Genomic DNA, 288,358 nt, shown 5'->3' with positions numbered 1-288,358 from the left:
TTAGCACAAGGCCTGGCACACATTATACACTCCACAAATGCTGTCTATCTTTTCCAGAGCTCTCCCTATAAGTGCACTTGTGATTTTCAGACCGTTCATCCCAATGTTTGTTTGGGAAGCATGGTTTTTAATCAGTAAGGCCAAAGTTCAACTTGAAATAGAAGGCATCTAAGTGATGAAACAGAGAGAAAAATATAATTATAGTGCTATTATTGCTCAGGATGAGAAACAGTAAACTAGAACAATGGTTCATGAGGAGCAATTGGCCAAGATTAAACGCATCTTTATGAAGGCGGTCAGGACTGCCTCTAACAGAAGGGGCTGGCCCCGCCCCCCTGGCTCCACCCCCTCACCCAAACAGCCCTGTAGCGGAACCTAACCCTGGCTTCTTGGCAGCAGTGGGAGTGAATCAGGTCAGCCTGAGTCCAGAGTCCTGAGTCCTGAGCCCCACTTGGCACAGCTTCAACCACAGGTCTGGGGTCACAGTCATGCCCGCTCCAGGCCAGAGGCCTGGCTCCCTGCACTCAAGGTGCCTCTCAGCTTGGAACACAGGAGCACAGCTGTGGCCAGTTCCCAGCCTCCAGCACAGCAGCTTCCAGACATTCTGCCACAGAATTTTCCCAAATGAAACTTCCCCCCTTCCTGTACAGCTTGGCTCTGGCCACCTTGAACTCCTCTCACTTTCAACCACTTCCTTTCTTTCTCAACACGAGCTTCCCTCCACAGGCCCTGAGTTTCTTCATCATGTCACTTCACCCACCTTCCAGGACACTAATCTACCTTCCTCCTCTCCTCTCCTCTCTCTCCTCTCATTCTCTTATTCTTTCTTTTTCACCCTACCTTCTCCTCCCCTCCCTTTCTTCTTTCCCAAATGTTTTGAGAGCATTTACTAATGGGCTAGGTATTGTGTTAGAGATTACTGTGGTAACAGGATCCTTGTCTTTATGGGATGCTTTCACTAAAAGGAAAGACTAACACTAACAAATAATTTCTTGAATAATTATTTAATTACACCCATAATAATGCTGAAAATAAGGGATCCAAGTGGGCCAGATCCTACAGACCTGACTTGACATTGTCCACAACCAGCTGGCATATCTAATGTGCTAGACGGGGACTGCCCTGTAGAGCAAAGATTATGTCTGCTTCACATTATATCTCCAGGGTCTAGTACAGAGCCTGGCACGAACATAGTAGACACTCAACAATTACTTGTGGAATCAATGAATAAAGTGCTTTTTAGTATAACCTGTTAGTGCTCATTTAAACATGGGAATCATGAGGGAAAGTCCCCTTTCTCAATCCCATCTCCTCCCCTCACACTATCAACAGCCAGGTAATTAATAGCCGATTAGATGCTAAAGGAATGAGGTGTCAAGGAATAGAGGAAGGCCAAGTATTCTCCTAGATTCTCTGCCCTCAGCTCTCCCACTGAGGAAAATGTACCCAGAACCTCCCTTCCAGGAACCCCCAGCTTTGGGGACAAAAAAAGAGCAATCCTTCTGCCTGGCTTCACAACTTCTTTGGTGTGGAGGCATTTTCACTACCCTCACCATGGCCAAAAAAGTGTCTTTCAATTCACGTCCGCTTTGGGACTTGTTATTCCGACTGCCTCAATTATGTAGGAAGCAGTGGGTTACTGAAAATCATGCTAATATGAACAGCTATGAAAAGATATTAATCCAAAATGAGGGGCAGGGTACAACTTCTAGTAATAAGTGAAAGGAGAAAATATCCAGAACACGTCTACTCCATCACAGTTTCACTTCAAACTGGAAAATAATAATAAGGTGTTAAAAGATGGGCGGAAACAAACTGACAAAGTAAAACAAACCCTCCAATTACAGCACAGGTACCACTGAGAGGAGGGCAGAGTACCACTGTCAGCCTCAGGCCCTCAGGGAGATGTGTGGAGGTCACGATGTGTGAGAAGGGAGAAGATGGGCCATCGGGCAAGAAATAACCAGCCTTGGGCTTGACCTGAACTTGAGCTGGCTCTGATAGGAATCTGTCCAACTTGGCAGTGATGTGACAGTAAATTCCATGGATTTGAAAGCACAATTCACAGCAAAAAAACTTGATTGCATTTTGGACAGAATTATCCTCATTGTTACTGAGCTGGACAAAAAAAATGTGCAAGAGATGCAGCATCTGTAACTGTCTGGCCTGGGACACAATTGGTCCCTTTCTCCCTGGTACCCAGGGGAAGTAGGCTGATATAAAGGCTGGTGAGGTCACCTTCAACGCACCGTGTGTGCGCCGGCAGGCACGTCAGAGCGAAAGAGAGACGGATGCTCAGCCCACTTTGGGACAAGCAATAAGCTCAGCATGTTTGCTTCATAAACTCAGAATTTAATAGCTGTAAAGGATGTTAGAAACTGCCCAGTCCAAAAGTCCTGAAGTAGTTCAACCCCATTGTTTCCAGGGTGAGACTGAGGTCAAGACACAGGAAATGACTTACTCAGAGAGCATTGCTAAATTGGTAGCAGAGCCAAGACCTGCTCACAAGGTGCCTTCTTCTACTTCAATTTCCTCATGTGGTAGAGGTCAGTAAATGTTAGCCATCATCACCTCTGTTACTATTATATGCACTTTGCACACCCTGTGGCAATTAGATTGTATCTTCCTGCCTTGTGAATGCAGAAACTTGAGAGTCACACAGCTAACGAGGAGCAGCCCTGGAACCCTGGTGTTCTGATGCCACTGCTGTGCTCCCTCTGGTCCTCACACTGTCTCCGTGCACGCCGTGTCCCGTGATCTGTATACTGTGAAGCTCTGAGCCTAGAAAGACCCTGTGATCGTTGGTTCTAGAAAATAGCTCTGCTAACTTTGTCTGCACAGCGGCTGGGCTGTTGGGATGCTCCCCATGGGGACAAACGAACACCCTCTTCAGGATGACTCTTTTCTTTCTGGTGAGTGTACAACTGGGGACCGTGCTAGAAAGCAGAAGCAGTTCAGACAGGATGCTGGAGAGGCAGACAAGCAGCAGATCCCAGAAGGGCCCTGTCCAGGTTAGGGTGCTTGGATTTTAGTTTACCTATGGAAACGCTGGTGCGGTTTGAGGAATCAAATGCTGTGGCAAGATCTGTGCTTGAGGTATTTCGTGCTGGCGGTTGGGCGAAGGATGGTTTTGAGAGGGTTGGAGGAGAGGTGGGGAGGACTGACGGGGGTGGCAGCTTAGGGGAGATGATGGTCGTAGGGGAGCAATGGAGGGGCAGACTGAGGACAGAAAGGGTGGAGTCGGGGTGAGTCTCCAGTATGCAGCTTTGATGGCTGAGTGGGATGAGGGAGGAAGACACATGGCACCGGGGGAGAAGACTAAGAGTTCTGATTTAGACAGTTTGAGATAAAGATGCCCAAAGGATATTTGAGCCTGGATTCCTCCAAAGCAAGGCCTGGCACACAGATTTATGTGCTGGTCGTTTATTTCAGAAGTGATCCCAGGGAACAGGAGTGAGAGACCAGGGAGGCTAATATAAGACAGCATGGAAAGTCAATCAAGGATGTGTATTGTGTTGGCCCCTCCATGGGACACTAGCACTGGATCCTCCCAGGGCCTCCTGGGGAACTTACACTACATCTCAGGATTGGCCACCAAAGAGACAAAAGGGAGAAGCATTATCCACTGGTTCTTGTACCTCATTGGTCCAGGGCTTCTCCATGGAATGTTATGCCCTCCCTCTGCCCCCATATCTGAGTTGCACATGTGTAAAGGTCAGGCACTTCCACAGGTAGCTGGGATGAATGAATAGGTGTCCAGGGGCATCAGAGAAGCTCCAAGGCAGGAAGCAAGGTGTAAGCTACTTGCTGAGGTAAGTTACTATGTGAACTAAATCAAAGCCAGGGCAGAACTGCCTGCCAGAGCTGCTTCTGGACTTGGAGGTGAGACCAAGGGTCTGTAAGATGATGCACAAGAGGCATCCAATTCATGAGACATCTAGGTGGGACTGTCCAGTGGGCAGATGCATAAATCATCTAACCACTTCTCTGGTGGCGCAGTGGTTAAGAATCTGCCTGCCAACGCAGGGGACACGGGTTCGAGCCCTGGTCCAGGAAGATCCCACACGCCGTGGAGCAGCTAAGCCTGTGTGCCACAACTACTGAAGCCCACGAGCCTAGAGCCCATGCTCTGCAACAGGAGAAGCCACTGCAATGAGAAGCCCGTGCACGGCAATGAAGAGTAGCTTCCACTCGCTGCAATTAGAGAAAGCCCGTGTGCAGCAACGGAGACCCAATGCAGCCAAATAAATAAATTTTTAAAAGAAGAGGAGAAGAAGAAGAAGAGAGGCGGGGGCTGGAGATAAAGATTTGGGAATCATCAGTGCGCAGGTGGTGGTTGAAACCAGGGAAAGTGAGCTGAGTGCCAAGAGCAATAAGCTGAGGACGGCAGCCTGGGGAACACGTCAGGGGAAGGCAGAGAAGAGGAGCCCAAGTCAGAGCAAGAAAGGTTAGGGAGGTAGAAGGAAGTGTGCAAAGTGTGGTTCCGCGGGAGCCAAAGGGGCAGCAAGGGGACTGGTCTGAAGGGCTCTAATTCATCACAGGCCCTTAGAAACCCCACCAGGTCTGGGACTCAGGAGGTGGTGGGTGCCATCAGCAAGAGGAAGTTTAGTACAAGTGTGGCATCGGAGGCCAGAGAACAGTGGGCTGAGGCATGCACAGGAGGTATGAAACCGGAAGGAACAGTGCAACCTGCAGAGTCACGGGGATTGCCCTCACGCAGGATGAGGACAACAAGGAGCTGGGAACAGATTTTAGGTCAGAGAGTGAGGAGATGAGGGAGATCAGACAAAAAATGATGCACTCTTAAGACTGGGGGAGCACACGGGCTAGAACCGGCCATTTTTCTTTTCCGACTGTGACCTTCACACCTGAGGATCACAGGAAGAGTCTGCTCTAGCACTCAGTTATTGCTATTCGTTGGTTAGCATTTACGAAGCCTCGTGCAAGTAACTGAGGACAATACAAGAATGACTGTGATCCCGTCCCTGCTTGTCAGGAGCACTCAAGCTTAGAGCCTGGGAATTAGCTACGCTCCAGAGGAAGTTAGAAACTGGGCTGGGTCAGGGATGCTGATCTGGGGTCCAGGAGTCTATTCGTTCTTTCAACAAATTTGCTGAGGGGCTACGATTGGCCAGGCCTGATCCAAGTGCTGAGAATACATCAGACAACAAAACAGACCAAAATCTTGCTCTCCTGGACCTTATATCTTAACAAGATGTATTAGTCAGAAGGGTCTGCAAAGCATCAGTGGCTTAACCAAGCAATGCTTCATTTATTTCTCCTTCACACAAAGTCCACTGTGATTCTCCAGGGCAACTGTCCTCCAGGCAGTGACTCAGGGGCCCAGAAGGCTTCACCAACTCAGTCTGAGGTTCCTTGGTTGCTATGGCAGAGGAACAGAGGAGAGACGGGAACCTGCCAGTGGCTGGTCAGTACAGCAGGAAATACCCACCACACTTTCCTTCAGGACTCGTCACATGGCCTCACCTAATGCCACACAGGCAAGAAATCTGGAGGAGCAAATGGAATAACTGGTGAGCACTATCATTTCTGCCCCTTGTGAGGAGACAGCCTATAGACATAATAAATATATAAGTTATATACTATATAAGAAGGTGGTTAAGTTCCATGGGAGAAGGAAAGCAGGGTAAGGTGGATGGGCAATGTCTGGGTTGGGGGGGAGCATTTTTAAAGAGGGTATTCATGGTAGGTTTCATTGAGAAGGTGGCATTTGAGCAAAGCCTTAAAGGAGGTGAGGGAGCCATTTGCATATCTGGGAGAAGAGTGGCCTCAGCAGAGGGAACAGTCTGTACAGTGGCCCTAAGGCAGGAAGATGTCTTGGGGAGGAGAGAGCAGTAGTAGGAAGTGAGGTCCGATGGGTAAGGAGGGGGCCGAAGGAGGAGAGGAACAGTGTACGGATTGGGTAGGGCCTTAGAGGCCATTTGTCAAAACTTTGACTCTGAGGGGAAAGGAAGCCACTTATAGGATTGGAGCAAAAGAGCGTGAAGCTTTAACGTGACTCCTCCGGCTGCTCTTTGGAGAATAGGCTGTAGGGCAGGGAGGCTTCCAGAAAACCAGATAGAAGGCCGTGCTAGTCACCCAAGCGGGAGACGGATGGTGGCTGGGGCCAGGATGGTAGCGCCGATGAGAAGCAGTTCAATTCTGCACATTTTTGGAAGTCCGAGCCATGGGGCGGAGTTTCTGGAGCTTTTGTGCTTCATCAGCTCTGGCTGTGTACGTCACAACAATCCAGAGTCACTGAGATGAAAGTGAGTCGGGGGGGGGGGGCGGGGGGGAGGAGGCGGGGAGAGCGAAGGTGGAGGGAGGGGGCAGGTAGCGAGTCCAGTGACAAGGCTGAGAACTAACTGGACTCTAAGCCACGCCCTTCCCTGCGCAGCGAGCCTGCGGAGGGATTTGCCTTCAGAGCACGCGGAACCTGCTGACGGGACGGTCATGCCCATTTCCCACGAAACCCCAGCCCTGCAGTCTGGCCACCTGTCAGTTATCACAGATACACATTAAACAGCAAGGTGAAGAGCCTGAGGTCTGCAAAGTCAAGATGACCTTAAAAGCCAGGGTCAGAGTCAGAAAAGGAACGTTAGTGCCCTGCCTCCGGGCTTCGTGCAGCTGCTTCCTTCTCCTGCTCTTCCCTCTTTGACCCATTTTTACCGAGGTCAGAAGAATTGGGGCAGGGGGGAGAGACGATCCGAGCGAGTCTTTCCGACCTATCCTGTCATCCCACCTCACTCCTCTGCACTTGGCACAGGCTTTGGGAGTCTCCGCACCCGCAGAATGTTCAAGTCTAGCCCTGTGAGGTGGATGGAATGTATCAGGAAGCACAGCAAAACAGCCGCAGTCTGTGTAGTGGTTGGAGGTAAAAAGCAAAGACTCTGGTATTAGAACTGGTTCCAATCCCAGTTTTGTCACCAGTTAGTTATGGTACCTGGGACAGTTACTTTAGCTTCAGTAAGGTTCAGTTTCCCTATCTGAGAAATGGGGATAAAACCTATGTCATAGAATTGTTACAACAGACATTATTGTATGTAAAGTGTCTGGCTCAGAATAGGAGGATATGACAGATCCAGTACGTTGGTTTGCTCAAAATCTCTTCTCAAACATCTTCTGCCTTCCTCTACTAGAGAGGGTAGAAGAGGGACAATACTCAAACTCCCAGCTCTTCTGTAGCTAGGGGTGGCCATAAAACCCAGTTAGGGCCAATGGGATGTAGGTAGAAGTCCTTGACTTTTCCAAATAAAAAGGCAGGGCTTCCAAGCATCAAGTCCTTACTCTTCTCTCCACCCCTCTCCCCCACCTTCTTGCCTGGAACTCAACTGTGAGAGTGGAGGTAGAGCAGCCATCTTGCAGTCATGAGGTAACAAGACAAGAATCATAAGCAAAGGATGATGGGGTGGCAAGACAGAAAGCACTGGGTACTTGAGGACATCGTGGAGCTTCTATTTTAGTCCATGGCTACCTGCCCAGAAATTTATTGTTGTGTGAGACAAATACCTCCTCACTGGTATTCACCAGTGTTTGGTGGGGTTTCTGCTATGTGAAGCAAACACAATATCAGTAGCTATCATCATCATCATCACTGTTCTCCTGCATCTATCACAACTTCCAGTCACAGATTTAGATTTTATTATCTAATTGGGGAGCCAATTAGGATTTATTAAATGAACCTCTAAGGTATCATTTCCCAGGGAGTATTCCAAGAAACATTGGCTCTTCCAGATATTAATAGGTGTTCTGAGAAAAGAAAACTCTCTACTGTCAAGTGAACAAATGGTGGTACCTGGCAGAGATATTTTAACAGTGATTTCAAGCCGGTGTACTATCTGAGGGCTTTCCAAAGGATATGTGTAAAAAAAATTATTTTAGAGAATCAGGTTCAGATCCTCAACTACCATAAGTACTCTTTGCAAAAATTAATATGTCTAAAGACTCCTCATTAGGGTTCCTCTCTCCCTCCTGTCTTTTCATCACGTCCATCTTCCCACCTTACAAAAGAAAGGTGCATCTCCCGCCCGACCAGAAATTACCCTGATGCAATGCACTAAAGTTGTAGAAAGCTCTGTGCCACAAAGAGACGATTCCGAATATTGCTGTTTAACTGGATTCTAATGGCCAGGTCATCCTTTTGCAAGCCTTGTGGTTCCCAATTCTTTGCTTTCAACAGAATTGAAGGACACTCTAATTGAATTGTCAGCTGATAAATCATTAAAATCTTTTCTTAATGATGAATGACCATGTGATCTTCGTCTTATATCTTTGGAATAGTGCAGACGTGAGTGGCAATGCTATTAAATCTATTCTCACCTACTTATTTATGTGAACACAGTTTCTCAATGCCTATATCTGTAAAAATAATAAATAGGAATAGAATGGATGCTGCACCCTGTCTCATTCTAGCAATAAATAACTCACCCATGGATACAAAAAACAATTGAGAAAAAGCGATACTCAGCTTATTAATGAATGCAATTCCAATAAAAATTTAATTTTACGTTTAATAATTTTGCATCATAATGAATTGTAATATTTGTCTGTTGTTTTGACTAATTCTGTGCTAATGATAACTAAGTCCAGAAGAAAAACTTTTACAACACTTTGCAGCCCTCGACTTACATTTGCGTGTGTGTGTGTAGGTACAGAAGTATGATAGAGTGACCAGTAAAGGCCTTTAAACATTTAAACATTATTTTAGAATAAAATTCTGTGGGAGGGATTTCCCTGGTGGTGCAGTGGTTAAGAATCTGCCTGCCAATGCAGGGGACACGGGTTCGAGGCCTGGCCCGGGAAGATCTGACATGCCACGAAGCAACTAAGCCCGTGCACCACAACTACTGAGCCCGCGTGCCACAACTACTGAAGCCCACGCACCTAGAGCCCATGCTGTGCAACAAGAGAAGCCACCGCAGTGAGAAGCCCGCGAACCTCAACGAAGAGTAGCCCCCGTTCCCTGCAACTAGAGAAAGCCCACGCACAGCAACTAGAGAAAGCCCACGTGCAGCAACCAAGACCCAATGCAGCCAAAAAATAAATAAATGAATGAATAAAAATTAAAAAAAAAATTCTGTGGGAAAAGTGGAAAGGAGAAAAATGGTGACCATGTGTATTAAAGAAAAGCTTGTTCATGTACTTTTAAACTAGATGGTGGTGGATATCAAATTCTTGTAGCTGGTGTCAAATTGCTGTGGTATTTAGAATTCCTTGGAAAATATTTAAGAGAGCAATGTAAGAGCTTTATTTTTAAATGGCAATATTTATAATATGTCAGAAATCATATCCTTTGCAACTATTTAAACTTATCGTGAAACTTTTTAGATGTTTATTTAAAAAAATGGATGGGGGTATACAGTTTTCAAAATTTTGGAGGAGTATACAGGCAAAAATTTGAAGATCACTGCCTTAGAGGATCTGCTTTCATGGATAGATAAAAATGCCAAGTATTAAGAATGATATTGTGGAACTAGTGCTTCTACAATCATTTATTCTTCTGAAAAAGGCTAATTATAATCACTGCCTTGCATATTATACTGTACCCAGCATCCTTTACACATAGATAATGCAAAGCTAAACTTTACTCCTCTCTCTCTCCCACTTAATCACAAAAGACAGCTGTTTGGAATCCAAAGTTATTAATCTATTAATAAGATTTCATCTAAATTGTGAGGACAAGGATATAGTCTACAATCAAGTAGCTTAAAAGAGAAATACATTTGGAGGACAAAATACCAAAAAAAAAAAAAAGGATAGGATTCATAACAAAAAGCAAATTAAATATGTTGTCAGTGAGAGCTGAGTAGGAAAAATAGGCAGTGCCAAGGGATGAGAGTTAACTGCTCTGTCCCAGCTGTCTTTTGAAGAATGTATTGTCTACTTTTATGGGATGCATATGTTGGGACCCAGTAGATCTAGAAAGAGATGGAAAAGGCAAAGAATAGCAATCAAGAACAATGAAGATCTGATTTTACTGAAAGGCCTAGATTTCACTTTAAAGTAGTTCACTTATTAAAAGATTTATGTTTCTGTCTAAATAGGAAGTCAAATGGTAGCCCAGGGGATGTTTCAGAGTCAAACCTCTCAGAAGAAGGGAATTACTCAGGGTGTATTAAGGATACATTAATATTTTTTTGAAGGGATATTTGTTTTGGTAAAGAATCTTTGGTGATCAAAATTCCTGCTTAGACTTCTTCCACTGTATAAAAGGAAAAATGGGATAAAAGTGAAGAAAATAAAACTTCAGATTATCACAACCATTGTAAGATAATCGAATTGTAGCTTGAATCAATTCTAATAACTAAAGCCAACTTTTGGTTAATAATCATAAGAGATGCTATTAATAATATTAATAATAACTCAATTTATTGGTTACTAACTAGTACTTATAATGAATAAATTATTCAGTTTCATAACTAATTGTCAAGCTTCATTTAAGCCAAAAGTCCTAACATCTCCTCTGGTAGAGGTGTCATAATGATCTAAAGACAGGAGAGATGTAGGAAAGACCTGACTGATTCACAGTAGGGACTCTTGACATTTGAAAATAAGGAGCCAAGAGAACAGGGCAGTTCTCTCCAGCCCACCCAGGAGAGAACAGAAGACCTACTTTTAAGAAATCAAAACAACAACAAAACAATTCTCTCATTTCCAGTCCACTCCAACATCACATATCAAGTGTTAGTTATTTTGGAATGAAGAATAAGACTTTTCCCCAGTGAATTTGCTCCTTCTTCTGCATTGCCTTGCTCATTGTGAGTCTACAACCTGTACACCTGCACACGGCAGCCTTGATTCACCATCTACCATTCTCCCACACTAGAAACCTGGGAATCATCCTGGTTTCCTCTAATATTTCCCTCATCCACTTCTCTCCATCTGTCTGTCTCCTAGCAAAGAACTCAAACATGTATGGAATAAATGACCTGATTTAATATGATCTATGATTGATCTCTTTCTTCAAGGAGTGCTCTGTGAAAAATGAGGAGCTGGACACAAAAACCCCTTGTCCTTTAGCTCTTCAGGTGCCACCTCCTCCAGGAAGCCTTGCAGATCCCCTTCCACCAATCAGACTCGGGTATGTGACCCTCCTCTGATCTCCCAAAGCACCCTGTGCTTACATTTGCCGAAGAACTTATAATTCTGTCTTGCAACCATTAATTTACTTGCCTGAGTCCCCCACTAGTTAGGGACTTTTATACCTGGATCCCCAGTGCCTAGAAGAGTATCTGGTGCAAAATACAAAGACAATGAATGTTGTTGAATGAATGAATGAATGAATGAATGAATGATACAAGGAATAAGTGCAATAAGAGGTACCCACAAAGCAGTCCTATGGGGAGACATATGAAAAAGCAGCTAATTCTGCTATTAGGGTGAGTCAAAATATGAGTTGGAGTTTCCCTAGTGAATAAGGCAAGGAAAGGTGCTATAAGCAGAAGGAATAGCATGAAGAAAAGCATGTGGGCAAGAAAGCACATGAAATATTTAAGATAATGGGAGCCTGGCAAAGCTCAAGAACAGCTTTGAGTGGGAGGAAATGGGGCAGATGTGGCTAGAAAAGTTGTTTTAAACAAGTTGTAAAAGATCTGGAAGAGATATCAAGGGGATTGAAAATTATAAAGTAGAAAGTCACTAAAGTTTTTAAGCAGAGTAGTAACATGATCAGATCTCTAAAAGAGAAAAAATACTTTGTTTCCTTTTTGGTAACTAAAAGCCATAGCTCTAACTTCCTCCATCTTTATATTTCTTGCTACTTCATGAAAATAAAAAAACAAAGGCCAGCTGAAGCAATTCCTTGCCTGGTCTGAACTAGGTACTTTTTTTTCTTTTCCTTGTTTTCTGGCCAGTCGCTTGGTGAAGCGAGTGCATCACACAGCTGGGAAAACACGAGCTTCTCGAGTTTGTTTGGCTTCAGAGCTATGTGGGTGAGCGTGAGTCTGGGCAGTGTGTCAGCTCCTTCCTGAAAGTCTGGGTCAAGGAAGTCCACGACACAACCTTGTTTACTTGATTTTGCTTTCAGTGTTGAGAACACTGGTTCTGATGACTACAAAGGTGTATGTGGTCGCTGTTGGCTCACAAGCCTGCAATTCCTTTGAAAAGATGATCTGATTGGGACAACTGTGACCTTATTTTAATACCTCAGTTCCTTTTGAAATGCCCAGATGGAACTTGATGCTTTATTTTCCTAGTGGATTTTGTTCCTGGCTAACCATCGTAGTTCAGTGGGTCATTAGGAGTAATTCTTCAGGACTGAATCGCTGGGCTGGCAGATTTGGAGGTGGGGGACTCCCACCTTGAGGAACCAGTCTGCTAGCCCAGATACATGGAGTTACAGTTAATTGACAAATGTACACTGAGTGCCTGCTTTGTGCCAAGCACTGGGATCCCAACATAATGAAACAGTTTCTACCAGAGTCCAGTAACTAGACTGAAAACTCATCAAAGGTAAAAGCCAACTCTTATTTCTCTTATATCTCCCAAACTGCCTAGTGCAGTTAACTCAAGGTAGAGCCTCAGTAGATATGAAGGCCTTAAATAAACAGGTATATTTCAATTTTGCCCAAAAAATATTTACTAAGAACCTACTATGGGCCAATATCATGTTAAGTAGTAGAGAGACAAAGATGAGAAAGATGGGGCCTTTACCCCCAAACTTCTCACAGTCTGGTGGGGAAGACAGACATTAAAACAATTATTCAGCCTATTTGAATCTGAGCCTCCAAGGAACCCCAAGGCCCCTAAAGAACCTTTTGCCACTTTGTCCCTCCTCTGGAACCCCCAGGCCTCCCTACAAAAAGGCTGGCCGGGATACTGCCCAGCACAATGTCCATTCTGATGTTTTTGCCTTTTCAGTTGGTATTTTACTATCATTCCTACAGGTAGTAATAGAGGCACAAGCCTCTCTTACTTGGGGCTCAGAGGAGGGAACAACTTGACAACACGACCTGAGACAAGAGCCTGATTAGATCTGGAAGGGGATTATGCAATCTCCAGCAAAACCCAACACAGCAGGTGATGTTTTGTTTCAAGGAGTCTACTCAAACCAAAAAAACCCCTACTCCCCCAAGCATGGGTTGTGCAATCCAGATAGAAGGGCACCTGACCATTATTTCATGTTGGAAATGATGGATTCCAGATATAGAAAATCATTTTGAAATGGTATTATAAAACATTTTAATTTTAAAAGTTAATTTAAATAGTCATTTCTTCTGATTCTGCACCAAACATTATCCACAAGCCTGGTTTTGTAGCCATCTTGGTTCAAATAATCGTGTTGCCTGCTGAATCCTTAGACTCACTCATGAGCCACAGTGATCCACAGAACCTTCCAAGGACCAGTTTAAGAATCTTTAGAGCTAATCCTCCAGGCAGAGGAGAAAGGAATGTTTTCGTTTCCTTTTCATCCCTTGCAAAGCTGATGTTTAGAGCCTAGAAATGTGGAACCTTCAACATTCTGAAAAACAAAAAGAAAGAGCTGGAGAGAGAGTGAGAAGGAGAAAGGAAGGAAAGGGAAAAGGAATGAAAGGGGGAGGGAGGGAAGAAAAAAGAAAGGGAGAGAAAAGAAGGAAAACCATCTACCCAAACTTCTCCTCAGATTTTCAAAACATAAATTCATAAAATCCTAAAGCTGAAAGGGCCAATTTCCCACTTGTAAAAGCATCAAACATCACCTGAGCCGGTTCTTCAGTAAGAACCACAATTATTCTACAGAAACATGTCAACAGTTCTCTGCTCAATTTTATGAGCAAAAGCAATGAAACAAATTACACTTGTCTGTATTCTATAGGTAATTGAATTTGGCTTCTTAAAATTCAGGTGTTAGACTGTTGAGCAGAACATGCTAGTTCCTTTGTTAACGCTTTTGTTTCTACCTCCTTTCACCCAAAGCAAAATTTCATAATTGGATTATTTAAAAATAAATTACTGGCACAAGACTAGACTAGTCTCTCGTCACTTTTCCAGCCTCATCTTTCTCCACTTCTTGCTGTGCCCACGAACTAGAGCTCTCGATTCCCATGCAGACACCACACCATTTCACCTCCAGGCATTACACACATTCCCCTCTCCACGGAATGACCTCTCCCGCAATTCTCCCTGCAAGCATGGACTCCTCCAGGATGACCTTCCTCCTCTCTCTTCCTCCTCTGGATAAGAAGCCCTTCCTTTGCGCTCCTCTCTCATGCTTAGTGCATCTTTCACCATCCCACTTACCACCTCACATTGTAAGGACCATGTTTGTGCACACACCCGTCTCCCCCTCTCTCCAAACACGGTGACTATGCATCACTTATTTTTCACATTCTTATGGCCTAGCATACTATCTGAAAATAGTAGGTACTGGTATCAGTTCTTTATTGCTGCCTGACAAATTGCCTCCAAACTTAGCAGCTTAAAGCAACAATATTGATAATCTCACTTTCTGTGGGTTAGGAATTCAGGTGCAGTTGCAGCTTAGGTGGGTGACTGTGGCCCAGGGTCGCTCACGAGGCCGCAGTCAAGGTGCCAGCCAGGCTGCCATCATCACAGGGGTTACTGCAGGAGGGCTCTGCTGCCTAACTCGCTCCTGAGGCTGTTGGCAGTCCTCAGAAGACCGACTTCCAAGCCAATCACATGGCTGTCCGGCAGGCTTTAGGTCCCGCTGGGATCTCGACTGAAGATATTATTTCCTTACCACATGAGGCTCTCCGCAGAGTTACTCAAAACATGGCAGCTGGATGCCCCCAGAGTAATGGCTCAGAGAGAGACAGAGACAGACAGACAGACAGAGAGCTCACGTGCGTTAGAGCATGTGAGCAAGATGGGAGTCTCTGTCTCTTTGTAACCTAATCTCAGAAGAGACATTCCATCACTTTTGCTGTGTTCTATTTGTTAGACCCCAGTCACTAGGTCTAGCCCACGCTCAAGAGGAGGGGACTGAACAAGGACGTGAATACCAGGAGGTATCAGGGCCGACCATAGCGCTTAGTAAATATGTTGAACAAATCGATGCATCTCTCTAGTCAGAATGAGTTTTTCCTTCCCTGAAGATGTACAGCATTTAATCTATTTATTAAGCAACACAGCACAGTGTGTGTGACTTTTTAGCTGAGCATATGCTCATACGCATCAGTGGATTATAAGCAACTGCATAAAAACAGTGCCAAATATATGGCTGAAATGAAATAAATAATTATTGATTGGGTGAGTAAGGGCAAGAAAGGTTGACGGAGACTAGTATGTGTCCATCAATATTTGCTCTTCAGTAAAGGAATTGTCTTACTTTTAGCTGGGCACATAGGTGTTCCACCAGAGACTATATTTCCCAGTGTCCCTCACAACTAGAGATTGGCCATGTTACCAGATATTGGCTAGTGGGATATGAGTGGAAGACTGGGAGAGCACTTTTCTTCCTTTCTTCCCCCGCTGACTGGGAGACAGAGGTTTGGGTGGGTTCCTACAAAAGAAGATAAACAATGAGGGTGGCAGGACCACCCTATCAGACAATTTCCGTATGGACTAGTACCTGAGGCAGAGCTAAACTTTTACCTTATAAAAGCTACGTGCTTTATATATATATGTATATATATATATATATTACTCAGCCATGAAAAAGAATGAAATAATGCCATTTGCAGCAACATGGATGGACCTAGAGATTATCATACTAAGTGAAGTAAGTCAGACAAAGACAAATATCATATCATACCACTTATATGTGGAATCTAAAAAAAAAAGATAAAAATGAACTTATTTACAAAACAGAAACAGACTCACAGACTTAGAAAACAAACTTATGGGTACCAAAGGGGAAAGGTGGCAGCAGGAGGAGAGATAAATTAGGAGGTTGGGATTAACACACACACATTACTATATAAAAAATAATCAACAAGGACCTACTGTATAATACAGGGAACTCAATACTCTGTAATAACCTACATGGGAAAAGAATCTGAAAAAGAATAGATATGTGTATATGTATAACTAAATCACTTTGCTGTACACCTGAAAGTAGCACAACATTGTAAATCAACCATACTCCAATATAAAATAAAAATTTTAAATAAAATAAAATAAAAACAATGTGCTTTAGGGTCTTGGTATTATATCAGTATAGGCTATTACCTGTCTGGTACAGAGTTTTTAAAAAATCCAAAAAGAAGTGTCCCACAACCCCGTCCCCTACCCCAGAGCTTGCCCCATGCTTTAAGCATGCTCTAGGAACTCCACAAATATTTCTTAGATCAAATTGTGCCTGAAGACCCACTGGGCTGTGCTGGTGAATAAGAGAGGAGTATTAAAGTCACCACTTTTCCCTATAGTCAGGCGAGCACAGGCTTCTTGGGTCAACTCTTGTAAAATTCAGGGCTATGAGGCTTCTCAGTGAAGCAGCTACAGCAGCATGGAGTGGCCTGAACTTTCAGAGGTCGGAGGCAGAAAGCCAGCAGGGAGAGGCTTACGTCAAAATGGATTCTTCTCAAGGAAAACCTGTCCAGATTGAGGTTTCCTCACAGGATGTTGATTTGCTTTCCCGAAAAGGAGAAGAGTTCTCAGCCCAGCTCCTGCAGAGGGCCAGGCCAGCAGCTCCTCCAAAGCCCGCAGCCATCAAGGGCAGGTGTCCCACTGGGCAGCAGCGGTACTGTCAGCCTTGCTCCGCACTCTGCTCTTGGAGAGCCAGCCATCTCTCCCATCCTGGAGGAACAGGGCCTTAATCTGGAGCTGGAAAGGATCCATGGCCTCGAACTGAATGTTTTTGTTTGGTTTGTGTTCTTTTACAGTATATGGACAGAAGGCTCCAACCAACACCATCCGCAGATGCCAAAATAAAATGCTCACCTAGCCAAATCCTCTCTGCTGAGGCTGGCTCAAGGAGATGACAAACCCTTGTTAAAATACAGGAAGGGGAGAGGAAGGAAGTGGGATACACTTGCCTAGATTGAAAATCTGTTAATAAGATAGCTATGTGCCAAGCGCAGAGTAATTTGAGGCTATTTCTCTTTTATGGGAAGGTAAATTGGAGAAACCAGAAGAGGAAGAAGGGTTGAGGAACTCCAGGTTGAAGTCTACAGATTCAGTCGTCTTGGAACGTGGGGAAGCCTTCAAGAAGCATTCAGGGTACTAAAGACAACAGCCAGGTCCATTACCGATGGTGATTCCGAGTGGGCAAATGTTTTCATGCTGTTGTTCTCAGAGGACGGAGACAGTCAATCTGACCGAAGGGTGGTTTTATGCAAGGGGACTGAAGGGACTCACCCTTGAAGGATGATTAAGGTTTTCCAGGTGGTCACTGGCGTGCAGTGGAGAGCATGTCAGGCGGGGAGAGGCTTGAACCACACTCCAGAGGTCTCAGAGGGCAAGGTATGTTTCTGGAATTCCCCATAACCTAAGAAGGTAGAATCATAGGGCACCTGAATTAAGTCTTTGATAAGAAAGAATAGAGATGACTTCAATTAAAACTATGGAGACTATATACAAAATAGATAATGAATAAGGACCTACTGTATAGCACAGGGAATTCTACTCAATACTCTGTAATGACCTACGTGGGAAAAGAATCTAAAAGAATCTAAAAAAGAGTGGATATATGTGTATGTATATGTATAGGTATAACTGATTCACTTTGCTGTACAGCAGAAACTAACACAACATTGTAAATCAACTATACTCCAATAAAAAAATTTTTTAAATGTTAAAAAATATGGAGAAAATAGTGCAAAGGAGATGGGAGGGGAAGAGGAAGGGTTAATAGAGCAGAGAGAAAAGAGAAATGGAATCCATTCCCTAGGATCCAGCTATAACAGGAGCATAGGGTTCAGCAAAATGGTTGTAAAACTTGGTGGTTTAAAAGTCACAGGCTCTTGAGTCAGCCACTGCATTAGTGTCCTAGGGCTGCTGTAACTACGTACCACACACTGGTGGCTTAACCGTCAGAAACTTATGGTCTCGCCGTTCCAGAGGCTAGAAGTCCAAGATCAAAGTGTTGGCAAGGTTGGTTCCTTTACAGGCCTGTGGGGGAGAATCTGTTCCATGTCCCTCTCCTAGCTTTTGGTGGTTGGCTGTCAATCCTTGGTGTCCCTTGGCTTGTAGATGCAGCACCCTGTTCTCTGTCTTCATGGTCACACAGCATTCTCCAGGTGTCCATGCCTGTGTTTGTGTCCAAATTTCCCCCTTTATAAGGACACAGGCATTTGGATCAGGCCCACCTTAATGACCTCATTTTAACTTGATTACCTCTGTAGAGACACTCTCTCCAAATCAGGTAACATTCACAGGTACTGGGAGTTAGGACTTCAACATCTTTGCGGGGAGGGGGCACTCAGTTTAGCCTATCACAGTCATCTCGGTTTGAATCCCAATTCTGACACCTCACTGGCTGGGTGGTCTTACAAAAACTCTTATTAGCCCCATTTTATGGGACGGAGAGCATCCTCGGTGCAAGGATGAGCACGGAGTAAGCGCCTCATCAGCGTCAGTGGTTACTACTGCACGCCCTGAAGGACCACATACGCAAGTCAAGCCCTGGCATCCTTCTACTTCAGTAATGGAGACTGAGGGGCCACGAACAGGCCCCTGTTTTACTCAGTACTTTCCCCCCACCCCCACTGCCTAGCCTAGTGCCTGGAATCTTAGGGTCTCAGTAAATACTTTCTGCAGTTTATGACTCTCTAACTCAGTTTAAATTTTGAGCCACTGTACCCCCAGGGTGACAGTAACTGAACCGATCAATCTGGGGTTTCCCTCTCTTTTTTCTTGGGATTGTGGCTCAATTTCAGTGAATCCCATTGTGCCGGGACTCAGGACGGAGGCGTGGGAGCTCGTCGTTGTCTCGCTGGTCCACCAGGCCTCTGAAGAGCCCCGGTTTGTCCTGGTTGGTCCTACAGCAGCAGTCTGCACAGGCCTTGTTCCCATCTGAGCGCCCCGGCCTCCCCCATGCCCGGCCGCCGTGTTTCCTCTGTACCAGCCCAGAACACAGAAGTCTTTCTGAGTCTGTCTGAGGCTTCATCTCTGCAGCCAGCCACTCATGGGGGCCTCCGTTTCCCCCAGGCAGAGCACTCCTGCCCCTGGGCTCCCCAAAGTTTTCTGAGGACCTGCAGCACCCCCGACCCTGCATCCTGAGACCACCCCACCCCGGCCCTCATTAACCCCCCCTCTACCGTCCCAAAGCCAGCCGGACTGGAGGAATCTTTGCTCTCTCTTTACTGAATTGTCCGCAGGCATTGCGGGGATACCCCCCATCTTCTCCGTCCACTGAAGAACTCGGGTTTGGAAAGCAAAGCCAGGAAGAGACCTGCAGTCTTCCTCCCCACTCAGCCTCCCAGGCATGGACCCAGACCAGTCTATTGACTCAAGGGGGAAATACCAGGAAAGGGGAAAAAAAATAAGTTAAGGTTGAAAAAATATTATCCCAGCTTGTTTCGGTGAATCAATAAATGAATACATGGCACGGGCCCACAGGGCTTGGGGGAGATCCTAGGCCAGCTTCATGAAAAACCTCGCTTCTGAGACTCCACTAAGGCCTCTGTTCCCAACGAGAGGGCCCCAAACCCCTCACAACTCTCCCACCCAGAAGTCTCAGCTCAGGGCCGAAGCGTCTACGGTTGAGGTGCTGCCTGGCCACGTGCCCCAGGTAGAATCCCAGGTTTCTTCCCCCCTGCTCCCAAGTGCGGCTGGCAGTTCCAATGAGCACTTAGCCCTGCTGCCTGGTATTATCACAGTTAATATTTGACATGGCTGACCTCCTTGCTACCTGGAACCGGTTCTTACTCAACCTATGCAGCAAAGTGAAAGTTTTGCCACTTACTACCCAGGTGACCCTCTCCCAGCCTCATTTTCCTCATAGGTAAAATGGGGATAAGAACTCCCACCTGCCGGATTGCTGTGAGGATTAAGTAACATTACCTAAATAAAGCCCCAAGCCCGTGGCCCTCTAGGCGATGTCTGCTGCTGCGAATCACTGTGGTTGTGGCTATGGCTGGCTTGACCGGGCTCTCCTGTACCTCACCTGTGCGGAGAGCGAGGGGCGGTCAGCCTACCAGTGTCACCACAGCACAAGGGGCCCTGCCTGTGGACTTCACCCAACAGAAGGGCCGTCACTAAAACCCACTCATGCCTTAAACCACCCCAGATTAAGATCAGCATTGATCCACTCAATAGCTAAGCCCTTAAGAAACATCAACTATGAGCCTGGCACTTGCATACACCTGAAAAAGGGCTCCACAGGGAGATACACATGGGCAGAATAATAATGAAATGAGCTAAAACAACTGGGTTTAAATGGAAGGAAATCATTTGTTTGCTTGTGGTCATTGATTTATTTATACCACCTTCAGAGCCTCTTGTGTTTCCAAAAAGGATGTAAGGAGGCCCGGGAGAAATAAGGAACTTTACCCAGGAAGTCGTCTGTGAGCTTGGCCTGGAAGACTGTCACTGGATAGCAGTGAGGACAGAGATACTCTGGGAACAGCATGTGCAGGGACGTGGCTGTGTGGACATGCCAGGCACAAGATGCTACTTTTCCCAGGAAGGAAGCGAAGTGCTCACCCCCAGATATCCACACACCTTCTCCCTCACCTCTTTCAGGTTTCTGCTCAGATGTCATGTTCTCTACCAGGCCTTCCCAAATCACCAGCGGCATGCTGGAGCCGGCGAGTACCAGCTCAGGAGAGCTGACTTACATGTTCAGGAAACTTGCAAGCTGGTTAGTATACACGGTGATTAATGAGAATTAAACTATGTAAATGTATAATTAAATGAATTGTATTAGAAATCAAGATTTAAAATATCCAAACTCATCACTTCTTAATATTTTTTGGCTCGTTTATGCCAACAAATAGTATTCTTTACATATATATATACATATATATATATATTCTGTTTCAGATTCTTTTCCATTATATTGAATATAGTTCCCTGTGCTATACAGAGGCCCTTGTTGGTCATCTATTTTGTATAGAGGAGTCATCACTTATTAACTATTTTACTATTATCTCTACTCAAACTTATTTATATCTACTATATTGGTTTGGTAGAAGTTGTGTATAATATTGTGCACTTCTTCCCAATTTCGTGTTTAATGATGTCACATTCATAGCATGCAATCTGCCATGGCAAGAATATTTACACCATTGAAATTGGCCATTGCTACAAATCAGGACTTTTTCCACCCGGAAAGCCAGGTGTTGGACATTTCCCAGCACCCCGCCGCTGGCCACCTTCCCGCTTCCCACTCCCAGCCCCATTTGCTCTGATTTGTTGTTTCCATAGACCGTACTACTCTTTTAACATGTTGCACAATTTGCTCGGTATCATTATTTTCTGTCTCACCACATCAGAAGTAAGCTCCGTGAGGGCAAGGAGTTTTCTTCTGTTATGTCCTTCACATATTTCCACACCCAAAGAGCGCTCTGCCACCTGGCTGGTGCTCACTAAATCTGCATGAAATAATGCTGGTGGACGCTGGACTCACCGCGGGCTAAGATGGGTGGGCACGGGGCTGGGGCTGGAGCAGGAGCCCCTTCCACCCCTCTGCCTTCGCCCAGCCGCGCACAGCCGCGGTTTTCCTGAAACTCAGGCTGAGGCTCTCTTTCCCTGCCTCCATCCCTGCAGTCCCTGTGCTGCCTGCAGCCTGAGGGGTGTCTTATGTAAATGCGTCCCCCAAGGGCCCAAGTCTGAGGATTTCGCTTTCCCCCCCCCCCCCGCCAGCTCTAGTCACAGGCCAGAAGGTGCTCAGCACACGTTCCTTAGTGCTCTGAAGACCAGCGCTTTGCCATCTCTAGGGCAGAGTGGTTCCCAAGTGGCCCCAGGCCAGCAGCACCCGCAGCACCTCATTGGAAATGCAGATTCTTGGGCCCCACCCCAGACATTTCGAGTCTGAAGTTCTGGGGATGTGGCTGTCTTAGTTTGCTCAGGCTGCTAGAGCAAAATACCACAGCCTGGGTGGCTTATAAACAACAGGAATTTATTTCTTAGTTCTGGAGGCTGGAAGTCTGAGATCAGGGTGCCAGCATGGCGGGGTGAGGGTCACAGACATTTCAGTGCATCCTCGTGTGATGGAAGCGGCAAGGGAGCTCTCTGGGGTCTCTTCTATGCAAGCACGAATCCCATTCACGATGGCTCTGCTCTCATGACCTAATCGCCTCCCAAAGGCCCCACCTCCTGACACCAAGAGGGTTAGGTTTCAACATGTGAACTTTGGGGAGACACATTCCAACCCTAGCAGAGGCCCGGCGATTTGCATTTCCAAGATTCCAGTGCAGTGGTTTGAGGACCACTGATCTAAGCCTGAGTTCTCTAAAGCAGTGGTTTTCAAATGGGGCTATGTTTTCATCTGCCCTCCTCCCCGCCGAGGGGACATTAGGCAGTGTCTGGAGACACGTGTGGTCATCAAACTCTGAGAGTCGGGGTGCTACTGGCATCCAGTGGGTAGAGGCCAGAGACACTGCTCACCCTCCTACAATGCACAGGGCAGTCCTCCACAGCAAGAATTACCTGCCCAAAAGGTCAATTGTGCGGGGGTGGAGAACACTGCTCTAAGGTAGCCTCACTGCCCCATATCCATCCAGCCCTCCTTTGCTTCTTTCCTATCACATGTTCTTAGCACCCAGCAGCTGATAAAAACCAAGATGCCAGCCTCTGACAGGCAGCTGTGAGGAAGACAGATGAGACTGGGGACCTGCTTCATGCAGAGTCCCTGCACCGAGGAACACAAGCACTGCAGCTGACCTTTACAACCCAGCATGTAAGTGTTATGATCAGAGAACTATCAAGGAGATGCTCCCAACCCAAGCTTGGAGCATCAGGGAGGACTTCCTGGAGAAAGTGGCTTCTGTGCTGAGACTTAAGAGTTAGGATTCATCAGGGACGGATGGATGGGGGATAGCTTTCCTTACGGAGAACTTACTATGTTTCAGTCACTATGCTGTGTGTTTTATTATCTCATTTCATCCCTGAAACACTTTCCAAGGTTGATACTATTATTATCTCCATTTTATAGATGGCGACACTGATGTCCAGCTACACTAAATAACTTGTCTAAAGCCACAGAGCTGGGAAACATTGAAGCAGGGATTTGAATCCAGGTCTGTAGATTTTAAAGCCTGACAGGAGGTGATTGCCTGACAGAAGGCAAAGAAGGTAGACTGGAAATTTTTTTAAAAACACCACTAACTCTTGTGTTAAGGGCTGAACTGTGTCCCTCCCACCGCCCCAAATTCATATGTTGAGGTCCCAACGACCTCTAGTACCTAGAGAATGTGACTGTATTTGGAGATAAGGTCTTGAAAGAGGTGATTAAGCTAAAATGTGACCATTAGGGTGGGCCCTAATCCAATATGACGGATGTCCTTATAAGAAGTGGAAACCTGGACGCAGAAAGGGACATCAGGGACATGCATGCACAGGAAAGACCCTGTGAGGACACAGCAAGGCAGCCGTGCACAAGCCAAGGAGAGAGACCTCAGAAGAAACTAAACCTGCTGACACCTTGATCTTGGACTTGCAGCCTCCAGAACTGTGAGAAAATGAATTCTTTTGTTTAGGTCCCCCAGTCTTCTGTGCCGGCAGCCCGAGCAAACTAATACACCTTGTTTCCTCTTTGGGGACATTGCTTTGAGGGTGGGAAAACTTAAGGCATGTTAAATCTTTTTGTGTTTTCTGTTGTAAGATAAAAGAGAATGAGAAATCTAGGTCTGTGTCCCCTTCTCTTCCCAACCTGACCCATGCATCCCCTGCCAAAGGGACATCTGTTCAACCAAAGCTGCTAGGAGACAAGTTTCTCTCCCTGGCTTTTGTTAAGAGCCAAAATTCATTCATTGTGGAGATTGTGCAGAGCGTCCTAGCAGGGGAGGAGAGCTGGGAGGATCTTAAGTGGCAGAGGCAGATTCTCTGAGGTGAAGAGGTGATAGAGATCTGAGGGTGCCACCAAGGGGGGACCCAAGCCCATTTCCTTGCAGTACCACAGGGAGTGGCCATTGGGCAGCGGACATGGCAGACCAGGCCTAAATTCTCATGCAACAGAGCACCGGCACCTCAAGGCATAGATCACGGACGTCTCAGCCACTGCCAGGGTAGATCCAAGACTGTAGGCAGGGACCGCTAGGAAGTTTTTTTCCGGTTGTGAGCCCTAGAACTGATACTGCTTCTGAAGGACGTGGGGTGCAGTCAGCACCAGCACAAGCTGAGATCGAGTCTCCCATCAGCCCAGAGGGATGGAGGGCCCAAGTTAGACTGAGATGAACTTAAATGTGATATTTTTGCACATCCAAACTTGTGCATTAAGATCCAGACTGGCTATGCTTTATTTTCAGAATTGGGATACAGAAAAGCAGGGCAGAAGCCAATTCAAGGCAAACTGAAAACACTTCTGTCAGCAGGAGAGACAGTCAGCCAGAGGGGAGGAGGAGTAAGCGACCCAGTGTTTTTCTTCTGGCTCTGCCGCTGTCTCCTGGCTCTGTTTTGTCTCCTGACTAGACCTAATTATGCTTGTCATCCGCATCAGAAGGATGGGGCTAAGATTAACAAGTTAATGTGGGTAAAAGCTCTTGGAGCTCAGTAGATGAAAGGAGATCTAATTAGCAAGGCCAGCAATGACCGCAGGCAGGCTGGCCAGGGTGGGCTCCACCCCCTGTACTCACCAGAGAGCTGGTTATAGCTCCTGGGAGGGGCTTCTGCAAATTCCACCCAAGCCTTCAGCACTGAGAGAAGAACTTTCTGCACTTTCTTTTCTTTTCTTTTTTTTTTTTGAATTTTATTTACTTTTTTTATACAGCAGTTTCTTATTAGTTATCTATTTTATACATATTAGTGTATAAATGTCAGTCCCCAATCTCCTAAATCATCCCACCACCACCACCCCGCCCCGCTTTCCCCCCTTGGTGTCCATACGTTTGTTCTCTACATCTGTGTCTCTATTTCTGCCTTGCAAACCGGTTCATCTGTACCATTCACATTTTCCTTCAGCCCTAGAATTCTGTGACTCTTCATGGGCGGAGGCAAAAATGTGTGCACCTCTCTAAACTGACTGAGACAAGGAAAAGGTACAACTCTCATCCTTTTTTTTCCTCAACATGGGCTGGTCTGCCTGAACAGGCGTTAATGATACACAGAGGTCAAGTGAGTTCCGTGAGGGGTATCAGATGGGTGTGGGTTCAATCCCGATTGCCATTTACTAGATGCGAGCATTTCGGCAAAACACTCAATACCCTCGAGGCTCTGGTTCTTCCCTTGCCCAAATGGGGATAATACTTCCTACCTCAGAGTTGTGAGGCTTAGATTTGTTCATGCTGGACCCAAATAAATGCATTTTAAAAAATTAAAGTTAATAATAGTGGTGCCTGGAACATAATAGCTGCTTGAAATATTGGTTGGAGTTAACTCTTTCATTCAACAAAAACTTGTTGAATTATCTATTATGGGCCAGGGAGAATGGGCATTGTATATCCTGGGTGTACAGTGATGAGCCACAGACACGACTCTGCCCTCACAGAGCTGATGGGTGTATCAGACAATAACCTCCATAAACTCTCCAATCTTCCCCCAGTGCCTTGCTTCTACTCTTAAAAGGCATCACTTGAGAACTTTCTTTAAATTAAAAAAATCCTAAAACCTGCTCACAGGTATATCTGCCTGAAAGAAAAAGACAATTGATTCTACCCTAAGAATTAAAGGGGATGATTAGTTTAGAATACCCCAAATTACCCAAGAATTTTTAAGTGTAAATGCTGGAGGAAACCTTGTAACCTTTCCCCTTCAGCTGCATGATGTGTTACCCAGAGTTTCACCTGTTATGTAAATGGAAGCCTGGCAGGCTTGGAAATGGGGGAAGAGTTTGCCCTTTGACTGTGAAAAGGGCTGGTTCCCACTGGCCCCTCTCCTTCTGGGCACTCACTTATCACCATTGCTGCAGAGCACAGGTCTGTGTAAATATTTAGTTAATGGCTATCTCCCCCACTGGCCAGTGACCTGCAGGAGGGCAGTGACCCTGACTCGGGTTCCTGGTTGAACCTCCTGGGCCTGGTGCTACCTTCTACACCTGGGCTCGGGGCAGGCAGTATTCCCTGAAGTTCTCCTGCAGGATCCTTATGAACTGGTACTCTTATCAGGTACTTTTTGCACATATAGAGTATGTGGCATAGGAGGATTGCTGACTTGCCAGCAATTCTACAGCTAGGGAGGGGCAGAGCCATGAATCAGAGCATACAGGCACGCTCACCCACTCCACCATGCTGACAGATATTAGGTGGACGTGTGTAGGATGGGAGAGGGGGTGCGAGGGTTGTCTGGAGAGCTGGGTGCTCAGGTGCAGCAGGGCCCAAGAACATGATGTGGTGCAGGCTAGTCTCTACCCATTAGCTGAACAACCTTAGGAAAGTTACTTCGTATTTTGAAGCCTCAGTTTCCTGTTTGCATAATGGCAATTTAAAAAAACAAACCAGCAAATCACAAGCAAATGAGATACTACCTCACATTCTTTGGGATGGCTACTATTTAAAAAAAAGGAAAAAGAAAAAGAACAAGCATTGGCAAGGATGTGGAGAACTTGGAAATTTTGTGCATTGCCAGTGGGAATGGTGCAGCCACTATGGAAAACAGTTTGGTATTTCCTCAAAAAATTAAAAATAGAATGACCATATGATCCAGCATTTCCACTTCTGAGTATATACCCAAAAGAATTGAAAGCAGGCTCTCAAAAAGGTATCTGTACATCTATGTTCATAGCAGCATTATTCACAAGAGCCAAGAGGTAAAAGCAACCCAAGTGTCCATCAAAGATGAGTGGATAAACAAAATGTGGTCTATATATACAATGGAATATTATTCAGCCTTAAAAAGGAAAGAAATTCTGACACATACTACAATGTGGATGAAACCTCAGTACACTATGCTAAGTGAAATAAGCCGGTCACAAAAAACTAATACCATATAATCCCATTTATATAAGGTACATAAAGTAGTCAAATTCATAGAGACAGAGAGTAGAAGAGTGGTTGCCAGGGGCAGGGGGCAGAGGATGGGTTGTCGTTTAGTGGGTACAGAGGTTCAGTTTTGCAAGATGAAAAGAGTCCTGGACATCTACAGTGTGAGTGTCCTTAACACTACTGGTCTGTATACGTAAAAATGGTCAAGATGGTAAATTTTATTTTATGTGTATCTTACCACAATTTTAAAAAGAAAGAAAGAAAAAAGAAGCAAGCCTGGGAGTCTACCTGGGAGGAGTAGATGAGATAAAGTCTAGCATATCAACTATCTGGAATGAAGAGGTTAAGGGCCCATATACCTTAGGATCTCCCTCAGACTGCATTTTAAGAGAGAGTTTCTATACTTTTAGCCCTAAAGAAGTGACGAGCACTGCAAGACTTTCATCCAGTGTGGCAGTCCACACAGAGAGGTTTATTGTTGGTGGTTGTTTGGTTGTTTTTTTTAAAGCAGAGAGGACTTTGGGGGCAATTGCCAATTACAAAGCAGACACCTCTCACCATCCGCAGCCCACAGGCCTAGGGAGGGTTTGGAACTAGCCTCCAGACAGGGTAGGGCAAGAACAGGGCCTGACGGGGTGAGGTCCCATTTTTATGTCTCTGCCGGACACTGGTGCCAGGTTGCTACCAGCTGCCGGCATCTTTCAGTGCTGCCAATAAAAGTTTCAGCAACACTCACCGAGCCAGAACTGCCAGGCCTAGTGCCCCGGTCAGCACCCAGCACGGCCGTCTGCACTGACGCTGCACTGTCTCTCTCTGCAGAGCAGGAACAATAGATTCTGTTTACAGAGCCCTGGTGTTTTGCATATATGATCTCATTTAATCTTTACAACAACTCAATAGGGTGTTATTATATTCACTTTTTAGGTGTGCAAACTGAAGTTCAGAGAGGTAAAGTGACTTGCCCAAACTAGTAGGTGGAAGAAACTAGACTTAAACTTAGGTCTGGGGACTTCCCTGGTAGCGCAGTGGTTAAGAATCCGCCTGCCAACACAGGGGACACGGGTTCGATCCCTGGTCCGGGAAGATCCCACATGCTGTGGAGCAACTAAGCCCGTGCGCCACAACTACTGAGCCTGCACTGTAGAGCCCGTGAGCACCACTACTGAGCCCACGTGCCGCGATTACTGAAGCCCGTGTGCCTACAGTCCGTGCTCCGCAACAAAAGAAGCCACTGCAATGAGAAGCCCGTGCACCGCAACGAAGAGTAGCCCCCGCTCGCCGCAACTAGAGAAAGCCCGCGTGCAGCAATAAAGACCCAACGCAGCCAAAAATAAGTAAATAAATAATTTTTTAAAAAGCTAAAGAAATGGCCAAAAAAAAAAAAAAAAATCCTAACCAGTTTCCCTGCTTTCAGTCTAACTCCTCTCCACATCAACACCTACAAATCTATTCTCCTTTTAGATTGACTAAACAGTTTTAAAAATTATTTTTAACTCTTTACTAGATAGGAAATCATGCACTTTTTGTTTTAATGGTTATCTTTAAAATTTTAACATGCTTACTTAACAGTGTCTAAAGTTTATTAATATTTCTAACTTCTCAGTATTAAAAAAACTTAAAATGCTTATATTTAAACACTCCCCTTCCATCTTGATATTGTTACCAATATTTTATTTCACCTTGTTTTTTACCAGAAATTAGTAATTACTCATTTTTTAAAATATATATCCAAAAAAGATAAATAAATAAATAAATAAATAAAAATAAACTTAGGTCTGTCCAAAGCTGCCATCCACTTCATTATGCTACATTGGAACAGTGTGAATGAATGGGTGGATGAGTGAATGAATAAATGAATGAATGAAAACTGTAGGGGTTATTTCCAAATGTCTTTCAGCTGAGGATTTCAAAGCACTTCTCAAGAATTCAACAGTGATTTGTTGAATATCTACTCTGCAGGCACCTCAGAGTGCTGGATTTATAAAGTCAGGCCATGGTTGTCCTTGTTCTCAGGGAGCTAGCAGCCAGCTAGAGAGACAAACGTGTGGTAACTAGTAATAGCTAACATTTACTGACATTGCTGGGCTAGCTTTCACAGGGGTTATTTTATTCAATCCATACCAAAAAGTAGCCTATAAAGGAGGAACTGTTATAACTCCATTTTTCAGATGAAGAGACTGAGGCTTTGATGGGCTAATCAACTTATTTCTGGTCCTATAACTCAAGGCTACTCAAAGGATTGTCCTTGGCCCTAATTGCTTACCAGTGATCAGCTACAAAATTAGTACAGAAATAGAGTATTAGTGTATTGTATCAATCTAATAGAGCAATTTTATGTCTGCTGAATAAAATACTTTTTAAAAGTTGGTCTTGTATTTCATATATTCATTTCTTTTTATTTCATCTCATTTTTAATGAATTCCCCTCAGTATTTGAGGAGAATTGGCTCTAGGACCCCCAAAGATACCAAAATCCACAGTTGCTCAAGTGCCTTATATAAAATGGTGTAGTATTTGCATATAACCTACACACATCCTCCCATAAATCATTTCTAGACACCTAATACATGTAAATGCTATGTAAGTAGTTGTAAATACAATGTAAATGCTATGTAAATAGTTGCTGGCATGTTGTAAATTCAAGTTTTGCTTTTTGGAAATTTCTGGAATTTTTTTTCAAATATGTTTGATTCACAGTTGGCTGAATCTACAAATGCAGAACCCACAAATACAGAGGGCCGACTGTACTTCATTTCATTCTATTTTACAAAAGCATTGATCTGCTATGGATTGAGGAAAAACAACTGCTCCTTTGCCAGAGGTAGCTGGAGAAGCATTGAAACAGTTTAGCAATAGCAGACGTGGGATTTGACTTGTGCAGTCTAACTTCATAGCCTATGCTTGTCCTCAGGGTTGAAAGATGGCTGCCGCCCCTCCAGGCTCTGTATCTGCATTCCAAGGAGGAGAAAGGAAAGGGAAAGGGAAAAGGCACATGCCAGCTAAGTCACATGGCTCCTTATCGTTTGTCTGTCAGGCCAAATTTATTCCCTAACTCATGGCCTTTGTTCTTCGTATTTCTCCTCTCCAGATATCCACATGGCTTGCTCCTTCACTTCATTTCCCATCTGCATTTGAATGTCACCTCCTAAGAGAAGAGGCTGTCTCTGGCCACCCTGTCTAAAATAAGGCCACTGTCCATTCACTCCCTAGCTCTGTGCTGTCCAATACCATAACCACCTGTGCCTAGTGAGCACTTGAAATGTGGTTGGTCCAAACTGAGATGAGCTGGAAGTGTAAAATACACACTGGATTCAAAGGCTCAGTTTAAAAAATAGAATTTAAGAATCTCATTAATAACTTTCCTATTTACTACATGCTGAAATTATAATATTTTGAACATACTGTACTAGGTTAAATAAAATATATCATTAAAAATGAATATCACCTGTTTCTCTTTACTCTTTTAAATGTGACTACTAGGAAATTTGAAATTGCAAATTGTAAACATGTGGCTTTCATTATATTTCTATTGGACAGAGCTGTTCTAGCCCCGATGCTGCTTTATTTCCCTTCATAGGCGTTATTACCACCAGACGTTAGATGACATATTTCTACTTCATTTGTTTATTATTAGTCTCTCCCACTGGAATGTAAGCTCCGTGATGTTAGTGACTTTATTTCCTGTTCACCACTCTAACCCCAGTGCCCAGAACAGTGCCTGGTGCAAAACAGTTACTCCAGATCTGTTATATGAATGGATGAGAAATGAACAAAACCAACTAGACTAGAGAGTCTCTCGGGCCCTTTCATCTTTGTATCATTTGTATGTCTGACAATTGCTTAAAAATATGTTTTTGTAAAAAGTGGAATCCATGTGTGTATTCTAACTTTAATCTGTACCCTCCAAGTGGTTAGATAATATTCAGTGTCCTACTTAGAAATCCACACTCTAGTGGAGACTGCTTAAGCTTTTCAAATACAGAAATCTATATCAGGGGTTTCTTAATTAGCATTAGGAATGTCAAAGATAATTACTCATTGTTGGAGAAAGAGCAGTGCTCCAAGTAGCTTATCTAGAAAGACTATCCAGTCCAACTTGCTTGCAGAACAAAGTAGAAGAATCAGCAAGTTTGGCAGCATTGTACCATGCAGCGTGCTTGTGGGATTCACCCCTCCTACCTCTTAGACTTAGAAGAACTGATTGTGCCTAACTTGCTAATAAATACAAGTCTGGCAGAATTTGGTCTAAGACCTGCTTTCATAATAGCATACCCCCTGGTAGCAAGGTAAGGGGGATCAAGTTTATGCCCCCAATCCCACCCCGTCTACCTCTGATCACTGGGGGCAGCTGATATTTATGAAAAGAAACTGACAGTTGTTAAACCAACAGACTGGCTTGGGCCTGGTAGTAAGAGACTGTTAGACCTCATCCCAGATGCTTCATCTTCAAGCTCTCCCTCTGAGTAACAGAGCCCTGACCCTAGCTCAGACAATGCCTATCTGCACTTTGGCTGCAGTGCTTCTGGTCTCTTCCATGCCTGTTGCAACAAGCTGCTGCCAGGGTGGCAGGCAGCACGTCCACAGCATCAGAGGTCAGGGTGAGTTGCTCAATCTGAGTCAAATGTTTAAAGGCAGCCGACATTCACACGGCCAGGCCTCTGGAATTAGCTGTGGGCCTTTATTCCCCCTTTGGTGAACAGAGAGCTTCAGTTTGTATTGACTCGGGGTAGGCCTGGCTCCAGGTTCCCAGCCCATCTCAGGGTGTTGCAGGTGGGCTGTGAATACACACACACACACACACACACACAGCATTGTCCAGGGGCTAAAAAAAACAATATGTTTCTCCCAAGCATTTACCATATTTTGTATGCATATAGATAAACACGTTTCCTTTTGATTGTGTTACTGACTTCATAAAAACTTCTCGTCAATATCTGAATCCATAGATCCTAAAGGAACAAATGCTATCCCTCAGGGTCCCCAGTACTCAAAGGCTGGGTGCTACTGAACTAATGATAAACTTTTGAGCTGGAGGAGAGTTTAAAGAGCAAAAAAATCAGTGATTTTCAAAACTGGGGGGACGTGGGGGTGGGAGGGAGGCAGCATCTTTTTTAAAAAAACTAAAATACAATTTTAAAAAGAGAGAGAGAGAGCAAGGAAAGTCCCAGAAGTCTCCCTACACAAGCAGGTGTATAGGGGACGGGCTTACCCCAGATGTACCCTTGCAGATCTGAGCTGAGATGTCCTGTCACTCATGCACCACAAATGTCTGCGAACCCTGCACCCCTTCAACATGGGGCCCACTATCTATCGCTCTGGAGGAGCCATCGTTCACTCCATCAGTCCACCAACATTCATGAGCACCCTGTGTGTGCCAGGCAGAATGGTGGGCCCCAAGAAGAGAGTGGTGTGCAAGTCAGCAAGGTTCATCAGACAAGGGCACAGTGGTATCACGGTGGAACAGGCAGCCATAGGAGCACAGCGACAGAGCCTGTGACCCCTCAAGGGAGGCAAGGAAAGGAAATGATGTCTTAGGTGACCCTGGAAGGTGGATGAAGGGAGAGGCAAGAGTGGGGATGGGGGCAGCAAGGATGGTGTGAGTTCTCCAGGCCAAGGGAATCACATGCAGAGGAAATAGTTACTACAACTAATCCATGTGACAGAGATCTAAGTGCTTTTGCATGTATACAACCCTCTAAGGTAGGTACTATTATTTGCTCCATCTTGCAGATGAGAAAATGAAGGCACAGAGCAGTTAAATAACTTGTCCAAGGTCACAGAGCTAGGAAGAGGTGGACCCAGGATTTGAGCCCAGATTGTCTAGAACTAGAGTCTTTGTGCAGAACCACTGTATTGTGCTGCCTAGGAGTTCAGAAGAGCAGAAAAATCAAGTCAGTCAGGTTCAGTCCAGTGCTGCAGCAGACTCAGAGGTAAGGCTGGGGAGGCAGGACTTTGCTTTTAGTGCTGAGGAGCCTGAACTTGATCCTAAGGGCAATGAGAGCCCTTCAAGGGTTTTAATCAGAGAAGTGAAATGAATAGATTTCACTAAATTTCCTGCTACAAAACCAGATTCTTATAAGATTGTCAACACTACTCCCACAATTTCCCACATCCTTGTTCACCTCAGTCACTTCCAGAAGGTCAAGGCCCCTTCTAAGTCAACCACCAACACCCTAACCCTTAGCTCCATGGCGCTCTGCATATCTATTAATCTGACCAGTTGCCACCCTGCCCATCCTTTCAGCAGCCTCCCCTCCTATATCCTTAATCCCTTCTCAGAATGTTTCTCTCACCTCTTGCCCTGTCTAGTGCCTGAATTTGCCTGAAAACTTTGCTTCCATTGCTGCTACTTGAAAGTAGTTGGCTTTTTTCTTTCTCTCACACCCTGCCCATGCCACACAACCAGGAGATGGGATGGGTATGTGCCTTGCTTCCCATGGCCACTTCCAAATCATTTTATCCCCTTCTCCTTCAACCCTTCTTCCCTGGAAGTTTATTTTATTCGACTTTGCCCCACCTCTTCTGGATTGCCGCCCTCTCCGGTCCATCCTGTTTCACCCTTTCTACTAATGACTTTTAGCGTCTTCTCATTTCCTTCAATTGCAGCCATCCTTGGTTACTTCAGAACTCCAATGGCTTATCCATCGAATACCTTGGCTGCTTGTTCTTCAGCCAGCTCACGCTAATGACCCTTTCCTCCATCCTACCCAGCTATCCTCTTCCTTGGTCCTATCCTTTCATGTTGCAAACCCCACTAACTGTACCACCTCTGAAATTTCAACCTCAAATATCCCAGTCTCTATGCTTCTAGCTCACTTTCTCTGATCCTCCAGTCCTGTAAGTCCTGAAGGTCATGAAGACCTTCAGTGATTATTCACTTCAGAACTTTCTCATCAGTCACCTCACTCTCACCTTGCTCAGCTTAGATTCATGGTTCTTTCACTTCGCTGCAACTCCCTCCCACAGCCTCACCTGCCAAGTTCCAACTTCCCAGCACCTGAGCAGCTGCAGGTTCTTGACAAATCCACTGATTATGATGAATGGGATTCCGTTTACATTTATGGACACCAATCTCAAGTGGGTTCTCACCACTGACTGGCAAACGCTTCTCCAGTATCTTCACTTCCCACTCTCTCCCAAAATATTGTTCACATTTTCTCCTCTCCTCAAGCTTCCTACGTTGCTCCTTCCCTCACTCTCAGCTGATGGCCTTGACTTGTAGTTCAGTGAGAAAAAGAGAAACAATCACATAGAAACTGCCTCATCTTCTCACTGATAAAATTCCAACTTAACCCAAACTGTGGTCATATCCTGCACGTTTCCTCCTGTTTCTATGGAGGGCACTTCCCTGCTCCCATCTCAGGTCAGCCCATCCCTCCCCTCATGCCCATGTGGAATCCCCTCTTGCCTTCTCTTGGACAGCACTTCTGTAAGTATCTCCTCTCTTTTCCTGCATCACTTTCTCCCTTTCTACTGGCTCACTCCACTTGCCCTTCCTCCCCTCCACAGAGGGTCAAGAATCAAGGTTCTCAAAAAACAAAAGCAAAAGCACAACAACAACAAACTTTTCTGAGCTCCCCATTCCCCTCCAACTATGGTCTAAAGCTTTATTCTCCTTTACTGCAAAACATCTTAGACGTGGTTCTCTACAGCTGCTGTCTCCTCTCTCCTACTTCAAATGTTCTCCGCCACCCATTCCTTCTGAGGTTCTATCTCTCCACCTTCATAGAGATGGCTCTTGGCAAAGTGGCTGGTGACCTCTGGATGACCAACCCAATGGTCACTTTGCCGTTCTTACTAGAACTCTGAAGCAGCATTTCACAGTTTACCAGGCCCTCCTTCCTGGAAATACTTTTTCTTTTGGTTTCTGTGACACCAGATTTTCCTGGTTTTACCCCCACTTCACTGGCAGCTCCTTCTTCATTCCCTTTGCTGGCTTTCTCCTCTTTGATTTTAAATATTGGAGCTCTTTTCTATATTTATTCTCCCCTTTGGTGACCTAATTCAACCCCATAGTTCAAATACCAATTTAAGACTATGTTTCCCGAATCTCTATCTCTAGACCAACCTCTCAGCTGATTTTGAGACTCATATCCAACTGCTTTCTTGACACCTCCATGTGGATAACAAATAGACCTTTCAAATTTGATGTGGTCAGAGCACAACTCTTTATCGCCTGCCACCCTGAACTTCACCAGGCTTCTCAACCATGGTAAATGACACCGCCACCCACTTAGTTACTCAAACCAGAAACCTAGGAGTTATCTTGATTTCCTCCCCTCCTTCATTCTCATGAGCCAGTGCTCTTCACTTTCTTCTCCAAAATATTTCCAGTATCCATTCACTTCTTGTTCCCTCTACTATTACCATCCCCAACCAAGTCTGCAGTATCTTTGAACTTGACAACTGCAAAAACATTCCTAATTATGCTCTCTGCCTCTTCTCTTGCCCCTCCCCTATAACCTATTCTCCACACTTCTGCCAAATTATCTTTTTGAAAAGTAAAGCATAATATGTCTCTTTGCTCCTTAAATCTTCCAATGTCTTCCCATCTGACTTAGAATAAAAGCAATACTTCCTGTTCCAGCTCACAGAGTCCTCCATGACCTGTTCCCTGCCCACTCTCCCCTTTGCTCGCTCTGCACTACTTGGTGACCTTTGTGCTCTGGACTTGGAAGGTTGTTCCAGTCTTAGGACCTTAGCTCTAGCTCTACTCTGCCTAGAATGTTCTTCCTCTAGATCTCTGTATGCACGGATCCTTCTCAAGTCTCAGCTGAAGTGTAGCATCCTCAGAGGGGATGTCCTCATCATCCAACCTAAAGAATCACCCCACCACTATATACATGTCATTTCTCTCACACTATCTTGTTATATTTTTATCATAGCTGGTGAAGGAAAAAAAACCACCACTTGACATTTTTATATTTATTTCTTTGCTTATCTAGTGTCTGTCTACTTCCCTCTCCTCACCCCTGTCACACACACACTCTAGACTGTAATCTACACCTTTTCCTGTTCACTAACCTAGAAGAGTACCTGCACTGGTTGAATGAATGAGTTATAAACTATGTGTTTTACATTCCAAAGTCCGGAATCTGCACCTGTAGCTAGATGTACTGTGAGAAGGAAGCATGAGCAATCAAGAGAAAAATTTTCAGGTAAAATATGAAAAGGCCTGCAAATAAGTAATTTAAAACCTCCCAACAAACAAAAGTCCAGGACTAGACAGCTTTACTGGTGAATTCTACCAAACATTCAAAGAAGCCTTAACACCAATCCTAAAACTACTGCAAAAAATAGAAGAGGAGGGAACACTTCCAAACTCATTTTATGAGGCCAGTATTACCCTGATAACAAAACCAGTTAAGGACACCACAAGAAAAGAAAATTACGGGCCAGTATTCCGGATGAACGTAGGCACAAAAATCCTCAACAAAATATTAGCAAAACAAATTCAACAGTACATTAAAAAGATCATAACCATGACTAAGTGGGATTTATTCCAGGGATGCAAATATGGTTCAAAATAGATAAATTAATCAACTTGATGTACCACATTAACAAAATGAAGGATAAAAATCGTATGACCATCTCAATAGATGCAAAAAAAGCATTTGACAAAACTCACCATTTGTTCATGATAAAAACTCTCAACAAAGTGGGTACTGAGGGAATGTACCTCAATATAATAAAGACCATATATGATAAGCCCACAGCTAACATCATACTCAACAGTGAAAAGCTGAAAGCTTTTCCTCTAAGATCAGGAAAAAGACAAGGATGCTCACTCTCGCCACTTTTATTCAACATAGTACTGGAAGTCTTAGCCAGAGCAATTTGGCAAGAAAAAGAAATAAAAGGCATTCAAATTGGAAAGGAAGAAGTAAAACTGTCACTATTTGCAGATGACATGATACTATGTAGAAAACCACAAAGACTCCACCAAAAACTTGTTAAAACTAATAAAATCAATATATGGAAATTTGTTGTGTTTCTATACACCACTTCAGAAGGAGAACTATCAGAAGGAGAAATTAAGAAAACAATCCAATTTACAATTTCATCAAAAAGAATAAAACACCTAACTATAAATTTAAACAAGGAAGTAAAAGACCTGTACACTAAAAACTATGACATTTTGAAATAAATTGAAAAAGACACAAATAAATGAAAAGATATTCCATGCTCATGGATTGAAAGAATTAATATGTTAAAATGTCCATACTACCCAAAGCAATCTACAATTCAATGCAATCCCTATCAAAATTCCAATGGCATTTTCCAGAGACAGAACAAACAATTCTAAAATTTGCATGGTGCCACAAAAGACCCTGAATTGCCAAAGCAATCTTGAGAAAGAAGAACAAAGCTGGAGGTATCATGCGCCCTGACTTCAAACTATATTACAAAGCTATAGTAATCAAAAAAGTATGGTGTTGGCATAAAAACAGACATTTAGATCAATGAAACAGAAACAAGCCCAGAAGTAAATCCATGCATATATGGTCAATTAATTTACAACAAAGGAGCTAAGAATATACAATGGGGAAAGGACAGTTTCCTCAATAAATGGTGTTGGGAAAACTGGGCAGCTATATGCAAAAGGATGAAACCAGACCACTATCTTACACCATACACAAAAATTAACTCAAAATGGATTAAAGGCTGGACTGTAAGACCTGAAACCATAAAACCCTGAAAGAAAACAAAATAGGTAAGACCTTTGACATTGGTTTTGGCAATGATTTTTGGGGTTTGACACCCAAAGCAAAGGCATTAAAAGCAAAAATAGACAAGTGGGACACATAAAACTGAAAAGCTTCTGCATAGCAAAGGAAACCATGAACAAAATGAACAGTACACCTACTGAATGGGAGAAAAAAATTGCATAGCATATGTCTGATAAGGTGCTAATATCCAAAATATATAAAGAACTCATACAATTCAATAGCAAGAAAACCAAACAGTCCAATTAAAAATGGGCAGAGGATCTAAATAGACATTTTCCCAAAGAGATACAGATGGTCAACAGGTATGTGAAAAAGGTGTTCAACACTAGTAATCATCAGGGAAATGCAAATAAAAACCACAGTGATGTATCACCTCACACCTGTTAGAATGGCTATCATCAAAAAGATAAGGAATAACAAGTGTCTATGAGGATGTGGAGAAAAGGGAAGGCCTGTACACTGTTAGTGGGAATGTAAATTGGTGCAGCCTCTATGGAAAATGGTATGGAGTTTCCTCAAAATATTAAAAATAGAACTACTATATGATACAGTAGTTCCACTTCTGGGTATTTATCTAAAGAATATGAAAACAGTAACTTGGAAAGATATATGCACCCCCATGTTCATTGCAGCATTATTTACAATAGTCAAGATACCCTAAGTGTACATTGATGGATACATGGATAAGGAAAATGTGTCATATATATATTATTCAGCCATAAAAAAGAATAAAATCTCACCATCTGTGACAACATGGATGGACTTGGAGCGCATTATGTTAAGTGAAATAAGTCGGACAGAAAGACAAATACTGTATTATCTTCCTTATATGTGGAATCTAAGAACAAAAAACAAAAATGCAAGCTCATAGATACAGAGAACAGATTGGTGGTTGCCATAGGTGGGGGTCAGGGGGTGGTAAAATGGGAGTCAAATGGTACCACTTCCAATTATGATATAAATGTCATGGGGATATAATGTATAGCCTGGTGACTTCAGTTAATAATACTGTATTGCATATTTGAAAGTGGCTAAGAAAGTAAATCCTAAAAGTTCTCATTACAAGGAAAAAAAATTCTGTAACTATGTATGGTGACAGATGTTAACTAGACATTTATTGTGGTGATCATTCCACAATATATACAAATATAGAAATATTATGTTGTACACCTGAAACTAATATAATGTTGTATTGTCAATTATACCTCAATAAAAATATATAGAAGAATATTTATTGCAATAAGAAAATATACTACTTATAATATAATTAAAAATCAGTGCATATAATGGCAGTGCAAATAATAGCACAATGGTATGGTAACATTATCATTTTGTAAGAAAAACAATATGTAAGAAAATATTGTCAATTGTTACTATGTTTCAGATTTTAAAAAATTTTTAGTTTATTGTTTTCCTGTGTTCCTGCATCAAACTTAGATTCTCAGTGTAATAGGGGAAAAACGGTATTTTTTGAATGTTAAAAAAAAGGCTTTTCAAATAATTAGAGCTAAAAAGGATTGGGCTCTTCTAGAAAGCGGAAAAGTTTCAAGGAACAATTATTTAGTACCTATCTCAAAAGTTTCTCTCATTCTCACAAGAATGCCTTGAGGTACATATCATTATGTACCCCATTTACTTATGGAAAAACAGGTTCAGAGAGGTTAAGTAACTGGCCCAAAGTCACACAGTAGGAAGCAGGAGCTGAACCAAGGATGTTTAATTCCATAGCCTATGCTTTTGACTACCACACTAACCTGGCCCCCTTACTTTATCTCCTCAAGTCTCAGGGTCCTCAAGTGCAAAATGATGACAATGACATGCTTCAGAGGTTGTCATGAGTATTACAGAAGATAATGCATTGAGAAGAGTTTAGTCAGTGTCTGGTACATGAAGTACACTCATTACCTATTCATTATTATCCGTATCAGTGTAATCTAATATTACAAAATTAGTGGATGGGAGAGCTAAGAGGTGAAACCAGTCCTAGCTAATTCCAAAGCCTGTGATTTTCCAATGGAGTTGGGTGGGAACTAGTCAGATCTGCTATAGAATGAAAGGTATTCAAGGATAGACGATCTACATAGTCCCACCTGATTCCGAGAGTGTATAGTTTCTGCCTTTATTTTCATGGGCCAACAGCAGTTAGAGTTAGGCTGGGTAGGAAAGACATTCCTTCATCCTTCCCTACTTCCAAGCAGCCATGGCATTATGGGAGCACAGGTGAGGTCCCTTGGCTTCACCTCATTAGTCAAACCCAGCTGGGTGTGGATACCACTCCTATATCAAATTGGGTGAGCAGGCAAGTTCCTTTGTCACCTAAGGCCTTGGTTCTTTTATCTATAAAATGGGGATAATAATAGGACTTAGCCTCATGGATGGTAAGGATTAAAAGGGTTAATACACGTAGAGCACCTGTCTCCGTGCCCAGAGAACCTAGCCAAAGTTCAGAGCGGCCTCCTCTAGCTGGTGGCTCTGTTTATTATTCTCATCCGGGAACCCAGGGTGAGCAGGGCATTGTTTAAGGACCCGGGAAGCCATGTTTGTGCAAAATTCACTTCCTATTGTTGGACCTGTCCGACTTGTAACCGGCTGATTTAGCGTTTGCTCACATGTGTAAAAGCCAGGACGTGAAAGGGCTTGGATCCCTGTACAGAACACATAATAAGGCAAACAAGTTTTGCTGTTCCTGTTTTTGAGCTGCAGGGAAAGACCAAGGGCTATTTTTAGCTGTGGTAGGTGTGGGTTCTGGGGAGGGCACTGGGGCCGTGTTTGTAACATTACATTTTAACATAATACAGAGTCACCAGGCTGAAGGGATTTGTTACGAGTTGTTTTTATTAATCAAAGAGTGTTTTTTTTTTTTTCTCCCCCGAGTTGAGATGTTCAGACTTAATGGGCAGCAAGCAAACAGTGCCTGATACACAGATTTAACCTAACAAAAATAAATCCTTTGTTCTATCAAGTTTCCATGAGGTATCCTAAAAACAGGGGGGGGGGAAATGTCATAAATACAGCATTGCCTTCACTTGAGTAAGTTGTTCTCTCAGTAAAAAAATATTTTGTAGGGGCTTCCCTGGTGGCGCAGTGGTTGAGAGTCTGCCTGCCAGTGCAGGGGACACGGGTTCGAGCCCTGGTCTGGGAGGATCCCACATGCCGCGGAGCAACTAGGCCCGTGAGCCACTGTTGCTGAGCCTGCGCGTCTGGAGCCTGTGCTCCGCAACAAGAGAGGCCGCGATGGTGAGAGGCCCGCGCACCGCGGTGAAGAGTGGCCCCCACTTGCCGCGGCTAGAGGGAGCCCTCGCACAGAGGCGAGGAACCAACACAGCCATAAATAAATAAATAAATAAATAAAATAGACCCAAAAGTTTAAAAAAAAAAAAAAAAAGAGAGTCTGCAGAACTGAACGTCCTTGCCCTTATTTAAAAAAAAAAATCTTGTAATTATACTATTGTATATCTCACACAAATAAACTTTGGAAGAGGGTTCTGTGATTCAGGAACAAAGCACGAGCAAGACATTCCCATGGAATTTTCTTGAGCTCTTTCAGGTACAGACAAAACATCTTTCTCCTGACATGAGAACCAGCACAAAGTGGGGGAGGTGGGAAATAATTACATCAAGTACAGACAATTTGCGTTTGAGATATTAGAAACAAAATGCATATTGCTGGGGTGTAATAAATGATGTCCTCCAAAATCAGACCTCACAAATTCACTTAAGAAACATTAGCTGAGTGCCTGGGATGGGCATGCCATGCGAGATGCAAAAAAGAACAAGACAGATTCGGTTTTTGCCTTAAGAGAGCCCGCGGTTCAGAAGGGAAAATATTATAGATAAGAAAACGGCATGACAGGTGCTCTCACGGGGGAGATAGCCTCCTAGAGTGACTGGACCATTTCCAAGTTGCTTAATATTCCTGAATTTCAATTGCTTCATCTCTGACATGAGGCTAAGAATTCCTGTGAAAGACGGAAAGTTTGTGCGTATGTGGTTAAAGCAAACAAAAACACGCCCATGTCCTCTTTCCCACACCACAAAATGAAACATTAAGAAAGAGGAAAGCACAGGACCCAGAAATAAGGAGTTTTAACCTAAGAGAGAGGCACAAGGAAGGCCCAGGATGACAGTGAAGGATCCTGGGATGACAGCTGTATACCAGGCCCAGGGGCTACCCGTCCAGGTCAGAGATGGTCAGAAGGCGCCCAGAGGGATTGCTTCAAAAAGATAACACTGATAGAGTCCCAAATGTATTTGAAACGTTTCAGAAAAGATTTATGCAACTGCAGACAAGTTTGAGGTTGAATTAGAGCTAAGTACACAGAAAATTAAGCCAGCTTAAAAAAACAGGAAAATGACTCCATGGGAAATTAAAAATTGTGCAGGAAAGGTAAAACATCTAGTGTGCTAGATGACACAGTTGTGAAAATGCTGATCTGGCTCAGATTAAGTTATATCTATACTGGGAAGATAGGAGAATGGGGAAAAGTGTGTGTACATGTGTTGCACGTGGGGTGGTGGGTTGATGTCAGATAAATTCTCATCTTCCCCTGGTGGAAAGCCAATAAATAATGCCTAAAACAGAGAAATCACCAATTAGCAACATAAGCATGTTATAGAGAGATATGGAGGTGAATAACAAAAAAAGTCAGCTGAGGTGTTCAAAGTGGTTGCCTCTGGACCATGGGAAACTGCACTGTGTGAGTTTGGGAAAAGAGAGGGGAACAGGAGGTAATTACCATTTCTTTTATCTAAGCATGCAGAACTTTTTGACTCGTTAACTACCTGCACATATAACTAAATTATCCAAAAACTAAAATTTAAGTTATAAACTAAATTTTGAATTATAGCTACACAAGAACAGAAAGTGCTGCAATTCCTTGCTGTGTTTGTTAACAATCATAAAAGTCATGTGCACATCTCATGAAAACTTTTCTGAGAAAGAACTGCCATCACATGGTGTACCAGGCTGACTGGCCCTTCATATTATCTCTCAGATTTGCAAAGTCGGCGTGTTGATAAAACATCATTTGCTTAAAAATAGGAGGGAGGATAATAACATTATTTACCCCCATAAGGTAGCTGACAGGGTCAAATGAGAAAAGGCAGAGACTTAGTACAGCACTCTATAAATATTGGCAAGTTATCCTATCTGTCCTCCTCCTCTCTGTTCTAATTATATAATTATCCCCAGGTGATGCCTTTAGAGCCAGGGGAAGAAGGGGCTTGCTCTCTCCCCCTTGTACTCAGCTCTGGCTGCCATAAGAGAATGCCAAGGGCTGGGTGGGTTAACAATGTCTTTATTTCTTGCAGCTCTGGAGGCTGGAAGCATGAAATCAGGAGGCCAGCATGGTCAGGCTCTTGGTGAAGACCCTCTTCCTGGTTTCCAGGTGGTCAAGCATCTTCTCATTGTATCCTTACATAGCAAGGTAAGTGGGGATAGGAGAGAGTGGGAGGGGTGGTGGTGGAGAGAAAGCTCTCTCATTTTTATTCTTATAAAGGCACTAATCCCATCATGAGGGCTCTACTTTCATGGCCTAATTACCTCCCAAAGCCCCATCTCCAAATGCCATCACATTGTGGATTAGGGTTTCAACATACAAATTTGGGAGGACACAAAGATTCAGTCTATAGCAACCACCATACTGGCTGGATAGCTGGAATGTCAGGTGTGGTGGTGAGCCAACTGGGACCATGCCAACAAGGGCCACCACCCTGAGGATGGTGAAACAACAAAATAGAAGGAGACACGACCTGTTGCCCAGGCCCCAACCTCCAGTCTAATAATGAGAAAGAGATACACTTCTATCTTGTTTAAGCTCCAGGCAGCTGTCATATTCTAACTAATACTCATCTTAATTTCATTCATATTAACAGTAGGAGTTCTAGTAGTAGCAGTTACTTACAGTGTTCAAAGGAGGGACACCTAGCTCAGACCTGGAGACCTGAAGTCCTGATATGTATACAAAACTGAATGAACTATTAGGCAATCAGGCAAAAAGAAAGGCAAGAATATTCTGGGCAGAAAAAACAACATAGACACAACACTGAAGATGAGAGACACATAGTGTTTGGGGAACAGAAAGTGGTTGAGGTTGGAGTGGGAGAGGGAGAATGCAAGAAGCAAGGCCAATGAAGTAACAACGTTATGGCCTCATAGGTCTTACTGAGGAGTTTCAGTTATCAATCAGGGACAACAGGGAGCCACGGAAGGAAAGTTGATGTGATTCGATTTTTTTTTTTTTTTTTGGACTAGCACTCACTGATCTTATTTATTTATTTATTTATTAATTATTATTTTTGAAAAATTTATTTATTTTATTTATTTATTTTTGGCTGCGTTGGGTCTTCGTTGCTGCACGCAGGCTTTCTCTAGTTGTGGCGAGTGGGGGCTACTCTTCATTGCAGTGCGTGGGCTTCTCATTGCAGTGGCTTCTCTTGTTGCAGAGCACGGGATCTAGGTGCGCGGGCTCAGTAGTTGCGGCTCATGGGCTCAGTAGTTGTGGCTCACGGGCTCTAGAGTGCAGGCTCAGTAATTGTGGCGCATGGGCTTAGTTGCTCTGCAGCGTGTGGGATCTTCCCAGACCAGGGGTCAAACTCATGTCCCCTGCATTAGCAGGCAGATTCTTAACCACTGCACCACCAGGGAAGTCCCTGTGATTCAAATTTTAATTGATGTGTTTGCAGTATGGAGAATGGATTGGAGTCAGACAGGATGGAGGCAAGGAGACTGTTTCAGTAATTAAAGCAAGAAATAAAAGGGGCCTGAACTGTGGTGGGGTACCGGGGGTGGAGACATGAAGGCAGATTTGGACAGATTCAAAGGACAGGAGGTAGAATCTGACTCAACACGAAGGTAGAGGGGGAAATGGGTATTGAGAATTAGGACCATATTTCTGGCTATTTCCCTGGAAGGATGACTGGGCCGTTCATGGAGACAGGGAACAAAGGAGGAGGAGTGGTTTTGAGGAGGAACGTGGAAGATGCTGATCTTGGTTGCAAGAAGCTGCAAACATCCAAATGCTGAAGTTCCAGGGGCTACTAGATATTCAAGAGAGAGTCTGGGGCTACCCATGGATTTGGACTCAATCCAGAATTAGTCTTTTCAAGCATTTTTAAAAAGTGAATTAGGTAGGTGATAGGGTAATCACCACCACCAGCAGAGGAAACTGAAGCCCAGAAAGATCCAAAACCTGCAGCCAAGAAAGTTAATCCCCTAGTTTTGCTGAAAGAAAGAAAGAAAGGAAGGGAGGGAGGGAGGAAGGGAGGAAGGGAGGAAGGGAGGAAGGGAGGAAGGAAGGAAGGAAGGAAGGAAGGAAGGAAGGAAGGAAGGGAGGGAGGGAGGGAGGAAAGAAACCTAGACCATACAATTAAATACAACATACAACCCTGGATCTTTGCAAAACTACTACTCGGTACTACCAATCACTTCTCTCACTGAGTCAATTATTTATTCACCAAACAATAACTGAGGACCCAGCTGTGCTTTGCGCAGAACTAGGAGTTGCAAATATATAAGGCAAACGAGACAAAGTCCCACTTGAATGACTTCTTTTATTGAAGAGGCTATTCTGACTGGGGAAGACAGAAATTCAGCCAACAACAACCAGAGAATGTCAGGTAGCGAATGGTAAATACTACGATGAAAAGAAAGCAAGACAAGTATGATCAAGAGTGACGGGAGATACTTTAAACTGGATGATCATAAAGACCTCTCTGAGGATGTGTTGTGAATAACAAGATGAGCCAGCCATGCAAAAAAATTCTAGGAAAAAAGGGACCTGCCCGTGCAAAGGCCCTAAGGTGAGATGGGGCTTAGTGTGAAGGTGCAGTTAGAGGCCCGTGTGGCCAGGGTGTGGTGAGCCCAGGGAAGAGTCACAGGAGATGGGGTCAGGGAGGTGGGTGGGGGCCAGAGCAGGGGGCTTGCAAGTTAGAGCTTGGATTTTATTCTCAGTACAATGGGGGGTCATCAGAGGGTTTTAGCAGCAGAGTAACCTCAATGAACCTACATGAACAATGGTCCTGGCTGCTGTGTGGAGGGCAGACTTTGGCAGAAGTGGAAGCAGGGATGAAAAGCCATAGCCCGCTCCTGTTCTAGCTCCACTTCTATGCTGTCTGTCATCACAATCTTCAATTCCTCACAATGACTGGGAGAGGTGGGAGTTATACCCCAGTTTTCAATGAGGATTTTATTTTTATATCCTTCCACAAAGCCAAGTACAGTTTGGGGCATGTAGCTGTCTCTTTAATAATATTTGATGTTTGATTAATAAGTTAAACAACCCATTGATTCCATTTATTCAAAGAATCAGACAAACCAATTAAAAGGCCTAAAAACAAAGCCCAGACATAGCAGCTGTTTGCTGGCCCTGGTCAGTTGCTTGACCGAGAAGGCTTGTCAAGCTCAATCAACAGGGTGAAGCCAAGAGTTCACAATGACACAGAGTTCCCAAGTCTGCCATTGTTCTCTCTCCCCAGTGTTAAGCTGTGTCTCTGTGCCTCCAGGAATCTGGAGGAAAACAAATACATTCCTTTTAAACCTGGTGTTTTCAAGTCTTCAGTGGTTTGTCATTCTCTAGCCATCCTAGGAGCACCCCAGGTTTGGGTGTGAAGCAGCACACACGGGGCAGCGCATGGCTCACACTTTATCTGCTTCCTCCCAGATTCACTAGTTAACACAGGATCTTTGGGCTTTCCTTGCAAACAAGGGCCTGAATCACCACAGAAGCCCGGGAAAGGCATGGTCATACTTCCTGCCCTAGCTATCCAGTTCCTGGGCCAGGCCAAGGCATCAACGCCAACCATTGGATCACTGCCATTCTCACATAAAAGGCGCAGGGCACTAGAGCCGCCTACCCGACACAGCCCCTCCTGGGGACCCCCACCCCGCCCTTGCTGAGAAGATTCCATGACCTGATGGTCAGGAGTGAACCTTTGACCCAAAAGAGTTTCCAACATAGAGTAGCCTTTATCTTGCAACCTGGCAAGACAAGATGAATAAAGGTAATCAAATTACTCTCCTAGGATGTAAAACCAAAAAACAGAGGCTTGACAGTCAAAAGTGGGCCCTGAGCTGAGAGGTGAGGCAGTAAAAGTAGAGCTAGTAACTGTGGTTGGCCATGTGTAAAGGATGAAGAGGAAGCCAGGGTGGAGTATTTGTGCCCATGCACATTTGAGAGAGAGAGAGAGACAGAGAGGGAGAGAGGGAGGGAGAAAGAGGGAGGGAAGCAAAGTCAAGAACTGTGCTGTACAGTACAGTAGCTGCATATGGCTATTCAATTTTATTTATTTATTTATTTGCTTGTTTGTTTATTTATTTATTTGGCTGCGTTGGGTCTTCGCTGCTGCGTGTGGGCTTTTCTCTAGCTGTGGCGAGCGGGGGATACTCTTTGTTGCGGTGCACGGGCTTCTCACTGCGGGGGCTTCTCTTGTTGCGAAGCATGGGCTCTAGGCACGTAGGTTTCAGTAGTTGCAGCACGCGGGCTCAGTAGTTGTGGCTCACGGGCTTAGTTGCTCTGCGGCATGTGGGATCTTCCCAGACCAGGGCTCGAACCTGTGTCCCCTGCATTGGCGGGCGGATTCTTAACCACTGTGCCACCAGGGAAGTCCCTCAATTCTAGTTAAATAATAATTTTAATTAATTGATTTAGTTAATTTGTTTAAATTTAATTTCTTTAGATAACATTAGAAATTAAAGATTCAGTTTCTCAGTTGAACTTCACAGATATAGAACATTTCTATTATCGCAGACAGCTCTATTGGACAGCACTGGTCTATAAGACCCACTAGGATAAAGAATAAAAAAATCTTAGTGCCAGGTTTTCAATTCCTGATTCCAATTGACATGAAGCTCAACTATATATACCTCCTGCCCTGTTATTCCATGAGATCCTTTGTATCCTTATAATTTGCATCTACCACCCTACATCTCCCATCACTACCTTTTTCTTGAGCTAGTTAGATTTTAGTTCTTATTTTAGCTTATTATATTCAAAAGAATCTTAATTAAGAACATATTTTTGACTGATATTACTAATAGAAATAATAACAACCAGTACAATTTATTGAGTGCTTCTATGTATGAACACCATGCCTTAGCATTTTACATGCATGTTTTTATTTAATCTTCACAGGAACCTTATAAGATAGATTTTTATCTCTGTTCAACAGCTGAAGGAACCAAGGCACAGAGAGGTTAAGCAAGTTATCCAAGGTCACAGAGCTCACAGGTGGTAAAGTAGGAATGGAATCCATCTTCCATCTTCAATGATTGATGCATAGGTACCTGGCCTGACTTTTAACCATGGAAGCAGACTGCGAAAAGTGGCAGGTACCCCATCCTGGGACATCGTAAGTAGGAACTAGAAGTCTGAAACTTCTTTAGAGATCTGTGGATTCTGGGACACCTACTTAGGGCAGCTGGTCTGGTTCCAATCATCTCTCTGCCTAGCATTTTTTTCTTCCACTAAAGAACAGGAAGTTTGAGAAGTGACAGGCCATGGGCACAGGCTGACCCTGCTGCAAAATAGCCCCTCAGGAGCAAACTGCATGTCCTGTGAACCCGGGGACTAGCCAGCGAAATTCCCTGATGCTAGAACTTTGGTCAGAGGACCTAAGTTGTATGCTGATTGGTGTTGGAAGCCAAGTTTGGTGGGGGAAGGGAGTCAGCACATACTTCTCTGCTGAACTCCGTTTCCCATTTGGTCTGGCAGCTTGTTTTTAATGAGGCCAATCCAAGAATTCCGTGTCAACATTGCTCCTTTTACTGGAACCGCAAATGCAGCCCCCTGGGACCTGGCTCTATCTCTGGGCAGACATCAAAAACAACTCCTTTTTACTTTGAAATCATAACAGTCTTCTAAGAGCTACCCACTTCCTTACTTTCTTTCCCCTCTCTGAGGAAGAAAGTAAGGGCCAGGGTTTGTGGGGTGCAGCACCCCAGGATTTACGGTCGGCAGAGAAAGCCTCAGGGCTGGCCAGGCTGAGGGGGTTTTCCCGGACCCTGCTGTCAGTTTTCCCTTTCTTGTGCTTCCAAGGCCTCGTGGTTCCTTCCTGCCTGCTTGTCCCCTGTCCAGGACCAGCCTGATGAGTAGGTATGGCTTTCCCAACCCCCTCTTCACTCTGCCACAGCTGCCTTCACGTTGTGACTTCTGGGGGTTGTAAAAGATGCTGCCACATCCAAAATCCTCTCTCCGTCGGTGACCGAAGCATGATGCATCCGTCAAACTTCTGTAGCTCTCCAGGGTTCCTCTGCTTTGGGGAGAGGGGCCACTTTTTAGCCGCTCCAACACTTGAGATCCCAGTAGGAGGTGGGAGGTGGGGAAGGGTATGGGGGTAGGAGGAAAGAAGACACGTTTTGGGAAGGAGAATACTAGTGATTAGTGGACAGTTAAAGGTGGATTTGTTGGCAAGTGGTACATACTGATGGGGCATGTCGACGGTGGGGTTTGCTGCATACAAGGTTCTCTCCAGGAGAGAGGAGGTGAGAGAAAGGCTTTTCATGCCCTGTCCCCTGGGGCATGGCATGACCTGGCTCCAGGTCTCCTTTCTCTAGGAAGGCTTCTGCAACTGCTGACTCGCCCAAACATGGATATGTAGTCCTCCTCTGTGTCCTCATAACATCCTGTGCTTCTCTCCTTTGTGGCTCTAGCCACTCATTCATCACCTCTCCACTTTCCTGCCTTCCTCTTCACTGTTTCCTGCCGTGCTCCCAGCACCCCTGCATCTACGTAGTGAGGTTAGCAGACACCTCCGCTCTTTTGAGTGAATGAAGGAATACTAGCTGCTCCTTGCGGAGCTAGGAGAGGAGCAGCTGAGGGAGTGGTGGGGAGATTGCTGCTCTAACCGAAGTTGAGGCTGTGATCCACGAAGAACGTGGTGGTTAAGCGGCGTGCCTCGGGTGTGAACCTGCGCTCCATCACTTACTAGCTGTGTGCTTGGGCAAGCTGTTTCATCTCTCTGTGCCTCAGTTTTTTCATTCATAAACTAGGGATGATAATAATACCTATCTAATTTTTTGTGTGAGAAATAAATGAGTTAATATATTTAAAGTCCTTATAGTTTAACACATTGTAAGCTCTTAATAAATGTCAGCTTAAGGAAATTTTAAAAAACCTTGGAAGAGTCAGCTCTTTAAGCTGTCATCATTCGTTGCTGACTTGCTTTATTCCCACCTCACTGGCCTCCTCTTATTGCTTTAACATGCTGGCCCAGTCTTGCCTCAGAAGCCTTTCCTTTGGACTCTATCTGAAAGCGCCCACCCCTTGCCCTCTTTGGGTTTCATCATGAAGCACTTACAGTATAGTGCCAGACACCGCATCTGTGCATTACTTTATTTGAGTTTTGTTTGTGTCCACATAAAAAAGTAAGCTCCATGAAGGCAGGGGCTTTGTTTTATTCACTGTATCATTCCTAGTGCCCAGTATACTGTCTGCCACATAGGAGGTGCTTAGCAACAGTTGTTGGATGGATGGATGGATGGATGGATGGATGGATGGATGGGTGGATGGATGGGTAGATGGATGGGTGGGTGGATGGATCCACTGACCTCCTTTGGGAGACTTCTGTGACCATTTCTCCCGGCCTTCCCCTCCTCAATCTCCCAATCACACACCCTCATGTGCAGCCCTTTCTCCGACTCCCATTCTACCAAACTTGCCCTCTGGGTCCCTTTCCCCTCAAATGGCCATTTGCCCAAGCCATGCACTGTCTCAGGCGGTGGGGTTCCCACACAAGCAGTTTGGGATTTGCTGACTAGTCCAGAAAGGTCAGCTGCCCAGTGTCAGCTGTTAAGGGGACACAGTGAACAAGACAGTCCAATGGGAGAGGCAAATGAATGGAGAGATGATTACATCTGCATTGAAGCTGTGTCAGAGGGAAACCCAGGCAGTACAGGGCCACTGAGGAGGGGCCCATAACCTACACCCAGGGCAGGAGTTCCCCTTAGACCCAAAGCCAGGCTCCACCGTAGAGCCTCATCCTAAATAAAGCGCATGAATAGACGACACACAGCTAGTCTGCTGGGTTTCTCCTGAGCTGAAAAAGTGCCTGGAGAACCAAAGTGAAACCGAAAGCTTTTATCAGTCACAGGAGCGCAGATTTGATATCATCAAAGAAATATTTTCAAGACCGTGGGGAAGGGCAGACAGTGTAATTAGCTGTGAGTAGAACACTTCCCGCTTTCGAGGGTGGCGAGAACTTGGGCTCCAGATGCTGTGGGCCCAGAATGGGGGGAGGAGTGACTCGACTCGCAAATCCCTGCTGGGAAGGAAACGTTTCACCAGCCTCCGTCATCTGTAAATCACAGACTCAAAGACCGTTTCGTATTTTTTTTAATTAATTTTTATAGTCCCAGAAGATTCCTGCTGATCTTAGTTCCTTGATATGATTTTTTAAATAATTTTCGAAATTAGAGTGTTATGGGTTGAATTTTATCTCCCCCCCCCCACCGCCAAATTTATATGCTGAAGTCCTAACCCTTAGTACCTCAGAATGTGACCTTATTTGGAGATGGGATCTTTACAGAGGTAATCAAGTTAAAATGAGGTCATTAAGGTGGGTACCAATCCAGTATGTCTAGTGTCCTTCTAAGAAGGGAAATTTTGGACACAGAAAGGCCTTGAGGGAAGAAAATGTGAAAAGACATAGAAGACAGTCATCTACAAGCCAAGGAGAAAGACCTGGAACAGATTCTTCTGTCCTCAGAAGGAGCCAAGCCTGCAATACCTTGATTTTGAACTTCTAGCCTCTAGAACTGTGAGATAAATTTCTGGTGTTTCAGCCACCCAGGCTATGGTACTCTGTTACAGCAGCCCTAGGAAACTAATACAGAGAGTAAATAGCAATTCTTCTTCACACTGAGACAAAAAAGGACCCTATCCATGTCTTTCCTAATCACTGGTAAATTCAAGTATTTCACAGGATAGTTTAGTTTCTCAATGAGAATATATATGTTATATGTACATCATACCTATGGTTTGGTACAAGACAGAGAGTAACCAAGCCTTTACATTCTTGAAGGGGCTAGTTGAGTGTTAGGCACATAGATTCAACTCAGTTTAACAAATATTTATTGATCCTTCCATGTGCCAGGTGCCGGGCTGGAGATGCAGAAAATATAGTCCCTGCTTTTAAGGAACTCACAATCTGGTAGAAAAAGTGCAAGTGTATAAACAACTATACCTCAGAATGATAAGCACAATGATTGAAATGCATAAAAATGACACAAGGAAGAAGTGCCTATCTCAAGGAACGGGGGCTGGTCAGAGAAGCTTCTCAGAGGAGGGTCCGATCTGAGTTAAACCTGCCATCTTCTCTATGAGGTTACAAATCAGGGAAACAGATTGCACTAATACATGCTACGAGTCTGAATATGTTTTCAGAAGCAGAAAAACCATTTGTGAATCATTGCAGCATTGTTTATAATAGCCAAAAGAATTGGAAGCCTCCCAAATCTTTATTAATAGACAGTTTTAAGTAAATTATGCTATGTTCATAAAACGGCCACTCTATAGCAATTATGCAACTGTTAAAAATGAGGTAGAGTTATATATACTGGAAAAGTATATATACTTTTATATACTTTATATATACTTTCCAAGTTATATATACTTGGAAAGATCTCCAAGACATTAAGTGAACAAATTAAACGGTAGAATAATGTACATAGTATGATACCATTCATGTTATAAATAAAAGGATATATGAATAGTTACTTAGATTTATGAATGCATGGAAAGAATCTGGAAGAATACCTAAAAACTGGTGATATTAGTTACCTGAAAGGATGGGAGAGGAGAGGCAGGGATATTTTATATATAAGTGTATATACATATAATCTTTTACAATAAAAAGGTTTTAAGGCAAAAACAAATTTTAAAAATATTTCCTGGGAACTTGCTCTGGATGCCTGAGCTGACTGCTGGCGAATTCACCTCCCAGACAACTCAGCTCTGCTCTCTGTCCTCATGCTGTGTCCACCCAGCCAGCATGTCCGTTTACACAGTGGCCCTGTCCCCAGATCCTCAGTCATGTGCACACTGTTTGCTTTGCTAGACTTATAGCTAAGAGCTGTGAATTCAACAGCAGGCAGAACTGGCTTCAAATCCCCAAATTTTCACTCACTAGCTGGGTGACCTTGAAAAAATTATCTTTATCCTCTGAGCCTCAGTTCTGTCATCACAGGGTGATTGTATGAATTTAAAAAGGCAATACCCATTGAGGGCTCAGTAAATCGTAGCTTAAAAAAAGATAAATAATAGGAATCAGCCAATGTTCAATTGATCCCCACTGAATTCAGACCACCCCCCAGGTTGCACTTACCTGTGGCCAACTGGACTGTCTACCTCATCTTAGGTGACTGAACTTCTCCAGTTTTAGTGAAAAATTATATCATATCAAACCAAAAGGAAGCAAATAATGGGATTTGAAGATTTGATCAAGAGTGTTCATCTTTAGTAAAAACAGATTCTACCTTCTCCCTCTGTCCTCTCTATTCCCACTCCGTCTGACACACACACCCACACCTCCCCCCACACACCTCAAAACCACTAGAAGTTTGGGCAGAACTGTTCCCATGGGAAGAAAACCCAGTATGACACAATCCAAATGTGCAGATTTGCTGTATCCATCAAGAAGTTTCTTTAAAATAATGCTTGCCCTACAGCATTTAGCAAATGTTTATAGAACAAGTGCAATTCACTAGATATTTATTCAGTCATCATAATATTAAAAATAATAGTGGGACTTCCCTGGTGGCACAGCGGTTAAGAATCTGCCTGCCAATGCAGGGGACACAGGTTCGAGCCCTGGTCTGGGAAGATCCCATTTGCTGCGGAGCAACTAAGCCCGTGGGCCACAACTCCTGAGCCTGCACTCTAGAGCTCACGAGCCACAACTACTGAAGCCTGTGCACCTAGAGCCCGTGCTCTGCGACAAGAGAAGCCACCACAATGAGAAGCCCGCGCACTGCAACAAAGAGTAGCCCCCACTCACCACAACTAGAGAAAGCCCGTGCACAGCAACGAAGACCCAACGCAGCCATAAATAAATAAATAAATAAATAAATAAATAAATAAATAAATAAATCTAATCCTTAAAAAATAAATAAATAAATGAAATAACTGTGCAAATAACAATCTAGAAACGCTAACAGAGTATTTCAAATAATGACTTTAGAAAGTAAACCCACCTAACATAATAATGCACAAATTGGTGCTATTTAAAGGCAAAATAGCTGTACTCTAAAAAGTGACACTGATACTACAGTCTCAGTGTCTACATGTCTTTCACATGTCTTTCAAACAGTATGAAAAGCTGTAACTTCAGGGTTTACCTCAAATAAAAGCAAAAACAAATAAAATAAAATAATAGTGTAGTGGATTCTTGTCATTTTCAACTATGTAGCACCTGAGCCTCTTTCTTATGTTAGGGAATTCTCTCATTCTGTGGGTTTAGGGAAGAAGCAGAGACCTTCCTCCTTCAATGGAAGCTGAAAGAAAACAGGCATCTTTTCATCCCATTCCCTGGCAGCCAGAGCTCTGGTCTGTACACTGGACTCAGCCATTTGGATGTCTCCATCTGGAACTTTAAATCTGGAGCAAGGAATATAAAGACAGGGGGAAGTCTCGAGTTGACCACAGCCTCACAGTGAGCCTCACAACCGGACAGTTCCTGGGTCCAGGCCTGGGCTGTGTTCTCAGCTGCCCAGTCTACCTTAGTTCCTGCCCATTTTCCACGCCTGGTTCTCCAGCCTTCCTGTTGATCCTGTGAACTACCCGAAATCCTTTCAAAAGCTTCCTATTCTCTTTAAGTTAACCAGAGTTGGTACTTATTTATTTGTAACCAAGAACCCTGACTGGAACTAATCACTGCAAATTATTGAGCAGCTACGAGCGAGGAATTATTCTAACCTCTTACATGGAGTATTTCACTTAACCTTCATAACAACCCTGGGAGAAGGGAACCGGTTACTCCCATTTGAAAAGTGAGAACACTGAGGCTTGTTGAGGTTAAATAGCTAACACAAGGTCAACAGCTAGAAAAAAGGCAGAGTCAGGATTCAAATCCAGATCCATCTGACTGAAATCCATTTAGCTCTCTCCTACTCAGCTCCCCACATGTTTGTGGATTAGTTTACCTGTTACTCAAAGTGTCTTATACCTTACCTAATGTAATCCTGACAGTTCCTTGAGGTTGGAATTTTTAATCCCTTTTTTCCAAATGAGGAAACTGAGCCTCAGCAAGATTAAAAGCAACTTGATCAAATATTTATCATAAGCCATGAAAAAAAAAAGTTGATGACTTGCTGTATGTCACACAAGTATTAGAAGAGGCTAGAAATTAGGACTTTGCAGCCAATTTAATTGTACCTTCTACTATGCCTCAGAGTTTCTACTCTGTACCAGGAATTGTTGTATTGCATGCTTTGGAAAATTGCCTATAAAACATGTTCTTGCCTGTGAGGAACTTGAACTCTGCACAGAAGGGTGAGGAAGGAGTGATTACATCTGATTAGGGGAATCAAGAGAGGCTTCACGGAGGTAGATTCTATGATGAGCCAGGAAGGATGAGTGGAACCTCGATGGGCAAAGACCAAGGCCAGGAAGGCGAGAGAGTCTTCAGTCCAGACCGGCGGAGTCTTGTGGAAGGGAACACTGGGGGATGAGGTGACAGGAGAATCTGGAAACTCCATTAGGAGGGGCTCTTGAATGAGGCCTCAGCACCTGGGTCCAACAAACCACTGTACAAGGCATCCACATGTTAGCAGGGCTTAATGCCTCTTCCTGATAAAGATCTCTGAGTTATAATGTAAATCCGTGAGAAAATAAAACACAGTACTGAAAAACCTAATTTAGGACTACTTTGGGGGGCATATATGACAGATGTACCTGTACCATAGCCAGCTCAGATCTCCAGAAGAACAGCTAGATGGCTCAGGGTTACTCAGCTACCTCTCCTTACCATACCATGAGGACCCCAAGGGCAGTATCAAGGCCTTATTGAATTTTGTATTCTGGTGCCCATCACAATGTGTACCTGTGACTGTTACAGAGCAGAGGCTCAGTAAATGGCTGTGAAATGAATAAGAGAGACATTTACATTTTAAAAGGAAATCTAAGAGAGGCAGTATGGTGTGATGGTTAGAGCTTGGACTCTGGAACCAGATTGCTTGGCTTTGAGTCCAGGCTTTGCCACTTACTGGCTGTGTGGCCTTGGGAAAATTTCTTAACCTCTCTGTGCTTTGGTTTCCTGTATCTATAAAACGAGATCATGAGAGTGTCTGTCTCCTAGGCTGTTTTGAGGATTAAATGAGTTAGTAGATAAAAAGCACTTATAACAATGCCTGGTACCTAGTGAACTCTATATAAGTGTTAGATATTATTATAAGAGATTTTTCTAGTCCAACCTCCTTGCTTTAGAAATGAGGAAACTGAATTCCAAAGAAAGGCAAGTGACTTGTCCAAGATCACAAAAGGAGTTGAAGGTGGAACTGAGGGCTCTGAATCTATCAATCAATACATGTGTGGAGTGAAACATGTACTGGTTGGCTTCTTGCCCTGTGTCTGGCATTGTCCTAGATTTCATCTGGGGAACATAAGCCATGTTTCCAGCCTTTGGATAGGATGAAAAGATGTTAACACAAGAAACAGCTGGAGACCAGTGCAATACAGAATGCATTCCTAATTGGACAGCACAGTGAGAGACGAGAGGTCAGAAAATGGGAAGATCAACATGGGCTGGCTGAACCAGACAGGGGCCTCTTGGATCTGCAGGGTGGAGAAATAATCAGGGCAGTGTCTTTCCATTTTTGTGTATGGAGACTGACTGGGAAACATCAGACACCCCAGCTCCACAAACTCCCCCTCCACATAACACTGAAAGGGGCAAGCCCTTTGGGATCAGGCAATCTGAGTTGAAATCCTGGCTCTGTCACTTATCAGGTAAGTGACCTGGGGACAGTCACTTGCTGTCTCTGAGCTTTAGTACCTTAACCCGTAAAATGGAGGTAAAAGTACCCTGACTACTGGGTTGTAGTGGGACCAAAGGAGCTAGTACCTGAGAGACACAGAAGATCAATCAAGATTAATCCTTTTTTTTTTTTTTTTTGGCCCTCTTCTTTGGCCCACCAGATTGAGGAGTCCTTTAATACCTCTCTAATGAGGGACAGGATGTAAGATGGAGACAGAAAAAATCAAATTAAATCATTAGAAGAATTTTAGTTATCTTCCCCTGAGACCTGGCAGGGGGAGGAGGGTGGTGAGGATGAGAGAGCATAAGGCTTTGGAAAGGGAGTGGTGAGGACTGCAGAGGAAAGTCCCAGAAAGGGAGAGGGTAGGCACTGAGGACGTTAGGTATGGCCAGCCCCAAGTAGGGTATCAACTTTCTTTTGGTGGAAAGGAAAGGTACCAGCATGTGTTGAGCCAGGCATCGTGTTAGATGGCAGGGATACAGCCTTGAACTATATATGAGTCTGAGCTTTAGAGGCTCCAGTCTTTTGATAGACATTAGCAGGAAAATAAAACATTATAAGTCACATAATTATAATAAGAACAAGACAGCACAGAAGACAGCATGATTAATACTATGAGGAGGTCATATGGAAGGTGGGTTTTGAAGGATGAATAGGAGTTCAATTCAGGTCAGCAATCTAAGGAAGAGCAAATAACATAAGGTTCAGTACTGCTGGAGTAAAAATGGTTTGAAAAGATGAGTTTGAGAGATGAGGCTGGGGAGGTAGATGGAAGCTAAATGATGATAATTAGCCTTTATCCTAGAGTGATGGGGGCTAATAAAGGGTTTTAAATCAAAGGAGGACTGTATCCAATTTTTAAGTTAGGAAGACACCCTGGCAGCAAAATGCAAGGTGCGCTGGAGTGGGGGCAAGCCTGGAAGCAGAATGCTGTTGAAGACACATTTCTATGGTCCAGGAGAAAGGATAAGGGTCTGAACTAGGACACCATGTGGCCGTCTTCTCTAGAGCTCCTCAACCACGTGCAATCTTATCCTCTTCTATCCACAGCGTATGTTTTCCCTCACTCATGGCCCCCTGACTCTGAGCCATGTGTTGTGATTATCTGTATATTTGTCTTCCCTCCACTTCCAGGTTGGGAGCACTTTTCTTTCTCTGCATCCCTGGGCTGAGGAGCTGGTTCACAGTTGGCACTGATGTGTTTTGAGGGTCATGGGGTTTGGGAAGAAGAGCATGGGGTGAACACAGCATGTGGTCCAGTTCATGAGCCAAACAAGACCTCCAGGCCTTCTGTTCACTCACTTCCCTTCTGTATAAACTGTGCAAAGAAATCTTAACCGCCTTCTCTATTGTTTTGTGAATCAACAGAAGAGTCTTGCATGTTTACCATCCAGAGCTTTAAGGAAATAACACATAATCAGGGGAGCAAAAGCCAGCTGATGGCAGTTGGAGTTTGCCTGCATGATTATTTGTTTCCCCTCTCATAAAAAAGTTGATGTTGGTTCAGTCTAGGACATTTTCCAGAGGTGAATTGGCCAGTCCACAAAGACACTTGGGTGCAGTATTATTTTCTCCTTTACTCTTCCACGACTGTCCCTTTGCTGCCTTCTGATGCATCTGTGTGGGCACAGACAGGGCGGCTGCAGGTTAACTGGAGCCGAAAAGTTGTTATCACCTGACATCTGCACCGACAGCTTATGTAAAACGAGCTGGTTCCCGAAAGCACGTGTCCCAGGCCGGAGCCGGCCCACCGCCAACATCCTCCAGGCGCCGGTGAGCTGCGCACCGCCAGGGCCCGAGAACCACGCAGCGCTGCGGGCTGTGGCTGCGTGGGGTGTTGCAAAGAGCTGCCTCTGAGGAGGGCCGGGACACGTGGGCAGAGAAGTCAGGCAAGAGAGGACTGAGAGTCCCGGGCAGCACCTGTTCCCAGGGAGTAAATAATACTTTGCCCTTGTGTCATAACTCCTGCCTGTCGCCCAGCAGGCAACCAGTTCACCCTGCACTCTGGACCACCAGCCTTGCACCAGCACGCTGCTGGTTTCAAATGTGCTTTGGAAAAGAAAGCAAAGGTCCTGATGGCTTCTGCTCCCTGCTCAGCTTGGTGTCCCTCCCGGACGCTCATTTCACAGCTGCCGTCCAGCTGTAGGGCTCACAGGGCGAGCCTGCCAAGTATTTGAATCTGGTGCCTCCAGCTTCGGAGAGAAACGAGGTGACAGGGGTAGAGAGCCTGAGATGCACTCGGCTGTCGTCCCAGGAGGACAGGTGCTGGTGGCTGTAGCCTCATCCCTTCCCCCCCTTTCTCTCCTTCCCCTCCCCCACTCGCCTCTCTGTTTACAGTCTATTCGCAGGACAATATTTGAAGTATTCGAAATATGGGCGTCATATCCCATTGTGCGGAAGGAGAATTAGTTAAGTTTAGAGACAGGGAAGATTAATCCGTCTGTTTGGGAATGTATCAGAGTTCGGCGATCATTCTTTTTTGAAAGGACATCATTTATCAGTTTAAGTAATAACGCAGTGGTTCAAAACTTGAGTACTAAGGGCAAACAGGCCTGGATTCAAATTCCAGCTTGGCCACGAGCCTGCAGCAGAATTATATTTGGGTAAATTCCTTTGCTCCCATTTGTTGAGTGACCAACTCATCCAGGTTTGCCCTGGGTTTTCCAAGTGCTGGGAACCCCCTCAGTCAGCCCTGGGCACACTTAAGAGAGGATAATGATTGTGCTTAGCTTCTCCCGTGTGAAGTCTAACTGAATAAGACTCATACAGTGTTTACCACAGTGCCTGGTGCACACCGAGTACGCTGCTAAGTAAGCTAGTATGATGCCCTTTTGAGTGCTCAAAGGTCTTGGGGTACTCAGCTGTGTCTCTTGCACTGCTAGAGTGCAAGACACACATCTGCAAACAAAGCTGTCACTGTGTAAACATGGCAGCATTTGTGACTGGAGCCAGCCCTGTTAAGTAGCTAGTGTAACCTCTACTTTACATTACTGATGAGGAAATTAAGTCTCTGAGGGATAGGACTTGCCAAATGTTAATAGGAAAGGAAGGACATGGATCTTGAACCCAGATCTTCTACATCAAGCCCTGAGTTCTTTTGCCCTAGATCATTCCACCTCCCTTGAGGCCATTCACACTACAGCTTGAGTACTGCATAAGCCTTTGCTCAAGCTGTCCACTCTTCTGGAATGCCCCAGCTCACTGCCCTGGCCTGTGAGCCCTCCATCTCTTCACCTGGCAAACTCCTACTCTCCTTGGCACCCAGCTCAGGCATCACCTTCTCCAGAAACCTGTACTGACCCTTCTTCTGGGTCTCTACCCTCTTAACATCCCTTGTGTATTTCTGCTGCTATAGTTCCCTCATGGTATTGTAATGACTTACTGATAGACTGTCTCCTGTGAGCCCCTGGAATGCAGGGATAGTTTCTCTCTTTCCACCTCCCCAGAGCCAAACACGGTTCCTGACACAAACCAGGTGCTCTGTGAATGTTGTGGAAGTGAACTGAATTCACTAAGGTCTGACATGATTGTTTTGTACCTAGTAATAATAAAATAGCTACAATTACTTGAGTCTTATGATATGTCAGGCACTATGCTGAGCATATATATTGTCTCATTTAATCCTCACAACAAACTCATGAGGTTTGATAAATGACAAATAGGAAAACAAGGCTCAGAGAGGCCAATAACCTGCCTTAGGTCACACAGCCAATAAGCATCATATCCAAACTTTGAGTCCAGATCTGCCTAACACTCTCTTAACCTCTGCGCTCTTTACTGTCACTGGTGCCTAACTCAGTTCCTTGCACAGATGAGGCACTGAGTACTAGCTGACAAGGTGGATGGATGGCGTCATGCACGGACTGGCAAGCTCTCCACGGGACGGGCAGTACCGGACACAGGCTCACTGTCTTTGGGCCCTCAGAGCCAGCTGGGGTGTGTTTTCAGGAGCTGCCGGCTCCCTGGGCTGGCACCGAAAGCCCTTCCTAATTCCAGGGCTCATTTTCACCCTCATACCTTCCCAGACTTTCTCATCATCCCAGGGCAAGGTGAGGTGTGAGAAACCTAAGGAATGCAGTTGAATTGTCTTCAACAAAGTTTTGACGGTAAAACCTGGGGGAGTTTCCAAACACTTTCCTCTGACGTTTCAGCTAAGAACACCAGGATAAGCTGCAATGACTCAGCCCATGGAAAACCAGGGCCATCAAAGTCTCCCAGGAAGTCAAGTTGCTGTACACATGTCTTCACCCAGCCAGGCAGGAAGTCACAGGCAGCCCAGGGTCCTCCAGCCTCCCTGTGGGGGGATGGGCAGAAGGACAGAAGAAGGAGCACTGCTGCCCCGCTGAGAAAGGCTAGGTCTAGAGGCAACTTCTGATCTATAAGAAACCTCAGGGAGAAGCAAGAACTACGATCCTGCAGCCTGTGGAACAAAAACCACATTCACAGAAAGATACACAAGATGAAAAGGCAGAGGGCTATGTACCAGATGAAGGAACAAGATAAAAACCCAGAAAAACAACTAAATGAAATGGAGATACGCAATCTTCCACAAAAAGAATTCAGAATAATGATAGTGAAGATGATCCAGGACCTTGGAAAAAGAATGGAGGCAAAGACTGAGAAGATGCAAAAAATGTTTAACAAAGATCTAGAAGAATTAAAGAACAAACAAACAGAGATGAACAATACAATAACTGAAATGAAAAATGCACTAGAAGGAATTAACAGCAGAATAACTGAGGCAGAAGAACGGATAAGTGACTTGGAAGACAGAATGGTGGAATTCACTGCTGCAGAACAGAATAAAGAAAAAAGAATGAAAAGAAATGAAGACAGCCAAAGAGACCTCTGGGACATGAAACGCAACAACATTCGCATAATAGGGGTCCCAGAAGGAGAAGAGAGAGAGAAAGGACCAGAGAAAATATTTCAAGAGATTATAGTCGAAAACTTCCCTAACATGGGAAAGGAAATAGCCACCCAAGTCCAGGAAGCGCAGTGAGTCCCATACAGGATAAACCTAAGGAGAAACATGCCAAGACACACAGTAATCAAATTAGCAAAAAATTAAAGACAAAGAAAAATTATTGAAAGCAGCAAGGGAAAAATGACAAATAACATACAAGGGAACTCCCATAAGGTTAACAGCTGATTTCTCAGCAGAAACTCTACAAGCCAGAAGAGAGTGGCATGATATACTTAAAGCGATGAAAGGGAAGAACCTACAACCAAGATTACTCTACCTGGCAAGGATCTCATTCAGATTCGATGGAGAAATCAAAAGCTTTACAGACAAGCAAAAGCTAAGAGAATTCAGCACCACCAAACCAGCTCTACAACAAATGCTAAAGGAACTTCTCTAAGTGTGAAACACAAGAGAAGAAAAGGACCTACAAAAACAAACCCCCCAAAATTAAGAAAATGGTCATAGGAACATACATATCGATAATTACCTTAAACGTGAATGGATTAAATGCTCCAACCAAAAGACACAGGCTTGCTGAATGGATACAAAAACAAGACCCATCTATATGCTGGCTACAAGAGACCCACTTCAGACCTAGGGACACATACAGACTGAAAGTGAGGGGATGGACAAAGATATTCCATGCAAATGGAAATCAAAAGAAAGCTGGAGTAGCAATTTTCATATCAGACAAAATAGACTGTAAAATAAAGACTATTACAAGAGACAAAGAAGGACACTACATAATGATCAAGGGATTGATCCAAGAAGAAGATATAACAATTGTAAATATATATGCACTCAACATAGGAGCACCTCTATACGTAAGGCAAATGCTAACAGCCATAAAAGGGGAAATCGACAGTAACACAATCATAGTAGGGGACTTTAACACCCCACTTTCATCAATGGACAGATCATCCAAAATGAAAATAAATAAGGAAACACAAGCTTTAAATGATACATTAAACAAGATGGACTTAACTGATATTTATAGGACATTCCATCCAAAAACAACAGAATACACATTCTTCTCAAGTGCTCATGGAACATTCTCCAGGATAGATCACATCTTGGGCCACAAATCAAGCCTCAGTAAATTTAAGAAAACTGAAATCATATCAAGCATCTTTTCTGACCACAATGCTATGAGATAAGAAATCAATTACAGGGAAAAAAACGTAAAAAACACAAACACATGGAGACTAAACAATACAGTATTAAATAACCAAGAGATCACTGAAGAAATCAAAGAGGAAATCAAAAAATACCTAGAGACAAATGACAATGAAAACACGATGATCCAAAACCTATGGGATGCAGCAAAAGCAGTTCTAAGAGGGAAGTTTATAGCTATACAAGCCTACATCAAGAAACAAGAAAAATCTCAAATAAACAATCTAATGTTACACCTAAAGGAACTAGAGAAAGAAGAACAAACAAAACCCAAAGTTAGCAGAAGGAAAGAAATCATAAAGATCAGAGCAGAAATAAATGAAATAGAAACAAAAAAACAATAGCAAAGATCAATAAAACTAAAAGCTGGTTCTTTGAGAAGATAAACGAAATTGATAAACCATTAGCCAGATTCATCAAGAAAAAGAGGGAGAGGACTCAAATCAATAAAATTGGAAATGAAAAAGGAGAAGTTACAACAGACACCGCAGAAATACAAAGCATCCTAAGGGACTACTACAAGCAACTCTATGCCAATAAAATGGATAACCTGGAAGAAACGGACAAATTCTTAGAAAGGTATAACCTTCCAAGACTGAACCAGGAAGAAATAGAAAATATGAACAGACCAATCACAAGTAATGGAATTGAAACTGTGATTAAAAATCTTCCAACAAACAAAAGTCCAGGACCGGATGGCTTCACAGGTGAATTCTATCAAATATTTAGAGAAGAGCTAACACCCATCCTTCTCAAACTCTTCCAAAAAATTGCAGAGGAAGGAACACTCCCAAACTCATTCTATGAGGCCACCATCACCCTGATACTAAAACCAGACAAAGATACTACAAAAAAAGAAAATTGCAGACTAATATCACTGATGAATATAGATGCAAAAATCCTCAACAAAATACTAGCAAACAGAATCCAACAACACATTAAAAGGATCATACACCATGATCAAGTGGGATTTATCCCAGAGATGCAAGGATTCTTCAATATACGCAAATTAACAAATTGAAGAATAAAAACCATATGATAATCTCAATAGATGCAGAAAAAGCTTTTGACAAAATTCAACACCCTTTTCTGATAAAAACTCTCCAGAAAGTGGGCATAGAGGGAACCTACTTCAACATAATAAAGGCCATATATGACAAACCCACAGCAAACATCATTCTCAATGGTGAAAAACTGAAAGCATTTCCTCTAAGATCAGGAACAAGACAAGGATGTCCACTCTCACCACTATTATTCAACATAGTTTTGGAAGTCCTAGCCATGGCAATCAGAGAAGAAAAAGAAATAAAAGGAATACAAATTGGAAAAGAAGAAGTAAAACTGTCACTGTTTGCAGATGACATGATACTATACATAGAGAATCCTAAAGATGCCACCAGAAAACTACTAGAGCTAATCAATGAATTTGGTAAAGTAGCAGGATAGAAAGTTAATGCACAGAAATCTCTTGCATTCCTATACACTAATGATGAAAAATCTGAAACAGAAATTAAGGAAACACTTCCATTTACCATTGCAACAAAAAGAATAAAATACCTAGGAATAAACCTACCTAGGGAGACAAAAGACCTGCATGCAGAAAACTCTAAGACACTGATGAAAGAAATTAAAGATGATACCAACAGATGGAGAGATATACCATGTTCTTGGATTGGAAGAATCAATATTGTGAAAATGACTATACTACCCAAGGCAATCTACAGATTCAATGCAATCCTTATCAAATTACCAATGGCATTTTTTACAGAAGTACACAAAAAATCTTAAAATTTATATGGAGACACAAAAGACCCCAAATAGCCAAAGCAATCTTGAGGGGAAAAAAACGGAGCTGGAGGAATCAGACTCCCTGACTTCAGACTATACTACAAAGCTACAGTAATCAAGACATTATGGTACTGGTACAAAAACAGAAATATAGATCAATGGAACAGGATAGAAAGCCCAGAGGTAAACCCACGCACCTATGGTCAAGTAACCTATGACAAAGGAGGCAAGGATATACAATGGAGAAAAGGCAGTCTCTTCAGTAAGTGGTGCTGGGAAAACTGGACAGCTACATGTAAAGGAATGAAATTAGAACACTCCCTAACACCATACACAAAAATAAGCTCAAAATTGATTAGAGACCTAAAGGTAAGACCGGACACTATAAAACTCTTAGAGGAAAACATAGGAAGAACACTCTTTGACATAAATCACAGCAAGATCTTTTTTGATCCACCTCCTAGAGTAATGGAAATAAAAACAAAAATAAGCAAATGGGACCTAATGAAACTTAAAAGCTTTTGCACAGCAAAGGAAACTATAAGCAAGACAAAAAGACAACCCTCAGAATGGGAGAAAGTATTTGCAAATGAATCATCGGACAAAGGATTAATCTCCAAAATATATAAACAGCTCATGCAGCTCAACATTAAAAAAACAAACAACCCAATCCAAAAATGGGCAGAAGACCTGAATAGACATTTCTCCAAAGAAGACATACAGATGGCCAAGAAGCACATGAAAAGCTGCTCAACATCACTAATTATTAGAGAAATGCAAATCAAAACTACAATGAGTTATCACCTCACACCAGTTAGAATGGGCATCATCAGAAAATCTACAAACAATAAATGCTGGAGAGGGTGTGGAGAAAAGGGAGCCCTCTTGCACTGTTGGTGGGAATGTAAATTGATACAGCCACTATGGAGAACAGTATGGAGGTTCCTTAAAAAATTAAAAATAGAATTACCATATGACCTAGCAATCCCACTACTGGGCATATACCCAGAGAAAACCGTAATTCAAAAAGACACGTGCACCCCAATGTTCATTGCAGCACTGTTTACAATAGCCAGGTCATGGAAGCAACCTAAATGCCCATCGACAGACGAATGGATAAAGAAGATGTGGTACATATATAGAATGGAATATTACTCAACCATAAAAAGGAACGAAATTGGGTCATTTGTAGAGACGTGGAAGGACCTAGAGACTGTCAGACAGAGTGAAGTAAGTCAGAAAGAGAAAAACAAATATCGTATATTAACGCATATATGTGGAACCTAGAAAAATGGCACACATGAACCGGTTTGCAGGGCAGAAATTGACACAGATGTAGAGAACAAATGTATGGACACCAAGGGGGGAAAGTGGAGGGGGTGGTGGTGGTGGTATGATGAATTGGGAGATTGGGATTGACATGTATACACTGATGTGTATGAAATGGATGACTAATAAGAAAAAAAAATTAATAAAAAAAAAAAAAAGAAAGAAACCTCAGGGATGGACTTGGAGGATGGGTTCCGGTTAGAGTCCTTCCAGTGTGACGATGGCCAATGATGCAGCCTTTCTGAGCTTTGGGGTCTTCACTGCAGAATGGGGAGAATGGTACCTACTTTTAAAGGGCTGATGTGAGATTAAAAAAATTAATGTCTACACGGTGCTGAGCAGTCCCCACAGCGAGTAAGTGCTTGACAGCAGTAGCTCTTCTATGTGAGTGAAGGAAGGGAAAAAATATGAGTGGAGCCCTGGCCTCTGGGGTGGCCGTGAGTCGAGCCGATTCCTCACTGCTCCCCCTCTGAAAGAGTCTGCTTGCTGTGCCACCGTGACCGCTCCCAGGCTGAGCGGCGCGTACCGTGTTCCCCTGACCAGTGGCTCCCAAAGTGTGTTTTCTGCAGGCTGGTATCTGCAGGAAGGACTGGTATAGCCACAGCCCACTGTGTTCACAGCGCTTGTGTTTTGCAGCCCGGGCAAGCTGGGAGTGCGTGACCCTACGACACTGTCTCAAGGGGACCTTTCCTCCAGAGGTCAGGCTGGGTCTGCACTCTCACTCAGCGAAGCCCTGCCTTTGAGAAATTCCTTCTGGACACATTGCAGGAAGGCTCATGGGCTCCACGGTCTTGGCCGTGTTCCTTTCCTCTCCCTACCACCCACCCCCTTTTTTGGCAGAACCTGAGGCAAGTGGAAAATTTGTGCTCAGGTGAAGAAAGGTGTGTAATGTCTTAGATAATATCTCTTCTTCTCTGACTTTGAAGTGTGTTAAAGAAATACACGTGACCTAAAATTGATAATAAATAGCCTTTAAAGTGCGGTCATGTCTTCTTGTCAAGTCAACAAGTATCTATTAAGTTGTTAAGTGTTTGAAGACTGGGGCTCATGAAGCCTTTATGGATGGAAAGGCCTGTGGAACTAATGTAAACAGTTAAGAAACGAGAGCCTCAAGAGAAGTGACATTCTGAAGATTATCAGCCAGCTGGGGGGGATTTAAATCCAACACCCTGATCTTTGGCTTAATTCTCTCTCCTCCTTCTCCTCCTGCTTCTTATGGCCACCCCATGGTGTGGTTGGTATGGTGCTGGGCAACATAAGAACACCAAGAATTAAGGGGAACACCTCTGCTTTCGAGAACCTTTCAATCTAGTAGAGAAACCAGCAGGTTAAACGATGAGCAGACGATGCTTAATAGTATGCTCAGGAGAAAGAGCAAAGATATCGTACAAGGCTGATGTACCCTGGCTCCAGCTCCTGGAAAGGCCCCACCACTCACCATCTGTGGGACCGGGGACAGGTTGCCTAGCCTCTGGAAGCCCCAGTTTCCTCGCCTCTGGAAGCCCCAGTTTCCTCACCTATAAGCCTGCCTCTTAGGGTTGCTCTGAAAGCATTTAGTGTCGAGCCTAGCACATACTAGGTGCTCAATAAATGGAAGCAAAAATAAATCTAAGTCCTACAAAAATGCCACCTCTTCCTATTAGACTTTCCTGTGGGTACCCCATCATTTGCATTGTGAATTTACATCTGTTTTTTCCTTCAGTCCTCACGAGAGTGTTCAAAGATAACTGGAGAAGATTCTGAATAAATATTCATTGACTAAACAGTGCATGAATAATAAAACTAACAAGCACAGCTCATATGTCAGAAACTATTCCTAGCACAACCTGTTCTATGTAACTTATGTAATACATGCATTATACCCGTACAACCACTCTATGAGCTGGGTACTATTATCCCCATTTTACAGATAAGGAAACTGAGGTCCAGAGATACTAAATAAAATACCTAAGATTATACGGGCAGTATATAATTTAGCTGAGAATGAAGCCGGGTAAGCTGGCTCCGGTGTTTGTGTTCCTATGAATGAATGGCGAATGAGTGAATATATCCCCTATCTTACAGACACTGAAGCTGAGGCTGCCAGAGCATAACTGAATTGCCCAAGGTTACACAGTTGGTTTAGTGCTAAAATGGCCATCAGATGGCAGGAGTCCACTTCCTTGCCCCCATTTGAAGTGTAGCCACGTGACTTGCTTTATTCAGTAAAACGTGAGTGAGAGTTGCCTATAGCACTTCCAGATGGAAGCTTTAAGAATTTGCCACATTTCTTAGAAGCACATGTTGAAGTGAAGCCTCTGTCTGCCTGAGTCACAGAGAGACTAAAATAAGCAGAGTCCACCTGCCTATCAATGATAGCATTAAGTGTGAGATAAATTGTTATTGTATTAAGCCACTGAGATTTGGGGGGCTTGTTATCACAGCAGAACCTGGCTTCTCCTGACTGGTACAGGTAGAACTAAGAATGAGAGCTTGGATAAGCAAATGCTCATACACCTCATGTTGCATTACCTAACCCCAGTCTCCAGTGCACACTCTGGGGTTTACCCACCAATGGCTTCTTCCCCTGAGGGACTAAGCTCAGACTGAGTGAGCTGGATCATTTACGGCAGGGGTCCCCAATCCCCGGGATCTAATGCCTGATGATCTGAGGTGGAGCTGATGTAATAATAATAAAGTGCACAATAAATGTAATTGCACTTGAATCATCCCGAAACCATCCCCCGCCCCCGATCCTGGTCCTTAGAAAAAGTGTCTTCCATGAAAACAGTCCCTGGTGCCAAAAATGTTGGGGACCGCTTATTTACGGCATGAAGCGAAGACAGCTGCAGAATTCCAGCTCCTGACAGAAGGCTCTAGACAGACATTGACAGCTTGGCTCTGCTGGTTTGATGCACCAGAAACCCCCTCCCCAAAGTGCTATCTTGTGTCCATTTTTCTTAGTGAATAGAATGCTGTAGAGAGAGTGAGCTTTTCATAAAGCAATCCATAGGTATTGAGATTAGCATCACTATCTCCTAAAGCTGAAGACGTAAAGTCAAGTTTAACTGACCAATTTGTATTTGACTGATTTTTTAAAAGGTCGTAAAGAGAGTGGCATGGACATATATAAACTACCAAATGTAAAATAGCTAGTGGGAAGCAGCCGCATAACATAGGGAGATCAGCTCGGTGCTTTGTGACCATCTAGAGGGGTGGGATAAGGAGGGTGGGAGGGAGACGCAAGAGGGAGGAGATATGGGGATATATGTATATGTATAGCTGATTCACTTTGTTATAAAGCAGAAACTAACACACCATTGTAAAGCAATTATACTCCAATAAAGATGTTAAAAAAAAAAAGAATAGTTACATAACCTAATAGGCTTATCATTTTCTATTTGACAAACACATTAACATTGAAACAATTGATATTGACACCAAAAATGTTCAACTACTTTTTCAAAAAAATTTTTGATTGGTTAAATGAATCCAACTAGAATTTTTTTTAAAAATGGTTTCTATATATAGAGAGTATCCCTTATATTAAACTAATGAGAGATTATACACAAGAAGAGTTTCAGGATTTTAGATACTGACTGACATATATTGATTTATTTTAATTTAAAAAATTTGGTGACACACACCAAAAAGTTAATGGTGTCTCAGACTAGATGAACTCTATGTTCATCCTTAGATTTTTCTGCATCCTCTAAATTTCATTTCTAGGCTTTATACTTTTCTTTGTTTTTCAATATCTTCTGAATTTTTGCATAGACTAGTCATAATCAAATAGAACAATCAAGGTTTGGAGTTTTTTTTTTAAGTTATGGTAAACTTATGTATCCTTTCCTGAGATTGCCTGGCTATCTTTGGGGCCAATGGAGGCCAACTTGAAGGTGAATCTGAGCCCAGCTGTGTCAAATGGTGAGGGCAGATCCAAAACCACACCATGCGGGGGCTGGAAGAGACCTTGGAGCACACTGGGCACAATCTCTCCATTTCACAGGTAGGGGAACTGAGGCCCAGAGAAGGGATGTGCCCAGGGCCACACAGCTGGTGAGTGGTAAAGTAGAGCAACCACTAGAACCCAGGTCTGTCTGATGCCAAAGCTCATGCACTGCTCGCCAGTTTTGAGGAGACTGGAAGCCTCTGGTTTGCACTACTGCACTGGATGTTCTTCTGGAACTTAGGTAGATACAACATCATTCCCCATGTTCTGACACCATCTGCATTTGCCATGCACTTTCCAGGTAAAGCATATACAAATGTATAATCTCACTTGAACCCCTAACAACCCTGTGGGCTACAAAAGACGTTGAGCACTAAAACTCAGCCTCCTGTTTTCTCGGTCCCTCTTTGCATGTCAGCACTCTCCCTCACCTTTACACATTCAGGTGGAAAACTGTGTGGCACTAGCCATATTTGGTGCTTCTGTTTCTCAACTGTGTGGTTTAGGACAAGTGACTTAACCTCCCTGAACCTCACTTCCCTCCTCTGTAAAATGGGTATATTAATGTAAGTTGTCCGAATGATCAAAGGAAATAACGCAGGTAGTGTGCCCGGCCCATGTTCATTTCCAGGCTGCAGCTCATCAGGCCCTCTCACAGAGGCATTTGACCAACAACTTCACAGCATGCCCCTTCTGTTCCCTTCTATGAGGGCTTCTCCATGTTATAGGCTGGTGTCCTCCACCTCACCAAAACCTGCCCCTCCAATGCAGTGTCACCTCCTCTGAGAAGCCTGCCCTGACTCCTTCAGCCACGTTGAGCACTCCCACTTTTGCATTGCTATTGAAAGTATGGTTCCTGCCACATTTTCTTGTATTTTAGGCTCATGTCACTAAGTAGGCGACTGCCTTTTCTTTCCGGCATCCACTGTGCCATAGCAGAATCCAGGATCTTTCATAACAGGTAAAACTGGATCTTTAACTCAGGATTTCAAAGAGTTTATGTATCTATACCTGTACCTATTTATCTATCCATTCACACACACACACACACACATATATATATAATGTGTATATAGGTATATAAGTAGACACATGTATATTTGCATGTATATATAAAATATATATGCATATATATTTAATAATTCATCCCTAATTCTTGTTCCATTAGAAAAGTAGGTCAAGACCTGGAAGATCTTTGCTTTTCTTCACTAGCTTTGAAAAGCAAAGGTAAAGAAATGTGGATGTTAAACAGAGGTAGAGGAAACTGGGGAAAGGAGGGAGGGAAAGCTTGAGAAGGGAGAAAGGAGAAGACGATGGCTAAACGTATGATCTCGTTTAGTCCTCAGAACAACCCTGGTGTGACTTCCACTTTGCAGATGAGGAAAGCGAGGCCTGGAAAGATGAAGTGCCGCACACAGGGTTGCAGAGCCAGATCAGATGTTCGCTCTGCCTGATGCTGAAGTTGGTGCTTTTGTTGCAAAACCAGGCTGCGTCCCCTCTGCCAGGTGTGGGATGGTGGTTAGGTGCACGCACTGTGAGCCAGACTACCCGTGTTGAATCCTGACCTGCCGCTTACTAGCTGAGGGAACTTGGGTGAGTTACCTCACTCTAGGCCTCAGTTTCATCATCAATAAAATGGGAGTGACAAAAAGAGAAGGATCGCTTCATGTGGATGTTGTGGACATTAATGATCTCTAGCAAGTAAAACACTCAGAAAAGTTCCAGGTGCAGAGTTCATCCTCTGTCAGCACTAGCGATGGTCATTCTCCCAGGTCTCCCCATGATGGGAGCAATGGCTCCGGCAGAATCCAGCAGACTCAGGGGGAGCCCACTTCCTCATTACTCCAGACCCAACTTCTCCCTTGTCCTCCTTGCCCAAGGTCAAGACCCCACCAGGATCCTCCTGCTCACATCATTACAACATAGGTTCCCATCCTTTGTGTAGGTGATTTGCAACTAGGGCACAGGTGGAATTTTGACGACAGGACATATGTCTTGTGGAGAACAAACCAATGAAGGCAAAACTCCTCAATATGCTCCATTTTACCGATTTCTTCTCTTGAGTTTCCAATTCATAGAGCACCAGCATTGGTTTCTGCTTCATTTTCGTATCTCCCATCATTTCCAACATAGGAAAATGCCCAGGATCACACAGCTACCAGGTGGAGAAACCGGGATTTGAACATAGATCATCGGATTCCAGCCCCTGCCTGCTGAACCACTGCTCCACAGGGCCAACCTTTCCCTACAGAATATAACTTGAGGACAGGCATCACCTATTACACTTCCAACCACGGCTGGTACCTCGCAGCTTGCTTATAATAAATAATCAGTACCCACTGATAGACTTGTTGCCTAACAACATTAAAGGCCTTCATTTAATCTCTTCTCTTCAGAGTTGATTATCTCAGGGTTGAATTGAGGAAAGGCTGAAATAGTTATCCATTCATTCATCAAACATGTACTGAATGCCTAACCAGGACAAGACTCTAAGCTGGGTGCTAGAGAAATGAAAATCAGCAAGACAAGTCCCCTGCACTCCAGCTGCTTCAAGTCTATGTCAGGGAGGCAGTGCAGGGATTCCCAACCCTGGACGAACATTTAATCTCCTGGGGAGCTTTTAAAAAAATCCAGATGCCTGGGCCTCACCTCCAGTGGTTCTGATTTAATTACTCTGAGGTGGGAGCCCAGGCTTTGTTTGTTGGTTTGGGTTTTTTTTAATAGTAAACTTTTTTATTTTAGAACAGTTTTAGATTGACAGAATTATTACGAAGGTAATAGAGAGCATTCCTATAAACACCATGCCTAGTTTCCCCTACTATTAACATCTTACATAAGTATGGTACATTTGTCACAATTAACGGACCAATATTAATGCATTATTATTAACTAAAGTCTATCCTTTATTTAAATTTCCTCAGCTTTTCCCTAATGTCCTTTTTCTGTCCCAGGATCCCACCTGGGACACCTCATTACATTTAGTCATCATATTTCCTTAGGCTTCTCTTCTGTGACAGTCTCTTGGCTTTGGTATGTTTTTAATTCCTCAGATTATATTATGCAGCCAGGGCTGCGAACTTCTGGTCTGGGGTCAAAAGCATGGAACTTCTAGAGGCGGCTGTCTGGGTTCAAATTCTGGCTGGGCTGCTTAATAGTTATGAGGCCTTGGGCAGTAAGCAATCCTGTAGGGCCCCTATTTTCTCACATGTAAAATGGAAATATTAATAGTAGCTACCCCATAAGTTGTGAAGGGCGAACGAGGCCAGTGTTTCTCAACTTTGTCATATCATAGCAGCCAGAGAAAATACTTAGCATTTGTAGGATGTACTGACAAAACACACAACCCAAGTTCTAGTGGCATAAATGGATGAATCTTCTCACAGCCAGGGATGAGGGGATCAAAGCTTGAGCCGCCGGTAGCTCTTCTGTGCCGGGTTAGGAAGTTCTGGGTTGACATGTGTAGAAGCACTTAGACTCTACCTCGGCCTGTGCAAGCCCTCCATAAACGTGGAAGAGGCAGACCTGTAACGTGCAAGGAGTAGTGCAGACTGGGGAAGCGATAGGGCAAGAGCAGTACTTCCGGGGCCCATTTGTACCGACCTTTTGCCTTTCCAAAGGGAATGGGCATTGTCTCTGGCGCAGGAAGGAACTGCTCTCACTTCCTGAAGCTGGGTGACCACCTATGGACATAAACCCAGGGCACCTCGTTACACTGCGAGGAACAAGAGCAGCCAGGCTGCTGACACATGAGGAATGCAGAGCGCCGGGAAAATTAAGTAGTGGCCCTTGGAAACAAGATTCAAGATTTCGTGTCCGGAGCCTCCTGCAAGGATGATCCCTCCTGCTGGTTACTGCCTCTCTGGCGCCACCCTGTGGTGTCGGCTGGGTGGTTCACGACCCGACCGGCCGAACCTGCCAAAACTCTGGTAAGTTTTTTTTTGTTTGTTTTTTTAATGGAGAGTTTTTTTAACTAAGAAACTTAAGACTTGGGTAGATCAAATAAAAACAATTTCTAGGGGAAAAAATAAAAGCCCCCAATGAAATAAAACGTTAACACTGTCTGGGCCATTGCAGAACCCAGAGAATACATTCGTGTATTTGAAAAATTCCAGGCACTTCATAATTGACCTTTTGATACAAAATGACCTATTAAATTTGCAGTTTGTAGTTCTTGGCTTTGAGGTTCACAGGACAAGCTGGGAAGTCTTCAAACCTTGAGCTGAATTAATCCCAAGAGGAGTTATTTGGCTTTTGAATCAGTTTTTCTTGTCTAAGACGTAACAGCGGCAACAGCACCCACCTTCTGGCCTCCTCTTTCTGGGCTTGACGACCCTGCAAGAACCACCACAGCTTCATCTGCCTGGGAGCCGAGAGACTCGGTTAGACTATAGCACACACAGCAGCTGGGAGTCGCCCGTTCCCAGCAACATTCCCTTCATCTTTCCAGCCAGCTTTGAATGCAGTGTTTGGATGAGTGGGATCAAACGTTCTCCCAGCACCTGCTTCTGTTCCTGGGCAAGTGCTGCAGCCAGCATGGAGGTGCTGGGAGGGTCCAGCCCCACACACGGACCAGCAGGCTGTGCTGCCCTAGGAGGTGCTATGGTAGGATGAGGGCTGTGGCCACCGGAGGCATATTTGTACAGTGCAAAGCTGCTAATCATTTTGATCCCAGCCAAGCTTTGTTGCCTCAGAGTTGATCTTGGGATCAAGCTCTGGGTTCAAATGTTCCAGTCCATCTTCAGTAACAGAAAGTCTGTTTTTTTCCCTCATTTGCTAGGTGTGAATTTCCCGAGGCTGAAGAAGTTAGAGATGTGAAAGATTGTTACCATGAGATGGTTCTCTCTGCAATTTGCCCACAAATGGGTCAGCACCATCTCTAACAGACAGTCCTTGTACCTTTGAGACCCAGAGACATTCATAGATGATTTAGAAATGATAAACGCTGATATGCAGAAAAGACCTCTCACTACTATAAAGCATTTCTGTATTCCTCATCTTATAGTGAAGTGTGTCAATGGCAAGAGTTTTATAGTTGACAGACTAGGTTTCAAATTTTAGCCCTGCTGTGTGACCTTGGGTAAGTTGCTTAACCTCCCTGAGCCTCCATTTTCTCATCTGTGAAATGGAGATACAAATGCCATCCTCAAAGTGTTGTTTTGGGAGGGTTAAGAAGCATAGTCATTGCTAAGCTGAATGCCTGGCACGTGGTAAAAGCTCAATCATGGGTGGCTAGGACTGTGATTACTCCCACTATAACTTTATGAGGTGGGACAGGCCCGCTTTACAGATGAAGGAATTAGAGCTCAGAGACACAGAGTGACTGATCCACGTGAGTGGCACAGCCCATGGGGGCTCAAACTCTGGTTCTCCAGGCACTGAGTCTAGAGCCCCTTCCTCATTCCACATATAGGGTGCTTGCTCTCCTCCCTGCCAGATTCGCAGACACTCAGCTGAGGCTCAGACCACAGGGCTGGAGAAACAGCCACATCAGAGGAAGCCAAAGCAAGGAACGGAAGATCCACCAGACAGGCGTGAGCTGGCTGCCGGGAGCTCAGGGGCTTAAGGACCCAGACACAGCGGTGGGGAGATTCAGCCCTGTGTCCACAGCAGGGAGGGCCAGAGGGGTGTGCGAGGCTGAGGTCTTGGCATTAAAGGACAGACGGCCTAGCAAGCAGCCGGTGAAGGCTGACTCAGGGAGCCATGGACTCGAGAGGCCAGAGGCTGGAGACAAGGACAAATATGAAGAACCCAGAAATGGACAGAAATAGAGGGAGGGAAACTTGACGAGAGGCTCCAAGATAGTATTAATTGAGCATGGCACCTGGCTTCTGGGGTGTGGCAGGTGAAAAGTCTGTCTGTGGTGGAGTCAGTTAAGATACTCCTTTAAGATTCCTTCTAATGACCAAAAAAGAAAGTGTCTTTCCTTGGCAAACCAAGCAAACTTTCATAAGCCGAATTCCTCCAAGTCTCCAGTCAAGGGAAATTGGCTAGGAGAAATCTGATTTGCCATGATTTGATGTCAGATGCTCTGGATATCCATGTGATGTGTCCATGTGATGTCCACGTGTCGGTCCAGTAGAAGTAACCAGAATCTCTTTCAGCTTGTCTTCCAGAGAACCTGGAGTCATGGAATCTTAGACTGAAAGGTCATCCAGCTCACATTTTCCTCCAGTGCATGAAGCTTCCCTTTCAAAGTGGTCTGCCAGGCTCTGCTTGAACATCTCTGGTGATGGGGAGCTCACTAACCCCCAAGGCAGCCCTTTACATATATGGACAGCTCTGAATCTTAGAAAATGTTTCCTTATTATATTCTTCAGTTGCCAGTGACAGAAAAGACTAACTGAAACTGCCATTAGCAAAAAATAAATTCACAAATAAGTAATAAATAAGGAATACATTTTGCAGTAGACCCTTGATGTACCACCCAGATCCCCGCCCCCATGAAGGACTTTCAGCACCAGCTGCTGGAGAGCTGCCAGCAGACAACCTTTAACTGCCAACCCCTTCAGGGGTTGCTTCCCCGCAGCCGTCTTTCCTGGGGCAACCCACAGCCAACGACTAATCGATGCCAGAGTATAGCTATCTGGGTCATCTCCACCTAGGGCTCCTCCTGGGCTTGGCTGAAGTCATCAGGACTGCATTTGGCTTGAGCCCTCCCTCTGCAGCTTCTCCTCCCTTCCCTTCCCTTCCCTTCCTCCGGCATTCATCCCTAGGGCACTCCTGGCACTCCTGAATAAACATCCTGCACCCTAAACTCTGCCTCAGAGTCCACTTTCCAGGGAACAAAATTGTGGCATAGTGGCTCCCCTAAGTGGAAGGTCTAGGGCAGGGGTCCCCAACCCCCGGGCCATCTGCCGCTCCCCATTGCTCTCATTACCGTCCAAATCATTCCCCTTCTGCCCCTGTCTGTGGAAAAACTGTCTTTCATGAAACCAGTCCCTAGTGCCAAAAAGGTTGAGGACCGCTGGTCTAGGGGATATCAGGCACAGCTGGTTCTAGGGGCTCAGGAGGAACGAGTCGGGGCATAGTGTCACCCCTTCTCTTGGCTGTGCTCAGCTTTGTGCCAACTTCACTTTCAGATACTCACATCTATGCAGCCTCAAATCTAAGGGGGGGCAGCTTTTCACCAATAACTCCATAGAAGTTCAAAATGTACTTCTCATTGAACTGATTTGAGTCACAGGCTGATTCTTGGATCAATCATTGTGGCCAGAGAGGATGGGATATGCTGATTCTCTTAGGCCAGAGTCATAAGATCATCTGGATGAAGGGACGGAGTCATCGGCCAAAACACAAGGGCCAAGAGTAGGGGAGGGACTGTCCCGTGAACAACACGTGGGTTCTGTGACCAGAAGAAAGGAAGGCAGACGCCATGCAGGTAAACACCAAAAAAGTCTATCACAATTCTGCTGTGCGGAAGTCCATCTCCTTGCTGTTCCCGCTCACAGGGTCACATGGCACGGAAGTCCTAGCCCTCTTCCACAGGACTCATATTTGAAGAGCCCCGTTCTCCCCCCACCTCCAGGCTGTCCCTCCAGTGTCCATCTCCCATCTTCTCCTACGTGGCTTGGCTCTGAGCCCTCTTACCTCTCAGAGCATTTTCTTCTAAAAACAATCTCTTTTGTCTTTAGTTTCATAGTATGCTGTCCAGAATGAAATACAATGCTCTTAGAAGTGTACCAGATAATCACTTCTCTCCTTTGAGACATTCTGCTTCTATTAATGAAGTCCGGGGTCAAAAGAATGAGCTTTACTTGGTGGACATAAAAATTGACTTCTAACAATAAATTAGGTGCTATTTGCCTAAAGCCCTGAGTTGCCTTCCCAAGTTCCAGTACTGTCACGTACCTTCTCATTCCACAGTTGTGCAGTTAGGTTTTTGAACAATATTGCATATAATGAATGACAATTCTATATATATATATATATATTGATTGGATATCAGAGCTCATCCTACTTTGACTCTCTGGGTGTAGGCGTATAAAATTAGATACGTGAGAAAGATTATTGGACCAGAATTCTGGATTCAAGTTCTAAGCACCAACACTTAGAAGCTGTGTGACCTTTGCTGATCATTTAATTACCCAGTCTCCACTTCATCATATAGATATGAGTTTAAAATGAGTTTAAAAAAATTTACCTCATATAAGTCGTACATATCAAATCAAATATCATATATGCTTTGAAAACTATACGTATGTGTGTATATAGTATAAAATGTTTTATATTATTAAATGCTTTTCTTACTGTATAAGAAACGTTACAGTATAAAATGTTTTCTTACTGTAGGTCTCAGTTTAAAACTTTGAAGAAAAACACTCGTTCCAGGCCTATACCTGTCTTATTCACCATTGTACACACAAACAGACACACATACACACACACACGCACACACCCACGCGCACACACACACAAACTGAAAGAAAGTTTCATGAAACAAAACTCCCTCTTATTGGGCTTCCCTGGTGGCGCAGTGGTTAAGAATCCGCCTGCCAATGTAGGGGACATGAGTTCGAGCCCTGGTCCGGGAAGATCCCACATGCCGCGGAGCAACTAAGCCCATGCGCCACAACTACTGAACCTGCACTCTAGAGCCCGCGAGCCACAACTACTGAGCCCATGTGCCACAACTACTGAAGCCCGTGCTCCTAGAGCCCGTGCTCCACAACAAGAGAAGCCACCGCAATGAGAAGCCCGCGCACTGCAATGAAGAGTAGTCTCCCCACTCGCAGCAACTAGAGAAAGCCCGCATGCAGCAACGAAGACCCAACACAGCCAAAATAAATGAATAAATAAAATTAATAAAGAGAAAAAAATTCAAAAGCAAAAACAAAAACAAAAAAACTCCCTCTTATTACATATGCATAAGAAACAAATAACAAAGTTAAATAGCAAACATAATTGTATTACTATTCAAATACAACATAGAAAGATTATCCCAAAATAAATAATACAAAACCCAGAAATGCTGTTCATGACTCCACTACATTGATTTCATAGACCATCAATAATCACAACTCAGACAAGTGGATGGCGATTCCAGCAGAGTGCGGTACAGGCGGGGCTGAGGAAGCTACACCTGTGGGTACCACCTACAGTATGGAAGCCCCAAGGGGGACACCCAGCAGAGACCCAGGACGTTGGAGGCATTTAAGAAACAGAAAGTGGCGTTTAAGCTGAAAGCTGAAGGCTGAATATGAGTTGCAGAGGCTGGAGGGTGAGAGAAGCCTGGATGAGCTTGAAGAACTGCAGGCAGAAGGGTCTGCCGAGAGAAAACAGACCCCTGGCCTCTCACCACTACAGCACAAGAAAAGGGAAGACGACGTTTCCTCCCTAAAACATCATGGTGAGAACAGGTCATTGAACTGAAAGTTTGCAAGATAAAAACAAAACAAAATCTTGACAAAAATATTAAGTAGAAAAAAAAATATGTATACCCAAATAAACAAACAAAAATTCAAAACTCTTAAGAAAGATCCAAAGAAGTCAATTATGATCAAAATATTTGATGAGTGGGATGAAGTTCAAGATTCTTCTCTCACACTTCCTTAGGGAGTAGTGAGTCAGGCATAATTTACCTAATTGCTCACACTTACTTTTAATCTCAGTGGAAATGAAACTGCTTAAATTGCAAAGTTGATAAAGCTTTGAAAAACGTAGACAGGTATGGTTCCTGGCTCCAGAAAGCTCCCTTCTTCCCCGGGGCCTGCCACTCTCAGCATTACTCACACCTGCAGACAGGCAGGGCCTGGGACTGCAGCTCCCAAGTGGAGACAGGGCAGGACTATAAAAAGCGCCTCAACCACAAATCAACCATCTTCCAGCTGACTGGCCTCACACTCCACTTTCAGGTGCTCCGATAATTGGGCCTCTGATTGACCTGTTTCCTGGTCTGGGTCCGTCTCCCTCCTGCCAGGGCTTGGCTCCCATACTTCACCCCCTTTGGCATGGCATTTAAGCAAAGGTTTTTCTTTAGCCGCTTGGCTCCAGTCTCTGCCTCCGCCGTTTCCTATCTGCATAACCCTTCCGCACACCTGCAAGCGGGTTATTGCATGAAAGGCCCTTAGAAGCTAGATGATCTGAGAAGGAACACGCATTGGCATTCATGTTTTGGACTCATTAGAAAAGTCCAAGGGGATCAGAATAGATTAATTCTGAAGGAGAAAAGGTGGATGTGAGGAAAACAGCAGGTCTGAGAAGAGAGGAGGAGAGAGAAGGAGAGAGAGAGAAAAAGAGAGAAGCCTCGGGCATCCAACAGTCCATGTGCAGATGGAGGCTTTGGAGTGATGGGTTGAGGCAAAGAAAGGAAGGAGCCCACAAAACAAAGCTCTTTCTTTACATCAAAATTTTGCTAACACCCTGGCCTTTCAGTTGCTCCAACACAAGTTCTTTCCTACAGCGTGTGGACCCCTCTGCTGGGCGGGCTGTCCCCCCCCTGGCTCCCCCCTATTCATTCTGTAAAGTCACCTTCCAGGTCCCCTGCTTGAGGAGGTCCTCTGCTTGGGGAGGCCCCCCCTGGACCCTGAGACAAAGTCCCTATTGTAAACCCTCATCCCACCCTTTCTTTTCCTTAGTGTCTCCCATCTCACCATGATTCCTCTATTGAATCTGCCCTATTTAAGGTCTCTCTTCTCCACTAGATTGTAAGGCCTGCAGGCCAGGGATCACATTTAGCTTGACTTTCTGCCCAGCTGTGCCTGATCGCCCCTAGACTTTCCACGTAGGTGAGCCGGTATGTTGCAGCTTCACTCCTGCAAAGTGGACTCTGAGACGGAGTTCAGGGTGCAGGCTGTTGGTGAGGGAGTGCCCTGGGGGGTGAACCCTGGAACGAGGGAGGGGGAGGGAGCCGAAGATGCGGAAGAAGGACTGAAGCCAAATGCAGGCCCGGGGACAGCCTCAGCTGCAGCCAGGAGTTGCCCTGGAACTAGAATGGCCTCCAGAGTTAAGGAGTGGGGCGGAGATGATGGGCATTTATACTCAGGTATCGTCAGTCACTGAACGGGGCTGGTGTGGGGGGGGTCACCTCAGGAAGGGGTGTGCTGGGGCAGGGTGACTTGGTGCAAAGCATCCCTGAAGGGGCTGACTGTTAAAGGTTGTCTGCCGTCTATGATGGCGCTGAGTTAAAAATTAAAAGGCGTTCCATAACGATTTCATTGTTGCTCATGGTTACTGGGGTGGCAGCAGAAGCCTTTACATGCACGTTTAACTCATTTCTCCATCCATCCTCCATCCGTCTGACCACTGACCTCACAAATATTGGCTGACTGCCTACGAGGTTCCACATGCCCTTCCATAGCACGGAAAGAGCCTACTCACCACACCTCCAGTGGAGGTTTCTCTAAGATTGGAGAAAGTATGTGGGGGGGAATAAGGGGCCAGAAGAGTAATGAAAGGGAATGGAGGGGTCTCTAAAGCAAAACCTACACCTGTGGCACAATTTGAGGAAAGGAGCACGTAAATGATGGGCACCAACTACAGAGCAGCACTCGCCCTACATACTTTCATCTCCCCAGTGAGCGACAGGCGGTACTGTCACGTTTCATTAAAAAGAAAACTGAGTCTCAGAAAGTTGATGGAACTTGCTTAGAATCATGTAGCCCCCAATGCTGCCAGATGCAAACCCAGCTCTGCCCGAATGGAGGGCTTTTGCTCAACCTTTGCTGAAGACCTTGGCTCAGCCCTTGCTGCGAAGCCATCAGCCAGATGGACACAGAAGGCTGCAGCTGCAAGTGGGCCTCGAGGTGGTTGGGGAGATGCCACCAGCCAAGGATTTGACCAACTGAGTCTGAACCACCGTGGTCCTCTCTGTCTGCTTCCCCTGTGGGTGAACCCCAACCTGCTCACCTTACCTGGCCTGACCCCTGACTGCTCTCTTTGCAGGATGAGTCAGCTCAGTCCTCCTGACCTTGGGCTGTACTCTGACTCCAGTTAACCTGAACACAGCCACAGCGGCTCAGCCACGAGGGCCCATAACCTTTTCTCTGGTGCCCTGCCTACTCTTAAGTGAATGAGCTCATGGAGTATAACAGGTGTAGGTGATCTTGCTTCTATGGAAATTCCCAAGCCTCCCATTGTCTGTGTCCTTCCATGAAAACAAGAACTTGAGCTGCTAATTGGTAAACTCCTTCAAGGCAGGATCACAGTTTAATTCAACTTTGATTCCTGGTACCCAGCGCATTACCCAGCTACAGCAAATGCTCATGATGCATTCATTAAAAAAAAGTAAAACCGGTCAACACACATACACACAAAATGAGTAAGGCTAGAGCCATTCAAAACTAGAATGACACTAACAGAAATTACTCATGTGTTCCACTATATCAGAAAGATCCAGCTTTAGAACATCTTTTGTTCATTTAACAAATACTTATGGAACACTCGCTAAATGTCAGGCATTGTGCTAGGTGCTGGAAAGACATCACTGAAAAAGAAGATACAGTTCCTAACTTCATGGAGCTTACAGACTAGTGAAAAAATATATAGATAAAACAAATCGTTGACCAAATGGCAGTCATTGTGACCAGCAGCACAGAGAAGCAGCATGATGCTGTGCAAATTAGCATCACTGGGTGCTAGTCTGGTCCCAGGGGTTGCAGATTTTCCCATGGAAGGAATATTCGAGCTGGAAGTTAAAAGATGAATGAGAATTAACCAGACAAAGAGGAAAGAAGTGCCATGACAGCAGGGAGGGTCTAAGGGATTGGAGTGCGCCTGTGAGGCAAGAGCACTGAGAGGTCAGAGAAAGAAGGCATAAGGACACCAGAGGACATTGATGAGGAGGGCGTAGCCAGGTCAGGCAGGGCACTGTGAGCCGTAGCAAAAGATTGGTGTTTTTTTAATAAAAGAAATGGGACATCACTGATCATGTTTAAGCAGGGGAGTAACGTAATTAGATTTGTGTTTTTAAAGAATCTTTCTGGCTGCGACATGGAAAATAGATTAGAGAATGCAAGAATGGACTTGAGGCTTAGTCCAGGCAAGAGGCTCTGGTGTCTGGTGTTGGGGAGCAGGGTGCTGGCAGTGAAATGCAGAGCAATGGACAGAAGTGAGAACTCTTCAGGAGGTTATTGGGTTGCAGGACTCGATGACTGTACGATCATGCAGTGGATTGGGGTGCAGGGGAGGTGAAAGGGAGAGGCAGTGTCAGTGATGACATCTCCCGGATTTCCTCCTTGATTATCTAGGTGTTTGGCGCTGTCATCCTCTGGATAGGAAACCAAAGAGGAGGGGCAAGTCTAGGAGACAGCTAATAAATTCATTTTAAAGGAGTCAAGTTTGTGATGCCAGGCCGATATCCAGATGGTGATGACAAGTCAGTGGTTGGAGACAGGGGTCTGAGCTCAGAAGACAGAACTGAAATGGAGATATATGGTAACCACTCCCACATTTATAGGTGGCATAAAAAGCTGTGGGAGTGGATGAGATCACGGAGGGAGAGACTAGAGGGGAAAGAGAAAAAACCGACAGGAGCCAGTCTAGAATAAAATCTTCACTGACACCTCACCACCAACAACAAAGCCTCAGGGAGGACCAGGAGATGCTCACATGTGCCTAGCACGGATTCTGGAGCTTACAGGTCCTGGAGCTTACAGGATCAACAATGGATGAAGGTCAGGCAAGCCTTTGGCAAGGCAGCCTCAGGGGAGGGAGGGAAGTGTATGTTTACACACTGATAACCCTGAAATAAGGCAGTGCCCCACAGAGGCACTACTGGAAATCTAAATGTCTCTTGGGGAAAAGTCTCTGTGTCCACCTCCCTCCCGTTCTCTTCCTTGACATTTTTGCAGCATTGAAATGCTGGAGTCCTGTAGGGTTGATCCCCAAAGCTGAGGAAATCCAGTTTCTCAGATACGAAAGGGACTCTGGCTCCCGAGTACCAGTGCTCGCCCAGAAGAGCTAACCTACGCAATCGAGTTGGTTAAACATGAACTCGCCCAAAATCAGAACATCACCCCACCGTCAAGCCTCACAGTCCCCAAACTGAATTATGTAACCTCGTGGGTTTACTAAGAGCCATTTGTCAATTTAATAGCACAAAACCAGGAGAAGCCAGATTCTCGACTGAGGCGGACAAATTTATGAAGACTATGACTCAGGTGCTTTCTCCCTGGAAGCTCCCTAATAAAATGCTGTACGAAGATTAGCTTGTACCTTAGAAGTGGCGGCTTCCAGAAAATAAATTGTGAGATTCTTGATACACACCCACCCACTCATGTACATATCTACACCTGCATACGTATGCATGCACACATGGACACATACACATCTGTATCTGTGTATACACCCATGTGGATGTGTAGATGTATACAAATACTTTCTGGAAATGAGAAAAGCATTAGTGGGAGTGAAGTCCTAGATTCTAAGTCTGCCCGGTAACTAACCCTCCTTTGCACAATTTACCATAATGTGTGCGTTGGTGTGTGCACACACATGCACATCCAAAGAAGCACAGTATGTTTTAAGCAATGACAAAGTGGTGGTAACTGATTTTTCCCACCCTCCGCCCCCCGCAAGGATAAAAGCACTTGGCTCCATTCCTAGTATATTTATTGGAGAGGAACAAGGCTTTCTGAAGAAGGTGGCATCTGAGCCAGGCCTAGAAGGTGGCCTGGGGTTCTAGTAGCTGGACAGTTGGTGGGGATGGCGTTCTAGGAGCAAGGGAACAGTCTGAACAGAGATGGGAAAGTCAGGACCTTGAGAAACCCTAGGCTTTCACTAGAGCATTGGGTACATCTGGAAAAACAATGAAGGTAAAAATGAACAAGCAGGTTGGGCGGAGGGTCCTATCGTGGAGGGTCTCAAATTTTGGGTGAAATAATTTGGACTTCATCTGTAGGACATGGGGCGTGGGAAGCATTTCAAAGGGTTTCAAGAGGAAAGTGACATGATCAGGATTATGCTTCAGGAAGACTAATCTGCTCACAGGTTGGTGAGAATTGGAAATGGAAAATTCGGGAGGTTGTAACAGCACTCCAGGCCAGAATTTAAAATAGCGAGATTATGAACATCTCTTAACATGGAAAGATGCTTGTAATAAAGTTCTAAGGTTAAGTCAGTTGCAAGTTGATATGTATTATATACATAATCTCATTTTTGCAAATATAAATACACCTATACCTACAAGCTATAACTGCAGAGGAAAAGTCCAAATACACAAACACTGGTTATTTCTTGTTGGTGGGATATTGGGTCACTTTTATTTTTTATTTGATTTTGTGTATTTTATATTATTTCCTACAATGAACATTTTCTTGTGTTTAAAAAAAACAGGAGGAGAGAGGAGGGAGACAGAATCTGCCTCTATCAACCAGAAAGTCTGTCAAAGTGTTTTCCTAAACAATAGAATCATCCACCTTGGAGCTGCATTGGGCCTCTCCCCTCATTTAATAGCCCGAAGTCGAGGATATGGTGACCTAAACCAGGGAGGAAGCCACTAGAACGGAAAGGACACAGTATTTTCCTTCCGAGGTTCCTAAGCCAGTCAATCCTGGCACTTGAGAGCTAGACAACCTAGTTTAGGTGAAGAATGCCAACAGCTGTGAATCTGGGCTGCAAACTGGACAGGCCACAATACCACTCACAGGCTGAGAAAGCCTTATTGCCAGAAGAGTTTGGGGATTATTAGACCAACCCTACCACTGAGTAGCACTGAAAAACAGGACAGTGAAAGTGAAAGGGCTTGACGGCGTTCTGGTAAACTACCGAACTTTCTTGTCTAGTGCTCTGCTCGTTAACTCAGGCTGTATCAGAGTCACCACACACACCTCAACTCCACCCTCCTCGCTGAATCTAATCCATCCACAGCAAATCGTGTATCAAGCTCTTACCGTGTACCAGGCAATGTTCTACGGGTAGGAAGCCCAGCAGCGATCAAAGCTGATTCCGTGGGTCAGACCTGTGGCATTTCATGTCCTTGAAGATCCCCGCCATGTTTTTTCCTCTTCCATTCTCCCTGCTCCCTTCCTTCTGGCTTCTTGAATGTAAGCTTCGCGATAGCTCGGATTTGTATTGGTTGTTTTCTCGGCTGTGGGCCCAGGACCCAGAACACCTGCTTGGCCCATAGTAAGGGCTCCACAAATAATTGTTGAACCAATGGCCTTCACATGGGCTGTGTCTTTGACAGGGATCATGCTTCCTCTACCATTCTGTCAAGCTTATTTCTCTGAACCCCTCAAACATCACTCTCTCTGAGAAGCTTTCTGGAATTTACCAGATTCTTCTGTTAATGATTCTCTTGGTATCCTGTGCTGCTTCTCTTAGCATTTAGCGTCACTGTAATTACATAATTACTTAATCTGTCTCTCCTGTTGAGTATAGCGACTCCATGAATCCTGGGCCTGGCTGGTCTTATTTCCCTCTATATCCTCAGTTCATAGCACAGAACTGGGCCCATGGGAGTCACTCAAAGTTGTCAAGTGACTGACTGAAAGAATGCATACAATTTGATGGCCACTGAATCCCAGCTGGAAACAAGAGTAATCATCATTCCTGTGGTTACTAAGGATGCTCCTGGACAGCTGTTGGCAGGGAGAATCACAGCAACGAGGCTAAGCCCCAGGGCATTTTTTTGCCGCCTGGTCCTGTTTCTGAGAGTAAATTCAGGAAACTGGAGGATGCACTGCAGTCACTGATTCATTCAACAAATACTTAGGTGTCATTAGATGAGGTACAAAGATGACTAAAACAGTCTCTGCTTTTGAGGGACCTGTAATTTAGTGGGGGTAATGGAACTAACAAGATAAAGGCACTGATATCTTTTTTTTTTAACATCTTTATTGGAGTATAATTGCTTTACAATGGTGTGTTAGTTTCTGCTTTATAACAAAGGGAATCAGTTATACATATACATATGTTCCCATATCCCCTCCCTCTTGCGTCTCCCTCCCTCCCACCCTCCCTATCCCACCCCTCTAGGTGGTCACAAAGCACAGAGCTGATCTCCGTGTTATGCAGCTGCTTCCCACTAGCTATCTATTTTACGTTTGGTAGTGTATATATGTCCATGCCACTCTCTCACTTTGTCACATCTTACCCTTCCCCCTCCCCATATCCTCAAGTCCATTCTCTAGTAGGTCTGAGGCACTGATATCGTGAAAGCTGTATTCGTTTTCTAGGGTTATCATAACAAAGTTCCGTGAACTGAGTGGCTTAGGGATTTATTGTCTCACAGTTCTGGAGGCTAGAAGTCCAAGATCAAGGTGTCAGCAGGGTCATGCTCCTTCTAGAAGCACTAGGGGAAGCTCTGTCCCAGGCCTGTCTACTAGCTTTGGGAGTTCCTTGGCTTGTGGCAGCATGACTCCAGTCTTTGCATGGCGTTCTTACTGTGTATGTCTGTGTCCAAATTTTTCCCTTTTTATAAGGACACCAGTCATATTGGATTAGATCCCAGCCTAATGACTTCATTTTAACTCGATTACCTCTATAAAGAGCTTATCTCCAGATACAGTCACAGTCTGAGGTACTGAGGATTAGGACTCCAACACAACTTTGGGGGAACACAATTCAGCCCAGGACAGAGCCACTCTGAGAGAGGTCTGCACAGGACCCAGAGCGGCAGCAGGAGGAAATAATCCACTCCCATGGGGATGGGGCTGGGGGGTGAGGAAAGGGTGCAGAAAAGGCTTCTCAGAGCACATGAACCTCGGACTCAATCTTGAAGAAGGAACGAGTATTTTCCAAGTCATGTGGGGTGGAGGTGGGGTGGGGTGGAGGTGGGGTGCAGAGAGGGTTGGACAAGGTGGGCAGGAACCAGATAATAAAAGACTCAGTGTAACCAAAGGGTTGGTCCTGAATGTCCCCCAAGTCCTCCAGCTTTCCAGAATGATCCTTTTGTTCAATATGCAAATGGAAAAAGCTGAAATAGCTACGCTGTGAACAGCGGGAAGCCTGATATCGCTGAGGATTCAGTGTGGTTCTGGTGGAGACAAGACTCTCCTGGGCCACTCGGCACTGCAACTCACCTGTGACTGGGGCTCGGCGCTGCTCTCAGCCTCTGCTGCTGCCGTCTGCCTTTGCATCCCTCAGTCCTTTCCGGACTCTTCTCCCACGACTGTGGGCATGGCAAGCTTACGCTGCTGGCTGGGGAGAGCAAAAGGACACAGCACAGAATAGGAAACAGCTTATGTGAAACACTGGCCATGGTGGCCCCAGCTTCCCTTGGCCACCTCCACTAAAGGAAAGTTCTTACCAGCCAGCTGTATCTTCTTAGGCTCCTGTCACCCCACCTTCTCTGTCTCACCAGTTAGAATCTTTTAGAAGCTTTTGAAAGGACCAATGCCCAAGACCATCTCAAACCACTTAAGTCAGCCTCCATGGGAGTGGGGTCAGGCAGGGATATATCTCCAAGCTCCCAGGTCCTTCTAGAGTGACGAAAGCACTGGGAAGACCACTCTGTGTACAGACCTGGCTCATATCTCCCCTTCCTCATTGTCCTGGCAGCTAAGGAAAGCTCTGGTTCCTATTACCTTATTCTTATTATGCAGAGCAATTCCTCGTCTGTCTGTCTGTCTGTCTGATTTGCTCTCACTTACCCAGGCCTAGGCACATTAGTCCCGCTCTTCTCAAAATAATAAATAAATGAGGTCAGTCATGATGTGCTCCTACTCAACAGCATCCTTTTCCTCTAAAATGAATCGTGTCTCTCCCCTTACAGGGAAAACCATTATACCTCCAAGCTTTTGTATTAAATACCATATTTCAGTGATTTTAGGACTCAAATATTTCCCACATTTTAACCTATCTGAAAGCATATGTATCTTATCATCAATGGGGTGTCATAGTTTATTTGACAATGTTTTCCGGGTTTTTTTTTCAGTGTTTCAAATAACAATACACCTTACAGTTGTAAGGGGATTTGATTTGATGAGATAGTGTAGCAAGAACCTTTTTATTCCTCTTGCCACAAGGGCTGGTTTTGCCAAGGAGTTTGGACTTTATGTCATAGGTAGTAGGGAGCCATCAAAGGGTTTTGAGTGAGGGAGTAACATGGCAATGCCTGGCTTTCCAGAACCACTTTGTCACATGCCCGTGGGAATAAGGCAGGAAGGCTCCTCAGTGGAACTGGAAAATCAGGCCTGCCTAGGGGTGAAGGGATCCAAACTTGGTTCTTTGCGAGCAGGAAGGATTTTGATTCCCTGTGCTAAGGCCCTTGTGTCACTGTGGTCCAGGGGCTACCCTTAGGGAAGGCTCATCTGCTCTCTCCTAAGAGACCCGAGGTGGTAGCCTTCACTGCCTGGTGGATGAATTCTCCAGCTGCAGGTCTGGCTCTCTCGCCAGACCAGGACTTGACTCTGTTGGTCCTCTCCACCCAGGGTCTTCTTCCCCAGGTATCCTAGCATTCACCAGGCACACACAAGAGACCGATGTATAAACCACAGGATCCCATTTGTCAAGTTCCAAAGGGAAATAAAGATGACAGGCAGACAGCACACTCTGGTAGGGAGATCAGACCATTCCCTCCCTGAAGGCAAATTAGCGGGAAAGCCAAGTTGTCAGGAGAAAGCCAATTGATTCACTTATAATGAGAAAATCAACTTTCAAGAGTACTGAAAGTTCACACTGGCTGGAGCACCTTGTTCTTTCCCTGTTGAAAAATGAATCCAGAAGCAGCCAAATCATCCAGCAGAGACTTAGTGAGCAGGGAATCAGGGCAGGGGTGACGGTTAAGCATTAGCCACGTCTCACAGCTGAATTGCTTGCGTTGTTCTCCTCTGCTAGAGGGGTTGCTGTGCCCAGTGAACCTCACTGCTCACGTCTGCCTGCCAAGCTTGCTTCTTGCCTGGACGCTGAATGGACGGACCTCGCCAGCATTTGCCCCTGAGACTTGCCATGTTCAGCTTCCAAGGCTGGCCCGTGCTGGCCTCTGACAACGTGGCCCTCCCACCCCCAGAGGACTTGGGGCTTTGTTCACTCTCTCATGGTCACAGTCAAGCCCAGCCTCATCTATCCAAGAATACATTTAAGCACAATCTCTTGGATTTTTCCCACAAATGACTTATCTCAACTTCCGGGTGTGTAGTTCAATATTTAACCCTTCACAAATTTATTTACAGGCTCTTCAGACTCCTGGCTGTCACTTACTGGGGGCAAGCACCAGGAGGAAATGGCCTTCCTTTTAATAAGGAACTTAATTTCCCTTTTTCATCCTGGGTATGGAAACCCTCCCTCCTCCTGGGTTGGAGTAGCCCACAGAGCTTGTGAAATAAGCTGGATTTCACATGCAATTGAGAGGAAGACAAGAGCTCGTAGCCCAGGGAAGTCTCATAAGCAGCTTCAGGGCAGGGATGGATTTTGCTGGGTCTGCATCACAGGGATCATCTTATCAGAGTGTTAACAACACAGACCCTGAAGCCACACAGAGCTGGGTTCCAATCCTAGCTTTGCCTTAGAGACAGCACTCAACCTCTCTGAGCCTTGTCTTTAAAATGGGATAATAATACCTGTATCTCCTGGAAGGATGAAGTAAAACAATAATGCACAGTGCTTGGCACACAGTAAGCATTGTTACTTCCTCTTTGCTTTCTCAGTTTTTCTCATTACTGGAAACTGTCCCATAAAAACCTTAGACCTCCACAAAAACCTCCTCTTCACCCTCCCTGCACAACCCCACCCACTGGGCAATTCAAAGCAGTGAGAGAAGCCTAGCAGTTAAATTTTCTTCTTTTCTTGTCTTTTTTTAACAATGTCTTATACCCACCCTAATATTCACATCTATGTGTTTACTTCTAAGATTTACTTTAAAATAATAGGATGAGGAAGTGGAGAAATGGAGAGTATAGAGGAAAGATGATGGGCCATGAGTTGATAGCTGTTGAAGCTGCATAATGTGTACAAGGGAACTCATATACCATTCTCTGTACTTTTGTATATATTGATATTTGAAATTTTCCATATTAAAACATATTTTTAAAAGAAAAAAATCATATTGATGAGTTTCTATTTGCCAGACACTGGTTGAGGAGAGAGGGTTTGAAAGAAGAATAAATTCAGACCCTGCCCCTGAGAAATTCACAGGCTGGTGGAAGAAGACAGGAGTGATAGTGATCATTTCAAGCAGAGCGATAAGGGGTAACAGCGCAAGTGGGGGCTCGGCAGGGCACCTCGGGGAGAAGGAGGGCGGCTTCACAGCTTCTGCTCTCCCCCTAGACCACCTTGCTGGCTTGCACAAATGCATGTGAGAGGCAGCAGGCATGCAGAGAAAGATATGCCTGAATGGACATCATTTCCATCATGACCCAGTTCACACATCATCTCCTCCAAGAGCCACTTCATCCTTCTCTCTTCCAAGCTGTGTTAGGTGCCTTCCTCTGAGCTATGTCTTCCTTAGCCTTTATAACGCGGAATAAAGTGATTATATTTGGGTGGGGTGGAGAAGGAAGGAGTCATCCCTGAAAGCCCTGTATAATGCAAAGCTCCCATAATTCAGGACCAACCCTGACAGAATGGCACGTATGTCCACCTACCAAGCAATGGTGGCACCCCTGTGTGGCAAAAGTGTGAACGTTATCTGCAAATGACCAGGTTCACCTGCGTTCAACTTAAGCAACTCTTAACGGATTTACAAGTTCAGAAGCTTCTCATTTCTTCAATATTTGCACATAAATGAGACTTAACATAGTTCTACCACACCCCTTCAAATCTGTGGCGTAATTTAAAATTGCACAAAACCTGATTCTTGAATTGTAATTATCTACAATACAGGGTCCTCTTCCTTACCTCTTTTTTCCCAGCTGAGTAGGAGGGAGAGAGGGAGGAAGGGAGGGAGGGAGGGAGGGAGGGAGGGAGAGAAGGAAGGGGGACTTCTCTGGTGGCGCAGTGGTTAAGAATCCGCTTGCCAATGCAGGGGATCCCTGGACCAGGAAGATCCCACATGCCAGGGAGCAACGAAGCCCGCGAGCCACAAGTACTGAAGCCCCCATGCCTAGAGCCCATGTTCCGCAACAAGAGAAGCCACCCCAATGAGAAGCCCACGCATCGCAACGAAGAGTAGCCTCCGCTCGCCGCAACTAGAGAAAGCCTACGTGCAGCAACGAAGACCCAACGCAGCCAAAAATAAATAAAAATAAATAAATCTATTAAAAAATTATTAAAAGAAAAAGAAAAGAAGGAAGGGAGGGTAAGATTAGACAGAAAAACGGTCTTCTCTTCCTCTTCTCCCTTCTCCATCCCCCAATGCAGAGGCATATCATGAGAATTTGACATTAGAAATCATCTTTTCTGTGCTGAGCAGAAAAATTATTAAAAGAAAAAGAAAAGAAGGAAGGGAGGGTAAGATTAGACAGAAAAACGGTCTTCTCTTCCTCTTCTCCCTTCTCTATCCCCCAATGCAGAGGCATATCATGAGAATTTGACATTAGAAACCATCTTTTCTGTGCTGAGCAGTAATTGAGTGATGTTATACCCTGATGCTGTCTAGCTCCCCCATCTTGGGCTTGTCATTTCTCCTTCCAAAACCTTTATTCCCCCATCTCTCATGTAGGAAGAACAATACCAACCAGACCTCTGAGGGGTCATAGAAGGGTCACATTAGATAATGCAGGAGAAAGCCCTTTGAACGCTGTAAAGCTGCAGACTCACGTTAGGGGCGTTGTGACCCCGCTGACACAGGGCATCCACAACCTGGTACTTCCGAGTGACTCACCAGCCTCTTATATGAGCCCCTCTCACTAGGAGGCCCTGAGGGTAGCTGAGCTAATGTTTGCAAACCACTTTAAAGAAGAGAAGGGCTTTAAAACTGCTTGGATCACTTCCAGTTAGATGACCTCTTCACAAGAGTACAAAGAAGAGCAAATGTGGACTTTTCCTTTTAATTTTCTTTCAAAAAGGGAGACAACTCACTCCATCATTTGTGTACATCACTGTGTTTGAATTAGCCAAGCTAGGGCAGAAGAGTTTGGGGGGTGACAGGCTTATTAAAAATATTATTATTGTTATTTTTTAATGGAGAGAGCAATATTTGCTTATTTTTTAAGTGTAAATGATATAGAAGTATAGAAAGTAAAAGGGAAAAGCCCAACTCTTCTAAATACCACCTCCACCCCTTCCCAGAATTGGCCACTGTTAAGACAGGTGTAAGAGCTTTCTGTGCATATGGTCCTGCAATTCTCTTTTTTCACTTAACCATAAACAGTAGGTTGGTTTTTTTTTTTTTACAAGGATGGAAGTTTTAAAAGAAATTTAGAAGGCAGTATAAACGTTTTACCAAGGCGACTGCTTATTCAAATCTGTTTTTTAAGCCAAAACCCAGACTTGGAACGTTACCACAGCATCTGAGGGGAAGGATGTCCTGTGCACACCTTTGTCGCGTGTTCGTCCTCCCAAACCAGAATGTGAGCTTCCCAGAACCTAGCACCATGCCCGGCACAAATCAGTGTTTGCCGAGTGAATAAATGAATGACCTTGATTCCACAGAATTAATCTCCACTGGGCCCCTCTGTGCTTCACGGCATCTTGCTTTCCCAGTACTTTCACACTTTGGGTCATTTTGGCCTCACAACATCCCTCTAATTTGTGTTGCACTTCATATTTCATTTTATGGTTACTTTACAGCAGGGGAAACAGTCCCAGTGAAGTCACAGAGCTGGGCCTAGAACCCAGGTGTTTTTTTTTTGCACCCACTCTTTGTATTCACCAATGCCTGCCTCTACTGTGTACAATGGCCAGAGGATAACAGAATCAGTTGAATGTCTACATAGCTGAAAGCTTGCTTTGAGGTGGTGAGGGTTAATCCTCTTCAGTGTGTGAGCTAGGAAGGCTAATTCATGTTGGGTGCACTAAACTTTATGAAGGCCTCTGGTTTGCAAATCCATCTTCCGCCATCTGCTGGATGAAAGCAGCATTTCAGTACTGCTGCTCATCAGCCATAGTAACAGTTACCATCTGTTAAGGTACTACTTAGTGCCATGCAATTAACATGTATAATTTCTTTTACTCCTCCAAGCAACCCTATAAGGTAGGTCCAATCTTATCCCCATTTTCAGATGAGGCAACTGAGGTTCACGTGGTTAGGTAACCCACCCTATGTGTACTAGTTTCCTAGGGTTGCTGTAACAAATTACTGTAAACCTGGTGGCTTAAAACCATAGGAATTTATTCTCTCAATTATGGAGGCCAGAAGTCCGAAATCAAGGTGTCAGCAGGGCCAGGCTCCTTCCAAAAGCTCCAAAAGCTCCAGGGAAGAATTTTTCCTGGCTCTCCCAGCTTCTGGGGCTCCAGGTATTCCTTGGCTTGTGGCTGCATCACTCCAATCCCTGCATCCATCTTCACACGGCCTTCTCCTCCTTCTCCCTGTGCGTCTTTCCTCTGTGTTTCTCCTACAGGGACATTTGTCATCTAATTTAGAGCCCACCAAGATAATCCAGGGTGATCTCTTCTCAAGATCCTTAACTTAATTACATCTACCAAAACCCTTTTCCCAAATAAGGTCACACTCACAAGTTCCTAGGGTAAGAAGGTGAGCATATCTTTTGGGGGTTGGGGGAGCAACCAGTTAACCCACTACCCTATGTTCTTTAGTTGACATGTTGCAGAGTCTATGCTCTTAATCACTGTGAGGTGGGATCGAGACTGCTGCTAGCAACCCTCCTCTCTGTGTCTCCTCTACCCCTCAATCCTTCCCATTGTAGGTCCACCCCTTCTCTCTTTTCAGTTAAAGGACATGCCAAAAAAAAAAAAAAGGCTTGCACCCTGAGCCTCCCTGCTCTTGCTCATTGCATAGGGTGACCACGTGATTTACTATCCAAATGAGGACACATTTGAAGACCAAAGAGTAAAAGTGAGTGTTAACAATGATCCTGTGATGACAGGCACATCAGGACTGTGAGGGCAAAGCTAGATGCAGAGGGTCCCTGCCAGGGCCTCCCCAGGGTGGGCCTCTCCTGCTGGCTTTCCCAAGACTCCGTGCCTCCCTTTTCTTTTGCACCCGAAGTCAACTCCCTCTGCCAGGCACCTCCACTTGGCAGGTGATCAGGAGACTCTGAGGCCCAGCAGACACCTACTAAATGAGTGCTGAACTCTTTTTTAACATATTTGTTGAACATGGACTTTGTGCTGCTGATCGCTGGCACGAAATCCCTGCCCTCAAGGAGTTTATAGACTAGCAAGGGAGTGGTTGACAGCGGAAGTGTGCTAACTTCACCGGCTGCCGAGTAAAGATCTCTGGCTGCCACCTAAGGGGCACGTTGCACTTGGGAAAGGCTCACTGGGGCAAAGGGGAAGGAAAATGCCCCGGCAGGGCTGATCCAGGTGCTCTAGCCCACCATCTCACACAGCCCTCACATTCCTATGAGGAAGGTATGGATCCATGGTCTATTATCAAAAATCCTTGGGGCCGGGCTTCCCTGGTGGCGCAGTGGTTGAGAATCTGCCTGCCAATGCAGGGGACACGGGTTCGAGCCCTGGTCTGGGAAGATCCCACATGCCGCGGAGCAAGTAGGCCCGTGAGCCACAACTACTGAGCCTGCGCGTCTGAAGCCTGTGCTCCGCAACAAGAGAGGCCGCGATAGTGAGAGGCCCGCGCACCGCGATGAAGAATGGCCCCCGCTTGCCACAACTGGAGAAAGCCCTTGCACAGAAACGAAGACCCAACACAGCCATAAGTAAATAAATAAATAAATAAAGTTAAAAAAAAAAAAGTCCTTGGGGCCAACGTATTTTGGAATTCAGATATTTCTCGATTTCAGAGCAATAGTGTGTTGTAACCATTTTCTATTCTGTACCTGATGGTCTGGGGCTATACTCCCCCCCTCCCCAGTGAATATATTCACAATATAGAGCAAAACATGTATATTCACATTCAATAAAACAAACACAGACTGTAAAAAGTTTCATGTCAGTTCAAGGTAGGATTTTATGGCAAATTAATTCAGATCAATTAGATTTCACTGCTAAATGAGTTAAGAAAAAAAATGTCCGTTTTTATAGTTTGGGGATTTGGGAATTGGAGATAAGAGATTGTAGGGCTGTAGTATTTGCTCCAATGTGAAGACAAAGAAACTGAGGCTCAGAAAAGTTATGAAACTTGCACAAGACACACAGTAAGTGGTGCAGCTGGAATCGAACGTTCATCTGTCTCCTGGCTCACCCACAGTATCACTCTGTTTTGATTTTTTTTTGAGTCAGGTAAGAGAGCGAAGCCCGATCATGAGCAATATCATGATTTCTGAGATAATATTGGCTGCTCCGTCCTGCTTGTCTTTGTAGAAACACTTGAACCAAAGCTTTAAGTCATATAAACATGCATGATCTTTTTGTCTGCCCGTGTTTGTAGCGTGCCACTCTTGAGCCATCTGTAGTGTGAATGATTCTATGGTTTCAGGCACGGGGGTGCAGTTCGTACTCATGAACTTGGAAGGGGCTTTAATTAAAAAGTGATGCAGGTGACAGTACAGGCAGAGTTGCTTAGACAACAAAACCAGACAGCTCCGTTTTGTTGACCTACTTCAAACACATATGATTACTTCACTTTATAAAAAGAAAATAAAGTCCTGGGGAGAGTAGTAATCATTCCTAACAGCACCTTTAAAAGAAATGGTCTGATTAGTAGAAAACACCCAACCCACGAATAATTTAAAATGCTTGCTTCCTCAACCATAGTGCGAGATCAGATTCCCTGACCTGGCAGTCCCAACATACACACACACACACACACACACACACACACAGATACACAGACGCACAGACCCATACACACATCTCTCTCACACACACCACACATACACAGACACACATACTCCTTATACACACATCTGTCACACACACACCACACACACACACATACACACACAGATGATAAACATCCTATGGACGGTGAAGCTTGGTTGAATTTGTTCTTCCGGTCCCCTCTGCTGGGCGGTGGAGTGCTAAACTCCACTGGATGTTACTAACCCCAGCTAAAGACAGCTGGCCAAGGCTTTAGTATTGTCAGGCTTCACGACCACATGACTTATCACAACTTTTTGGCTTCCTGGGGTGAGAATTCACTCCAGGCCAACAAAGATGGTAATATTCCTTCCATAGTTAAGCCTTTCAGCCTCTCCTCACGACTAGGTTTTCACCATTGTTTTGTCTCTTGACACAAAAGATGACATGCCCAGAAAATTCCCTTAACAGGTCAGTTTTGTGTTCCTCACACTTCTGCAACAAGGAAAGAAATAACAACTTACCTAAAACAATCCAGAGTTTTCCATTCAAATTGCAACAATGACAGTTATGATGATTCCTAACTTTATTGATTGAGAGGCTACTATGACCCAGGTGACATAGCATGCTGTGTGATTTATCTTGGGAGAATGAGAGCGATCAAATTACAGCTTTCAGGACTGTATTATATTGTATGCAAATACCAATAAATACTTAACATAGCATTGTCATGTGCCAGGCACTGTTCTAAGTACATTATATGTAATCCTCTCACTGTAACCCATACAACAACCCTATATGGTAGATACCTATGTTATGCCATTTTACAGATGGGGAAACTAAGACCCAGAGAGGCTAAGTAACTTGTCAAGGTCACATAGCTAAAAAGTAGTGTAGCTGGAATTATGATTGAGACACTCAGGTCCTAAAGTTCATGTTTTTCCTGCTACTGTGAGAACGTTGTTTCTCTAGGGATGAGGTCTATGTCTTATTGTCCCTGCATCCCAGCTCTCAGCATTTTACCTGGCAGAAATACATGCTTAACACATGTTCAAAGAGGAAGTAAAAGATGGGGGGATGGGAGGGAAGGAGGACACCTGTTTCAGAGACATACCTGCACAGTGCTCCCCGTGGAAATGAAGGTCCGGGGCCCATTAGTAATCAATGGCATTTTTCTGAGAGAGAAGAGCTGATGGATAGATCTTCGGGGGTTTGCTTTTATGAGCTGTCTGCTGCAACCCCATAAAGGGAGGACCCTCTGCAACTTTACCAATGGCCGAAGGACAGAGCCTGTCAGAATATGCTCATGATCCCAACAGCAGGATTAAAAGGCTCTCCACGGACGGGGATGCAATATGGGGAGCACAGAAGCATAGCTAGGTAGGGAACAATCATTCTGCTGGGTCCATTCTCTAAATAACAGTATTTTCTAATATTTGTAAAGAAATATTTAGATCTGAAGATTGTGAAGACCATGCTGATGCAGAGCAAAAGCCAAACTGTGCAGAGAACTGGCCCTCTATTTCCTCAGGGTTCCAGAATATCAGTCATACCTAATTAATGTAGGTAGCATGTTTTAGAGGAGTTATTTGTTTATATCTATCTCTCCTGCTAGCCCAAGTGTTCCTGAGGTGCAAGGACCTTGTTACTCATCCTTAGTATGGTGTAAGCAGTTAAACATGTGACTTGGGGAGTCAGATTACCTGAGATAACATTAAGGCTTCCTCATTTACTGTGTGGCATTTGGCAAGTTACCTAACCTCTCTGAGCCTCTCTTTTCTTATTTGTTGAATAGGAAATAATGTTTTCCATAAGGGAACTTCACCAGCTTCTGAGCAAAGATCTCTGGCTGCCTGGGAAAAGTCTTACTGGGGGGAAAGGAAAAAGAATGGCATTAAAGTAGGGTTCTGCATGCATTACTTCATGAAACCTTGATGATTAAGTGAGAGATTCATGTAAATTGCTTAGCACAGCGCTTGGCTCATACTGCATGTGACAAAGACTGTTTCCTAGTACCTACACTCCTCTTCTTTCTTTAGTAATAGTGTCACCAAAGTTTTAGTGGGGTGTGTGCCTGGTTTCAGAAAGAAGGCTCTGGAGAACCGTGAAGAAATGGTGGGGTGCATGTGGCTAGGGGCAGATGTCCACTTGGCCATGGCCAAGGTCAAGGTGAGAGGAATACTGAGCACCCTGTCAGCGGTGGAGAGGAGTGGTGAGCACTAGGGTGTTTCTGGGGCAGAGTCAGCCAGATTTTATGAATGACACAGGGAGAGAAGAAGGCAGGTGGCAGGGAGGGGAAGAGACCAGAGGACACCGGGTTCTCAGCATGGTGACTAAGTGTGGGGACTTAGTAATTAATAAGTCACTGAGCTAGAGTATGGAGGAGGAGGAACAGGTTAGGGAAGCAGGTGATGAGTGCAGTTAAGGACACACTGGGCAGAGGGGCCTCGGGGATGTCCCATCCAGAGGTCCAGTCAAGTTCCTTTGTTCACCGCCTCTGTGGAATGGCCTTTCATCATCAATATGAATCCTTAAAAAGAGAGTGGCATGGACATATATACACTACCAAATGTAAAATAGATGGCTAGTGGGAAGCAGCCGCATAGCACAGGGAGATCAGCTCGGTGCTTTGTGACCACCTAGAGGGGTGGGATAGGGAGGGTGGGAGGGAGGGAGATGCAAGAGGGAAGAGATATGGGGACATATGTATATGTATAACTGATTCACTTTGTTATAAAGCAGAAACTAATACACCATTGTAAAGCAATTATACTCCAATAAAGATGTTAAAAAAAAAGGGGGGGTTTTTGCAAAGAGCACTGCAAATGTTCTGTGCCTGGAAGGTCAAAATAACCCGCAGAGGGAGCAACTTTCACACACACACTCTCTCTCTCTCACACACACACACACACACACACACACACACACACACACACACACAGCCTACAGTCAGCCCTCAGGTAGCTCCCCCTGCCCCTCCAGGTCTGCTTCCCAAGCCTGCAGCTCAGCCTGGTCTTGCCCCACACCAGGTTCCCTGGGTGGGATACAAAACACGTGTATCCACAGCACAGAAAGACCATATCTACCTCGTCAGCGATGGTTTCTATGGAACGTTTGGTCACAGTGTGCAAGTTTTTGTTTTACTGCAGAGTCGTTTCCGTGAAAATAGCCAACGTAATTATGTTGAATTGCACAGCTAACGCTGGAGCTCTCTCCATTGCAGTTCTGCTCCCTGCAGACATTTCCCTGCAATTCTATTTTGCACCAACTCCATGCAGGCTCTTAAAAGTCTTGTAAAACTACAAAGGGCCTGAAGCAAGTGTGCTACCCAATCCCCTGACCTCAGACCAGGGAGGTCAAACTGCAAGGATGGATGATCTTCTTTCTCAGCAGGGAGTTTTAAGAGGTCAGATCACCACCTTGAAGACCCAGCCCAGTATTTAATGAATGCTTGTTAGTGCCTGTCACTAAACAAAATATTGTGTATGTATTATCTTATTTAATCCTTAGACCTAAAGAACAAGGCAGGTAAGATGAGGCTCAGAGAGGGTGAGGAACTTGCCTAAAGCTGTACAGCTAATAAATGGTAGAGATGGGATTCCACTCAAACCTATCTCACCCCAGTTCTCAATGCCTAGCCACTGGGCTGAACTGCCCTCCACCGTCAGTCCAGGGCTTCATTCTCCCGGTGATAGGACCACAGTTAGCATTGCTGTCATTTAGTTCCAGGTCCTCTAGCTCAGTTTGCCCTATTTTCCATGTGTTGTTCTTCACATCTGGACTGGTTTACTGAAAGGGATGTGTGTGGTTTCCTACCATCCACCAAGTGTTAGAAAAGGAAAGGTCTTGGCCATGAGGAAACTCAGAAAAGATATCTCTGGCTCTACTTGCTCTCCTAGAAGTGATGAGTGGGGTAGACAGTGGTGACCAGTGTCATGCTGGCTCTGTGAGAGTGGCCACTTGGTGAGCTCTTTGTGCAGGTGACCATCGTACCTAGCTCGGGGCATAATGGTCTTAAGATAGAAAAGCTATCTATTTGGGTCCACATCAGTGTACTTTTTATAAAGCAAATCTGGGCTATGAATGTTTAGAGTTCTGAGGTAAAACAAATGAGAAAGGATGGACATGTTTAGAAGAGACTTTGATAGTTCTGTTTGTCTTCTCTCTGAATTGTTTGTTTCCTCTGACTTGCCCTCTTGCTTTCTCTTTGTTTGCCTCCATCACCATCTTTCCCGGTAAACGCTGAGTTGTCAGAATGGAACAGGCTAGGTTGCAGTGCTTATAGGGTCACAGAGGTAGAGGAAGAGTGAGTGTCGAGGTAGCACCCCAGCTTTAAATGCTTCAGCCCAGAAGCAGCACACGTCACTTCTGATCAAATTTCACTGCTGAGAGCTAGTTCCAGGGCTGGGGAAAGTGATCTCTCCCTGTGCCCAGGCAGGAGAGGAGAAAGGGACCTGGGGAGTACTGGTGATCTCTATCATTGAGACTTTCCTTTGATGTCTACTGATAGTTGTTGACATGATTAGGGACAAGGGGAATTCTGGTAAGATGTCATGGTAATGGTGCAGGGTTGTTTGTGAGGTTTTGTTTTTTGTTTTTTTTTTAATTTTGTCAAGGTGTGATTTATATATCATAAAATTCACCCACTTTCAGTGTACAATTCAATGATTTTTAGTAAATTTACCAATTTGTGCAACCAGGTAGTATAGCAGTTTTTGAATCTCCTTGAATCCCACCACTAAAACATTCACAGCCACTAGGTTAGCAAAACCAAAACCCCATGGACAATACCTACTACCAAACCTGACAAGCAGTGTTTCCTTGAACTCCAAAATTTGAGTCAGTAGGAACAAGCCATGCCAATAATTGCATGACCCACCTGATATCAGAAACTGCAGAAGGAAGAAGAGGAAAGGTAAAGGGGCTTCTGATGCCCCTAAGAATTGGAGGACCCCCCCCCAACCACCAAAGGTACTCACTGGAAAGTTCCGCAGGTGTTGGGCTGCACCCCGCAGGCCTACAAGGCCTGTGCTTGCCAGTTTCAAGACCAAAGAAAGAGCCCAGAGTCAGCGGCAGAGACATCGATGGTTTACTGGATGGGGGAGCTTACACATCTGTAGCAAGGTCCTGGAGAGACACCCCACCTTGTACGGCACACGGCGGGCAGGACATGATGGAAGTCTTTGCTCCCAGGGGGGAGGAGAGATTACCAGTTATAGGGGAATTGATGTCAGGTGGGCTCATTAGTTACCAGGGAAACCAGCAGAGGGGCACACCCCTCACCACCCCTTTGACAAGAACAGTCCCTAGCTGGGGCCTGGGGCAAGTACGCAGGAAGGTCAGTCATGTGCGTAGGTGTAGGTGAAGCAGGCACTGGTCGGGCAGGGGATGTACAGACAGCAAGAGAACAGCCGTCTGGAGTGGCCTGACCATACAGTGGGCCATTTAGAGAATGGAGGTAAAGCTGGGGTCTGGTTCAGGGGAGGTTGTAATGCACACGTGAGTACAGGATGACTATGGGAAAATCTGATCATGCTGGTGGGGTCCAGGGGTCCCAGAGTCCAGAGGTCCAGACCCTATGAACTCTTAAAGCCAACAAGCCAAAGCACTCTTCCAGGACGAAGCCCCACCCGGAGGAGAAAATGCTGGGAGTGTCATCCAAACTGAACAAGTCAGGACAAACAGGCAAAGAAAAGTGATGTTAAAATAAAGGGTGGGGAGGTGAGAAGGGAAGAGGAACTCAGAACGTATAAGGCCATATTTATAGCTACTTCATGAAAGCAACAGAAAGGGACACTGTAGACTGTGAAACTAGAAAAAGCTCTCTTGTTTTTAACTCCTGAAAGTAGAAGGGAAACTCCTTTCCCTAAAAAGTGAGCCACAGGAAAGGATTGTAGTCAAATACCAACAACATTATTATAAGGAAAAAAGAGAATAAGAAGCAGAATAATACAACCACGACAATGAAAAAATATCAAAAAACATACCACAAAAAAGATTAAAATTGTGATCTAATATTTCAAGATGAGCTTAAAAATAAGAAAATAATAGAAACTATGAAAGACAACATAAATCAGAATGAGAAAAAAAGTAGGATGATTCAGGAAAAGGAAGATTTGAAAAGAGAAATGAAAGAATTCAAAAAAGAATTGGAGATAAAAGAAAAATCATTTCAGAAATAAAGGCTAAACTAGAAGGACAAGAATAAACAAACCAAATGAAAAGTGCCTTGAGAGAAATAGAAATGGAAAATGGAAAGTTTTTAAAATCAAAAAGGAAAAGAAAGAGATAAAAAGGGCTTGAGGGAAAGTAACAAGCAGAGAAAACAAGCAAAGAATATCCAACATACCTATTAGAGTCCCCAGAGAAGAAAACAAAAGAATGAGACAAAAAATTATTAAAAACTAAAATACAAAAAAAACTTGAAATTAAAAAAAAAGACACCTTAAACCACATATTGAAAACAACAAGAACCTACTATATAGTACAGGGAACTATAGTTAATATCTTGTAATAACCTATAATGGAAAAGAATCCAAAAAATTATATATATTATATATACCATATATTAATGTACAGTATAAAATTTTTATTATATATAATATATATAGATAACTGAATCACTTTGCTGTATACCTGAAACTAAGAGAACATTGCAAATACTTCAATTTAAAAAGTTTTTTTAATTTTTAAATTAAAAAAAAAACACATATTGAACAGACACACTGCATAAATTGGAAATATCAGCCCTCAATAGCTCCACACTGAAACTATTGAATTTTAGAGAAAAATCTTAAAAATCCTTTGTGCAGCCAGACAAAAAGAACAAGTATTTTATAAGAGAAAGAAAATCAGATTGTCGTTAGACTTTCAACATCAATGCTTCATTCCAGAAATCAATGGAGTAACTTATTTAGGATATTCAAAGAACATGTGAGTCAAGAATTTAAAATCCAGCCAAATTGATCTTCAAATATAAAGTCAGCAAACATCCTGTTATGAACACACAAGAACCTGGGAGGCAGTAGTACTTCTAGGAGTCTTTTCCAAGGAATCAAAGAAAGCTCTTGCAACCAAAACGGCTGAGAGACAGCGGCATAAGAACTGCTCAAGTAGGCCAGATAACAAAGGAAGATTAATGATAGAATTAAAATACATCATTTGGCAACCCCAGATGAATGAATAGATCTGTTTGTTCAATGATCATCAGTGGCTGCTAACATCACAAAAAGAGAGACAAAGATAAATTACATGCTCCATGATGGAACTACACAACATAATTAATGAAGTAGACTTGAAAAAGAATGAAACATATCAAGCCTCTAAAGCTAGCTACCACTTCACAGGCAATACAGAGAAACATCACAGTCACACCACAAGGATGCAATCAGCAAAATTCAATCTAGAGGAAATGCTATAGAACAAGTAGCACAATTCCTTTAACAATTTTTTCAGTTAAAAAATAAATGGGATACCATATGATACCACTTATATGTGGAATATAAAATATGACACAAATGAACTTACCTATGAAACAGAAACGGACTCACAGACATAGAGAGCAGATTTGGGGTTGCCAAGGGGAAGGGGAGGGATAGATTGGGAGCTTGGGACTAGCAGATGCAAACTATTATATATACAATGGATAAACAACAAGGTCCTGCTGTATAGCACAGGGAACTATATTCAATATCCTGTGATAAACCATAATGGAAAAGAATATGAAAAAGCATGTATATATATGTATAACTGAATCACTTTGCTGTACAGCAGAAATTAACACAACACTGTAAATCAACTATACTTCAATAAAATAAATTTTTAAAATTAAAAAATAAATGGGAGAATTAAGAGATTAAAAAAAATAATCAGAAGATTTACAAATCAAGTTGTAAATCTTGTTTTGATCCCAATTCAAGCTAACAAACTCTAGGGAAAAAAATTACAGAAAAGTCAAAGAGACATGAACATTGACTGGATATTGATGATATTAAAGAATATTTTAGGTTGATATTAGTATTATGGTTATATTTTAAATGAGCAGCCTTTGTCTTCAGAGACTTATAGTGAAATATTTACAGATAAAATGATACGAGGTCTGGGATTTGGATCTAAGTAGCCTGGGGTCAGGGTCGGAGAGTAGATGAGAGTAAAGAAGAAGCAAGCTTGGCCAGGAGGTGATCATTGTTGAAGCTGAGCAACAGGTTTATGCTGGATTCTCTCTACTTCTGAAATATTCTGTAATAAAGAAATATTCTGTATTTTTCATTTGTTAGAATTTCAAAGTTTTATTGTAAACAAACATCCCTCCCCTTTAATTTTTTTTTTCAATTTCATAGAGATTTTTTAAATTGAAGTATAGTTGAGTTGCAATGTGTTAGTTTCAGGTGTACAGCAAAGTGATTCAGTTATATATATATTCTTTTTCAGATTCTTTTCCTTTATAGGTTATTACGAGATATTGAATATAGTTCCCTGTGCTATATAGTAGGTCCTTGTTGTTTATCTATTTTATATACAGTAGTGTGTATCTGTTAATCCCAAACTCCTAATTTATCCCTCCCTCTCCCTCCAGATTATTCTGTATTTTTAAATTTATTTATTTTATTTATTTATTTTTGGCTGCGTTGGGTCTTCATTGCTGCGCACGGGCTTTCTCTAGTTGTGGCGAGCGGGGGCTTCTCTTGTTGCGGAGCACGGGCTCTAGGGGCACGGGCTTCAGTAGTTGTGGCTCGTGGGCTCTAGAGCACAGCCTCGGTAGTTGTGGCCCACGGGCTTAGTTTCTCTGCGGCATGTGGGATCTTCCCGGACCAGGGCTCAAACCCGTGTGCCCTGCATTGGCAGGCGGATTCTTAACCACTGCGCCACCAGGGAAGCCCCTATTCTGTATTTTTAAAGAGAGAAAGACAGTGCACACATGATTGAGAGAGAGAGATTAGGAGATTATGGGAATAAAAAGTGAATTGGGGGGCTTCCCTGGTGGCGCAGTGGTTAAGAATCTGCCTGCCAATGCAGGGAACACGGGTTCAAGCCCTGGTCGGGGAAGATCCCACATGCCGCGGAGCAACTAAGCCCATGAGCCACAACTACTGAGCCTGTGCTCTAGAGCCCGCGAGCCACAACTACTGAGCCCACGTGCCACAACTACTGAAGCCCACGTGCCTAGAGCCTGTGCTCCGCAACAAGAGAAGCCACTGTAATGAGAAGCCCATGCACCGCAACGAAGAGTAGCCCCCACTCGCCGCAACTAGAGAAAGCCCGCATGCAGCAATGAAGACCCAACACAGCCAAAAATTAATTAATTAATTAATTATTTTAAAAAAGTGAATTGGAAGTTCTGGGTGTGGTTTCTACTGACCTGGGGCTTCACTATAAAGTGATTTGCTTCAGCCATTTGATGGCAAACTGCTAATATCAGTACCTTTCAGTCTTTTAAGTTGGTCAGGTTATATTCCCCAGAATAGATTCTTCCTATTACTAGACGTAGATGGTAAAGGTCTGGCGACCAGCTTCCTGGGAGCTGCATGAGGAATTGTGGGGTGAGGGCCTCAGCATTTCATTGTTAGGGTACCGCCATCCTCACCTGTGCCTGGGGTCCCTCCATCCAGAGACCCTATGTTTTTGCTTCTCCAGAAAATAAACCTGTAACCTTCTGCTTGGAGAGGGAAGCAGCAGTCATCCAGCAGTCCTGGGTAGGGGAGGGGACCTACAGGTCTAACTACTTCTTAAATAGCTGCCAACAAACCCTCCTTATTGTAACACCTATTTTATACTAATTCTTGATATTCCAGGTACCACAAATTCCTGAACCTTTTCAAGATTCTGCAGTGAAAATAAAGTTGGTTCTCAGCTGTCAACAAAAAATTAATCAATAGTCCCTCTAAGAAAGAAGTGGAAAATTTATTTGAGCCAACCTGAGGATTAGAACCTGGGAGACAGTCTTTCAGAAAGCTCTGAGGACTGCTCTGCCTGCTAGAGGTCAAAGCCCAGTTACATACATTTTTGAGACAAAGGATTATACATCAAATAACGTACTGACAGTTTACACAATCCAGATCTACATGAACCAGTAGTGGATCACCGTGACGCCTTATAGGATTAAGAGGGAAGGTTATCTCCTAATGAGGTCTGGTTAATGCGGATGCACAATACACACTAAAGGGGAGACAGGAGGTCCAAATGGGCAGAGAACATTTTTAGGCTTAAATATTTTTTGTCTTGCCATAAAATATGAATTTTATTTCATCACAGCTTTCCCCATCGCCAGTTTAGAATTCTACTTCAGTGAATCTGTTGAGCCATTTATCTCTCATTCATCTGTGTTCTCTTCTTTTACTCTCCTGGCCATGCGAGTCTACAGAAAACACATACACACACACACACACACACACACACACACACACACACACACACACAACATTTTTAGCTGGGTTCTGGGAGAGAACAAAAAGTGAAATGTGTATACCAATTTACTGACCCTTTACCCCTTTCTTTATTCTTTAATTCAAAAACAATAATATAAATACAGAAAAGTACATACAAATATGTATAGTTTAATGAATAATTATAAAACAGGTCCATGTGACCACTACGCAGGCCAAAAACAGAACACTGCCAGCACCAAGGAACCTCGGTGAGCTCCATCAGATGCCAGCCCCGTCGCCACCAGGGGCAACCTCCATCCTGACTTTTTAAAAAATCCTTCACTTGCTCTTCATTTATTTTTCACTTTTCTCTACAGTAGCCATCTCTATACCATATAATTTAGCTTTGCCTGTTTAGGAACTTCTTTTGATGGGAAACATACTATCGTCTTCTTCCGTGTCTTGCCTCTTTCCTTCAACATTACATTTGTGAGATGTATCCATGTTGCATGTAGCTCTGATGTATTCATTTTCTTTGCTGTTATTCCATGATGAATGCACGGTAGCTTTGTTTTCCCATTTATTTTGTATGGACACTGGACTGTTTACAGTTTGGGTCTATGATGCATAATTGTGCTGCACACATTCTTGGACTTGTATTCTTGCACATTTACACAAATTTCTCTAGCTATATGCCTAAAAGTGAAACTGCCACACAACAAGATATGTGAATCTTCAACTTAACTAAAAATTCCCAAGGTGTCTTCCAAAGCAGGCCACCTCATTGTACAACTGGAGGGGGTGTCACCCCACCCAAGTGTCCTATGCAAATGGCATACTCTTAGATGTAAGATGAATTGGCAACTTTGTGGCTCTGTCAATTTGTTCTCCCACCAGAAGCTTTTGAGAATTATTCCTACTGTTCCATGTTTTGCCAGCTCTTGGAATTTTCAGACTTTAAAATTTTTGTGAATCTGGTGAGTGTATAATTATGTTTCATTGCATTTCCATGGTTACAAGTAAGACTGAGCACATCTTATGTTTATTGGACTTTGGATTCCTGATCCTCCCTTTTTTAACATTATTTTGAAAATATGCATTTGTTTCTGTAATCTAAACCACATAGTTAAAACCTTATATATTTGACACAGTGTGTTACCCCTGTAATGACTCGGGGTGGGGCGAGTTTACTGTTTCTATGCCAATATATGTTAAATTTTGAATAATGCCAACTCAACATAGTACAGTTGGATTCTTTGTCCATTGTGCATTGACAGCACAGCTAACACTTTTATGTTTACCTATAAAAATACAACTAACTCAGGCTTCCCTGGTGGCGCAGTGGTTGAGAGTCTGCCTGCCAATGCAGGGGACACGGAGTTGAGCCCTGGTCTGGGAAGATCCCACATGCCGCGGAGCAACTGGGCCCGTGAGCCACAACTACTGAGCCTGCGCATCTGGAGCCTGTGCTCCGCAACAAGAGAGGCCACGATGGTGAGAGGCCCGCGCACCGCGATGAAGAGTGGCCCCCGCTTGCTGCAACTAGAGAAAGCCCTCGCACAGAAACGAAGACCCAACACAGCCAAAAATAAATAAATTAATTAATTAAAAAAAAATACAACTAACTCCATCCTTTAACTCACAGAAATCTGATTTCTTTACCAATTTGCTCCTTAAAGTGCTTTGTAAAAGGTTTTCTGGGACTTTTTGTAATCAAATGGTCTCTGACATTGCTCATCCTTCTTGGTTGTTCTGTAACACTTGACACTTTATGCCTCCCTCCTTCTCTCTATTGGTTTTCCTCCTATCTGGAGACTCTTTCTCTTTTTCCTCCCCCATCTCTTCTCTCTAACATCCAATCAATGTTGGTGTTTTCCAGTGCTATGTCTTTAGACCCTCTCATCTCTAGTAAATATCATTAGCCCCACAAACCAACTCTAGTCCCTGGGAAAATTCCCCACCCCCATCCCACATTCACGGGGTAGAGCCTTTAACAGGTATGTTTGTATTGCCTTCCCTCACTTAGCTGATTGGCCCAGGGTAGACAACAGACCAAAGATGGGTCAATCAGATTCCTGCTCCCCCAAATTAGGGACTGAGACCCAACTCTGAACTCTGGCTGGAATTGTGACATGAGAACCTCAGAGCCAGAGGCAGCCTCATTCTAACAAGTGGGCGAAGAAGTGAAGACAGCTGTCAGGGAGAGGACAGAACAAAGCACACAAGCACAGAGTAGCAGAGACAGAGACAGTGAGAATTCCTCACATGATGCTTTGGTTCCCAGGTTCCAGGCCCATCCTCACCCTTAGGTCCGATGAGACAGTCAGAGTTCATCCTTATTTCAAGCCCCCTCACTGTGTTCAGGCTTACTTAGCATGTTCACTGTATTCACAACTTAAGTCCCAACCAACCGCTTCTCTTCTACCTCTACCCACTTATCCTGGATGATTTTATTCCCACTGGAATTTATCCCAGAGCCCTATCCTACCCTGCTGAAAGGCACCATTGCTTCGTATTTCTTGAGGAGAATACTCCATAGCTCAGGAGAAATTCTCGATGGTGTGCCTGGTTGGTCCCTGCTTCATCCCATCCTGGGCTTGAGGCTTTTCTGCCATGGTTTCCAAACAGGAAATCATCTGCTCGTTGTCTTTCCTCTAGGCCCTGCCATCCTTCCCCAGCTTGGAAACTTTACTTTAGTGCTCCTGCTGATGCCTCTTGCCCAGAATTCCTTTTTCTCTAAGCCTGGCTAGTATGACTTAGCACCTGCCCGCTCTCCCCAAGAACAGCCATATTCTTAGCTATTGCTGTCAGCACCTGCTCTGAGGATCCGGTTCCTTAACCCCTTTTCAGGACAGAGTCCGGTTCAGATACAGCAAATATATGGCACAGGCTGTCTGTTCCCCCATCCCACAACAGAAATGTTTTCATTAATCATATCACTCTTTCTTGCTGGTGCTGGACAGGACATCACCTTAGAATCTTTCTTAACACAGTCCTGGAGTACCAACAAATTATCCACCAGAGCTGGGCTCTGATGATATGAGAGAATGATGATGACATTGGCAAGAAAGAGACATTTAGAAAGATTTGGGAATATGTATTGAACTCTAGTTTTAGCCCTAGATTTGAGGAGAAGGCATAATTTCAAGTGCAGCAGACTCATAGGCAGCTGGAAGGCCAGGACCATAGAGGAAGAGAGCCCAGGGGTGACACCTCCCTTCCTTCCCTGGGATCTCTCTGCAGGCTGGGCTTGCTCCCCTCAGCTGTCCTCAACCCTGGTCAGTGGCCTCTGCATCTCTGTAGGAACTATTTGGTCTTTGGATAATGTAGTGGTTAAAAGCATGGGTACTAGAGCCAGGCTTCCTGGCTTTCAATCCCAACTCTACCATTTACCAAATGTGGGAGGGACTTCTGGCAATTTATTTGACCCCTCCCACCCCTGTGCCTTGATTTCCTCATCTGTAAAATGGGATAATAATCAGATCTACCTCATTGGATTGTTGTGAGGATTAAATGAGTTCATATGTATAAATGCTTAGAACAGTGCTCAGTAAATGTCTGCAACTATTATTATCCCACAAGGAAACTATAAGTTCCTTGAGACTCAGTTGGTCTTCCTCATCTTTTCCTGGCACGTAGATGGCTCTGAATTGAAGAACACAGTCTTTGAAGACCCAGAGATGAAATCTCGCTCTCCCGCTCAATATTTGGGTGACTAGAAAATAAGTATCCTCCTTGTAAAACTGAGATAATACCTACTTTATAGAACTGATTTATAGAATTGTGAGTATTAAATGAGATATTGTATGTAAAGCTCCAAGGACACAGCAAACCCTAAAAAATGCAAACTCTTACTATCAAGGCTACGTATAGTGTCGTGCCTGTGGAACCACACTGCTTGGTTTTGAATTCTGGTTCTGCCACACAATTGTTTTGTGATCTTGTCACAGTTTTCTCCCTGTGCCTCAGTTTTCTGAGTTCCCTGTGCCTCAGTTTTCTCCTCTTTAAAATGGGGATAATGCTAGCACTTACTTTATAGAGTTTGGCCAGGATCAAGTTAGAAAATACGTGTATGGCCCTTAGCCCAGCGCCTGACACATATCTCAGCCAATGCCAGGTTGTTACTGTTTGTTTAATAAAGGAATGAACTGCAGACAAGGCTTTCAAAAGTGAACTTGCTAAAGGACGAAATCATTGAGTGCCATAATTACCAAGACCCATCCTGAAGCCAGATTCAGGTTAAGCCAAACCCATAAATGCAAGGAGAGCTCTGGGAGACAGTAGCCCAGTGAACTAAGCCCTCTCTCCCTGTTGTCTTCTCTCACTGGTCTGGGACATGGGAACAACTGGCACCTAGAATAACAGGCTTCTAGAGCTGGAAGGATCTTTGTGACTAGATCAGGTAGGCCATTTTCTCCTGAGTAATTGAAACCCAGAGAGATAAGTGACCCCAGTTGCCCAAGATTCGGGTCAGTTCAGTGGCTTCACCACTGCAACACGCTGCTTCTCGACTCCACAGTTTCCTCCTGTGAAAACGGAGATGTGCTTGCTGCCCGTTGCCTGCTTCAAGTTATCTGGCAGCCATGAACTTCAACTCTTCCTGGGCTAAAAAAAGTTCAGCGGGAACAGTAGAAAAGTGAAGCAAGAATGATGTAGGGTCTACTCGTAGCCTCTAGAGGGAGCCCTGAGCACAGGCTGGGACGCACTATACTGGCGCGCACCCATGCCCTCGGGGCGCGGGCTGCAGCCTGAGGACCAGCGCCCCCCCCGCCCCCCCCCCCCGAGGGCTCCTAACATCAGGCCGACCCCTTCTCCGGGCACTCGGAGCACTGGGAAAAGCCCAGGATACAGGCGTAAACACAAGGCTTTCGGCCCTTATTCCATTCACGCAAGGTGTGTGCACCTTAACCCCACTGAGACTCGGCTGTCAGGTGGGAAGTCACATCTGCCTTGCCTATTCCAGGATTTAAAAGACTGATCCTCTGACTAAATAAAGTCTAGGAATTTACCCCAAATAAATAAACAGAATCAGGTAGAAAGATTGGTATGCAACAGCAAATCTCATGGTTTTTGTCTCATGACCCCTTTATACTCCTAAAAAATTATTGAAGACCCCAAAGAGCTATTGCTTATATGACTTATATCCATCAATATTTATCATATTAGAAATTAATTCTTAGAAATGTCTAAATATATACTCATTTAGAAATAACAAGTCATTATATGTTAGCATAAAGAGCATTTTTGTGAAATAATATTTTCCAAAACAAAAAAATACATGTTTTCAAGTCTTTTTAATATCTGGCTTAATGTAAGAGAGCTGAATTCTCTTTTTGCATTGAGTACATGGCGACTTCACATGTCATGTAACATCTGAAAGACTCTACTATGCACCTTGAGAATAAGAGTACAGAATGGCTTTAACCTTGAGGACTCCCTAAAAGGACACTGCAAAGGTCCAGGGGCCACACTTGGAGAACTGCTGGCGTAAAGACATTTTTCTTAGTGTTCTTTATAGCAGGGCCACTCCCCTCTCTCTTCTCACTGCCACCAGGCTGGTTCAGACTTGCATTACATGGGGCAGGTGACAGCAAAAGTCTCAGAACTGGTTGCCTTGCCCCTACCCTCTTCCCACTCCCAACCGTGGAGAGAATTCTTCACAAAACACTGCACGATCAGGTCACATGCCCCCCCTCCCAAATCCTCTTATGATCCTTCACTACCTAGTCAGTGCTCATACACCTAAGGGTCAGGCTCCCTGGTCTGAATGCAGCCAAAATTCCCACTCCTACGTCATACTCCACCCGTCTGATGTGCCTGATAGTTTTAGCAAAACCAGACTATTAACCCTGCCTCATATGTGCTTTCTGCGTCCCACCTCCATGTTTTTGTTTCTTTGGGTCCCTTCACTTAAAATATTCTCTCTCCCAGGACTTCCCTGGCGGTCCAGTGGTTAAGACTCCACGCTTCCACTGCAGGGGGCACGGGTTCGATCCCTGGTTGGGGAACTAAGATCCTGCATGCTTCGTGGCACAGCCAAAAAAAAAAAAAAAAAAAATACTCTCTCTCCCATTTCCTTCCATTCTCCTTTCTCTTTCAGACTCATTCCTCCAGCTGGAGACCTTCTACAAGCTTCTAAAATACTTGTCTTCTTTTATGCAAAGCAGAGTGTTCTGATGTGGGGCTTCTGACCCAGCTGTTGAGAGGTAAGTTTCAAAAAAAAACACTTGCTTTATTGGTTTCCTATTGCCACTGTAACAAATTACTACAAACTTAGTGGCTTAAAATAACACAAATTATTACCTTATAATGGTGGGGGTCAGAAGATGGAAATGATCCTTAAAAGCTAAAACCAAGGTGTTGGCAGAGCTTTGTTCCTTTTGGAAGCTCTAAGGGGAGGATCCGTTTCCATGCCTTTTCCAGTTTCTAGAGGCCTCCTGCATCGCTTAGCTAGTGGTCCCCTCTTTCCTGTTCAAAGGACATCATGTCTCCCCCCTCTCTCTGACTTTCCTGCCTCCCTCTTCTAAGGACCCTTGTGATTACATTGGACCCACCTGGATAATCAAGGATACTCTCCCCATTGCAGGCTTCTTAATTTAATCACATCTGTAAAGTCCCTTTTGGCATGTAAAGTATACATATTCACAGGTTCCAGGGATTAGGACATGGATATCTTGGGGGACATTATTCAATCTAATATCACAGTTGCTAATATCAAAAGATAAAAAATCAAGATGCAATCTCGATGCATTAACTGTACAAATCTTGGAGTCAGACATACAACCCTATGTGAGATAAATCTCATTCATCTGATTGCTTTGAGGATTCAATGAGATAATCTGCATGAGGCATGATGACAGCTACACTGAGATCACTCACCAAATGCCTGTGACTATTATTATTGGTCATTATTTGGCATTTTACCACCAGCTGACTTAGAGTTGCCTTCATAGCACTTATCATATTTTATAACTATTAATTTCTTTGGGGTGACTGTGCAGTGTACAATGATTTTTAATTATGTAAATACGACCTTAATTCTCCTACAAACAAAAAATCTATTTGTTTAATCTGTCTCTCTCACGTTGGATCATGAACTCCACATGGGCAAGAGCTGTTTTTTTTGTTTTTGTTTTTTATTAGAATTCATTAGAGCTAGAACCTCTGGTTTTTTGTTTTTGTTTTTTTTTATAGTAATCTTTTATTTATTTATTTATTTATTTTTTTGGCTGTGTTGGGTCTTCGTTTCTGTGCGAGGGCTTTCTCTAGTTGTGGCAAGCGGGGGCCACTCTTCATCGCGGTGCACGGGCCTCTTCACTATCGCGGCCTCTCTTGTTGCGGAGCACAGGCTCCAGACGCACAGGCTCAGCAGTTGTGGCTCACAGGCCCAGTCTCTCCGCAGCATGTGGGACCCTCCCAGACCAGGGCTCGAACCCGTGTCCCCTGCATTAGCAGGCAGACTCTCAACCACTGCGCCACCAGGGAAGCCCCCGAGAGCTGTTTTACACACCATCAAATTCCCAGAATCCAGCCCACTCGTGAATACATACATATTTAACAATCTATAAATGTTTATGGAATTAATGAATTCAGTCTAATTTATAAAATAGTTCTTCTGGTTCCCCATTGCTTTCAAGATAAAATTCAGGTTCTTTACTTAGCAAGACAAACAAGTTTCAGTAAGAGCTAGTCCTATCTTGCTTCAAATCTCACTTCCCACCACTCCCTCCCATCGTGTACCTTACCCTCCAGCAACACCAAACTTGCCCCATCCTCTCAGGCCTCCAGGCCCTTTCTTGGGCCAGTGCAGCAGCTTTCTTTGCCTGGAATGGCCTCTCCCCACCTTCAGCGATGGGAGCACACCCATACATCACCCCCTCCTTGTCACCTGGATAAGTCCTGCTCACCCCTTCTTAGCCCAACACTCCACTCTGGACAGCTCCCTCATGGCCCCCCACATTATGGACAAGGGGGCCTACCAGATCCTCCTTAGCCCCTTGAGCTTCTACCCACCTGGCTTGAAGGGCACTGGATTGCAACTGCCTGTCCATCTGACAGCTCCTTCCCACCCTCACCCCAACAGCCTGTAAGATCTTTAAAAGCAGGGACCAGATCTTACTCACTGTTACATCCCCAGAGACTGGTAGGAAGTACATGGTAGGTACTCAATCAGTGTTAGCTGAACCCCTGCCTCTGTCTCTAGAATGTCAGCTCCTTGGGTACACGGACGATTTTATTTATGTCTTCAGCCTCTGGCGGGAACATCATGGGCAGTCTACCAATGTTTGCCGAGTGGCCAAGTCTCTCCACAAGATGCCCTGCCCACACTAAGTTACAGGCTTGTGTGTCAATTACTTTGTGCTAATCACCACTGCTAGGCTTTGCAAGGATTAAAAATAAAAACAAAACACTGTTCTTCCCTCCAGAGCTCACAGGAAAATATAGTGGGCAAGACCCAACATAATTATCTATTGATGGCCTCTACAAATGCTTTTCAATGGATTCTACTAGTTATACTTCTCACCAAGAAGTATATCTCACAACAAGAAAGGCTCACGAATAATCCTAAAATAGCCACTATTTCTCTCATTCTATCAGTGATGCTCTAGTTCCTACTCTCCGTGTGCCTGCTCTGCACCTGCCCACACCCTTCTATGGATAACACCGGGGCTCCGACAACTCCTTTGACAAACCAACAGACCCACTGTGTGTCTAGCATCATCCCTTCCTCCTCTCTTTTGACCTTACTGACACTTTCCCAAGGAGGCCAGAGGGCTTCCCTTCCCCAATCCACTCTTATCTCACTTGGCAGTCCCCAGATGCCCAGAGCACCAGCCCTATCTTCTGAAGCAGAGCTCTGGCAGCAGAAGAAAGGACAGTTGGGGGCAGGAAAGAGGTGTGCACACAACAGTCTCCAGAGCACCCAGACACACCCACTGAAGCGGCAGATACAGCTTTATTTCCTGTATTATGGAGAAAAAAAAAAATTATCAGTCTCCTATTAGGGAGCACATGGCTGGTTGTGTAACTGCATCCTTTACAACCGTTTACCTAATTAGTTTCTTTCCAACCAGCCTATTTATCAGCAGATATATTTAAAATTACTGTGAATTGGAGGGAACAGGAGATAAAGGAGGGAATTAACATTTGAGAAGAGGCTACTGTGTGCCAGGCAAGGACTGTGCTGGGCATCTTTATATGTGCTAGCTCTTTAATCCTCACCAAAACCAGCATACCAACAAAAAGACAATGTAGTGCTAGATATTTATCATCTGCATCTCCCAGGGCCTCAGAAAGTTTTAGGTATTCACAAAGCTGATAAGCAGTGTTATCATGATTCGAACGCAATTTCCACAAAACCCGTGCTTTTTACACTACACAAAGTTTTCTGTCATGGAGCAGCTGCTATATGGCAGTCACATGGCCAATGATATTCCATGAATCTTCCCCACAACACTATGGGAAGTGGTTTCATACAGTCATTTTATAAGCAAGGAAACAAGGCTTAGAAAGGTTAGGTACCTTGTCCAAGTCCATATTTACAAGGAGATTTCACATGGAAATCTTAAAAACACCCACTACTACTCCCCCACCACCCTGCCACACACACACACACACACACACACACACAAGAGAAAAGAATAGCTCCAGCTATGTTAAGCAGGAAAGGATTACAGGGAATTGGGTGCTTACAAAATTGATGGAAGAGCGGGATCTAGGCTGGGCCCCCAGGAATGGCACCCAGAACAACATCCAAATGGTATCTCAACTGCTGTTGAGGCCCCGACCGCCTTAGCCACAACCCAGGATGGAGAAGCTGCCATTATCAGCGTTGGCGCTGCATCAGCCAGGCCTACACCAGCAACATAGTGTAGCAACAAGGCGGCCCCACCTTCATCCCCATTTAACTTGATTCCAATTTGAGCCTCCAGCAAGCACATCTGAATGACACTCTATAATCATACCCAGAACCTGTAAAGGAGGCTGATAAGGTGGATTTTACCTTTGCAGCCTCTGCAGTTCAGGAAGGCACGCAGAGGAAGGAGGGATAGATGCTGAGCGAGTCATTCTACTATATCTGTCGTCTGCATTCCCACGGGCCCCCAACAGCTACTGCTGAGAAGCCCCCTTCCGAAGAAGCTAAGGATCAAGTTCTCCTACTCACAAGCACTATGTATGTTGCGTAGCTACTGTTTCTAGCTGCTACATAGATCCCACTGTGTGAATCCACCACTTCTTACCTATCCAGTCTGCCAGTGATGGAAACCCAAGCTAGCTTTTGGGCCTCCTTGGGAAATTACATAAGACATATATGCTTGGCCCTGATGGGCTTTTGAGCTTACATCACCTGATTTCATTTTCATCCACTATAGAATAATAGAATATATAACTATATAAGTATGTATGTATATATGTACGTATATGTAGAATATAGAATAACAATAGGTAACTTCCATGGAGCATTTGTCATGAGTCAGATACTCTTCTAAATGTTGTAACGTACTAATTCACTTAATACAGTCCTCATGGATTGTCATGAAGATTAAGTTAAGCAACACAGGTATCTGGCATTTTATACCAGGGACATAGTGGTGCTCAGTAAGTGACAGTTATTATCACCAAGTACTAGGTCAAGGGAAGGACACCAAGGCCTGTCCATTGTCTGACACAGTCTGGAATGCACCCCCAGGCAAGATGACTCAGTTTCCCTCTGTGCGCCCACCCTATGGCCTGTGCCACTTAGATTCTAGCCCCCTAAACACAGGTGGACCTGATCTGTTTCTCCAACTCCCCATGAGACTAGGATACCTTTGAGGCAGGGGGTGGGTCTTATTCTTTTCTATACTCTTTTCAACACCTAGCACAGCGACTGGCACATGTAGGCATTCAATCCATCACTGTTGGATGAAGATATTAATGTGTAGGGGAGTTTATGATAGGCCTAAACCTCATAAGAGAAAATCCTTGGGGTGTAGATTCCATAAGTGTTTCAAGGAGTATGGGCTCATTGGCCTTTGAAGGTCAAAAAAGGATATTTCGTAATATGCCAGGGAATGTTATTCTCCTAGAGGATGAACTATAGGGAGATACCAAAAACCAGGGCTGTTTCCTACATGCCTGGCAGAAGTTTAGTTGGGGTTGGGATAACAGGGGGAGGCAGCACCTTCCACAATACTGAGGCAGGCCTGCTGTTCTCAGAAATGAACATTTCCTAAAAGGCTTCTCAGATCAGTTGCCAGACTAGGTGCTAGGCTTGCAAACTCAGATGCCTACAGAGGGCAGGCAAGGAACTTAAATGAGTGAGGAGTTCACTGAAGAAAAGAAGCAATGGGGACCATGGACATCTTATCAGCGACAGCTGCTGCTTAATCTTAGCCATTGTTGCCGTGTAGGCTGTGGGCCCAGTGTCAACCAGGTTCTTCTGTTTTTCAAAGAACGCCAGATGATATAGATTTTTATGGGTCTAACTTTTAATGTAAATTTGTAAGTTAAGATGGTCCTCAGGCCTCACATGTTCTCTGAGGAAAGTATAAGCTATTACAGTTATCCAGGAAGAAGTGATCAGGTGCTTACCTAAGGCAGTGGCAATGGGGACAGATAGACCTGGCGGAGGTAGGATAACTAGATTTAACGATTAATTGGATGTAGATGATGAAAGATGTTGTAAAAGACTCTGATGTTTCCAGCCTAAATGACTTAGAGGAAGCCAGTGCCACAGGCAGCTTCATGAAATGGCACAAGAATGGCTCTTGAATCGGACAGAACCAGTTCAAACTCAGCCTCATCACTTACTAACTCTATGACCTTGGGCATGCAGCTTAACCTCTCTGAGCTTCAGTTTCTTCATCTATTATATGGGGCTGTCTCCCATATAATTATTTTAGAAAGAAAAGCAAAACTTATTTTTATTTTAGAAATAAAAACAAAATAAACAAATGGGACCTAATCAAACTTACAAGCTTTGGCTTGTAAGGAAAGGAAACCATAAACAAAACGAAAGACGACCTGTGGAATGGGAGAAAATATTTGCAAACAATGCAACTGACTAGGGCTTAGTTTCCAAAATATACAAACAGCTTACACAACTCAACAACAAAAAAAACAAACAACCCAGTTGAAAAATGGGCAGAAGAACTAGACATTTCTCCAAAGAAGACATACAGATAGCCAACGGGCATATGAAAAGATGCTCAATGTTGCTAATTATTAGAGAAATGCAAATCAAAACTAAAATGAAAAAAAAATGAAAAAAAAAAAAAAAAACTAAAATGAGGTACCACCTCACACCAGTCAGAATGGTCATCATTAAGAAGTCTACAGGGACTTCCCTGGTGGTCCAGTGCATTCAATGCAGGGAGTGTGGGTTTAATCCCTGGTTGGGGAGCTAGGATCCCACATGCCTCTTGGCCAAAAAAAACAAAACATAAAAAAAAACCAGAAGCAATATTGTAAAAAATTCAATAAAGACTTAAAAAAAAAATGGTCCACCTCAAAAAAAAATCTTCAAAAAAAAAAGAAGTCTACAAATAACAAATGCTGGAGAGGGGTGGAGAAAAGGGAACCCTCCTACACTGCTGGTGGGAATGTAAGTTGGTACAGCCACTATGGAAAACAGTATGGAGGTTCTTCAGAAAACTAAAAATAGAACTACCATATGATCCAGCAATCCCACTCCTGGGCATACATCTGGACAAAAATATAATTCAAGAAGATACATACACTCCAGTGTTCATAGCAGCACTATTCACAATAGCCAAGACATGGAAACAACCTCAATGTTCATCTTCAGATGAATGGATAAAGAAGATGTGGTACATCTATACAATGGCATACTACTCAGACATAAAAAAAGAACAAAATAATGCCATTTGCAGCCATGTGGATGGAACTAGAAATTATCATACTAAGTGAAGTAAGTCAGACACAGAAAGACAAAACCATATGATATCACTCATATGTACAATCTAAAATATGACACAAATGAACTTTTATTGAAAGAGAAACATACTCACAGACATAGAGAACAGACTTGTGGCTGCCAAGTGGGGGAGGGTGGGAGAGGGATGGAGTGGGAGTTTGGGATTAGCAGATGCAATAAACCACTAGGTCCTACTATACAGCAAAGGGAACTATATTCAATATTCTATGGTAAACCATAATGGAAAAGAATATGAAAAAAAAATTATATATATAACTGAATCACTTTGCTGTACAGCAGAAATTAACACAACATTGTAAATCTACTGTATTTCAATGAAACTAAATAAAAATTGTAAAACTATATGGGGTAATGTTGATATATATGTCATAGAGTTGTTAATAAAGATTAAATAAGATTGTGCATGTAGATTGCTTAGCATAGAACCCAGCACATAATAAGAGCTCAAATGTTTGTCAAATTTATTAGCAACATCTCTTCATTCTACGTACAGTAAAATGAAGTGTTGGGGTTTTTTTGCTTTGTTTTGTTTTTCTTGGTAGTCTGTACTCTTCCCCATCCCCTGATCCAGGAGTATCATGTGACCCAGGCCTGACCAATGAGAACATTACATTCTTCTGGTGATAGTGATTAGTTCAGGGACCAGATCAGATAGTCTGAGAATGGAATCAACATAGTAAGCAGAGTTAAGGGATGAAAGAGAAACCGAGTGCTTCTGGAACATTTGGTTGTCTTCATCATGCCACACCTGAAATCAACTCTATGTCTGGACTTTTCAATTAATATTCCTTTAGATTATGTCATTTGGATTGGATTTTCTAACATGTATCACTAAAAGAATCCTGAGTTTTATCACTACAACTACTGTTATTATGACTTTTTAACTTAGATTCCTAATGATTGGCATATCCTTCATAGAATTTAAAGCTGACAGCACTTGGGAAAGCCATCTCCAGCCATGGTCCCCTGGGGATGAGGCCCTGTTCTTGAACACCTCTTAGATGAGAGTGAGAACATGACATGTATCTGAGGTACCCTTAGAAGCTATCCCAAGGTGGGAACCTACCCCCTCACAGCTCAGCAGCACCTACTGAGCTTGAAGTTCAGAAACCCAGTTTGAGGGTGAGGCAACAGGCATGGGGTCACTTCTTTGTAACTTCTGAGGTTCTTGTCTGGTTTCCAGAGGAGACTCTCAGGTTGGACATTAGCTTGGGAAGCAGAAGTCAGGTGAGATGTACAGACTAAAGAGAACCCTGGATGTTTGGAGAGAAAACCCTTCATCTTGATCCTCCAGGGATATGGTACCTAGGCCTTACCAGCCTGCTGTCATATCCCATGGGGTCATGAGAGAGGGTGTTACATGTGCAGGGCTCTGGCTGGCATTTGGGAGATACGGGTTTTAGCCCTGTCTCCAAAACACACTAGATGTCTAATCTAGGGACATGCTACTTGCCTCTCTGATCCTTATTTTCCTCATCAAGAAAGCTGGAGAATTTAATAAAATGATATATCTATAGCACTTAGCAGTGTCTGAAACATAGTATGTATATTCTTAGCAAATACTTTTTTTTCCTCTCTGAGTCTCAAGTTACTCATCTGTAGAGTAAGGGCAATGAGACTATAAACTCTGGTTACTGGATAATCCATGAGGTTCCTTCCAGCTTGAAAATATTTCAAAACACTCTGGATTTCTTTAGCTTATTTAAACTGAAAAAAAACCATACTGCAAGCTTATCATGATACTATAGAAACATAACCCTTCATCCAAAACTCTTGGTGCCAAAAGCAATTCATAATTATTTAGGATTCTTTATTGAATTCCTCAGTACATAAAAGACTAAAGCAGACATTAGACTGCTCCAAAGATTGTATATAACAGAAAACACCCAGGGAGGTATGGGTACCGCTCCTATGGTGGTTTTGAAATACGTCCGCAAGTTCTGTGATATTCTCTTCTTCAAGAGGTGAAGACTAAATCTCTTCTTCTGTGGGGGGGGGGGGCGGCTGAACTTGGTGATTCTAAGAAACAGGACCAAACAGAAGGGACAGTGTGACACTTTGGAGCCCAGCTCGTAAAACGCATTGTGCTCCCTCCCGACAAGAGCCGTATGAATGAGCCGCCTTGCAGGAGAGCCCTTCAGTCCGGTCAAGTCTGCAGGTGACTGCGGCCCCAGCAACACCTTGAGCGCGGCCACCCAGGTGAGTCGCTTTGGAATTCCTGACCCACAGAAACTGTGGGATAATAAATATTTGTTGCTTTAAGCCATTAAGTTTGGGGGTAATTTGTTACGTAACTGCTAATAACTAATACAACCCCATAATCAAGCACATTGATAATTTTGCAAGGCGACGTATAAATATTCATAGCAAGTGGTTTAAATAACATCTGCATAGCACAGGGAGATCAGCTCGGTGCTTTGTGACCACCTAGAGGGGTGGGATGGGGAGGGTGGGAGGGAGGGAGATGCAAGAGGGAAGAGATATGGGAACATATTGTATGTGTATAACTGATTCACTTTGTTATAAAGCAGAAGCTAACACACCATTGTAAGGCAATTATACTTCAATAAAGATGTTTTAAAAATAAATTAAATAAATAAATAAATAAATAAATAAATAAATAACATCTTCAAATAAACTTACTTCGATTCAGTCAAGTTTGACTGCAAAGTGAGTTGCCCCAAACTTGACTTCTGGTTTTCAGCCCACTTTTATTTTATTTTATTTTGTAATGGTAGATGAGAAATTGTGAACAGGGATTACATAATGCAAAACACTTGAGGCGGGGGGGGGGGTGTGGGGGGGGGGACACATTTTTCAGTCCCAGTGTGCCTGTTAGACAATGACCATGTCAGAAAAATGCCCTGAGTTAATTCTCTTATAAACAAACATTATCAGCCACAAACTGCCTTCCCCACTAAACTGTGTTACTCGAATGTATGGACTTTCTCATCTTCACAGACTTTGCAGCCTCAGGGATTTTTAGAGATCATCTAGGCCATAGTTTTCCAAAGTACGATAAAGAGGTCACCCTCATCAGAATTGGGAAGGTTGGGAGAGGTACTTTTAATGCAGATTCTGAGGCCTTAGCCAGGCCTGCTGAGTCAGAATCTCAGACCTAGGAATCATATTAGCTTCACGGTGTTGGGTAAGTTAGCTAACCTCTTTAAACCTGAGTTTCTGCATCTATAAAACGGGGATAATAATACATGCTTCTTAAGATTATTAGGAGGATCAAAGGAAATGGTATAGTAAAGTGTCCAACACAGTGCCTGGTATAAAAATGATTTCTGAATTGAGGTATATAATTAAGGCTATACCTTGATTCCAGGAAGCCCAGGACCAGGGGAATGCATAATATCACCTCCTCTGCCGTACAAGGCGTCAGTGGGGTATAAGAGCTTAAGTATGATAATAGTATTAATAACAGCAACACTATTGTTGAATGTTTAAGTGCCAGGTACTGATCTAAACACTTAGCTAACATTAACTTATTAAATTCTCATAATGATCCTGTGAGGCAGATGCTGCCTTTTGACCCATTTTACAGATGAGGATACTGAGACACAAAGCAGTTAAGTAACAGACTAAAGTTATAGCTTCCAGGTGGCAGAGCCAGGATTTGAACTCAGAGAACCTAAATAGTTTGTAAGAGTAAGATTCAACCAGGTTTGCTCTCCCTAAAATAGAAGAGAAGGGACCCCAAGTCCCAAAGCATCTTCCTTTCTTGATGAATGCCTGCTACTCTGCCTCAGAGCTATAGCTGAAGCTGAGATCCCAAGTGAATTGTGGATCCTGGCAAAGCTGGCTCTCATGCTCTTACCAGGAGCATGTTTGGATGAAACAAAGGGAAGCACTGGGCCTAGGGCAGACGGACACTTTCTGGAGAAAGCAGTCCAGGCAGGAAGGCTGGAGGGCCCCCAAGAGTAGCTTAGCTTCTTTTAGCCTGAGCCAACTTCAGCTTTAGAGCCGTCACACAATCCATTTCCTCTGCCCAGAATTCTCCCTGGGCTTCTTTATCCTTCAAGTCCTATCCTTTACATCCTCAGAGAGGCCTTTATCTGATAATTCCATTTGAAATAGATGTCCCGTCCCATCCCTTATTCTCGATTATTCTCTGTAATAGCCCACTCTTTAGTTCCTACCAGCACTTACCATAAATTTTAATGATTTTTAGAAACCTTTCATCTGTTTTCTGATCTTCCTCACTGCTTCAGGAGAGCAGGAACCATGTCTGTCTCATTCACCACTGTAAACTTCGGGACCTGATTGTAAACAAGGTGTGGCACATAATTGATTCCATCAGGACTTGTCAAATGCTGGTGAATATGATGAAAAACATGAGTGGATATACTGGCCTTTCCCTCTCCTGCCCACATTGACACCCATTCCTCACCACTTCACCCTACATCTTTCCCTTTGAAGGGAATCGCTGAGCTTGGATAGGGGACAGACCTGCTTTCTGCACCTGTCACTGTTCTCAGCAGAGGATTTCTCCCACTCCCCAGCCCCAGTCTTTATCACAAAGCACCCACATCTTCTGGGAGGAAGGCTGAACCAAGCACGGAAGCGTGACCTGAACAGAGTGGTTCAAAAAACCTACTTAAATATTTTGAAAAGTAACCAGCTTTGGAGCTCCAAAGTCTTCAGTCCTAGAAAGAAAAATAGAATGGATTCAGTGATTTCTACTACAGGGGGCAAGGGTTTTCTTTAAGCTAGAACCAGCATCATTAGCCACTGGACACAATCCACTGAGTGATATCCAAAGTTTGAACCAATTAAGCCACAGCTTCAGATCATGGCTGGAGATAAATGATGGCAGAGAGAAGGCACCAAGGCCCCATCTCACACCCCAACTGTAGACAATGGATAGTCCTATTGACTTTGGCAAGAAAAAACACTGAAATACATTTGGGGCAGGGCAGTAACTTTTCTGTTGAATGTGTTCTTTCCCTGCAGAGCCCTAAGAAAGTAAAACTGATAACTCAAATGACTTCAAAGTGGCAAATGGTACAATTCACTGAGAAAACCAGGGTTGCACAATCATTAAAACAGCAGAATCTCCCAGAAGGCAATTCCTAGAAATAAAATGCCAACCACAGTACAATTTGTCAGAAAGTCTTTGGAGCAGGAATTTCCAGCTTGACAGAAACCATCCACATAGTATACTGAGACAAAAGAATAGCATTATCCCAATTCCGTACAATTGCATTGTTACTGAGACTTGGAATTTAACTATTCAACTAAATAATTGTTCTGAAGTTCATTTGACATTTTTAGCTCTGTGACCCTGGGCGTGTTACTTGACTTCTCTGGGTCTCTATATCCTATAAAATGGAAATAATTGTAGTACATATTTGCCTCATGCAGTATAAAGACTAAATAAATTATAATATACGTTAAGTGCTTAGTACAGTGTCTGACACATAGTAAATGCTATGAAAGTGTTGAAAACCAATTATTTTTTGCATATGTTTATATGGTTATTGCAAATATGCTCACAGTGAAGCTTCACACATCTCCATCACATTGAATCCTACTACCAGTTTGTTCTTCCACTTCCATCCTAGAGCAACCTGAGGGCAAGGACTCAGTCTCTTTCTCCATGTATCCTGGTGCCATCAATGATCTGGCAAATAATAAGCATTCAGTAAGTATTTCTGATGAATAAATAAAGGCATACTACTCTGAGGTTATAAAATGAATATCACACAGTCCTTGCCCCTGAGAGCTCATATCCACTGGGGGAGAAAGACACTAAACAAAACTCCATCATGTGATTGATTAGAATTCTTAAAGAGAATAGAATTTTAATCTCTTAAAGAGATTAGAATTCTTAAAGAAAACAGTGCTGTTAGAATTTGCTTGGGTTGGGGTAACGAGGGAAGAAGGTGATGTATAAACCAACCTCAAAGGAGGAGAGGACTTTTGCCAAGTAAAGGTTGAGTGAAGGAGGTGGCATCTCAACTGAGTTTGAAGGATGAGTAGGAGTTGGCCAGATGAAGAAGGAAAAGAGGACTCTGTGGGCAGATGAAGAAGCATGCATGTGCTTCAGGCTCTTGTGTGGGGAGAGTGTGTGGATCTGTATATGTGTGAGAGAGACATTTCGCTATCGACTGTAAATTCCTGTAGAACAGGGGTCAGCAAGCTTTCTCTATAAGGGGTTAAATAGAAACTATTTTCAGCTTTGTGAACCATCCAGTCTGTCGCAACTACTCAGCTCTGTCACTGTAGCAAGAAATCAGCCGTAGATAATATGTAAACAAATGACGTGGGCAGATTCAGCCCCGAGAGGGCTGGATTTGGCCCATGGGCCCTAGTTTGCCAACTCCGACTACAGAACAAGGAAACTGCCCTCTGGCTTCCCAAGGATACAGTGCATGAAGGTGCCCAACCCACAGGGCTTATGCTAGGGAGCCCTTCACATGATCGGACTTGCTCTTTGCATGGGTTATCAATTGCTGTGCTACAAATTATCTCAAAACTTAGTGGCTGAAATTATCAATATCTATGACAGTTTCTGTAGGTCAGGAAGAAATTTGGGTAGTTCTGGCTCAGAATCTTTTCTGAGGTTGCAGTCAAGATATCAACCAGGGCTGCAGTTACCTGAGAGCTCTACTGGGGCTGGAGAATCTACTTTCAATAAAAGTAGCTGACAAGTGTGTGCTAGCTTTGGCAGGTGGCCTCAGTTCTTCCCCACATGGGCCCTTCCACATGGCTGCTTGAGTGTCCTCCACAACATGGTGGCTGACTTCCCCCAGAGCACACAATCCAAGGCACCAAGGTGGAAGTCATGACCTAGCCTAGGAAGTCACACACTGTCACTTTTGCCATATGTTATTTGTCATAAAGACAAACATGGATTCAACATGGGAACATACACTATGCAAGACATGAACACTAGGAGGTAAGGAATACTGAAGGTAACGTTGAGGCTGGCTACCACACCCTTTCTCCATAACCCACAGTGACATATGCTTCACTCTTCTCTCCCCTCTTTCAGTCAAATGCTATCACAGAAACGTCAGAGAATTTGAATGTCCCAAACCCTTCATATTACCCATAAAAGACAATAAGAAGACCTCTTGGATAATGTGGAGATGTTAAAAAATTAAATAAATCCTGGACTTCTCTGGTGGCACAGTGGTTAAGAATCTGCCACCAATGCAGGGGAGACGGGTTTGATCCCTGGTCTGGGAAGATTCCACATGCCGCGGAGCAACTAAGCCCGTGAGTGTGACACAACTACTGAGCCTGCGCTCTAGAGCCCGCGAGCCACAACTACTGAGTCCACGTGCTGCAGCTACTGAAGTCCGCGTACCTAAAGCCCGTGCTCTGCAACAAGAGAAGCCACCACAATGAGAAGCCCGTGCACTGGAACGAAGAGTAGCCCCCGCTCACCGCAACTAGAGAAAGCCCACACGCAGCAACAAAGACCCAATGCAGCAAAAAAAAATAAAAATAAATAAGTAAAATAAATAAATCCTTGCTACATTTACCTAGAGCATGAGAGAGACTAGGGTACAAACACAGGAAGCTCATCTCTGTAATTCTCTCTGAAGGAAATGGCTTATTGGATAAACCATTAGTTGCTCCTCATCAATAAATCTCCATGCCAGTTTCCTCACTCGCCTAAAGGTGAGCTGTACGACATAGCCAGATACTTTACTCTTCACCTTCCATAAATGAAGTAGAATCCAGAAACTGCTAAAAATTTTACCTAGAAACACAGCTTACTGTTCCCCAAACCCAGTGGGGCTACTTGGGGAAACAGGCTGAACAACTCCATTTCTATCAAACTATTCGGGACTTAGGGTTCTAACACTTTAGAATTGACAAGACCTTACCATTTTTTTCCAGCCTCCAACTTGGTCCAGCACGCCTTTCCCCTGCACTCCTGACCAACAGACTTTCTGCTTCTGTTCACAGGTATCACAGGTCCTTTTTGGCTAGGCAGGGCCTGGGGAGAAGCTAGGTGGCCTCTCTGCAGAGTATCTCTTCAACTGGTGCACGGAGGCTCTGTGCTTTGTGACTGGGGGAAAAGAGAGTTTTATTTATTTTGCTTGTCCAGGTGACAGAGAACGTTGAGAGATAAGTAAAGGTGACAGGGAGGGACAGGATATTGTATTAATTTGACCCAAATCTAACTGTTGGACTTCTCTGAAACCCTATAACCAAGAAGATGAGGGCCAGAAGCTGAGAGAGACATCTTGTTGTTGAGAGATAGAAGACTCTGGCCAAAAGTAGTGTTTCTTGGGGACTCATATGACAAACTGTGGCACAGAAGTGGGACCATTCTCCACAGCTCTCAGGACCCAGTGACACACAGGATGCTGAGCCCGAGGGACCAGGGTGCATTGTGAGGAAGCAGACACTGGCACAGACATTGGTGTTCTAACAATTAGTATAGTTGGCAGAGGCAGGAGCAAGTCTGCCTAAGTAGTGTCAAGAGCTAAGATGTCACCAAGAGGGAAGCCACAGTGTATGACAGGTGCTCGTACCATATGCACTAGGTTGTAGGCGGAGGTAGGTACTCCATGGGGACTCCTGGAAATGACCCAGGCACCTCTGGATGAGGGGGAGAAACTCCTATAATTCGACATGCAGGGGCCTATAGTCATATCTTGGGGTATTCATATAAATGTGCCCTCACTATAGTAGTTAAGATCATGGATTTTGGAGCCAGACTACCTGGGTTTGAGTCACAGTGTGGCCCTGGGCAAGTTACTGAACCTCTCTGAGCCTATTTTTCCTCATCTGTAAATTGGAGATAATAATATACTACTTCGGAAGGTTGTTGTGACTATTCCAGGAATTACATATGTAAAGTACTTAGAACAGTGCCACCATAATAACCACCACATAATGGTTGAAAAATTTTTTTTGTTCTCACAAGTTGGTGATGCCAGGAACAAACTTGTTAAATAGACTTCCTGGGATGAAACTTATCTCCTCCACTATAAAGACTGTTGCTTGTTGGAAAATTCTAGTTATTAAAATTCTTTCTGTTAAGGCAACTTTCCTCCTTGCAACTTCTCCACTTTGGTTTCAGTTTTTCTCTGAGCTATTCCAGAATAAACCTGTCTCGTGGTAACAGCTCACTGAGACACCTCTCAGGATCTCCCTGAGTTTTCTCTTCGACATGCTGAGCAGCCCCAGATCTTTCAACCATTTCCCAGAAACCTGGCCCCCAGGTCCCTCTCCATCCCAGAGGCATGCCTCTGAATGCACTGCAGATCACCAGCATTGGGGAGGGCTGTGGACTCCAAGCAGACAGCCTGGGGACTGTCTCTAGGAGACCCCCCCTCACATGAACACATGTTCCTCATAGGAAAAAATGTCAGATGAACCCAACCGTTTCAAATTAATTTTGTTTGGGAGAGCAAAGGAAAGGGAATTTCCAAACAGGGCCAAGGTCTTCGTCAAAGCTGTTCCTCTAAGATAGAGATGGACAACTGGCTGCCTGGAGAGGGGCCAGCTGGGAAGTGTAACCCCGTCCAGGGACGTGGGCCAGCGCTGGCTCCTCCTCTCGGGAGGTGAGAAGGAAAAGCTGGTTTCCTCAGTAGAGATAAGCACGGAGTGTGTGCTCCAGGAATAAATAAAACTTCTTGTGCCTGGCACGGCCCGTAACTCCTGCCCCCAGCTGAGACGTATGCCTCTCTCACCCCACTTTCACTGTCCGAAGCCCTGGAGAGCAGTTGTCTGCCCCCCACTCCAGGGCAGGAGGCTGCCAGCACATTTCCAGGTTGCACTGGCTCATGACTTTTCTAAATGATTTTCTTTTATGGGCCTGAGGGGTAGAAGAACAGGAGGTAGGAGGGAACATGGAAAACATCATTTTGGTCTCAATCAGACTATTTTCTGAAGAATGACAGTTGAAACTGTCTTCAGTTGCTTTGTGTTTGGCAATATTTCATAAGGATTATGCCCAAGGACAGTTTTGGAAATAAGGCCTTCTCATTTCTTTTTTAAAAAAGTTCCCCCTATTATAAAAGTAAGGCCTGCTCATCAAAGGGGGAAAAAAGCTATCAACCACAGTTCAACAATCCAAAGGCAACCTTCATTAACACTTCAGTGCATCTCTTGCCATAATTTGTCAGAACGTATTATCTCTTTTCCAAATAATTATAATCGTAGTTTACAAAACACGATCTCAAATCATTCACACATTTTATGAACATTTCTTCTATTATTATATACTTTACACAAATGTGTTTTTTAAGTTTTATTAAGATGTAATTCATATACCATATGAATTTAAATTTGCGCATTTAAAGTATATAGTTCAGTGGTATTTAGCATACACAGAATTGTGCAACCATCACCATAATCAATTTGTGAACATTTTTATTACCCCAAGAAGAAACCTTGTTCCATTAGCAGTCATTCCCCATCCCCAGCCCTACCCCAACCCCAGCCTTAGGCATCCACTCTTTCTGTCTCTATAGATTTGCCAATTCTAGATGTTTCATGTAAGTGGAATTATACAATATATAGTCTGTTGTGACTGTCTTCTCTCACTTAGCATAATTTTTTAAAGGCTCATCCATGTTATAGCATGTATCAATACTTCATTCCTTTTTATTGCCAAATAATATTCTATTATATGCATATGCTACATTTTATCAGTTTGTCACTTGATGGACATTTGTGTTGTCTCCACTTTTTAACTATTATGAGTAATGCTGCTGTGAACATTTGTGTACAAGTATATGGTTTTTTTTTGGTTTGTTTTTTTGTTTTTTTGTTTTTTTAAATTTTATTTATTTATTTATTTATTTATTTATTTATTTTATTTATGGCTGTGTTGGGTCTTCGTTTCTGTGTGAGGGCTTTCTCTAGTTGTGGCAAGTGGGGGCCACTCCTCATTGCGGTGCGCAGGCCTCTCACTGTCGTGGGCTCTCTTGTTGTGGAGCACAGGCTCCAGACGCGCAGGCTCAGTAATTGTGCCTCACGGGCCTAGCTGCTCTGCGGCATGTGGGATCTTCCCAGACCAGGGCTCGAACCCGTGTCCCCTGCATTGGCAGGCAGACTCTCAACCACTGCGCCACCAGGGAAGCCCCCAAGTATATGTTTTTGTTTTGTTTTTTTTAATTTTATTTATTTATTTATGGCTGTGTTGGGTCTTCGTTTCTGTGCGAGGGCTTTCTCTAGTTGTGGCAAGTGGGGGCCACTCTTCATCGCGGTGCGCGGGCCTCTCACTCTCGCGGCCTCTGTTATTGCGGAGCACAGGCTCCAGACGCGCTGGCTCAGCAGTTGTGGCTCACAGGCCTAGTCGCTCCTCGGCATGTGGGATCTTCCCAGACCAGGGCTCGAACCCGCGTCCCTTCCATTGGCAGGCAGACTCTCAACCACTGCGCCACCAGGGAAGCCCCCCCAAGTATATGTTTTTATTTCTCTTGGGTATATACCTAGGAGTGGAATTGCTGGGTCATATGGTAACTCTATGTTTAACCTTTTGTGGAACTGACAATAGTGTTTGCCAAATTGGCTGCATCATTTTACATTCCCAGCAGCAGTGTATGAGGGTTCTAATTTCTCCACATCCTTGTCAGCACTTGATACTATTTGTCTTTCTTAGTGTAACCATCCTAGTGGGTATAAAATGGTATCTCATTATGGTTTTGATTTGCATTTCCCCAATGGCGAGTGATGTTACAATGGAATACTACTCAGCCATAAAAAACCCAAAATAATACCATTTGCAGCAACATGGATGCAACTAGAGATTATCATACTAAATGAAGTAAGTCAGAGAGAGAAAGACAAATACCATATGATATCACTTAAATGTGGAATCTAAAATATGGCACAAATGAACCTATCTACAAAACAGAAACAGACTCACAGACATAGAGAAAGACTGGTGGTTGCCAAGGGGGAGACGGGTGGGAGAGGGAAGAACTGGGAGTTTGGGATTAGCAGATGTAAACTACTATATATAGGATGGATAAACAACAAGGTCCTACTGTATAGCACAGGGAACTATATTCAATATCCTGTGATAAACCATAATGGAAAAGAATACAAAAAAAGCATGTCTCTATGTGTATCACTGAGTCACTTTACTGTACAGCAGAGATTGGCACAGCAGTGTAAATCATCTATGCTTCAATTAAGAAAAAAAGAGAAATGCAAATCAAAACTACAATGAGGTACCACCTCACACTGGTCAGAACGGCCATCTTTAAAAAGTCTACAAATAACAAATGCTGGAGAGGGTGTGAGGAAAAGGGAACCCTCCTATACTGTTGGAGGGAATGTAAATTTGTGCAGCCACTATGGAAAACAGTATGGAAGTTCCTCAAAAAACTAAAAATAGAGTTGCCATATGATCCAGCAATCACACTCTTGGGCATATATCTGGACAAAACTATAATTCGAAAAGATACATGCACCTCTATGTTCATAGCAGCACTCTTTACAATAGCCAAGACATGGAAACAACCTAAATGTCCATCAACAGATGAATGGATAAAGAAGATGTGGTACATCTATACAATGGAATACCACTCACCCATAAAAAAGAATGAAATAATGCCATTTGCAGCAACATGAATAGACCTAGAGATTATCCTACTAAGTGAAGTAAGTCAGAAAGAAAAAGACAAATACCATATGATATCACTTATATGTGGAATCTAAAATATGACACAAAAGAACTTATCTGTGAAACAGAAACAGACTCACAGACATAGAGAACAGACTTGTGGTTGCCAAGGGGGAGAAGGGTAGGAGAGGGAAGAACTGGGAGTTTGGGATAAGCAGATGCAAACTATTATATATAGAAAGGATAAACAAAAAGGTCCTACTGGATAGCACAGGGAACTATATTCAATATCCTATAATAAACCATAATTGAAAGGAATATGATAAAGAATATATATATATGTATAACTGAATCACTTTCCTGTACAGCAGAAATTAACATAACATTGTAAATCAACTATACTTCAATAAAATAAGTTTTAAAAAATAAAACAAAATAAAGATGTTTGACTACATTGCTTTCTCAAAAGTTTTTATTGGTTTACACTCCTTTCAGCAGCATATAGTTGGCCCTCTGTATCCACAGATTCAACCAACCTTGTATCAAAAATATTCAGGAAAAAACAAATTCCAGGAAGTTCCAAAATGCAAAACTTGATTTGCCGCACACTGGCAACTATTTACATAGCATTTACAGGCATACTTCCAAGATATTTTGAGTTTGGTTCCAGACCACGGCAATATAGCAAATATCGCAATAAAGCAAGTCACATGAATTTTTTTGGTTTCCCAGTACATATAAAAGTGATGTTTACACTGTCCTGTAGTCTATTAAGTGTGCAATAGCAGTATATCTAAAAAAGTACATACCTTAATTTAAAACGACTTTATTGTTAAAAAAAATGTTATCATCTGAGCCTTCAGCAAGTTGTAATCTTTTTGCAATAGTAACATCAAAGATCACTGATCACAGATCACCATAACTAATATAATAATAATGAAAAAATGTGAAATCTTGCAAGAATTACCAAAATGTGATGCAGAGACAGGAAGTGAGCAAATGCTTTTGGAAAAATGGCACCGACAGGTTGCTCGACACAGGGTTGCTACAAACCTTCAATTTGTAAAAAACACAGTATCTGTGGAGCAGGATAAAACAAAACTCAGTAAAATGAGGGGTATGTCTGTACATTGTAATTATAACTATTTACAAAGCATTTACATTGTATTAGGTATTGTAAGTAATCTAGAGATGATTTAAAGTATAGGGGAGGATGTGCATGGGTCATGTGCAAATACTATGCCACTCTATATGAGGGACTTGAGATTTTCATACCTGCGGGGTTCCTGGAGCAAATTCCCCCACGGATACTGAGGAAGGACTATATAAGGACTGTATAAGAAAGTCCTCATTTTGTCATAATTGCAAGGGAATTTGTATTTTTTAAAAATTTTTGCTAACTTGATTGGCACACATTTTTTTCACTAATTTGTTTTCTAGTTGCATTTCTTACTCTGAATTTTCTGATTCTGTCCTTTCCCACATTTAAGTGTTTTTCTTGCTGCCTTGTTTGAACTCCTTTTATAGCCCATCTAATTGTTTGGCTCCCTATCATTCATTACCCTGTAGCATACTGATCAAAAATTCTTGCTGGATCACTTGAATCTTCTGCCTCCATAGTGAGAACTTGCAAAGACTTAAGTTAGTTTTTTTAAATGTTTTAGCATCTTTTTACCAGCTGCTTCCACTCCTAGCAGTGCTCATCCTGCAAAACTTCTTATAGTTGCACCATAACATTTTTGTTTCTTTGCTTTCTCTTGAAAATGGTCCTTTGCTTTCTCCTGAAAACTTACCAGCCCTGTGTTCCACCCCCTCAAAGCTCTTCTGGTTGGCTCATTAATTAATTAAACTGTGCAAATAATACAGTTATGTAGGATAAAGCATTCTGCATGCATTACTTCACATTGGCTCACATAAACACTAAGAGATAGTTATCACTATCATTCCTGAGAGTGGAAACCTGAAGCACAGAGAGATTTAGTAACTTTTTCAAAGCCACACAGCTAGTAAGTGGTTGAGCTGGATTTTGACCCCAAGCCCTCAGACTCCAGAGCCACTGGGGTGGTCAACTAGTTTATCTGATCCATGAAATTACATCAAGGGAAAGTGGATGAATAGGGCCTGGTGTTACCATCCCAGGTCAAAATGTACACTTTCATAGTGACCTCAACCCAAAGTTATGACTAGTTTTGGGCACCATGACAAGACAGGTACAAGGTAGAGGAGCTATTTTAGGGTCAGATGCCATTGTTTCCCTTTCTCAAAGCACACTGCTTTGTTCTATATTGTATCTGAGCTAAATATGTACAGTCCTGGCACAGAGTAAGTGCTCAAGAAACATTGGTTTTCTCTCCCTGCTTCCTTGGCCCCCAAGAGATGCCCTATCATCATCAGTGCAGAACTTTGGTGACAGATTATCAACTTCACTCTTAGAGTAATAATAAAAGCTGCCCTCTGAATGCAGTCTATTGCCAGGCACTGGCCTAAGCAATTCATATACACACCACCTCATAAACTCATGTCAATCTCACCACATGCCTGAGAAGTCACTCCTTAAACACATGGTCAAATGACATGTTAAAACATCTGGAAAGATGATCCTTTTCCATATATATCAGGTCATGTTACTACTCTTCTGCTCAAACCCCCAGTGGCTTCTCAACTCATTTAGAGTAAAACTTAAAGGCTTTACATGGAGTAATGTTCCTTCTTACTTTTCCTCAAACATTCATTCAAAGCATACCTTCCACATTAGGGTCATTGCATTTGCTGTTCCTCCCACCTGGAATCTGCTTCTCTACACTTCGTTCATGTTTCAGCTCAAACATCACCTTCTCAGAGGGGCCTTCTTTGACCACCCCTTCTAAATAGCTTCTCTCCACCCCCCATACCCCTTACTCTGCTTTGTTCATTGCACTTGCCACCTGGTATCCATATTTATCTATTATCTGTTTCACTCAACTAGATTCTAGGTACATAAGAAAAGGAACTCTGTCTTTGTTCACGCCTGTACTTATTCCCCAGAGCCTTGAGTCACACATTGCAGGTACTCAAAAAAGTACTTGTGGAAGGAAGGAAGGAAGAAAGGAAGGGAGGGAGGGAGGGAGGGAGGGAGGAAGGAAGGAAGGAAGGAAGGAAGGAAGGAAGGAAGGAAAGAACTGTTACTATCCCCATTTCATAGACAAGGACTCAGAGAGGTTAAGTAACTTGCTCAAGGTCACACAGCTAATTAAGTGGCAAGACAGAGATCTAAGACTTCAACTCTTAACCACTACATGGTTCTGTCACTAAATATCACCTCACACATACATGAGTATTGGAGAGCTTATTTGCAATATTGGGTGATTTTTTTTTAAAAAGAGGCCTAAGTAAATGTTATTTATAGATTACTTGCTTTAAAAACAAAAAGGAAAAAGAAAACACAGAAAGAACCAAAAAGCAACATACACATTCTTGGTGAAAACACAAAGTTAGAAGTGCTTGAATATTTTAGTTGGCTATGGTTTAGTACTTTATTTTAACTCCTTCTCCTATGTACACTCAAAAGGCATGGAATAATTCTGTCTGTGACATAGGGCAGTCGCTGCAAATGCCTGGGCATTGGGCTTATCTAGAAGGCCACAGTCCAGGCATCTTCTCAGAATGCTGACCTATTCCTTTTATTTAGCCAAGGTAACATAATCCTTTAGACATCCAATTTGTAGGTCAGCTGTAATGGGGGTGGGAAGTTGCAGGCTGGGTATTATCCTTCTTCACTCTTTTCAGTTTTTAGTAAACAAAAAAGTGAAATACTATGTCTGAAATACATAAACCAGAGCGCACAAGTGCTAGAAAGCCCTTTAGGGAGCATCTGGTCTACCCTCTCATTCTCCAGATGAGGAACATAAGTCCCTTGGAGGTGAATTTCTACATATATAATAATTCTGCTTGACATTTGCTTTCAAAGTTAGCATGGCATTATGCCAAATGAACCCAAAAGCTGAGAATATATGGCCAAAAAAGTCCATGTGTTTCTTCAGGAACTCATTGAATCATGACATCAGTTTTCTTCTCAAGTCTCTAAAATCTGAGTCTCACTAAAAATGATCTCACACCTCAACAGGGAATAAATCTGTGGGACTGTTAATCTCAAACTGGCCAAATATTGGCACTCTTCGTGTATCCTGGACCACATCTGATTTAACCCACCAATCTTCGTTGAGCTCCATCTCTGTTCAAGGGTGCTGACCATGTACTACAGATATGAAGGCTTGGTCTTCAGCCAGGCCAGAATTAAAGTCTAAGGATGGGGTCTATGTGACTGCAGTAAGATCCTCTGCACAGGGAACTTGTTAGCTTCGATGGCCAGAGACAAGTCTGAACAATTTATTTTCTTTTCTTCTTTTTTTCCCCTATTTTATTATTGTTTTATTTCCTACTGTTCCTTTTCTTCCTTCCTGATAGTAAAATAAATGCATGTTTGTGGACTTCCCTGGTGGCACAGTGGTTAAGAATCTGCCTGCCAATGCAGGGGACACAGGTTCGATCCCTGGTCTGGGAAGATTCCACATGCCGTGGAGCAACTAAGCCCGTGTGCCACAACTACTGAGCCTGTGCTCTAGAGCCCGTGAGCCACAACTACGGAGCCTGCGTGCTGCAACTACTGAAGCCCACGCACCTAGAGCCCGTGCTCTGCAACAGGAGAAGCCACCGCAATGAGAAGCCTGCGCACTGCAATGAAGAGTAGCCCCCACTCTCCGCAACTAGAGAAAGCCCATGCACAGCAACGAAGACCTAACACATCCAAAAAAAATTTTTTTTTAAAGTATGTTTTATGCAAAAAAAAATCTGGAAAGAACAATTAAGTATTGACATTATATTTATAATTCCAAACACTGGAAACACTTTTATGTGTGGCACTTAGAAGACCATTAATTGAGAAAACAAGGCTGTTTGTGAGAAACATGGAACCTCAGATTTGACATCATCAATCAGAACCTCCTCATCTCCCCAGGGCCCATACTGAGAAAGAATCTTGGTGTGGGTAGTTGAGTTCATGATGGGAAATTTTTTGTAACTGAGATTCTGAAAGTAAACTGCATCAGAAGGTTACCTTGAGATTGCAATGCTGGTGAAGGAGAAATGAAGGTTAAGGCTATGGTAGGAGCATCATGATTAAGCCCCTTGAGGTTTTGGAGCTTGACTCCTGGGTTAGAATCCTATCTCTATTACTTTAGGCAGGCAGGTTACTCAACCTCTCAGAGTCTCCTCTATAAAAATGGAGATCAAGATCCCTTCTCCGAAGGAAAATTGTGAGGGTCTCATGAGACGGGCCTATAGAGACCTTAGCGCAGAGTCAAGCCCATGGTGTGTCCTCACTCAGCATGAGCCGCTCTTGTATGTTGGCCTTTAGTGCAGTGCCATGGCAACCAGAACTAAAGGAAGAGTCAGAAGAAGTTGGCTCCCTGCTCTGAATCATCCACATTGTCACAGGGGCTCTGCCCGCAGCCTCGTGGTAGGTGGTTCATAGAACTCTGGCTAGGACCAGGCACAACCTGCCCATTGCTCCGGGCCTGGGGAGCCAGGGCAGCAGCTGCCAGGGATGCAAAGTATCTCTTCAGGTTGCCAGAGTCACTCCCTCCTTCACTCCAGCATGTTGTCCAGCATGAAATCTGGTGAAAATGAGGAGCCTGGACCACCAAAGGAGCAGGAGGAATGGAGGCCCAGAGGAACAATCTGAAGCCTGAGAAGGGGGTCGTGTGGAGTCAGGGAAGTGACTCCCAGGTCCATTGCCCTAGTGATGGGGGCAGGAAAGGAAAACGAAGTCAGTTTGCTGGTTCCTATGACAGGAAAGGGAACTCCCCAAGTGAGAGGCCTGGGGAAATCGACTTAGGAAATTAGACAGGGCTTAATTTGTTAAACCATTGGAAGGATAGAGATACTGGGAAAGGGCTTCCAGGTACCTTGGGAGAGGGGACGGTGGGTGGCACATCCTCTGCAGGGAGAGATTCAGACAAATACACTTCTTCGGCTGTCTGTTTTTCAGGGGAAAGGAAAAACACACACACCCGCTCCTCCATAATAAGAGGTTTGGTCTGTGCTTCTCTCTGACTTCCTCACAAACAACCACAGGGAGCAGACAGACTCCTCAGATTACTCTTGACCTTGGGAGCTGACCCTTAGAAATGCATTCTACTTCAAGATCTGAAAAAAACAAAACAAAACAAAACCCAAAAACCTCTTGTGGAAAACGGCTTATTTCTGTTGGGGCCCTGTTGCCCTTCTCTAATTCACTGCCGCTCCACAGTTAAGATCACTTTAATAAACACACACACACACACACACACACACACACACACACACACACACACACACAACCAGGCCATTCCTCTTCTAATTAAAGCACTTCACAGCTTCCCACTATCCTAGATTAAAATCCAAATGGCAAGCTGTGGACAATAATGTCTCCCAGGATCTGGCCCTTGCCCACCTCTCAGACCTCATCCGCACCACTCTCTGGGTGTTCATTATTTCCAGTTACCCTGGTCTTGGTCTTCTTCCAGGCTTATTCCCACTTAGGGCCTTTGCACCAGCTGGTCTCTGTATCTGAAGTGCTCTTCCCCCTGATTTTGTCATGGCTGACTCCTTCTTGCCTTTCACATCCCACTCAAATGTCACCTTCTCGAGAAGAACTTCCTGAACCACACAGTCCAAATCTGAATCCGTACACACTCCATCACTTGCCAGCACTTAATCACTTTCTGGCCTCTTTCTTGTGTACTTGCTCCTTGATTGTTGTTGTCACTCCTACAGGGACATAAACCCCATGATCACAAGGCTTTAGCTTTCCTATTCATCACTATCCACAGAGTCTAGAGTCTTGCCTGACGCACAGCCAAGCTCAATACCTAATTATAAACCAGAAGAATAAAGCTCATACCTCCCTACACTTTCCCCCATTGCCATCTTTGATGACAACACCTGATTCCTTCTCATCTCCCACCTACACCACCCAGATACCAGAGCCTTATTTTGGCCTTCATCATCATACTCTGGGGCTCCTGCTCAACCATCACCAGCTTGGAACCCCTCTGATCTCTTTAAAATTCTACATCTTCCAAGTGTCCTTTACCCCACCTCCACTAAAGCAGGAATTCCAGCTGTTCAACCCTTCCCAAATCCCCAAGCCCATCAGCTTCCTTTCAACTTGACTCCCTGCACAGACTTTTGGCATCATGGCTAAAAACACAGGGTGGCGGCCACACCAGTGACTGGGGTTTGAGGTTTGTTGTGAGGATTAAATGAGCTCAGCACAAGGCCTGGCACAGCCTAAGTGTTCAATCAACATTAGCCGGTCTTGTTACTACCAGTACCATAATTAAAGTTTCTTCTTTGCCTCTGCCTCCTACTGTTTCTTCTCCCCCACCCTTACTCCTACTTGGTTAGTTTTACTCTGTTTGGTTCATTTATGAGTTGAAGTTGGGACCTGGCCAGGTCTTCTTGCTGGTAGTGCATAGTTCTGACTGGATAGAACCAGCTCAGTGCAGGTTGGAGAAGAGCTAAGAGCTTTCCAGACTCCCTAGGAACCTTGTACACCAGCCTTTGGGCTTCAGGCTCTGGCTGTCTGGTGTCCATGGGTGGGCTTCTAAAGCTGTTGGAAGTGGGGAGCAGAGGCCCTCTGAGTAGGGTATGTTGGAGGGATGTTCATCCATGTTTTCACTTATTAGATGCTTAAGAAGCCAGCTTCTACCCTTTGGGGTTATCAACTCAGGGTTTATTACAACCCCTTCAGTTTTTTAGCCTTTCTTGTTCAAGGTCTCAGGCATCTGGAGAGGCAATCCTTGGAAACGATCACGAGTAATTCCTGGCCTGATTCCCTGTATGGGGTGGGGTGGAGTTAGTGCAAACAGGGGAAGCTGCCCATGTCTTCTGGCTATAGTTCTATGACCCAGGCAAACTGAAATTATGAAACCCTTTCTTTGCCTCTCCTCAGATATGTCTCAGGCCTCAACTGTGGGGAATTTTTCATTTGAGGAAATCCAATTTATTTCAGGATGGTTAAAAGTGGTCACTTACCAGATTCTCAAATATTTGCAAGAAGGAACTCAGAAATGGATATGACTAGAGACCCTGCTGCTATGAGGGATTGGCAAGTCTGGAGTAACCAGGGTGGCCTTATAAAATTAACTAAATTATTTCCACAAATGCCCTCAGCACATTGTATGTGCCAGATACTGTGCTAGATGCTGGAGATGCAGGGGTGAGCAAGGCAGGCCCAGTCCCTGCCCTCCTAGAGCTCAGAGTGTACGGACAAGGATTATACAGTGTGAGAGATGCTACTGCCAGAGGAGAGGTACAGGGTGACTTATCTGGGAGCACATGAGAAAGGATGCTTAACCCAGACTCGAAGCACCGGGCTCAGGGAGGGCTACTTGGAGGACAACACGATGCTCCAGGTGAGGCTTAAAGGATGAATGAGTCAGCCAGATGGCAGGAGGGGAGGCGAGGTTAAAGGGGAAGTGTTTCCGGCAAAGCCCAGAGCATGTGCAAAGGAAGACAAGAGAGGGCATGGTGCACTGCAGGAACCGAGAAGTAGTCGGGTAGGGCTCCACTGCCAGAGGTTCTGATTTATTTGGTCTTGGATTAAGCCCAGCATTGGGTATTTTTAAAAGCTTCCCAGGTGACTTTCAGTGTAGCCAGGATTGAGAACTGCTGGACTGGAACATGGGATGAAAGGGAGGGAGTGGTGAGAGGTGAGGCTGGAGATGTGAGCTCGGCCAGATCACACAGAACCTGGAAGACCGTGTCAAGGGACTTGAGTTTTCTTCTCTGAGTGCTGGGAGGCTATTTAAACATTCAAGCAAGGGAACAAATGGCATGATCAGACTTGCAGACTTCAGAACATCCCTGTTGTGGAATAAAGATTAGAGGGGGCAGGAATAGAAGAAAACCAGTTGAGAGGCTCTTGCAAGAATTGAAGCAGGGCTTTCCTGGTGGCACAGTGGTTAAGAATCCGCCTACCAGTGCAGGGGACACGGGTTCGAGCCCTGGTCCGGGAAGATCCCACATGCCGCGGAGCAACTAAGCCCATGCGCCACCACTACCGAGCCTGCACTCTAGAGCCCGTGAGCCACAACTACTGAGCCCGTGTGCCACAACTACTGAAGCCTGCGTGTCTAGAGCCCATGCTCCGCAACAAAGAGAAGCCACCACAATGAGAAGCCCACACACCGCAACAAAGAGTAGCCCCCGCTCGCCGCAACTAGAGAAAGCCCGCACGCAGCAATGAAGACCCAACACAGCCAAAAATAAATAAATAAATAAATTTATTAAAAAAATAAAGAATTGGGGCTTCCCTGGTGGCGCAGTGGTTAGGAATCCGCCTGCCAATGCAGGGGACACGGGTTCGTGCCCCGGTCCGGGAAGATCCCACATGCCGCGGAGCGGCTAGGCCCGTGAGCCACAACTACTGAGCCTGCGCGTCTGGAGCCTGTGCTCTGCAACGGGAGAGGCCGCGACAGTGAGAGGCCCGCGCACCGCGATGAAGAGTGGCCCCCGCTTGCCACAACTAGAGAAAGCCCTCGCACAGAAACGAAGACCCAACACAGCCATAAATTAATTAATTAATTAATTAATTTAAAAAAAAAAATTAAAAAAAATAAAAATAAAAATAAAGAATTGAAGCAAAATATAATCATAAGCTGAGTTAGGTGAGTGGCAGCAGGGATGGATGGAGGCAGATGAATTTCAGAGATTTAAGGAGTAGAACTACTAGGGCTTGATCAAAGAGGGCTGTGGGAGGGAGAAGTCAAGGGCATCCCTTTGTTTGGACAGTCGGGTGGATGGAGTATCATCCCCTAGGATAGGGCTCTCCAGAGGGCAAGCACCAGGAGAGAAGAAGCTGATGTGTGGATGGGTGGGTGAGGACATCAGCCTGGGATCTGTTGAATTTGAGGTGCCAGTGGGACATGCAAGTGAGATAAGCAGTCAACAGATAGTAGTTTAGCCCTCAGGTAAAACACCTAGGTTGAAGATAGAAATGTAGAAGTCATCAGAAAAGCGTGGAAATGGATGAGATCCCCCCGTGGGGAGGGTGTGGAGTACAAAGAAGAAAATATGTTCACAGAATCCTGCAAGTTGTTTCCTTCCTCCAGGTAGACAGCCCTGAACCCATTAAGGTAATTAGGCTACGTGGTGAAGTGACTTGTCCTAGCTAGTGCTCCTTAAGTATGTGAGCTGGCTTACCCCAGCCAACATGAACCCTTGCCGCTGGCCTATATTCGGCCTGTCACTGTTAGTGCGATTGGATCAAGCTGACTGGCAACGAGGAGTGGCTGGCAGTTGTGTCTTGCACCTATGGAGCTTAGCTGCAGCAGGCAGTTCCAAATTCCATGGCTCTGCTTAGGGGTTTCTAAATGCAGTGGTAGTTATGTGTTAGACATCTAAGGCGTTTTAAAGAACATAAGCCTGAATCATCTGAGAATGGGAACATTTGACAACTCAACAAGAAAGTGCTGGGAAGAATTTGCTGTGGAGAAGGGAAGGATGGGTAGGCAGCAAGCGATGCTTTTATTCTAGGCTCTGTGCCATTGTGATTCTATTTTACATTTAGTCCACCTGGATCTAAGTGACCCAGGTGCCCTCAGATACCAGAATCAGGGTTTTTTGTTTTTTTTTTAAACCCCTAACAACAAGCCTACAAATAAGGCAGGTGTTAGCCCCATTGTAAAGATGAGGGAACTGAGACTGAAGCTAATGCATTAGCTTGCCCAAAGTTGCAGAAAATATAAATTGGGCTGTGGTTAAGAATCCACCTGCCAATGCAGGGGACACAGGTTCAAGTCCTGGTCCGGGAAGATCCCACATGCTGCTGAGCAACTAAGCCTGTGCGCCACAACTGCTGAGCCTGCGCTCTAGAGCCTGCGAGCCACAAATACTGAGCCTGCATGCTGCAACTACTGAAGCCTGTGCTCCTAGAGCCTGTGCTCCGCAACTGCAATGAGAAGCCCGCACACCGCAAGGAAGAGTAGCCCCCACTCGCCACAACTAGAGAAAGCCTGCGTGCAGCAAGGAAGACCCAACGCAGCCAAAAAAAACAAAAAAACAAAAAAAACGATAAATTGGGCTGACAGTTTCTCACTCCACATCCACTTCAACCTCTCAACTCTGGCTTTCACCTCTTTTAAAAGGGGCCTTTTAACCTGCTCCAGAGAAGAGATACAAGAGAGGATGGGAAGATGTGGAAAGAAGCTTAACATTTACCTCCTGTGATTGCTGTGTTTGTGACTTTTTCCTTTGCTCTTCATCTCATCCCAGCATAAATCACACATGCCTAATAGCAAAAAGTTTGAAGTCTGGAGTGGGCAGAGGAATCGGGGAACCTGATTCAAGATGAATTATAGCCCCCTAGGACTGGAAGGAGCCAATGGGTCATCTACTTTAGCCCCTAAATTTACAGATGGGAGAAAGTGAGAGGAACTTAACTCATGCATGCTCACCTAGCCAACTGTGGCCAAAGGAGCCCAGAACCTTAGCCTGCTGATGTACACCCAAATAACAGCGTGAAAACAACCACAGACTCACAGCACCGAAACAAACACAACACCCCAAAATATATAGGGGAATAAAGAGCTGACCTAAAAGAAACAGTACATACTCTGCTATACGTTCCCCTTTTCTTTTGGATACATTCTCAGAGGGCTCTGATCGAGAAAGTTAATTAAGCAAATTATTATGGTGCTCTCTCTTGTCTTTTACTGAAGTCATGGAGGGAGGTTGGTAGAAGTGCCTAGAAGGTAGAGTGGGTGGAATTGGGAAATTGCTGTGTAAGATTCAGGTTGGTGACAATGGGATTGTTGATTCCACCAGTTTACTATTCACCAGGCACTAGAATTAAATGTAATAGTAGCTTGCATTTGTACAGTATATTCTAATTTACAAAGGGCTTTTATGACATTATCTCATTTGATCCCACTGATAACCCTTTAAGGTAGACAAGACAGGTATAATTATCCCACTTTATGGATGAGAAAACTGAGACTTGGAGAAATGAAACAACTTGGCCAAGCAAATTCAGTTACTAAACTACAGTCTGGACTAGAAAGTAGGTGTTCTTACTTAGAGAGCTTCAATTCTGCAAAGGTCACACAGCTAAGTAAGACTTGAATCCCAGTGAGGCCGCCTACAGAGCTTATGATTTTTACCACCATGTTCTACTAGTCATTCAAAAGACATATGTTGAGTGACTCTTTTCTTAGTTCCCTACTCATTGTAAATATAACCCATGTGCTCCTGCTGAGACAGGGACTCATTAGTGAAGGCATGCTTGGAAAAGGCTTCCAAAACCCTCTCCACACTTCAGCAAACACAAGTCTGTGTCCTAATTCCAGAGTCCCCACTAGCCCTAATTTCAGGGAAGATGAGCTAAGAGGAGCCTGGAGGGCAGCCCAGTGATGGCTGCAACCTTCAGGCCCTGGGCTCGTGAGAAGCTGGCGTGCTACAGTTCCACCCTGGGTCCAGTCGGAAGTAAGGAAGCCAGATGAAGGCTCTTCTTCCCAGGAGTCTTCTCTGTTGCCCTCTCCTTTGCCCTGTTAGCACCTATTCTGAAAAACTAGTAGCAGCTGCTAGCTAGTCTTGAAACTTACCCAACGTGAGGGGAACGTGTCACAAAGTACACAGGGCCTCCTTGAGACTGGACCCCTGGGACAGGCGGCTCAGCCAAGCAGCTCCATAAATAGCACCATCATATGTGAAAGGGGAGGTAGGTCAGGAAAACATGCTGGCTCTCCGCGGTGACTGCAAACCAGTGAGTCTAAATGATGAGTCTCAGGAAAAAAACAATTCCTATTACACAGGTTTAACGCTGAGGAGTTCCTTTAAGGACTAATTCCTGTTATGAGTTGTTTAGGACTTTCTATTCCTCATTCCTTCACTCCCTTTTCTTCTGTCAGTCCCTGACTAACATGCCTTTTCCATCTTGTCTGTCAGATGATATTGTATAAGAATCCAGACAGGGCTTCCCTGGTGGCGCAGCGGTTGAGAATCTGCCTGCTAATGCAGGGGACACGGGTTCGAGCCCTGGTCTGGGAAGATCCCACATGCCACGGAGCAGCTGGGCCCGTGAGCCACAATTGCTGAGCCTGCGCGTCTGGAGCCTGTGCCCCGCGACGGGAGGGGCCGCGATAGAGAAAGGCCCGCGCACCGCGATGAAGAGCGGTCCCCGCACCGCGATGAAGAGTGGCCCCCGCTTGCCGCAACTGGAGAAAGCCCTCGCACGAACCGAAGACCCAACACAGCCAAAAATAAAAAATAAATAAATAAATAAATAAGAAAATCCTTAAAAAAAAAAAAAAAAAAAAAAAAAAAAGAATCCAGACAGAGTTTTTCTGACTATTTATAGAAGACAGTTGTGCTGCTTTAGCACAGGAACTAAAGTTTGGTTCCGGGTTATGTTACACGTAAAAAACTTACAGAAATGTGTTTGTTCTCAAATGTTCTCTCCCACTCCTGTCCCATCACATCAGAGAGGCCTCTTTGAGAAACATATCCTTTTCCCTGTCCTTTTTGAATTAAAAAAATTTTTTCTGATTGCAAAAGCAGTTCATGCCAGTTACAGGTTTCAAGGACTGTATAAATGTATAGCTAAAAATGTACAAGTGCCTCTTAGTCTCTAGCCCAGAGATAACCACAGTTAACAGTTGATGTCTCTTAGGATGAAGCCTTTTGCAACGATGCATAGGAAAGGTCAAGAATAACGGTAGTAGGTTTCTATAGGAGGGGACCATACAAAAAAGTTTCAAAGCAAAATCAAGGGGAGGTGGGAAAAGAGAAAAGTGAAGGAAAGTAGCCCCAGTCTTTCAGCCTGGGTGATTGGGAGGAAGGTGTTGCTAAGGGAAAGAACTAGGAAAGATGTTTAGTCTGTTAGGCCTGGGTGGTCATCCTGTGTCAATTATTATCATTGTTCTAGGAGCCACAGTCACAAATGCTTCAAAGCCTGCAGTTGGCCTCCCAGATGTGCTGTTTGGTATTCCAAACTGAGACCACTTCAGCATCTCAACAGGAATTAAAAGCTGAGAAGGAGGGAGAAAGTTCAAATGTAGAAAAGATGGACTCACCTATGTGAGGAACCTAAAGTTTTCAATCATCTGAGACCAAACTGAGAACACTTCAGCATCTCAACAGGAATTAAAAGCTCAGAAGGAGGGAGAAAGTTCAAATGTAGAAAAGACGGACTCACCTATGTGAGGAACCTAAAGTTTTCAATCATCACCTCCAGGCAGCTGCTCAGTACATTTTAGAGCTGCCATCCACAATTTCTATAAACTTACCCATAACCTTCTCAAAGTCTAAACATTCTCTAATATTTCTTTTTTAATACATTTATTTAATTAATTTATTTATTTTTGGCTGTGTTGGGTCTTCATTGCTGTGCGCGGGCTTCCTCTAGTTGCAGCAAGCGGGGGCTACTCTTCGTTGCGGTGCACGGGCTTCTCATTGTAGTGGCTTCTCTTGTTGTAGAGCACGGGCTCTAGGCATGTGGGCTTCAGTAGTTGTGGCTCGCGGGCTCTGGAGCACAGGCTCAGTAGTTGTGGCGCACGGGCTTAGTTGCTCCGCGGCATGTGGGATCTTCCCAGACCAGGGCTCGAACCCGTGTCCCCTGCCTTGGCAGGCAGATTCTTAACCACTGCGCCACCAAGGAAGCCCTAAACACTCTCTAATTAATGCAAAATCACCTTCAACAAAATGTAATTTGAGCCAAACAAACATCTTAAGGCTAGGGTAAGAGGTAGATTATTTCTAAGTTAGAAACGTGAATTCTGTCCACCTACTTTGGGGGTACATCATCTAATAATTAACAGCAGACCAAGAGTCAAGCTTTTGACCCCATCACTCTTGACACTATTAATGTCACTGGTACTCATTGTTGTGTGTATAACCAGGCAAATTCCCATTTTAGGACCTTGACAAACAGGTCTCACTGGTCCTTCCCCTCTGAGTCCAGTATCCTCACAGAGAGCATGTGTTATTAAGTAGGCTGTACTAATGCCAGTTCCTATGCACCTTGAATGAGGCTGGTGAGGATAAAGTCAGCCCTTGGCCCTGCTGACTTCAGAGTGGGAGGGTAATTGCTGCTGACTTGCAGATCTAGATCCTGGGAGGCTCCTACTCCCCGGATTGTTCTCAATGGGGGTGATGATTGCTGTATCTGTACTTCTCTTTCTTTTTAATTATCGCAAAAGAAAAATAGGAATGTAGAGATAATATCATTGTTGTCACTTGTTATTTAATTTTACTTTGCTATTTTAGGTCTTTATCATTGGCTTAACTAAACGAGAGCTTAAATTTTCTCAGCATCGCCCCAAGGGATAGAACAAGGATCAAAGAGAAGAAACAGAAAAGGAGGCAAGCTTTAGCATTTCTAAAGGCACCAATCAAAGAGTGAAGAAGCAACCTCCTGAAAACGAAGTTCCCTCTCTCTAACAGAAGTCAAGTATAGGCAGTAGGGTCTTTTGTTAGGATGCTGTTCTCATCTGAATGGAAAGACCTGGGGTAAGGTCAGATGTGACTTGGGCCACAAAGCTAGTTGACCAACTAGAGAGTTTACCAGATGGCGGCATTAATTAGGGATAGTCGCCAGATTTCCAGGAAGGATTATACTCTTTAAAGGCTCATAAATTGAATTACAAGTACACCAAGATATGATCGAAAGCTGAGAGAGACAGACGTACGAAAATTAGTGTGCCATATACTCATTCCCTATGAGAAATGTAACTACACAACGTATTGGCTATGTCAACCAATTGACTGCATCATCAGTTGTAAGGGTAAACACACACACATTTAGACACATCTACAGAATCCTGGAAATATACTGTCAAGACTGTGATAATTAGGGATTTTATCACACTCTTGGGTTCTCTAGGAATACAGAACCAGCCTCATAACATGTAAGACTTTTTTTAAAAATAATTATTCGTAACTGAGCACCTTAACACATCAACTTTTTTTTTTTTTTTAACTTTGGGTTTATTTATTTATTTATTCATTCATGGCTGTGTTGGGTCTTCGTTTCTGTGCGAGGGCTTTCTCTAGTTGGCGCAAGTGGGGGCCATTCTTCATCGCGGTGCGCGGGCCTCTCATTATTGCGGCCTCTCTTGTTGCGGAGCACAGGCTCCAGACGCGCAGGCTCAGTAATTGTGCCTCACGGGCCTAGTTGCTCCGCGGCATGTGGGATCTTCCCAGACCAGGGCTCGAACCCGTGTCCCCTGCATTGGCAGGCAGATTCTCAACCACTGCACCACCAGGGAAGCCCAGGACTATTGAGCGATTTTAGCACATTCACCTTTTGGAACGTGTTTCCAACTTTCGACCCCAGCTAGCTTTCAAGAATAGGCCTGCCTTTATGTGTTTAGTAGAAACATTTGTTTTGAAAGGGGAGGGTTCACAAACTCTCTCTTAGGTCATTTCCTCAGTTACTAAGCTTATGCCTTATATTTTGATTCTTACTAATGCTCTTCCCAGAGAGTTCTGAGTTGAGTCAATTGTGAGAAAAACTGGCAGCTCACCCCTCTACTGACTATAGGGTATTCAGTTATTGAATGGGAAGCTGTACTAGATGACCTTTCTGGTTCTTCTCAATTCTATGGTTTTATGGTTTCATGAACCTATTCATAGGGGAATAGAGGAAGGGCTAGGAAAAGTTATAGTTGAGGCAGGGGAATAAGGAGAAGGTTGAATCTAATTTAACTAACTAAAGAAACTATTTTTACTGAGGGCAGAGATATGGAATTATGTATGTTGAATTTTCTCTACTTTCATTGTTCATAGGCACTTGCCACATTTGGCAGCTAAAATCCAAGGAGGCTCTCCTGTGAGACAAACTAGGCAGCAGCTCCGAATCGTGTCTATGCAGCAGCCCCACTGCGTAAGGGGGCCCACATACCTTGCACTGAATTACCATAAACACTTTGATTCCACACAGAAATTGGTTTGGCTGCAATTCCATTCAGCTAAGTACCTTGCTCTGTCTAGTCATTCATTTATTCAATCAACTTTTACTGAGTACTAAGCCAGATGAGGGCAGAGAGAAATAAGTAAGATACTGTCCATTCACAACCTAACAAACAAGTAAGATATAGAAGGAATGGTTTTAAAACAGGAAGTTTTGTGTTTTGCTAAAGGAACATGCAAAGTACTGGGGTATTCATAGGATGGAAAGAGTACCTCCAAGAACTGCTTTAGTTGCATCTCACAACAAAAAGGTTGTATTTTTATTTATTTCTATATACTTTTTATTCCTCTTAAGACTTCCTTTTTAACCCAGGGATTGTTTAAATGGATTTGTTTTGTTTATAAGTGCTTGGAGATTTTTCGGTAATCTTTCTTTTATTCTAATTTGATTTCATTGTGGTTAGAGAAAACACTCTGTATGATTTCAATTTTCTAAATTTTGTTGAGGTTTGTTTTATAGCAAACCTCATAGGATATGGTCTATCTTGGTGTATGACCCATGGGCACTTGAACAGCATGTGTATTCTATTGTTGTGAGGTAGAGTATTCTATAAATGTTGATTAGATCCTGTTGGTTGATGGTGTTGTTCTCTTATGTCCTTGCTAATTTTTTGTCTAGGTGTACTATCAATTGTTGAGAGAAGTATATTAAAGTCTCTAACTATAATTGTGAATTTGTCTATTTCTCCTTTCAATTTTATAGGTTTTGCTTCACACATTTTGTAGCTTGGTTGTTTGGTGCATACATATTTAGGATTGCTATGTCTTTTTGGTATAGTGTCCCTTTTATCATTATTTTATTGTGCCTGTCTTTGGTAATTTTCTTTTTATTGGAGTTTACTTTTTCTGACATTAATATGGACAATCATGCTTTCTTTTGATTAATGTTTACATGACATATCGTTTTCTATCTTTTCCTTTCAACCTACCTATTTCATTATAATTGAAGTGAGTTTCTCATAGACAACATATTTGGATCATATTTTTTAATTCACTTTGCCAGTCTGTCATTTGATTGGTGTATTTAGGCCATTTACATATAATTATTGATATGTGAGGGCTTAAGTTTGCCATTTTATTTTTATTTTCTATTTATTCTGTTCCATTTCTCTGTTTTCTTTTTTATGCCTTCCTGTGTATTACCTGAACATTTTTGAGAATTTCATTTCAATTTATCTGCAGTGTTTTGGAGTATATTTCTTTGCATAGCTTTTTTGATGATTGCTTAGGTATTATATATACATAAGTTATCTACTCGTAACATCACTTTACCAGTTTGAATAATAAGAATGATTGAATTATAAGTGAAATTTTTTCCAAAGTCTGCAGCATTTAACTACAAGACATCACCTCAGGCACCTGAGAACGTCTTGATGTCACTGAAATCCAGATTTCAGAACTTCCTCAAGTCTCCAGAGGTGCCTGCCTGTGAAATCCAGCTGTCACCACCACAGGAAAAAGAGGTGCACTGAAATGTTTGGGAAGCTACCAGTTGTCCACATTTATGAGCAAAGGGATAGATACTTAAAATCCAGATAGAGCTTTCAAAATTCCAAATTTTAGCTGCATATACCAACTTGATAAACTTTTAAGAGGAAAGTTTAAAAACAGCAAAATTACATTATTCAAATTTTACCTGACGATTTCATTTTTTTGCTAGTATTTCATGTAAAGGGAAAAATGGGTCATATATGACTCACACTGGATCATCAGACTGCAGGTACTTTGAGTGAGGCAACATAAATTTGCAGTTTGGCCATATGGAAGATGTCTAGACTTGGATGTCAGATAGACGTGGGGTTGAATCCCATCTTTGCCATTTATAAGCTATGTGACATTAGATAAATTACTTAACTTTTTGGATACCTTGTTTATAATCTGTAAAGTGTGGTCAATCATTTTTCCTGTAAAAGTGAGGATTAAACAACACATGACATATGTAAAAGGCTTAGCCTAGAGGAGATGAGCGACAAAAATGAATTTCCTTGCTATGTTTCTGTTGACTTTCACAGAGAGAAACCAAATATCTGTATTTAAAAGCAAATGGGTATTTCCAAACTAGGCCTCTCTCATCAACCAAGGTTTTTATTTGTTGATACCATCTTGACATATAAGCATGAGGTAGTTATCAGAGAGCAGAGAAGTGTGCTAGATATTTAATATTTTGGTAGCATTAAAGAAGTCCCTTCTTGGGACTTCCCTGATGGTGCAGTGGTTGAGAATCTGCCTGCCAATGCAGGGGACACGGGTTCAAGCCCTAGTCTGGGAAGATCCCACATGCTGTGGAGCAACTAAGTCTGCGCACCACCACTACTGAGCCTGTGCTCTAGAGCCCGCGAGCCAGAAATACTGAGTCCACACACCGCAACTACTAAAGCCCACGTGCAGCAACAAAGACCCAACACAGCCAAAAAAGAAAGAAAAAGAGAGAGAGAGAGAGAGAGAGAGAGAGAGAAAGGAAGAAAGGAAGAAAGAAAGAAAGAAAGAAAGAGGAAGAATAAAGAAGTCCCTTCTTAAAGGGTTTAAAAAACAAAACAAAACAAGATTTACTGATCACTGACTATGTGATGAGCAGGGGAGGGGCACTTTGACATCTGACATCATGGTTTCCTTTCATTGCACCCACCTAGTCATCTCCAAGATGCAGAGAGATAAAGAGTCAGGCAAGGGCTTCCCTGGTGGCGCAGTGGTTAAGAATCTGCCTGCTAATGCAGGGGACACAGGTTCAAGCTTTAGACACAAGCTTTAGATCTTTAATGAAGATCCCACATGCCACGGAGCAACTAAGCCTGTGCACCACAACTACTGAGCCTGAGCTCTAGAGCCCGCGAGCCACAACTACTGAGCCCACGTGCCACAACTACTGAAGCCTGCGCGCCTAGAGCCCATGCTCTGCAGCAAGAGAAGCCACGACAATGAGAAGCCCGCGCACCGCAACGAACAGTAGCCCCCACTCGCCACAACTAGAGAAAGCCTGCGCACAGCAACGAAGACCCAACGCAGCCAAAAATGAATAAATAAATTAATTAATTTAAAAAAAGAGTCAGGCAAAAAGGGACCTGACCTGAAAATTAAGTCTGGGATCCAGATCAGAGTTGCCTAGGTAATTGTTTGACCTTGAAGAAGTTACTTAGCTTCTTTAAACCTCAGTTTCCTCATCTATTAAGTGGGACTAGACCTCCTTTGGGGAAGCTGTAAGGGTGAATTAGGTCATGTCCATAAAACACTTGAGGTCTTTGAAAGAAAAGCTTTTACAAACCTATAAACAGCATAATTAATGTCATCATTGCCATTATTGTTGTTGATGATGGGGAATAGTTTAGCACACATGCAAACTGCAGAATAGGGAGTATTTGTTACAGAGAATATGAATCTGAACACTTTTCTATGGAGTATATCTTACCCCACACTCTTTTTTGCTGGCTTAAAACATCCCACTAATACAGAAGTACTTTTGTTCTTAGAATTGGCATTTTATTGCTAGCAATAAAATGTATGTGTAAAAAGTCCCAAAAGCCATCACCCCATCTTTTGCAATGGTTAAGAGTCCCTCAGGAGTGTCTTACGTGGAACTAGAAAACTTTTCATCTTTCCTGTAATGCAATACCTTCTTTAATAATCTAAATAGCTAATATTGATATGGCACCCAGTGTATTCCAGATACTGTGCTAAGATTTTATCAGCATTATCTCATTTAAACCTTACAACAGCCTAGAATACACTTTACTCTTTCACTTTCTTTAGTCTCGACTCAAAGGGCACCTACTTATGGGGTCTTTTCAGACCACCCTATATGAGAATAACCTGCTCCCTCACCCCCAGTGCTTTTACTTGGCTTTGTTTTTTCCATAGTCACCACCTGACATAATTAAGTTTCTTGGTATATTCTTGTCTCGCATTAGAATGCAAGGTGTATAAGGATGGGATTTTGTTTTGTTAACTGTCTATCCTCAACATCTAATACAGTGCCTGGCAGGTAAGTGTTCAAAAAAAATACTGATGAGCAAATTAGTGACCCTATGAGTTAAGATTATACCATTTTACTGATGATGAAACAGAGGCTTTGAGATTTGTCCATAGTCACAAAATAAATGGCCGAGCTGGTACTGGAAAGAAGTCTATCTGATTCTAGACTGGTCACTAACCATTGACCTCATGCCCCACTGCCTTCAAGGAAGATCACAAAGATGATACTTTATTGCTGTTTCTCTGTGGCATGTTTCTGTTAGAAGAGTCATGAAGGTAATAAAAATGAGATAAAGGCAAGGGATGTGTCTAAAGTGACAGATAAACTGGGGAAAATAATTAGATTCTAGTAAATTGTCCTTTTCTCCCCTTCCAACACCTCTCATATCTAAAAAAGATATATCAGTCAATTTTCTCTTTGGGTCTAGCTAAGATGACCTATAAATATGGGGCCCCATGTTTCTCCTTTCTCTTGTCTACCTTCTATAACTTCTCCATCAGTGTGCTGGGGCCACAAGTTCCTATAAGGAGAAAAAATGAAATAAACATTTTAAACATTTAACGTGCATTGCCACTGCCCTAGACACACTACATTCTTTATCTCTACTGCATGCCGATTTACAGGCAGTGGGTATTTTAAATCCACATTTTATAGATGAGAAAACTCAAGGAGGCTAAATACATACTTCAAGGTGTCTCAGCCTGCCTTCAAAGCATGCTTTCTATCTGTTTGGATTAGTGAAGACAGTCAAAGACTGAAGTAGACCCATTGGGATTTTTCTACTAGATATCATTTGATCTCCTAGGAAATTGGTGACAAATGCCAGTTCTTGAGTATAAGGAGTACTCAAAACTGCAGGGATTGCAACACCAGAGCAAAATGACAAGATTGGTATCTCCGTACTTGGCTAAGATATGCCCTCATTGTCTCTACACTTGGTCCTCAGACGTTCTTCCATGTGGAAAAGACCAGGGTCTAGGACTGGGCATCTCTACCCTTGAGCTTTACTCTCTTCTGGGAGGATGCCTATGCCTAAGGAAGAAGATCCCAATTAAAATAAGTTATCCTAGGCGTATGGTAGAGTCAGGTGAGAAAATGGATCTGACTCTGTAAGACAGAAGGAAGGAGTGCTGAGGAAAGGTAGCCCCAAGGAAGAAAAGGTGGTTAGGCTCCAGGGACAAGACAAGAGTTGGACCTAACACTTTCCTCCCCTCTCTACTTTCTTCCTGTTTCCTCTCCTAATCCCCTCCTCCCCATCCCCTGGACCACACCTATACACTGTCTGTAAACCCCCTCCACACACCACTCACCCTCCCTACCGTGCATTCTGAAAGGACTCCCTCTGACAGAAACAGGTTCTGGGGGAAGTACAAACGCCTAATAAACATTAGAAAAGCTGCCAACCTCTCTGAAAACCTGGGAAGTGGAAATTTAAGACAAAGCTAACAATGCTTGGAAGAGTTTTTAAAGCAGAGGAGTGGTGTTGTCAGAATACATGTACCTTTGTTTGACTTGGGATTTTAATGCAGTGTATAATTCTTTGGATACATTCCCCCAAAACAAATGATTCAATTTCAGGTTTTAAAAAAAATATACCAACAAATACCCTGGTGTTTTGGTGTTTAAAAATAGCATGGTATACTTGTATATGGAAAACTAGTTATGCAATTACTAGCTACCTTTCTTTTTTCGTACCTGAAGGATTTCTTTTACCTTGGGAACTTATAAAAGAAAAAACAAACAAATGATCAGTGATGAAAAAGCAAAGGGCAAGGCATATTCTAACATGCTCAATTTATAGTTTAAGTATTACTGAAACAGATTTAGATATACATAAATTCCATTTAATATGAAGACATACCTTTGGAGTGGGACTGGAGTTAACTGCATAACTTAAATCTTTAGAGAAGTTCTAAAAGCTGAAAGTTGGTGGTGTTTAGTTTGGTTTGGTTTAGTTTTGTAACTCATTCCTGGCAAGACATAATCTGATCTGAATTCATTTAGTGGCAAAAACCTGAACTAAGCTCATATGTTATGTGGCTATTTATAGTCTTTATTTCCCACTTAGTATGAATATTCATAAGTTTTTGTGCAGAAATAATGTTTGATTACAATTACGGGTCTGCTGTATATCCCACTAGAGTGTTACATAATATATTTTATATGCACATATTATCTTTCTTATATCTGAAAAATTCTGAATCCTGAAAACCTCTGGCAAAGGTTTTGGATATGGAATTAAGGACTACCTTTCTTCACCCAGGTATTAATAGCTGCATAACATTTTTATGTAAGGGGTTAGATGTTGGACATGATATCTCTGAGATATCTTCCTGCATTAAGTACAACACTTCCCCCCTTTTAAAGGGTGAAAACTAGTGTTTACAGAGGAAGAGCCTCCAAACACACAAACGATAACTCATAAAGCTCAGGCCAGCATCACCAAGTCTTATCTCTGATTCCGAAGAAATTCAGCCAGGGAGTGGCACCTATGCTGTCCTGGCATGAATCATCTACTTTTACTGTCATGATGCTGAACCTGGCTTTCGTCCACCTTCTCTCAGAGGCTGAGAGAAGCCCAGGCCATGTGTGGTTTTTGAGAATCTTGGTATGTTTTTTAAAAATGCTAAAAGAGAGTTACAAAAATTGTGGTCATGTTTACATTAAGTGGTTTTTAGTAACAGTTTTGTTAATGTATGATAAAAAGCTATGCACAAAATAATTACAGAATTGTCTTATTAGGTTTATTAATTTTATTAAAAATATTACACATTACAGGTGGTATGGTCCAGCAATGAAACACTAGTTTAAAATTGCATATGAACATGACCCACTTTCAATTCTGTAAATATACCTCCAGGACAATCAAACATATAACCTTATTTGGAGATAACATGAAAAGTCTACACTGGAGGGCTCTGAACGTGAGTCCAGGCCCTGTGTCAGGCCTCCTGGACTGTCCCTGGATTGTTTGCTCTTCTATTTTAATGCTGATCTGCCAACTGCAAAGACCTCTCAGTCTCTGAAGCTGCTCAAAGTTGGGTCTTTCAAGCATGGAGTTTCCCTGCATTATGTATTTCTATTGCTAAATTTATATTATTCTTATGTTTTGTTTCTGTACACAGTAGTAATAGAAGAGAACCACACATATCAGGAGCCATGACTCTCCCTCCAGTCAAAAATCCCTCTGAAGAGTAAGTCAGAAAGAGAAAAACAAATATTGTATATTAACACATATATGCGGAACCTAGAGAAATGGTACAGATGAACTGGTTTGCAGGGCAGAAAGAGACACAGATGTAGAGCACAAACGTATGGACACTAAGGGGGGAAAGTGGCGGGGGGGGCGGTGGTGGTGGGATGAACTGGGAGACTGGGATTGACATATACACACTAAAATGTATAAAATAGATAACTAATAAAACCTGCTGTATTTAAAAAAAAAAAAAATCCCTCTGAAGGCTTTGGAATGCCAGGGACTCTTCTCAGACCCGTGGTGGAAGGACAGGCTGTTAGGGACCTCTGTGTCTAAAGTCTGTTGAAAAGAAGACTGTCAGGCTTCCCTGGTGGCGCAATGATTAAGAATCCGCCTGCCATTGCAGGGGACACGGGTTCGAGCCCTGGTCCGGAAAGATCCCACATGCCGCAGATAAACTAAGCCCATGAGCCACAACTACTGAGCCTGCGCTCTAGAGCCCACGAGCCACAACTACTGAGCCCATGTGCCACAACTACTGAAGCCTGTGTGCCTACAGCCCGTGCTCCGCAACAAGAGAAGCCACCGCAATGAGAAGCCCACGCACCACTACGAAGAGCAGCCCCTGCTCGCCACAACTAGAGAAAGCCCACGCACAGCAATGAAGACCCAACGCAGCCAAATAAATAAATAAAATAAATAAATAAATTTTTTTAAAAAAGAAAGCCATTAAGAAAAGTTAAAAAAAAAAAAAAAGAAAAGAAGACTGCCTTCTGAGCCAAGTGCTGCCCAGAAGACTCTCCTCTTACTCAAAAGCCTTTTCCTCCTGGGTTGTTTCCTGCCTCTCGCTGTAACTGTCTCCCTGGCAGAGGAACCACCCACTCTGGTTCTCCGGGGCCAAGTGACCTGGGGTTTTCTGTTTAACTACTCCATGCCTATCCCATGTGGGATATTACTCCCGCTCTGAAGGCAAGGAGACTTGAGGCCGAAAGGAATTATGTAACTTGCCCAGGATCTTACAACTAGTAAATGGCAGAACAATGACATTAAAATCCAAGCTTTATTCCACTATGCTAGATAGGCCAGGTAGTCTACTCCTTCTGTCTTTTACAAAGCATTTGTAGCCGATTGTTTAATCAGTTACAAATCACCTAACTGCACTATCCTGTGGCCCACATTTCTCTCTCTTTCCCTCAAGAGATTCATGAAATGCTTTGCTAAATGCCTTGAATTCTTTATGAAATGTGTGGTAACTCCATCAAAAAAAGAAATAAAATTAGTTCATACACCAAGTATTTTTTGATGACCTGCTATGTGCCAAACAAAGCCCTGTGTCTACCATGATTTATTCCTAATGAATCAGTATGGGATCCTAGTGATCAGTTCTTCCTCTTTTAGTAATTCACAAACTATTCCTTGAACATGCTATTCCAGAATCTAGCCCAGGATGATCACTGAAGTATTAATAACTAAGCTGTAGTTTGCAGAAGTCAACTTTTTCAGAAAATCAAACTATTCATGCATCCCCCCCCAAACCTTTTTCATTCTCCCTGATACCTTAGAGAGATAACCAAAATGGTTTGGCTCCCTCATTTTTAACTTCTTTCCATTGCTGCAATAAATCTAATTGCAGAGTATGCTTTATTCATATTTTGACTTTTATTTTTAATGGTAATGCTATTAAATTCTTTCAGCTGTTTCTGAGGCAGCTATACTGCCTGCCTGTTTCTCCCAGAGTCTGCCCAAAGGAGAAAAATCTCTCTGACCCCAGGGAAGCCTTACTCCTGGATCTGGGATTTATGTGTTTTATTGTATAAAATCAACCTTCTGTGTGATTTTTCAGCAGAGGATCCTTTCACAGACTTGCTATCTTTAGCATTTTTTGGTTAGGGCTAACCGCAGTTGTTTTGGTGGGAATGTTCTCATGATCTATTGCTGCATAACAAACCAACCCAAGACTTAGTGAATTGAAATAACAATTTATCATTGTTCCATGGGTTGACTGGGCTCAGCTGGGAAGTTCTCACTGAGGATCTCTCAACTGGTTGCAGTCAGAGTCTACTAGCGCCAGGGTGGGTTTCATGGCTGTGACCTGTGCAGTCACACAGGACCCCATTCTTAGAAGGGCCTCATGCTTGGTTCAATGTCCTGTTGTTGCCATCTTGATTCTCTAAATACATTTTGAACAGGGAGCCCAGAATTTTAATTTTGCACTGGGCCTTACAAATTATGTAGCTGGTCCTGGCTGAGGCTGCAGTCATCTGAAGACTTGACTAGACTGGATATCCCAGATGCCTCACTCACAAGGCTGCTAGCTGATGCTGGCTGTTGGCTGGGAGCTCCGCTGAAGCTGTCACCTGAAATCCCCACACATGACTTCTCTGCATGGCCTGAATTTCTCAGAGACAGTATCTCAAGAGTGAGGGGTCCAACAGATCCAGGCAGAAGCTGAAATACTTCTTGTGACTCAGTCTTGGAAAAACCAGAACATCACTTGCAACACACTCTGTTGGTCAAGCAAGTCATGAAGACCAGCCCAGACTCAAGGGCAAGTGCATTGGACTCTACCTCTTGATGGGGAGTTGGAAGATCACATGGCAGGAGAGCACGTGGCATGAAACATTGTTTTGTTCATCTTTGGAAAATACACTCTGCCACAGGGCTATTTGGGGCACCCCACTGCTTTGCCTTGAGTGCTCTGCCTCTTTCAGGCTTCCCTGAATGCGTTCTGCCTTGTTGGCAGGCATTCATGGCCAAGTGTGGCTAGACAAGACAGCTTTGGGGTATCCGCCCTGGTTTTTGGTATCTGTCTAATATGATTAAAATGGGACTTGCTCAAAATCTCTTCAAGCCAAGTATGTGCTTGGGGGATGAGAGGTGTGCTTAAGGGGGGTTCTGATCTTGAGGTGGGGTAGGGGCTGCTAGGAGGAACTACTTTTTGAGGTTTTGCCACAGTTCATGTTGAGTAAAAATAACGAGCTTTTCTAGATTACATTGCTAAATCTTGCAGCTTTCAACTAAAAGGTCTTATAGTAGAGATGAAAGAAAAGAAGGTGTAGTGTTAGATAATCCTTGGACAAATCCCAATTCCACCACCTATTAGGTAGGGAAAACTGAGAGCTTCAGTTTCTTTATTTATAAAGTAGGACTAATGATATTCCCTTAGGGGCTATTGTGATGATGAAGTAGGATAATGTATTAGCTGCACAAATAGTTACTGTTATTAATAAGTATATCACTTGTCTTTGGTTTAGGTTATTACCTTTTAGGTTCCCTTTGCCAAACTCATGGTTGAGTTATTAGACCTACCTAGATCCTCTGGGGTGACTTACTGGTGTAGAAATAATGAAAACACCCTAAGAGTAGCATCGTCCTGCAGCCTCTGTATTAGAAGTTGCTGGTTTCGGGCTTCCCTGGTGGCGCAGTGGTTAAGAATCTGCCTGCCAATGCAAGGGACACAGGTTTGAGCCCTGGCCCGGGAAGATCCTACGTGCCGTGGAGCAACTAAGCCCATGGGTCACAACTACTGAGCCTGAGCTCTAGAGCCCGTGAGCCACAACTACTGAGCCCACGTGCCACAACTACTGAAGCCTGCGCACCTAGAGCCCGTGCTCTGCAACAAGAGAAGCCACGACAATGAGAAGCCCGCACATTGCAACGAAGAGTAGCCCCCGCTCACCGCAACTAGAGAAAGCCCGCGCACAGCAATGAAGACCCAACACAGCCAAAAATAAATAAACACAATTAATTAATTAATTAATTAAAAAAAAGAAGTTGCTGGTTTCTACCTTTCAATGTTGAGGGCTGACGTTTTGTCAACTACTACTTGTAGTAGTGGGTAATTAACATTTACTGAGCAGGGTACTTAAATGTGTTAGGGGCTTTTGATTTAATTCTCACTCAATCCTCTGAGATGAGTACTGTTTTATTTCTGATATTATAGATGAAGAAATAGTAGGTTGGTGAGAATAAGCAACTTGTGCAAAATCATCCGTGAGATAAACAGTGGCCCAGGATCCAAACAGAGATCTCTCTAGCCCCAGGGCCTGTGTTTCACCATTGTGTTATATGGCCTCCCAGACAGATTAAAGCATTCACATATTTGAATCCTTTGCGTGTGACCTGAGATCTCAGGCTCTTTTTAGCAACTGATTTGGGAGCTTAAGACCCTAATATTTTACTGTCAAGTCTGGTTGTGAGCCCTTGTTGGAGTTCCTAAAACCATCCAATTTTTAGGCTGTTGGTAAAAATTTCCCTCGAGGATTATCTTGTGGTAGGCCAATCCCTCGTGCTTGTGGCTGGGTAGCTTTCAGCAAGGCCTCTCATCTGACATTTGGCATTTTTCCTGGCAGGCAGCCAAGGGGACTGAGTATTTCTCTGTTTTCTTTTACTTTCATTCTTAACCATTTCCTCTCAAAATAAACAAAAAAGAACTTGGGGATTTTACTAGTGGAAATGCATCTTAAAAAGCTGTTTGTGAGGGAAATTTTGTAGCTAGAGAGGAAAGGGGGGAAAAGGAGATTGAGGGAATGGAGGAAACAGAGCCCTTAAAATTAACAGAATTCAGAATTCCCTTGAGCTAGAAAGGTTCCATCTAATTTTAAAAGTTGTTTAAATTCCTCAAAAGAGAGGTATTCTGTAAGTATAAATATATGGTCAGGCACCTCTTAATGAGCTATGGAGAATCTCTAAGGTGATTATTTATTTGTGCTGTGTCCCCAACATTTCCCTTTAGCAAATGTTTACAATGACCTTCTCTTTCCTAACATTTAATTCCCAAACTTGATAAAAAGTAGAATTGGCTTAAGTTTGGATGCTTTCTCTTCCCTCTTCTACTCATTTAGAAAGGTGTTAGCAGCTATTCATAAACCACTGAAATGATTATTTGGCTTTAGTGAACCTCCCCAAGAAAAAACTTTTTCCTCCTTTTTTTTTTTTTTTTAGCGCTTAACTACATGCCTTGCTTTGTTTTAAGTGTTTTACAAGTATTAACTCATTGAATCCTCACAATCCTAAGAGATCTCTAACAATTACATCCCTATTTAACAGATAAGAAACCTGAGGCTTAGAGAGGTTAAGAACCAGGCCCCAGGTCAGTGGGGTGATGGTTTGATGGGAGGGCCTTTCTTCACACAGTCCCAGGATCAAGACCAGCCTCTGCCACCTCCCAGCATGACTGGCCAACTCACAATTGCTTATACTGCCTGTAATATGCTTGAAGCTCTCACAGTATTTCAGCCAATCCCAGTGAAATCTGACATTATTCCCATGAGAAATTAAGTGCATTCCAGTTCCTAATGGACTTTCTATCTTCCCTCCTTAAATAGGCTAACAACTCCTTTTGCTCCTGTAGAGGTTGGAAAGGATTCTATTTATTCATTCCTTCACTTGACAGACACTCACACGCAGGCAGTATGGCACAGCGTCAGAGTGCGGACATTGGAACCAGACTACTTTGTCTGAATGGTGGCTTTGCCATTTACTTGCTCAAGGTCACACAGCTCGTTAGTGAATCTTTCTGTGCCTCAGATCTCTTACGTAAAATGGGTTAATGATTACACTGACCTCACACAATTATTATGAATTTAAAAGGAGTTAATCTATATTAAATACTAAGTACTGTGCATGGCACAAGTAAATGCTCAATAAGCACAAAGTATCATTGAACAGCTACTTAGGAAATAGAAGTATGCCAGGCACTGCAAATAAATGCACTTGAAATCTAGTGAGAAATATAGGGCACATTCTGTCAATAGATCCACTCATGTGCTAAGCACCAGGCATTGGGGGCATAACAGCTAAACAAAACACCCCCACCGCAAATATTTACAAACTACTAGAAGAGGTAAATAGACAAATAATGACAGTGCAATGTAATAAGTACTGCAAATAGAGTAGAAATGAGTTATATTAGAGCATAAGAGGGGATAGGGGTGCATGACATTTGAAGGTCGGAGGAGGCTTCTTACAGGAAGTGAACTGAAGGTAAGACCTGATAGATGAGAAGGAATTTGCCACATATTACTAGAACAGGATGTGAATTGTAAGGCGTATAAAGAGCATGGAGCACGTGCATGGGATAGAGTGAGTAGTTTTACCTGGCTTAAGGAATAGGGTGCATGGGGCGGGAGGCAAGAAGAAGGTGAGGAGGCTGGAAAGAAGATACCACCAGATTATTAAAGGCCTTCAGGGCTTTGCTGAGGACTTTGGACTTTATCCTGTAAGTAACAGGGAGCCATGAAAAGCTGTCAAGTCTCGGAGTAATATGATCAGATAATCCAGACCTGATGAGATTTGAAGTCAGGGCCACAGTGATATTCCTAGAGAGATATGAAGGCCTGCATTGCAGTGCTGGCCATGGGGATGGAGAAGAAGAGATATTTGGGAGATAATATGAAGAATTGTTAGAGTGTGATGACTGATTAGAACAGAATGGAAGGGCAGAATATCCTACATTGCCCTCAAAAGTAATATCCTTCTAGCTATGATGCACACTTAGTTGGAAAAATTTGAGGAGTACAGGTGGCATAATGGAAAGAACATGAATTTTTGGAGCTGGATGCAACTGAATTCAAATCTAGTCTTTACCATTTGTTGGTTTCATGTTTAGTGTAGATAACAATCCTACCTCAAAGTTTGTTATATAATAACATAAGCATGTAAAACACCTAGTACAGTGCCGGGCACATAGTACGCATGATCATTGTATTCTGGGATTATAAAATAAGACACAATCAGAGGTTCATGCCAGACAGCAGTGGTCCTTAGTCTTTTGAATGTCTTAGCTATTCATTAAAAAACAAAAAACTTTACTGAGATACCATCACATACCATCAATTCACCCATTTAAAGTTTACAATTTAATGTTTTCTAGTATATTCAGAGTGGTACAACCATCACCACAAGCTAATTTTAGAACTTTTTTTTTTTTTTTGGCCACACCGAGTATCCTGTGGGATCTCAGCTGTATGACCAGGGATTGAACTTGGGCCATGGCAGTGAAAGAGCTGAATCCTAACCACTAGACCACCAGGGAACTCCCAAATTTTTGAACATTTCAATCACCCCTAAGAGAAACTCCACACCCATTAGCAGTCACTGCCCATTCGTCCCCAAGCCCCTCCACGGGGGTAGGCTGCCACTACGAATCTGCTTTCTGTTTCTACAGATTTGCTCTTAAATTCTTCAAAAGATCTGATGAAAGCAAGGTCTATTCTGGGAATATGCAAAATTTTGTATGCAATTTCTAGGAAGGCAGAGGCCCCAGCTTAAATTTAAAAGGAATACCCTTAACAAACTCAAACCCAATCTCTACAAAGTTGGCACTAGAGGAAGAAACTCCCTGTGGTGATAGTGGGCAGCAAGGCCTTGTAGCCCTCACTCCTGTGTCTCTGCCTAACCTGAGATCTCTGCACACACACAATTTACTCCAAAATTTCTACACATAATCACCACATGTGAATGTCAGCCACAAGGATCCATCTCCTTTATCCTCACCATTTGTTTATTCTGGGAGCAGCAGAAACCTAAGAGATTCCAGCCAGCAATCAAGAATAGTGTCTCTGAAGACTGGTTTATGCTATTGTGATAATGGCTCCTATTCATTCAGTCCATATTATGTCTGAGCATTGCACTTATAATTAACTCTTCTGATTTTTCAATTTTACGGATACCACCTGCACATGTACTATTTCGGTTTTTTGGTAGCTCCTGGTAAATAATACGATATCACGATGAAGAAACCTTCTGCCAACAATCTTTGTTTGGTACTGTTACCTCTAACCTTCTTCACAGAAGCCAAGAACAGTCAGAGTATGGAGAGGGAACTTTTAGTGAAAAAAAGCAATGTTTGAGCTCCTATTGGATCAGTAAGAATGCCTTTGTGCTCTCAATGCCTAAAGTATCAGGTTAAAACTTCAAGAATGTGTTGACCTGGCTTCTTTCAGAATAACAAATGAGAATTTTGATTACAGAATATTTTTTAAAGATTTATTATTTATTTATTTATTTTTGGCTGCATCAGGTCTTAGTTGCGGCACACGGGATCTTCGCTGAGGCATGCAAGATCTTTCGTTGCGGCACGGGCTTCTCTCTAGTTGTGGCATGTGGGTTTTCTCTTCTCTAGTTGTAGCACCCTGGCTCCAGGGCATGTGGGCTCTGTAGTTGTGGCACGTGGGCTCTGTAGTTTGCGGCATGCAGCCTCTCTAGTTGAGGCGCGTGAGCTCAGTAGTTATGGCACGTGGGCTTAGTTGCCCCCTTAGTTGCCCCATGGCATGTGGGATCTTAGTTCCCTGACCAGGGATGGAACCCATGTCCCCTGAAATGTAAGGTGGATTCTTTACCACTGGACCACCAGGGAAGTCCCCAGAATATTTTATATTGTAAGCTTTATTACCATGTTAGTTTCTTCTTCTTTTTTTAAATTTATTTTATTTATTTTTATTTTTGGCTGCGTTGGGTCTTTGTTGCTGCATGCGTGTTTTCTCTAGTTGCGGCAAGCAGGGGCTACTCTTCGTTGAGGTGTGCAGGCTTCTCATTGTGGCTGCTTCTCTTGTTGCAGAGAACGGGCTCTAGGCGTGCAGGCTCAGTAGTTGTGGCGCATGGGCTTCGTTGCTCCGCGGCATGTGGGATCTTCCCGGACCAGGGCTCAAACCCGTGTCCCCTGCATTGGCAGGCAGATTCTTAACCACTGCGCCACCAGGGAAGCCCAAGGGATTCTTCTTGGCAGAGAAGATTAGAAGCAATTTGAAAGCACAGACTAAATTACCTTTGTATTCACTGTAAGATCTGTCTTCCAATTCACCACTCCAACCTCATGCTCATCTGGCTACACACTCAGAGATTGTTGGTTTTGCTTTTATTTTTTGTCTTGGAATCCACAAGCTCCTTCCTACTTCACGTTCTCTTGCTTGCCGTTTCCTCAGCTTTTTCTTAAAGTCTTTGCAAGGCTGGTTTCTTCTCATTGTTCAGGCCTTAGCTCAGAGGGCTTTCTGACCATACAATCCAAAACAGTTGTCCCTTCCTCACATTATGCTCTCATAGTATGTACCACTCTCTGAAAATGATGTCAGTGACATATTTATTTACTTGTTTATTCTTTGCTTCTTTCCACCAGCATGTAAACTCCACGAAGACCAGGGCCTTGCCTGTTTTGTTCACCACAGAATCCTTAGGACTCAGAGCAGTGCTTGACACACAGGTGGATGTTCAATAAATAGTTGTTGAATTAAATGTTTATTATCAAAATGAATAAATAGTATTAAGTGTGAAATATATTTTCTGTTTTCAAAGGGGTTTATACAGATGCATTTGGAACTTCACTGGATGTATTTAAACCTAAAAACTTGTTATTTATTGTAATGTTCAAAATAAAATGTTTTTAAAATAGTAAGATGAAAAATAACGACCTTTTTTTCCCTTCTAAAATTTTTCTTTGGGTTTGACATATTCAAAATTAATTTAAATTAAAAGGAAGGGGAATACATTGAACAAAAAAAATTAGTTTTAAATGGATTATAGGCTTAAATGTAAGAGCCAATACTATTTTAAAAATCTATAAAACTTTTAGAAGAAAACACAGGAGTAAATCTTTGTGATTTTGGGTTAGGCAAAGGCTTGTTAGATATGACAACAAAAGCACAAGTGATCAAAGAAAAATAGATAAATTGGACTTCATCACAAAAGACCACATCAAATTAAAAAGGTTTTATGCTGCAAAGGATACCACCAAGAAAGTGAAAAGTCAGCCCACAGAATTGGGACAAAATATGTAAGTCATATAACTGATAAGGCCCTTGATCTAGAATATATGAAGAACTCTTATAACTCAATAATTAAAAAATAGATATACTAGTTAGAAAATAGCAAAGATCTAAATAGACATTCTCCAAAGAAGATATACAAGTGTCCAATAAGCATGTTAAAGATGCTCAACATCATTAGCCATTAGGGAAATACAAATCAAAACTACAATGAGATACCACTTCACACCCACTAGGATGGCTATAATCAAAAGACAAACACACAGGATATGGAGAATTTGGAACCCTCATAATTGTTAGTGGGATTGTAAAATGGTGTACACTCTTTGGAAAACAGTCTGGCTCCTAAAAATGTTAAACAGAGTTACCATATGACCTAGCAATTCCATTCCTAGATATATATCCAAAAGAAATGAAAGCATAGTCCATACAAGTTCTGCAAACAAATATTCATAACAGCATTATTCATAATAGTCAAAAAGCAGAAGTAACCCAGATGTCTATCAACCGGTGAATGTATAAATAAAATGCAGTCCATCTATACAATGGAATATTATTTATTCACAAAAAGGAATGAAGTACTGATACATGCAACAACGTGGATGAAGTTAGAAAATATTATGCTCAGTGAAAAGAAGCCAGTCACAAAAGACCACATGAATCCATTTCTATGAAATGTCCAGAATAAGCAAATCTATGAGACAGAAAGTAGATTAGTGGTTGCCCAGGGCTGGGGGTGGAGGGGATGGGGGAGTGACAGTTAATGAGTATGAGTTTCTTTTGGGGGTGATAAAAATGTTCTAAAATTAGATAATGGTAATAGCTGCACAACTCTGTGAATATCCTAAAAACTTTTGAATAGTACTCTTTAGATGGGTGAATTCTATGGTGTGTGAATTATGTTTCAATAAAACTGTGCTGTTTTTTTTTTTTTAAGAGTACAATGTAGGGGAAAAAAGGAAGGGAAGCTTAAAATCAAGAGTATCAACCTTCAAAGAAAGTTTGAGGTGACAAAATAGAGAGTGTAATATTTCTATTTTTAGCTTTGATATCCTAACTTTAGCAAGAGCCCAGACTTGCAATATTATATTTAGCATTCCATACTCAGACATGGCGGATTTGCCCTTTTCTTCATAAGAGCCACCTTTATTGCTTTTGTTTTAAAAATGTATTATATAGAGTACACTGAAAATCAGATTCTCTTATTTACATTTATATGATACCTGTATCCAGTGTCCCCAAAGTGTTATAATAGAATAATAGTTTTCTTTTGCTACAGGTGGTAGCCATGCAAGACTTTGTTCTCTCTATCATGCCACTCACAGGTATAACAGGCTGTGAGATCAGACTGCTTGGACTCTTCTAGGCAATGTGAATTTGGGAGAGGCACTTAACCACAGTTTCCCCATGTGTAAAAGGGGAGTAGAGTAATATTATTTACTCCATAATGCTGTTCTGAGAATTAAAGGAAATGACTCATGCAAGGTATTCAGCACAGTGTCAAGTGCATAGCAAATGCTCAAACTGTAGTCCTTGTTAGTAATTATTATTATAATATAGCAACAGTTAGTAACAGAGGCTTGAGATTATTTAGAAATGGGTAAAAAACAAGTTGTAATGTGGTTGATAACTATTAGCATCCTAAAAACAAGTGAGGGCTGGAAGGAGGTATAATATTCCATTTCTCAGTTGCATTAACATTAGGCAACTATATTGGATATTTAATCAAGGTATTTGGATAGTTTTCAGCATTTACTGCTAGAAAACTCTAGAGAGCTTGCTATAGATAAGGCTGTGAAGTTGCACAAGTATTTTTCAGAGAACAATATGTGATTCAAGCATCGCTCGCTACAGAGAGCTGATATTTTAGGCTACATTTCTAATCAGTGATATCTTATACTTTGTCACCTTACAACTCCTGCCATTCATTTGAATAACAGTCTGCAAGAAGTCTCCTTTTCCTTCTCTCTAGAGGTTTATTTGGCCAATATTTTTTCTATTGAGAGTAGCAGGAACTTTTAAATATTTTTAAAGACTATTTTAACTTCTCAGAAGAAAGGAAACATTTGCAAAAATAATTACATATAAAATAAAATTGATTGTGAGATGTAAAAGAATTAGCATTTGGAGCTTTATTTGTATACTTTAAAAATGGGCTTTAAAACGTTCCAGGATTAACCAAAATTCCAGGAGAGACAAAAGGGAGAGAAGGAAGTTGAAAGTGCTTACAAATTTTTCCCATTTTCCCCAAACGTTTATTCATATTTTTACGTTCTATTAATAGATAAAGCCCCTGAGGAGCATGACTGAAACTCAAAAATTCATAGCCATACAATTTCCCTACGTGTAGCATATCTTTAAGTATTCTTGTTGTAAGAATGCTTGGTGGTCATAAAGATCTGTCTGAGGAAATCAGAGACCTGTACATAGGATGAAAAACAACTAAGGACAGGCCTGCCCCACCCCCCGGACTGTGGTAGGAGTGGGTAAGTTACTTAGTCCCTTTGTGCTTCATTTTCCTCCCTTTGAAAAGGCAATAATAATACCCTTCTCATAGAGTTGGCTTGAGGCTTAAATGAGATCACACATGTAAAGTGCACCAAGTACCTAATAAAATATCAAGTTTGAGCTCCTGACATTGCTGTGGCAGTGGTCAGAAAGGGGTAAGAGGAGGAGGTGTAGCAGATGTCTCAAAGATGCAGATATTAACAGCCCTTGGTAAAGAGAAAGAGTTTGTTAAAGCAGGGAGATCTTCCAAATGGCACTTGAGCTATTTTCAAAGGGGCATGAAGAGTACAGTCAAACACTCCTTGTCCTTTGTCTTGGTAGGAGCCAGAGCTCGTGGAAGGAGGTGGGGTCCCTGTGTGAGATGGGAGTGTGTGTGGCAGGGACTGAGGCGACAGAGAAATAGGTGACTTTGAGGAATGGGGGCTGGATTTAGAAATAAGAAAACCACTAGGCTTGCTGCCACATGCCTGTAACACGACTCTTTGATTTTCCCTGTCAAGGAATTGATTTAAATTCTGCTCAGAAATCGATAAGATTACATTTGGCCATGTGACATACCCTGCCTGACATGCAACAATATTTAAATCTCATTAAATACCGTAAATTAACTTATATTGACTGACTTCTATCAGAAGTCAGAGTCTGGATTAAAGAGTTGATGTCAAGAGTCTCAGAGTGGAGTCAGAAGACTGGGTTAACTCCTGGCACTAGCGCTTACAAAGATGTGAATGTGGTAAGTCATTTCACCTCTGAAATGGTTTCATCTGTGAAATGGGACAACCGCTTACCTAACAAGTTGTTGTCGACATTAAGGTTATTCATAGCACCTGGAACATAGAGATGCATTTTTCTATATCTTGTGTTAATGGAAAAAGGTTTTAAAATTATGATAACACATTTACACTTACAGCGTTACCAGATATGCCTGAATACGCATTGACACTCTATTAATGGACTTTAATATTCTCAACTAATATCAATGCTTTTAGTAATGACAGTTAATTTGCTGATATTATTTTCCTCCCCTCACTGCACCTCTCAGCACACCACACATTCAGATGCTCTAAAATGTTATTTCTTGAGCACTTTTTACTGACACCCAATCCTTGGCTTGCCGGACACTAAAGGACAATTGGATTGACTCTAGAAAGTGTTTCTACAAACAGTGCCTTTTCGAGGCTTGCCCAGCGTCTGGCTAGTGTTGCAGTGTCAGGAGTTTACTTCAATTAAAGCACTAGTGGCAACACGGCATTCCTCACACAAGAAAAGAGCGCAACACTCACATACGATAGTTCAACTTGTCTTTTGGGTTGATTCTGCTGCTCGAGTTCAGTCCCCGCGAGAGGAAGCGTATTCCGCCTCACATTAAACAGAAGAGCCTCAATTCATTATTGGAGCTGCAGGAGGGCGACTCCAGCAACTGATCAGCTAGGGACTTGACACAGAGCGGGTCCTGCGCTCGTGAGGCAAGTGCGGCACCTCAGCAACCCGCCAGCCCTGGAAGTTTGTGAGTCTCCACTTGTAAGACTGGTAGTCACCTTGACCTCCTGGACAGGTGGGGAAAGTTAGCCCTGGGCCGGAGGCGGGACGTAAAACCGAAGGCTCAGAACTTTCCCGAGCAAAACACGCCGTCACGTTTTCCTGTTTTCAGCGCAGCTCGAGACCCAGAGAATTTAAGGGTGGCGAGAGCAGGTGGCAGGACTCCGCCCACCACCGCTCCTCTCCTCCCTCAGCTTGCTGCTCCACTCCCTCGGTGAGGTCCCGCCTCTGAGGCGCGCGCGAAGAGTTGTCGCGCCGTGTGTTCTGGGAATTGTAGTCCTTACGCTGGGAGCCACCTCGGGAGAGGCGACTGCGGCCTACACACCCCATGGTGCCGCGCGGCGGTGGCCGCTCCCGGATGTGTGCCTGGCGCCGGAAGAGAAGACGGCCCCCCTCTCTCGGCCCGGCCATCTTGTGGGAAGAGCTGAAGCAGGCGCTCTTGGCTCGGCGCGGCCCGCTGCAATCCGTGGAGGAACGCGCCGCCGAGCCACCATCATGCCTGGGCACTTACAGGAAGGCTTCGGCTGCGTGGTCACCAACCGATTCGACCAGTTATTTGACGACGAATCGGACCCCTTCGAGGTGTTGAAGGCAGCAGAGAACAAGAAAAAAGAAGCCGGCGGGGGCGGCGTTGGGGGCCCTGGGGCCAAGAGCGCAGCTCAGGCCGCAGCCCAGACAAACTCCAACGCGGCGGGCAAACAGCTGCGTAAAGAGTCCCAGAAAGAGCGCAAGAACCCGCTGCCCCCCAACGTCGGCGTGGTTGACAAGAAGGAGGAGACGCAGCCGCCCGTGGCGCTTAAGAAAGAAGGTAAAGCTGTGGTGGAAGGTGGGGGAGACCCGGGATGGAGGGAAGGAACGAGGGTACTGACGGCTACCACTGGCTTCTGGGGCTCCGAGGGTCCGCGGGAGACTTGGTCGCCGATTTCCCCGCGTTTCCCCCGCCTGACAAAAGCCAGGTCCTGCGAAGGTGCTGGGAGCGTGGTAGCCCCAAGTTCAAACCGCCACCTGCAAGGATCCTGGAGCCACCCCTTCCCGCCTCAGGTTCTGAGCGGAGGAGCGTGGTCGGGATCCTGGGAGGCTGTTGTCTTCCCGCCGGATTCCTTGGCGGGCGAGCGCATGGGCCGAGGTTCGGGGAAGGGAGCTCCTTCTCGGAGCGTTATGTTGTTAACGGGATGGCGGGGCCTCCGCGGCTTCTTCCTGCTCAGAGCTCTCTCAGCCCGCCGCTCTGAGGTGCGGTTGTGTCTTTTAGGTTCCTGCCCTGCCGTCTTGTCCCAGGGTGGCGTGGGGTACCCCCGAGAAAAGCTGGGGGTCGGAGTTTCCACCTACGCCCCCCCACTACGTTCGAGCCTATCGGATGTTGTGGAGTAAGGTGCCCTTTTACGTGCCCCCTGTGCTTTATCGTTATCCCCTCGCCCGCACAACTATTGCAAACTTAATAACTTGCTGGAGTGCGTCAAGCTGTTGGGAGGGAGAGAAATTTGGCCACCTTGTATTGAGCAGAAGCGGGAATTCTGAATGAAGATTGGTGATGGCAGGAAATCCTGAAGCTTGTCCTCGGGTCACGATCTTTTTCCCCGGCCGGACCCCCCGCATGCAGTGTTTCATGTGGCGTGGCCTGGCCTGGGCCTCGTGGTGCAAAGAGTGTCGAGGCTGTCACAGCGTTAGCCGCCGCAGAGCCTTTTGGAGTGCAGCTTTTTCTCCCCATGTGCGTGAAGCATGGTCAGGATTTCATTGGCGGGTAGTAGTTGCTTCCAGGTCACTGTAAACTTCGCAGAATTGTCTTGAACTTGTTTTTTGCACTCTCACTCGTTACTGGTTTGTCTTTTGTGATGGATGAAAAAGCAAAACAGTGGGGGATTAGAAAAAGTGTACACGATCCGTAGTAAGTAGGTGTAGGATTTAAGCTTTGAAGCTTAAAGGTTTCCTTTATGTGTTGAAAATTGAAATTTTGCCACGTGCTTCTGAAAGGAGTTCTCATTAACTTTAGTCGAATTTGATAACATTCAACTATTTTAAATTAAAAAAATCAAAACAGTTGTGTTAGGTTTTGGTTTAGAATTTTTAGAAAATACAGAGAGAGCTTTGTGAGGCTTGGGGTGAAGAACCTAGCTGGTAAATAAAACAGTTGCATTAAAATTACAGGTTGGGGAGGGAAGCACAAGTTGGAGTATTAGAAAGCATGTATATACATCGTTTAGGCTAAATATTCATTCAGCTAAGTTTTATAGCAATCTGTAGCACAGTAATAAATCTAATTTCTATGTTAAGGAACACTGGCTTGTGTAATATTTAAACTGTGGTCAAGTTTACCTCCTGCATCACACTAATCCAAAGAAAGTACATGAAAAAATGGAATCTGAAGTGTGTTCACCCATTTTGAATGTTCGAAACATAAAGCATGGTTTAAACCCCTCATATGTTTTGATCATAAAGCCCATTTTTGAAATAAGCTCTTACCGGGAACCTAGTATTTTAAATTACAAAGTTAAAAATTTATTTCATAAATTTATAGCCAGGACCGAGTTCAACATTCAGTAGTCTTTCCTTGGGAAAACTTACATTATTAGCTATCAACATTTTCCTTAGGTCAGCATTTCAGAGCACACTTAACCTTAAATTGCATAAAACACAAGCTTATAAAAATATTGAATGAAAAAAAATCGTTTTGAGGCCTTACTACTTAGTCAGTTCTGGGCATTGGGGAAGGATAGACCTGTAAACAAAGTCCCTGCCTCTTGTAGTGGGATGGATTGTTAACCTGATCATGTGTTCCTTGCCTTTGAATAGAGGTCCTGGCACAATCCTAGACGTGCCTTAGATGTGTGTTTGATGTTTATATTCTTTGAATTTTGTAGTTTGTCTTTTGCCCATTTGAGGAACTTGAGAATTGACACCACCTACTCATTTGTTTTTTTAATGTTAGAAGCCTGGAATCTAGTGAAAATCAAGAGACACTTGCATTTTTAAATGTCAATCATTGGGTGGATTTATTTGTAAGTGTTTTAGATTCTGTAAGCCTGATACTGGATATTGGGGTGGGGAAGGAAGCCATTGTTCATTTGGGTGTGTGGCTTGGATATTATAAGGACTGGTTCCATAGCTCCACCCTAATACACTACCTCTGATGAAATTTTTTTTAAATGCCTTGGTGTAAGATCTAAGATTTCTGGTCTGTCCTGAGAGTATGTGGAATGGACCTTAAAATTTCACTGAAGAGTTTGACATTTACCGTTTGACTTTGGCTACAAGCAGCTGAACAACTGGGGGCATCCTGGTGGTGTTACACTTTCTTAGAAAGAACCGGAGTGAACCAACTTAATTTCTTGTGAAAACAATTCCTCAGGTGCTTTTTTTTTTTTTTTTTTTTTTTTTTTTTTAGGGAACCTCAGGCGGACTATGAGTGCAGTTGGAGGGAAGGACGGTATTCCAACAGGCAGGAAGAACTGCCCACGCTCTCCTAGGGAAAGGCTGCCGAGTCCCTTTTTTTTTTTTTTTTTTTTAAAGAAATTCACGTTCTTTATTTATTTATTTATTTATTTATGACTGTGTTGAGTCTTCGTTTCTGGGCGAGGGCTTTCTCTAGTTGCGGCAAGTGGGGACCACTCTTCATTGCGGTGCGCGGGCCTCTCACCATCGCGGCCTCTCTTGTTGCGGAGCACGGGCTCCAGACGCGCAGGCTCAGTAATTGTGGCTCACGGGCCCAGTTGCTCCGTGGCATGTGGGATCTTCCCAGACCAGGGCTCGAACCCGTGTCCCCTGCATTAGCAGGCAGACTCTCAACCACTGCGCCACCAGGGAAGCCCCCCTTCAGGTGCTTTTTGACTTTGTCAGAAATTGTGGTTTGGGAATTAGAGCATACCTAAAATATTAGTCATGAATTTAACTATCAATCTACTTACTATCTTTAAGGCTACCAGTAACGCATATTGGTTGCCTTTTTGGCCTCTGACACTAACAGGAAAAAAGTAATGAATGAAGGGGGAAATCAGTAAATGCTTCAGCCATCACTTAGTGTCACAAGTTTCTATTTCTGTGTCTTGCTTAAAAGGGGTCCTTTTGTGTATGTGGTTTTTAAAGATTCTTTGGAAACGAAGATACTTGAAAAGGCAAACCAAAAAAATCTCCATAATAATAAAATTAGTGGACTATTTCCTGTTGGTTGCATAACAGTATGTTTTAAAAGTTAGGTGTGGTATGTATGTATATGTATACATATATATGTATGTAGACTGCAACAGGAGAGGAAGATGGTACCTTTTTCCTGTTAAATAGCTATTTTCAACTATAGAGAAAAATTTTTTTAATTTATTTTTTATTGAAGTATAGTTGATTTACAATGTTGTGTCAACTTCTGCTGTACAGTGAAGTGATTCATTGATTATACATATATACATTATTTTTTCTAATATATTCTTTTCCATTATGGTTTATCACAGGATAGTGAATATATCAGTAGTTCCCCGTGTTCTACAGTAAGACCTTGTTATCTGTCAGAGATGTAATCTTAAGTGCCGTTTGTTTTCCTTTCAGTTTTGTAATTTTATAGAATCATCAGTCTTTTTACTCTGTTGTTCTTTTTTCCCCCCTCCAGATTATGTAAAATAAAATAATGTCTTCACTGGGGTTTTTTGAGGGTCCTTACCTGGTGATTGTGTTGGTTTGCTTGGTTATTATTTATGAATGGCTAATGGTGTTATTTTTGGTATCTTTAAAACCAAAATGTATCATTTGCTTAAAATTTCTTTAAATTTAGAATTTTAAATTAAGAGACTGGCATCTTGCAAAGTGAGAGAAATAATGGCTACCCAAATGACTTCCAGGTCAGTTATAGAGAATGCTTTGGGGGAAAAAATTATTTGGCAAACTGAATGGAAGTTTGAAACAAGTTTATTTAAATAGGAATTTTTCTGAAGTACTTTGTTACACTTTAGAGATGCCCAGCGTTAGCCTTTTTCAGTGGGAAGTGCTAGTTAGTGGACTTAGAGAGTAGTTTTTTTTTTCTTTTAACAGTCTAGGCCTAAATTTTTTGTGTTGCAAAAAATAATTTGCTTACGTGGGTTTTTAAAAATCATTTTAGGAATAAGACGCGTTGGAAGAAGACCTGATCAACAGCTTCAGGGTGAAGGGAAGATAATTGATAGGAGACCAGAAAGGCGACCACCTCGTGAAAGACGATTTGAAAAGCCACTTGAAGAAAAGGGTGAAGGAGGAGAATTTTCAGTTGATAGGCAAGATTGTTTCTTAATCTCTTCATGTTTTGTCAGTTTACAGAGTCACATCTTAACACAGATAAATTGAGCGTAATTGCCAGGAAGCAGTGTGGCTAGTTAATTTTATCAGTTTTTCTAGCGAAACATATAAGTGTGTGTGTTGTTATTCTTAGGACATTTTGGTAACAGTTTTCAGTATTCAAACTTAGATTTCTTGTAATGAAACACTTCAGTTATGAAGGTTACATGTGTTTATTTTAATTTTTATGTATATTGGTGAATAGCAGTTTTACTAGATTATAATGTGAAATGAGTAACAATGAAGAAGTATATGCATTAGTAGTAAAGTTTTAGAGAATGTCAAAGTAATTTTCTTATGTTGGGGAGTTTCCTAGTTTTGATTTCCTTTGGGATATGAGCCAGTAAATATGTTCCTGCATTTTTGAGCCTTTGAATTTCCCTTCTTCCTTTTACCAGAAACCTTAGAAGTATATAATATTTTTTTATTTGTTATAGACCGATTATTGACCGGCCTATCCGAGGCCGTGGTGGTCTTGGAAGAGGTCGAGGAGGTCGTGGACGAGGAATGGGCCGGGGAGATGGCTTTGATTCTCGTGGCAAACGTGAATTTGATAGGCATAGTGGAAGCGATAGATCGTAAGTCTTATATTGGTTTTTATTATACTTTTATATTTGAAGCTACTTCTTTAATAAAACAAAATTTGAATTTCTAGAATTAAAGAGTATTATGTTAACTCAGTTTTGTTAGTTCTTTTTCACATTACAGTGGCCTGAAGCATGAGGACAAGCGTGGAGGTAGCGGATCTCACAACTGGGGAACTGTCAAAGATGAATTAACGTTGGTATTCTGTTTTTTTTAAATAAATACTTCTAATAAAATTGATCTTATACCTTACTAGAGGCTTGCCCATTAAATTTTTACTTGTCCCTGGGATAAGAATGGATGCTCTTATCTCAGAGCTACTTCCTTGTAAGATAATGAATGCTTTTTTGGATATGTTTGGGTTATAATGTATCAAATGACCAGTTTTTCTACGTTTCAAAAATATGTGGTATTAATTTTTCTTTTCATATGGATATATAGCTTTTATTGAAATCCTATTTTGAGGTTATTTGGGCATTATGTTATTGTATGTTTCTTATTTACTAGTTCTCATTCTAGTTATTGACCCCTTTGGTGATGACAAAAATTTGAAAAGCCAGTAAGGCTTTATTTTAGAACTAACTGCTGTCATACTACTTTTTGAGTAATGTACTTGAGCTATAACTTGGATCAGTATACATTTTTAAATTGTTTTCTCTTAGTGGTCTACTGGGGAGTAAATTTAGTAGGAAAAGACATTGGGAATGTGAGAATTTTAAAATATTTCTGTGAAGACTTCCAGCTACATGTAAATGGACCTAGATGCCTTTTTTTTTCTTTCTTTCCTTAGAGAGTCCCCCAAATACATTCAGAAACCAATATCTTATAATTGCAGTGACTTGGAGCAATCAAATGTGACTGAGGAAACACCTGAAGGTGAAGAACATCCAGTTGCGGACACTGAAAATAAGTAAGTGATTTGTGTGTACGGTAGCAGTAATGCTCGAGCGTTGAAATGTTTGGGGTTTAACAAGAAAACAACCTATAGGCTTAATGCTGTTATTTATTTGCTTTTTAACAGGATAGACTTTATTGTACTCCACTGCCTCAAATAGTATTTAGAGGAGTGCTTTACAAATGTATATGTTAGTCTCTAAAGGTTTGACAAATAGAAATGGTTATTTCTATTTGAAGTTACCATTGTTATCTTAAAAAGATACGGAAGATATGTATTTTAGTAAATCCTGTTAACCCTAAGCACAAAAATAGCTGTTTTAACCTGAGAAATATTTGGAACTCATAGTTCAAAGTACTTTGGACTCTATGTAACTGTACAGATTTTATTCTAATACAGTTTAAAACGAGAAAACATGACCATTTTAAAATTAGTTCCTCCATCTCCTTGAAGTTTTTTTTTTCCATCAGTATAGAATTTGGAACATAGCATTATTGGCTTGTTTTAAACTGTGTGAGGAGAGCAAGCACCAGAATATGTTATCAGTTCACTAGAAGACGGTTTTGAAATTTTTTGTTTAAGGGTGTGGGAGAGTTTTAAAGACTCAAGTTATGCTAGTAGAAATAATTTAATGCCTTCCTCTGGTTTCCATCAATACAAGCAGAAGTTATATGCCAGGCATTTCTTTCAGTATGTGGTTTAAAGTCTTGCATTACAGATTATTTAGGTCAGTAATTCTTAATCAGGGCATATTCAAATCATTTAGGGAGGCGATGCTTTTCTAAACTTTTCTTTTTCTCCAGAAAGAATTGTTCTTACAGTGAACCATTATTAATGATTGGAAAATCATATTTTGTGGATTTGTTTGAATAAGGAATAATAATGAATTTACTGTTGGAGAGAGTAGATAAAAATACATGGTGTTAAGTGATGTGTTGAACTTGGTAATATAAATTCATTTATACGAAACTATGGAGTCTTAATTTTGTGTGGTAAACAATGGAATTGTGATAGGTGAGATAGATGAACCTTATGTAACATTAAGTACTTTACAAAGCTCAACATAAATGTTGTTCCCTTAATGAAGAGTTCATGTTTAACTCACTTTAAGAGTAATCTGACAAGATTATAACTGTTTACCAGAAGGAAAGGATGTTATTGATAGGATATTGGAAGCAAATCCTTAGCTCAGTTCCCAGGACTAAAATTGGGGGTATTGGGTCTAAAGACCATGATGATGACATTAGAGCAGCCTCTAGTCTTACTCCAGAATAGGGGAGAATCTGAACATAGTATTATGTCTTGCATGTGCAGGTGTAAATTTAAGAAACACAGCTTGGGCTGAATTTGATTAGCTCCCTTATGTATAGTTCTAGAGCTTCTGTTTTGTCTCATTTGATATCCTTATAACAACCCTTGAAGGTAGTTGTCATGGTTTCATGATATGATAAAGGTATGCTGAGTTCTTTTCTTGGCTGTGTTACAGCTTAGCTAGGACCTTTTTTCAGTCTTTAGTTTTCTGATCTGGAAACTGACAGGGTTGGACTTTACAGTCTAGATCTCATCAATTCAGTGTAAGCTTGGTCTGGGAAGTTTTAAGATGGGATTTGTCAAACAGTAGAGAGTAGCACAGACAGGAGATATTTGAGCAAGGCTAACTGAATCACCTGCTATCTTTGGAAAGAAGCAGTGCTCCCAAAATAGCAAACAACTTGTTTGGTGACAATTGGAAATTGAGATTAAATAGTGGATTCCTAGACCTATGCTTTGTTTCTGTAAAAAGGGAAAGGGATAATATGTAATAGTTATAGCCTGAGAATTATATTTAGAAATAACTAATTTGGTGTTAAGCGTTGAAACCAGTATTTTGTAGAAAGTTCCATTACTAGTGAAACTGTGGTCTCCTTTTCATATACCGATTGGTTTGAAAGTTGGAGTATATAAAGTTAGGATTTTAGAAATTAAAGATTTGCCTTAAGTGTTAAATAAAGGATAGGGGAACAGTTCTTTTATATTCTAGAATATGAAACTCGGTTGCTTATGGATGTCCTAGATGATTACCTTCATATATGTTATAAATTATGTATTGTGGAAAATTATGGAAATTAAAAAATGTGTTTTAGGAGAAGTTAGGTCAACGATTTTAATCACATAGTGTAAGTTTTAAAAACAGTAGTATGGTTTTAAAAAATGTGTTCTAGGTTTGAAATAGCCAATTCAAGATTGTGTTACTGATAGATGATCATTTAAGAGTTTATGAAGATGAATTGTATGTTCCTTAGTTATCCACGCTTTCACTAATTCAACAAACATTGGATTCCTGGTCTCTGCCAAGTCACATGTTAGCCACTGGGTTACAAAGAAAACTGATTCTCCTGTCCTTGGGTAATCTAGAAGACTACCAACTAGCCAAGATTAACTTCCTTACTTACAATTGTAAGTTATATGATTTTATAAGCCCCCTTACCACGTGTAAAACTTAAACATTTTCACACAGGGAGAATGAAGTTGAAGAAGTAAAGGAAGAAGGCCCAAAAGAAATGACTTTGGATGAGTGGAAGGCTATTCAAAATAAGGACCGGGCAAAAGTAGAATTTAATATCCGAAAACCAAATGAAGGTGCTGATGGGCAGTGGAAGAAGGGATTTGTTCTTCATAAGTCAAAGAGTGAAGAGGTAAAATGAAGTTTTGTCGTGTTTGAAAACGTTCAGATGTCTTGAATTGCATTTACAATTTTTGTGTTAAAATTTCACGTGGGTAATCTGTTTATAAAAAAGAAAAGTTTTACATAGGATTATTTGAGGCAGATAAATTGCCCCAAGAGGAAAATAAACTGCATTATCATATAGTCTAAGAAATTATTCTTTCAAATTTGTGTAATTTTTTAAAATCTTACCTAACCTGGGAGTCATTAAGACTTGTATTAGGTTAGGCGGTTGGCATTTTTATGTGGGAAACTGTCTGCGTATGCCATATATGGTATCCAGGAATCTTTAGTAAATGGTATTATCCTTCTTTACTGAGGAGTGATGTCTTGTAAAGACCAGAGAATTAATTTATGAGTTTCCTTTCCTTAGGAAACAAGGAAACTAATGAAAATATTTGAGAAAAACGTGTGTGACTTTTGGTTTGGTAGCTTCTATTTAAGCCTTGGGGCACATTCTTAGAGGAAAATCCCACTGCTGTATCCTTTTAGGGTTTGTGTAAGTATGAGATTTTAGTCACAAAGTTAAATTGAAATGTTATGAAGGCAACCTGTAATAAAAAGATTCAAAAAAATCCACATTTTAAATTTCTAAACAAGAAAATAGCTGTGAAACAAACTTGGAAATATTTTTAAATAAAATAGAGGTTTGGAGATGATTTTTTAAACATTGACTTCATGAAGGTAGTATAAATGAGGATATTATCTTAAGTGTCAGTTTCTGTAGGGAAGAAAAAACATCTTCATTAGAATGCTTTTGGTTATTTTTTTGTAGTTCTTGCAGACAAAGTTGTTTTGTGTATCTGTGTAAAACAGAATTCTTTATTTAAAGAACCATGAAAGTTCACTTTGGGGAGATTGTTCATTTGAACTAATTATTAAACTGTTTAGGTTAATGTGAAAGAGATTTACTTTGGCACCTTTGAGACAATTATTCATGACCTTTTTGGGGTCCCGATGGAACTTTTCTCCAGAATAGGACACATAGATATAAAATGTTTTGATATATTGTATCATTATTATCATGAAGCCTCTTCATGCGTTTTTTAGACATCAGGTTAGGTGTCCCAGCTTTATGTATTATTTTATATTGAGCTTTTAAGAAATAACTATTACACAAGGTGATGTATATAATTAGAAATTTTAGAAAATTATAAAATGTGAAATTGGTGATGAATAACCTTGAAATCAGGACATTTTCATTATCAAGCCACTTTTATATGTTTGGACCCTTATAGTTATGCTGCCTTTGTGATGTGTGTACATGAAATCCAGCCTTACTGGCATATGGCCTCATCATTTGAATACAGATTGACCCCAACTTAGAACTTTTTGGTTTTTTGATTTTAAAATGGTGTGAAAACAATACATATATAGTAGAAACCATACTTCAGGTTTTGAATTTTGATCTCCCAGGCTGAATATGCAGTACTCGCTACTCTTTTGTGATGCTGGGCAGCGGCAGCGAGCTGCAGTTCCCAGTCAGCCTCCTGATCATGAGGGTAAACAACTGATACACTAAAAACCATTCTGTTTTTCACTTTCAATACTGCATTTAATCAATTATGTGAGATATTTAACAGTTTATTATGAAATAGGCTTTGTGGTTTTGTGTTAGATGATTTTGCTCAACTGTAGGCTAATGTAAATGTCCTGAGCACATTTAAGGTAGGGTAGGCCAAGCCATGATGTTTGGTAAGTTAGGTGTATTAAATGTATTTTGGACTTAAAGATATTCAGGCTTTATCAGGATGCAACACCATTGTAATTTGAGGAAGATCGGTATGATAGGTCTTCGAGTTTGTTGTATACAATGCTTTAAGTACTCTTTCTCTTTTACTTATCTTCATCTTCACAGCAAATATGAAGTAGTTAGGGAAAGAAAGAAACTGAGAAATGGAGAACTGAATTATTGACAGCTGAGACCAGAGCTCTTATTTCCTCATTGTCATACAGTGCTCTAGAAAAAAAAACTTTGGAAATTTATCCTACTAGTTAACTTGAAGGTTGGGGATGTAACCTGAACATCCAGACTTCCTCTTTATTATTATAGTAAAACCTTCAAGATGTTTTCAGTAGTATATCAACTTAAGTTTTTTTGCTTCTGTGCTCTGGAAATCTATAAATGCTTTTAATTGATAAATTGATATCATTGCTTTGCAATAGCTAACGTTTAAAATCAGAGACTTAGTATATATCATTGACTTTAATTTGCTAGTGATTTTGTGGGTTTGCATTTGTGTTTTATGCTCCTTTATAATTAATATTTTAAAAAGAATCTTCTATTGCCTTTAAATTTAACCTAAAGGAAGACATAAAGGGGTGACATTTAATTTGGATATTCGATGATTAAAGGAATGAAAATCTGTGTACAAATACAAAACTTACTTGTACTTTAAAAGGTAATTATTAACAGTTGTAATATTATAAGCCATTTAGAAAGAGTGAAATATCCCTTCAGAAAAGAGGATTATACATGTATTTAGAAAAATTAAAACATACTTCAAATTAGTATAAGAAGTTTCTAACTAGAAGATTAAAACCCATTCACCCCAAGCATACAAAAGAGATCAGACATAAAGCAGTGTAAAATTCTCTGGCCTTTTTTTGCAGAGTCCATTATGTAGCTTAGGATCTGGGTTTCACAAATATGACTTCATTTTTAAGAAGGTTCCTGTGGTAAATTTAAGGCATGGTTTTATTTGTGCACAGCTTTTCAAGGTTCCTTTCTTATGTAATGCTGTGTTTCACTTGAATTTGTAGTTCTCCAATTTATATGGAAGAACACATAGTTAAATATGAACAGAAAAGCATTTTGAGAAGTTTATAATTTCTTTCCCAAGTCATAGTTGGAAGAGTATAGCGCAAAAGTTCTCTTTAAAACTTATATATTCAGTAATATCTCTAATAGAAATATATACCATCTATCCAAGTCTTCCTCAGAGGTTCACATTGGAATGCTAATCTGCAGGGCATATTTTAAATGTACTTATTCATACTTCACTGCTAAAGATGATGATTCAATAGGTTTGAGATGGGGCCCAGCCACTTGAATAGTTGTGATTATATCTCTAATCAAGACTTGCTAATATCATCTATAATTTAAAGTTAAGGGAATATGAAATAGAGAAATGTGAAAGGAGTTATTCCTCCTAGATTACTGTAGCTGATCCCAAAGCTTACTTATTACCTGTAGAGGTGTTACTATATTTTTTCACACAAAGTGCAGGTTGGATTTTTGGTCTTTTTAGGAGAAAACTCATTATTTAGAAGTGTGCAACATTACTTCCCTATTAATCACCCAGTGGCTTTCACTTAAATTTTTAGGCTCATGCTGAAGACTCGGTTATGGATCACCATTTCCGGAAGCCAGCAAATGATATAACATCTCAGCTGGAGATCAATTTTGGAGACCTTGGCCGCCCAGGACGTGGTGGCAGGGGAGGACGAGGTGGCCGTGGGCGTGGTGGACGTCCAAACCGTGGCATCAGGACTGACAAGGTAATTTTAAGGCTTCTTTTACCCTTTTAAGTAATTCGAGGACCTCTTTCCACAAATCACTGCCCTAGGTCCTTTTGGGGACATAAGTCGAAGAAGAAAAAGGTTGACATGCATGCCTTTAAGAAACTGCATTTTAGGTTATATATTTTTTTATATATATAAATTTATTTATTTATTTTTGGCTGTGTTGGGTCTTCGTTTCTGTGCGAGGGCTTTCTCTAGTTGCGGCGAGCTGGGGCCACTCTTCATCACGGTGCGCGGGCCTCTCACTACCGCGGCCTCTCTTGTTGCGGAGCACAGGCTCCAGACGCACAGGCTCAGTAGTTGTGGCTCACGGGCCCAGTTGTTCCGCGGCATGTGGAATCTTCCCAGACCAGGGCTCGAACCCATGTCCCCTGCATTGGCAGGCAGATTCTCAACCACTGCGCCACGAGGGAAGCCCTAGGTTATATTTCTTGTTTAAAGCTCTTACATGACTGAATAGTGCTGCCAGTAGTTAAGTTTACCACCCTTCATCAAGTACTTATCTGGTGCCAGTCATGGTACTGTGCTAAAAAAACAAAAACAAACAAACAAAACCCCCACCATTTTACAGAAGATGAAATTCAGGTGAAGGGAACCAAGGTAATCCTTGGCCTTTGGTAAGGTCTGCCTGAAATGCCAAATACTTACTTTGCCTTGACAAATCTTCACTGCTCTTTAGAGCTCAGCTTAATTAAAACCTTTGTGTCCTTTGTATAATTTTGTGGCATTGACTGATTGTTTTTTTGTTCATGAGAGCTGTTCTGTAAGTTGGGATTCATTTGTGTCCTATTTTCTGTAATCTCCATTGCCTTGCACTAAGTGTGACAAAAAAACAAATTCTTCTGAAATATTTTGATAGAAGCCCTAGTAATTGGTAGATTTGAAATGATCTGTCAGATGCCAAAGTCTATGGTTTTTTGTTTTTTTTTTTAAAGTTTTATTTATTATTTATTTATTATGTTTATTTTTGGCTGTGTTGGGTCTTCGTTTCTGTGTGAGGGCTTTCTCCAGTTGCGGCGAGTGGGGGCCACTCTTCATCGCGGTGCGCGGGCCTCTCACTATCGCGGCCTCTCTTGTTGCGGAGCAGAGGCTCCAGACGCTCAGGCTCAGGCTCAGTAGTTGTGGCTCACGGGCCCAGTTGCTCCGCGGCATGTGGGATCTTCCCAGACCAGGGCTCGAACCCGTGTCCCCTGCATTGGCAGGCAGATTCTCAACCACTGCGCCACCAGGGAAGCCCAAGTCCATGGTTTTAATGACTAGATATTACTAAAGTATTAGAGATAACTTGGGTTAGTTTATTGTCTCTTATGGTCTACCTAGGAAACAACCATAATGTCCTCCTGAATTCTCAACACCTGATAGGCAAATTGGGGGACCCATCTGCTTGATTGAGTCTGCCAATGTTTGATTATAGTAGTAACTTAATATCCTAGATTTTATGGTCACCCATAACAATGTAGTGATATTTTGTTTTTATTTCTTTCTCTGTGACATGGGTTCTTTTTTAAAGGCATTGTGTATATGGATCTTTTCAATACTTTTTTGTTTTGTAAAAATTTGTATTTTGACTGTAAATAGCCAAGAATGTGCTGCTTAAATAACTGTAATTGGTTTCTTAGCCTGCTTTCACATTGATGCCATTCTTATTTAGCAAGTGGGGAAAATAAAAGGATACTGAACAACAAAGTAAGAATCCACATACATACCTTGTGTGAATCTACTTGTGTGATTTATTAGAGAAATAACCCGTGCTGTTACTAGGGAGTTTTCTGAGATCTTGATAGAAATTCAGGACAAGGCTCATTGCAAATATTTGTAGTCCTATTATTATTATTATTTTTTAATTGGCGTATAGTTGGTTTACAGTGTTGTGTTTCTGGTGTACAGCAAAGTGAATCAGTTATACATATACATATATCCACTCATTTTTAGATTCTTTTCCCATATAGGTCATTACAGAGTATTGAGTAGAGTTTCCTGTGCTATACAGTAGGTCCTTATAGTTATCTGTTTTATATATAGTAGTGTATATATGTCAATCCCAATCTCTCCCCCACTGTAGTCCTATTCTGATCCATAATTTTGCCTTTCAAAAGTAAAAGCTTTGACATATTTTACTTATTATAATAAAACTAAGTTTTTTTTAGAATTCTGTGTCTAAATGTAGACACTGGAAATATATTAATAAGATTTGAAAATCTTTAATTTTGCTTCTGTTTCTTTTTCAGTCAAGTGCTTCTGCTCCTGATGTGGATGACCCAGAGGCATTCCCAGCTCTGGCTTAACTGGATGCCATAAGACAACCCTGGTTCCTTGTGGACCCTCCTCTTTGAGGCTTGCATGCTTAAGGATCCCAAACGACTAAAAATTTTAAAAAAAAAAAAAGACTGTCATTCATACCATTCACACCTAAAGACTGAATTTTATCTGTTTTGAAAATGAACTTCTCCTGCTACACAGAAGTAACAATATGGTAGTCAGTTTTGTATTTAGGAAATGTATTGGTAGCGGGGATGTTTTCATAATTTTCAGAGATTATGCATTCTTCATGAATACTTTTGTATTGCTGCTTGCAAATATGCATTTCCAAACTTGAAATATAGGTGTGAACAGTGTGTACCAGTTTAAAGCTTTCACTTCATTTGTGTTTTTTAATTAAGGATTTAGATGTTCCCCCTATTACAAACTGGTTTTAAATATTGGACATAATAGCAGTTTTAATACCTGCTTTGCATTTTCACACATGGTCAACTGGGACATGTAAACTTTGATTGTCAAATTTTATGCTGTGTGGAATACTAACTACTTTATGTATTTTAACTTAGTTTTAATATTTTCATTTCTGGGGATAAGGTCTTTTTTCACTTCTCATGATAGCTGTTATATATGCTAAATCTTTATATACAGAAATATCAGTACTTGAACAAATTCAAAGCACATTGATTTATTAACCCTTGCTCCTGCATGGTTCATTAGGTTCAATTTATAATTGATTCACAATTTCAATTACATTTACTTTTAAAATATGTCACTTTCCCGTTTTAAAAACCAATCTAGACACCTTACTGGTGAAAGTTGTTTAAGCTACTTATTGTTGATAGACACATACTGTCAAGTGAAGTAGTTTTATGGGTGTTGGGTTTTTCCTCCTCCAATAGGGTGGGTGGAACAAGTTAATTTTGCTAATGCGTAATATTTAAACTGCTCTGTAAAGTAAGTGGCTGCTCAGTATGATTTGTATGTGTGAAAGGTCCCAAATCAAAATTGTACATCCATAATCAACCCTTCAACCCTTGTTCTAAAGAAACCAAAGGGCACTGGTTAGTATGGTAAGGGGGGGGTATGTTAATTTTTGGAATTTGGAAAGCAGACAGCTTTACTTTATAAGGTTGGAACAGCAGCACCATCCATGAAATACAAACCAAAAATTTTACTGTTTCTGAATTTCCTATATTGCTATTCATTTTGGTCTTAAGTTGATAGATTCCACAGAAGGTGATAAGTATCTTTTACCTCTTCCTCCGTTAGAAAATTAGGTTAATAATGGATTTCTTGTTCGAGAGCATCACCACTGACTAAAACATACATGGAGAGAATAATCAATAAACAGGCTTTCTAGGATCTTTTTTTTTAAAGTGTTCCGCAACATTTATTGATAAACAGGAAAGGGGTTTTATTTACAGTTTTGAAGATCTTTTTGTCACTATTGTTAGTAATTTTCTATCTATGTATGGTAATGTCCAGTTTTTAAAATACTTTATGATTTAAGACTTTAAATCATAAAATGTCTGTTTAGCTGATTAGTTCTCCCCTATACTTCTAAATGAGAAATTGTACAGTACAAGAGTTGTTCATTGGGATTAGATTTATTAACCTAGTTACCTACTAGTTTGACATCTTAGGAAGGAGGTAATTGTTTTTTTTTAATGATGGATAAACTTGTGCTGGTGTTTTGGATCTTATGATGCTGAGCATGTTCTGCACTGGTGCTAATGTTTAACATGATTTTATATTTACAAACATACGTGCTACCCAGAGGCAAGTATTAATTTAGTCCATATGGACTATTACCCCTCTTGAGATTGCAACATACACACTCCTAAACACACTCATACATAAGTGTGTTTAGACTTTGAAGTATCTTAACTCATTTCTGGACATGAATGTGTTATAAACCTCCTGATTTCTAGCAACATATAAAAAAACACTGCTATTAAAAACCCATCACAAGTTCTGCTCATTGTCAGCCATTGCTGGCATTCTGTCACTAGAGAATACACAGCAATATCTGGTATGTTGCAAGCTTTCAAGATAGCCTGGATTTTAAAAGTTGGTCCATTAGTTGTATCTGATGGATGTAAATTTGCCTCCTAGTTCACTTTGTGTCAAGAGCTAAAACTGTGAACCTAACTTTCTCTTATTGGTGGGTAATAACTGAAAATAAAGATTTTATTTTCATGCTCACTTCTTAAAAGTCATAAAAACAATCAGTAGGAGCCCATTTATCGTCATGTGTTTTCTGACCTATGTGTGCACCCCCAAGGGTAATGCTCATATTTCATTTTTCCTCCTTAAACTTAGGTTTTGTTTATGTGGGGTGTTTATTAAACTAGGCTGTCAACATTTGGGAGGGATACCTATTTTAATTATTATAATAAGAAAGTTCTTGTAAAATGAATTTCAAGGACTGACAAGACAATTGGCATTTCTTTTTAGCAAACCATGTTTTTGAGTGTGAAGGTTAACGATACTGAATGTCAGGGGGTTGTTTGTTTTTTGGTGGCTGATAGAATGTTCTAATGAACTTTTGATGCTTTTAAATGGAAATAATGCCAGAGCTTATATTTTTTATTAACATGTTTCCAGTTTGCATTGATGATTGGGATAAGGTCTCTTTTTTTATAATGTTTTGAGACCTGTGCGGAGTTATGAAAGATTTTAAAATGTGTCACTAGGCACTATATGTCTAAGTTTACTCAGTTTTATTTAAAAAGTGGAGGCAGGACATATCTCGAGTTGTAAATACATTTGGGGCTTGTTGGTGTGGGTGTGGAGGGAGAATATTAAGTATTCATTTTGATTGTGTTATTTTTCGAATTGCTATAGATGGTTGTCCTGAAATAGAAAAATTTTGTTATGCTGTTAGGGAGTTGCATAGAAAGTCTGAATACGGTATATTGGATTTTTAAAATATATCTTTAAGAGCACTAACATTATATGGAAAGAACCAACAAATAGTAAAGGGCTAAAAAAAACCTTAAATGTGGAGCTACTAGAACCGGAATGATTTTGACTTTAAGGTAAGATCATATCAGGTATACTAATGGGCATCTGTATCCCAACGTTGAAGTAATTGGTAAAGCAAATTCTCAGGCTCTCAGATGCCTGTAGTTCTGCTTTGTAAAGAAAGTAAATAAATGCTTAGAAAATAGATTCTAACGCAGACATTTGTAATTCTGCTGAGATTAACGTGTAAATAAATGTTTAGGGAGTCGGAACACTTACAAGCCAGATCTCCAGGTTCACTGGTGAAAGCCTAGAACGTGATGACTAGAATGCTTTACAGTAGTAACAAGGCAGTAAAATCCCTAGTCAAATTTTCAGATCTAGTAATTAGTGAGATAATCTGTAAACATTGTAAAACTTTCAGGTTTTATCATTGAGCTGTATGTTAAGTGGCAGCTTTCAGAAATTTGGGCTCAATGATTTTTTGCTCAGCCTGGGTTTACCTATGACATGTTCTCTCAGCTTCAGAATCTTACTTGATCGAAGTTAGACAAATATGGAGAAGTGATTGAAATAAGTCAAGCTGAGAGGAATTCATTAGATCAGTAATATAGGGAAAGGTAACCTAAAGGATAAGCTTAATTTCAGAAAGTGATTAGGATATAAATTATTGAAATCATTACTATATTGGAAATGAGTAATGAGTATCATTTAAATAAGTGCTATGTCTAAGCCAGGGGTCAACAGATTTCAGCATGTCGCCTGTTTTTGTATGGCTCCTGAGCTAAGAATGGCTTCTACATTTTAAAAGGATTAAAAATTATTCTACAAAGATGTGTGTAGCCCACAAAGCTTAAAACATCTGGTCCTTTACAGAAGATGTTTGCTGACCCCTGATCTAAGCCATCACTCTCAGGTCAACATATAAATTCTTTAAAAAAAAAAAAAAGTTTACTTCCAGGTACAGATTAAATCACCCTACCTCCTGGGAAGTTGTGAAATTAGAAGTATTTAAAAAAATTTTTTTTACCCCTTACCTCTAATCAGAATAAGGGCAGGATACTTGATAGCTTCTTAGTAAAGAAAATCTTGTTATTTAAAAAATTGTTTAGCTTGCAAATTCTGAAAGCTGTTAAGGAAAGTATAAATTTGCTAAAATAGTATATTTAGTGCCTGATAGTTTTTCACATTTAGTGGCACTTAGTGCTAAGATCCTTCTGTTGTGCTAATTTTGACTTTTCTGTAAGATGAGACTTATGAATATTTTGTATAGGTAAGAAAACCAATGTCTAACTCCATAGGTTGACTGGGGCGGGAATTAATGGCTTCTGAGGACTGCATTTCTCAGCTTAATCAGGAGGTTATCTGGGCAGAATCTAGCTTTTGTGCCATTACTTCTGTCTTAAATAACTGGGAGTCAGTTGTTTGCTTCTGTCTTACAAAATAACTGGAAGTCAGTTGTTCGCTTTGAAATGGAAGGAAAGAAAAGGTAAGAACCGGCCTATTCAAGTTAGAAAATAATTTACCAAATTATGTTTTTGTTGGAGATGTTAATTACATAGGTAGTGTTAAATCAGTAACATTTGTCCCTTTTGTTGCCCATTGGGGAGGGTATGACAGTTCTGGTGCACTTGAATGTGTATTCTAAGTCTTGTGCTTGGAAAACATAAAAGAGATACTTGCTGATAACTAATCTGACAATTCTGGTTCATTATGGATTTTTTAAAACTATTTACAGACAGTACCTAAAGTGATGAGAATTGCTCTGAACTGATCTTGCTGTGGCTTTATTCCTTAAATAGCTGCTTTAGTGTTACTGGTATGGAAATGTGAAAAGCAAAGGGCTAGTGAATGTTTAGGATTTTGTTATTTGGAGAACTGAGAAGTTATTTGGGAAGTAGTTTGGACAGTATTGTTTACACTATATACAATATATAGTATAATATACACTGTATATAGTTTACACTCTCACCTTAATTGCAATTGTTGCTGATTTCTCTTACAGATTTTAGGACCTAAAAAGAGCTTCAATTTGAAGAAATGGCACAGGTTTTCATCTACCTAGAATGGAGATTTTGTGTAAAGTGATCCAGTTGAACTTGGTTCTTGACATTGCCCAGAATTTTGTCAGATTGGACCTCAAGTTTTTTATTAGCTGATGAGTAATGTCAGAAATTATGGGAACTTTTACATGTTGAGTTCGTTGTTTCACATCTTGGGTGTAATAATCTATAGTGAAATGTTGCTTTGTTTGGCAACCATACTGACAAAAGTTAGATGAGCACATGTTCAGACATTTTGTCAAAGTGCTCAGGCTGCCAGGGGTTGACTAAACACATCAACGAAGATGGTAGATTCTTCCCCACCCCCCCAACACTATTTCATAGCTGAAAATGTTTAGGCTTACATGACTGGCAAAATGAACTAAACACAGATAACCTTTCAGTTTAGAGGTACAGTGGTTTGTCTTTTCTGTGGAAATTCTGAATTTCCAGTGAAGCTTCCACATTTTTTTTTCCCAGTAAAAGAGGAAGACCTTTTCCTAAAAACTACAGATAATTTGGTTTCAGCTTGATCTTGTGTACTTGTCTATCAAGGCTTCAGTTAGGTGCTACAGTTGTAGTAGCTTCTTAAATATGCCATGGAAGACTGGATTGGATAAAACTACTTTTAATACAGGTGTTCATTGGTCACTAATTATATGAAGAGAATCAGCATACCCAGCCACGTATATTGTGTGTGCTTCAGACCACTGTGTTTTGTTCATAACAGTATCCCTTGAAGATTGAGTGGCACTTTGGCACTGTATCGACAGAATCCAGTAGATGAAGTGTTTAATGTTGAACAGTTGGATTGGCCCACCCCCACTCAGGCCCGCATTTTGAGTCAAATGGTAGAGCTGGAAGTCACGTTGACAGAAATAGAGAAGTGCTTTGGAGGCTGTATAATGCCAGGTGAAAATATTTGCTTGAAGAACTTAAATAACCAGCACCTCAATTACAGCAAAGCATGGATGTCCCCCCCACCTTTTTTTCAGGATATCAGTTTCTTGCTACTTAAGAGTTATTAAACTTCAAAAATAACTGCAGATTTTTAGAGGAAAAAGTTTGAGGAGTATCTGTAGCTGGAGAAATTACTGACTGAATTATCCTTTCTAGTTATTTTATCTATTTTAAGCATGTCAAAAGTGGTGGTTTTTTTTTTTTTTCTTTTAAAAACCATCTATACAACTGCTCTGAAAGCTATCCTGCCATAGACCAGAGGGAGTCTAAAGGGAGTGTTCGTAGGTATGCAAAGGAATCCAGTCATATGCAGTTGTTGGAGTGAAAGGAGAGAAAACTTAGAAAACTAGTATTTTCTACAGTATTGTGAAAAGGCAAATGGTCTTCTAACCCCCTTTGTGATGGGGGAGAGTAAGATTTCTGCTTCTAAATGAACTCTTGTGACATCCTATTTTCACCTTGAGAGATTTTTTTGGCTAGGGATGAGGGTCTCCAGGCTCTTTGCTTTGGATAGCACAGGAAAAACCCTCTAGTTAACACAGGCTACATTCTCAGCTAATGTGCAGGGAGATACATAGTTGACATTTTAGTAAGTGAATTAGATTTTGTTTCCTAAAGGAACAAGTGTGTTTTGTTAACAATTTTTATCCAATTTCAGAAGAATGTTTTTGCAGTTTTCTGAACTAGTGAAAATGTTCGGCTTGTGGGTGTTCTACCTTTCTGGTGAAAATTCAGGGCCTTTGAAAACAATTTAGTCTCTGTGAGAATCTCATAACAGCTTTTATAGTATTTCATTGGGTCCAATTACCTATGGGTAGCAAAATATCTGAAATTGGAAAAGGGAAGGTATTATGGGCCTCACCTGACATTCTCTTGCCTAGGCAAGGCCCGGGTCTCTTGTGGAAGAATTCCTTACAGTTGCGGAAATTGAAAAGTGGCCAGAATTGATGTAAAGGAACCCCAAGGTAGCACATAATAGGTTTGTATGTTTCTTGGAGATACAATTGAAATCTCGGAGCCAAATTAAGAATGGTTTTGCCACTTGTAAATAAAAGAAAGGACCATTAACAAAATGTGGAGCTAATTACCATAGAATGAAGGAAAGGCATTTATGTTTCAGCAATTCATACAAGCAACACAATTGAGTCAAATGCAGCCCTACTTCCTTTTTACTTAAGAAATAGCCATGTTTGGAAAAAATCAGGTAAGTTGGATGGGGTTATAGTTATTTTAATTAAAGAGAGAACACACTGCTCTGGTTACTTTTCTGTTTGAAAGGCATAATGTTTTGATTCATAGTTTTAAATACCAATTTCCTTAAAATAATGGACTTTCTCTGGAGTGTTATTTCCCTTCTGTGGCCTACACAGTGTGCCTTGTATTGTAGGATTTAGATTAGTTGGGTAGATAAGTTGGCAAATTCAGGAGTGCCAGATTTGTCCTGGTGTCATGCTTTTTGGGTAGATTTCTCAAGAACCAAGAAGGCTCTAGAACTTTAGAAGTACAGAGATGCCAGGTTTTGGTTACCTAGTAACAGCTTCAAAGATTTTTATGGAATCACAGTTACAGTCAACTACAGTCGGAACCCCAATCGATATAAATTTTTTGTGCAGTCACTTGCACAGAAAAGAAAGTAGTTGAAAATTATGCTCTAAAACCAGACTGGTATCAGGTACTAATTGTGTGACTTTGGTTAAGTTACTTGTATCACAGTTTCCTCATCTCTAAAGTGGAGATAACACCTACCTTAAACCAGTCATGGTGAGAACCGCCTTACACCCCTTAAAAACTGCATGTATTAAGTACTGTGTTAGAGGTCATTGATCATTATTAACAATTCCTGTTAGAATGGGAATAAGGCAAAATTTGGCTTTTTATATAAACTTTGTATTTCAAAGATCCAATGCTTCAGTTATTACTCTAACATCCCCACCCCCCTCACCTAGTGTGGAAGCTACTTTGTCTTTTCTACCCTCTGACAGGAGTATTAAGGGTGGAAGTGCCAGACAGAGGAGGTGGAGGATGAAAGAGACGTGGGCCATAAAGAAAGTGGTTAGTGTCTGTCTTTAGGACCCACTGTCTCAGGTCTTTGGAAAGAAATTGGTAATATTTTATATTTCATTGACTCCCCACTTCTGAGAGTAATAAGCCTTTGTGATGAAAAGAATGCGAAAGTAATTTAAAAACCTGTGGCTGGATGTAGTCACTGTTAGCATTTTGGTGTATATTTAGATTTTTTTTGCATTGCTTTATAAAAGTGAGATGATTCTGTTCAGCCATTTTAACCACTTCTATGTCAAACATTCTTATGGTTTTTAAAAGGCTGCATAGTATGCTTTGCATCAATTCTAAGATGCATCCCAATTTCAGGCATGTTAAAATGTGGAGGGGGCGGGGAAGTGTGCACCATAGCAATCAATGGCATATTACAGTTTAATTTGCATTTTTTCCCTATTCATAGCAAAGTAATGAGGTGTCCCCTAAAATTGGTGGCATCTTAGACTCCATGAAATTCAGTGTTTCATTGTATGCGTGATTTAACCAGGTCCCTACTGAAGGGCATTTAGGTTCCTCTCCCCATTATAATCAATGCTGTGATAAATCTTTTATAGAGTTTATGATATTTGTACTGTTCTTTAGTCTACATTGCTAGTCAAATTTTATTGAATATTGCCCAGGTGCCTCCAGAAAAGAGCCAACTAACATTCCTGTAGCCAACCGCAGTTCTCTGATTAATAGTGGCTAATTTTTTCATTACTGTTGCTAATTTGGTAAGGGAAAAATGGTACTTAATTTTTATTTCTTTGATTACAGCTGGAGTTTTTTTCATGCTTATTGGACATTTATATGTATTTTATGAGTTGCTCACTCCATTTTTCTTTGAAGTGTTGGCTTTTTTCATATTGATCTGTAAGGCTGCCTTATTAAGTAAGTTATCTTGGCATATCTTGCAAATACTTTTATCTAACTTGGTGTGTGTGTTTTGCAAAGTTTTAATTGGAAATTTATTCCCGTGTAGGCTGTGATGTAAAAATATGACTTGTTTCTTTCCATCATCAGTTGGCCAATTGATTAAATTGCTTATCTTTTTTTTTTTCTTTTAGGGTGAAGAAGAGGCCTTTCTGATCTCTTTTATTCTAGAGAGTGATTAATTTGAGGGTTCACCTATCAGCCTTTCATAAGGGTGGATAATGTGAATGTCTTTGTGTCCTGCAGCCTAGGAAGAGAAAAACAGGGCTCCTTTGGAGGGCCTGAGCAGTGATACTGGGACAGATGACAACTACGTCAGGTGAAAGAAAAAGAGCTTGATGGAGAAAAGCAAGAATCAAACACGGGGGATTGACTAGAATAGAATGTGCCTAGTTTGGCATTTCTTTCATTGGCCTCTGGGAATTGGAGAGTTGCAGCTGTAGGCTATTAATGGAAGCTGAGAAATTGGGACAGGGTGGAGGGGAAAAGGCACTAAAGGGAAAGAACCAGATAACGCCAGTTTGGCTTTCCTATTGCCTATAAGGAAAACAGAGGCCCAGGAAATAGAATTTCTGGCTTCTGGAAAAGAGGGCCCTTTTAATTCAGGGTAATGATCTGTACACAGGAATTGGTAGAGATTCCCATGAATTCATTGAGAATGAACTTGGACTCTATTTGTAGTATTTAGGTCCCAGAGAATTAAGGAATTTGATGTGTTTCAATAGAGCAGAGATTTCTGGGTTGGGTTTTGGATACATATCAGGAGTGAGGATTTAAAGAGTTGCTAATTTTCCTGAGGAATGAAAGCCTGGCTATATGAATATTAGTGAGCTCTACCTAGTCCTGGTAAACTAGGCAATCTGATTTGGGAATTTGACTGTGTGTGGGCAGGAAGGGAGATTATAAAAACTATTTGGGGCAAGGGCAGAATGAGGTTACCCATCCTGTCATTCACGGAAAGAGGACATTTTATCTGGCAGAGTGAGCAGCCAAAGGCATGTTCAAATATGTTTTTAATATAAGAAACTGCTACATGTATTACAGTAGTGCTGTCAATAAACGGTAGGGTAGAATGGGGGTTGGGAATGAAGAGATTACAAGCAAATGCAATTGTCTCAATAAAGAGGAAGCAGGCACAGCTGGACTGGCTTCTGGAATAGAAGGAACAAGGTGGAAGTGGTGGCAGAAGACATCTTTTACTTTTTATTGATAGGCTACTATGGACCAGGCATGATGCTGGAGATTGCCATGGTTCCTGCTTTCCAGCTATTTACAGTCCACTAGAGGAAGTAAGTGCATCATGCTAGGGGAACACTGAGGAGGCCTCTGCATCCTTAGAAGGAGCCTTTAGGGGTCAAGGAACTCTCCCTTTAAAAAAAAAATTTTTTTTTCACCTTTTAGGAAAGCAAGTAAGGACTGCAGTACCACCTAGAGCTTTAAGGGAGGGGAAAAGGTGTAGGGGGTAAAAGGGAGACTGGGACCTGTGTGTTGAGGCCAAAGGGGTAAGGCAGCGGTCCCCAGCCTTTTTGGCACCAGGCACTGGTTTCCTGGAAGACAGTTTTTCCATGGACGGGGGTAGGGTGGGGGGAGGGGGGATGGTTTCGGGATGATTCAAGTGCATTTCATTTATTGTGTACTTTATTTCTATTATTATTACATTGTAATAAATAATGAAATAATTATACAGCTCACCATAATGCAGAATCAATGGGAGCCCAGAGCTTGTTTTCACTTGCCGCTCACTGATGGGGTTTTGATATGAGTCTGCAAGCAATTGGTTTATTATGGTCTCTGTGCAGTCAAACCTCTCTGCTAATGATAATCTGTATTTGCAGACGCTCCCCAGAGCTAGCATCACTGCCTCAGCTCCACCTCAGATCATCAGGCATTAGATTCTCATAAGGAGCATGCAACCTAGATCCCTCGCATGCGCAGTTCACAGTAGGGTTTGCGCTCCTATGAGAATCTAATGCTGCCACTGATCTGACAGGAGGCGGAGCTCAGGCGGTAATGCGAGTGATGGGGAGCGGCTGTAAATACAGAGGAAGCTTCGCTTGCTTGCCTGCCTGCTCACCACCTGCTGTGCGACCCGGTTCCTAACAGACCATGGGCCGGTACCGGCCCATGGCCTGGGGGTTGGGGACCCCTGGGGTAGGGGAAGAGTGACTAAGATGGCTATCAGGTAATCAAAAGGAAAGTAATAGGAAAAGCAGGTATTGCAAGAAAGAAAAGTTGGCTCTTACTGTCAAGAGGTGATAGGTTGGCCTGCTTCTAAGGTGGCAGCTTTGTCATGGCCCATTGCAAACAGTCAAGGGGCTCCACATCCTGGGTGCAGACAAGCCAGTACTGAAGCTGCTGAGATGCAGGGCACCATGGTATGGGGGTGCTACACAGCAGCTAAATAGAGTAGAATGGAGATGTAAGGAAGAAGCTTAAGCTTTTCAAATAAAGCTTGGAAGAACTAAACGTGTTAGTCTGGAATAGCAGGAGGCATGGATGAAGTGTTAAACATGAACAAGCAGAGCAAATACTCATTTTAATTTCTAGAGCTCTGAGGGACATCTGGTAAACCAAACCCGCCTCAGCTCCAGTGTTTGGGTGGGATGGTGGTAGGGTGTAGGACCCAGGCTTGACAGGGATTTAAGAAAATGGTTCCTGGACCTTTCATCCCATTCGTTTGCAAAGAGTACTATTAGCATTTAGACTAAGATTCTTCTCTGTCAGCTTAGCAGAAGTGCCTATAGTTAAGGGATAGAGGCAGTGATGGGTGAAGGGAGGATGATAAGCCAGAGGCCACATCTTTAAAGTTTTCCAAGTTCATGCTGGGGAAAAGAGAATTATCTTCCATGATCAACTTGAACTGTCTGAGGACCAGCTCAAGAGTTTTCCTGAGGAAGGAAAGCGGGATGCCTTCAGAAGGGATGACTTATGAGTGCAATCTTGGCAGTTTGGTCTTAGACCCTGAGGTAGCCCTGGTCCTAAAGGCACTATCAGCTGCAGCAGAAAGAAGAGGAAACACAAGGGGTCAGAGAAGCTTTGGCCCACTCTTTCACAAGACATTGTATTTCAGAGAGGGGAGGCTGCTTGCCCAGGGTCCTACAGTGGGTTTAGCAGTAGCTTTCCACCATCAAGCTGCTTTCACTGAAAAAGGGTGAAGGCAAAATAAAACAAACGAGCAAAACTAAGGAAAAGGTACATTCTTAGGCTTCTACAAATAAGGGCAACCATGACCATCTTGGGAGCCCTTTTATATTGGCGTTCACTGGGGTCCTCTATGCCTGCATATGTAAAACTAGGTCTATCTGTTTTGAAGGTACCCAGTAATTCTCACTAATATGTCCATCATTTATTAGAGTTGTGCTCTCCAATACAGTGGCTAAGTGTCATATGTGACTATTTTAATTACAATAAAAAATCAGTTCCTCAGTCATACTAGAGATACACCCCTAAGTGATCAATGGCCAATGTGGTTAGTATTTGTTGGATCAAACAGGGCAGCCATACATAGAACATTTCTATCTCAGGCCTGTTGGACAGTACTGATCTAGACATAAGACCTGGTTTGTAGTAGCTGCTTTATAAGTTGACCCTTAAACAATGTGGGGGTTGGGATGCCGACTCCCCTGTGCAGTTGAGAATCTGCATATAACTTCTAGTTGGCCTTCCTTATCTGTGGTTCTGCATCCATGGGTTCATCCAGCAATGGATTATGTAGTACTGTAGAATTTATTATTTAAAAAAATCTGCATATAGGTGGACCCATGCAGCTCAAACACATATTATTCAGGGTCAACAGTAAATGGTTGAATGAATGGTCCTCTGGACTATCTGCCATTGCTGGTAAGAGTTTTGGTTTCCACTCTTGCCTTTCTCCTTTCTGGCCAACATAGCCAAGAAAGTTGCAGGAACCCAGACTGGAGTCTCTAGGTCTACACAGCAGAGGATGTGATCTTAAGGCTCTGGAGAAGTCAAGATGAGGTATCTTGAGGTGAGATTCACCCTGAGTTGGCTTGCCTGCCCTCTAGCTGCAACCAGACCTGATGGTAGCACCCAGACGTAACGACCACTGGAGCAGGTGGCTGGGGAGATGGGGCACGCTGTGTCACTTGGAGGCACATCGACTTTCCAAACTTCAAGCTTTGCCACTCAGAGCATGAGGGAACCACACCCCATCTTTAACTGATCCAGAGTCAACTTCTCACCACAGGAGAAGGTGAGTGGGTGAAGGGAACTCGAGGGGAAAATGGAAAGAGAGATGTGCTGAGGCAGTTCTTCCCGAGGGTCAGTTATGGGAGCCTCATGTGAAGGGAGATAATCTATGTTGGAGGGTAAGTAGCCCTCATGGGCAGGAAGGTAGTCCACTGGGAGGACTGTCGAGGGGCTGGCTGGGTTTCCCGGCGTTGAGTCAGGGCCCTTGCTCCCCAGCACCTTGTACAGATCCACCCCTTGTCCCGTCTCTGCTGTGAGAGCTCTCGGAGTTGGGGGGCTCGAGGCACTGTATCCTGTGTCTTCCTCAGAGGTATAGTGATCTTGGACTCCTTGTCCCTTTTCTGGCCAGTTGGGGTGATGGGGACGTCTGAAGGCTGGGTTCACTTGGTGAAGGACTTTGTTGATGACCAGGGGCTCAGGTTCCTCGGGAGTGGGCCAGTCTGTCAGGAGCCTATCCAAGGCCAGCTCCGTCTTCTCCTGAGAAAGGGGAGGAAAAAGCTCATGTGGCTATGTTGAGTAAGTAGCCTTGACGACCGACTTCTGCAGGGTTCCAAAAGGCCTGGCAGCCTGCACTGCCTAGTCAGCTCGAGGCAGAACACTGTGGGCCTTTACTTTGTGAGGTAAGAGAAGCAGTTAACATTGTTGGGGAGGCAGACAGGCAGGAGCCGTGGACCCCTCTCAACCCCAGCCAGTGAGTGATTCGCTACCCTGCTCAGCCTTCAACTAGACTTGTTTCTGGTGAGTCAAACTGCCCCAGCTGCTTTTCCTCTAGCAGAGAGGGTATGGTGGGTGCAAAGGAAGGGCTGAGCTTGCATCTGTCTGGGGATGAGGCACAGAAGACTTTAAAAGGGTCACACTAGAGCTGAATCCTGAGAGATGTATAGTATTTTCCAGGTAAGGAGGTGGTGGGCAAGGAGAATTGGTCTATTCTGGAACCTGCTAGTTCTTTCTTAGGACAGGCACACTGAGGCTTCAGAAATAGAAGGAGGTTACATGATGAAGGGACTTTTATGGGATGCTAAAGAGTTTGGGCTTTGATACCACTACTGAAGGTTTTTTGGCAGGGTAATATCCTTGTCAGTTATGCTCTTAAGAAAGACCTCTCTGGAATAACTTTTTTGGAAGTGATGTTCATCCTGTCTTCCCTACAGCTAATTTCATCTGTTACTTTTCTTGCTTTGTCTTTCTCAACATCTAATTGGTTACCAGCTCTTCAGTGTCATATCTTTCCTTTCCAAACTTATTACTGATTCCTGAGTCAAGTTCAAGCACTTTATTAACATTTCTTTTTACAGGCTTTATTGGGCTCTCTTTACGTCCTTGAAACTATGTTTTATGCTGACTGCTTAATCTTTCTGAAGCAGATCTTTCTGAAGCCTGCTTTCATGAAGCCCCTAGTGACTGTTCCCTCCACTGGATTCCTACAACAGCAAAGAAGCCACCTGTTAGGTTCTTAGCACAAGAAGCTTTATACTGTCACTTTTTTTTTTTTTTTAACATGTCTGTAAGCTATCTGCAAGTAGGGATCATGCCTTAAGGGAGGAGGAGGATAACAGAAAATAGCATTAGGACAGGGCAAACCCTGAGGACTAGTCCCAACTCTGAGACTTTACGGCTTGGGAAAACTCAATCTACCTCTCTGGCCTTTGGATCACTCATCTGTCAGATGCCAAGTTGTGCAAGAATGATTTGGTCTGGACTGGCCTCTGATGTCCCCACCCTTGCCTTGAGCATGGCAATTGTCCCCAAAGTGAATGACGATGCTGTCTTAGGGTAGACTTCTGCAAAGGGCCCTGAGCAGCCAGAGGGTACGTGTGTACTTTTCTTTCGGGAGCCTGCTCTTTTCCTATCGCTATGCAAACTGGCCCTGGCACATTGGTCTGGCTTGGAACATGACTGGCAGCTGCCAAAGTGCTGCGACCACTGCTATGGAAGAGATCTCACTGGATGAGGATCACCTTGTTTTCACAGGGCAAGGCTCTGCCTTCTTGAAAGCTTTGGCAGTATCAATAGAGGCTGCTCCTCAGAGCTTTACAAAGCAGCCCCCCTGGCTGACAAGTCCTGGGGCAAGGCGTCTTGGACCACTAATAACTCAGGTACATCATGGAAACTATTTTAAGCTTTTACAAGCTCAAAATGGATAACATCCCAGTGATCCCCTTTATGATTGCGCCTTTTCCTCTAGAGCTTTAAGACCCATGGCTTTTTAGTCACATTTTAAGAAATGGTAGGGGGATGTAAAGTCTGAGAACTTAAAGCACATTTTGTTGGAGGTGAAAGACTATTGTGTTTCTGATGTCTGCCCCAGCCTGTCACCAGGAGAGCAGTTTGGGTCTTTAAAAACAGTCTACCCCTTCAAGGGTCAAGTGACATGGGGTTCTGAGGCTGCCACAAGGCCATCATAGATGGCATGTTTAATTTTTTTTTTAAATTTTCTAATTTACTGGTTATTTTTGCAAAAGAAATATATGCACATAGTTTTGTAAAAAAAAATTTTTTTAAGTTCAAAGGGAATTTGTAATAAAAATTAAGTGGGCTTCATGCCTACAGCTGCCTCCCCAAAGGCAACCACCATTATCAGTTTCATATTTAGGCTTCCAGAAATATCCTGTGCACATGTTGGAGACTGTGTGTGTGTGTGTGTGTATAAAATCATCTTTTTATACAAATGAGAACCCACTTTAGACAATTATTACAAACTTTGCTTTTTTTCACTTTTAAATATATTAGAGATGTTAGACACATATAGATCTCATTTTTTTTTAGTAGTTGCATAACATCCTGTTGTACAGATACACCCAAATGTTTAACCTGGCCCCCTGGTGGCAGGTTACGTTATGGCTTCTATTTATAATGCTGCAATGAACATACTCATACTGTACAACTTTGGGCACGTGTATGGCGATTTCTGTTATTTTTTCCATGTGTTACTTTCTCTAACTCTTTGTCTTTCTCAGCATCTCTTCTAGGCTTTTATGGGCTCTTCAGTGGCTCTGCATGCCTCTGTATCCCCTCATGCCCAGGCAGTGGCAAATAGAGACCATGATGCCACAGCTACCAGCTTGGGAGCCAGGTGTCCGCGACTGACCCAGAGCTGCTTCTAACTGTGCTATTTCAGGCTTTTAGGACATGGGACTGTGGAATCTCAGCATTGGAAGAGAGAGATCTTAGAGCTCAGTTGATTCAATTCCTGGTACCTGAATCCCCTCTAATACTAGCAGTGGCATCCTTATTGAGTGCCTTCCATAGGTCATCACAATATTGCCACCAAGTGAGGGCCCAGTGTGTGAACACCTGTTGAGTTAGTCTGTTCAGCTCAGAGATGTTGACTGCTGGAAACACCCCTCTCACCCTGTGCTTAAGATCTTTTAGAACGTATAGTATAATGGAGGACAGCACATCCTGCTTGTATGTGAACCCAGGGTCCACCTACTAGCTGACTAACATTGGGCAAGTTACTGACTCCTCTGTCCCTCACTTTCCTCATCTGAAAGATGGGGATAATAATATTATAATCTCATAAAGCTGTTGTACAGATTAGGTGTTAATGCATGAAAAAAATTTTTTAAGTGCCTGGCATATAGAAAGTAATGTATGTTATGTGTATATATAAACATAAATATATTATTATGTAATACTGTTGTATATCATATATAATTATACGTCATGTATAATCAAATATATATCAAACATCTATCATATATATGACATACACACGCGTATACATATACTGTTATTATTATACTGTTCTTGCTACTGTAACTTAACAGCAACAAAACTCCTCAATAGAGAGAGGAGACTTCAAGTATAAATCTTCCTGGGAAGAAAATGAATGATCTTTGCCTTGTATGACTTTGTATGTGCTTTACATGGCATCTTACTTAGTCTTCACAACAATATATATGAGAGATATTGTCAATTCCTATTTTACGGAGGATGAAACTAAGGCTCATGTCATCGGGCAAGCGCTCAAGGGTCATTGACATAGTAAGTGGCAGAGGTGGCCTTATTTCAAAGGCATTAAACTGCGGTGACTTAACGTCCTACGGAGGCAGACATGGCTGGGACCAGCTCTTTCTCTGAGAGGCGGCTGGTACCACTGGCTTCTGGATGAGGCATGGGTGACTGAAGAGAAGAATCTTGGAGGAGGAGGGCTATACGATGTGAGAGTGCGGGGCTGCCGAGGCGCCGGGTGATGGGAAGAACGTGGGCACCCCTCTCCTCCCCTTTGCTCCCCTTCAGTGCACAGTCTTGCTCCACGTTCAGATGCCTTCAACTTCAAGACCCTCCGTCAGAGGCAGACCCTCCTGCCCGCTGTGAGCTGCTCCTCCCTCCTAGGACTGTGTGGCAGCAGCTCCCTGCGTGTCCTTTACTCCCAGCACTCTCATCTGCCGGCTGAGCAACCTCTCCTGCCTTCAAACCTTTTCCTTGCACAATGGAATGACTTACTGGCTTCCTGCCAAGACCAAAATAGTCTGGGCTCTATTTATCTGTTCTGTGCTCACACAGGACGGGTAACATCACAGTAAAGCTTCAGTGCTCTTCAATTTGGGTGAGCCAATGCTCAGACTAGTGCTTGGCAAATATATTTGCTTTTTAAATTTCTTTTGAAGTGAGCTGAGGTGAGGAGAGGAACAGAAGGCATAGGAGGAATGAAAAGTTACGGGTCTTTTAGTCTTGGTCATAAGCTTCAGAAAATTCCTGGGCATGGGAGTGATGACTCAGATGGTAACCTAGCACTCGTGATAAGCAGCTTATCCATAGGATCTAAACACTGAGGTTTCCCTGTAACTACAATGAAAGACTTAGATGTACTGATCACCAGAACCCCATCGACTGACCACTAAGGCTTTATACCTTACCTCCACAATGGGATATTTCTTGGCCCAAGTGCTATTCGCTGGGTCTGGAATTTCTTTGCTACACCACTGAGGTCTGAGGGCCAAAAGGAGAACAAATACCCTGCAGGTAAAGAAAACAGTGACATTGGTTAAGTGTGCACACGGTGGCAAGGAAGCACAGGTTCTTAGTGCAGTGACTTCAGTGTAGGGGTATGCAAATGAGTAAAATGTAAACACTGCAGGAGAAAGATGGTGCATCATCTAAGTCTGGACTAGTTTTCTATGAAGTTTGGATAGATGATAAAGACTCGTGGTGCAACCACTTAGGGTTTGCTAAATAAACTATGGAACTTTTGCTCGATGTAATGTTTAGCTATCACTAAGCAGCCAAGTACTCACTCAACAAACGTTGATTGAATCCTTAATGTATGACCAGCACAGTGCCACATGCTGGGGATAAAACAGCAAACAAGAGGATATGGTCAATACCCTTGGGGAGATTACTATTTATATTTAGTAAATTAGAATGTTTATAAAGAGCTTGTAATGAAAACAAAGAGTAAAACGGGATACAGGTGGTATAAACAGCTTGGACATAACCAAGTAAAAAAAAAAATGCCAAGAAAAAAATACCAATATGGAAATATCCAAACTATTAAAGTAGTTGTATTTGGTGATCGGAGGGTCTTTTTATTTCTTCTTTCCACATCTCTGGGTTTTTGAAAATATTTTAAAATGATTTATGATGTGGAAGAAAAAATCCTAAAAATGTTTCTCATATGCATATGACTTAACTATTTTGACTGTTTTTAAAGAAAAAATTCAAGACCAATATGAAGCATTTTTAAAGACTTGGCTTTAACACACTTTGTTTAATAAGGAACGTAAGCTTCAGGGACGTGTTCAACCCTTTGAAACAAGAGATGACGCCATGTGACTAGGTTTTTTCCAAAGAAACGTGAGCAGAGGTACCTGTGACCTAGTATAGATCATGCAGATGAGGAAAGTACCCAAGGGATGGTGGGCCATTAAAATGGAAGACAGTTGGATCCCTAAATGACTGTGTGGAGCACAGCTGCCAACCAATCTGGATGACATACCTTAGAACTATTATACGGGAGAAAAATGAGCTATTTTATTAAAGCCACTATATTTGGGGGCTTTTTTTTTTTTCTTTAACAGCAGAAGCCTCCACCCTAACTGATACTATTTCCCTGAAGAGGATGCATGTGATCCTAGTTGACTCTTTGAGTTCAACTTTTTCAAAGTCTTACCTAAAGAGAGCTCTGCTTTGAAGTATCTATCACATATGGGAGAGCTTCAATAAATGGAAAACCTTTCAGACAGGTTCAATGACTAGTAGAATGACTTTGAGCTAGTTTTATTTTGACCTTTTCTCCTACATTACACAACATCTGAAGAAAACTATTGAATAACTAACTCATTTTAAAAATTCTCTTTACCAAATAACACACGTTTAAAGAAATTTTAAGAAATACAGTTAAATAGAACTAAAAGCGCTATGATTCTATCCGCTGTTATAACCACCATTAATATTTTAGTGTATGTCCTTGGAGCAGAGAGTATTAACTGCCATCCAATACCCATTTTCCCTTCTTTCTTAGAAAGGGGACCCTGATTTACTGGGACAACAATGAGCCCAGCTAAAGGGCCACAGTTTTAAGCCTCCCTTGCCTCACCAAATTCTGGCCAATGAGAGGTAACCTAAAGTGCCATGTGTGACTTCTTCATGTGTCTTGAAAAGGTGGGTGTGGGCACCTCCCTTCTTCCTGTAGTTGTAGAATGCAGGCATGATGGCCATAGTTCCTGCAGCCGTTGGACCATCAGGTGAACTTGATGATGAAAGCCAGTGTCAGGATAGTGAAGCAGAAAAAGAAGGAGCCTAGGTCTCTGATGACTGCGGAGCTCCTACACCAGCCGTTACCTGAGTTTACTTACTTTACCTGGGTGAGAAACTTAGCTCACTTGTCATATTATTTTTATGTTACATACAACCAAATTTAATGCTAACTAATATATGTTGCGTGTCTGTGTGCACGTGTGTATGCACTATTTTTAAAAAATGAAAGTACATGTTTTGCAACCTGCTTTTTAAAATGCAATATAGCAAATATTCATATCATTTAATTTTCTTCTACATCTTTAATGAATGCATAGTATGCTGTATAGCATGAAATATACTGTGATTTATTTAACCAATCCCATATCGCTAGGCATTTAGGTTGCTTCAAATTGTTTTCCTTCTATGAATGATACTTCAGTGAACATAGTTGCCACTAAATATCTGTATATACCTATGATATACTTAGAATAAATCTAGTTGGGAATTGCTAGGTGAAATGTTTAATATTTTTACAAATTAAACATATACTGTCACCCCAAAAAGGTGAATATATTTAGTGTGCTACCAGCGATGTAGGAGAGTATCCATTTGTTTGACCCACAGCAGCAACAGCTATTATATGAAAAAAAAAAAAAATATACCAAAGTTGGCAGGTGTAATGAACTTACTTTTGCCGGAAGCAACGCACTGAGAGAACGCCCACCATGATGACACCCATGCAAATGCTTGGTGCCACATAGGTGCTCCAATTGGCTTTACCTGAAACAAAAAGTTAGCAAACCCTGTGACTGAGTTATCGTCAATGAACATTTCTAAATACTGACTGTTGTGTGAACCCGCTGGGCTTTACCCACAGCTCCTGGGTAGCTGGACTCAGGAACAAGGCCAACTCTCTTTTGCCCATTCAGGAAGGAAGAAAGGGCCCAAAGGGGCCAATACTATGGTTCCAAGGAAGGAGCTCCAGCCCTACAAGAACTTCTTCCTCTAACAGGTGCAGAAAGAAAGGGAGTGTGGTATACAAAGCACTGATTGTGAACTGGGAGCCCTGGATTCTAGTCCTAACGCTGCCGCTGACTGATGTGTGGACCTCAGATTCTTGATCTATAAAAGGTGAACGATGACATCTACCTTGCAGGTTGTTGTGAACATTAGAGATGGTGTATTTAAAGGGCACAGCCATGTATCTGAACAGAGGAGGCCTCAAGAAATGGTAGCTATTAATTTTACCAAACCATTGGATAAGCCCTCTGTCTACCTAGGGTCTTTGAAATTGTTCTGATTCCTTCCTATAAACATGTAAATATTTCACTATGTGTTGGAATTTTTCATTAATTCATCCAACATTTATTGAGTGTAAACCATGTAACAGGCCAGGTTAGGTGCTGTAATACACAGATGAATGGGACATGGGCTCTGAAGATAGTCCAGGAGACATGTGTAAACATGTAAACAGTAAACCATGATGCCACGGGATACATATAAAAACAGCATGTACAAGGCAGTGTCACAGAGAACAGCATGGGAAATGGCTTCATGAGCAGCTCAGGAAGGTTTCCCAAAAGGCAGGATGTCAAAAGTTTAGAGTCGGATGGCTAGGAGTTGGCTAAGTGGACAAGTTAGGGAAGTGCAGACTAGACAGACAGCAAGCACGGAAGGAGGAAAGAGCGAGTGCTTCAGCAACCACAAATAGTCTGCTCTTGCTTTCCAGTACGAATGATGAGTGTGCGGCAGACGACAAAGCTAGATGGATGAACAGGACCAGGTTGTGCAGGGCTTGGTAACAAAGCAGTTTAAGTTCTAGCTTGAAAGCCCATGGGGAACCACTGATGGGTTGCAACAGGAGGTAGAATGTCAGCAACAGGGATCTTGTAGAAAGATTCTTCTTCTGATAGAGTGAAGAACAGGGTGGGAGGGAGGGTGACCAGGGGCCACTAGCGGCCAGAGACCTAGCCCCTGTGAGAGGGGCTTTTCCCAGGGCTGAACAGGGGAGTTAATGCAGGAAACCTTGTTACCACCCCACACAATCGGCACAATCTGACATTATTTTTAGCATCTGCCTTTCTTTCTGGGCAGATGGGACAAGTCTGGAGTAGAAAGATGCTGAGTCCTTAGTCCAATTAATTGCTCACAAGTTAACTTTCATGGGAGTGCTTGAGAAGAGGGCTTGTCACTTTTCCCAGTGGAGGAGTATCTGGCATAGAACAGCAAAGTCCTGAATGATTAACTTGATACTCCATGTCACAAAGCAAGAACGGCTTGTTTTATGCTTAGAGCAGATGCAAACGGGCGCTGCCAGAGAGAACAGCATAATTTAGCCAGTGGAGAGAAACCCATGTTAGCTGGGTCACTTCTTCACATACTCAAATTTAACTGAAGAAACTCAAATCTGTGTCTGATTTGTAGTTCTGCCACTTGCCACCTCTAAGACCTTGGGTAATCTTTTTGTACCTCACACCTGTAAAAAGGCATCATAGTCTCTCATTCTTTTATTCATTTCATATTGAGTGCCTGGTAGTATGGCCAGGTACAGGCGTGTAAAGCATGCACATTACATGGTTGTGGTCAGGATTAAACAAGTAAACGTATGTGTTACATGTGTTGAATTGTGTCCTCCCACCCCCAAAATTCACATATTGAAGTTCTAACTTTCAGTACCTCAGAAAGTGACCTTATTTGTAAATAGGGTCATTGCAGAGGTAATTAGTTAAGACAGGTCAGGCTGGAGTAGGGTGGCCCCTAGTCTGATATGACTGGTATCCTTGTAAAAAGGGGAATTTTGAACAAAGAGAAACACACAAGGAAAACTCTAAGTGAGATGAAGGTAGAGATCTCAAAACCAAGGAATGCCAAAGATTGCCCCCAGTCGCGAGGTGAGCGGCGTGGAACAGATTCTCTCACAGCCCTTGGGAGAAGCCAACTCTGTTGACACCTTGCTCTCAGACTTCCAGCCTCCAGAACTGTGAGGAAATGAATTTCTGTTGTTTAAGCCAGTTTGTGGTACTTTGTTACAAGAGCCCCAGCAAACTAATACAGTATTCAAAGAGCTTAACACAATGCCTGGCACATAACTATCTGATATGCAGTAGCTGTATTATTTTTGGGATTATTCTCATCATTCATTGAACAGATATATATTTAACAAGTACTATGTGCTGGGTGCCGTTCTAGACCTTGATGATAGAGATTAAACAGATACTAGTCCCTGCCTATTGGATTCAGAGTTTTGAATAGGGGTCAAGTATAGCGCATTATGAAGGAAATATGGATGTGCATTTGGGAAGGCTTTCTGGAGGGGGCAACATTTTTGCTGAGTTTAGAAAAACGAGTAGACACTGTCTCCAAGCAGACAATGTAATGGTAGGGCACTCTGGTTACAGGAAATAGCAAGTGCAAAGGTACAGCAGCAAGAAAGTAATTAGTGAATTACAGAAAATCTGCTAATCTCCATATCAAGTATTGGGAGTATACTCCTATATAGGAATTCACAGTGGACTTGCCCTCTCTAAGGGTGGTTCTTACCTTGCAGACAGAATTCTCTTTCATTTCCTCGGGGGCTTTCACCAGCAGCTGTCAGAGCTGTCATCCATAGAACGTATGTCACTCTGGGCCGCAGGCTGTCTATGGGATGTGAATTTGGGGAGACCCTATAGGGAATTTCTGAAAGGACGATAAATATAAAGGTTAAGGCACAAATTAAAGGAAATATCTGAATGTGGGCTCTTACTCATTTTTATTTGTTAATGCTTCATTTAATTTGAAAGAGAAAAGCACATTGCTGTTTTAAAGTAGTCCTAATTCATTAATGCTTAATACTTTAAAAGGCCCTAGGCACTGCCATTTATGAAGGTACCACTTCACAGCATTATCAGAAGAATTACATTTTTTTCTGTGGTAAAATCTTTTCAAAGAATTTTTATTATTTTGCTTTTGAAACTATTTAGCTGTAGTAACTTCTTTTATTTCCTATGACTATCATGTTTCTGACATTTATCAGGTATATTTGAGAACTCCTGGGGAGGAAATTAAATGTACAAATTGTTTTCAATGGAATTTTTAAGAAAGCTAAGTTTAGCAATTAATGAAATAGACATTTAATAACATTTATTAATTCTGACTTCCTTTTTTATTTTTTGGTAAGTTCTGGGTACTGGTCTTAGTGGGTTTGATCATTGATCTGCTTCAATTTGACATAAAATCTAAAAAATGAGAGCAATGGTACTTAGATTTATTTTGGTAGTTTAAGGCTAGACTGTCAGTTCTTTATGCTTTTAACACCCCTGCAGGTTCTCAGCAGGTAAGATTTTGGTTTTTGAGCAATGTGTTTATGCTGTTTTTTTCCTCCAAGAGATATGAATATCGGTAGCCTTTAGTAAATAGGCAGTCTCCTCCTCCAGGGACCTGCTGGGTGTGACCTCTCAAAAACTGAGGGGGGCTGTAAAATTGAGGCAAGAACTTCTACAGGTGTAGCCTACTGGTTTGCTCAGCAGACTTGTGTGTGTGCTGGTGATCAAAGTGGAAACTAGAACTCAGCACTTTGTGCCTCAACATTATTTACTGTCTCACAAACCCCAGGGCAAGTCAGATTTTGACCCTGTTTGCTGAATTTATTTCAACAGTCACACATATTTATTGAGTGTCTGCCCTGGACAAGGCACCAAGGCACAGAATCTGCCTCAAAGAGTTCACCATCTAGTAGGGAAAACAGACCCCTTACACTCACTCACCCCTGCTTACTATGTGTGACCAGCAAGATGGAACCCTGTATTATTGCATCCACTCCACCCAAAGGAGCTGAGGCCTGAGCAGATCATTTAACAGCTGTGACTATCAGAGCAATTTCTATATTTTACATCCTTTTGAGAAAAAGTACCATGTGGAAAATTCCCAAGCCTACTTTAACCTGATGAAATTGCTTGCACAGACTTCAGCTATATGATTACACTAAAATGTCTCTTATTCCCAAGGCAGGGGACTAAAAAAATAATTTGGGAGAGACTTTCTGCTCATCTTGCTGCAGCAAAGCATAGGTGAGCATCAGGGAGTCAGTCGTTCAACTGTATTAGGGCATCCTTAACTCCAGGAGTGAATGAGCCGTTGGAACACAAGGGAAGTAGTTTGAATGATTTGCTGGGCCAAAAAAGTTTACACGCAAACACAGATACATGCACATGTGTATATCTGAAGAATAAAACTAGAAACTATGGAGGAAGCCAAGAGGAGGGTGATGGTGTCAGCAGTCTGGTTGACAAATAGGTTGAGTTGAGTAAAGGAAGAAAGAAGTCATGCAGGAAATACTGGTTCTGCTGCCTTGTCTGGGCTGTGATCTCCAGCAGAGATAAAGGAGGCCATTCAGTTCTTGGATCTGAAACTTTAGGTTTAAGGTGGTTAAATGACAAAGGCACCAGTTTAGGGAGATGTAATGGTTGCCAATCATCTGAAAGGTCACCAGTAAGAAGGTCAAGTGGTACCAGGCAAAACAGCTGCATGGCTCCTGGAAATCAGCTTTTATCTAAACATCTGCATTGGTTTGACAAAGCCCAGGGCAGTATTCACCCATTTGTTATTCAAAAAATACTATTTTTATTAAGCACCTACTGGGTGCTTGGCTGTATTATAGGTAAGGGGGAGACAGTGGTGAGCTAACTGCCATGGCTTCTGCCCTCATGTTGGCAAAAACACCCAAGTGATAAGTAGAATGTGTGTGCCCGTAGAGCAGTGCACATGGTGGTATCAACAAACTTCCAGAGGAGTGGCTGTGTACCCAAATCACCTGGGGAATGCAGATGCCCCACCCCAGGGCTACCCTGCTCTCCTGCCCAGGCAGGCGAAGTGTTCCTACCGCACCCTGCTTGTGCTGTTAGGGGCCGTGACAGAAGACGCCTCGGAACTGCATCCTCCTTTTGCTGATGTGGAGCCTCTCTGCTTTCTTTTTCCCTCCTCCTCAACCTACTGCCCTCTACCACTCTCTAGAAATGGCACGTGTGGATTTGCCAATGATTTCTGGTTGCCAAATGCAATAGGTAGGTGTCAGTCCTTGATTACAGCACTTACATATCACTTTTGTGTACTTTTCCATCTCCCTGGGTGCACTGTGAGCTCTCTGAAGATAGGGAACAGGTCTTTGTTCATCTATAAGTGCTAAAAGGGAAACCATCTAAACTGGTACAAAACAGGGCTTTGAATCTGCACCTTCTCCCCTTTAAACTTATTTTAAAATACCCTTACACAGACTTTAGATTCATCAGATTTGGTGCAAAAAAGGTAGGTAATTTCTTCAACATCTACAAGAGCAGATTTAAGAATCATCTAACCATGCTGATCTTGTTGTAAATAAGCATCTTGGTTTAAATTCTGTCAAAATGAAAAATTGGGGGGGAGCAAATTTCATATGAAGTATTCCAAATGGCTCATGACGAGATCAATTGATTCATCACCTTTGGGGGTGCATTTCAGAACTGACTTACCCCGACAGTGGGGAGCAGTTCTGTTCAGTGATCTGCTGTATTTAACAATGGTGGATTATTAAGCTGATTATTGTAAGATCTTATAGTGGAATACTATAAAGCTGTTAAAAAAAAGAAAGAGACAAGTCCACATGGATTGATGTGGAAAGATCTCAGTATGTATTATTGAGAGGCAAAAGTAAGGTGCAGATCAGAATATAGATGGTTATCCCAAATGTATGCTAGTGTATGCATTAAGTTTTTTTCTGGACGAACACACGAAGAACTGCTAACAGCCTAAGTATGGAGGAAGGGATAATTTCCACTTTATATCTTTTTGAACTATCTGAATGCTTTTACTATATACAAGTATTATTTATATAATAAGAAATTAATTAGCTTTAAAAGTCATAACTTTTAGAAAAGCAGTACTGCAGATCTAAGGTCAAGAGAGAGGACCAATTCCTCAAGTTTCCCAGGTAAAAATCACTCTGCAGGCAGCTCTCTGACACCTACATCTCAGGCTGGCTTTGTTACATTCTTCTTGGACCTAATAGTTCTCATGAAGGAATAAAATGGTTGCTTATTTATGATAAATGCTCCTGAAAGAAAGCCAGCTGCCTATGAAATACTAAAGGGAAGCTCAAGCCAGGAAAAACAAAACAAAACTGAGTAAATCAAAGATTAGAACATTAAATCTGGCAAGTGACTTGGAACTGCTCGGTGAACGAGTGATGAAATCATTTGAGATAATGCTCCAGCCAGAATTTAATTGCTTTAGTCTTACAGCATAATCACAGGTCATAAGGAGTTACTTAAATTGTATTTTATCCATTTAAGGAGAAAATAATATGCTATGATGGTATTTGCAAATGTGGGGATTCGAAGATTCTCCAAATGCATTTCCTGCAAGCCTCAAGGGTCTGTATAATAGTATCAAAGTACGCTTATTGCTTTTTGAAATGCTATCTCCCCATATGAGTAAGCTCCTTGAGAGCCTCGTCCATTAACTTCATTTCTTCAATTTGCTTGGCACGTAACACATATTCAGTAACTTTGTGTGTGTGAGTGTGTGTGTTTAGATGTCTATTTTTCTTCATTCAATTAATTTCACATATATTTATGGAGCACCTACTAAGTGCCAGGTATGGTGCTAGCACTTGCACACACTTGTGTTTTCCCAACATCTAAACAAGAAAGACCCTGCTGCCTTTGTTTCTCACACATACCACAAAGCTGAGGCTGGGAATCGGAGTCCCGTTCCTTCCAATATATCCTGTAATGGAGGACGCAGCCCATTTGCTCCTGGGCTGGAATTTCGTTCCATGAAATTAAAATGCTCCCCTTTTTCTCTGAGATGGCATTAATGTGGGGCCCACTCAATGGTGCTGTGAAGTAGAACACAGGAGGCTTTTGTCACCCTCCAAATCCAAACCATTAAACTACAGCAAAATTGGGCAAAAGGTCCCAAGACTCACCTTTGTGCTTAGAGTTACCCCGGATGGAGTTGCATCCTCCCTGGTCCCCTGAAAGTGCATGCACGTGGATTTCATAACAGATGTAGGGTTTTATGTTTTCTGCAAGACATAAAGACAGACGCTATTCCAGGTGAAACAAGGATTTAAAGAAAACCACACAGACAGCTTTTGAAACAAAACTCACCTTCAAGGAAAAACTTTGACTTTTACAAATAAATTATTTGCTGTTTACAGAAAAGTAAGCGTGGTGTTTTGCAGGCATAGCACCTGAACGGCTCTTCTAATTCCCTAGATGCTTATTAGGCTCTGACAGGGCAGCATGGGATGACACATTCAGGCGTGACTAATCAAGGCGCGCTCAGTGCAATCTACCCCCTTGTTCCCTCCCTTCCCCCCCTCCTCGCGCCGTGTTCCACTCAGATCTCAGTTGCTTCACAGCTTGGAAGATTAGGAAGATACCTGGGAATGTTAATACTCCTTCCTAGCTTTTACAGTGCCACACTTGGCAGTTTTCTGTCAGTCATGAAGTTTATTGGCAAGTCACTCTTCCCTTCCCAAACTCCCTATGTCCATGAATCTCAGATTTCTACTTCCTGTAAAGAAAAGGCCCCTCTCATAGATACTGCCCATGACATATCTTTAAACTCCCAATGAAAGTTTAAAGGAAAAAGATTATTTCTGTTAGGTACCTAACTGTACCTAACAGTCTCATGTGGTCAGGGTAAGGACTCTCTCCCATATTGTTCAATGCCCTGCCATAGGTAGGTCTGGTCCCCTACACTGACAATTGATTAGGGTTTAACATTTTCTTTTTTGGGAAGAAGAATTTTACATCACAAAATAATTTACTAGTGTGTGTGTTATATAAAAATCCATTGTCCCTTAAATATTCCAGCAAGTAGGTAGTACATGAAGCTCAGACGTGCAACCAGTACCGTCAGAAGGGACCATGAGGAAATCAAAACTCATGCCATGGGTGAGTTCCAACTCGTATTCATGAACCAAGTGAAATGGAGCAAGGCTGCAATCAGCTTAGTCCTGTAATCCAAAGATGCTTTGTGGGTAGCCTCCAGACCCAGAAGCTCAAAGGGCAACACGGAATATGGAATCATTTCATTTGGGAGGGGCTGGTTCCTGGCTGCTCTGTCGCTAGTTCTGGAAGGGACCCACCAACCACCGTGCCATGTGGGAGCTCCAGATGAGCTCATTAGGCAAATGGTTTCGTTGCATTTTGCCATGCAAAGTGTGAGTTCAGGGCAGAGGCCTTGGGGAACTGCTGCATCAGAAGCTGTGGGTTCCTTCTTATGAACAGCCTACCCTTAGTGGAGGAGGGAGGAAAATGTGGTTCCGTAGCTTAGCTGACACTTTCCTTTCTATGAAGAGCAGAGCCCTAGCCAGCTTGTTCCCAACTTCTGACCTTAAGAACTCCTGTTTTACTGGCTAATTCTTACATGAACACCCCCTAATCATTGTCTGCTCCCTACCTCAGAAATTCCTTAGCCTTTGCTGCTGGTGGATGAAGCCCATACTCTTTTAACATTTTCATTTCTTTCTACAGTCTGGCCCCAACTTCCAGGCTTATATCTTGAAACCCCCATGCATACACATATACCTGGCACGCTTGGGCAAAGGCTCTGTCTTCACATTTATAAACCACCTCTTAGGTGGTTTTTCTGCAGAAAGCTAAATTCACCTATTAAGTCTGGGAGAAGGCAAACATTAAATGATCAGCAATGAGGAGGAATCACAGAGGAAGTATGATGGGACCATACGGAAGAGGGGCCCAAGTAGCTAGGCATCAGGGAAGGTTTTCTAGGCACTGTGATGTCTACATATTTGTAAAAGGAGTGTCTCTATAAGGTCAGAACTGTTTTCAGCAAGACAAGACAGGACTGACTGTTTCTAGCCTAGACCCCACCAACTTATAATCCAGGAGGTGGACTTTACTGTCGTCTGCTCCAAAACACCCAACTCGGCCCCAGCCAGATGCTGGGAAAAGACTGGTAAGGATCTGATGACAATGAGTCATCTATCTTACTTATTGGAGAGGGTTACTTTGAATTCACGATAAGTATGAGTTAAGTTTTAAGTGTTTATTTCCAGAACATAACATCAACACAGACTCATAGTTGATCAAGTGTTTTCAAGTGGGAGAACAACTTGAATTAATAGTTATCTTACCCAGTATTATTCATTTTCTTCAAATGAATATGTCATACTTAGGAAACATTTTAGCTTCTTAAGTATGGAAAACATTCTCTCTTGTCATCTATTTTATGCATTGTGTGTAGAATATAGAATTTCTAAAAGGAAAGAACTTGTAGGGACTATATAGTTCAAACTATCCCAAAGGGGTAAATCCTAATACAGTTTATAATAAGCGTTTACAATTATATAGCAGTTTAGAGTTCAGTAAATGCCTTTTCTATCCGCTGTTCATCTGATTTGATGGGCATAACAGCCCTAAAGGAAAAATGGTTCTACTGCAACAACTCTAGGGACAGAGAACACACTGCCTTGAGGGGCAATCAACTGTCCTATTAGAGACCATCAAGTATAAGGAAAGTTCTTTCTTAAAATTGAGCTGACATCTGTCTTCTTATAATTTTTATGCAGGGGGCCTTCGTTATGCCCTCCAAAACAACAAAGGACACATACTCTTTCTTATATACATGTCGAAGCCAGTAACGGCTGTCAACCACCCCCCACTGACCCAATCCAGAATTCTCTTCTATGGGCTAAGTGGTTTCCACATTAAAAGTTCCAGACCCCTAATGGCTTACTCACTTTCCTCTGATGTTCACTGGGTTATCCAGGCAGCACTCTTTTTAAGTACAGTGATTAAAACTGAATACAACCCCCTAGAAGTCTGAGTAGCTAGACTCTAAAAGAGGCACACAGTTAAGGACTGGCTCGTGTATTATCATGCAGTGCCCTCTGTTTATTTCATTTGTGGAAGTCTTGTCTCCTTAAGCAGGGTGTGTGTATCCTTTGGTCAGGTGTAATAGTTGTCATGGTGTAATGAAAATATGGGATTTAGAGCTTGAAAACCTATTAAAATCTTAGCTCCATCACATATAATAATAATAATAATAATGATAGCTAAATTATTAAGCACTTAAAATGTGCTAGGTACTGTTCAAAACGTTTTCTCTTTCAGTTAGTCTTCACAGTAATCCAGTGAGGTAGGTGATTCTACCCCCATTTTACAGATTAGGAAACCAAGGCACAGAGAAGTTAAGCAATTTGCCCTGGATCATACAATTTAGTAAGTGACAGAGCCAGGACTCAAACCCAGATAGTCTGGCTGCAAAACTTTTAACCTCTGTGCTGAACTTATACTTTAAAAATCACATTGACATTTTTAACACATTAAATTAACACGTCCATTGCCATACAGAAGATACATTTATCAACATTTTAATTTGGGGTGATACTGAAGATTAGCGTTAATTATCTTATGATGATTTTGAATTATTATAGAACAACAATTAGGAGAAAAATAGAAGGAGCACAATACTGTAGTTTCGGCTTCTGAATGTTCTGAATGTTTCAGCACACACACACACATGCACACATGTACACATGCCTTGTTCATTGAAATTCATCCTGGAAGAAGATTTTCAAACAACTGACCATGTAACTAACCTAACTTTGATATGCAAATAATACCATTTCTCTTTGGGAAAATTAAAATAAGAAGAAATTTCCACTAATAGGTTTTTGGTAACATATTCATCGGTAAGTAAGGGAGGCCTCTGAGTACTTCAAACACAAAACAATCTTAGAAGCTGACTGTGGGGCTTCCCTGGTGGCGCAGTGGTTAAGAATCCACCTGCCAAGGCAGGGGACACGGGTTCGAGCCCTGGTCCGGGAAGATCCCACATGCCACAGAGCAACTAAGCCTGTGCCCCACAACTACTGAGCCTGCGCTCTAGAGCTCGCGAGTCACAACTACTGAGCTCCAGTGCTGCAACTACTGAAGCCCACACGCCTACAGCCCGTGCTCCACAACAAGAGAAGCCACCGCAACGTGATGCCCATGTACCTCAACGAAGAGTAGCCCCCGCTCACAACTAGAGAAAGCCCGTGTGCAGCAAAGAAGACCCAACACAGCCAAAAATAAAAATAAATAAAATAAATTAAAAAAAAAAAGAAGCAGCTGACTGTGGCTAACAGAGTAAGACTTCAGAGTTCGTGAATTAAGAACTTGAAAAAAAATAAACCTGAGACCTTGCCTTTTAATGTTTGCTTGGCAAATGTCAACTGCCTGCAGTGTGACTAGGACTAGATCTCTCCTCTGAGAGAAGAGGTTAAGGATTCTTTTCACTGGTCAGGAATAGCAAGCCCCATTTAGGGATTGCTGTGATGAAAGCTAAAGGGCAAGTGTCAGACTCTGATGGGAGGAAGATGTGCACCACAGCAATCATTTATAAAAATGATGAAACGAGCCTTTGGCTACCTTGTTTTCCCATTGTCCAATGTTGTTTATGCTCAGGATTGAATGGTTGACTATTTGTGAGATTTCTTTTTAGTTTAAATTCATATTGTATGATACAGAAATTTAGGATGTGCTCCAAGGGTAAAATGAAATTGTAAAAAAAAAAAAAAAGAAAAGACATTGATTAACTTCTGTCCAATTATTTGAATATATTTTCTGACACTTTCTATCACTTGATTTTAACCACTGACAGATTCAGAATTTGAGGACTAGAGACACCAATTATCATATAGATAATTCTGGATTTGTTATCACACAAATAATAAGTAGCAGAATTGGAAATGAAAGATCTTCTGGTTTCCTCATCTGTACAATGGGTATAATAAGTCTTGCTACACATGACTGTTCTCAAAATTAAATGAACTCCCAAATTCAAGGTGTCCCTCACACTGACTGGTTACTACTTAGCTCTCAGCCATGCTTGTTGGGTTCATTATTCAGTCATCTTATACGGCACTGTATCAGGCACATGAGTTTTCCATAAATTCTAGAGTTTTTAGTCAATCTGTGAGTATATTCTATGGCTGCAGTGGTGCATCCTGATGGGCTCTAGGTCATCACTATCCTTCTTCTCATGCAGCTGCCTGTAACTGAAGGCATGACTCTGGGTTCCCGCCTGCAATTTCCTCAAAAAAGGTGAACTTAGAAACCCTCTAGAAGGAAGGTGAATAATTAAGTACCTGAAATCAGAGCAGACAGGTTGTAGGGGGGACTCCGCAACCAGCCTAGAGGGGGCTGCGTGCTGGCCCCCGGATGGAGTTCCCTCCATTCCACCACATACTCCTGCACAGCAGCGGCAGCTTTCCCTGGAGGTGTCCATGTCACCACGAGGTTGTCCACGCCCTCTGAGTTTGCTGAGACCTGTTGAGGAGCCAGCAACCCTTTATGGGGAAAGAGGGGGAAGGATAAAAATAAAATCACAGTGGATAAAGACATAGAAAACAACAACTCAACCCAGCAAAGTTGTAGCAAGAACCGATTTCTTGTAAAGAACTTCAGGTTCACAGATTTTGTTCATCCAGCTTCTCAGATCTTGGAGAACTGGCATCGGTGCCAGGACCCTATGTAGTGTTATTTATGAAATTATTTTCCCCTTCATCTTCCATTTCACTTCCCATTTCTGTGTCCCCAAAGGTACCTGCTCTAGTGAATATAATATGCATCCTTCTAATCCACGTCCCATATGTTTATTTACATATATATGTGTCCTTGAGAATTAGTGTTGCTTTGTGCTGGTGCGTTGCATTTTCATGAAACATGTTTGGAGTATATCTAATGCATTTCCTAACTTTTTATTTCACTCAACATTATGTTTCCAGGATACATCCATCCTGCTGCTATATGAAAATCCAGCTCATTCCTTCAGACTGCTGCCTCAACCCTGTCTTTGTCCAGTCTCCAAGTGACAAGCAGTAGCTTCCTTCCAACTTTTTGCCAACGCAAACAAGGATGCAATGAACATTCTCTTGCATGTCCTCGTGTGTGCCTGTGCAAGAGTGTCTCTCTCACCCTCCTATACTGTTGATGGGAATGTAAATTGGTAAAGTCACTATGGAGAACAGTATGGAGGTTTGTTAAAAAACTAAAAATAGAGCTACCATATGACCCAGCAATCCCACTCCTGGGCATATATCCAGAGAAAACTATGATTTGAAAGGATGCATGCACCCCGATATTCATTGCAGCACTGTTTACAATAGCCAGGACATGGAAGCAACCCAAATGTCCATTGACAGAGGAATGGATAAAGAAGATGTGGTACATATATATTAATACAATGGAATATTACTCAGCCATAAAAAGGAATGAAATAATGCCATTTGCAACAACGTGGATGGACCTAGAGATTGTCATATAGAGTGAAGTTAAGTCAGAAAGAGAAAGACAAATATCATATATGATTTATATATGGAATCTAGAAAAATGGTCCAGATGAATTTATCTGCAAGGCAGAAACTGAGTCACAGATTAGAAAACAAACTTATGGTTATCAAGGAGGGAAGGGAAGGGTGGGATGAACTGGGAGATTGGGATTGACATATATACACTACTATACATAAAATAGATAACTAATGAGAATCTGCTGTTATAGCACAGGGAACTCTACTCAGTGCTCTGTGGTGACCTAAATGGGAAGGAAATCTAAAAAAGAGTGCATATATGTATATGTACAACTGACTCACTTTGCTGTACAGGAGAAACTAACACAATACTGTAAAGCAACAATACTCCAATTTATTAAAAAAATTCTTTTTAATATCTTTATTGGAGTATAATTGCTTTACAATGTTGCATTAGTTTCTGTTGCACAACAAAGTGAATCAGCTATAAGTATACATATATCCCCATATCCCCTCCCTCTTAAGCCTCCCTCACACTCTCCCTATCCCACCCCTCTAGGTCATCACAAAGCATTTTTTTTTTTTTTTTTTTAAATGATGCTTTTTTTTTTTTTTTTTTAATTTTATTTATTTATTTATTTATTTATTTATTTTTGGCTGTGCTGGGTCTTCGGTTCGTGCGAGGGCTTTCTCTAGTTGCGGCAAGTGGGGGCCACTCTTCATCGCGGTGCGGGGACCGCTCTTCATCGCGGTGCGCGGGCCTTTCACTATCGCGGCCCCTCCCGTTGCGGGGCACAGGCTCCAGACGCGCAGGCTCAGCAGCTGTGGCTCACGGGCCCAGCTGCTCCGTGGCATGTGGGATCTTCCCAGACCAGGGCTCGAACCCGTGTCTCCTGCATTAGCAGGCAGATTCTCAACCACTGCGCCACCAGGGAAGCCCTCATCACAAAGCATTGAGCTGATCTCCCTGTGCTATGCAGCAGCTTCCCACTAGCCATCCACTTTACATTTGGTAGTGTATAGATGTCAGTGCTACTCTCTCACTTCGTCCCACCTTCCCCTTCCCCCCATGTGTCCTCAAGTCCGTTCTCTACGTCTGCGTCTTTATTCCTGCCCTGCCACTAGGTTCATCAGTACTATTTTTTTAGATTCCATATATGTGCGTTAGCATACGGTATTTGTTTTTCTCTTTCTGACTTCACTCTGTATGACAGACTCTAGGTCCATCCACCTCACTACAAATAACTCAATTTCATTTCTTTTTATGGCTGAGTAATATTCCATTGTATATATGTGCCAGATGTTCTTTATCCATTCATCTGTTTATAGACATTTAGGTTGCTTCCATGTCCTTGTTATTGTAAATAGTGCTGCAATGAACATTGTGGTACATGACTCTTTTTGAATTACGGTTTTCTCAGGCTATATGCCCAGTAGTGGGATTGCTGGGTCATATAATAGTTCCATTTTTAGTTTTTTAAGGAACCTCCATACTGTTCTCCATAGTGGCTGTATCAATTTATATTCTCACCAACAGTGCAGGAGGGTTCCCTTTTCTCTACAACCTCTCCAGCATTTATTGTTTGTAGATTTTTTGATGATGGCCATTCTGACTGGTGTCAGGTGATACCTCATTGTGGTTTTGATTTGCATTTCTCTAATGATTAGTGATGTTGAGCATCTTTTCACGTGTTGGTTGGCATCTGTATGTCTTCTTTGGAGAAACGTCTATTTAGGTCTTCTGCCCATTTTTAGATTGGGTTGTTTGTTGTTTTGATATTGAGCTGCATGAGCTGCTTGTATATTTTGGAGATTAATCCTTTGTCAGTTGCTTCGTTTGCAGATATTTTCTCCTATTCTGAGGGTTGTCTTTTCGTCTTGTTTATGGTTTCCTTTGCTGTACGAAAGCTTTTAAGTTTCATTAGGTCCCATTTGTTTATTTTTTATTTTATTCCCATTACTCTAGGAGGTGGGTCAAAAAAGATCTTGCTGTGATTTATGTCATAGAGTGCTCTGCCTATGTTTTCCTCTAAGAGTTTTATAGTGTCTGGCCTTACATTTAGGTCTTTAATCCATTTGGAGTTTATTTTTGTGTATGGTGTTAGGGAGTGTTCTAATTTCATTCTTTTACATGTAGCTGTCCAGGTTTCCCAGCTCCACTTATTGAAGAGGCTCTCTTTTCTCCATTGTATATTCTTGCCTCCTTTGTCAAAGATAAGGTGACCATATGTGCATGGGTTTATCTCTGGGCTTTCTATCCTGTTCCAAAGATCTATATTTCTGTTTTTGTGCCAGTACCATACTGTCTTGATTACTGTAGCTTTGTAGTAGAGTCTGAAGTCAGGGAGCCTGATTCCTCCAGCTCCGTTTTTCTTTCTCAAGATTGCTCTGGCTATTCGGGGTCTTTTGTGTTTCCATACAAATTGTGAAATTTTTTGTTCTAGTTCTGTGAAAAATATCATTGGTAGTCTGATAGGGATTGCATTGAATCTGTAGATTGCTTTGGGTAGTATAGTCATTTTCACAATGTTGATTCTTCCAATCCAAGTACATGGTATATCTCTCCATCTGTTTGTATCATCTTTAATTTCTTTCATCAGTGTCTTATAGTTTTCTGCATACAGGTCTTTTGTCTCCTTTGGTAGGTTTATTCCTAGGTATTTTATTCTTTTTGTTGCAATTGTCAATGGGAGTGTTTCCTTAATTTCTCTTTCAGATTTTTCATCATTAGTGTATAAGAATGCAAGAGATTTCTGTGCATTAACTTTGTATCCTGCTACTTTACCAAATTCATTGATTAGCTCTAGTAGTTTTCTGGTAGGATCTTTAGGGTTCTCTATGTATAGTATCATGTCATCTGCAAACAGTGACAGTTTTACTTCTTCTTTTCCAATTTGGATTCCTTTTATTTCTTTTTCTTCTCTGATTGCTGTGGCTAGGACTTCCAAAACTATGTTGAATAATAGTGGTGAGAGTGGGCAACCTTGTCTTGTTCCTGATCTTAGTGGAAGTGGTTTCAGTTTTTCACCATTGAGAACGATGTTGGCTGTGGGTTTGTCATATATGGCCTTTATTATGTTGAGGTAAGTTCCCTCTATGCCCACTTTCTGGAGAGTTTTTATCATAAATGGGTGTTGAATTTTGTCGAAAGCTTTTTCTGCATCTATTGAGATTATCATATGGTTTTTATCCTTCAATTTGTTAATATGGTGTATCACATTGATTGATTTGTGTATATTGAAGAATTCTTGCATTCCTGGGATAAACCCCACTTGATCATGGTGTATGATCCTTTTAATGTGCTGTTGGATTCTGTTTGCTAGTATTTTGTTGAGGATTTTTGCATCTATGTTCATCAGAGATATTGGCCTGTAGTTTTCTTTCTTTGTGACATCTTTGTATGGTTTTGGTATCAGGGTGATGGTGGCCTCGTAGAATTAGTTGGGGAGTGTTCCTTCCTCTGCTATATTTTGGAAGAGTTTGAGAAGGATGGGTGTTAGCTCTTCTCTAAATGTTTGATAGAATTCACCTGTGAAGCCATCTGGTCCTGGGCTTTTGTTGTTGGAAGATTTTAAATCACAGTTTCAATTTCAGTGCTTGTGATTGGTCTGTTCATATTTTCTATTTCTTCCTGGTTCAGTCTCAGAAGGTTGTGCTTGTCTAAGAATTTGTCCATTTCTTCCAGGTTGTCCATTTTATTGGCATATATTTGTTTGTAGTAATCTCTCATGATCCTTTGTATTTCTGCAGTGTCAGTTGTTACTTCTCCTTTTTCACTTCTAATTCTGTCAATTTGAGTCTTTTCCCTTTTTCTCTTGATGAGTCTGGCTAATGGTTTATCAATTTTGTTTATCTTCTCAAAGAACCAGCTTTTAGTTTTCTTGATCTTTGCTATTGTTTCCTTCATTTGTTTTTCATTTAATTCTGATCTGATCTTTATGATTTCTTTCCTTCTACTAACTTTGGGGTTTTTTGTTGTTCTTCTTCTTCTTTCTCTAATTGCTTTAGGTATAAGGTTAGGTCATTTGAGATTTTTCTTGTTTCTTGAGGTAGGATTGTATTGCTATAAACTTCCCTCTTAGTACTACTTTTGCTGCATTCCATAGGTTTTGGGTTGTCGTGTTTTCATTGTCACTTGTTTCTCAGTATTTTTTGATTTCCTCTTTGATTTCTTCAGTGATCTCTTGGTTGTTTAGTAGCATATTGTTTAGCTTCCATGAGTTTGCATTTTTAAAGTTTTAACTCCTGTAATTGATACCTAGTCTCATAGCGTTGTGGTGGGAACAGATGCTTGATACAATTTCAATTTTCTTAAATTTACCAAGGCTTGATTTGTGACACAAGATGTGATCTATCCTGGAGAATGTTCTGTGTGCACTTGAGAAGAAAGTGTATTCTGTTGTTTTTGGGTGGAATGTCCTATAAATATCAATTAAGTCCATCTGGTATAATGTGTCATTTAAAGCTTGTGTTTCCTTATTTATTTCTGTTTGGATGATCTGTCCATTGGTGTAAGTGGGGTGTTAAAGTCCCCTACTATGATTGTGTTACTGTCGATTTCCCCTTTTATGGCTGTTAGCATTTGCCTTATGTATTGAGGTGCTCCTATGTTGGATGCATAGATATTTACAATTATTATATCTTCTTTTGGATTGATCCATTGATCATTATATATTGTCCTTCCTTGTCTCTTGTAATAGTCTTTATTTTAAAGTCTATTTTGTCTGATATAAGTATTGCTACTGCAGCTTTCTTTTGATTTCCATTTGCATGGAATATCTTTTTCCATCCCCTCACTTTCAGTCTGTATGTGTCCCTAGGTCTGAAGTGGGTCTTTTGTAGACAGCACATATATGGGTCTTGTTTTTGTATCCATTCAGCCAGTCTCTGTCTTTTGTTTGCAGCATTTAATCTATTTACACTTAAGGTAACTATTGATACGTATGTTACTATTACCATTTTCTTGTTTTGGGTTTGTTTTTGCAAGTCTTTTCCTTCTCTTGTGTTTCCTGCCTAGAGAAGTTCCTTTAGCATTTGTTGTAAAGTTGGTTTGGTGGTGCTGAATTCTCTTAACTTTTGCTTGTCTGTAAAGCTTTTGATTTCTCTGTCGAATCTAAATGACATCCTTGCTGGGTAGAGTAATCTTGGTTGTAGGTTTTTCCCTTTCATCACTTTAAATATATTTTGTCACTTCCTTCTGGCCTGTAGAACGTCTGTTGAAAGATCAGCTGTTAACCTTATGGGGATTCCCTTGTATGTTACTTGTTGCTTTTCCCTTGCTGCTTTTAATATGTTTTCTTTGTGTTTAATTTTTGTTAGTTTGATTAATATGTGTCTCAGCATGTTTCTCCCTGGGTTTATCCTGTATGGGACTCTCTGCGCTTCCTGGACTTGATGGACTATTTCCTTTCCCATGTTGGTGAAGTTTTCAACTATAATCTCTTCAAATATTTTCTCAGACCTTTCTTTTTTTCTTTGTCTTCTGGGATGCCTGTTATTCGAATATTGGTGTGCTTAGTATTGCCCCAGCGGTCTCTGAGACTGTCCTCCATTCTTTTCATTCTTTTTTCTTTATTCTGCTCTGCGGCAGTTATTTCCACCATTCTATCTTCCAGCTCACTTATCTGTTCTTCTGCCTCAGTTATTCTGCTATTGATTCCTTCTAGAGTGTTTTTAATTTTAATTATTGTGTTGTTCATTACTGTTTGTTTGCTCTTTAGTTCTTCTAGGTCCTTGTTAAATGTTTCTTGTATTGTCTCTATTCTATTTCCAAGATTTTGGATCATCTTTACTATCATTACTCTGAATTCTTTTTCAGGTAGTTTGCCTATTTCCTCTGCATTTATTTTATACTCCAATTAAAGAAAAAAAAAAGACTCTCTCTCTCTCTCTCTAAATGCATAGAACTTCTTGATTATATACTAAATTCACCTATTTCACTAAATACAGCCAGGTCGATCTCTAAAATAGTCAATCATTTGACACTCCAACAAGAAAAGCATAAGAAATTCTCATTTCCCCACCAACACTTGGTATTTTCTGACTTTCTCATTTTGCCAATCTGGTACATGTAAGGTGGTATTTAATTGTGGTTTTATTTTTATTTTCTGATTTCTTATGAGGCTGAGCTTTTCTTCCCATATTACTAACTGTCTGACTTTCCCCTTCTCATACTTCACTCATTTTTTTCTGTTGTGTTTCCTGTCTTCTTCCTGATTTGCAGAAATAGCTTTTATATTCTAGATATTAATCACTTGTTAGTTTTCAACACTAAATATATCTCACTCCAGTCTTTCAATCTCTGATGTGTTTGTTGCACATACATACTTTGATGTGGGTAAATTTATCCACAGTTTGTGTATTTTGAGTCTTGTTTATGAAATCCTTCCATTCTGGGGTCACAAAGATACTAAACTACATTTCCGCCCATTGGCTTTTGTTTTTACCTTTCACATTCAGGTTTTTAATTCAAATCTAGCTAAATGGTATTTTTTTTTAAGGGAATAAACTTTATTATTTTTTCCACACAGTGAGTCAATTTTTCCAAATGGGGTTTCATCCCTGTCCCACACCAAGTTCCACACATTCATGGGTTTGTGTCTAGGTCAGCTTCTTCACCAGAACACACTGGTTACATTACGAGGCTCTGTGACACCTGGCTATTTGGTGGGTAAAGTCCCTCCTCATTTTGCTCTTCTTTTTTCAAAGTGGTCTTGGGTATTCAAGAAACTTTATTCTTCTGTATAGCTTTTAGAATCAGTTTATCAGAGTCCTCAAAAATTTCAGCTGGTACTTTTATTGGAATTATATTAAATTTATAGCTCAATTTAGACAATGTTAAATTGTCCCATTTATAAGTATGCTGTCTATTTGAAATTATTTAGGTCTCCTTTTATATCTTTTAATGGAGTTTCAAAAATTCCTCCTTAAAGTTTTAATGCATTCTTTTTTAGGTTAATTTCTAGACACTTTATACTATTAGTTTGCTACTTAAATGGCATCTTATTTTCTACTGCTTTTTCCAGTATTAATTTGTGTGTGTTATTCTTATTCTGGCAGACCTGCTGAACTCTCTAATTAGTTCTAATAATTTGTCTATTGCCTTTGTTAAAATTTCATAATAATCTTATTAGCTGTACACTTAAAATATCTTCTCTTTTCAATCTTTGAATTGCATCTTATTCCTTTTTTTTTTGCTTTTATCTTGTAATTTTAAAGAGAATGTTCCTACATATCTTTATTACGATGATGCTTGCTGCATATTTTTGGTAGAAAGTCTTAGCAAAGCTAAAAAGTTTTCTTTTATTCATAGCTTTCAAATAGATTTTTATAAAATACTATTTATTTACTAAAAACTTTGTTTTACTGAATACTTTTCTACATCTGTTAAGAACATATCCTTTTTTTTTCTCTTTCAGTATTAAAGTAATGAATTACATTGATGCATTTTTCTGATACTGATCCATCTTTGTATTTTTGGGAGCAACACCTGCTTGATCATTCTGCACTCATATTCCTTTCTTTTCTTATTTCTTTCTTTTTTAATAGACTTTATTTTTTAAAGCTGTTTTAAGTTCATGGCAAAATTGAGTGGGAGGCACAGAGATTTTCCACACACCCCTGCCTCCATACACCCCTGCCTCCATACACACATCGCTTCCCCCAGTATTGACATCCTGCATCAGAATAGTACATTCTATAAGATTCTTGATAAATATTTTAGAATACTTTTTCCCTTTCATTTACTTTGTTTCTCTTATTGGGACTCCTTTTAGATGGTTGTCATTACTTCTCTTTTTATTCTTTCAGTGTTTTAAGTCTTCTCATTTTTCAGATTCTTTTCCCCTTTTGATGACTTTTCAAAGAGTTTCTCATCCAATCTTCCACATATTCTTTCAATCTTCAGATGAATCCTTTCTGCAATCCAACCCATTGGGTGAGTTCATTATGTCAACAACTGAACTTTCCATGCTGAATCTCTTTATTTGGGCCTTTTCCACAAACACCTATTTCTGATTTATGTTCCTAGCATCCTCTCTTATCTTTCTAAGGATACTTATTATGCTTATTCTAAACTCTTGCTCTTTCTCTTGTGCTGGTTATACTTCCTATGATACAGGTAGTCCCATTTGCTGCCTTTCTTTCTCAGAATTTGTGCCCCTCAGATTTCTACTAATTTTCTCCTTTGGGATCATGTTTTATTTTCTTGGATTGATCAGCAGCCTTGGCCTTTATTTTTCTGTGGGGGGAGGAGTGAAAGTTTAGCCAGAGCTCATGCTCCCCCAGGTAAGTTTAGGTGGGGTGGAGGAGCTTTTCAGAGAGGAAAGCCAGGGAGCCTGTAGTGATTCACCCTAAGCTCTGCCTGTCTGTCTCCTGTTCCCTGTAGCTGTACCTGGCAGCTCCAGAACCTACCCATGTCTCTGTGGATGGCACTGCTCTTCATGGGGGAGTGGGGCTATTATTCTCTTCTATAATTGCCAGGCCATGGGGTGGGTGGCAGAAGAAAATCTCAGGCACTCTTTGTCAGCTTCCAGGGCTTCCTTGCAGTTACTCTGCCCTGCCCTCCAGACTTTCCTGCCCATAGTAAAAATGTCCAGGCGATGGACATCTCGGGGCAACAAGGGGAAGAAAAAGGAGTGCAACCAGCAAGTGCCACCTCAGCCCTCCCCCTTCATCACTATTACCCATCCACAGGCGTTCAGCCATCCTGTCCTGTCTCTCCTGTGGCATCTTCAGGGCGGGTTTGGTGGTGAGAGCCTGGAACCTGTGTGTTGGCTACCTTGCCAGGAACTGGAATTCCCCAGCCCTGGTTCTTTATCTTCATTTGCCTTGGTATCTTATTTTCTGGCTATGTCACAAGTTTGCTTTTGTTTTGTTTTGTTTTAGAGAATAAAATGTATTCATTCAGTAATATGTATTGAGCAACTAGGGTTTGCAAGACCCTTTGCCAGATGATGGGCTAAAATAGCCAAAGAGCCTTTCTAACCACTGCTCTCTTTGCAATTAGCTAAGTAAATCAACCTGGCATTGCCCAGCCTCTGAGTCACCACACTTGCCAGGAACCAGCCTGAATTTCCTCCCCATCATGTTAGCCAGGGCATGCTCTCTCCTTTAGAACTCTGCTAACAACTCACCTCTCTGACACCTTCCAAAATTATTCCTTTAGCCTCTATCATTCGACTTCTCATCTCCATTTTCACTGAGAACTTCTAAATAGAGTTATGAAGTCATAAGGTATTTGGAAAAAGTGCCCAACTAAGAGACAGGTGGCTTGGTTTTTCAGTCCAGCTCTGCCACTAATTGTGTATATGATCTTGGCCAAGTTACGTCACCTCCTGGGGCCTCAGTCTCTGACATCTGTGTGGGCCTCTATTTATGGCTGTACTGCTTTCTGTTTCTTGCCATAGTTTCAAGAATTCTTGAGCTCAGGGACTGGTCTGAAATATTAAATATGTTTTACTTGTTGACTGGTGGGTTTAGCACACATTCAATTTTCATCATAAACCAACAAAATCATTCTAGTGCTTCTTGATATGCAATGCTGTGGCATATACCTTTTACAACAAAGTTGTCCCTGCTTTCTCAAAATCAACGTAATTCTGCCTCTTGGGGCATTATTTTTCTCTTCCTAGAAGGAAAGCTATTTATGTGAGTAGTGTGAACATATATTGAAAGAGAGGAAGACAAAAATCATGGTACACTATTCCTACAGATCATGCAGAATTTGCACAAGACAAGAGGGCTCCAGAATGGGACCATGTGGTTTGCAAATCTGTCCTCCAGGTCTCGCTGGGGTGCACAACTACTCTTACTGGATGGTGTAGGTGTGGCCTTAGGAGAGACAATAGGCTCTTGAGATTTCTGGGACTAGGACCCTCTTAGCCACAGCTCGGTTCTAGAGAACTGTTTCAATATCCTACTTTACCACCCCTCCACGTTCCTCCTTATTGAGCCTCACCCTTACTTAACACCTTCCATTCTGAGAGGAAGAAGTGTGTCTCTTACATCTTTTTTGCTATTGGATCCCATCATCTTTCAGCTCCCCAGGAACTTCATTCCATTAATGATCCCCTTTCCCCTTTACCTTCAACTCTTTCCCACCCCACTTCTCCTTTTCAACTTATATGCCTGTTCAGATCTCACTTTAAAGCAAATCCTCACGCCCGCACACCTGCACTACTTCGCCTGGCTAACACCATCTTGTCTCTCCATTTCTGTTCACACATAGCCTCGTCTCCAAGCCCATGCTTCAGCTTTTCTCTGTTCCTAGAGTGCCCTGTGCACACCTCTAATATTACACTTATCCTGTACTGCAGTTTACTTGTTTATATGTCTACCCCTCCCACTGGACAAAATATCAAAATATAACTGTAGGACCATGACTGTATTTTTTACCTCTTGCTGAATTCCAGTTACCTTATATAGTAATCTCAATAAATTTTTGTTGAATCAATAATGTAGAGGCCAACTCTAAAATAATGAATGTGTCATTTTGAGAAGCTGTTTCCAAATCTAAATAAAGAAGCTGGAATGGGCCCAGAAAATTCAAGAGGCTTATATCCTCAAGACCCATCTGCAGTGAGGTTTAAAGAAGTAACGTATTTTGACATACTACATCTTAACAAGAGCAGGATACTAAACAGTGGTAAGATCTCAATTTCCCCCCAACAGAATCCCCTTTAAAAATTATATACATAGTACTTATTCATTGAAGAAAAAAATTTTAAATATAAAAATCACCTGTAATACCATATTGTAGATATGGTTTCTGTTAATATTTCCATGTACATTCTCCTAGATTTTTTTTTACTATGCTAAAATGTGTATTTGTGTAAATATATATTTTAAATGACATCACACCATGTATACTTTTGAAAGCCTACTTTTTCACTTATTATGTGCACCTTTCCACGCCAATAAAAACATAGCTACAATATCACTTTAATGCTGGAGTGGGATTAAGATGGGTGAGGGTCATGATCTATTTAACCAATCCATCGTCTATTATTAAATATTTAGGCTGTTTGAGGTGTTTCATTATTTCAAAAACATTTCAACAAACATTTTTGTGCTGACATTTTTTTAAGCTCATGCCTTATTATTTGCTAGGATACATTTCTTTTGTTGTTGTTGTTGTTGCATTGGGTTTTCATTGCTGTGCACGGGCTTTCTCTAGTTGCATTGAGCGGGGGCTACTATTCATTGAGGTGCACGGTCTTCTCATTGCGGTGGCTTCTCTTGTTATGGAGCACAGGCTCTAGGCACGTGGGGTTCAGTAGTTGTGGCACGCAGGCTCAGTAGTTGTGGTGCACGGGCTTAGTTGCTCCGCAGCATGTGGGATCTTGTCGGACCAGGGCTCGAACCCATGTCCCCTGCATTGGCGTGTGGATTCTTAACCACTGCGCCACCAGGGAAGTCCCGAGGACACATTTCTAATGGCAAAATTTCTTGATCAAAAGATATGTTCATATTTAAAGTTAGTTAGTGTTACAAATTGCCAACTTTATCTTCAGAAAGTTGTACCAATTTACACACCTGCCAGCAGTATACAAGGTTATCTTTTCCCCACACTCTCACCAATATAGGTTATGCTAATTCTACTTACTCTTTCTCGGTCTTGTTTGATTTCTCATGTTTTTTCAAAATTTGCATCTCATTGATTGCTAACTAGGCTAAACATTTTCATATCTTTATTATTATTTTTATTTTATATTTATGTTTTGAGTTGCCTGTTCATATCCCATGATCTCTTATTATTTGAAAACTTATATATATATAGATAATCAATCCTCTTTTTGCCAAAAATGTAGCATACACTTTTCTTAAATTGCTCTTTGCATTTTAAAGCCTTATTTATGGTGTTTTAAAATTTTTTACTTTACTATGCATAAAGTTTAAGCTTTTTTTCCCCATAGTTAATCCATCTTTTCCTTCAGGTTTCTGCCTTAGATGCCTTCCCCACATGAGGCAGAGATTACCAGTTACCTACCAAATACCCTCTCCTCATCTTCTTTAGCAAGGGAACAATGTATTTCTGAGCCTCCTTTGCAGTTGGGTGTGATCAGGTGACCAGTTAGGGTCAATGACTGCAAGAGTTGTGTGACCTGGGGCAAAACTTCTCAAGAGTGAGAGTTGAGGCTTCTCCCTTCTTCTTTTCTGTTGCCTAGAAGGAAACAGCTAGAGCTCCAGCAGCCATCCTGGACCACTTCCATCTTGCAGATGGAAGTCAACTTGGCAGCGGGTACAGAAGGAAGGAGCCTGGAGTCCTCACAATGTTATGAAGCTGTCACACTAGCCCTGGGCTGTCCACCTCCAAATTTCTTTTATACAAGAGAATAAATAAGTCACTGTAGTCAGGCCTTTGGTAAGAGCAACTCTTACTCCTAAGAGCGATTCCTAACTCACATGCCAACCCAAGGTTATATCAATATTTATTTGTATTTTTATCTACTATATTACCTCTACATTTACAGATGTATGACTGAAATGACATATAACCAAGATTCGACAGTGTCTGTAAGATAATCATTTTTGGTAGAAACTTCTTCAAAATGATAATTGCTAGACTCACATGTGGATAAACTGTTACACTGAATTTTAAGGAAGGATCTAATTACAGAGTTTTATTCTATCAGGCATTTTTTGAAAAAGTTAGGCCAATGATCTTGACTTGAGATACTTTTATTATACAGATCTTGAGAAATAGCTTTAATATCTTTTTTTTTTGATGAATTACGGGCTTATATCCTAAGTTAGTTTTCAGGGGATGCAACTATAAAATGTGTATAGCTAGTTGGGAGGTTTTCAGTGTAGATAATTGGATACATATCCAAATTTGTGTAATAAAGAGCTGTATAATAGCAAAATTGTACTATAGTTCCATAACAGCCAGAATTTCATTTTAATACTATTGGTTTTAAAACATATTTTGACTATAGGTACGCTTTTTCTAGAACTTGACAACACATATTATTCTTGCTTCTGGAAAAATTAGCCAGATATTAGTGTTCAGTTTAATGTAACGAATATTTCCTTAACTAGTATTTATTAAGCACCTGCTATGTATTAGTCTCTGTATTTAATCTCACAATGACCTGCAATTCAGGTAATAAAATCCCTAGTTTAGAGAGGGGGAAATTGAAGCTCAGAGGTGTTAATTCACTTGTCCAAGGACACTCACTGGCTAAATGGAAATTTCAGATAGCCTCTGAAGGCTGTTGACTCCAAATTCTAAACTCCTGTGCTACTCATACCAGGCCCTGAGCTGGACCTGAGGGAGATAAGAGATTAGTAAAACAATTTCCTTCAAGTAATATTAAAGAAAATTTGGTACTTACCTGCCCCACACAGGTCCGTTATGTTAATATGAGTGGGCAGGGAACTGCCTTTCGAGTTAGCTGCAGACACAGACACAGCCCAGTTCCCAGTTCTGGGAATGACCCAGGTCCAGGAGGTGTGTTCTGTGATGTTCTGTAGTGTGGCTTTTCCCCCTGCTACCTCCTGCAAGGTCACTCGATAGTGGAGGATTTTTCCTTTTGCCTCTGATAGACTCAGATTCTGCAACAAAACACATCTACTTACTATGTACTCTCAGACAAGGTCACTGGATGCTCTATGCTAGGACCTCATGACTGCCAGCAGCAGGCGGCTACATTGGAGTGACCTTTTTATTTACATCTTCTCATCTCCTCCACTGCACACTTTTATGTCTCCACCCAGCCCCCCCACTTAGAAAAAAAAATCAGTTAACATTTTTTAAAGCTAATTCTTAAAAACATATTGATTTTCCTTTCTTGCTTCAAAGTGACACTTCCTAATAGGAGAAAACTCAATTACATTCAATGGAACAAGTGAGGGATCTGAACTCAGAAGATCTGGGTTTGAGTTCCAGCTCTACCAATCACCAGCTGTGTGACCCTGGGCAAGACATTCAGACCCTCTGAGTCTCCATTTCCAAATTTGTGAAACACACACACATATGTATTTTTATATAGAAAGTGCAATGCTGCTCCTGAAATCAAAAACAAGCTTTTCAAGAGCTAAACTAGTAAAATCCATACTTAGTGAATTGGATTAGCCATCTGTGCTAGGAAACTAAGACACTGTTTATAAATGTGTGACTAACAAGTTTTGGAACTGCAAGAATTCCAATTGAGATGGCTTGGGAACAATCCCAGAAAGTAAGCAGAAAACTAATTATTTGTACTGTAACCCTGTTTGGACAAGGACCATGGGAAACAGAAGCATTGGAAATGGGGAGTTGCCAAGGCCTGTGCTGGCAGTGTCTGTCGATGCCTAGTGCAGGGAGAGAAAGGCATTGCTCACCAGACTTAAGCATCACAGTTTTCTTGACAAGGCTCTTACTTCCATGGGGTGTGGGGTGGCCTCAAGCCACTGAAAGACACACCTTAGGATTGGCAAATGCCCCTTTCTCTGGTTCCCTGCTCCCTAAGCAATCTTTTAATAATTTGGTTTCCTATGTCATTTATCGTCCTTTATGTGTCAGGAGAGGCTGGGCTAACATGAACATCTGGTTCACTTAAAATTTGTATCTTTCACTTAAAGTGAATAAATTGGCCTTCTGATTATAATTTGGCTTCTGAAATAATTAGCATGCTGGGAGAGGATGTTCCTATCTGCTGACTCAAGCCTTCTGGTTGGCCCAACAGCTGCAATTCTCACTATAAATTAATGCATGAACATCCAGCTTTTTATATTTCAGGCTCTAGGAGCTTGAATAATGCAGATCATGTCCTAGGTACCTTTCTGGATCCACAAGGCCCAAGACTGGATCATAAACCATGGTCAACACACTGGGTGAGTGCCATGCTGTTGGGGGCATTTTTGGGTGCATGTTCAGCCGTTCCCTAGAAGACATCCTGTGTCCTGGCAAGAACCAAGAAAGTTAGCACTGCAAATGTCCATCACAGCTGATCTCATAGGCCCATTGTGTGGATTAAAACAAGTGAGTGCTTTTGACATTGTGATGTTCTGAACTGTTATTAATAAACATGCCCTTTGTCATAGGAGAAAAAACAAGATAAATTAAAGCAAAAGCTGGCTAGGGAAGACCATTCCCTCAGCTCTCTCTCACTCCATTCTTCCCTCCCTGTCCCTTGTGCAGCTCCAGAGGGAGGACTGTCACCCCCTTCCCAGGCACCCCACCCAAAGGCACTCCCCAAGAGTTAACTGGGCTCACAAAGCTCCCCATTCTTGCCAGGGACCCAAGGGACAATAGGGAAACAGCCTGTATTACCACCAGCTCATTGTCCTTCACAGACACCTCAGCAATCTCATGCAATGCAGTGTAGAGTGCTGACAGAAGGGAGGAAACATAAAGTCCTCTTGGATCCAATGAACCTACCTAGAGACCGCTGTGGAAATCGAGCTGATCTCAGTGATCTAGTAAACAGACCTGTGGGTTGGAAAGATGAGTAAATGTTCCCAGAGGGCAGGGAAGGGCTTGGATCCACCTTGCATTATTTTTGAGTTGAAAATATCAGTGAGAAGGTGAGGATGGGGCCAAGGAGTTAGACAAATAAATACGGTATCCCTTGAGTTATGCTTGTATAAAATGTCAAGCTCCAGTTTGGCGATAAACGTTAACATCTCTCAGATAACTGGTCTCCTTAACCAAACTGGAAAATGGGTCTAACTTGTCCAGCAGGGTCCATAGAATAAAAGATTCAATGAGTTCAATGAGCCAGTGGGAAAACAGGTTATTTAGCTGGAGGGGCACTCAGTCTCCTGAAGCAACTAAAAAGAGTTTGATTAGGTTGGTTAAAAAAACCCAGTAACATCAAGTTTGCAAATCATGTATATAATCCATCACCCCTCGATGACACCTGGCCCTGACGGAATGGAATATCATCCCAGAACAGGAAGGGATTCTACAGATTAACAATTAATTCAGTGTTTCATTTTATCAATGGGGAAACTAAGCCCTGGGGACAAGAGATGACTTGCTTAAGGCCACTCAAGGGACAGACAGAGGGGCTGAGGGTGGAATCCAGGGCTCCTGACTTCTGGATACATGACCCCTCCACTCTGACTCACTGCTCCCTCTATCGGCAAGCCTGAGACAACGAACTGGTGAGTATGAGCGCCATGTTGCATAGTTGGATCCCCATTCACCCTTCTGGCCCAGAGCTGCAAAGCAACTGGAACATCAACAGTGGGCATGAGGTCAGCAATTTGGGGAGGGTGGAGATCCAGAATTCTTTTTTCCCAGAGCCAACGAGCCCTGAGTCAGAAGGAGAGAAGCTCTGAACCGAAAAAAACCTTGGCCTGAGGAGCCAGCTGGGTCTTCTCAGATAAATTTATTTTTACTCTAGTGTTTGTTTATTTGGGTTGGTGAGAAGGGGGAATCTATCATTTATTGGGCCATACCATGAGTCAGGAGCTCTACATCTATTGTCACATTTATTCCTTATAACTCCCCATTCTGATGAGGGTGCTAAAGCTTAGAGAGGTTAAGAAACTGACTCAAGAAGTCCCTACAAATCTAAAAAAAAAAAAAAAAAAAAAGGTTCTGCAGGTAGATCCATCTCCTGAACATGGTCCTAAAGTAAATCGCTTGAGGAAATTGGATCCCAAAGGTTACAGGTGAGGAATTTTGAAGTGTGTCCATATTTCACTGGAGATCAAAGAAGCCTAACTAAAAGAACTGTGGGCTGACTCACATGATAACTTCTTTTTGAAAGGGCTATTTTATCTTGAAGACTATGAGTTTGGAGGAACTAAGGTGACTGGCAGTGGAAAGAATCAGAACATGTGAAATTCCTTAAAAATTTATTGACTTAAATAACTTTGTCTGTTACACATAATTTAAAAAAAAAAAACCTTTACAAAAAAAAAAAGGTTCTGAAGAACCTAGGGGCAGGACAGGAATAAAGACGCAGACTTAGAGAACGGACTTGAGGACACGGGGAGGGGGAAAGGTAAGCTGGGATGAAGTGAGAGAGTGGCATGGACATATATACACTACCAAATGTAAACTAGATAGCTAGTGGGAAGCAGCCGCATAGCACAGGGAGATCAGCTCGGTGCTTTTTGACCACCTAGAGGGGTGGGATAGGGAGGGTGGGAGGGAGGGAGATGCAAGAGGGAGGGGATATGGGAACATATGTATATGTATAACTGATTCACTTTGTTATAAAGCAGAAACTAACACACCACTGTAAAGCAATTATACTCCAATAAAGATGTTTAAAAACATAAATTAAAAAAAAAAAGTCCCTACAGAAAAGTAATGTGAGATTTTAGTGCGCCCCCTGGTGGATGTGAGAGAGGAGGGCGATACCCAGACGGAGTCTGGGGTCCCTGGGAGCATCTCAAAGACAGGGTACTTCTTGTCCCTTCTTGGGCAGTGCTGAGAGTGGGTTTCAAGCCAGTGGTCCTGCTGTTGTCACCCTCTCCTACTGGTAAGAATACACTAAAAAGGAAAAGCTGTCCACTGCCTCTCTCCCTTCAGTCTTCTTTCTGCTCTGTCCTGTGGAAAATGATCTAAACTTAGTGAACGTAGCCTTTCTGACTTCGCTTTGTCTGAGAAGCAAAGAGTGAACAGCTCCCTCATAAACCATTATAAGAATTCTGCTGCCTGAAAAGGCTTTCAGCATCAAAAATAACTTGGTGAATGTAATCCAAGAAAGGACAAAAGTCTGATGCATTTGTGAATGCGTGCCCCATTTGTGTTTTGAAGTATATTATAGGAAAGGTGTTTCTGTGAATTGATAAATCATTTCCTCTTAGGACTTCAAAAAAACTACCGTACTTATAATAAAGCAATATTTTACTTCCCCTGATGCAAATAATAACTTTTAAAAAACTGTTAGAGCTTAGCCTGTATCAGAGAAGAGAGTCTGTAATCAAGATCCCTTGGAAAGCTGGGCAGTTTGAACACTTATTAGTCACAGCTTTATCTGTTAAGACTTTTTTGGGTTTTTTTTAGTTTTGGAACACTGCTGACTTGGTTCTTGTTATTCGGGAAGATCTTTTGCTTTTCTGCTCCACCACCTATCAGCCACATGACCTTGGGCAAGTTATTTCACCTCTCTGAGCCTCAATTTCCTCACCTGTAAAATGAGGATAATTCTATATGCAGCATAGGCTTATTGGAGGATTCAATGAGCTAAGCTATTATCTTCTGTTAATTCTCTGCTAATTATTCTTACCTTTGTCACTGACCACATTCTGCTACCCAACCCAAATTCCCTGCATTGCATCTGGTACAGTATGTGTGACTAGTAAGCAAGGGAAAGCAACCTGTTCTGTCTGAAAATATCTCCAGAAATGCTGTGCCAGCCTGTGATGAGACAGGGTTGGGAAAGGGAAGGAGAGAGAGTTGAATACTGCAGCAAAACTAATCTTCCCATCTGCTGCTTTTGTATTTAAACATTGATTCTGAGGTTGGATACCTCCTATAATTATATAAGGGCCTCAGGCTCCTGGCAGGCAATCTTCCCTGGGGATTTACAATAGACCTTTGTCCTCCATCACTATAAACCAGGTTACAAATAATACTTTCTATTTTTACTGAATCCCTTTCATATTTCACCCCTTCAGTGCAATGTGATACAGGTTGGAATATTCTTCTTTCACCAAAGACAAAGACAGGGAGAAAGAGACCAAGTGAATGTACTGAATAAGCCGCTCCTGGTCTCAACAGGCTGAGGCTGTGCTGTAAACTGGTGTATGGGGCTGGCTCTTTTCTCTTTCTTCTTGACTTCTATGGTTTGAGGGTAGCTGTTTATCCAAACGAATTACTTCATTGAACAAGTGAATATAAAACACCCAGTCTTTTCCCCACCTTTGGAACCAGACGTCGCCCTATCTCTCTTCTGTCTTGCTTGTTAAGGCTCAGGACACTCGCTGTCGTCCACTACAGGAGGGAGCTACGCAGCCTTCAAAATGGGGCTATCCTGACCCGAGACGGGCTGCTATCTGGAGGGTGAGCCCCTGGCCACTGTGCCATACTGGCACTTCGCAGACACACCAGTTGTCAAAGACACAGGAGGAAAAAAAGAGTGTAAAATAGCTCATTCATATTTTTTAAATCAATTACATGTTGAAACGATAACATTCCAGATATACCTGTAAGTAAAATATATTATTAGAATTGTCCACCTGTTTCTTTTTATTTTCTAAAATATGGCTACAAGAAAGTTTTAAATTACGCATGTGGCTTGCATCTGTGGCCTGCTTTATATTTCTATGGAATAGCACTTCACTAATGTGATCCTTTAAGCCAAAGTCGTGTCCCCAGGGGGTCACCTGTCAAATGTTCCCCCACCCTTGTCCTGACTAACTTGTTCTTCTGGGGAGCTCCAGTATTAACTGCTTTTTTTTTTTTTCAGGGTCAGAAAACTTTAATAACACCTGGACAGAATCAATACTAACAATTTAAGGGGAAGTTTATACATGATATTTTCTAAAGATTTTAAATATTCCAAAAGATTTTATCCTTAAAATTCAGTTTAAACAAACAAGCAAACAAACAAAAACTTCACCCTATTTAACCCTCAGCAACTCGACTGTGGACTCACTTTACCCACACCTGGAAATCCTTCCAACCAATTAAGAAACTAAAAAAGCAGAAACTCCCATGGGATTCTGACCGCCAGGCCTATCTTTCGATGTGTAGACTCTCCTATCCCCTCTGTCCTCCTGATGTTCCATCTCTTAACTGCAGTGACTCGCTCATTGCCTGAGCTCCACTTTGTTCTATGGTTCACAAAGTTAGTCAGCTGCATAGAGAATGGAAGATGCTGAAATCTGCAGTACTACATTCTGAAAGGTCCTCTCTGACTCCTCACCCCTCCCCCTGCCTAGCCATCATCCCCCCCAGCCGAACCTTGAACCCCTCCTTAACACCTGAGGGCCCTCACCATCCCCTTGCTATTTCTGTCCTCCTGCTGGACTGTGAACTCAAGAACATGGAGCCGGGACCTGGCTTGTTCACTTCCATATCCCCACATGCAGCACGGGCTCTAGGCCTAAAGAGGGGTTTTAATGTATTTGTTTGCTTGAATGAATAAATGAATGAGTGAGTGAATGAAGGAGTGAATTCAGCTCCATCTGCACACGGTATTTCTCTTCCAGACCCATGGCCCAAACCACCAGAAAGTTTGTGACTTGCTATGATCGAGACAGTGAGAGGACGCTGAAGAAATTTACAGAGGAAATTGGAAAGGTTAATGTGGCTTTAACCCACCGTCATATCTTTTCATATGTCATCCCCATATATATTCGAGGTGACTTCCTTCTTAAAGGATAGAAGCTGTATTAACTGAAGGAAAAGTGTGCTGGAATCACGGATTGAAATGCTTTGTCAAAGCAAAGGAAATGGTATGAAAGTTTGTGCAGAAGGAGATGATAGAGGGAATCTGAGGGAAAGAATCGGTGACACTCCTCCCCACCCCCCCCCCCCCCTTAAAGGGCTCTAACCCAACACTGGGGCTGTTGGTAACACAGCAACAGTTTCTACCTGTTATTGCATTTACTGTTTTAACAACACCCAGGTGTTTTTGCTTGATTCATAGATTAGGTTCTACTTTTTGGCTTCAACATAGAAAGTGTTTTTTCTCTTAAAAGCAACTATGGGGACCTCCCTGGCAGTCCAGTGGTTAGGACCCTGCACTTGCACTGCCAGGGGCACAGGTTCGATCCCTGGTTGGGGAACTAAGATCCTGCAAGCTACGTGGTGTGGCCAAAAATTTAAAAATAAAAAATTTTTTAAAAGCAATGATGGCAAAAAATAGTACAGGATATTTTTGAGGAAATGGAGTTTTTTTGAGAAACCAAGGTGTGGGAACATGAGTAACTATGTGGGAACCAAAACATCAAAGGTCTCCTTTACCCTCAACATATTCCCACATCCACCTTCATAAATACACACGCATATAGATACATTCATACACATTCACACTCACACACCCACACATATACACCCACACTCATACCCACATGTATCCCACACACTCACACCTTCACATTCACTCACTACGGAGGGTGATTCGCATGTTGGAATTTAACACCTAATGTGATGGTGTCAGGAGGTGGGGCCTCTGCGAGTTGATTAGGCCGTGAGGGTGGAGCCCCCATGGGTGGGATCAGCACTCCCTAAGAGACCCCAGAATGCCGTCTAGCCCCTTCCACCACGTGAGGATACAACGGAAGTCTGCGACACAGAAGGGGGACCTCACCCAACCATGCTGGCAGCTGGATCTCAGACTTCCAGCCTCCAGAACTGTGAGAAATTGATCTCTGTTATTTATAAGCCCCCAGTCTATGGTATTTTATTATACGAAGACACTCACATACATGCACAACATACATGCCCGTGCACTCACACACGTACTCACATGTACACACCCACTCACCTCCCTCCCACGCATACAAAACTCACACGCATTCACACACATGTGCACTCACTCACGTATACAACACACATGCACACACACCACTCCAGACACGCACCTTCACACATCTTCAACTCCCTCCACACGCACCGGGACTGTACCCATTCAGCACCAAGCTGTTCTCCCCTAGTGTAAACATCCTACAAAAACGAAAGGTCATCTCACTTTTCCCTATCTGCAAGAGAAACGTGTTCTCTCTGTTCAGAACGTGTTCTGTTCACAGGCTGATGGGGTTTTACTTGGGGCTTCCTTTGGTGCCAAAGCCCCAAATTCCCCTTTGCAGTGGCGGGGTGTCCCCCTTATCTGGTTTCCCAGTATTGATCAAAGTGAAAAAAGAAAAATCACCCACCACACGCATGTCTTTGCTTCCTTTCCCCAGTGTGGGAAAGCCTCTGACTGAGGCCCCACCACAAAGCACTTGATCTGGCTACAGTGTTTCTTTCTAGCCTGGGGTTTAGATGAGTTCCTTGTTTCATAGCACAGCCCCCTGCCTGAGGCTCCCAAGCCTGCCTAAGGGGGAGCAAGAGGAATCCCCAGGCAGATGAGTGGGAGAGGGGTGCTTCCAGAGGGCAGGATTTCCGCCCAGGAAAGGCTTCCAGCACAAGCACCACATCATGGAATCCTCTCATGGGAAATCACTTCCCCTCCCTAGACCTCAGTTTCCGTGTTTGTAAAACGAGTGTAGGAACTGCATGCTGCTTAAATGCCCTTTGGCTCTAGAGGTCTGGGATTCGTGGTTCTGGGGTCCAGAGCGGGACTGCTCATCTCAGCAACTCCAGTCGGGGTTTAATTGCCTCTCCCAGGTGGGTGCAGAGGCAATTGAAGAAGCCCAGGATTCGACAGAGAAGGACTAAATCCTGTAATGACCCTATAAAACTGAAGACTGGGTCCAACTTTCCTTTCTCAGGCTGGACAATCACTGAAGGTTTTGAAGGTGCCCTGTCACGACTACCATCTGGCACAAGGTTATAGAAGCTTCTAGTATTTACATTTTTGGTTTCTTATTCAAATCGATTCCAGTCCAAAGCATCCTTCTTGGGCCCACATTTCTGGCTCCACAAAAGGAAAGATTTTCTAACTTAATAAGAGATGCCATCAAGGCATGGGCTTCCTCCAAAGCGATTCTCCCTGTCCCAGAAGGTCCCAGACATCTGTCTGTCCTGACTGGGCTGGGAGCAATGTTTATGAGAGAAAGGGTAGACTAGAAGAGCTTTAAAGCCTCTTTGAATTTCAAGACTTCATTTTAGGATCCAAGCTTTGTGAGGAATAGGGACAGGATCAAGATGAGCCACAGAGAGGAATTTGCATATGCAAGCTTGCTAAACATTACCTGTTGGCTAACAAATAGTTATTCTGACTTCGCTCTGACGCTGGCTTCAGGGTACCCTGCTCATGCCTGTTCTAAATTCTCTTTGTGACAGTATACACAGATATAGCACCGGGCATGTTGCTTACCCTTTTAGGATAAAAATCATGATGCAGTACCATTTAATTTTTCCTTGGTGGCCCCCGTGATTTTTCTGGGTTTGTGTCTTCTCATTTACTGGGCCCTACGATGGCCTTGTCAGCTCTGCAGGTACCAGGATCATTACCCTCATTCTACCGAGAGAAACCCTAGAGTAGAGAGGAGTGAAATGGGACCAGAATAGAGCATCTTTTCAGATAACTGTAAAGTACATTTTGGGAGGAGGGATCTTTATGGGAGGAAGAATATTGGTTTTAACCAGTCGCTTACTTCTGAAAACGAAAACCAATAGCCAGGAATTGAGCTGGGTTCTTCTATACTATTTACAAATTATGGCTGCTCTAAATGCCTCGCTTTAGGAATAATCTTGCTATTAACAATGCTTTACTTTAAGATAAATTTTAAGCTGCAGTTTTAGTTTCAAAGTGAAGAACTTGATTATGACTCACCAAGCTATTTATAGTAGACTCCTCTTATGCCAGACATTGTGTGTGTGTGTGAGAGAGAGAAAGGGAAAGAGGGAGAAAGAGCTCATTTCTTAAAACTGAAGAAGATTGCAATTATCAAAATCTATCAAGCTAACCCCATCAGAGGACTTTATTACTCTGACTTCTGGTTTCATGCTCATCAGCTTCATAATTCCAAAACTCTTTATTTACCCTTAACTAGAAGAACTGTCATAAAAGGGATGTAGGTTTTGGGAAATAAAACCTCTTCTTATGAACATGCCAATCAGTAGCTCAATTCAAATAGTATTTTTTTGGACAAAGATGAGTCATGCTGTAGCAGAAAGAGCTCTGAATGGATTTCACTCCCAGCTCTGCACTTACTGGGTGGGTGACTTTGAGAAGAACCTCCTTTCTTGGACTCTCAGTTTTTTCATGTGTTAGTGGGGATACTAGTATGTACCTCTTAGAGTTTTTGTAAGGATTAAGTGAAATGATAATGCCAGCTTTCAGTACTCTGTAAAACTTTTACATTTTGTAATAACATTAGGCCTCATTGTTTTCTGGAAGGTTGTTCAGTTTACTACTGTTTTACTACTATTCATAAGGGCTGCTTTCTTTTCCTATTCCTATTATTTTCTACTATTATTAGTATTCCTGAGGTAGAGCAGCTTTTTTTCCACCCTTTCCCTTTTCAATGACCACAGAAAACATATTCTTTTCCATTTGATTTTTTTTTTAACATCGTTATTGGAGTATAATTGCTTTACAATGGTGTGTTAGTTTCTGCTTCATAACAAAGTGAATCAGCTATACATATACATATATCCCCATATATCCTCCCTCTTGCATCTCCCTCCCATCCTCGCTATCCCACCCCTCTAGGTGGTCACAAAGCACCGAGTTGATCTCCCTGTGCTATGCGGCTGCTTCCCACTAGCTATCTATTTTACATTTGGTAGTGTATATATGTCCACGCCACTCTCTCACTTCGTCCCAGCTTACCCTTCCCCCTCCTCGTGTCCTCAAGTCCATTCTCTATGTCTGCGTCTTTATTCCTGTCCTGCCCCTAGGTTCTTCAGAACCTTTTTTTTTTTAGATTCCATATATATGTGTTAGCATACGGTATTTGTTTTTCTCTTTCTGACTTAACTTCACTCTGTATGACAGACTCTAGGTCCATCCACCTCACTACAAATAACTCAATTTCGTTTCTTTTTATGGCTGAGTAATATTCCATTGTATATATGTACCACATCTTCTTTATCCATTCATCTAAGTGTTGATGGACACTTAGGTTGCTTCCATGTCCTGGCTATTGTAGATAGAGCTGCAATGAACACTGTGGTACATGACTCTTTTTGAATTATGGTTTTCTCAGGGTATATGCCCAGTAGTGGGATTGCTGGGTCATATGGTAATTCTATTTTTAGTTTTTTAAGGAACCTCCATACTGTTCTCCATAGTGGCTGTATTAATTTACATTCCCACCAGCAGTGCAAGAGGGTTCCCTTTTCCCCACACCCTCTCCAGCATTTATTGTTTGTAGATTTTTTGATGATGGCTATTCTGACTGGTGTGAGGTGATACCTCATTGTAGTTTTGATTTGCAATAAACCATATTCTTAAACATCCACAGCTTTAATTTCCCCCCAGATGAATAAGTGAGGTTGCATGGTCACTGTTGGGCATATTGTATGAATCAGAAGAGAAGGTGTAGTGAGTGGGGTCAAAGGGTGGACATGCTCGGGGATGGGAGAGAACCTTGATCCGACTGGAAGTGGGTGAGGGGAAGATGTGATTGTGTGGAGGCAGGAAGTCAGAGTTCTCACCCTTGTTTGGGAAAAATAAATGACACAGAATCAAGTATCATGAGGATCTGGCTAAGAAAATGAGCTCCAACACAGACTCTGAAGGCTCATACCAAAGCCACTATGGAAACAGAAGGTCTTTTTCTGGCCTTGAAACTTATCATTCAAATATGTAATTCTCTTCATATGTCAATTATATCTCAATAAAAACAAAACAAAAAGCCCAAATCTATAATTCTCCTGAATTTTAAGTGGACACTGCAAACTTACCTTCCAGAAAAGAGAAATCTGTTGTCTATTGTAGTCAATGTGCTGTCTCATGTACCAGACATCTAATGTTCCAGTAGGCTCTGTTTTGAAGGGGAAAAAACCAGTTTCATATATACATATATATCTATACAACATGAAGACTTTAGAAGTCAATTGGTTATTCATAAAATAATTCTGGGGGAGTAGGATTATAGGATAATTTCAGTTTTCTTTGTGTATCAGTATCTTCCTTTTTCTGTTGTTACACAATGAACATGTATATATCTTTGACTACAGAAGTCAGAAAAAACAAGGCTACCTTGAAGACAAATTTTAAAAAATGACGAGGAAATTAGATTCTTAACTTACTCTTAAAACGTGTATTAGTAAAACAACTCAAAGAAAGTATGTGTGGTTAATTCTTTTTTATTGGAATGCAGAAAGAATTCTCAACAGAAAAATAAACATAAATCATAAGGGAAACATTTTTTTGATCCCATAAAAATACAAAATACAAATGATGAACTTTGTGTTCATCTCCGTTCCTGAACTTATGCTGGAGTATAATTATTTGGTATTATGATCACTGGACAATAATCTATTTGTAAGAAAGCCTATCTCATTCATCTTAATACTCCTCATACCTAGCACAGTGCTTAGAATGTAACAGACTCCCAATTACTCTTTGTTAAATGATGAATAAGCAAATGAACAAACCAGGCAATATTATCTACTTGATGCTGAAACACAGGCTGTACTCATAGAAGAAATAACCACCAATCCATAAGACGATGGTCAAGTATTACCTAATTTAATTTGAGAAAGTCAATCGAACATACTTGAAAACAAACTGAATAATCAACTCCTGTGTCTAAGAGTGTGTGTGTGTGTGTGTGTGTGTGTGTGTGTGTGTGTGTGTGTGTATGAATGGGTGAAGTAGTTTTATTTCTCCCACTGTCAGATTTGTTTTGATTTACAGCCAGGGGTGGAATCAGCAGAAGCAATCCCTGAAAACAGGCTTCAATTGCACCAACCTTGCTTGTGTAACAGTGACATTCAGAGTGTATTAGGGTGAGGCTATCTTGGGGTTCCTTTTGGAGCAGCAAGTTCCATTTAACCAGATGGAAATTTCCAGAAACTAAGTCCCATCTGGAGAGCAGAAGACAAACAGCCAGAGAGGGGAGAAGAGAAAGAAGGACAAGGAGGGAGCACATGTCCCAGCACATACTATGGGCAGGCCCTTTGTGGGCCCATTCAATTACATCTCCCGTCCTCCTCAGCCCCGTGATGCACTAGCTTCAGTGCAGTGGTTAAAGTGTGAGCTCCAGAGCCAGACCGTCTATGGGCAAATCCCAGCTCTGTGATCTTGAACAAATGTTTACCATGTCCTCAAGCCAGGTTCCTCATCTGTCAAATGAGGACATTAATTCTACACATCAGATGGGGCTGTTGTGAGAATGTAAATGAACGGAAGAGTGCTGACACATGGTAAGTACTCAGTAAATTTTGCTGCTGTGTTTTCTTCCTTTGAGAAGTGAAGTACTGAGAAGTTAAGGAACTTGATCAACGTTCCAGAACTAATCATCGGAGAAGCCAGGCTTTGAACACAGCTCTGTTTTATCATGTAGCCTGTGCTCTTTGCTCTGCATCATGTGGTTGCCTGGCTCTGTGAAGGCTTATGATTTCTCTATAAAATTTACATCCTCCATCAGGTACACCTTTCTATTCTCTTCCTTTGTCACTTCCTCTTCCTGCCTCTCTCGCCTTTGTCTCTCTTTTTTTTATTTCTAAACATTCACTTCTTTTCTTCCCCTTCTCTTCTCACCAGTGGTAGTATTTACCCTTGCAGCCGGGAATTAGAAGTAGGAAATGTGTACAGAAGACATTCTGAAAGTGCTCTCAATCGTTCAGGATTACAGGGACCCAGGAGTCAAGCTCAGAACTTATTTTCTGCTAGTCCAGATGCATAAAAGGAAAAAAGCACAGGCAACAGAAGGAAAGGGGGCCTGACATTTATTAACCACCTACCATGTGCCAGGTAATCTTTGGACACTTTATATGCATGATCTCACTTAATCCTCACACAAGGCAGAGGGTACATGTGATTATACCTGTTTTGCAGCTGAGGACAAGGAGGTTGACAAATGCTACGTGATTTACAAAAACCGTGGAGCTGGTAATGGCAAAGCTAAGAGCCAAGCCCAGGTCTCAGTGTCTCCAAAGACCCCGCTCGTCCATTACAGTCCACCGTGTTGAGCAAAGATCTGAACACTCCACAAACTATATAATCCAGACATTGACTACATAATCAGGATTTAGAAACTTGGGTGTGCTCAGTGTCAAAGCCAGTGGACGTGTTCCATGGTGCTAAATGTCTTCAGTAAATTACATATTGGTAAGAAATTTAAAGGGAATACTCATTGCCTCATCGCCTCTCATTGTCACTCATTGCTTCTACAACCTACCAGATTATTACAGAGCTAAGAATCAAATTCTAGAGTCATATTTTCTTCAAAGGATAAATTGCAAGTGAAGCTGAAATTTTAATGGTGCCCACTTGCAGCGTAAGCTTCTATGGGAGAGAAATCATTAGCCAAATCTGTATGAGTGTCAAGTGTAAAATTTCATGACCAGGAATGTTAAACCACTGCTGCTTAGAGCAACCTAAGGGCTAATATTAGAAAGAATCTTTGACATTCAACTGTCATAAAATCACTTAAAGTCCTAACCTCAGTGTTATCTAACAAAAGACAGATAAAACTTTTATGGGTAGACGAGAAAAGGAAAGTCAAAGGCCCATATGTCCAAGTGACCAAAAAAAGATGGGTATAAATGATTAAAAATATGAATATTGAGAAATGGAAGTCAGTTCTCCTGAGATGAATGTACCTTCACGGTAAAGGAAAAAACCATAGGGTTAAAGAGGAGGGAATCACCAATATGAATAAAGGAGGACATCCTAAATTAAGCAGAAGATCAGCTTAACTGACCTAACTGACCTCGAGGGTTCTTTCAACTCTAAATCCCAAGATTCTAGGATTCTATGAAACAGTACATGTGGTAAGTAAATCAGGGCCAAGCCATGTGCTGCTTCTGAGGTTAGCATCTGTCTCTGAAGCCAAGGCAAGTGCAAGGGCGTGAACAAGAGCAACTGAATTGCAAGTGGAAAGTGATCCCTCCACAGAGATTTTAGCAGGCAGTGGAGTGGAGTAGAAAGATCTCTAAGAACAGTGAAAATGGAGAATTTAACACAAAGCAAATATGAAAAAGGAATATCTTGAGAGATTTCAGGTAGTGGGCTAAATTGAACCCATGAGAATATTTTGGTCCAAACCGTGCTCCAAGCAGGACAAGATAGAGATAAGTCATTTGCCATCTTGGTTCCTCCATGTCCACTCTTTGGGCTGTGATACATTTCTCTAAAATCTAGTTTCAAATAACTCAAACAGATTTACAAACACCCATTTGATTAAACAATTTTTTAGTGGTATGCTCTTGCCTTTATATGTTACCACCTGCTATGTCTCCATGGGAAGCCCTACACAGATGCCCCCGCCCTTCCTCCTCTTTGATAACTTTCAACACTTGGTTCACTCTCTTTCCACTCCTTTCTGTCACTATTTTTGGTGGTTCCTCATCCACCCTGGTGTTCCTTCCCAATGGCTGGTACTGTCCTTCCCTCCACCTGCTCACTTCCAATGATCTGATTCTCTCAACTTCTTCACTGAGCAAAAGGAAGCAAGCAGACAGGGATTCCCTAATCTTTCCACCCTGGAAACTTTCAAACTTCCCCATCAATTCCCTAACACAGCACCCCTACTGATTTTACTGTGGATGAAGCATCCCCACTTCCATCAAAGACCAAGCCCTTGAGTTCGGGATCCCATCCTCTTGCTTCATCAAGGATCTCTCTCCCACCATTATCCTACTTCCTGTATCATTAATGTCTCCCTCTCTGCTGGGCCCTTATCATCATCTTGCAAATATACTGTATTATCTCTGATCCTAAAAGCAAAAACAAATAGGGAATTTCTTAATACCACATCCTGCTCCAGCTACTGCCCAACATCTCCGCCCTCCTTCACAGAACTTCTTGAAGAGTTGTGAATTGTCACTGTCTTTATTCCCTCACCTAACAGTCACTCTCAAGCAATGCCAACGGATTCTGTCCCCATCACACTACTGATGCTGCTCCTGGTCGGCAATGAATGCTACTTTGCCAAATCTAATGATCCCTTCTCTATTCTCATTTCATTGGATTTATTGGCAGCATTTGACATAGCTGAATACTCCACCATCTTTTTTTTTTTTTAAAGAAACATAACCTTTCAACATCCAGATCACAAGTGAAGAGCTTGTTTCTTAATAGAAGCAGAAACGTTTCATCCATACTAAAGTCAATGGAGGCCTCATGTTAGAGTGCCAAGGGAAAAAAGTGAGTTGCAAAAGATTACATACACATATAATTTTGATTAAGCTCAAAAATAAGCAAAACTAATCACTGCTCAGAAATACATACATTTCTGAAAGCTACGAGAAAAAGTATGAGGATGATATAAACACACAGTCCAGAATAGTGGTTACGTATAGGGAAGCGTGACACGGTAAGAATATATTGGTAATTTTATAGCATTTAAGCTGAATGGTGGGTTTCTAAGTGTTCATTTTATTGTTACGCTTTGTATGAAAAAGTAGCTTAAACTAGGATAGTCACAGTAGCAATGTAAAGAATGAATGCATTTTGAATATGTTTTAGAAGAGTCAACTGCTGGTATGAGGGGATAGGAGAAAAGGAGAAGTTAAGGATGATTTCTGCATTTTTGACTTGAGTAGCTAGGAAGATGGTGGTGTCAATTACCATGATAGGAAAGATTGAAACAGAGGCATTTTGGAAACATTTTGCTTTGGAGAAAAAAATAAAAGTGTCTGTTTAGGCTATGTGAGGTTTAGAATGTCTGTTGACATCTAAGTGAAGATATGGAATAGGTGATTGGAACACAAACCTGAAGTTCTGGAAAGAATCCAGGACAGAAACTATATTCTATCTTTCTCTCTCTCTCTTTACCTACCTATCTAGTTTTAGAGCCATGAGACTGAGTGAGGTCAGCTGGGAAAAGAAGGGGGTCCAATATAAAGCCCTACAGATGGAGATTAAAAAGAGAAAGATGGCCAGCAAAAGAGACCAAGAAGAACTGACCAACATGGTAGAGTAAAAACCAGGAACGAGGGATTTCACAGAATTCAAGAGAATCAAGTACTTCCAGGAGGAAATAGCTCTTTTCTTCTACTGCAATAACCTTGGAGACCACATGTTCCAGATGGAGGAAGGCCACAAGATTCCCTTTGGACTTTGCAGGTTTTTCTTGGTGTCATCTCTTCCAGGAATCTTTCCCTGATGTTCCAAGATAGACTATAAGCTCTTGAGTCTGAGGATCTGACAGGTTATCCTTATGTCTGAGCACCTGGCATAGTTCCTGATATACACACATTCCTCACAGATCATCCAGAGAAGTATTTTTTTCCCCCAGTGGCTTCTTTTGGAGGGCTTCATGGAAAACAGTTCTTCCCATTTGGGCGATCACTACCTTGTCAAATAGTTAAGCTCAGGCACTTACTTCTTCCAGGGTAGGTGTTGGGCTTAGAAGAGACCACAAGAAGAAGAAAAAAGGGTAGGGACACTCACTGGATCTAAAACATAACATTTTCCCTCTAATGAAAATGTTTGTAGGTAAATCCCTTTAGAAGGTAAAGAACCATTCATTCTCATTTCCTGAAGCCTTAGGCAAAAAGATGCAAGTATAATAGTTTCAAGTTTAGCTAGTTTAGGAGTCAGCAAACTATGGCCCATGGACCAACTCTGGCTGATTCCTGATTCCCTGTTTTGGTATAGCCAGTGAACTAATAATAATGGTTTTCACATTTTTAAATGGTTGAAAACAAGTCAAAAGAAGAATCATTTTTAGTGACATGAAAATTTTATAAAATTCAATTTTCAGTGTGCAAAAATAAAATTTTTGTCTATGTATTTGTATACTGTCAATGGCTGCTTGCCTGTGATAACAGTAGATTTTAGTAGTTGTGACAAAGATCATATGGTCTGCAAAGCTGAAAATATTTACTATATGGACCTTTATAGAAAATGTTTGCTGACTCCTAAGCTAGACTTACCATCTTGCTTGCTAACTAAGATGGTAAAATAACCTCTAGTATTTAATTGTTCACACCTAACTTATCCTAGCAATAGTTCAAAATCACAAATGAATGAATAATTGTCTAGCTTCTTAATGTGAAGATGGGTGGCTGCAGCTGGTAGCCCTGCATTTTCTCCCTCTTTGGGATCTCTCACCAATCACCTGTGCCATCACCACAGTGGGGGAGGACTCCTCCTTTGCTGCTCTGGCACTAGTATGAACATTTAACACTTCCTTTATTAATTGTCCACAGTCACATTTAGCAAGACCAAACATATAAATAAGACTGAAAAATGGTGAATGAACAGACAGAAACACCTAATTGTTAATACAGCTCTAAGGAATGGCTCATTCATCTTTATTTTGGAGTCTCCTCCTGGGCATTCAAAATGATGAGGGAGTGCCTTCCCCCCAACACCTGGGCATATTCTCAGGCATGTTTGGACACTATGCAGCCCAAATTCAGACTGTTTTCCCACTAGAAGTAAAATATGATTGCTTGTTTCCCAGTATCAGGCCCACTGATGGTTACTGATTGCTGGACTGTCCTCCTAAACATAAGAAAGTAATCTCTTTCCTTCCACCCCTTACTTAGTGGTCATTTTAAAAGTGTTTTTCATGGAGGACCATGACAAGAGTTGAATTTAATGACATGGGAAAGGGCCATATGGAGTGAATAATACCCTCATTCTCTGCTGGAGTGCTATAAATAACTGTGCCCAATCCACCAGGAGATAACATATTGCTCTGTTTTGAGTAGCCAAGGCTGCAAAGAAAAAGCTCTATCATAAGATCATTCAGTTTTAGACAGTAACTAAAAAAAAAAAAAGAAAAAAGCTTACTAGTATTTTTTTTTAAATGCCAAGTTATATATGCGTACACATCTCAGGGGTTAAAAGGAAGAAGTGTTAAAAAAAATTCACACCTTTTAGGTTTACATCAGTTGGTGTTTCATACAGAAACTGATGACAGGAACAGCGGTAAGAGGTGAAAACCGTGAAGCTTAGAGTAAGAGAAAAGAGATCCTACAACAACCCGCAGAAAGATCAAACACAAAAAAGGGACATTCAGACACTGAAAGGAAACCAGCAGAGCTTGGTAGCGTGGTGTATCTCAGAGAATGGGTTTCTCTCTTTACGAATGTTTGCAATTACTCTGAATAAGCCAGCTTCCTTGGTTCAATTCATAACCATCCACGAGTTCATAACTGTAACAAGTTGCTGCACTCATTGTTATGATGGTGGTTTATTTTATAGGATATGAGAAAGTTACCATCCTGCCTTGATGGGTTTTTAATGCAACAGATAAACACTTGAAAAAAAAGAAAGAAAGAAAAACCTTTTCACACATCTCTAAATGGGTCATTATCAAGTGTGAGTAAAAATGACAAGAATTTACAAGCCCAGAGTTTCCCTAGTTTATACTTTAGCTTAATGTGATATAACTTAAAAATTTTCAGCCTATTTACTACCTTGGACTTGGACATAAAATATGGCCTATTTCCAAGAATTTTATCTGTACTATGTATAAATAAAGTCTAAAAATCCATGAGGTAGTTTAAAAATGCATTACTTTGACATTGTAATAAAAGGATAATAAGAGTAAGCTCCGGATTATAAAAATGACACATACTTAAACAGAGAAAAAGTGGCTCAACATTAATTTAAGAGATTTTTATCATAAAATGAGAGGAATAAATTATAATTTGCTGAATGAATTCATTTAAAAATATTTTTTAAAAATAGCGAAATGCAATTATTGTCAGAAGAAAGGAAGAGTATATAATTATTCTACAATTTATATATTATTTATTTTATTAATAGTTTACATCCTTGAAAGTCACTGGAGTATCACTGATAAGTGTCATCAGTTACCAAAAATCACTAGTAGCTCACAGAAAATGAATGTAACTTAATCATTAGGCTAGTTTACATGCACACATATCTATAAGTTTCACAAATAAGGATTTAGCTTTTCTGACATTAATGCTTCAAAATCTCCAGATAATAAAGCAACGGATTATATGTCAATTATTTTTCCTCTGAAACAAATTTACATAAATTATGAAGCTGTATACTGTATCACTAACTGAGTGCTTTTGAAAACTAATATTCAGATGGCTATTTCTTATGTCTCCAAAGATAATAGTATTGTCATAAAGTTCATATAAGCAGTTTTGCTTTTTCAATTATACTTCAATAAAATTGTCTTCCCAATAATTACCAAAAAGAAAAGTCCATCAGACTTAAAAATATATTTGATCTCCTCTTTATAGCTATGGGCAGTCTACTGGTACTCATGTGAGCAGTGAGTATCAAAGGTTTGAAGAAGTGCAGTGCTGTAACATTGGGAGGAGAGAAGATTGCCAGATGTTAAACTTTATTTTAAAATGTTGTCTCCAGAGTCTACCTTTTTTCAAGCTTTTAGTATGGCTTATAAAGCCATATTAATTTTCATAGAATCCAAAGGGTAAAATGTATCAACGTTTAATGATAAAGGAATGAAATTAATTACTGGTTGCAGCTTTGTGGAATAAGAGAAAGTAACTGAGAAAGTAAGTGAAATAGAAATAAGAGATATAATCAAACATTACTGAGGCATAAACTTGTAACCAATGTGATAACGTGTGGCAAACAGGAGTAGGACTTACCTAATGTTAAAAAATTTTTAGCAATATAAACATATCTCCCTGGACAGCTTCAATACTTAAGTCAACGTCAAAATGAGCTTGTTAATTAATGCACTCATACTCTTTGATTCAATATCAGTACTTTAGAGATTCTATTCCAAGGAAATCATTACATCTTCCTCTCACTCTCCTGTCTTTCCTCCGCTCTATCCACCTCCCTCCCCTCCGTTTTTTTTTCAGACACATACCTTCTTCTGGTGTTTGTGTTCTCAATGATTCACTCCAATCACTCCAACTACCTTTATAAAGATGTAACTTAGAGGAAACCTGAAATTCATATTCTGTAAAGGGTTTCAGATCCAGCAAATCATGTCTTCCTTTGGCATTTGTGGCATTAACCTTGAATCCAACAAGATTTTAAAAAGTGCCTGTTAATACTAAATTAATTTAAATAAAGGTAGGAAAACCAGACCAGATAACGCTTTTTACTTTTCAAATCTGTCATTCAATAAGAAGAAATATCAATGACTGGGTTACTGAATACACGTGATGTTAATCTGAAACAATAGCTTCTCATTAATAAAACAAAAAACTCCTGGGTCTAAGAATCCATCTATATGGATTCCAAGGGGGATCCCGAAACCAGCTGAAAAACAAGATTGAAAACTACCAGTTTTCAAAAGGGCCTTGAAGAAGCTTGTTTCTACACTAGAGATTATTCTTTATTTGGTTACAACTAGAATGTGATGAATGTTTTAACACAGACATAAAACTGGTTCCAAACAGAAAAATTTAATTATATAAGAAAATTATATAGGAAAAATTGTAAGTGAAAAATTTAATTATTATACCTCTCTACATGTGGAACTGATCCTTTGTTATTATTATAAGCCATTATATTTTACAAAAATACTGGAAGGAATTATAATCTTACATTTTTTATTGTAAAAAATTTAATGTTTAGGGAAATCCCTGGTGGTCCAGTGGTTAGGACTCCGTGCTTTCACCGCCGAGGGCCTGGGCTCAATCCCTGGTAGGGGAACTAAGATCTCACAAGCCACGTGGCATGGCAAAAAAAAAAAAAAAAATTAATGTTTACTATTACATCAAAGTGTGAAGCTTTATCTTTGGAATATTCAATTCAGATAAGCCCCTCTTTGAACATTCCCTAATATTTCTCTTTCCAATATGTTAAAAAAATTACTAAAAAGTAATAATGGAAGTAATAATGGGGTAGGGGGGTAAAATAACAAGGAAAAATGACTCACTAGAAATAAACTGTAGAAAATTAATGTGGATTTACAGAAGCCTGTGGCTTAAAAAATTTCGGAATCAGTGATCAAATTTTAAGATATTTCTTAATAAACAGAAGTGTAAGTGACTGGTATGTCTCAAATGTGTATGTGTACTTTTGGGCTAAATATTCTTAAACTCCATATTTTGCTGGTATGAAAAGAGAGATCTGGGCGTTGCTACTAAGAACCCCTCCCTGGTTTCCCCTTCACTCTAGAGACCATTACCATATTCCAGGACCTGCTGTGAATGGGCCGATATCTGAGTCGATTAAGCAGCACCAGCCCCTCATCTCTCCACTGAAGGGTACACCTGCTCACGGAAGCGTTTACAAATTTGATTCTGATGTCCCACGGAGGAAGAGGCCTCACTGGTAACCAGGACAAAAAAAAAGTGTGATTCAGGCTCCATAATTGGAAATTGTCTTACGTATTGACAGGGGCTTATAAAGAGTTGAACAAATCTCATTTCTAAGAGGCATGGCCACTAAACTTGGTGAAATAGACAAGAGAGTAGTCCCTGGCTTTTAGAAAGAAGAAAGAGTTGGATTCACTTCTAAATCATTAAAGGAATTCCCTTTAATCCACCCTCATTTTTACTAAATAAACTACGATGAACATCAGTAATAATCTCGATTCCATTTAATTCAATGATTTAAAGAAAACCAATGTGCCAAAACCCAGGAGTTCCAGTGGCTGAGAAGGTAGAGGTGTGGCTAGTAGTGATCACCTCAGAAGGAGAAGAAATATTGGCAGGAAAAGCCATAGGAAAGAGAGCAACAGAGGAATAGAAGAGAAGAATAAGAGGGAAAGAAGGTGGCTAAAGATGATCAATGTAAAGAGATGGAAGGTAGAATGGGCAGAACTTTGATAGGAAAATGCAGAGTAGATACCAATGTTCAGACTCACAGTTAGCAGTATGTGTGCAAAGAGGTGCTTTGGGAAGAGAAAAGAGAGACACGTAGTGTGAGGCCAGAACTTCAGGCAGGCCTGAAGCCCAGTCCTACATGGGATATTCAGACCTTGGGAATGCCTGGGATTGGCCTCTGATTCAACTGGGCCAATTACATTTGCTCAGAAATGTGCTGGGACTGGCTCACTCCAGCTCCCAAGCTGATGAGAGGGGTGGAGGTAGGTATTCTCTGAGGAAGATGGATTGGTACAATGATACACTTTCTTTACAGGTGGCACTTGGCTGCTCTAGCCCTGCAGGCCCACCTGCAGCCTATCTCAGAACAGTGGAGTAGCCATGGGGGTGAAAAGACACCTCCACCAGGAAGGGCTTACACTGCGCTTCCTGAATAACCTCACATGACCCTTGCCTCAGTCAGATGGTATCACTGGCAGCCAGTGCCTTCATGGGATTTGAGGCCAGGGGACTCTTATTTCTCCAACAGAGAGAATAATGTTGAATATCCCATTTTGAACATCTCTCTATAGCTCTAGAGACATACATCCTTTTGCTTGCATCAAAGAAACATCTATCCTTTGCCTATGCCTACTGGCCACTTTCCATGAACCACTGTCCCTTTTGAAACAATCACACATAGAACATTCAAGTGATTTTAAAAATAATATTCACGTGCTAAAGATTAACACCTACAAAAAGTGAAATAATACATACCTATGTCCAACAATGTGAATGAGGATGGAAATGAAGAAGCATTCCCAAGACTATTGATAGCAGTAACCTTGGCTGTGTAACTAGATTCAGGTGATTCAGGGGTTAGGTTAATTCCAAGGTCCAAATGATCACAATAGTGATGATTACATTGCTTCTGCCAAGTTAAATTTTTTGGTCCATTTAACCTGTAAATGAAAGACGATTGTGTTTAGCAAGATACTTTATGTGCTGTTGCCTTCTTAGCACAAAGGAACAAAATGTTCATATATTTAAAATTCCTCACATTTTTAAGGTCAGTTTTACTACTAGGGGATACACAATGGGAATGTTTGTATTCTGTGGTCATAAATAGGACCATACTTCACCCCTCTCTTTTTTTTTGGTAGGACTGAGACTTTTTGACATTCATATGGATGAGTAACCATCTCTACACTGCCTGAATTCCCAAAACCCTGGCTGACATCTTAGCTCCTTAGCACAGATCCAATCATCCAAAGGATCCATGGCCACCTTGGCATTTACTGCACAGAAATGCCAGATGCTAGTACAGACCAGAACCCTGAGCCCCACTGCCTTTTCCTTATCTCCTACTCACTTAGGCATACTGCTACCAGCGGGATCTTTGGAGCAGATTACAGAGTCAACTCCAAGGAAAAGAATCTCCCAGACTCTCTCTTTTTGTGAACTCTCAGGTCAGGCAAAGGTGCTTTAAAAAGAAACTCCTCCAAGGCTAATGGAAAGCTACCACAAAAAAGAGTCTATTTATAGACTCTAAGAGTCTATACCATGACCCTAAGAGTCCACAACTGTAGAAAAGGGAAGGGATATAATGCAGCCAGTTTAATCCTATAGAGCAGGGAAGAACGTCTACAACGTGGGCCTTGGATGCCCTGAAGAGAACTCTGAGTTAGTCACACTTTAGATGAATAAACCAGTTTTACTTGATAAACACTAGAATGTTTTTTAAAGCATCTAATTATCTAGAGGTGTTTATTGCTTCTTCTCTCTGGTAAAACTAGAACTGTTCGATACTTCTAAATGTCATCTAATAGAAGACCTACCAAAAAAGCTGCAAAAATACAGTCTCACTCACTGTAAAGTATAGGCAGTATACAGGTGGGTGTCTTGTCCTCTATCCCAGGTGCAGCCCACGGTTCCATGTTCTCCCTTCTGTATACAAGATAAGTTTTGAGGCTGTTCTGGAACAACTTTAAAAATAAATAACAAAACCACCTATTTTAAATAGCACACAGGTGATACTTCAATTACATTGTTATTATTTGCCAACAAGATAACAATACTTCCCCTATGTCTCCTATACCCAGAGGAGCTGGGAGCTATTTCAGATCCCATGAAGTTCAAATTTGCCTCCTAGGCATGAATTTCTTCTAATAACAATGGCAATAATAGTGAATATGGATCAAACAATTACTATATGCCAAGTCCTATGCTCAGTGTTTTATGTGTGGTTTTTCTCAATTGGAAATCATAGCAGCTACATCAAGTACCTACTATTATTATCCTCATTTTATCAAAGAAGAAACTAAGACTTAGAGATGAAGTATCTTGCCCAAGATTACAAAACGATGAAGTGGCAGAATCAGGTCTCCAGCCCAGGAGTGGCTGACTTGAATCCAAGCCTTTCACCACCATATTTTACTGTTCTCCCTGACAGGTGAACATCCAGTGCTAGCTCCATTACCCCAGGTGATGATGAGTTTACTTTTTTAGAATGAAGCCCATTCAAATATTAGAAACCTTTAAAACTGAGGGGCGTTCTTTCTCCATTGACCTGAGATTTGTTGCCAAGGCACTTTTACCCACTTGGCCCTTAGTCATGTCTTCCTGGGCTGTACCACCTAAATCTAATTTCTGCAGCATCACTTGGAGCACTTAATGAACATGCATAAATTAATTCTTTATGTACACAGACATTGAGAACCTTCCATGGGCTAGGCAGTGTTAGCTGTGGAAATGCAAAGGTGAACAAGGCAGGCATGGTCCCTTCTATCATAAGGTGTGTATTTTTAAATGAAGCGATTTTATAGTCAAAGATAGAAATCAAAGCTAGGAGTTTCTCAGATTTAATGGAGATAAGAGAAAATACTCTGTTACTGGGTCATCTCATTCTACCCTACTACTGAGACCCAGATGTAGACAGAGGCTTCCTTTGGGTGAGATAAAACAAGGGTACCACCGAAGCCCTAGACATTGTCTGCTCAGAAAAAAAAAAAAAAGCTGTAATTGATGGAATAAAAGTTTTTTTTGTCCTTAGCACACACCATAGATCTGGGGACAGATCTGGGGACTACCCACTGTGTGATCTTGCCCAGATGAGCTTCTCAGAGCTTCAGTTTCTTCATCTATAAAGTGAGTGTAACAATATGTAGCTCATAGAGTTTTGTTTAATGGAATAATAAACTCTTTCTTTTCCTAGGATAATAGACTATATAATGTGTATATATAGATACACATATATACATGTATACATTTATATGTATACTTTATACATCTGTATATACAACCATTTATGACTAATACTATATTAACTTTTCATTTTATGTACAATTTCTTGTTTATCTTGGAGGTAGTCATTTTCTTGTTTTTCCATTTGTTTAGTTTCCTTATTATTAATATAATTCCAAACTTTCAAGTCAATTATCTGAATCACTGTTCAACATACTCAGAAGCACTGAGAATTCTATTAGTTTCATCTGCTTGGAGACCAGTTTCCTGGAGCCTTGTGAACTTTCCAGTAAGATGGGTTTGCCTCTATGCCTGTACACAGCTATCTTTCTGGAACTGCCAGCCCTCAGTGTCCTGGAAATTCCTTCTCTTTTTTTCCCCTGTGTTGGATCTCCTGCTTCTTAGATCTAATGCTTTCTTCTTTCTTGATTTAATTACTTGTGTTGGTGGAGTATATCCTCCAGTAGTTCCCTGGGAAAGGTTGCAGGAGAGGAAATATTTTGAACATGGCTAAAAATGTCATTATTCTACCCTCACACTTGACTGATACTTTGGCTGAGTATAGACTGTGCTTAATGGGGTCTCTTTTCTTTCATTCTTATGGATTCTCAAAGAGTTCATAAGTTCTGGGAACTTTTTTATTTTGGGAAACATTTTTGAGTTATTTCTCTGATAATTCTTATCTGTTTTTTCTTTCTAAAAATCCCTAGTTTCATAGGTTGGACCTTCCTCTCTAATTTTGTATTTTATCTCCTATATTTTAAAACTCTTGATCCTTTTGCTCTAACATGAGGAAAAAACCCTTCTCAGTTTACTTTTCTTCCCTCCTATTAGTTTTTCATTTTCACTTATTTTTTTGGGGGGGGGATGTTTTTTATTCTCTGAATATTTCCTTCTTATAGCATCCTATTTTTGTTCTACATGCAATATTTGCTCTTAATTCCTAAGTGTATCAAGGATAGATTCTGTTTCTTAACATTTCTTCTCCCTGAATAAATCTGTTTCTTCCACTTTGCTTCTATGCTTTGTTCCACATGTTTGTTTTGGTTTTTGTTCTCCATGTTAGGCATTTTCCTCAGATCCTTGTTTTTTTTGTTTTGTTTTATTTTTTTCTTTTTGGCCACCCTGTGTGGCTTGTGGGATCTTAGTTCCCCAACCAGGGATTGAACCCAGGCCCTTGGCAGTGAAAGCGCTGAGTCCTAACCACTGGGCCACCAGGGAATTCCCGGATCCTTGTATTTTTACTCATATATAGGAGGGGGAACGCTACATTATAGATTGGAGCTCTGCAGGTATGTCAGTTCAGGGACATTTGTTGACTCTGGGTTTCACTCCAGGGTGATCTGACTAGGGTGTCTTAGGAACCTCTATTGCAAATAATTTTAGGCGTTTCCTCTTAGCCTGGTCTGATTTCCAGAAAAGGATTTTCTAATCTTCCAGGAGGAGGGTACAGGTCTGAAGGGAGCCATATGCCAATGTCCTTTTCATCCCTCTGTTTTTCAGTACATACTACCAATCTCAACTGAATGGGCTGAAACTAGCTCAGTGGCCCTCTGATACCAGGCGTCCAGGGCTATGCCAGTGTAGAAAAGCAGCAAGTAACTGGATACATGAAATTGGGAAGGGAATCTGAGAATCTGCTTTTTAAATAGATTTTTCAATCAAAATCTCCCATTTTTATCCCCACTGCTACCCTCACTCCCAGCAGTATATGGTATCACCAATTTCTGTCTGTCTGGGGTGGGAGCTTCTGCATTAAATCAGGTTGCATCTTGAAGTTTCTCACTGCCAGCTGTAGGCTAAGCCAATTATCACTGGCCCACCTGTTTTCCAGCTTCCAAAACTTTGTTGCTGTCTCCCCTCCCATTCCTTTTGTCCTTTAGGGTTTGTGCCTCTAGAAAACTTTTTTTTACTTCATCTTGGCTTTATTTCACAAGAAGTGAACGTAAATGCATGTGTTCAAAGCACCATCATTACCCTAACGCTTCATACGGTCTTTTGATGACCAAATGAGATAAAGTACCTGGCACTTTTGCTTAATGAAAAAGTTAGTCTCACCCTCACCTTTACTCCTAAAAGTTTGCAGAGCATCTAATTTTAAAGACCACAGCTCTTACCCACAAATCAAGTCAACTTTCTCGGTGTGAGTTCCCTGGACCATGAAATCAAGGTGTCTACTTCAGCCCAGGACTTGGTTTGGGCAGAGACTGTCCGTCCCAGGAGAAACCAGATGTGATTCTCTTCAATACAAATATATAATAGCCGATACTAAGGAAAGGTCAGAAATCAAAGTCTCTGAAAATTAAAATGGTTTACCATGTAATGAATTGTTACATGTATTATGCTTGTTATTATTTTTAAAAGCCTTACTTATTATGTGAAATAAAAAGTCTTAGAAAAACAGCTTTCAGAAATATCAACAGCTAAACATATATTGAAAACAACTAAGCAAGGATCTATTGTCTTTCATTTATTTCCTTGATTGTCCAAATAGTTTGTGGCCCAATCCTCTGAGGTTACGTAGAGCACTGGTTGTTTAGTTACCGCACAATTTGGATGAGCTCCGGGCAGCAGAGCAGCACAAGCCCAAGAAGGGGCCAGAAAGAGAAGGCTTAAAGGCCATTTACCCATTCCCAGTTCTGAAGAACCAGTCAACTTTATGACAGGCCCACTCAGGGTATGCAATGGCACGATGGGCTACCGCTTATCACAAAGAAGAAAATGGGCTGCTCACTCCCTCACTAGATAGGTTTAAGCTTACTACACTGGGTGAAACCAACATTCATTGTGTCTTTTCTTGGAATGACTAGCCATACTCAGAAAAAGGTGTTGCTTCCAGTCAGTCCTTCACCTCAAAGGTGCTAAACTTGTTCAAAGAGCAGCCATTTGATAGTGTGGTTACCACCTGAGCACGCTGCACAAGCAACATTCCAGCAGCGTCGCCCAACCGAGCTGCACTGGGGCAGATACTCCTCACCATCTCCCTAGATCTCCTGATGCTGCAAACTGTCACAGATGCATCCACAACCTCTGGATGGAAAAGTAAACAAATGAAAAGGGGTTGCATCGCTCTCATGCACCTGAGCAAAGATAGGAAATGGAATGGAATGGCTTAAGGACATCTGCAAAGATACTGACTTTCAAGGCCATTGTTAGCCCCCTAAAAAAGAAGAAAACACCTGCAGCACTGTGGACACCTGGAACTGACATCACAGGGCTGAGAATGTCTGATACCAATATGGTATGCTGGTCTGTAAGATGGTGAATTACCTGGATGAAATATTCAAGTGTTCTGAGGACAAGGGAGGTGAGGACTAATGGTGTTTTTAAGAAAAAAATTTCATTTTGTCTATAACCAATGCTTATACTTCCCTTCAAGCAAAACATGCCCAGCCGCTCGGCATGCTGCACACATGAAGAAAAGAGTAAAACCGATGGAACTGCAACCCTAGCGCTCATCCCTTAAGTGCCTCCTATATGACCGGTACTAGATTAAGCACTTTGCATACAAGGTATCATCTAATCACTACAACCATCTTATGAGGTAGGTGTTAGTATCTTCATCACACAGATGGAGAAACTGAGGCTCAGAGTATTGAAATTGTCTAAGAGTCCACTGCTAGTGGCAGTGTTGAGATTCAAAGCCCAGGCACCTTTTACTACACCACAGGCTATGAGAGCTGAGAGTACATGACCCATAAGTGGTGTGAACAGGAGCCCCTGCGCTGGAAGAGGAGCACAGGACCTAGTTTATGCCTCCGTACCCACAAATGATTTGCTTAGACATTTGCTTGGTGTTCTGCTCAATGCTTGTGGTTGACTTCCAGGAAGACCGCCTGGCACCGACCACCTCCTTATAGGTCACAGAGAAGAGGATGGAAGCCTCTTCCCTAGAAGAGGGAAAGAGACTCTTTCCATCCTGAAGAGTCTCACTGAGCTCTGTATCACTCTCTTTATGAGAGGGACCCTGTCCTTGCATCTTGGTCAGTCAGCCTGCTGCAGCAATTCCTCCCACTCTTCTTACGCCTCTCACCTGCCCCTTCGGAGCTTCCCTGGATCTACAGAGGCACAGAATGCCGTGGGATCGCTCAGGGCCTATGTATGCTCACTGGCTTGCTGGGCTGGGCCTTTAAGGCTGCAGGCTGCAGGCTGCAGGCTGCAGGAAGGTGTGCTGTTGGCTCACCCTGAGCACTGTGGCTCAGGCTGCAGACGCCAACTCTGACATCTTAGTTCTTACTCCCCACGGCTGCGTGGAGGGACCCACAGTGCAAGCCAGCAGTGCCGGGGAGTTGGTGCTCTGTGGGTGAACTTTGACCGATGGCAGACTGTTAATTCTTTCACCTGTCCCTCTATTTCCATATGTTCTTTCTGGGGATGTCGCTAGTGACCAAGAAACCAGCTGTATCTTCTGTTGATGCCAAGGCCAGCTCAGTAACTTAACCACCTCATGTTTGCTCTGCTCCTTTCCTAGTTCACTCCCTCACTCTTGCTTCTCTAGAATTGTACAACTCCCCTCCCCCCATGAAGTCTTAGCACGTCAGTTTTGTCTCAGGCAGTTTTCTAGAGAACCCAGGAAAAGATACTAAGTATGATGATAGTTCTCTCTTAACCTCTGCTAAGTCTGATAACCAGTGGTCAGGAGTGAGGTGGATGGAAGAACTATTTTTTGTGCATTAAGTCAGAGAGAGGAGAAGTGCTCAGCTTTGGGTATCAGCCTGGGCTGCATAAGTCAAAAGAGACATCTCTCTTCTTTTTAGGGGGCAGTGGCTTTGAACAATTCTCATAAGTCAAGAAGGCATGAAGACTCAGCCGTGGAGAGCCATTGGAGCCCACGGGCAATAGGTAAATGGTCTTAATGGCCAAAAAGAGGAGAGAAAGAGAGAGGGGAGGAGAGGGGTGGAAAAGAGAGAAGAGAAGAAGGAAGAAGAGACTTACTAAATGTGATCCCAGTTCTACTGATTACTGGACTTCTTACATTGAGGTGCTCATGTTACCATCAAGATTAAATATATCCGGGACTTCCCTGGTGGCGCAGTGGTTAAGAATCTGCCTGCCAATGCAGGGGACACGGGTTTGAGCCCTGGTCCGGGAAGATCTCACATGCCATGGAGCAACTAAGCCCGTGTGCCACAACTACTGAGCCCATGTGCCACAATTACTGAAGCCCACGTGCCTAGAGCCCGTGCTCCACAACAAGAGAAGCCACCGCAATGAGAAGCCCATGCACCACAACGAAGAGTAGCCCCCGCTTGCCACAACTAGAGAAAGCCCGTGCGCAGCAACAAAGACCCAATGCAGCCATAAATAAATAAATAAATAAATTCATATTAAAAAAAAGATTAAATATATCCTTGTGGTGGGTGAAGAAAGAACACTGTCTTCTACTTGGATTTCTGCTTAATCATGACAAATACCAGAAGATCACCAATTTTTAGGAACTCAGGATGGAATGCTCACCACCAACGGAGATCTCTGCCCCACATATTCGAATCTCGTCATTACTGCTGCAGGCCAGTTTGCAGACAAACAGGGTTGTACCCAGGGGAAGACCTGTGACTTGCGAGCTGAGGGAGCGACCATGCTGAAAATAGATTCTTCTGTCAAACTTGTAGAGGATTAACTTGTTAAAACTGGAGAATTGCAGGCAGCCTTGTTTGGTCTTCAAAGAGCACGAAATGTTGACAGCTGACCCAAGTGAAATTACATGGGAAGGCTGCACAGTCACATCCCCTCTCTTGCACACATCTGCAATAAGACACAAATGCAAAAGACCTAAGATGGCATATAAGAAACCCATTGCAAGATGGAGGGTTTGTATAATTCCCCAAAGCTGGATAAAACTAACCCTGTCAAATGATGGAAATATACATAAGCTACATTGCTCTGGCTGTATTGGTGAAGCACAATGAGGAGAGAAGGCAACCGTATTAAAGTCTAACTGTACTTGAATTAAAATATACATCCTTCTCAAAACAGTAATACTATAACCAGAACAATATATAGGAAAGTGGTGAGAAAATAGGGTTGGAAGAACATTCAGGAGCACAGTTCTAGGAAAAACCAATCTCTCTCATATGCAAATTATTCACCAGACTACTAAAAATTACTTCCCAGAATAAATCACATTTGTTTCCATCCCCATTTATGATTTATAACACTTACTTCAATACTCATACCAAAATGATTAACAAGCTATTAGAAATGTTTAAAAGGCTATTACAAATGTTAAAGGGCAAATTTGGGAATAATTCCTTATCTTGCTATTTTAGAGATATAAAGTATGTGTAATCTATTATTTTATAACAAAGAGAAAATATTTAGGGGCTCTGTATGTGTAGTTTGCATCAAGGATAGAAATTAGGTCTTACCATGGTATTCCTTCAAGATGTAAGACCCTAGGTAGGATGAACCATTACCCAATACAGCTAATACGAAATCACATGAATGTATTCTTCTTTTAAAGAGTTCTCCATATTATTTTCTATATGCCAGGTCCCACAATAAACTCTTAAAGAGAGGTCATTCTTACTCTCCAGGATAGGGCCTTTTTGTATATGTAAATACAACAACTAATCAGAAATTAGCAGTTTTGGGTAGTACTCAGTACTGCTGATGAAAAAAAGAAAAAACCCTTAGAATTATACACTCACCTTAAATTTTCAGGTGTGATATAAAGCCTCCACTGAAAGCCTTTTTTGGTAATTATAAAATTGCTTGGATCAACTACCATAAACAAATTGGTAAAAAAGTTATTCAAATCAAATAAAGGAAATACTGAATTCTGAAAAGTTTCCATTTTTATTTTCAGAACTAAGTCTCTTTCTCTTATCTTACTTATATTTTTGTTTTCTGCTTCTTTGATCCTAATGGGCCAGAAAGTAAAAAATAAGATGCCAATAAAAACAGCAAAGAAAATGCCAGCCATTATTTTTTTTTTAGCAGAGCTGAATCCATCCATGAATACCCTCTGTTAAAATGCACTATAATGTAAAACATTCATTCATGATGCCTAGCTTGAAACCTAGTCATTTTGTTAAGAGGAAAAGATATCATTGGACTCTTAATCATTAGTATTAATGAAATAAAATACATATTAGTAACAGACATAGAACCAGACGTATCCACTTAAACTTGACAGAAGAGTGACTACAAAAGACCAACTACCAGAACATTTACCACAAACGCATATTTCATCTATAACTGAGAATTTAAACCAAAAATCCCTCCACAGATTAGATTACAGAAATATCTTACCTATTTTTGCTTTAACTAACAGCCACATGATGATAAAAATAAGTGCCAATGAGCACCCGTTAGCTGTATGTGCCATGAACAGTCAACTCTGGAACACACCTCTGTATTTTTCCTTGTAAAAGAAGACAAATTCATTCATGTTAAATGCATTCAGAAAATACCAGAACCAATACTATTCAGAGGGCTTAAAATGCCCCTTTAATTTTCTTCACATTGTTAAGTTTTTTTTTTAATGAAGTTTACCTTTAAAACTAGTAAACTGAAAATCTTAGCCACCTCTAACCTCCATGTCATTTAAGCTTCTTGGGGTCAGCAAAGGGTGGGGGAAGAGATCTGGCCTTTGGAGTCCTTTAGAACTGGTTTAAATACTTTGAGACTATTGGGCAAGTTAATCAACCTTCTGAGCTTCAGTCTCACACAAAACTTTTTTCTTCCAAACAGGGCTGCATCATCATAGTCAAACGCAGTAGTATTAAATTCCAAGAGTACTGAGAATTTCTTTCTTTCCTTTTTTTTTTAATTTTTAAAATTTAAAGTCTTTTACTGAATTTGTTACAATATTTCTTCTGTTTTATGTTTTGGTTTTTTGGCCGCAAGGCATGTGGGATCTTAGCTCCCTGACCAGGGATGGAACCCACACCCCCTGCTTTGGAAGGCGAAGTCTTAGCCACTGGACCACCAGGGAAGCTCCAGTAGTGAGAATTTCTGATCTAATTATGTGCTTCTGGAAGTAACAGGAGATTAAAAAGTGGCTCATACTGCGCGTCTGGAGCCTGTGCTCCGCAGCAAGAGAGGCCACGATAGTGAGAGGCCCGCGCACCGTGATGAAGAGTGGCCCCCGCTTGCCGCAACTAGAGAAAGCCCTCGCACAGAAACGAAGACCCAACATAGCAATCAATCAATCAATCAATATTTTAAAAAAAAAAAAAAAAAAAAAAAAAAAAAGTGGCTCATAACCACACACCCCCCCGCACCAAGAATTTAGTAAAAGATTGATCTCTTTGGCAGTAAGAAAAGAATTCCAAGGGTTCTTAGGGGGCTGTTTGGGTTTTCTATAGAAGTTCAATTTTGTTTGTTTGCTTGTTTATTCATTATTTATTTCTTTTACTGAGTATTTTTATCTTGAATGATTTGGAAAATGCAAGCTGGTGATCTTTGTTTGTTTCCAAGTTTAAACTTAAGGAATGGCTTTAGCAAATTCCCTAAATTCTATTAAAGGTGGGCCAGAAACTCATGAAGCAGGCTGAAAAGCTGTGTGATGTTGGGCCACTGGCAACCAGCCAATGCAAATGTTCACCTCGTATTCCCATACCTAGAAATGGGCCAGAACGTACTGGAGAGCCTCAGAAAAATTCACTTATTCATTCAACAGTGATGGCTACCTTTCATCTGCCAGGCACCGTGTTAAGTGCTAGAGATACAACAGTCCTGCTCTGTGGGCTTCTAGAAAGTGTCCATTTGCTCTTTTGACTCCTCTGCCTCTAACCCAATCATCACTCAGGGAAGCCCCCAGATAATATCAGCATCTTTTCAATAGTCTTTTCTGGTGGCTCTTCCTCCTCCTCCTGACTGTTAAGTCTTGGAGGACCTCAGTGTACTCAAGACATTTTTGTCTCTATTTCTACTCGCTCCCGAGGGATCTCATCTGGTCACCTGGCTCTAGATACCATCTGTATGCTAAAGACTCTCCGATGCTTATCTTCAACTCAGACATTGCTCTGAGCTCTAGTCTCATACATATGTCTCCTTGGCATCACTTCTTGGACATCTAAGAGACTGCTCAATATTAACATGTTCAAGTTGAATTTTTGGTCTCCCTCCTCCAAACTGGTTCTTCCTCCAGCCTTTTCTACCTCCGTGAATAACATTTTTATCCCCTGAATTGTTCAAACACCTAGACGTCATCCTTGATTCCACCCTCTCTCTCCTTCCCCACAGCCAAACCATCACTAAGTCCTGTCAATTTTTTCTCCTGAATACATCACAGATCAGTCCACTTCTCTCCATTTCTACCATCCTCACCCCAGTCCAAACCACTGTCCTCTCTCCCCTAGATGACTGCAGTAGCTCCTTAATGTGTCTCTCCATCCATCTTTGTCCCTCTCTAAGTCATTTTCACATAGCTGACTACCTTTTAAAAACATAAAACCCATCAACAGGTCCCCATTGCTGTTAGAAAAAAAAATCCCAAGTCCTTACCATACATGACTCTCTCAGCCACTGCATGGCTTCATGTCTCCTATCTTGCCACCATCATTTGCTCTACGTTTTTGCCTTGCCAGCTCTGCTTCATTCACACTGGCCTTCAGACTGTTCCTTGAACAAGACATGCCCTTTGCTGCTCCGGGGACTCTGCACTTTTCATTTCCTCTGCTAGAATCCTCTTCCCCTGGCTCTTAGTGGCTGACTGGCTTACATCTTTCAGACCTCAGATCATGTGTCACTTCCTCAGAGAGCCCCTCCCTGACCACTCAGCCAAAGTGGTCTTGGCCATCTCCTTTCTACTCATCACCTTATTTACTTCATGACACAATCTGTAACTAGCTTGTTTATTTATTTGTCTTGTTTGTCATCTATCTTTGTGCTAGAATTTAAGCCACCATGAGAGCAGGAACATTGACTGTCTTGCTCACTGCCGTATGCGAACACTTGGCATTGGGAAAGAGTACTCAATAAGTCTTTATTGAACGAGAGAAGGGAAGGAGGGATGGAGGGGCTATAGAAAATTCCCTATAAACGTCCCTGTGGTAGGCAGCATAATGGCCCACAAAAGATGTCCATGCCCTAATCCCCAGAACCTGTGAATATATTATGTTGCACGACAAAGGGACTTTGGAGATGTGACTAAAGTTAGGGACCTTGAGGGGAGGCGATTATCCTGGACACCCAGATGGGCCTGATCTAATTATGCAGGTCCCTAAAAGTGGGTGAGGGAGGCAGAAGGGTTGGTCAGAGAGCTGTGGAGCGAGGACTGTGCTGCTGCCTTTGAAGATGGAGGGAGGGGGTTATGGGCCAAGGAAGGTGGTGCCTCTGAAATCTGGAGATGACCCTTAGCTCACAGATACTGTAAAATGTATTCTCTGGGTATTGGTTTAAAATGTTTGAGAAACACTGATCTAAACTGAAATCTGACAGTTTCGCTCTAAATCATGAAGGCCCAAGTCATGGCACACAGTGGCTTCTGTGAGCTAATTCCTGTCTTCATCACCAGCCACAACCACCACTGTTGACATTATTGTCTAGTAACACTGAGCTGCACATCCCATGCCAATACCTGCTTCTGTGTCTTTGTTTTAATTATTTTATTTTTGGCTGTGTTGGGTCTTTGTTGCTGCACCCGGGCTTTTCTCTACTTGAGGTGAGCAGGGACTACTCTTTGCTGTGGTGCGTGGGCTTCTCATTGCGGTGGCTTCTCTTGTTGTGGAGCACGGGCTGTAGATGTGCGGGCTATAGAGCGCAGGCTCAGTAGTGTGGCGCACGGGCTTAGATGCTCCGCGGCATGCGGGATCTTCCCGGACTAGGGCTTGAACCCGTGTCCCCTGCATTGGCAGGCAGATTCTTAACCACTGCACCACCAGGGAAGCCCCAGATTGGCTAAGTCTTACTCATCCATCCCAACTCAGCTCAGGCACCTTTTATTCAGTCATTTATTCAACAAATATGTATTTAGCCGTTGCTATGTGCCAAGGAGTTGGCAGAGAGTGGAGAAAAAGACGGACAAGGTTTTAGGTCTCATGGAACCAACATTCTGGAGTAGGTAGACAAAAGACAAATAAATAACAAACAGATATCTTCAGATAATGACGAAAGAATAAGAGAGGCTAAGGGGAGAGAGAACCTGGGGAGGAGAGAAGCCAGTCAATGAAGGTGTTTCTAGGAGGTGAAACTTGAGCTGAGATTGGCACAGGCCAGACGAAGACTCAGAAAGACTTTTCCTGACAGAATAAATGTTGAGTGCAAAGCCTGGAGGCAAAGGAACAAGCTTGCTGTGGTTGAGGCATAGAAATAAGGTCAGGGTAGCTGGGGAAAGTGACTCTGGGGAGAATGGTATGAAATGAAATTTGAGAAGAAGGTAGGAGCCAGATCTTCAATGGGCTTGTTTGCCATGGAAGGGAGCCTGGATTTTACTCTCCAATCTATGGGAAACCATTGGTATATCATTAGAGGTTTTATTTATTTATTTAACTGGGTTTTAACTAGGGTATCACAAGATATGAATTACATTAAACACACACACAAATACAAAAGCAAACAAACAGAAAAACTAGTCTTGGCTCTGTGTATGGAGGCTGGAGTAGAAGCAAGCAGACCAGTTGGGAAGCAACTGGGGAGGCCCAGGTAGGAAATGATGGTGATGTGGACCACAGTGATAGCAGCAGAGATGGAAAGAAGCAGCCAGATCTTAGCCTTATTGATGTCTTCAGGTAGACTGAAGCCTCCTACTAGTATCTTCATAGCACCCTGGCATCCTCCTATCTTAGCACCTGCTGTATTAAATAGGCCTAATTTCTTTCGGTATCTGCTTGTCTCCTCCATTAGCTTGCAAGTTCCTCATGGGCTGAGGCCACAATCTGTGGCACATAAAAAGCATGTGCTGAACTGAATGAAACTTAAATGGTTTTTCTGTTTTTTACTTCTGGTTTAGTTTAATATAACTACAATACATTAAAAGTACAGTAAATCTCATTCTGCTACATGGTGCTCGACATAATTAATAAGTCATTTTTTATTGTAGCTACCTTAGTTTAGTTTAAAATTCGTTAGTTTTCATTAAGCCTTGGAATAGTCTGGCATAAAGGAAATTATGGATTGAATTAGAAGATAACTGAATGAACAGATATATAGGGATTAAACAGGTTTCTGCTTCTTAACTGCAAAGGGTATCTACAGGGTATCTTTCAATGTGCCTATAATATTCTCCAAATAGTAAAATATTCAATAGTAAAACATTACTTGGTTATTATAAGAATTTAAAAAATGTATATATGTGAAATATGTATATATATGATAGATATATACACACACCTATATATGAAATAGGCAAAATAGAGGATAAATTTGGTTTATATAGCACATTGATTCAGACACAAACATGCTCATTTTCTCTGAATGACCAGGTAAAATAGCTGCTTCATTTATAAGAAACTCAGAACCCCAAAGACCTTCAAGTAAATGAGGTATCTTCCAATAAAATGAAACCTCCTATCAACTGTAAACATCCTTCATACAGCCTGCCTGGAGGGTCAATATTAAAACTACAACTCTGTCTTGAATCAGAAAATCAAAGAGTGTGCTATGTCACTGACTCATCACTCAAGTGGTGACAATTTCCAGACAGTGAAAACAACATCTCAATGAGGGGGGCGGGGACCAGCCAGAAATAAAGCAACTGGCAGGAGGGCAGAGACAATTCCCCCTCAGTGAGCCTCTCTTTCCCCACTGCTCCAAGAAGAAGCACAAAATAAGCAGCTAAAATCATATTTGACTAGGCTAGGAAAAACCCTTACCACAGGTAATTTCATGTAGGCAGGAACTCTTCCTACTTCCACATGACTTTTCTTCTGTAGCACCATGGTAAGCTCAAGGGGCAGCATGGTATTGTGGAAAAGAGAAAGGCTAGTGAATCTCAGTTCTACTGTGTGCTGTTAACTGTCAGGGTGCCATTTCCTCATTCATGCAATGAGTACAGGAATACCTACCTAGACAAAGTTACTGGGAGGATGAATATGCCAGTGTCATGGACCCATGAGAATACCTAGCACAGGGTAGGCACTCCACTGAGGCTAGCTCCCATTTTCCCTTCTGGGTCCAGCTTTTCTATCTCTTTTCTAAATCGTTTACGACTTTCACCAACAGTATTGGAATTGTATGTTTTGTTAGACTAGGTAAAAGGTCATATGTTAGGCAACCTTAACCCTGGCTATCAAAGAATTTAATAACTCAGAGGAGGAAGGAACCTCAAAGGTTAGCCAATAATTACCATGCCCTACTGCTCCTTTCCCCTCCCAAAAGCTGACATTTGAGTCTGGGCCACCACAGAACAACCAAGTGATTGTTCTGAATGTGCATTAAGGCTGTCTGCCTTATAAATACATGCCGTTAATTACCCAGTTGACTCAATGAGCCAGGGTACAAAATCATTCTCTTCTGCCACCAAAGCTACTGACAGACATATCTTACTGGTGGCAGATCAGTATAGAGACAACACTTTGGAGGTCATGTATTCTACATTCCTCATTTTATAGACAGATAAACTGAGCCCTAGAGAAAACAAGGGACTTGCCAAAGGTCACATTAATAGCAGAATCCAGATCAGAACCGAGGTGTCCCAATTTCTAATCCAAGATTACTGCTAGCAGGTAAGATTGCTTCTGATCAGTTGCAACAGTAGCAGCATAAAACTAGACATAACACTAATATTAACACCGCCCTTAATACTAATGCTACAGTTTGTTGATCTCTTATTATGTTTGATGTACATTACAATCTTTATGATACCCATCTAGTAAAGCACTTACAATGACTAATGCTTTAGTTTTCAGAAGGTTGAATCACCCACCTCCCTCAAAAGAAAATCAAACAATAAAACCCAGTGTACAATATGTAACCATCTCTAATGATCTATTCCACTCTGAGGATGGAAGAGGAAAATCAAGTCCACCAAGTAGCTAACTTGCAACTCAGCCACTGGAGCCAACCTTCTCTTCCGCATACCTTTCCATGGGCTATGTCATGAAAAAGAAGAGTTTCCTGACCAAAGCATCATCTCCTTTTTGCTTCTGAGTCTACCATTTGTTGAAAAATCTAACAAGCCATAACACGGACAAACCCTGGCCTGCCAGCCTCAGATCATCAAATCACCCCCCTCATAATGTCATGTCAGATGGCTTAAAGGGGAAGGAAAGTAACCACATCAACCCCTTCTGCTTTTTCTTCTTTCTAGCCAACAGTTCCAACCCCCATTACATGAGCCGAATTGGACGCACACCTGTTTTCCTTTCTTATGCAGCTGCTGAGGCTCTCTTGAACTTTCTCTCATCTCACTGGTTAGCATTTGTAGTCCTAATTTTACTCATTTACAGGAACTTTCTTCTCTTGCTTGAATTCAGGAGACTTCTGAAGTTTGGGTCCCTCTCTCTCTTTTTTTTTAAATTTTAGGGTGTTTTCTCCTTTCCCACTTTATGACCTCTTTATCATTTTTCTTAACAAAGATCCCCTTATGCTTTTCTCCCTTCTTTCCTGTTTTTCTGGAATGTTCTGTCAGACCTATTCGTCTCTATTTCCAATTCAGATGTATCACCCTGGACATAATATACGGGCTCCTGAAATGTTGTGTGTAAACAAATTACATTTAAAATGCATTAGGGAATCTTCTCAGGCCCCAACCCCAGAATCATGTGTACTGTGAACTGTCTTATAAATTGAACAAGCATTCCTACAATAGAGCAATAAACAGGAAATAAATAAAGAAGCAATAAGACGTGGATGGAGTCTTGAAGAAACAAGGTACTTTCAGATCAGTTGGTGTTATTTGCTATGTTTTTTCTTTCTTCGATTAGCTTCACAAGGCTACAATTTTCATGGCACTTGTTCAATTAAGTTTCAACAATCCAATCTTCTCTATTTTCACTCTCTGCATCCTTCAATAGCTATAAATAAAATAAGCCATCTTTTACTGAAAAGGATGATATACTGGAAGGAGCCTGGTATTTAGGGCCAGAGGGTCATCCTGGGGCCAGGTGTCATCCTGGTTTCTCCACTTCTACCTGTGTCATCATCACAAGTAACTCTGAAAAATGGCAATCCACATTTATTGAGAAAATTAGATCTCTTTCACTAACTTTTCTTCCTTAGTTTATTGGAAAGGTCTCTCCTTTGACACATTTAACCTTGAAGTCTCTATTCGTGGACAATGGCATGGGAGTGGCAGGTTTACCCTTGAGTCTTGAGTATTGTAAAATCCTGGCAAGTTTTGTAGCTTCAACCCCTGAGTCTTTTCTTAGTGCTATAAGGCATTAAAAATATTAAAGCAAGTTACAATTACTTTGTTTTAAGAGTTTTCTCGGAATTTCACAACTATCTTAATATAATTGGAGGCACCCTGGGTCGAGGGGGGCAGACAAAGACTAGTGATCACCATGCTACAATATTCCTCAAGGTTTCTTCTATAAACTAAAAATTCAACCGAAATCTCGACACTAATAATCCCATGTCTCAGCATCTCTACCTGATGTTTTACTTAATATTTTCCTTTTCTTCTGCATATTACTGCAAAAGGGATGTAAATTAAGATTCTAATCTTGATAATCTTTTATAGGCATTTACTTAGCAATTTATCACAATGCAGAGCACGTGACTGAGTTGTTAATATTTGGTCTTCTACTAAATAAAGTAACTATTGGTATCTCTATTCTGCAGGTGGAGAGATCTGCAGGTTGATCACGATAATACAGAAAAACCAGAAGTAAATTCAGAATTAGATACATTAGAAGTACCTTCTATGCTTGAGTTTCCTCAATTGTAAAGTAAAAATAAAAATAGCACCAAACTCACGGGATTATTGTGGGAGTTAAATGAGAAGCTCTTAGCAAAGTGCCTGGTATATAGAAAGAGCTCAATAAATACTATCATCCATTATTATTATTATAAGAAAAAAGATAATACCACTTACTTATCAAGGACATTGTTGGAATTAGGCTAGACAGCCTTGCTTTTTGACCTCTCTCTTGGCCCATTCATGTGGCTCATCATTGAAGAATTAATTTGATTAAAACTAGATACCATACCTCCTTCATAAAAGGTGACTTCATGCCACTTATAATTTATGACATACGAAGTGTTCTCATAATTATTGTCTTCCTAAACAGTTTTAACTTTTTTGAGGACAGGAACTGAGACTTAGGTTTCTTTATATTACAATGACCAGCACAACGTCTTGAACGTAACAGATGTTCAATACATATTTATACTTTAAAAAACATTGTTACTATCAGTAAAGAGCACCACAATGTTCCAAGAACAAAGGAAACTGGACAAAGCTTCTTTGGGATTTGGCTTTCTTTCCAGATTAGCCTGAACAAATGTACATGCAAAAGTTGAGAGCAGCGCTGTGAGTGCAACTGCAAAGATGACAAATAATTGGCCAAAGAGCAAAGCAGGTACAATTAAAAAAAAAAAAAAAGTCCACAATTGACAAATGATGTACAACATCTACTGTGCTTATAGGATTCTTCCCCCATAAAAATCTCACATCTGCTTTATAATTTTTTCCACACTAGAACTCATTCTAATGTAAGAAAGATTCAAAACTTGCCAAAATTTGGGAATTTGTGTAAACATCATGACAGTCAAGAAACATGATACATGATAAAAGAATGCTGCAAACTCTTTTAGAGCCTTTTGTGCCCAAGAAAGTGACAGTAATGAATTGAGAATTTCACATTAAAATAGAGGGAAAGAGTATCAGCTCTCAGCCACTAAGGTCCTTTGAGTTATCTGCTGGACAGAGAAACAGGGCACTGTACCATTCCTTGTTAATGGGAACAAGAATCTAATGTTTGTTTGCCCAAGTGGATATAATGTTTTGAGTCAGAGGTGCAAAGGCAAGGAGCACAGAGTCTGGAGCCCAAAACCTGTAACTCACTATCTCTGTAAAAGTGTGCAAGTTTCCACATCTGTAAAACGGGAATACTTATAACCAGTTCACTGGGTTTTTAAAGAATTATAGAGGATAACAGTGATACCCAAGGGCCAAGTCCATAGTAGGTGCTCAACGAAGACTTTTATCCACACAGGATATACACGTAGGGGATTGTAACAGACGTTCGGAGCTTTGCCTTGTTCTTTAGAGATACCAGGAGAAAACTTTTTGTATGCATTTGGATTGCTATTCATAAGACCTAGATCTAATCGCAGGGACACTTAATCTCTTCCAATGTTTGTATTTACTGCCCCTCAACCAGGTGAAAAGAGCCTCTCTAAAGAGACATTTCACAGATGAGAAAAGAGACTGGCCAGGCGGCTCGCCCCAGAGCATTCTGCTAGTGACTAGACAGGGGGGGACTCTGCGTCTACAGAGGCCCCAGGAAAGTGCTGCGGAGAAAGGGACAATTCACCCCCATGCAAGACTAAGTAAGACTCCTCCATATCTTATTCACAGAAGATCCACTTTCGAGCCGCGAGTCACGCCCGTGGGCCTGGACCCAGGCTGGCCCCTGACGAGTGCCCGCTGCCGTTTCCAGACGCCAGCCCTCCCCTCCTCACGCTCCCACCGTTCTGCGAGCGCCTTGGAAGCTCAATCTGAGCGCCCCTCCGCTCCATCTGGCCAACCGCGACCCGGCACCCTCAAGCGAACGTCCCGCCCAGCGTGAGGACCCTGATGAAAAGAAGCCGCCCCCAAACCCCCCTTCCCCGGGAGAAGCGAGGCACGAAAGCCGGGGGTCCCAAGCGCCCGCACCCCACCGATCCCCCGGCCACTCACCGCGCGTCTCCAGCCCGCAGGCCCGCTGCGGGGCGGTGCGGAGCCTGCGGCCCGGGTGCTGCGGGACGCACGTGCCGCGCAGGCAGCGTGCGCTCCGGACGTCCCGCACGTCCCGGACGTCCCGTGGTGGGCGCTCCGGCGGCGCCGGGGCGAGCGCGGACGTGCGTCGGGCGGTGCCCGGACCGAGGAGGTGGCCGTGGCCGTGGCCGTCGGCGGAGGGAAAGCGGCTGCACTGTCAGCTGTCGAAGCGGGCCGGCCAGGGTCCCGTTCCGCCCCTGGCGGTCTGTGCCCGTGCCGCCCGGAGCAAGGTAATTACCGCGGCACACGTCGGGTTCCCCTTCTATATAAGGCGAGTAGGAAAGCCTCGCTCCTCAGCCAGGGTGGTGAGGTGAATTAAGCACCAGGGTATGAAAAGCACGGCAGTATCATGTTCCCGCCTTTCACGGCCACAGGGAAGTGGAACTTCGTTGACACTCTGTAGAGAACTTTCCTCAGAGATGTTCTTCCTCTGTGCTTGCCCAGCACTTACCACACCCTAGTGCTGCGGTCTCCAAAGTGGGCTGTGTGTAAGACAGGGTGTGAGAAGAAAATACTAGAACTTTCATTTGTGTTTGTAACTAAAAAGTAAGAAAGAATTCACATTTAATAGGTGGCGTGACCCTGACTCTAAATGGTCCCATGTTCCATGTGTTATAAGTGGGATTCTGAGGGAAGAGGGAAAACTGTCCAAAATGCAGAGGGGATGACAGCGGTGCTTTTACTTATGACAATATTTCATTGACGCTAGGAATTCAACTCTAAGACATACTATTTTTTATACACTAGTAAGAAATAAAAAGAACTGTCTTATAAACTTATGACATAATGCTTTCTTGTCACTTAGAATATTTTTAATTAAAATTCTTATATTTATTTATTTTAAAAATTTATTTATTTTATTATTTTATTTTATTTATTTATTTTGGCTGCGTTGGGTCTTCGTTGCTGCGCGGGGGCTTTTCTCTGGTTGCCGCGAGCGGGGGCTACTCTTTGTTGCGTTGCGTGGGCTTCCCATTGTGGTGGCTTCTCTTGTTGAGGAGCACGGGCTCTAGGCACGCGGGCTTCAGTGCTTGTGGCACGTGGGCTTCAGTAGTTGTGGCCCACGGGCTCTAGAGCACAGGCCCAGTAGTTGTGGTGCACGGGCCCAGCTGCTCCGCGGCATGTGGGATCTTCCCGGACCAGGTCTCGAACCTGTGTGCCCTGCGCTGGCAGGCGGATTCTTAACCACTGCGCCACCAGGGAAGCCCCTAAAATTTTTATTTTTTTAAAAATATCCCTTTTAGATTTATTAGACATATGTGTTTGCTATCAGTCTTGTTCATTCAAAAAGAAAAAGGAAAATAGAAGCATAATAAATTTGGTTAAAATATTCTTTAGATACATTCGCATTCAGTCTGCAGCACTCCTGATCACTTTTTTGTTTCACTCAATATCATCTTCAGTGACATGAGTATTAATAAAGCCACATTTCTTAAAAGAAGGTCCCACTGTTACCTCTGGGATGTTCTTCCCTTCCACTGAAACCAGTCCGGGCTTGCTGAGTATGTGCAGAGCCAACTCCATCACCATACTGTTTGGGCAGTAAGCATAAGACACCTCCCAATTTTTTTTTAATAGATCGTTATTGGAGTATAATTGCTTCACAATATTGTGTTAGTTTCTATTGTACACCAAAGTGAATCAGCCATATGCATACGTATGTCCCCATATCCCCTCCCTCTTGAGCCTCTCTCCCATCCTCCTCCCTATCCCACCTTTCTAGGTCATCGCAAAGAACGGAGCTGATCTCCCTGTGCTATGCTGCTGCTTCCCACTAGCTAACTATTTTACATTCAGTAGTGTATTTATCTTGGTGCTATTCTCACTTCGCCCCAGCTTCCCCCTCCCACCCCGTGTCCTCAAGTCCATTCTCTATGTCTACATCTTTATTCCTCTCCTGCAACTAGGTTCATTAGTACAACTTTTTTTTTAGATTCCATATATATGCGTTAGCAAATGGTATTTGTTTTTCTCTTTCTGACTTACTTCACTCTGTATGACAGACTCCAGGTCCATCCACCTCACTACAAATAACTCAATTTCATTCCTTTTTATGGCTGAGTAATATTCCATTGTATATATGTGCCACATCTTCTTTATCCATTCATCTGTCGATGGACACTTAGGTTGCTTCCATGTCCTGGCTATTGTAAATAGTGCTGCAGTGAACATTGTGGTACGTGTCTCTTTTTGAATTATGGTTTTCTCAGGGTATATACACAGTAGTGGGAATGCTGGGTCATATGATAGTTCTATTTTTAGTTTTTTAAGGAACCTCCATACTGTTTTCCATAGTGGTTGTATCAATTTACATTCCCGCCAACAGTGCAGGAGGGTTCCCTTTTCACCACACCCTTTCCAACATTTATTGAGTCTAGATTTTTTGATAATGGCCATTCTGACTGGCATGAAGTGATGCCTCATTGTAGTTTTGATTTGCATTTCCCTAATAATTAGTGATGTTGAGCATCTTTTTATGTGCCTCTTGGCCATCTGTATGTCTTCCTTGGTGAAATGTCTATTTAGGTTTTCTGCCCATTTTTTAATTGGATTGTTTGTTTTTTGATATTGAGCTCCATGAGCTGTTTATATATTTTGGAGATTAATCCTTTGTCTGTTGTTTCATTTGCAAATATTTTCTCCCATTCTGAGCGTTGTCTTTTCATCTTGTTTATGGTTTTTGCTGTGCAACAGCTTTTAAGTCCCATTTGTTTATTTTTGTTTTTATTTCCTTCACTCTAGGAGGTGGGTCAAAAAAGATCTTGCTGTGGTTTATGTCAAAGAGTGTTTTTCCTGTGTTTTCCTCTAAGAGTTTTATAGTGTCTAGTCTTACATTTAGGTCTTTAATCCATTTGGAGTTTATTTTTGTGTATGGTGTTAGGGAGTGTTCTAATTTCATTCTTTTACATGTAGCTGTCCAGTTTTCCCAGCACCACTCATTGAAGAAGTGTCTTTTCTCCATTGTATATTCTTGCCTCCTTTGTCATAAATTAGGTGACCATATGTGCATGGGTTTATCTCGGGGCATTCTATCCTGTACCATTGATCTATATTTCTGTTTTTGTGCCAGTACCGTACTGTCTTGATTACCGTAGCTTTGTGGTATAGTTTGAAGTCAGGGAGCCTTATTCTTCCAGCTCCGTTTTTCTTTCTCAAGATTGCTTTGGCTTTCAGGGTCTTTTGTGTTTCCATACGAATTGTAAAATTTTTTGTTCTAATTCTGTGAAGAATGCCATTGGTAGTTTGATAGGCATTGCATTGAATCTGTAGATTGCTTTGGGTAGTATAGTCATTTTCACAATATTGATTCTTCCAATCCAGGAACATGGTGTATTTCTCCATCTGTTTATGACATCTTTGATTTCTTTCATTAGTGTTTTATAGTTTTCTGAGTACAAGCCTTTCTCCTCCTTAGGCAGGTTTATTCCTAGGTATTTCATTCTTTTTGTTGCGATGGTAAATGGGATTGTTTCCTTAATTTCTCTTTCTGATTTTTTGTTGTTGGTGTATAGGAATGCCAGAGATTTCTGTGCATTAATTTTGTATCCTGCAACCTTACCAAATTCATTGATTAGTTCTAGTAGTTTTCTGGTGGCATCTTTAGGATTCTCTATGTATAGTATCATGTCATCTGCGAACAATGACTGTTTTACTTCTTCTTTTCCAATTTGTATTCCTTCTATTTCTTTTTCTTCTCTGATTGCCATGGCTAGGACTTCCAAAACTATGTTGAATAAGAGTGGTGAGAGTGGGCAACCTTGTCTTGTTCCTGATCTTAGTGGAAATGCTTTCAGTTTTTCACCATTGAGTATGATGCTTGTTGTGGTTTGTCATATATGGCCTCTATTATGTTGAGGTAGGTCCCCTCTATGCCCATTTTCTGGAGGGGTTTTATCGTGAATGGGTGTTGAATTTTGTCAAAAGCTTTTTCTGCATCTATTGAGATGATCATATGGTTTTTATTCCTTAATTTGTTAATGTGGTGTATCACATTGATTGATTTGCATATATTGAAGAATCCTTGCATCCCTGGGATAAATCCCACTTGATCATGGTGTATGATCCTTTTAATGTGCTGTTGGATTCTGTTCGCTAGTATTTTGTTCAGGATTTTTGCATCTATGTTCATCAGTGATATTGTTCTATAACTTTCTTTTTTTGTGATATCTTTTTCTGATTTTGGTATCAGGGTGATGGTGGCTTCATAGAATGAATTTGGGAGTGTTTCTCCCTCTGCAATTTTTTGGAAGAGTTTGAGATGAATCGGTGTTAGCTCTTCTCTAAATGTTTGATAGAATTCGCCTGTGAAGCCATCTGGTCCTGGGCTGTTCTTTGTTGGCAGATTTTTAATTACAGTTTCAATTTCATTACTTGTAATAGGTCTGTTTATATTTTCTAATTCTTCCTGGCTCAGTCTTGGAAAATTGTACCTTCCCAAGAATTTGTCCATTCTTTTGTGGTTGTCCATTTTATTGGCATATAGTTGTTTATAGTAGTCTCTTATAATCCTTTGTATTTCTGCGGTGTCACTTGTGATTTCTCCTTTTTCATTTTTAATTTTATTGACTTGCGTCCTCTCCCTTTTTTTTTCTTGATGAGTCTGGCTAAGGGTTTATCAATTTTGTTTATCTTCTCAAAGAACCAGTGTTTAGTTTTATTGATCTTTGCTATTGTTTTCTTCTTTTCTATTTCATTTATTTCAGCTCTGATCTTTATGATTTCTTTCCTTCTACTGACTTTGGGTTTTCTTTGTTTTTCTTTCTCTAGTTGTTTTAAGTGTAGGGTTAGATTGTTTATTTGAGATTTTTCTTGTTTCTTGAGGTGAGATTGAATTGCTATGAACTTCCCTGTTTAGAACTGCTTTTGCTGCGTCCCATAGGTTTTGGGTCATTGTGTTTTTGTTGTCGTTTGTTTCTGTGTATATATTTTTTTCTTCTTTGATTTCTTCAGTGATCTCTTGGTTATTTAGTAGCACACTGTTTAGTCTCCATGTATTTGTGTCTTTTACAGTTTTTTTTCCTGTAATTGATTTCCAATCTCATAGCGTTATGGTCAGAAAAGATGCTTGATACGATTTCAGTTTTCTTAAATTTTCTGAGGCTTGATTTGTGGCGCAAGATGTGATCTATCCTGGAGAATGTTCTGTGTACACTTGAGAAGAAAGGGTATTCTGCCACTTTGGGTGGAATGTTCTATAAATATCAATTAAATCTATCTGGTCTATTGTGTCATTTAAAGCTTGTGTTTACTTATCTATTTTCTGTTTGGATGGTCTGTCCATTGGTGTAAGTGGGGTGTTAAAGTCCCCTACTATTATTGTGTTACTGTCGATTTCTCCTTTCATGGTTGTTAGCATTTGCCTTATGTGTTGAGGTGCTCCTATGCTGGGTGCATAAATGTTTATAATTGTTATATCTTCTTCTTGGATTGATCCCTTGATCATTATGTAGAGACACCTCCCAGTTTTGAAGATGTTAAATATGAAAAATGTGCGTCTTAGACATGACAAAGTACAGTGGATTGCTTTTATGAGACTGTGACATGTTGTAGTTTACATACTTCAGCAATTTATCTACGTGAATAATTTGATAAAAACAAATCCTTAAATTGTAGAATCTTAACATCACTGCCTAGTGAGCTGGTGAGTGACTGTGAAAATTATTTGCAACAAAGTTAAAAGAATCTAGTTAAAAGTGAGCTATTTTTTTTTTTTTTTACCAAAGAAGGCAAATATTTTAAACTTGCTGATCTTTTCTGTAATGATGTGTCTCTTAGTAGTATGTTACCTAATAGATTTTTTGGGAAAAGAGTAAAAAACAAGGCTTGTTTGTCCCTTCAAGTAAAGATAACATTTCAACACTGAGTGAGAAAGTGCTATAAAGAGAACATTTGAAAACAAATATTTCAAAACATTACCACTATTGTGGGGTTTTTTTTTTGCTAAAAATATGTAACTTTGTCACCTACAAAAAAATGCTTTAAAAAGCTTGGAAACAATTTACTATCTTTTTCAATCTTTGAGTTGAGTAATTGAGTGAATTTTCAACCCATGTGTTAAAAAATATGAAAATGCAGCAGCTTCTGCTCAGTTTGAAAGGATGACTAATCAATATCAGGAGTAATAAAATTATGTAACCAAATGTTAATAATAAGCTTATATAATTCACAGATTAGCTTATTTTTCTATAATTTTTAGTGAGAAGAAAGTCCTCTTATTTTGTTAATAAATTATTCAAAAAATGAATTTTACTCTCATTTTAAAATTAATTTATATTTTTGTGTACATTTTACAATATATGTTGTAAATACATATTTATAATATATATTTATGCATATATAAAATTTTTAAGTAAATTTTTTAAAAAGCTGAACATATATTGGGGATGTATTCTCAAGTCCCTTTTTTCTTAAGGCATGAACAATCTAAAATGTTTTAAAACCACTAGTCTGTTAACTTCTAACTGCAGCATGTTATAAAATTGCTAAATCAGACACAAGATTGTATTCCAGTACATCTGAGCCATTTTCTGTAGGGGAACAGATGAGAGGTATTGGAGAAAGGACTTGAATCAGTTAAGCAAGCAAAACAAATTATGAGAAAACTATAAGATGCAGGCAACAATGATAGCCTTCATTATTCTCTTCTTTTCCCTGGATGCAAATAAATCAGAAGATGACTAATCTTACATAAGCATTATTAGAGAAATTATCTTCTTCTAAGTTCATCAGTAGATCATTCAATTTAGGGTTAAATATTGAATGAAAGCTTGTGCTAATAGTTATTGATAACAGGGGTTCTCCCATCCTCCCGGCATCCTTCCTGTTATTGTAAGCTCCAGGACTGCAAGGTGTCCTGTCTTGTTTGCCCCCTTATCTCCAGCACCTGGCACAGTGAGCAGCACAGAACAGGGGCTGAACAAATACTTGTTGAGTTGAATTGACTTGTTCTGGAGAGATCTTATTCTCTTTGGTCAACCAAGGTTATAAGTGGTATTGAATCTTCAAACTTTCAACAGAGTTAAAAAAGAATAGTTGGAAAATTATATATAGTTTTGCTTAGCATGTCAATGACCCTTCCATATGGAATTTAACCATCTGTAGAGGTCTTTCTGTTTTCTTTTTTCCTTTCTCTTCCTTTCCTTCCTCCTCTTCTTTGAATATCTGGGGAGTTTCCCTAGTAGATACATGGTAGTTGTCAGTGGTTACCTATCTAGTTAGAGAAAAAAAAATCTTGCTTCTGTATTTTCTGAGAACAAGCCCTAGACAGTTGAGAAAGCCTGGTGAAGCAAGAGCCTAACATACAAACCAAACTATCAACCTATGATGGTTAGGATGATTATTTTTAAGTCTATGGCTATGAGATGGCCGTCTGTGTAGCTATAGCACTTGCAAATCAAAAGCTCAATTAAGTGAATAACCACAGTGACAGTGACAAAGACTTTTCTAGGAAATACCAGTGCAGTTTCCATTTCTGGTATTTTTCCATTCCTTTAAATGTCTGTTTTGGTTCATTGTTGATACCAGAAGTCCTGAAAATACTTAATCATACTGTGCTACGAACAACTGAGTGTCATTTGTCAGAATAAATATTAAGAGATGGTTGCCAACATAGTGATTTAGTGCATCACACAAATGCTGGCACCAGTTAAGCTTGGTAAGAAGTTTTGACATACATTTTAACCTTTTACTTTAATAAGAAGATTAGAATCTGAGATTAATTATTCATTCTTACTGCTTCACTTTGCAAAAGTTCCATTTCTGAAAGTTTTTACTTAATTATCAATTTTATTCATCTGTCCAAAGTGTTACAGTGATAGGACACCAGTGTAACTCCTAAATATACTTGTAGTGCCGTATGTTGAGAATATAAAATATTGTAGTGCAAGATTCTTAGATTATTTGTAATCCCCAAAGATTCTTAAAATGCAGAGTTGTAACTTTTCCACAACTGACAGTCAGCAAGCACAGATGTTGTTTATAGATGAACAAACCACATGGAAAATGCCATGTCTTGGATAGGAACAATGCATTTACAAGAGGTTTTTTAGGTTGCCAGAAGCCTTATTAAATGAAGATAAAGCTTAAAGAGTAAAATGAGACAGGAGGCAAATTTAAAACACTGACAGCCACAGGCCCTGCACAACATAAGTTTGATTCGCAGTCTGGCTTGGCTATTCTCAACAGCTAAATCTAAGAGACATATGACATACAGGATTCACAGATCCCATCATATAATGGCTTGTAACCTGGGCCTCAGAAGCAGAACTTTCGGTGGCCCAAGAGAAAGTTTTTAGGTTCTTCTAAAGAGGAGAGTGATTCACATAAAAGACAAATTTCTCACAAACATTCCTACACAAAATCACACAGTAGATTCTTATTTATTTATTTAATTAGTTAGTTAGTTATAGATTTGCTCAATGAAAGTCTAATGAAGGGCACTCTGGAACATAGATGCTTGGTGAGCATTAACATTCTTTTCTATGTATCAGTCTTTTAGACTCCAAATATCTCTTTGCTCCATGCTTTCCATACATAAAAAATACTTTCTGGAATGGACTTGAGGACATGGGGAGGGGGAAGGGTAAGCTGGGACGAAGTGAGAGAGTGGCATGGACATATATACACTACCAAATGTAAAATAGATAGTTAGTGGGAAGCAGCTGCGTAGCACAGGGAGATCAGCTCCGTGCTTTGTGACCACCTAGAGGGGTGGGATAGGGAGGGTGGGAGGGAGACGCAAGAGGGAGAAGATATGGGGATGTATGTATATGTATAGCTGATTCACTTTATTATACAGCAGGAACTAACACACCATTGTAAAGCAATTATACTCCAATAAAGATGTTAAAAAAAAAAATACTCTCTGATTTCTGTAGTGAGATAACCTCCAATCCTGTCCCGTCAGTGTATCCAGCTCAGAGCCAAGCTTTCTGGGTAGTGAGCAGCAGTGGCTGCCTAGTGGGCTGTGACTCCTCTGGTCCACTGCCTATAACCCCCAGACACACATTACCTGCACCCCACTCCCTCACGCATGATGTAAAGTGGTGGAACAGGAACAGTGAATGCTCCCCTTTGGAAGGGAGAAAAATGTGAGACACCAGAAGTCATTGGTCTGAAGCACTGCTATCTGCTGGGTGATGTATTAGTGTTTTTGATTTTAGTCTACAGGACCTCTGTTAAAACTAAGACAGAAAGAATCTCAATTAAGTATCCTTTGCTACAAGTCAAACACAACAGAGTAATAATAGGGTAAATTAATAATTTGGCCTTTCTTTCTAGTCCCTCCCTCCAAAGTAATAGTTTTGTGAGAATCTTTCCACATTTTTCTTCGTGCCTTTATAGATGTATAAAAGCATGATAGGTTTTTTTTTTCTGCTTTAAACAAAAATTGTCATTCTATCTATCTATCTATCTTTTGTTTTTCTTTACCGCATGGCATAAACTTCATTCCACAACACACATAATAGATCTAATTCATTTTTTCAATAGCTACAAGTATTCCATACTACTTATACACTAAGATTTAGTTGACCCTTCTCTTATTTATAGGTCTTCAGTTTTTGTCCTATTTTCCTCCAAACAAAAATACAACATACTCACCAAAAGAAAAATATTCTTAAACATAAACATATACAAATGTATAGTGTGTAGTAGAATCTCACATGTGGCTTGTTGAATCAAAGGGTTTGAGCTTTTTCTCTTTAATGTATTATGCCGGATTATTATCCAAACTGTAGTAATTCACACTCGTACTAACATACCACATCATCACTAACAATGAATGCTATCCATCTTCCGTAATTTTTATCAATATAACAGGTGAGAAATGGTATCTCATTGCTTTAAACTGTATATCCTTGACTACGATCATCTTTTCATATGTCTGATAGTTTTTACAAATAAGTATTATTAATTTATCTCAGCCTACCTTCAAATAATGTATAATGCATGAACTTTACAACAGTAGGCTTCTATCTTCATATCTTCTGTGCTATTCCATTGCACATTTTACCTTCATACATATTACAAGCCACACATTACATTATTACTCCTTTTGCTTTAACTATCTTTTAAAGAAATTTAAAAATAGAAAACAGAATTTTCTATATTTCCCACATATTTTTCATTGCCAGCACCCTTTATTCCTTGGTAGAGATCAAAGTTTCCACTGGGTATCATTTCACTTCTGTCTAAAGAAATTCCTTTAACATTTCCTGTAGTGCAGGTGTGCTAGTGACAAATTTTCTCAGCTTTTATTTGTCTAAAAATGTCTATTTCACCTTCATTTTGGAGTATTTTTCGTGTTGTATATAAAATGACAGGTTTTTTCCCCCATAGCATATTAAAGATATTATTCCATGGTCTTTGGGGTTGCGTTGTTTCTGATGAGAGTCAGTGGATTTCTTATCTTGTTCTCCTATATATAATGTCCTTTTTTCCCCCTTGATGTCTTCAAGATTGTTCTCCTTATCACTGATATTCATATTATATTATGATGTGCTTTGGTGTGATTTCCTTGGTGTTTATTCTGCTTAGTGTTTGTTGAACTTGGTAGATCTGTGGGGTTTTTTTGTTTTTGCCAAAACTGGAAAAATATTCAGACATTGTTCCTTTAAACCTTTGTTTTTTCATTTTTATTTCCTCTTTTTGCTTCAGCTTGGATAGTTTCTATTGCTGTGTCTTCAAGTTTATTGCTTTTTCTTCTGCAGTGTCAAATCTGTTAAATCTATCCAGTTTTATTTATTTATTTTTGGCTGCATTGGATCTTCATTGCTGCACGTGGGCTTTCTCTAGTTGCGGCGAGCAGAGGCTACTCTTCGTTGCGGTGCACGGGCTTCTCATCATCGTGGCTTCGCTTGTTGCAGAGCATGGGCTCTAGGCGCGCAGGCTTCAATAGTTGTGGCATGCGGGCTCAGTAGTTGTGGCTCGCAGGCTCTAGAGCGCAGGTTCAGTAGTTGTGGCACATGGGCCTAGTTGCTCCGTGGCATCTGGGATCTTCCTGGACCAGGGCTCGAACCCATGTCCCCTGCATTGGCAGGTGGATTCTTAACTGCTGCACCACCAGGGAAGCCCCCTATCCAGTTAGTTTTTGATAAGATTTTAAAATATTTATCGTCTTTAGAAGTTCCATTTGCTTATTTTTTAATAGTTTCCTTTTCACTTGTTATCAGTTTTTCCTTTTAATCCTTGAGTGCATTTATAATAGTTGTAGTGAAGTCCTTGTCTGCTATTTCTTTCATCTTTGCTATTTCTGATTTTATTTCTATTGCCTGCTTATGAGTCACATTAATTGTGCTTCTTTGCCCATGTAGTAATTTTTTACTGAATCCTAGATATTGTAAATGTT

At 41.9% G+C, this 288,358-nt stretch overlaps 2 protein-coding genes and 2 long non-coding RNA genes across 12 annotated transcripts in view; 1 reads left to right on the top strand and 3 right to left on the bottom strand.

The window, feature by feature from the left end:
• The window catches only part of LOC114236107 (uncharacterized), a 98,057-nt gene extending 12,110 nt beyond the window's left edge, over nucleotides 1–85,947 (bottom strand). Inside the window, exons 1-2 of one of the 2 annotated variants that reach the window (XR_009007078.1) lie at nucleotides 85,611–85,947; nucleotides 17,236–17,365 (exon numbers count right to left, since the gene is read on the bottom strand). This is a non-coding gene — a long non-coding RNA (uncharacterized LOC114236107). The remainder of the gene's footprint in view (nucleotides 1–17,235; nucleotides 17,366–85,610) is intronic. The other variant, XR_003622130.2, reaches the window with a different exon arrangement.
• A 35,603-nt stretch (nucleotides 85,948–121,550) lies between these two features.
• LOC103018491 (uncharacterized) lies at nucleotides 121,551–170,442 on the bottom strand. Of its 5 annotated transcripts, none has more exons than XR_449495.2 (6): nucleotides 169,979–170,442; nucleotides 127,572–127,756; nucleotides 125,227–125,353; nucleotides 124,328–124,376; nucleotides 123,880–124,043; nucleotides 121,551–121,743 (listed from the first exon to the last, which is right to left on the bottom strand). It is a non-coding gene; the product is annotated as an uncharacterized LOC103018491 (long non-coding RNA). The 5 variants fall into 5 exon arrangements; XR_449496.2 differs by having other exon boundaries at nucleotides 123,880–123,989; nucleotides 169,979–170,440; XR_449494.2 differs by lacking the exon at nucleotides 125,227–125,353 and having other exon boundaries at nucleotides 169,979–170,435.
• A 175-nt stretch (nucleotides 170,443–170,617) lies between these two features.
• On the top strand, nucleotides 170,618–187,696 carry SERBP1 (SERPINE1 mRNA binding protein 1). Of its 4 annotated transcripts, none has more exons than XM_007164292.3 (8): nucleotides 170,618–171,042; nucleotides 175,312–175,462; nucleotides 175,961–176,101; nucleotides 176,232–176,303; nucleotides 176,899–177,018; nucleotides 179,501–179,678; nucleotides 183,035–183,208; nucleotides 185,461–187,696. In XM_007164292.3, exons 1-8 carry the CDS (start codon nucleotides 170,730–170,732, stop codon nucleotides 185,515–185,517), a joined length of 1,206 nt encoding a protein of 401 aa, XP_007164354.1. In that variant the 5' UTR covers nucleotides 170,618–170,729; the 3' UTR covers nucleotides 185,518–187,696. The 4 variants fall into 4 exon arrangements, with proteins under 4 accessions (XP_007164354.1, XP_007164353.1, XP_007164356.1 ...); XM_007164291.2 differs by having other exon boundaries at nucleotides 176,214–176,303; XM_007164294.3 differs by having other exon boundaries at nucleotides 170,619–171,042; nucleotides 176,944–177,018.
• Nucleotides 187,697–198,576: 10,880 nt separating this feature from the next.
• Nucleotides 198,577–276,980, bottom strand: IL12RB2 (interleukin 12 receptor subunit beta 2). Its single transcript, XM_057539862.1, has 16 exons — nucleotides 276,934–276,980; nucleotides 266,454–266,565; nucleotides 264,657–264,944; nucleotides 257,827–257,941; nucleotides 256,734–256,918; nucleotides 255,338–255,480; nucleotides 254,066–254,216; nucleotides 245,019–245,098; nucleotides 232,945–233,164; nucleotides 218,447–218,647; nucleotides 213,266–213,364; nucleotides 213,017–213,175; nucleotides 208,864–209,001; nucleotides 206,013–206,103; nucleotides 203,502–203,601; nucleotides 198,577–199,116 (listed from the first exon to the last, which is right to left on the bottom strand). The coding sequence occupies exons 2-16, from the start codon at nucleotides 266,527–266,529 to the stop codon at nucleotides 198,577–198,579; spliced, it is 2,586 nt and encodes an 861-aa protein (XP_057395845.1). The 5' UTR covers nucleotides 266,530–266,565; nucleotides 276,934–276,980.
• Nucleotides 276,981–288,358: the final 11,378 nt, after the last annotated feature.

Source organism: Balaenoptera acutorostrata, chromosome 1 (genome assembly GCF_949987535.1).
Source record: "Balaenoptera acutorostrata chromosome 1, mBalAcu1.1, whole genome shotgun sequence".
Taxonomy (NCBI): Eukaryota; Metazoa; Chordata; class Mammalia; order Artiodactyla; family Balaenopteridae; genus Balaenoptera; species Balaenoptera acutorostrata.
The sequence above is the reverse complement of the archived record's forward strand: the minus strand, read 5'-3'. Positions and strand labels throughout refer to the sequence as shown.

Coding starts and splice junctions, on each gene's coding strand:
- SERBP1 (XM_007164291.2), top strand. CDS start 170,730: ATGCCTGGGCACTTACAGGAAGGCTTCGGCTGCGTGGTCACCAACCGA. Junction 176,304..176,898: donor ACTGTCAAAGATGAATTAAC/GTTGGTATTCTG, acceptor TTCTTTCCTTAG/AGAGTCCCCCAAATACATTC. Junction 183,209..185,460: donor GTGGCATCAGGACTGACAAG/GTAATTTTAAGG, acceptor TTTCTTTTTCAG/TCAAGTGCTTCTGCTCCTGA.
- IL12RB2 (XM_057539862.1), bottom strand. CDS start 266,529: ATGGCACATACAGCTAACGGGTGCTCATTGGCACTTATTTTTATCATC. Junction 256,919..257,826: donor TATACTGCCTATACTTTACA/GTGAGTGAGACT, acceptor TTTCATTTACAG/GTTAAATGGACCAAAAAATT. Junction 254,217..255,337: donor ACAGCAGGTCCTGGAATATG/GTAATGGTCTCT, acceptor GTTGGATTCAAG/GTTAATGCCACAAATGCCAA.